General features: G+C 42.7%; 3 protein-coding genes across 4 annotated transcripts; 1 reads left to right on the top strand and 2 right to left on the bottom strand.

The window, feature by feature from the left end:
- Nucleotides 1–42453: 42453 nt before the first annotated feature.
- On the bottom strand, nucleotides 42454–49772 carry MSTN (myostatin). Its single transcript, XM_090045239.1, has 3 exons — nucleotides 49244–49772; nucleotides 46130–46503; nucleotides 42454–43763 (listed from the first exon to the last, which is right to left on the bottom strand). The coding sequence occupies exons 1-3, from the start codon at nucleotides 49614–49616 to the stop codon at nucleotides 43383–43385; spliced, it is 1128 nt and encodes a 375-aa protein (XP_089901365.1). The 5' UTR covers nucleotides 49617–49772; the 3' UTR covers nucleotides 42454–43382.
- On the top strand, nucleotides 49454–119015 carry AKAP19 (A-kinase anchoring protein 19). 2 transcript variants are annotated; one of them, XM_090045241.1, is made up of 3 exons: nucleotides 49454–49583; nucleotides 105140–105205; nucleotides 115008–119015. In XM_090045241.1, the coding sequence occupies exon 3, from the start codon at nucleotides 115167–115169 to the stop codon at nucleotides 115428–115430; it is 264 nt and encodes an 87-aa protein (XP_089901367.1). In that variant the 5' UTR covers nucleotides 49454–49583; nucleotides 105140–105205; nucleotides 115008–115166; the 3' UTR covers nucleotides 115431–119015. The 2 variants fall into 2 exon arrangements, with proteins under 2 accessions (XP_089901367.1, XP_089901366.1); XM_090045240.1 differs by lacking the exon at nucleotides 49454–49583 and adding an exon at nucleotides 94108–94459.
- A 3877-nt stretch (nucleotides 119016–122892) lies between these two features.
- Nucleotides 122893–220756, bottom strand: HIBCH (3-hydroxyisobutyryl-CoA hydrolase). Its single transcript, XM_090045238.1, has 14 exons — nucleotides 220622–220756; nucleotides 217204–217246; nucleotides 214902–215042; nucleotides 212680–212764; nucleotides 211126–211206; nucleotides 208004–208056; nucleotides 183423–183501; nucleotides 173553–173698; nucleotides 162341–162427; nucleotides 159013–159071; nucleotides 157356–157437; nucleotides 136997–137116; nucleotides 135695–135728; nucleotides 122893–123243 (listed from the first exon to the last, which is right to left on the bottom strand). Exons 1-14 carry the CDS (start codon nucleotides 220651–220653, stop codon nucleotides 123128–123130), a joined length of 1158 nt encoding a protein of 385 aa, XP_089901364.1. The 5' UTR covers nucleotides 220654–220756; the 3' UTR covers nucleotides 122893–123127.
- Between the last annotated feature and the right edge of the window lie 44596 nt (nucleotides 220757–265352).

The following is a 265352-nucleotide window of genomic DNA, read 5'->3' as shown; positions in this document are numbered from 1 at the left end:
GTGTAAATTTTAAAATGTTTTAGTTTAGTTTGAGAACAATAACTGGATATAGGCTAAGAAGATGTTCTGATTTAAAAGTGCCTTCAACTTCAGCTGGTATCTACTTGAAAATACCCAGAAAAGGATTCTGCCTTAGAAGTTTCCAGTTCATTAAGTAGAGATCTGTTGAACAGCTGTTTTTCGTGAACTTTCAGGTGCATGTGAAGCAGACCTAGAAAACACCCTCTTTCCATCGCAGAACTAAAAGGATGAGTATTTCTATCCATACTTTAGCACCAGGTCTCTCCTAAGATTTAGAGGTTTAAATTGAAGGTACCAATTTTTACCTATTTCTGATAATGACTATTCATTGCTTTGTGTGATATACGGTAAATTGAATGTAATGCCTATTGTTAAAAAAATTAGTACTTTACATTTATAGCCATTTTAATCTAAGAGTCTTGCAGTGCTTCCTAGCACAAAGATCTTTTTTACATTGCACAGAAATCATACAGTACAGGATTTCGATCACTTTCCTATTGTTCGTGTAGGGAAAATGAAAACTAGAATGATTAAGAGCCTTTCCTAGGGACATACAATGAGTGACACTTAGAGGTGGTGGGTGAGGGGACTAACCTCCCCATTGCCAGGACTTTGCTGTAGCCACTCAGCTCATGTTAAATGTAGTAAATTGCAGCTGCAATGCTGTCTTCCTAGTAGTAATTAACCAAGTGTGTAATTACATATATTACACCACTTTAGATTATTTAAGTTTCTTCACTTTTTAGTTATGCTTTTCTTTTACATTCTGAAAACATTGCCACTTTGTAATTTGTTATATACACATGTAGGTAGAATAAGAAACAAGTGCACTGAAATATTAATTAGTGATACACTGATAATACGCACTAATACATTTCAGGTACTAAGAGGCTTATTTCGTCATTGTTTTTATCAGTTAGAAGTAGAATTTAAAAAGGGATAAAGGACACTAAAATTTAGTTTACTATGTAAGAAAGACTTTAATTTATCAAAATTTGTTGCAGGCTGTGTTATCAGGTGACATGATGATTATCAACCTAAGTCTCTCAATTGTAGTTCAAAAATCCAGAGCAAGTATTTGGCATAGCACAGTTTGTTGTAAGGAAGATTTAATAGCTTGTTATGTCCTATTTATATAAACAAGAGTCATTTAGAGTTCAGGAGATATATTTAGAATGTGCATTTGTGCATGGAGTTGCAGGCTGAATAAAGTAATACTTGAAAAGCTTCTTATAAAATGGAGAACACGAAGTAAAAATTGTCATATAATATTCATGGTATATATCAGAAGCCTCTTGAGAGTGAACTAATCCAGCCAAAGCATTAGAATAGAAGTCATTACCAGTTTATAAGAATGCAACCAGTATTTTTCTGTTATTGAAGTTAAAATGTTACAAAGTACTCATAAGAAGGCACAGAGTGATTGATGAGTACTGGCATGCCTAGTAGGGCTGATTTTGTGCTTTTTGCCCTGCCAGAATACCCTGTAGTTTTCACAGAGAGCTTCTTTCTCTAAAACAGTGTACAATCAGGCCAGATGAAAGAACAGCTTAAAGTTCTAAACTCTTCTATGCTACGTGCTGTGTTGGGTCAGAATATTAATAGGAGTTTACAGTGAGTGATTTGTAATCTGACTTTTGATTTGTTGACTTTAAGGTATGCATAATATCTGAAAAATGTATGCTAAGTCAGTTTAAGATATAAATTTTATAGCGTATGGTAAATTAAAACCATGGTGACCTTTTGGTCTTGTTGATCACATGTATGAAGATGATCATCTGTTAATCTGTACTAATCACTCTGATATGACTCTTGGGTAAAAGATAGGAAAATAGTGCTTATTTCTGCTTACTCTTCTGCAGTTTCCTTAAAAATGTTTACAATTAAAACTTTTAGCAGCAAACTTAGACAGTATATATTTTATGTGCTCTGTTATGGAAGTAGGTGTAGTAGGACTGTTTTCTTATCAAAGCAAGTTTTATTAAATGGTCTAGTTATGTAGAGCCAACCTGATATCAAATCATTTCTCAGAATTTCTGACAAAAGTCTGAAATTCATGTTTGGATTGCACAGGTATCTTTTTATTTGGCTCTTTCAAATAAAAAGAAACAAAAAATGTTGCCTTGTTCTCCCATGAGATAGATGTATGCAAGTATAATGCTTTTCATTTACAGCGTTTAGCACTCTTCATTCAGAGGTCTCAAAACTTGATTAGTCTTTATACCCAGAAATGAAGTTAGCCATATATTACACCCATTTGACAAGCGGTTAAACAGAGAGTCAGAGAAATAAGCAAGGTCTTAAAGCAGGTTAGTGGCAAGGTTGGCAGCAATCCTGAAAAATAGCTTCTCTCTCAAGACACAGCCTTTCAGAAATCTTAAATTGCTATTACTAGTAACAGAAGTTAAAACTGTGAAGGGACAAAGAATGAGTGTGAATGTATTTACAGATCCAGTGCATCACTAATATGTTTGCTAAAAGTTGCTTTTGTCCACTTCCTACTTCCCTCTTCAGAGTGATGCAAGCAGCCTTGGTGCTGTGCAGGTGGTCATTACCCCATATTCTTTTTTAATTTTCCTCTATCATATCAGTAATGTATCAATACACACAAAATTCCCTGTGTTTTCAGATTATGTGCTGTAACCAGCATGCAAGTCATAAAACAACCCGGAAAAACTACTGTATTCATACAGTATTTCCATATACAAATGCCTCTGTTGATGCATTACTTTTCTAAGATTTTGCTGAGTAAAGTTATTTCCATACATAAGCATTTTGGCCATCTGCAACTGTCAGTGAATCTGGTTTGAGAACACTGGTAGTAATTGTAAACTTAGGAATGTGTGACCAGCTAGCAGCCAGCTGTGCATGCCCTGACTTTTTCCAGGTGCTAAGATATATGGGCACTTTTGTTGACTTTTAACAAATATATACTTTGGAAAGTATATATATTATATTAAGCCCATTTTCAGACTGAAGTTTTGTTCATAAATATGGTATAAATGTGGATAAAATAGAAAAAATTGACAAACTTTGTCAATTAGCTTAATTATTAATACATGACACAGAATGTAGACCTCATCTTACATACGGCTTGTGGCAAGAAGAAATTCAGTATCCTCTATGTTCCTGAATGTTTGGAACAGCAAATGTAATCTACCAGTAATACTGTGTGTTTCAGTACCTGCTACATGTTTGGATTGCACAGGTATCTATAGGTCAGAAAGTCTCTTCAACTAGACAGAATCAGCTGCACCTCATTAATTCATTCAGGCACAGCAAGTATCCTTGCTAGCTTTCTTCTTCACAATAGGGGACTAAAACAATCGCAAGAAGATATGACAATATTTGTGGTTCTAATACAGAGATGTCCATAAGGGTTATTTGCCTCAGTAGACACATTTATGATGTATTGTCTGTGAGGCCAGCTGGTTCCAAATTAAATGAACACAAGATCATGAACAGGAAAAAAGTTAATAAGCATGATTACTTGTCTAAGGTAATTTGATTTCAGAGGTGATGAAAATATCTAAAAATCCTTCCCTTCTAGAAATATATTACTCTTACCTTGCTGGTTTCTATTAGAAAAAATAATAATAGCTAATCACTGGGGATCTGGGTTTTCCATTTCCCATGGAAAAATGGAAAAAAACACGGATTTTTCCTTTTACCTAAGAAAAATGTGGATTTTTCATTTTAACAGAGAAACGCATGGATTTTGCTCTTTTGCAAAGAGCTCTCAGCAGGCTGGCAGAGTTACAGCTTGCAAGGGGCTGGGGGGGTGTGGGAGGAAGGTGGTCAGACAGGGGCACAGTGTGCACGTACATGCATGTGGCTGCTAGAAAGCATGGAAAGCAGCTCCTGCAAGTAATATGATATGGGATAGGGGAATGTATGCTCTAGAGCCCAAGCCTGCAGTCTGTATTACCTGGTCCCATTCCCTTTTCCCTAACAAACTTCTCACATTCACAGAAACAATTTTTAGACTCTTCGTTGTGTAGTTAAATTTGGGGGTGCTGGGAAGTGGGACAGGGCTGTGGGCAGCTTGTCCAGGGAGGGGAAGGGGGCAGCTTATCACCACCCAAGGGGGGGTGAAGGGCACATGCCCCCCAGATCTGTGCGCAGGACAGGGGCGGGCTGCCTGCTGCAGGCTTAGGCTCCCTACCTTTCCAGGGCCTCTGTAGCCCAGTGGACAGGACTCAGCATGCCCGGGCACAGTGGGACTGGATGGGGAAGCTCCTTGCCCCATGCTGCCCTGATGACATGCCCCCTGCCTGCCCCAGTGTAGCAAGGGGCACAACCCTGCACCACCAACCACCCAGCGGGTCCAGAGTGGCCACAGGGAGTGTGGCCAGGGCAGTGTGGGGCTTGCAGTGGTGGCAAGGAGCTTTCCCCACTTTGCCCCACCATGCCAGATCTTGCCCATCGGACCTCAGAGGCCACAGGGGAGGGCAGCAGGGTGGGGAGCCCAAGCCTGCAGTGGGCAGCCTGCACCTGTGTCTGCCCCACACACCAATCTGGAAGGCATATACCCCCTACCCCCGCCAGAAGTGCATGTGGCAGCAGGGAGACAGCCCTGCCACCTGAGCCCGCAGCAGGCAGCCTGCACTCCACCCCCCCACCCTCCCCCAATGCGCTCTGCTCTGGCGATGCCACCCATGGAAAGCCAGGATCCTGGCTAATCATGCACAGTGCTGTGCCTGTCACTGGATGATGAGAATTCTTCAAAGAGGTGTTTGGCTTAATTTTTATGAGTCTGAAAAGATCCTTAAATGCATCTCTGATACTAAATTGGTGTCAACACAAGTCAAAATGTTTGCTTCCTTAGCTTCTTGGCAACAAGGAAGCTGCAATATTATAGTAAACTAAACAATTTCATATAGAATGCTCCTTTTAAAAATGGAAACTGACTCTGATCCTTAAGGCTTAACAGGAAAGAAGCAAGTATAAAGGGCTTCATTTATCTGTATGTATATAGATGGAAAATGCTAAAGACTGTTGTAAATTATGTTGGTTACAAATGGTTCCAAGGGCTAGAAATGCAGCCAGAAATCATTGTGTCATTGAGCTATAGAATCTCCAGACTAATAATGCTGGCTTGAGGGTTGGTTTCCAACACTTGGTATAAAGTAGCTACACAACACTGGAGGACCAGGCCTGCTTTTTCCAGAATTCAGAGCGAAATAAAGATAACACTTTGTACATGTTTGAACTATGTAAAAGTGGTTTCTGAATTGTTATCAACTCAGATGAAAATACAATAGGATAAGAATTTGGGTTTAATGTGCAGCTTAAATTGAATTCCAGTGTCCTCTAAAGGCTTTAACATGAGCTCTTAACCTAAGTTGATGCCCCAGTTATTCTCCTGTTACTAATATTTTAACTGGAGTCAGCTAACTTGAGCTAGACAAGCCAAAGTAAGAACATATCTTTTTCCAGTGTAGAAATTCCTTAAATTTGCTGTAATGAAAACAGATACAGGTTAGTAAATCTTGGTTCTCAAAGAAAGTCAGCAAGTTCTATTATTTCCAAAAGGAGAAGTAGTAATTATTTGTTATGATTCCCAAAGTGGGCAGCATGGATGATTTCTGCCGAAGCATGCTATTTTCCCTGCTTGCAAGTATTTTTTTCTAAAAGAAACTATATACTAAAAGATAGAAATGAAATTGAGATTCAACTGTGAGACTGGTTAAAATTGTATATATGAGCACAGTTGATCTTCTCACTGATCCTGTAGATGTTGCAGCAGGTAAGCCCATTCCTAATCCTTTGAAGGCAAGTTTTAATCCTATGTAGTGTGGTAAGGACCTACATGTATTACAAAATAAACTGGCCAGGCCTCTAAGTGAGAGTATAGGCTCATACACTTTACCTGTTATGTGTTGATGGACAACTGAAATAAATAATAGACAGGGACAAGAATCCAAAATTCTAAATTAGGAAAGAAAGGTTGAGTCTTCATGTACTTGGAAGATCTCTCTTGTCCCTAAAAGCGGTAAAGATTAATCACCAATGCAACAACTTGATTTTTTTGAAATATTGTCTACATTTTGTGGCCATATGTACAAAACCCCACAGAACAGAACCCAGTTTCTGTGAAGAATTCAATGGTAACCTAATCTTCAGCCTTCTCTAACGTTCCTTAGGCAAAATAATAGGTCTTGCATCATCCTCTGAACTTCAAGAGAAGGAAATTGTGTCAGACCCACCACCTGTTAAGCCACCTGAAGTGGAGGGATAGTCCTTGAGTTGAGGGATTTCCTGAGAAGGGGCAGCCAAAAGCAGTTTTTTTCAAGAGATTCTATGGGTTTAGAACAAAGAGAGAGAGTGTGAAGTTCTCATACATGTGGATGTGCTTACCCCTGCACATCCGCTCATTATCTCAAAACTGGCTTTAGCTTCTGTAATACACCTTCTTTCTGACTCCAAGGGCATATCTACATATGCATATTAATGTGCAGCAATAAACTCCAGTGCATATCATGCCTGAGTTTATTGCTCCCGGGCGCCATATTTACATATGCACCTGGGATTGCTCAGTGTGCTGTGGATGGGTCTGGCTGGGGCACAAGGGTGTTTCACTGTGGGGCTAGCTGGCAGGCACCCCCACACTGAAGCACTCAGGTGCCCCAGCCAGCTGGGTTAGCATCTACACATGTGCTGCTATGCATGAAAGAACTCTGCAGCATGATAGTACTTGTATTTACAAGTACTAACCTGTTGCAGAGTTTATTAGTTTCCTGCAGCCTAATAGGGCCACACATGTAGACACTGAGAGGTTTACTGAAGAGCTAATTAGGCAACTCAGCAGTAAACATCTCGGTAGATGGATTCTCAGAGTGTAAAAAAGAAAAAGCTGTGAGCATTTATTGAAAATTGATGCTTGCCCTTAGTCCTTGTAGCCAGTGTAAGGGCTATTAAAGATTCCTTTCAGACTAGAAGAGAAATTTTCAAAAATGAGTTAGACCAACTTAACCAACTGGGTACCTATCATTATTAAAATACTTCCAAAATTCTCACTCTTAGGGCATTTGAATCTCAGTCTTACTATAAATAGTTCCCAGAGGGCTTAGATAATGTTTGAAAAAAGGGGGCTTAGTAAACTTTAGGATATTAGGAACATTTTCACCAAGGACTTCAGTAGGAACCAATATGACACCCTATGATCCATCCAACAACATTAATATTGTCCAACATTCAGATACTACAGGGATTAACCATAAAGTGGACTCTGAAGGTGTGGTTACATGAGCTCTTAGGCCCCATCCAAACAAGTATGGACATTTGGTTCCCTGGGGACGGTGACCTCTGGCATACAGCAGGTTACCCTGGGTGGGGTAGGGGAGGCTGGGGCCAGCAACTGTGCTGGCCCAAGCATCCTGTCCTGGGGTCCAGAGAAGCTGCAGTTGCAGTGCTCCTGCAACTTGGAGCTTGCCTCCGGCCGGCCAGGCTCTTGTTTTAGGTGGTGTGCACTGCAGCTATGCGCGCCGCCCCATATTTTTTCCATGTGGAAATGCCTGAATGTGTGCTGTGTGGTGCCACAGACAGGTCTGTGGCTCCACATACCATGCACCCATGCTCATCTGGATTCAGCCTTAAGAGCCTGTTCAAAAGGGGATTGTTTCAAAGGGAGCAGCTGCTGCTTCTAACTGTTATGTATGAACAAACAGAACAATTCAAATGCAGCAAACCAGGGTTAAAATTGGAGAAGCTTTGCTGAGTTTGATTTGTTCTTAGCTCCTTCACACACACAACAATTAGAAGGTACCAGCTGCTGCCCTTTTGAAACATTCCCTTTTTGAAAGGGGTCTGTTCATCTGTTCACACCCTGAATGTGTTTGTTTAGGGGTGTGGCTCCAGTAAAAGTACTAGTATGTGGTATACATATGGAAAATAGAATTCCTCTCAGGTTGGATCCAGATGTGCAGGCATGTGCAGTTTGTGGCACTGCAAACCTCTTTGCAGCCTCGCAAACTGCATGAGTTGCACATTAATCAGTGCGCCATGCTGCTAATTTGCAGCGCTGGGGCAAAACTTGCTCCTGTGATTTCCTGGTACCAAAAAAAAAAACCAAACCTGGGAAAAAAGCAACAGTGGGAGAGCAGCCTGCCTGCTTTCCCATGAGCCCCCCGTGTTGAAGCACCCTGCACCCCAGCCAGCCACTCCCCAGGGCCCTGGACTGGCTGCACCCTGTGCCCCAGCTAGCTGGGAAATGGCTGGCTTGGGGGACAGGTTGCCTCAGCATGGGGGCTCTGGAGTTCATAGAGATGGGAGCAAGCTACCTGCTCCCCCTCTCAAGTGCTGCTCCCCAGATGGCCGAGGCACAGGATGTCTCAGCGCAGTGGCTGCCTGTCAGTTAAGGCTGTGCTGAGGGACACTGTGCCCCAGCAAGCCCCCCACCTTCCTCACCCCTTCATCTCATAGAGCAGCAGAGCCCCTGGGCTGTGGCACGTGGCAACAGTGGAGCAGGCAGCCCTGGTCTAGCTACTCCCCTGTTTTGAGGCACACTGTGCCCCAACCAACCAGAGAGTGGCTGGCTGGGTTGCAGGGTGCCTCAGTGCAGGGGCACTGCAGTGTGCAGGGATGGGCTGCCTGCTCCCCCATGTCCATGTGCTTCTTCTAGGTTGACTAGGGCACAGGGTGCCTCAAAGTACCTCCTCCCATCTCCCAGGTTGATCAGGGCACAGGGTACCTCAGCACGGGGGATGGCTAGTGGCCACTGAGGCATCCTGTGCCCCAGGCAGCCCCCTACCTCCCAGCTCCACACCATAGCACATGGAGCAGCAGAACAATGTGTCCCAGGGCAAAGCACATGGGCAGGGATGTACATTGGGCACAAAGCAGCGGTACAAATTTGTGCTGCTGCAAAGGCATGCTGCTGCTTGTGTGGACCTGCCTTCAATGTGCATTGTAAGATACTGAAGACAAAAGCAGACTTGAGATGCAGCCTTTTAAAGGTACAAGACATAGCTAGTAGTTCAGTGACTTATTCAGCAGTAGTTTGCTGACTTATTCTTAGTCAGCAAAGGCCTTGTTTAATCATTCTCATATTGAAAGATTCCCATAGCCATTGCAGTTGGTTTGTTATTTCCTAGTCAATCAACATTTAATCTTTAGTACATAGTCTGTGCTTTTGTATTTTACGTACATTGAAACAGCCTTGCTCCTTATAAGAGGCAAGGAAACTCTCTGAGCTAATAGTGTTTTCAATAGGCTACCAAACACTTTTAATATAAGGAAGTTCTGAGATTATTGGAGTACTAACACAAAATGTTCCACTTCTTATGGAAGGTAGTTCCACCTACCTTATAGGTTGGAACCAAACACGCAATAGCAGGATGGATGTAATCCTTCAGAAATATACTGTATCTTGCTGGCCATCTACAGTGTAAATGGAATAAATTGCTTAAAAACATGGCTGTAAAAGTTGTGTATTGCTGATTCTCAGAATCTCAGAAGCAATAAGTTAAAAGTATCTGCCAGGTGTCAAAGCACTCTGTGCTATATGTATATATGCATCCTGAAGAACAATTAATCTGATAAAAGAATCCTCTATACATAACTTTGAGGCAGATCTGGAGCCCCCACTCCCTTCCTGGAGCCTGCCTGCCTGAGCTGTGTGGGGGTCCAGTGCTTTCATTTGCAGCTGTGGTGCCCCCTGGGACCGCCCAGGCCGGGTGCCTGCAGGTGGGTGCTGCCTGGGGGGGGGGTACCACTGCTGTGGAGGGAAGCACCAGCCCCCCCTGTAACCTGGGGACTGCTCCGCCCACCTGCAGCTCGCCCTCCTCTCCCCACCAGAAAGGCAGGTAAGGTGTGTGCACAACACAGGGGTTTAATCAGCCCTAAATTGAAGCAATGTTTTTTAAAACCCATTGGACCCTAAAACAGGAATTATGTTTTGTTTCCTTTTCGTTCACCTTGGCAAAAAGAGTCTAAGCATACTAAAGGCCCCTCCTAACATAAAAGGTACATCAGCCAATAAATATAATGTCTAAGTACCTTCATTGTAACAGTAAAGGATATTTAGTATACGGAGTAATGGGACTTTGGTGCTAACGTTTTGGTCTCCTGACTTGTCTCTGAGATTCTTGTTCTTGGAAAAGGAAATAGTCTTTGATTGTTAAATAGTAAAATGAATTTATTTTACAAAAGTAAGGTTGCTTGAGTTTGAGTTTGTTACCTCGGGGGTCACGTACCTGCTGAGTCCATTACATCAGTCTTACATAGCTACTAAGTACCAGGCTCCAGAATATTTTCATTTATAATACTTAGTAGCTATGTAAGACTGATGTAGCGGACTCAGTCTTTTGTATGCTTTTGTCTTTTTCATTCTGTACTTGCCTCTGAAGGACCACTTGTGATTGGTCTGTTAGACTCCAGCGTATCACCACACTGAGTTTCAGTGAGCTGTCCCAAGCTAAGAAATGTTGGTATGGGTCACTACATGAATGCAGAATCTCTAAGGAACAACTAAATGTTATAAGCGATAGTGATGCTGATTCAACAGATGGCACCCTTCCCCTGAACTCCATTCTGAACTAGTGGCCTATCACTGTATAGAGCACTGTGCTTCTGGGGGCTGAGATGTAAAACTAAGGTTCTGAGCACGTGTGGTTATTAACATTCCCTTGGGACTCGTTATAAGTATAATATGTTAACCCTAATGGCCTGGCCAAATTCCAAACTGGATAATTACATTCTTCCCACCTAAATTCCCTTGCAATTTCAATTAGATATGGTATTCTTCTTCATTTCCTGTCCTGTGCTGTATGCCATGAAACAGTTGTCGCATTTCATCCCAGAGGTAGCTTCATTTCAGTGACTGATGAAGTGATCCCTGTGTATAGTTTTAAAGCACTTCAAGATGCTGTTGGATGAAATGTAACATAAAACTGTAAGAATATTATAATACAGTGCTCCGTTCTTTACTTATTTACTGACAGTTAAAAGCTTTGGAAGCCAAACTCATTCTTAGATGCATGCAACCACCATACAGTAGACAGAAGTGTTGATAGTAGATAGAAGTGTTGTTGCCCATTAATATATTTTGAAATGAGATAGTGTTTATCTTTCTTTGATTTTCAAGGGTTTTCACATTTTTAATTTTTCCCCATAAAGAAAGTGATTTTAGAAATGTATATTATATACATATTCCAAAAAGAAATTGGTTACAAAACCAGGACCAGATACAAAAAATAATAAAGGCCAGGTAGAGACATTACACTTTTACCAGTATAAGTGATCAGAAACCAGTCTATACCTGCAACAGAAAAGAAGTTTGGCATGCACAACTGGTCTGTACCCATAATGGAACAGAAATTTGGCACACAGACATGTTTAAAAATGGCAAAGCCCGATCTAAAATTTACCTCCACCCTCTACCCCCGCACACTCCCACCAATGGGTGAATGTGTGTTCTGTTCCCTTCTGATCTAAACTATGTTGCTTACAGAAAACTGCATAACACGAACTATGATCTAGCCTTTTAAAATATTTATTTACTTTTAATATTAGCAGGAAATTGGCTGAGGAAGTGCATATTAGCACTGAAAATTTACATACATTTCTAGGATGACAGTTGAGTATATAGCCCATCAAAATGTAGACACACATGTATCATAACTCTTATTTGAATACATTCCATCTTAGGAATTGTATTGCATTCCTCTTGGTGGCATCTAAGCACCAGGATTCTGGTTTACGTATTATATTTCCTCCCCTCTCTTGGTTACTGTCTTGTACATTAGACAGAACTTCAAACAAAAGTATTAAAACTTTAATTAAAATGTTATTGTTCCATACGCTTCAGATCCAGAAGTTTGTAACTGAATTTAAGTACATCATGCAGTGTTCTGTATAAACCAATGTTGTTCCATTAATCTGCATCTAGATTATATGATCTGTGCTGTTGAGGAAGATGAAAAGCCCCAAGGATCCCTGACAGTCTGACCTGGAAGTAAATTCCATTCTTAGCTCTGCCTGTCATTATGGTCCTGAACATGTAAACAAGATGTACCAGCCAAGCACCTGAAGAGATTTTCTGTACTACCTCTGAATGCTGTTACAAACCTCTCAATATTCAGCAGAAGTCAATCTCTGTTTCAGGAGAAGGCAACAACAACAAAAAACCTCAAAACCAGATTATGCATTGTTTGGGGAAATTCCTTCCCGATTAGTAAGTTTCCAGCTACAGCCCTGAAGCATGAAATTTGATTATTATCATTGACTTAATGCAGAGCAATAAGTGTTAGGGGCATACTTGGGGCAAAGCAAGAATCCTATTCTTTCAAGGGGCCATGAAGGAAAAGGACAACCAGAAGGACTAAGATCCAATGACCTGACAAATACTCGATACCAAATTTAGCTCAACATGTTCTAGCTGCTTATTTCTTAGAAAGCAACATATACCTACACTACAAGGGCCAAATTGTCCCCTTAAGCCTGTTGTCTCCTGTGTCCTATTTAGTAGGGTTTTGTAGGACAACTAAGGGCAGAATTGAATCCATGATCAATTAAGACACCAACATTTTTCAAATAAACTTGGTATTTTAGTACTGGAGTAAGTAAGTTTAGTGGAAATATGTATTAATTGGTAACTGTAAACAATGCTACAGTTCTTTGTAATGTTTGCCACTCTTGTAAACATTTTTAACTTGTATTTATTTGTATGCTTATAATTAAATTTTATATAAAAATTAATATATCTTTACCCTTTACTCCCCCATGCATTAGAGTTCTTCTTTTTCTATTAAACTTTCTATTAAATTATTAACACAATTGTGATATCTTTATGATTTGACTCTACTTCTATTTTCAGTAAAAAATTAGAGCCATGTGACGTTTCAGTTGCTGGTTCAATTTTGAAGGAGATTCGGCCCAATTTGGCTTAATATCTGAATCTGAATCAAATCGGGAGACCAGTAAAATGGTCCAAATCAATCCGAAGCCTCCGAATTGATTTGGAGCACCTTCCCCCCCACCGACTGAGAGCCAGGTTACTGGGGCGAAGCGGGGCAGCCATTAATAGGCTTGGGAGAGTGGGCAGGGGTTGGGGCCTGTTTGATTCAGAGATTCGGTCAATTCAGCAGTGACCAAATCTCCGAATCAGGTTCAGCCAAATGGATTCAAGACAGTGATTTGAATCACTGAATTGAAAAGCTGTCCCCGAATCAGCCAAATCCAAATCCGAAGCAAATACTAGCCACTTCTCACAGGCCTAGTAAAAATGCAATCTCTAAATTACATATACTTGTACTTCCTCAAGTTAAGTGTGAAAACGAAATTTGGCCCTGTTAAGAACTTTCTTATCTTTTGGGAAGAAGCAGTACTGGGAATAAACATTTTAAATTGAAAGAAGTGTTATTCAGTTTAGAAAGAGTTAATAATATCTTAGGAAGGGATGAGGGGTAGATAAATGATGAACAACTGGAGAGCTGGCTCTGAAGCACATGCTGTTGCCTTCAAATACTGACTAATCTGCTTTGGCTGGTGCTGGCACTGCTAATAACTGCATAATGCAAAACCTTTCTGCTTCTGCGTACTGTGTCTTTTTAACTTTTCACTGAGGATAGATGGCAATTGTAAGCGTCAGCTCTGATGCAAGAATGGACTATCTGTCCTTGCTAGCACAGTTTATCCTTTCTCAGCCTTAGAATCTGTAGCTTGCTTCTCTTCCTCCTCTAGAGCTCTCTAGCCATATTTGCTGACTGCCATAAATGGTGGCACAGCGTGGGAAATTTTCCCTTCATTGCAGGTCCAGAGCCAATCTCTGACATCAAATGAAACATATGACTGATTAAGGGGTGCCAAGTACAACCATATGGGTCCCATATCCCCAGTACCAGCACTAGCTACCTGTAGTTCTTTTACATCAAAGTGCAAAACATGAAAGATAATGCAGAATTAGTGAAGCCATTTAGGGAATTCACTAGGAATTCCCTAAATGGAAAGAGAGAATTACTAGGAAAAGAAAATTATAATTTAATTGTTCTTTTAAAGCCATTATTAATATTTAACAGGGAAAGGATAATGCCAGTTTTCTATTAACCTCTTTCTCTAAACAAAAGAAGCACCAACATTTTTTAACTTAGGAAGGTATAAAGAGAAGATGATAGAGATACCTTTTCCTAATGTATATGTCAGTATAAGAGATCTTCATTTAAATAAAATACATTTTGTGGGGTTCCTTTGAAACTAATCCCTCTCCTCACTAGAGCAGAATCTAAGTAAAAAGAATTCTTGCTCTTAGGGATTTAATACAGGCTGAATGTCAGGAATAGAAAATTCACTGTGATATGACTGATCACTGGACAAGATGAAAGAATATATTGCCTTCTTTATAATTTCCATCTTGATTTTTCATATTCACTTTTTAGCAGCCTGAAAGGTAGAGTAAGCTCTCACAAAAAGGGATTTTAAGTCTCGGTGCTGATGGACTTGCTCCTTGCTCTAATTGCAATTGACTTAATCTTTTCTACAGAGTTAGAAATGTGCATAATGTACCTTCTGTTTTGGAAAGTGAGGAGAAAATGTACTCACAAACATCTACAATAACCTGCTTCTCTGATAGTGTTTATAAGAAGCTGGCAGTGTTACTTCAGATAAACAATGAGCTGTTCTGTGTCCCTCATTTTTCAGAAGAGATTTAAAGAAGTTGGGAGTAAGATTTAAACTAGGCAGCCCCTTGCTCCTGTTAGCCCAGACAAGCCAGCAGCAGGTCATTTTCGCACCAGTGGGTGATGGCTTGGCATCTAACTCTTACTTGTCATCCTGTCCTAGACTCCACTCCTCCACAGCTTTGGTAAATTCAGTGAGATGGGAAAAGGAGTATCATTCTTGTGCAGAATCAAATGCAGATCAGCAAAAGGTGTCTGTGTTCCAAGGCTGTATCTTTGCCTCCTATACCTTTAGAACTGCACTGAAAACCAAATGGGCACATAGAGTTACTTAAGATATTAAAGACTCTGCTGGCACTGTAGAGCAGTGCATGAGCAGCAACTGCTTTGCCCTAAGCAGCAAAGGTGTCTTTTATTTGTGCTTGTGGACATTTTGGCACCAGTCATATCAGCCTTAGACAGTCTAGCACCAAAGCCTCTCACAGCAACAGCTGTGAGGGTAGTATTTGTCATGCTGCTGTCCGATCGCAGCGCAAGGGACCGGAACGGCGGGATTAGAAGGGCCGATTATCTCTCTATGGGACGGTTAACGTGAGTCCAACTCACGTTGCCCGAAGAGACGAGGTGAGGTGATAGTCACGAAGACAGAGAGTAGTTGAAGGTAGAGGTTTATTTACTGACAGTGAGCGTTGAGGAGAGAAAAGAGATACAGAGAAGTAGACTGCTAATCATATCGGGCCAGCAATGAAGTGATGTTCGGCGGTTGCTAATCGCGAACGGGAGGCGGAAGCTAGGTGATCAGGCTAGCGTCCCTTGCGATAATCGAAGCAGGTGATGAATGACCTTGCCTGGGTGTAGCTGTGCGCTCCCTTATATCACTCAGGTGACGCGTTCAATGGTGAGCTGGCTGTTTTCACCTATCACCTCTCAGGGTTCTGTGTCCTGGTCTTATTTGGCGTTGCAGACTAGCTGACCTCACCTATGTTGGTGATGCGCTGATAACAAAAGTAATGGTATGACAGCGTTTGTTTTACCCTTTTGTGATGGTTGCAGGGAAGAAGGGCAGGGCTTGCCATCTTGGTGCCTCGCGCATCGATGCCACCATTATGGTGTGCGTGTGACGGTATTGTGGTCCTTTATGCTGGAGAATCTAAATAAGGTAATGTGTAATCTGCTGCCACCTCAGCTTCCATCTGATATGGTACCAGTTTCACCTCATTAGATCAACTACCACGGCTAGAACTGTAGAAGGTCTACTTGTATCAGAGTATAACATAGGTTCTTCACTGTCCCATCTTCACTTACCATCATGGGTAGTTCACCATGACTGTTAGGGGGTCCAGAGATGATTGCTTAGAGAAACAGACAAGATAGTGATTCATAAGGAACTTGCTATGTGATAATACTGTCAGGAATTTCCCCAGGGAAGCACATGTTCAGGACTCTCAGCTTGTTTCTAGTCTCAGGGCATTTGTAGATGACATGGAGATTTAAATCAAAGTGATGTTTTTTTAAAAACACCACTTCAATTTAGGGTGAAGTAAACCCCCGTGTCATGTACACCCGTGTCCTTACCCACTTCTCCGATATGGGGGGAGTGTGGGGAGAGCAAGCTGCCAGCGGGCTGAGCAGCCCTTGGACTGAGGGGAGGGCAGGGGGGGCAAGGGTCTACTGGTTCCCTCCGTGGCAGTGGCAGCCCCCCACCCAAGCAGCACCTGCCCACAGGCACCCAGCTCAGGTGGTCCCAGGGAGCACTGCAGCTGTGGAGTAAAGCACTGGGCCCCACGCAGCTCAGGCAGGCAGGAAAGTTGCAGGAAAGAAAAAGAAAGAAAGATCAGGCTCATGGCTTTTTTTTTTTTTTCTTTTTTCCCTTCAGTGCAGCCTGCCTTCCTGGGCTGCTGCCAAGCTGCCTGCTGGGGCTGTCTGCACAGCTCCTGAGCCTCACAGAGCCCGGTGATTCTGTCTGTGGCTGTAAGGTAGCAAATTAGAACTCCTCAGAGATGTTTTAGTTTGCTGTGCCCCAAAGTCATTTGCCACACCCCAAAGTCATTTAAGCTGCATTACGCCACTGAATTTGTTACAGCAGCTGAAATTAACATGCAATACACAGTTGACTTTGCAAACTCATGCAAACAGCAACACCATAAAAGCAGTATGAAAGGGCATTTAACCCGCTTTAATGTGTTGTCTACAAATGCCCACTGAGTACTTCTTGAAGGCAGGCCAGTCATGGCTTCTAGGGTGGCGTGAACTTCTGGCTCCTTTCACTTCCAAGGTCTGGCTATTCCCTAGGGAGCTAACTTCCAATTCCCCTCCTGAGACAGGGACTTTGGGGTTCAAAGGAGTGCACCCCAAAGTCCCACCCACCAAAACAGACATCTCCTCTTCAACAAGGACATGTATTGGGCAAATGCAGCACAGCAAATAAGCCTTGCTTTCCTCCAAAGGGTTAAGTAGTCTATCTGTTACCAGTCAAGCTTGTACAGCTTCTGAACCCCCATAAAGTTAGAACCACACAGCTACTCTTCTACCTTTTTTTTTTTTGCTAGGCCTCTCCTAGTATGAACTGTAGGTATAGCAGGGTAAAACTAGCTTGATCCAGAAGTTCTCTTTAACCCTTTTTCCTGGGGAAGCCATTCTGCCTCATCACGGGACCTTTCTTGCCAAAAGCCATCTTATGGTAAAAACTTCCCTGTAGGCATTTGATGCGTTAGATGCTGATATAAGGACTTCACTTATAGTTGTTATGAAGAAGTGATAGTCATGGGTATTTGCATCTAGGATTCCTTGGGAGATCCAGAAGACCAGAAATAGTCTGACCTTCTGAAAAGCAGTACTGATTAGCACTCCAGAGACTTAAGGTCTTATGGTCCCACCTCTCAGAGGAAACTGCTACAGTGCCAGCAGTCCTACTATATGCAAAAGCTGTGAGCTCACTACTACTCAAAACAACAATGCTCTGAGCCTCTAAGGAGGTTCCACAAACATCTACTTTCTGCTGCCTCCTACCCACTGTATAATATACATCATGTGCCAAAATCTAGTTTGAGAGAGTTTTAAGAGCTTTTATTAGATTACCTGTGGATCATTTTTGTTTTACTCAATGGATCCTGTGATCCAATTTGTGGTTCTCAGCCTTCAAGATATACTTTAACATCTGCAACAACCCTGCCAACAGAGAACACTTAAGATGTTTTTATAGGAGCATCTCAATACAGAATTCTGGCTTTTTTCTGTAGTCAACTCCATGAGTCTCCAAAGTTCTGGCCATAATGACAACCTTCAAGTGTTCAAAGGAGTTCCTTTCTCACTGTGTTTCTCTTCTCAAGATCTTAGTAACAAATATCTCTGGTCAAGGATAGAGAGCTCATTTTGACCACAGAGGTTATGTGTGTGATGATGCATAAACGTTCTGGAGCTCAGAGAGATCTTGTTGATGTTAAATGTCTTTCTGTCTCTGCATTAGGAGAAGGAACCACCTTTCTGCTTCTCCTTTCTCCTCTCACTCCTCTTTCAGACTCAAGGCAACTTACTCTCTTTCTCACCTGTCAATGAATATTACCTTTCTGGTGACAGTTATTCCAGCTAGAAGAGATGATGAAATATAAGTGTTCATAGATGACACTACTGCAGTGCACTATGATAATGGACAAGGAAGCAATAATGTACCTTTGGGATTGATGTACTTCTCATCAGATTATACCAGGAGTTATATGCCTGCCTGTCTTCCAGAACAGCATAGCGGATCATCTCAAAAGGTACTTTTTAGAAAACAACAAAGGTCTATCCTCTACCAAGTCTTCCTGAGATATAGGTTTTCCTCATAGTCATCCAATCCACAGCATATCACAGTAGCAAATATTACACATTCCTCTCTACAGGTAGTGCAGGTCCAAGCTCACTGGTAGGTACTTATGTCCTCTAGTGCGTGCTTTGTCTGATCCCCTTAATTCCCAGAATTTTGAGTTGCAAGCTGTATCATTCTGTTCATCCCAGTGGAGCCAGGAGAGATTCTCTGCACTGGTAAATCTTCAGTCTGTCTACTTTAACATTTCTCCCCAACATAAATGGATCATTTCATCTGAACCAAATACTGGCGTTAAAAGAACTTCAACTGACAGTCTGAATGTTTTCTAGATTATACCTTTGGAAAGTAATTTAATGTCTGAAGTACAACATTTACAAACAAAAGTATTTCTATTGGACTGAAGTATAAAGTGAAATAGAAATGGTCCCCTCCCCAACCTTCTCTTCCCCCTGGGACAGGCTGGCAGCAGTTTTTGCTTTTGACTGGCTTGATTCTGGCCATTCTGAACTATGCATTCAGCCTGCAAGATCCTGACTTCATTACAGCTCAATTAAAAGACTTTTGGCAATGTTTTCTTCAGGTTGCTCTCCAGTCTAGTAATTACATGTCTGAACACCAATTAGTACTAATATTTCTGAATACACTCATGTCTTGCCACCAGTTAAGAGACTTTTTGCTTCCTGGGACTTCAGTTTAGTTCTGAATGGTCCTAATAGGTCTCCTCTTTCAGACTCAAGGCAACTTACTCTCTTTATCACCTGTCAATGAATATTACCTTTCTGGTGACAGTTATTCCAGCTAGAAGAGATGATGAAATATAAGCTGTAATGGCAGATCTGCTCTATAGCATATTCCATAAGGACGGACATCCTTGGGCCTCATCCCAAGTTTCTGTCTCAGCAGGTTCATAAATAATACATAGAAGTAAGGCCCACAATCATAGTTGCTCTTCATATAACCCATTGCATTTTTTGTAAGAGCAGAGGAGTAGATCCCAGTATTCTGGTTACATTTTCAACTAAGTAGTTAGATTTAATTTATTTAACTCTTTCAATAATTCCTTTTGTTTTATTACAGATCCCAGGCAACTAAATTTTGTAGTCATATGTGTGATTTCTTGAATCTCTAATTTCTATAGTTTCTCCAGCATTACAGCAGCCTGATCCAGACTCCTAAAATGAATGCAAGCTGAGGGTAGGAGCTTGGATTACTGACCATCTGAATCATTTTTCCCACTTTGTTAAAACTTGTGCTTCTCCTTCACGTTTACTTTTGGAACCGCACTTTTGTAATTAGCTGGATTTAAACAATCTGAACAATAGCGAGAGGTGCAGCTATGTCATGCTACTCAGAAGAAACATCAGAAACAAGGTTGGAATTACGAAGTGGGTGAGCAGGCAATAGCTTGATGAGGTTTTATAGCAAACGGAGTCATCATACATGGAAATTTGTTGACAGGGTTTAGCAGTAGGTACATAACCAATGAAGGTCACCAAAGAGCAAATTGGTACTGAGGAGCATGATGGGGCAACAGCACAGAATTCCCTGACATTTAGAAGAATGGTTTTAGGAAGATCTTGAAAGGGCATTGGCATGATCATGATGGGAAGTGATTCTGGCATAGATATGCATTTCATCAAAAGTAGGGTGAAGGTGAGGATGAATAATAGCTAAATACTTTTGTAAACAGGTGCAACACATTTTGTCTCTGCTGGAGAATTGCCACTGTTATGTGATAGCTGTAGCTGAAGCTGAAATGTTAAGCTACAGCTGGGAAGGTAGAGTTATTGAATGGATTCTCATTACCCTTCCTGTGCCACTCTAGCAGACATGCCCATGTAAAATGGAATAGAATAAAACCAGTGCTGAATGACTTGAAGAGTAATAGTATTCAGATGCTAATTGTAGGAATCTTGTGCTGTAGCTTATGTTCCTGAGAACTTTTTTAAAGCAGTGTTTCTTTTAGGGTGTACATACAAACTGATTGGAAGTCTGACATTCCAAATCATGGTTCCGTAAGATGCCTGAACTTGTCCTCTGATCTGCTCTGTGTTGGTGCAAGCAGGTGTTTTTTGCTATGAACTTTTTACCTTCATTTTCAATCAGGTTTAAAATGACTGTAGCAGTACTAATACTTGTTATTGCGCCTACAGACGCATCCAAGCAAGTGCACACGTGTGGTTTGTGGTGCTGCAGACCCATCTGCAGTGCCACAAACCACATATGCCACACATGTAGGCATTCACCACACTGCTAATTTGCAGTGCAGGTTTTTTTGACACCAGGAGCCCAGATGATGGGCCAGTGGCCCAATGAGCCAGGTATTGCATGAACATAAGATAAAAAGCTGATATCCAAGTTATATTTGGTATAAATATATAATGAGAGTTTATATTAACTCCTAGATTACTTTTAATTGAAAAATAACCAACCAACTTTTTGTTGTTGCAAATTTTTATTCCTCTGAATACCTTGAAAAATATTAGTATTACCAAAATCAGGAAAATCTTTGTGTTAATGCAAGTTTTTGATCTTCTGGGACCTGTTATAAGGAGTGCGGAAACATGTAATTTTTCCAGTAACATGGAGTAAGGCTTTGGTAGTCAGTTCATGCAACTTTTAAGGATTTAAGATCTTGTATTAAGACCAACACCATTAGATAGAGTTTAAAGAAACTATCCACATCTTGTTGCATCAAGTGGTCTCATTAGAGCAAGCTGGCTGAGTAGTGCAGGGTCAGTCTGAGGGCTGGATCCAATCCAGGGGCCTGATCTGGCATGTATGTTTGAGGCCAGATCCACAGTGTGCAGGGCTGGTCCAGCTGGGGCCCTGGCATCATGCTCCAGATTGGGCCCTGTTCCTAAGTCCTGCACACAGGACCATGTCATTTGGCCCACAGGGCTTGAAAATTTGGTGCCAAGGGAGTGGTGGCAGTGTTAATTGCCGCTGCTTTTCCACTGCTGAATTTCTAGATCCATAGGATCCCCGTGGACTGGATGACCTGGCTCTATGGGCCAGAGGTAGAGCACCACTGGATTAGACCGCTGAAATTCCTGGATTGGTATTTTTCAAGAAAGGCTATGTTTGAATGTTTCAGGACACTTCAGAAAAGGTGAGACATTTAAACAAACAGCCATGTGCTTACACTGTACCTTGTCTTCCTTCAAGGGTAGCCTGAATATGTGTAAGCCTCATTTCTATCACATTTTGGTCAGTTAATAAAAGGCTTCTATATCCTTTTATGAAGATTTTTGTAGTGCATGTCTTCTGATCCCTGAAGGTTTGATTGAGTCCTCTGCCACATGATACAGAGAAAGTGAAAGGATATATTTGGATATTTTTGTAAATGAGAATTATGAAAGAGATTTTGAAATGGTAAACAACTAATTTTGGTAAATATTTTATTAGCATTTTCGTAGAACTCATGTTTATTAAGTTCAGTTGTCTCAGGTAATTAGTTTAAAATACAATAAAAAAGAACTACTCTAGTTCTAATTAACTTATTTACCTAATAAACAGTAACATATAGATTTTTATTTTTTACTTAAAGCATGTTTTTTAATAAAGTAGAAAAATGGTTAATAATGAATATTCCTTCTATAGTTATGTTATGAACTTGGAAAAAGTGTAAGTTTCTTGAATATAGTGCATTTTTTAACCTAAAATATATAGTCTCTTTTCAGGTATGTTTTTAGTTTCCCTTTTTACATTTTTTAATTCCAAAAATGATACTGTGAACATGACAAAATTGTAGTCTCTTTATACCGCATCATTTGCAAGTATTATGCTGCATTGTGTTTTCAAGTGGTATTTCATTTTGAATAACATAAAAAAAACCTCTTGGCCAGTTTTCCAGACAAGAGAGAGATTTGTAGATACTTTTTAAAAAGAGTGATCTGTCCACAGTTTTATGCCAATAATAGATGTGTTTTATTACCTTGAAAATCTATTTTGTCTTTTATTGAATTATTACTGGACATAGGGGGAAAAAACTAGCTAAATACATCAGATTTATGTTTAAAGCTGCTGAAAATCTAGTCTCAGAGCCCTGGGCTGGGTCAGTGAACAGGGAGGGCCTGATACCCCAGTGCCTCAAAGACTGTACCACTAGACATCAGAAAAGCATATACCACAGTCAGCTGGGAAGGTAAATGGACAAAAAGAATGGATTTGAGTCCAGATTTGTACCAACCCCTAGAAACTTAATATATGAACTGTATTTATTTGTAATGTATTTATTGTGTGACAGCTGTCAACCTTAAGAGAGAATTGTATCAGATTTAGAGAGAGGGAAGAACTTCTTACACCTCTTACACTCTCTAATAAGACTATGATTTTTGTGCCAAATTTTTAGGTTTATACACAGGGATTTCTCTTACACTCCTTAATAAGACTCCAGTATTGTCCTAAAACTCATCTCTGTCCACTTCAAACCTAAGATGCATCCTGTGAGGTAGGAAAAAATTATATACAAAAGATTTGGAGGGCCAAAATGAATCCAAAGAATTTAGAAAGTGAATGTTGCTATTACAAATATTATACAAAATATATCCTTTTAAAATTGTTTATATTTTTTTTAGATTTTTAGTTTGAGCCCAAACTCCTTTCCCTGATACATTCATGGTTTCAAGATAAATTTTTTAATATACAAGAAATGAGCAAAGTAAGTATTCCAGAATCAAATGCCATTTATTCACAGCAGAGCTTCTAGGTAGGGAGCTATTCTGGATTAAGTAATTCTTCAGTATCTTAATCCAGAATAACTAAATTAAGCTGTTAACTGGAATCTTTTTCCCAGTGTAGACAGAGTTAAGTTTCTGATAGTGGGGATAGTTTCCTCAAATCCACTATTATTTTGGTCACAAAGACTGGATAATTTCAATTCAAGGTAAGACAGTAAACTGAGTCATTTAGTGACATATGGACTCAAAAACCTTTAAGCGTAAATTGAGTTATGGCAGGAAATTTAATTATATGATCATGCATTAGATTCTATCATGCCTTATTGCTGGTGCAGGGGGAACCACATCCCAGGTTCCCTCTACGCCAGCAAAAAGCAAGGTCCTGCAGCTGAGAGTCCCTTCAGATGACGGCTTTCCAGCCATGGGAGTGCCCTATGTAGCCCTGCAACTGGATGATACAGCTGCTGCGATCTCCCAACCATGGAGCGCCCCATTGCTGGGAAATCACAGCAGCTGCCATCTCCCAGCCCTGGGGATGTATGTAGCAGGATACTGAGTCACTGGCATCATGGGACACTATTAGTACTCAGAGGGGCACTTCTGGGACAGCCGCTTGAACAGCTGCCTAGGGCTGCCAGGGCTGAGAGTCCCTTCAGTGGCAGGACTCCCAGCTCTGGCTGGGCATGATGCATCCCTGCTGCTGGGAACCCAGTCATCTGACAAGGCTCCCACCCACAGGGGAGATCCTGCTACATACGTAGATGAAAGCTAGATAGCAACAAGCTATAAAGTTAGTACACCTTTTCAAGGTCTGACTTTATAGCTGGGCATATGTAGCTGGCTTCAGTTAATTGTGCAATGCCTGTAACGTCTAGAGGGGGCCTCACCATCATAAACATTATTTTCTTAACACAATTTGGAGTCTCAAAGAAATCATTGTGTCAAAATTGCTGTCTAAACCACAGAAAGTGTTTCAGACACTGTCTTTGCTGGAATTACTTGCACAGGTGTTCCCAGTGTGGATCCACTGTATAATTATAAAACACCAGTGTGACTTCTCCCAGTTTGAAATTGGGCTAAACTACTGTCAGTATATGAAAGCCCCATTTTACACTGTTGTATTACATCTGTTAGATATGTGACTGGTGTAATCATCACATTCATACAAAAAAATGTATATAGTGTCAAAGATTGCCACTATTCTGGGAACCAGTTCATCTTTTGCAATGGTGTGTTCAAAACTGTATTTCTATTATTGAGCACTGTCAGGAGGAGGAGTTGTGCTGCCTTCTGCATTGTGGGGTGTGGTCCTCTTCATAGGATTCTCTGAGCATTTATTAAACAATTATTTCTCTGCCACTGCAGTAGTCTTGTTTCAGGGGAACATCCTCTAGACATCATATTTTTTCATATCTTTAAATATTTCTTTTTTAAAAGTAGATTTTTGTTGTGGTTATATTTTAGCATTAAAGTGGGGTTGAAATGAAAAGTATCCTAGACCAAAGGAAGAGGGCCTTAACACTGTTGATTTGTAAAGAATACCTACCATAGTAAGAGGTAAGTTTCCAGATCTCAGCGTTCTAGGCATGGCAAGAAGGAATGGAAAATCCTGAGTAAGGGTATTTAAAAAACTATGCCACAGAGGTGAGATATAAAGACCTCATTATGAAGTATCCAGTTAGAGACAGAAAATCTAGATGCTCTTATACTTGAGCTGTTTTAATTCATTTCATTATTTATGCAGTTTAGAGGAACATTTAAATATGTTAATGTATAAAGTGCCTCCTTATTTTTAGATAAATTATTAGTAATATTTCAGTCTTATTAAAAGTCTGAAAATATTATTAAAAACCTAAAATGATACATCAAGTTACTATACTTCATTTTATATATTTTAGCAAGATTAAAACTTGTTGAGAACGATTTATAATGCTTCATTATAGTTTGACAAACCAATATACAACATTGTACTTTTGATTTCTGAGCCCTGTTGTTTGTTTCTTCATGTGTATAGGGGTATATAGTTATTTACAAGTATTTCTATAGTCCCTAGAGTCGTTAATCATGGATCTTGACTACACTGTAAAATGACTAATTTGCTCTGATTTTGCTCAGTTCTTCCAGATCCTTATATAAACTCATCTATAAATGAAAAAGTAAGTGGAATAGCTATTGGCCATTACTTTCTTTGTTGTACTCAACTGGGAAATGCTTTCTGAGAGCTTAGGTTTCTTCTGTTAACATTCACAGAGCTTTTGATAAAATATATTTTAGCTGATATTTTATTAAATGTCACCTTGCCAGTAACAAACTAAATGCTGAATAAGTTTCTGCATATATAATTCCATTTTAAGTTTTTAATATACAGTTACTCTGCAAATTAATATTTGTTCTCCATGCAGAATAAGTTTAGAGAGAATAATATTCTAGTTATATTACCTATATTGCTATTAATTTTAAAATGAATCATCTAGAAAGCTTCCCATACTTTTACCAAATATAAATTAAGCTGTGCATTTTAACTGTTCTCTAGATTATTTTAAATGACAAACTTATTTATATATTCAGGGCTTGATATAGCTCTGCCACCATTAGCACAAAATATGCAGTGTGATCCTTTTGGCAGCTGGTGATACTCTAGTGTTTTTGCATAGTGACATAAAAGGTAAAGGGGCATATCTCATTTCAGTGTGCATGTGTAACTCCATGTAGTGTTACTAGGAGTTGCACTCTCATATTGAAAGGAAATATATCCCTGAAATATGTAACTATTTATATTTATGATAAGGGAGTAAATATACCCTACTACAACGTATAGTGCTTTTAGTATAGACGTCAGTCATCAGTGACAAGTATGCATTTTCATCATTTTCTTACACCATTTATTTAATTTAATATGATATGCTCGGCTCAGTATTTGCATATTACTGATTAGATCGATACAAACACTTGGCTTGATCTTTCTGTCACTTTTTTGCATTGGTAAAACTGTCTGGTTCTGAAGTACATTTTCTGCAAGAACTTCCAAATGTCTAAAGAAAACGGGGCCATCAGACTGATTATTACAGAATAGGGTCATATACATAGTCCATGGAAAAAAAAAACAGTATTATGACTGATACATTAATATATTTTAAATGGAGCTTGAATATATGCTCCAAGCAGTTCCTGAAGAAGCTGTGGAAGTATGTAATTCATTTACACCTGTTTCTATTCACATACCATGATACTCTTTCTCCTTCAATCTTGTCATTAAAAAGAATGAGGGATAAAAGAATAAAGTGTCATGCCCTGGGAATGTTCTAGCTTCTTAAAGCCCAGCATCTGCCTGTCCAGCAAAATATACATTGATGGGAATATATCACTTGTTCACCACTCTTTTCAAGGTTCTCTACTGAACCCCAAGATCACTTTAACTGAACACTGGTATGTTCCTGATAAGCAAAATGGTGTACAGAATTGAACATGGCAACCCAAGTGATGCCTTCTCTCCTTTTTTGAGCACTCATAACCTTTCATAACAGGTATATTCCCCTAGAACACTGAAACTGTTGACTAATAGGGGAGGCTTATGACTTCAGGAGAAAAAATTTTCTCACAATTGGGTCCAAGATTATGGAATGCTAATCTGAGACTGCTAACATAGCTCAATTCAGAGGTAATGCAATACCCACTCCTCAATCAAAGTGCTTCTGCAACAGCAAATCACTTTCTTCCTCATATGTGTAGATGGGAAAAAACTTCGTCAGAATTCCAGGCCTAAAAACATTCTTTCATTTTGCTGAAAAAGAAGTGAAAGAATTGTCGTCATTATTATTCATGTATAGTACAGATTCCTTTAATGATGAAGACTTGGTAAGAGCATAGATGCCAAGATCCAAAACTAGAAATCCAGAGCTGTGGCTTCCACTTCCCTAACAAAAATATCAAATTTTATTTCCAACTACAAATCTATATCAAGTCAAACAATTCATTTTAATTGAATCATCCTTGTAGTGAAATTAGTTTTTCTAGTTGCCCTAAATTCTGGAGATAGGATGTGTTTACCTGGAATAGACTCTGTGCCATTATAAAGCAAACCATGAGAATGGGAAAATTTGTTATATTTGAAACATAAAAGAAAGAAAAATTACTTAAGCATTTTCACCATTAATGATCTCTGGAACCGAGACGAATTTACTTGTGAGATGATGTGTTCAAGTTCTCAGACTAGGCAGCCATTTAAATCGTAAATCCAAGTATTTCAGTTTGCTTTAAATATGTCTCTGCCTAGTTTTGATTTTTTTGAGAACAGTTGAGAGAGAATTATTCATTTTATAGAAACAATTATTTTAAATAATTTCAAACCAGTTCTTCTAAATAATTCCATTTATGGAATATACTGCCAGGTATGTCTAAAGCATTGAACTTGATTTAAATTTTAAATGCTCTCTCATTTGGGGGGATTTGGAACTTTATTAATGATTTCTTATGTATATCTTACTGTGACATATCGATATAGAACATGCACTTAAAACAAACATTACATGATCTTTTCCTCTTGAACTTCAACCACTGTAAAAAAATTATCTTCCCCATCAGATGTTGGACTATAGGGATGTTCCTTGTACTGTGCTATTGAAAGCCAGCATACTGCAAAAACATAAGTAAAAAGTTTGGTAGAGTGCCATAAAGCTTTTTGAATAGTTGTTGCAACAGTAATCTTACTCTATACAAAAGAAACTTTAGGTTTAGTCATTTGGTGTATGTGCTTGGCCTATGGGACCAAGCTACAATTTTAGGTATTATGTCCACATATTTCTAAATTATAATCCCCCCTTAAACGTCCCAAAATAACAATGCTATATTATACGCCTTCAGACAGACAACCATATTTTTTATGTTAGTAGGAAAAGGGAGCATATTCTACTACGTAATGCTGGAAACCCATCTAGAGTTGAAATCTAGCAATGTATAACAGGAGCTCCTAAATGTCTTGACCTTAAAATCCCATTGGAGTCAGTAGGAATTGATGTCTTAATCACCTTGCATGATTACTTCTTACAGCAATGTAATTAGTAGGGAACAGGAGGTACTACCAAATATATGTGAAATCATAACTGGCTGTTAGGAAGTTATTTCCTTCAGCCTTTGGGGAAAAGTGAATCAGATAAAAATGAATATTTCAGATTAATATACGTGCCGAAGAGACTCCTACTCCACTCTAGATAATCCAACAATATTAGGGTTATCAGTTATAATGCTAATAGTTATAATGCTCATTTCATAGTCTTAGTCCTGAAAAATAGTCTTCTGCTGTCATGAGTGTCCTATCCTATATCCATGGAATGATGTAAAGCCTTAATGGTGCCTCAGATTCGGGGCCTTCATCCATTGTTCAAATGATGGCTGAAGCTTCTTCAAAGAGGTGCATGGTCATGGTCATTGATATATCTATCATACAATTTAGCAAGCCAACACAAATTCTTCTTTTCATCTCATGTGGAAGTTCCAGTCCAAAGAACCCCAAGCTGAAATTCAGGGGAAAGTGATACTGTAGAAAAGTGGAATGGAATATGGCATAATATATTTATCACTATTAAAAGTGAAGGCTAAATCTTAGCATTTATTTTTCTCCAATTAATAAAACAGCCTACCAAGTACTGCAGTATGGTATTATATTCAAATTCACTGCCTATTCACCTAAAAAATTGTGCCTGAAATTTTTGCAGTCTGAAATATTAGAATATTTTAAATGTTTCAGACAATTTTACTATTTCCACGGAACAACCGCTGCTCTATATAGGTATCTAATGACCTACCAAATAGTTAATATAGATGCACTATAGATATAATGAAGCAAAAATAGAATAGGAATTAGCAATACATACTTCAGCCTCACTGAATGAGAACTTAAAGAAGTGACTTTTGATCATGGAAAATCATCTTTAGGCTGTATTAGGTGCCCACTATAAACTTGAACTGTTCGCTACTGGAATGACAGTTCTGCCATGTTATTCATATTTATTATTTTGGATTTGCATCTTTATTTCTCTTCGTATGAATCTGTAAACACTTTGTTTTTATTATATTCAATATACAATATATTTGAGCATTGAATATTCCATTTAGTATTGGAATGTTTTTATCTGTGTATCCTGAAGGCATAAGTCTTTTTATGCTACTTGAGAGGAGTGTATTGCCAAATCTCTGACTGAGTTTCATAGGAACAGTGCCAAGAAACAATTGGCTTCTAAATCACAATTGGGGTCCGTGGGAGCGGATCTGGAGAACTCTTGTGAAGGCTGCATGGCCAAAACTACATAATCAAATTTTGTTCTGACTAAACCCTTCATAATCAGCGTCAAAAGAAATTTGTGGAACCAATCTTTGGTTGTTTTTCAGTTAAAGCTCTGAAGGGTAGTTACTATTAATCCATGCAATAAAAATTAAATTGGGTTTATATTGAAGCTTCTAGAGCATGGAACATTTTTGGTCATATCTCATAGAAATGTGTCTCTTTTGCATATGACTTCTAAGTTATAACATCTTAGCATAGATTTAGTCATATCAATATTTATGTGAGTATAGTAATTAATTAAAATGGATAGACAATGACTATGGTCTTCCAAAGCACTTCACAAAATCTATTAACAGTAGCCAAGCCTAGATAAAAGGAGCAATATTAACAAGACAATCCAGAAGTGTCACTATAAGGAAAAGGAATGCTGATAAAAGAAATGAAAGGTACAGTTAAATTTAGAACTAACAGTTTGTGGACAGAAACACAAACTGAAACAGGTAACAATAAGAAATAATTCATCATTGCATGTCATGTCCAATCAAAAAAAGATTGCCCATTGTTAACTGTCTTACATATCAGTAAGGGAGCATGCATTAGGTCCTGTGCATTAGGTCTTACATTGTCTCTTGAAACGGCTAAAAATGGAACCAAGTTCCATTTTGGAACATGATGGTGAAGAGAAGGGCATAAAAGCAAGTAGCATGTACTTAGCTTTATTACCCTGAGTAGTCTTATTGAAATCAGTGGGGCATTCATGGTAGTAAGTTAAGCTCATATATGAGTGTGTGAGAATAGTTACTAAAGGGCAGAAGGCAGGTCAGTGTTTCAATGCCTGAATGAGTAAAACCAAAAGACCTATTTCATTATAAAGTGCCAACTATTTTAGAGGTAATGGTAGACAGATGTCAGTGGCATTTAAAATCACCAACAGACAACAAAAGTTAAAAATATTTAAACCAAAGAGAAGAGAAGGAGGTACTAGGCAAGCTGTCACCAGATAAAATATAGGTTAAAATTAATGGAAAGAGAGGAACATGGAAGCAAGGAGGACTAGGGAACATAGGAAGAGCAGAAGAATAATATGTAGACACATCTTAATATTTTTATGTTTTTCAGCTGCAGAATACTGTGCCACTGTGTGGGCTCATTCTTCACACAGCTACTAGTAGGCCTGTGTGAATAGGGAAGTATTCCATTCAGATTCGGCCGATTCGAAGGACAGTGATTCGATTCGGCCAAATCATATTCGGAAGATTTGGCACTGAATTGGTGATTCAGATCAGCTGGGGAGAGGCAGGCACAGCTGGGAGGCTGCAGGTTCTCCTGCAGCTCCTCTGGCTGTGCCTGCCTCTCCCCAGATGGAGGCTGCCACAGGAGAAGCCTTCATGGCTGCCCTGCCCGGCCCCATCCCCCACCTGGCCCCAGCCTTCCAGCACTTTAAAAAAAAAATAGCCCTGCACTCACCAGGTGTAGCAGTAGCTATGGGGCCTCTGGGGGCTCATAGCAGATCCCCGTTGCGCAGCTCCCACTCCCCGATCGCCATGCACTGTCTGGGAACTGGAGCAGCTCCACCTGTCAGCCAGAGCCCAGCACAACTCAGCCCCAGTTTCCAGGCAGCATGCAGTGCCCTGCCGAACCATGCTGCACCCACACAATGGGCCAGTTGCCATGTGGGTGCCAAGCCCCACACTGCTCCAGGCTGCACTGGGGGGGCTCTGCCATGAGCCCTCAGAGTTCCTGATCCCTGTTGCTACATCTGGTGAGTGCAGGGCTTTTTTTTTTTTAATTGCCAGGATGCTGGGACTGGGTGGGGCAGCCATCGGGGTCTGGGTGGGGCAAGAGATTGGGGAGTTGGGGCTGTGCAGAGGGCCTCTGCCAGGAGGCCACAGAGCTCCCACAGCCGCTGCTACACCCAGTGAGTGCTGGGCTTCTTTTGGATTCCTGGACTGCCAGGGCTGGGCAGGGGGGCCATTAGGGGTGAGGCCAGATTGCGGGGGTGATCGGAGAGTGGGAGCTGCACAATGGGGATCTGCTGTGAGCCCTCAGAGCCCCCACTGATGCTGCTACACCCAGTGAGTGCAGAGCATTATTTATTTATTTATTTTTAAGTGCCAGGAGGATGGGGCTGGGCAGGGCAGCCGTGGGAGCTTCTCCTGTGGCTGCCCTTGCCTGGGGAGAGGGAGGCACAGCTGGAGGAGCCATGGGAGAACCCACAGCTGCTTGGCTGTGCCTGCCTCTCCCCAACAGATCCGACTCTTTTCCAAATTGATTCAGAGGCTTAAGATTTGATTTGGACCTTTTAATGGGTCTCCTAATTCAATTAGAATTCAGAACTTCAACCACCAAATCAGGCCAAATCTCCACTAAATTGAATTGGCAACTGAAGCTTCGCACAGCCCTACAAACTAGTGGACACCCAATTGCATTCTACAATGTGTCTTATGTCGGGCACATTGCACCCCACTCTACTCCCATGGTTACCAGTCCTTAGTAACATTGCTCCCCCTCATCTCCACCCCAATGCTGAAGTAAACTTACTGGCCAGACTCTGTGATAATCCTATGCTAGCAGTGCATTGGGACATTCCCCACTTCACTAGCTCAATTCCCCTCAAGATGTCCCATATGGTCCACCCTTTCAAAACTCTTTGACTTTTCCTTACTTATTCAGTGGCATGAAGAATGGTCAGCACAAGTACCTATCAATCACTGCATTATCGCTGACCCTACAGTCAGTTAACCAGGATTTAACTGGCCATGCTGTTATTGGGCACTTCTCAACCATTTTCAAACTGGACAGGGTCACTTTGCCTCAAACCTGTATCAATGGGGCCTTTGTAATGACAACAAATGCCCTTGTGAACAAGTTCAAACCATGTTCCACATTGTTGACTTGTGTCCATTTACTATGCTACCTGGTGGCCTTCAAGCTCTTCACACTGGTGATGACATTGTCTTAAGATGGCTGAAACAACATGTTGAAACCACATACGCTAAATAATAAAATACATATTTTAGTAAGCATTCTACTCTGGACAAAATACAACACATTTAATAAATATTCTACCCTTGACTGGATAAGGCAATATCAGCAGGCATGTGTAGCTGAACCAGTGATTAGAAGACTAGCACTAAACGAGAGCCATTAGAAAGTAAACTAAGGTGAGGCATCTGATTCAACTGCTCATAAGTCCAGAAAAAGAAAAGCAGGACAACTAATTTCTCCATTCTTGAAGAAAAGAAAGGTTTATTCTGTGCAAGGTCTGAAATGCGGAAAGGTCTTGCTCCTTTCTGAACCTGCTGAAAGAGCAGTTTCACATGTTTAAATTATCATGAAATAATAAATAATTTTGAATGATAGATATATTGGCGCATGATACTTATGACACTCTTGAATCAAATCTGCAAATCTTCAGCATTTGGCTTTTTTTATACAACATGTTACAACTTGTCCTGGGGTCAGTATTGTTTTAATATCTCTATTGATGATTTGGATGATGGGGTTGAGTGCATGTTTAGCAAATTTGCAGACGACACCAAGTTGGATGGAGTTGCAGATGTTCTGGAGGATAGGGCTAGGCTCCAGAATGACCTGGATAGACGGGAGAACTGGTTGGGAATTAATCAGATAAGATTCAACCAAGGACAAGTGCAAAGTCCTGTACTTGGGCAGAATAATTTCATGCACAAATACAGACTGGGAAATGACGTACTAGGCTGTAGTACTGCAGAGAAGGACCTGGGGTTACAGTGGACCATAAGCTGAATATGAACCAACAGTGCGCTCTTGTTGGAAAAAAGCCAAAATATACTGGGTTCTATTAACAGGTGTCACTTGCAAATCAAGGGAAGTGATTCTGCTGCTATATTCAACACTGGTGAAGCCTCATTAGGAGGACTGTGTCCAGTTTCGGGCCCCTCCCTTTAAGAAAGATGTGGACAGTTTGGAAACAGTCCAGGATAGAACAACAAAAATTATCAGGGGCCTGGCAGACGAGACCTATGAGGAAAGGCTGAAAGAACTAGGGCTATTCAGTCTGGAGAAGATAACATAACATTCTTCAAATACCTGAAGGGTGTTTATAGAGGGGATGGAGATAGACTTTTTTTCTCTCATAGGGGACAGGACTAGGAGCAACAGTCTCAAGCTCCAGTAGGAGAAATTTAGGTTGGAGATTAGAAGGAATTGCCTGACTATGAGGGTGGTCCAGCATTGGAATGGGCTATCTAGAGAAGTTGTGGAATTTCTACCCTTGGAAGTTTTCCAACAGCAGGTTAGAGAGAGACTTGGCTGGGATGGTATCATCACGGAAGATCCTGCCATGAGCAGGGGGCTGGACTTAGATAACCTTATGGAGTCCCTTCCAGCCCTACTTTCCAATGATCCTCTTAAATGCCATGTCTCCAGATTAACACAGATGTATACTTGTACTGGAAAAACCACAGAACTAGACTACATTAGTAAAATAATCCAGATGGTGGGGAAGGGAAGAGGGAGGAAGCAGGGAGGGGATTTTGACAGTACACAAAATTTATATTTACTTTAGCTGGACTAATTTGCCTTCTTGGTACCTGCAGTTATGTAGTAACTGGTCCTGTAATACTATGGATGTCTTTTAAAATCTGTCTGAAAAACTGAAATGCCCACATATAATAATCTAATCCACATGAATACTGCAGAGAAATTACAGTCCCAGAAAGAGTTAGGGTCAATGAACTAATAAATGTTGTCTGTTCCATGACAAGGGCTGTGCAAAGCTTTGGTCACTGATTTGATTTGGTGGAGATTCGGCCCAGTTTGACAGCCAAATCTCCAAATCCAAATTGAAGCAGGAGACCCTTTAATCTCTCCCAATAGAATCAGAACCCTCCAAATTGATTCGGAGAGATTCAGTGATTCACCACTGAGGACACAGGTGGCCCCCCAGGCTCCTTATGGGATGCTCCATCCACCCCACCATCTCAGCATTCATAAGCCATACCTGGTACCTTGAGGTATATAGAAAAAACATTTAAAGCTGTGTGTATGGCCAAATTGCTGATTCTCTGAATCAGCATTGAATCTTCAGATTTGGATTTGGCTGAATTGAATTGGGACAGTGATCCGAATCAACAAATCGGATCACTGTCCCTGATTTGAGCCGAATCTGAATTGAATACAACCCATTTTGCAGACTCCTACTGCTCAGCTGCCACTCCTCACGTTGCCCTGTCTGCAACAGCAGAGGAGTCTCGAGGCTCCCCCTCCTTCCTCTAGCTTTTGTTGCAGTGAAGCACAGCAAAGCTGGGAGAACTGAGGGCAATTCTGGGGCCACACAGGTGCATGGTGCAGTGGTGGCAGGGGCTTGCACAGTGCAGCAGGAGTGGGGCATGGGTGCCTAGTACAGCAGTGGAGGGATGGGGGGGGCTTCTGTACAGCATGCAGCCCAGGGTACCCGTGGTTTGTCCCAGTGTGGCCTGCAGGCTTGTGGCCCCCGCTGTTGCAGCCCATAGGGCATTCAGCCCTAAACTGCTTAGAAGCTGGGCAACCCTGCTTTATTAAATAATCATTTACACCTTTGGATATTGGATGTAAAACTCAGCTATGTTCATTTGGAGGCAACATATCTTCACTTTGCACAGGAGTAAATAATTATCTAAGGTGCAATGTAATGTAGAGTCTGATTCATTAATTTTATTCATGACAGTCATGAAGTTTCTGTCATATTTTTCATGGTCTGAAAAATGAAATACTGCCCTATTTCCCAGACCCACAAGACAAAATGTCAGAAATGAAAAAGAACTAAGAAAGCCAAGAAATAGAAAAAGAGAGAATGAGTTGAAAACATTCTTAAACCTTCATATTTCCAGTATTCAAAATAGGCACAGTCATTGTATATATTGTTTTATATCACCAAACACAACCAAATGGTCATCACTATCCAGGGAGGAGTGTGTGGCATTTTGTGGCAACGAAGTTAGGGGTATTTTGTCTATGAACTAGCACCTAGGCTATGCATGACCACATGACAGAAATGTCATGGCACAACAGCATACCATAGTAGGCAGCTTACCACAGGCTGAAAGCATGTATTTGATGTGCCTGCCACTTCAGTTATTGAAACCACCTGGCACGTAGCACTATGCTGAAATCACAGCTGAATAAGGTTACAATGCATGACCGCCAAGTGCTTTTTTTGTTGGTTTATATAATTTAGCATTACAAAATATCTGACATTGAAAACTCTGAAAGGGCGTCAGACTGCTGTTCTATCAAAGTCAGCACAGGCCACTCCTTCAGTGGGATAAACAGTAGATTCCAGTATTGCTTTGCTATAGAAAGCCTTTCCATTTCATACTGTTGTGTTATTTTTGCTAGTTAACAAACTGGAGAATATAAACTAGAATATATCATGGAAAAATCGTTAATAACCCATAATAGAACTCCTAATGTGGAGCTGATAATATTCTTGGTTAGGAAGGTAATCACTGCTGTCTTAGGTAAGAAAATAATTAGAGAGTCCATCATAATTTTAGAAGCAAGAATAAATCTTGTGAAACAAGCTCTTAAATTCAGCCCCATCTATTGAATGAATATTGATCTCATAATTTTTAAATCAATTTTAATTGTTAGATAACAAAATCCTTATCAGATCTGTAGTTTTGCAGGAACAAACACTGTAGGTATGAACATGGCTAACTACCTCTCTAGCTGATTGCTTGTGGTGCTGATAAAGTACAGATAAGTTTCATTTTCAGATTTTTTCTCTAAGGAAAAGAAGATAACAATTGCTTGTCGAGTATCAACGTAGTCTTGAGAGAGGTAAATAATTTGTAATGGTTTTGCTAGCAAGCTTTTCATTTATTGTAAAATAGATAGAAACAAGTCAGACAGGAATTCATTCATTGAACTTTAGGCATGGTTTTTATATAGTGTTGTCTAAAATACGTAGAGACAGAATATTTTTGGCACCAGAACCATCTACCAGGGAAAAAAGAAACTTTACATGTTTCCAACTTACTGGGTCATCCAAATGTTGGAGTTGCCTAGCCAAGAAAATTGTCAGGGGATTTGTTTCCTACACTTTTGGCTTTTCCAAGATTTTCAAGAGCTATCTGTAAATCAGATGCCTCTGCATAATTTACCTTGATACTCAGCACCTATGGCAGTAGAGATCTTGGAGGGATCTTATAATCCTTAAGGCAAGTGGTATAGTCTAGACTGCTGTGGATAGTGTTCACTAGCTCACTCATGAAGAATTTGTTCCTTCCGTTGAACCCATGGAGAGGTTTCCATGACTCAGGTGAAGGGGAAGATTATAGAACTGAACTTTTGGTTCTTCACCTTGCTCTTTCTACAGTATGAATTCATAATTAGGTCCTTCAGAAGAGGATGGGATAACTTAAGGCCAGATCCAGATCGATAGACAGGATTTATGTGGAATTTTGGTGCCTATGTCACAAAAAAGCAATCTAAAATAACTCCATTCCAGTAGCCATAAGACCCTTTAGGTACCTAATTAATTTGGATGATTAATCTGGCCCTACATTTTAGACCGCATTGCTTCCTAGGCACCTGAACTTAGATTTTCAAACATGTGCAGGAGCTTCTCCATCTGAGCAGATTGGTATCTAACTCTCACCTAAGCTTCATTGTAATCTAGAATGGATCAGTGTGTAAACACTATCTAAGTTCCTGGTGGAGTCTGATCCATGAGAGTGCTCTGAGTATATCTACCTCATATCAACAGCATTAAGTGCAACACAAAGCACAACTCTACATTAGACCGTGAAATGTTGAGGCACTGTTGCTGCCACCCACCTATTCAATAACACCCAGGTGACTGGAGTACTCACTCAGGAAGTAGAGGACCTGCTTCATAGACCTTTCTCAGTTTGAGGGAATTTAATTTAAAATTCATAAATAGTCCTGGGAGTAGGAACTGGATCCCATGCTTTTCTCCTGCTAGGAGAGTGCCCTTATGCTTTGCCTCCATCAATGGTTCTCAACCTTTTTACACTTGAGGCATCCCCTCGATAGACTCAGGAACCCCTGGGACACTACCAACTTGTAGTTTTCATTCATTTTTGACTACAGAGAAATAATAGAGCAATTATGTTGCAGTGAACCCAGGAAAACCACAACAGGTCAGAATGCTTTTAACGCTGCAGATTCCTGCATGAAATCTCAGGCTTGTCATATAATTCATATTTGTACAGCTAACAACACTAACATTGTCTGGCACCCCATGGCACCCTTGAAAGGATCTCAAGCATCCCAGGGTTCTATAGCACCTTGATTGAGAATCACTGTCCTACACAGTCACTTGTCATTATCCCTGCAACATTACCAGTGTTAGGTGTCTATCTTCAGAAGAGGATTCGGCAGTTTGGACCTTGAGTCTGGACAGATGTGCCTAATGTGCTATCCTGAGTCAAGCACCAATTTCCAAAGAGGGAAGAGAGTTCAGATACATGCTGTGCACAGCATCTGCTATTGGTAAACTTTAAACAGGTCCCTATTTGAATTGTCCCTCGGAATTGTGTAGCTCTTCCCAGTGACTGTGTAAGAAGCTTAGTTCCATAATCTTATTTCTTTGAATCAGCCTTCTGCATTGTGATGCTTAAACTGGAGGTGCATGAAGGTTTTGGATTTTGCCTTTGAATTTTAAAGACTTATTTACCACAGTAGATTTCTAAAACAGATGCTTCACCAACCACTTGCTTTACAATTATTCAGCAATTACTGAGAATAAACAGAACTATGATTCATCTTTACTCCCATTCAGAAATTGGCATGCAGCTGTACCACTTTGCACTATGTTCTCATCAGATCTCTTGCATAATAAACAGGACAAAGAGGACATCAAGACTGGCTAAAATGTGCTTGTGGCACCAGTTCAGAATTTTATTGGTATTTTCCATGGGTCTTATTGCAGGATTCTGACGTTAGTAAGTACTTGGAAAAAAAACCCTCCACTAAAAAGCAGTTCCTGCAGAAAGTGTCTTTGGTGATCCAGTAAATAACTCCTTCCCTTTGACTTACTATTAAATCAATGGACAGGCATGGTGCTATGAGATACAGGACTGCAACAACTGCCATACTGTCTAAGCTCTCTGTTTGTTTGTTTTTAGAATAAGTTTAATTCATCAAGTTGCTAAAAAGTGCCATCTATAAAATATTGTTTGCTAAAAGTTTTGTTAACAATAGGCAGGGCTGGGGTTACCACCAATTATTAAAGTTGTCTGACAATTCTTGTTCCAAAACCCTGTTTTCTGTGGCTAATAACTTTGGCAAATATTAATGATTCATATGTTGTCTGTTGTTTCCATTTTAGTTATTTGCAGCAGTTTGAGTTCCTTTCTGGCAATTTTTAGTCAGAACATCTTAGCCACTTCCAAGAACAAGTCTACTGAAAAATAAATTGTATTGCTCATGTTAAGAAATTCCTAGGATCTCTTCTTTCCCATGAAATTGACCTGAAACCTGAAATTTGACATGGGGCTGACCTTCTACGGTCATTTTTGGGACACACTACCCACATTTAGCTAAGTTGTAGGCTTTTGAAAAGTAGCAGTTGATGCAGTAGAGAATTCTTCTATATTGGCTCCTGAAGTCTCTAAAGTTTCTGTCCAGCAGGATCCACCCACACGCTGAGCAGGATCCTCCCTTTAGTTGCAATGTTGAGCTGGTATAGAATGCCAGTTTGGTATGGAACAGAGACTCTGCTTATTCTCTTGCATCAAAGACTCACCAGCTAGGCCTAGGCAATATAGGGAAGACATCTGCCTGCTGAGTATTCAGAAATGACAAGAGTCACATCTGTAGGACTAGGTACATAACTTGTGACAGGGAGCATGGGGGTAGGGAGACTGTGAGTGGAGGTTGATAGGGAAGAAATGAAACTGGGAAAGGGAGTTGGGGGATATAATGGAAGTGGGAGTCAGATAATACTGTGAGCAGGCTGGGGAAATAAACTGCGAATTGGGGGAAAATGAGGTATAGATGAGGAATCAGTAGGTGGAGATTGGCAGGATGATTGGGACAGAGAATTATTGGATATGAAGAAGGAAGGGGAGGCAGAGTTCAGCTGTGTAGCTGGGGAGTTCCAGGCAGCAAGGGGCAGCTGTGCCAGCGGTAGTGGCATAATCATTTGCCGCTAGTGGCAGCTGTTTTTGCCCCTCCCCTTCTACGCCCAAGAAAGGTAGCACCTAGGGCTGCTGCCCCAGCCCCTCTCCTCAGTTATGCTGCTGGCAAAATTTGTGAGAAACTGACTTAAGGGAGAACAAGTACTGCTTAGGTAAAGAGACAGGAGCCTGCTGAAAGGTAAGCAGTGAGATTGGACAAGGATCCTAGGAAAGAACTGGGAGCCAATATGGAGGGTAGAGATCAGAGGAGGAGCTGGAAAAATCAGTTGGCTGGACAAGATGACTTAGTACAAGAGCTGGGGGCTTGGATGTGGGAAGCAGGAATGGCAGGCCAAGGCAATGAGACAGTTCCAGAAGTGTGAGGAGCTGCAGAAAGGATAGTTTTCAGTTTAAGACAGTTGAAGTTACCTGGGAGAACTGGATTCCCTCTCTGTCTTGGCTACAGAGTTTCTATGTGATGCTAGTCAAATCACTTAAACCAGTTTTTTCAGAGTTAGTCACCAATTGTGATTTGGTCACTTTCTAGGCATCTGACTTGAGATTCTGGTATCTACCATAATTTATTACATATAACCAACATTTTTTCCCCAGAAAATCAGCTGCTAGAAATTGCAATGCACTTTTTAGGTAAGAAATAGAGTATGAGGAGTTTCTATAATTCTCACGTAGTCTCACTTTATCTGGCTACTGGGCACAAGTGAGACTAAAATCTGCATGCAACTCTCAGGGCACAGAACAATAAGCAGGCTTGGCTCCTTAGCTGCTGCTACTCAGCTACTTACTATGAAGAAAGATATTTTTCTTCATTCTGGTTTCAAAAACAAGATGTGTGTTTTAGTCGAGAGTATGTTTTTTGCAAGAAAATACTGTAATTTTCAGAAGACCTGAGCAGTTACAAGTGGAGCTGAAGTCAATGAGAATTGTTTTGAAAATACGCAGCGCCCTGTAATGCTAAAGAATTGTAAATGTCAGGTTCTGGGCATCTCAAATTGTGGTTACTTTTAATCTCTCAGTTCTTCATCTCTATAATGGGGATAACAATACCCCACTTATTCTATGGCATGTTGTGGAATAAATATGTATGGAGCACTAGGGTAGTAAACTCAATACAACATAAACACTATGCACTTTCCATATGTTGCAACTTATGTGTCAGTACATAAACTGTTATAGGTCAGTATATAAACAATACCTTACCTTACTTGAATGTCAAGGCATTGAACCAGCTAGAGCAGATCAGTGTAGGATTTTTAACAAATTCATAAAATTAGTTCTTTTCTCTTACTTCAAATTTTTTATTTGAAATGTCCAATACTGCTATTATTGTTATGAGTAGCAAAATTCCCATTGACTTACACAGGATTTGTTTACACAGCAAATGTATAATTGTAACACAGGTAGTCATACCCACACTAGTTTTAACCTAACTACCATCAGTAAAAATAGCGATAAAGCTTTAACATTAGACTTCAGCACAAGCTACATACATACCTGTGTGGGTTGCTAGCCAGTGCTGAAATCAGTGTCACTATAACTTGATTACTATTGTTATGTGAGTTCACCATTAAAGCTAGTGTAATTATGCCTACTCAATATGTAGTCATACTTTTATTTGCTGTGTAAACATACCCAAAAAGGTTTAATATTTTTCATATCATTTAAGTCCCTGAGTGTGAAAACATAAATTATAAATAGTCTAATAATGCTCAGTGGGATCATTTCTTGTATAACCTTATTTATTTATGTATGTATTTACAAAATTGAGGCCAGTGGGTGAAATCCTGGCCACCCTTAAATTATCAGCACTTGTGCCATTGATTTTAAGAGACCTAGGATGTCTCTCTTAATTTATAAGTTTGTGTTTGCTTGGGGTTTTTTGGGGGAGGGGGGTGTCTACTTTTTGTAGAGTTTCAGAAGTCCTCTGGCTTTTAAAACTGTTTTACAAGATCTGTTTTGCTCACTGCAAATTTTGTTTTGGAAAACCGATTTGAAGCTACCCATAAAGCCATAGGAATCTATGCTGGTGATTAAGTTTGAGAAAAACTGTCTGAGATGCCTAAGATTTCCGGCACAATTTTAGTAGCATACATAACAGTTCAATAATAAATATCATCCAGTAACACTAGACTATAAGTATGTCAAGTCCTAAATATTAGTAAAAAAACCCATTGTTCTCTTAAATAGAAAATACTGATAAAATTACGTAGGTGTTTACTATTAAGAACTATTACGGGCAGGGGAAAAGAAAACAAACAGATTGATATTTTACTATAATTTCATGCACAGGAAACTGATAAATTGAACTCAGAATAGAACAAAAATATACCATACAAAAAGGAATTTGTTTAGCCGAAATTATCATTTTAACAATGCCTCTGTTATTAATAATTTTCCATATCTGAAACTGAATTCCTTTTAGGAAATAAATAGATTTCTCATTTCAAGTTTTGATTTATTAGTGACTATGCCAAGGAAAATATACAGCAATGTGTAGAAATCAAAGTTAACTATATAGTTATAAAGATAATATTTGTTGCGCTTTCAAGTGTAAGAAAAATGCATTTAATGAAATAGTTTTTTAATATAATTGTAAATGTATTTAACATTAATAGTATATTTTATCAGTCCATTTGTTGATCAAGCGAACAATTAGGCATTTTATGAAACTGGTTAGGCATAAAAAAATTATGAACATGTCAACACCCATCATTTATCTACAAGTGGATTTTACCAATGTAAAAACCATATAAAACAAATACAGTATAAACTTAACTCTCTGTATTACTTTCTTGCTACGTCCATTTTTGTGTACAAGTAATTTGCATTGAAATACAAGAATTTGATTTTATTTCTAGCAGATTTTTTACTAAAGTACAGGTTAACTTGAAAGTTTTCTTACATAAACATAAACCAACAATTATTAAAAAAAGAAACATTTATTTACAAAATAATGATGCACACATATTACACAAATTCTATCATATCAAAGTCTATATATTTTTTACAATATTTGTAGCAACCAATTATTTGCATTGGTTTATCATAGTGCAAACTGTAATGTTGTAAAGGCAGGTTATAATTTGGACTACAGCATTAATGGTTTTAAATGTTTTTGTCTTCTGCATTTTGTTTAACTAGTGTTTCGAAATCTATTCAGTTTTTATTTTAATAGTTCTTTAAACTAGATAACCATCTTTATTTTTACTCATCCTGCTGTGATAGCACCATTGGCATAAATTACTAATATACTAATCAAAAAAGGAATGGAAACACTGTATGTAGTGTTTGTTTTTGGATTTGTTTGTTTTTGTGGAATTTGAACATATCAGTTTTGTGATTCTGCACTAAAAATTCAAGTGTTTAAGGACAATTCCAATAATAGTATTCTGATAAATCTACATGTAACCAGTATATATTTTTCTGTAAATACAATATTAAATTAAGCTGCTAAGAAATATGTTTTATAGCCTTCTTTCATTCTCTGGAAACAAGGAGTTTGCTTTTGTTCTACTTGCATATGTTGAAACCTGGTTATGAATTTAGTGTCTGAATAACTGAAAACTGATTCCCTTACAATATAAAAAAAAAATTGCCATCCAGTGATTTTTGATTGTAGCTTTTCTTTTCCGCCAGTTAAAAACCAGCCATTGCATTTATTGTCTTTTAGTTCACATTCTGTAGCTTGTCTTGTAATGAATCTGTTTTGTACAATAGCTTGTTGTACAGTATATTGAATGTAGGCTATAGTCTATTGTACATCGTTTCACAGTTTCAAAAATTGCTGAGGGGACGGGACTTTTTTTGGTAGCTTTCACAATGTATAAAGTAGTGGATCTAATGAAGACCTCATGAGCACCCACAATGATCTACCACCATGGCTGGTATCTTTCCATATATTATTTGTTCTTTTCCATTGAAATAGAGCATATTTATTGGGGACATCTTGGTAGGAGTGCAGCATGGGCCTGCTGAACCTCTTGGATTTGCTTGGTGTACAAGGTGGGTGTGTGGATATTTTTGTAAAAATACAAATTCACATTCTCCAGAGCAGTAGTTGGCTTTGTATCTTTTTGGTGCAATAATCCAGTCCCATCCAAACGCTTCAAAATCCACAGTCAGCGGGTAGCGACAACATCGGGATTCGGTGGAATGCTCGTCACAGTCAAGGCCAAAATCTCTGCGGGATCTTTTTGGTGTGTCCGAAACTCTGACCTCTAAAAATGGATTCTGTGTGGAGAAGAAAAGGAATTAAAACATTACTGCTGATTGAAGTGATGTATGTGGATCTATTGAGACATTTGGTAAAATAGGCAACAGATCGGACATGGAAAGGTTGTTATTTTCAAATATAATTTGCATGGATCTCTAGACTGTTCTAATTCCTTGCAAAGGCTTTGTGGCAGGAGATAGGGGAGGGGAGTTCTTTTGGTCCACCATGATCTACTCCTCTTTTAGGTCTTCCTGACTACATTTCATCCACTTTCAGGAATCATCCCTCTTCTTCATACTGACAAATAGTATTTGCCTATTATTTCCTGCATAGTTGCTATCATTCCTGTGCCTCTGTCTTTCTGAAATCATTTTTGCATCATCCTGGGAGCTGGTAGGAGGGTCACTGCTCAAGGTTCAGGATACTGGACCAGAATTTCTCGTAATCTCCAAAAGAGCTAATGAGCAAACAAAATAAAAGCTCTCAAAATTGCAGCAGGTGGGGTCAGGATTGTTTAAACATCCTGGTCCCCGTCTTCAGGAAGAACCCTCTGGCTGAATTGTATCCAACTGAAGCTACTTAGGTTTGAGAGAGACCTGATAACTAGCCAGAAGGCAACAGAAATCAAAGCAGTTGGTTTAAATGCCAGGCTGACGTACATAACTGGGGACAACAGTTGTTGGTATGGTGATGGAAACCAATGCTGTTGCTTTATTTCTACTTCACACCCTTTATCCTTTTGCTAGCAGGACTGAGCCTATGCATAAGTTTGGTAAGGGAAAAAGATATTATAGCTCCTGAGAGAACCATGTAGCCAGGGACATTCAGAGAGCAGCTAGAGGAGACCATCCTGGATCGTAACACTAGGATCCCTATAGATCCTTGAGTTCCACTGTCGAATGTTGAGAGAGGCAATAGTGATAAGGGTACCAAATGATGGTAATTATATTATGGCAGTATAAGTGGATTTAGTTCAATAAGCAGAAGCTTGCTGGAAAATGCAGATGTAAGTTATATTTTGACAGTTGATATGTGCTCCTGAGCAGCAATTCCCCTTCCTTTTCAAAAGCAGTTGAAAGGCCATAAACAGTATCAAGCCACACTTCTTGTACCTAGCATACAGCTCCAAATACCTCCATTGAGCAGGGAAGGCATTTGCAATCCTGCACCAGGAACTGAAACAATTTGAGCTTGTTTCTCTCCCACATGAATTTCTGCAGGAGGGAATGATTTGGCACGCTGGTGATGGAGCCAAATTACTTTATTTTTGGTTGTATGATTATGTTTCATGCGCAAGAGGAGGCAATGGCAAAAGTGTTTGCTGCAACAAAGTACTAGCCAACTCCAACTAAGCGAGAATATGAGAATTATTTTTCTAGCATATTTTGAATTAAGTTTCTATAATATATTTCTTTTCTGTAAACTAATGGGATTACGTTACATTGCAAAGAAAATCAACAATCATAAAGTAATGGTATTAAAAACAGATTTTTTAAAACAAAACTGCAGACTAGTGAAAGACCAAAATAATATTTTTAGTGTTTTGTTTTACAGTCTAAATGTAGTTACAAGCAGTGCTTTATTAATGCAGATTGCTGGAGCAGGTGCTCGTTTACTGCTTTTCAAATAGAAAAAAATTATTTCCTAGCATTTTTAAGTGCTACACATTCAAATTCATCTTGTTCATTTAAATTTCTGACAAAAATAAATTTATTTTGTGTATGTTAAGTTCGTAAAGATTATTTAGTACTTAACTCTCATTGACATCAGTAAGAGTTGAGCACTTAAACATTTTGAGGATCTGGGCCTTTGTGTCTTGGGCAAGATTTTCAGAATTGAATGGCATAAAAAATACTACGTTTTCAGGACTAGATCTTTTAATAATGAAAAAAGATTGTTATACTGTTTTATGATTTTTATATCTTTATAAAAATGTTTTTATAATGAAATCCAGTAGTTTCAACTCCTCTTGCACTAAGAGCATATAAATGTATAAGTAGCTATAAATGTAGAACAATATTGTGTTACTGGTTTTTAAGCAGAACTTCTCTGTTAACTCACAATGTATGGCATGATACTTTCCATCATTTTATAAAGATGTAGGTAGTTCAGTACTGATTATGAAGAAGGCTGGTTTTACACAAAGAGAAAGTGAGGCATGGAGAAACTGTATGATTTTGTCAAGATCAGAGAGTAAGTCTATAGAACTGGGAATAGGATTTGTATTTCTACCTCCTATTCTTCCTCTGTTTAAATGCCCAGAAATTGCTTCCCATTCCTGCTTGAAATATAACTTGAAATTTAACCTTTCCAACTTTTCTAAGCAATTTAGTAAAACAATAATAAAAACGACCCTAGGGGAGTCTTTTCCAATAGAACTTACCAATCCATCTTCACCTGGTCCTGGAAAAGTTACAGCAAGATCACGTCCATTCTCATCAAAAGCTTTGATTTCAATGCCTAAATTGGATTCAGGTTGTTTGAGCCAATTTTGCAACACAGTCTTCACATCAATACTCTGCCAAATACCAGTGCCTGGGTTCATGTCAAGTTTCAAAGATCGAATTCCAGTATACTTTGTACCATCTTTCATGGGTTTGATGAGTCTCAGGATCTGTACAAACACTGTTGTAGGTTTCTGGACTGGCCTCAGGTATATCCACAACTGGGCCTTTACTACTTTATTGTATTGTATTTTAGAGCTAAATTTAAAGAAGCAACATTTTGGTTTTCCTTCCATTTGCATAAGTAAATCAGCTATAAATGAATAGAGAAAATAAATTACTGAACTAGAAACAGAAAGGAACTTGCATAAACAAATCAGAAAAAAAATGTACAGCTCACATAGTATCTTAGTAAGTATATTTTAGTAAGGTATATTATCAATGGAATATCTATTATAAAAGTGTATATAATGTATTTCATTATAAAATAAACTCTAAATTTTCTGAATTTTCTGGGTTTTACACTGGATAGCCTCATTTCACTGCAGGCATCAGAAACATTGTTCTCCCATCTAAAAACATTGTAATATCACAAGAATCCAATTATTCTTTTGTAAATAACCTCATTTTGAGCTAGATTTTGTCATTGTAGGATATATGTAGTTTCGTCTTTTACACTGTGTAAGCTGTTCACTTGAATTACTTCTGAACATGGGCTAAAATTAAAAAATGATGAGGAATGAGAGAGAAAGAGACTGTGCAGAAACATACTCTTAGAATTGTCTGGGAATACGAGTAGTTACACTAACTGCGCAGCTGCACCGGTCAGTCTGGGGAAGAAACCCTTCCCCCACCCAAAAATTACCTGGGGACTGGACACAGTGTACAGCCTACTCAGCCTTAGAAAGACGGTAACTACTAACACCTTTCTGCATTCAACTCTTGGAGTATTTTTACAAAAACATACAGAACAGCAATTATATATTTGTTGACTAGGCACTTCTGTGATCTTCTGGATGGTTCTAATATAGCAAACACCATTAGTGCTTGCATATCATATAAACAGAGGCAACTGTGGACTAGCTACCATTACACCTAAATTTCTCTCCCTTTTTCTGTGATAAAGCTCTTTGTTACTAAATTATTTTGAATCAAATGAACTTTATTTCTTTTGTTTGACCTGTTACAGGGAAGTGATTTGCAATATAATAATCTTTAGCCTACAGTACAGGTACATAATCTACTAGACACAAACTTAGTTGTCCATGATGAGAATAAAAACAGTATCAGATAATACACTCAGATAGCATAGAGCTCTAACATTCATAACCTTTTCTCTCAAGATACCTGCTTCTCTAATGCACCTAAAGTGCTCATCCAGATGAGCGCTGACATTTGTTTCCTCGGGGACAAATACCAGCGGTGCACTTTGTCCCCAGGGAACATGCTGCTGCTTGTTCCCAGGGAACTTGCTCTGGTGCATGGCAGATTACCCCAGGTGTAGGGGAGGTTGAGGCCAGCAACTGTGTTGGCCCCAGCACCCTTACCTGGGCCCTGGGGGCCTTCTGGGGCTGCAGCTGCAGCAGGAAGCCTGGCTGGAAGTTGAAGCGTGGCTCTGGTCATCTGGGCTCCAGTTTTGGGCAGTACAGGCTGCTGCCACATGCGCCATCCTGTTTTTTTCAGCATGGGTTTTTTTTGACCCCAGGATCTCCTAGCTCAGAAGACCCTCTGCACTACAGCGTGGGGAATGCCTGCATGTGCAGTGTGTTGTGCTGCAGGTGGGTCTGCGGCACCACATACCACACATCTGTGATCGTCTCTATATGGCCAAAGTAATATTTTTTTTATTTTGCCTATTAAACTTACAGAGTGAATAGTGCAATGACAAATAAACAGATCTTAATTTTTCTTCGCTAGGCAAAGATGAATTTAGTCATGGATTGGTGAAAAAAAGGTATAAGTCCCTTGGAAATTGTAGGCTGAAATATAAGTGGCGGTTAACCCTTACCTGAAGCATCGAGATCAAGCTACCATTACACATTCAGCTTGGTTATACAGTATCCATAAATTTAGCTAAAGCTTTTCTTATTCAGTGTTAATTTTATAAATGTATATGTGTATTAGTTACAGCAGCTAACATTATCCTGTGAGGTGTGTGCACCATATATCTGTTACTAGTAACAAATCTATGCCTTATATGCCCTGTCTTCTTTTTACCTTTTGTCATCATATTCATAAGTGTTATTTTGAAAAGCAGCTGCCATAGCCAGATACTTTAGCTGATGAAGAACATAAGATACTATAGTATTAGCTGTGCAAAAGATACTTGATAGGAGTCATGGCAGATGTTTAGCACTCAGAAGATAACTAAGAATCTGCTCATTCAGTAAATGCCTTCATTCTTTCCTGAACCAACTACTGGAGTTAATAATACATGGACATACTGAATGTAACCTATAATACATATGCTTAATTTAAATATATCATTTTTAATTACTATTAACTGTATTGTGTTAGCTTAAAATATCAGTGAAGGAAACAAGTCTTTAACCCTGTACTTGCACTTGCTATCTTTGTATAATAGTTAAGTGGTTCTAACATTTTAGCTGACATGTTTGTCAGATTTTTCACTCTTTTTAAAGAGTGGTTGCCTGTGAAACCTTGCTAAGAGAAATATAGCTGCCTCCTTATTTCACTTATTTCCTTGTATTTCTCTATATTTACTGTAGGAAATGCCTGGAATACTGCAAATACTGAGGTCAGTGAACTGCAAATCTCATTTAGCTATCTAAGGCAATTGGCAAGACTTTATGGGCTATTGCTGTACATGCTACGAGGAACAGAAAAATAATACTGTAAAACAAAAGATCACAATATGGTCCTTGGATCCTGACTCAAATTCTTAAAAAAAAAAAAAAAAAGTTCTTCTCCCTCCCTCTTACATAGTTCAGTCAGCAGCCTGTTAGGAGAGACTGAGGAGTTCTGTTGCTCTTAAGCACTAGGACAACTGCTTGTCAGTAGAAGTGTGATATTAAAGTAGCAGGACTACTTACACTCTGTAGGCATTGTAATAATAGTTTCAGTTGTAGCATGATAATCATCATCTTCCAGAGAACCTTCACTGCTGTCATCTCTCTGGACGTCATACTGATCAATCAGTTCCTGAAGTGGAGGAGCTTTGGGTAAAAGTTGTCTTATAACATCCCTGCTAATGTTAGGAGCTTGTTCAAGACGCAGTTTGCTGAGGATCTGAATTTTTATGGCTTCTATTCTGGAAGATTTTGTATTTTGCCTCCATGTACATGCATTGCATAGTCCATCTTTTTCTTCATTCTCTTTTGGCTGACTACTATCATTAAGATCCACTGGATCAAGTATAATCAGCATGAACAGGTAAATATAGCCACAGACTGGTAGCTTTTGCATGATCTTACATTCAGTGCAGTCTTTTTCTTTCCTATCTTTCTTTTTTCTTCTTTTGGTATTAAATAGATGCCTATAGGCAAGTACAAGCTGAGACAACTCGCCACACTGGTGAATCTTACATATTTCAAGGGGGCTTTTATACTCCAACTTTGATTAGATCTGTGTCGTCAAAACCAATGATTGGTTGTTTTACCAACAATGAATCTAGCTGTCAGAGGTTAAAGCCCTGTCTGTCACACGTCACTAGACAGCATCTTGTTACAGCTAAGGGTGAACTGATTTATCTGGACACTCCATAGAGCATATCTCTTCATGTACTGAGAAGATATATTTCCAAAAATATGGACAGCAGTAGTGAAAGTACTATCATGCTTAAATATGTGTTAGTTCTATCTTGTATTAATTATTAATCAATTCATATAACTCTATAATTGCTAAAACTCATCAATATTTTTCCATTTAAAAAAAGCATATTTTTTAAAACAGAAAGATTGTCGCTACATATATGGGAAAATACTTCCTAAATACATTAGGCATATATTTACAGCACCAGCTTATATGCATAAATAATTAAATAAATAAAAGTTTCTTATATATTTTTGTGTCTTGGGAACCAGTGGAGAGAGAGTTAAATTAAGAATTTTAAGTGATATTTGTAATTAACAAATGCTTCTGATATACATGCTTTCCAGATATATGCATGGCTTCCTGTTCAGTTATTCTTTCTGTATATAAAATTAATGCAACAGGTCCTGTTTTGCATTGTATATACTATGCCTTAATTAAGCAAAATGTTAATAATTTTTATTTCTTAATACTATCGTGGTTCAGCAGAATCCTCTAAAATAAATTAAATCTTGGGAGTTATTTAATATAAAATATTAGATTGTGATTAGATATTGCTCTGGACATAACATTCACTCTGACTAATAGTATATCAAATTATTTTGGCGTGTTTTATACAATACCGGTGCTTGCTACTAACAGTACTTACTACAGTATTTAAATGTCTGTGATGCATACTATGGATATCATGGATAAATTCTTGTTCCATCTTTACATCTGTACATAGGGTTTACTAACATTATCCTTTCTGTTCAAAAGTTTTCTTAGTTATGATTTCTCAGGTGGTAGCTCTGTGTTTCTGCATTGTATTTGCAGATGGTTACAATGCTATAGTCCATATTTCAAAGACATAATCTTAGATTTTATAAAAATGGTTTTTTGTGTGCCCCTATTTGCTGGCCTTGTTTCTATTTAACAAAAAGTTTAAGTGGAAGTAAGATGCATAGTTGTGTGAAAATGCACCTCTAAGTACACCACATTCATTTAAGTACGCTGCACTGCTTGTGAAAGGTTGTTGACATGTAACAAACATTTTAATGCATGCTAGCAAAGAGTATGAAATTCATATTTACTTTTCACATTCTGTTTTTAACTTACACTAATGCCTACATGTTGTAGCATACACAAACTGCACAATACACCAATGTGTATGCAATACCTGGATTATCAGATCTGAGTTAAGAATGGATCACCTTTGAGATTCCTTGCTTTATTTTTACTGTGTAAAAATGTAAGTATAATGCAATTTTCTTTTGTTTGTGTTCAGTTAGGGACAAAAATAGTACACAGTATGACGTGATATTGAACATGAGATCCAACAGGTTCTTTAACAGTCTGCTTATCCATGTTATATCTTTTTCAAGATATAGTTCATTGCCTGACTGAACTGAGTGTGATACTGATCTCACTTCCCCTGTATTACTCCCAATTTACATCAGTGTAAATTCTTGGGATTACATTGATAGAAAACTGATATAATAAAGCATTATTAATTAGTCTCTCTGTATCTAAACTTGTAGATTGGAGGCCAGATTCTGCTGCCCTGGTTTAGGCAAAACCTGTGTTGAAGTAAACTACATGTTCTGTTTTGCTTCCACTCTCTGGGCTTGATTTGGATCTCATATATGACACTTTTACACCAAGAGAATCTCACTGATATCAGCACAGATATTTCTATTTGTGTTAATATACATGACTTATTTGTGATATTATACTTCATTGGAGTTGTAAGTCAGGACAGAATGTGAATTTTCTAATATACATTAGTTTAAATATGCATTTACAAGGATTTACTGTGATGGCTGCAACAAGTAGGTATTTTAAATATAGGTCCTGAGACTACTATGCAATCTCAAAAAGCTAGTATGTTGCAAGCATTAGTACATCTTTCTGGTAAAATATACTTTAGAAAAACACTAGACCCATTTCAGACTCCAGTGACCCTCCTCCCTCTTTTATAACTAGGAAAATGCTAAAATTATTTTTTCTGAATTCCTATAACTTTTAGCTGCTCAGCATTTTAAACAAAAATTGGTGTAAATCAGAATTTGCTCCTGGCCTTTGAGCTGGTACATAAAAAGTGGAAGAATTCTTTCCATTCTGTTGTCCTACCTCTAGGGTATTGCAAAGAACCAACCATCCTCTGCCCCTTAATGAAACACTTCCTTGCAAATGGTGGACCAAAGTCCTCTCTTATTTATATCATGCAATCCTGGAGAATTCTGAAGGAAGGGTCAACCAACAAAGATCTTCTAGTTGCTGTCAGCTGACTCATCTAGTAATAGAAAAGACTGTATTTCTGTGAACTATTCATCCCTACTTGTCATTTAGAAGTGAGATATATCAATGACAGCTCAAAGGGTAAAATGGGTTAACTGCCAAAGAAAACAATAAAAACATCTAGTATTCATAGATTCATAGATTGTAAGGCTGGAAGGGACCTCAGAAAATCATTGGGTCCAGCCCCCTGCACTCGGCAGGAAAGAGAACTGGGATCCCAGTAAGGTGACCATCCAGTCTCCTCTTGAAGATTTCCAGGGCAGGCAATTGCACCACCTCAGGAAGGAGCTGATTCCACAGCTCGAGCATCCTAACTGTGAAGAAGTTTTTCCTAATGTTGAGCCTGAAACGGTTTTCCAAGAGTCTGTGACCATTACTCCTGGTTTTCCCCAAGGTGCCCTGGTGAACAGTTAGTTGTTTACCAAGCCCTTGGCGTATTCCCCTGATGTAGCGGTAAGCTGCTACAAGGTCCCCTCTCAGCCTTCTCTTTTCCAGGCTGAAGACTCCCAGGTCCCTCAGCCTTTCCTCGTATGGCTTGCCAACACATTTCCAAAAGCAACATTGTCTTTTGACCACACAGATTTGAAGGAACTCATTTCCTTAAAACCAAGAAAATATGAATCTTTGTCTCTGTGCTTAGGTTTTTTTATTAGAAATTACATGAAAAGTAGTTCCTACAAAGATGGAAATTGCTATGTGGCCAACACATGATTTGTTTTCAGTACACTACACACACTGATCCAAGGAAGATCTCTGCAGAAGACTAAAGGTATTGAAAAATATATTTTAAAAAACCCAAACAAATCTTGTTGAATTGAATTTGCATGAGGGCCCTTTTTGCCCCTTTGGCTGTCAACATGGAATCTTATTCCTTAATGAGAAGCAAGAAAGTATGACTATGCCTGGGACAATTTACTCTGCTTTCTTTCCACAAAACTATTAATGGATACTGAAAGATCTTATATTCCTAACCCTAATCATTCAAAAATCAGTAGTCAGGCCCTCAGAATCACAAGTTTGTCTTAAAGTCATTAGATTTTAAAAATAAAAAATAACTTCTTTGTGTTTATTTTATTCTTTGGGCTTACTGTTTTCAGTCTTTCCTCTGAAACCCTGAGGAACTTTTTCTAAAAAATGAAACAGGCATTTTCACACATACTTCATTTATGGGCTGGAGTATTAAGAAAACTCTCCAAATGTTGAAGGATTCAGAATAATATTGCAAACATTGACCATACTGGGCACATCTACATGTGCAGCATTACTGCACAGTAACAACATTACTGCATAGTACGGGCACACACAAGTTACTGCACAGTAAATGCACATGTAGACATGGCCACTGTGTTGAATCTTGTTTCAGAAACCTCCCTAAATGTTCTGGCTTCACCATCATGAAAACAAATATACTGAAGTAGCCTCTGAACTGACAGAGCCCTCTCACTCCAAAAACAAGAGACGTGACATTGGAGTAATCATTGGTGGGGGGAGATGTTTGTGTGTGAAATAATATAATTAAAAAGCCCATTACTAATGCTACAATTACTGTATTTACTCCAATCAAAGACAAGGTTTCCCCCACTAGTCAACATGGGGAGAAAAGGCCTTGTCTTAGTTTTGAGTACCAGCCCAGGGCAAGCGCGTGCTGCAGACCCAGCTCCAGGTCTGGGGCTAAAGCCAGAGCTAAGCTGCTGCCTGTCCCAAGGTGAGCGGTTTGGGTGGTGCAGGGAGTATGGGGGACATCATGTGGTGGCATTGGGAGGTGCATGGGTCAGACCTGTGGTGTGCAACTTGGAGGGGATGGTGGGGTGGGGTGGAGACTGTTGAGCCTGCCCCACCTGCCCCCAGGTCCCTTGCCCAGCTCTCCCACCACTTACCTTTGTTTCTAGCCCAGGTATGGCCCCAAATTGCTGCCATTGTTTCTGCCTGGCCAGAGAAGGCAGACACCAGGGGACAAGTGGCAGAGGGGCAGACAGCAGGGGAGCAGGCACAGGTTCCAGAGGATTGAGGAGCAAGGGGGCCAAATGGGGGGGGGGTAAGGGAGGGTAAGGGGTAGGGTATGGCCACCTGCCCCTCTCTGCCAGTGCTTTCCCTGTTGCTGCTTTCCCTGTCGCAATGGTGGGAGGGACACATTTAAGAAAACCCTCTAATAGATTCTAGACATGAAAAATAGCAACTACTTTATAAATTTTCTATTAATATAATCTAACTATGAGGGTCATCTTAAATTCAAAATCATTTTGGATTTGGGTAATACGGTATATAAAAGAAAAAAAACCAAGGGTAAGGGTCTGATTTTAAACTACACCTGAATAAATTAGGTGCTTACAGTAGAGTTTGTTCTTGATTTACAGGTTGCGTCTACATGGACAGCAGACTGCACAGTTGTTACTGCACAGTGTGTTAGTACTTGCATAACCAAGTACTAAATGATTGCACACTAACCAGCATTACTGCTCAGTAGCATCCCCAGTTTTTTCTGATGCTGCTGCACAGTAGCTCATTACTACTGCATAGTAGTGTCGTGCCACAATTAGTGCCTCCCCCCCAACGCTACTGCGCAATAGCATCTTGTATAGATACTGCCACAATATAAGAGATAAGCATTCTATCCCTAAGTCTTCTTTAAAGAATTGTTTCCACAATAAGTCATGAAAACATAGCTTCATTTACAAACCATAAATTAAAATGCAAATATTGCAAGATGATTGTGACCCACATATTGAAAGATACTACTAAGGAACCAAACCATGACTTAACAAATCATTACCTAGTGTCTCAAATTTCAGCTGTATGGCAAGAAGCAAAGAAAACTGAATTGATCTGTATGTCCTCAGTTGTACCTTTTCCAGCAAAAAGTAAGTGACACAACTGCATTCAGAAATGTCTCCTAAATATCATGCTACCTCATCAGCTATAGGAAGCTGTTGTCATTTTGGGTTTGGGAAGGAGGCTGATAACTGCGTTTGCTTATTTCGAAAGGAATACATTAAGCTTGTGTTTAGCAGTTTTAAGTTTCAGATACTGGAAAATACATTTCCTTTTCATATAACAATAGGAACATACAAATGAAAGGAGATTGAGATTAAAGATCTGTGAATTAAATCTATTAATCTGCCTGTTCCAGTATAGCCATTTTAAAGTAAATCATAGTATATCTTATTGTGGTTCAAATGGGCTTGCACTAACTTGTTGGCCCTTGCATGATGAATGGAGTTTGTAGGACAGTAAGACCCTACCCCCAATTCACCTTTTTACATGGGTCACCTAAAGGTTGTGTAACTGGTTAGGGAAGGATTCCCCTGGCCCGAAGAAGACTGCCATAACACTGCCTCTCTTCTTACAAACCCTGGTGCAGTGGGGGACAAATTTTGTGCGATTTGCTGCTCTGCCTTCTGCCCTGTGTTCTCTGCCTGACCTGCTTCTCTGCTTTCTGCCCTATGCTCCTTGATTGACCTACTGCTCTGCTTTCTGTACCTTGCCCTGTGCTCCCTGGCTTGATCTGCTGCTCTGTTTTCTGCTTCCTGTCTGCTGCTGTGCTGCCTGTCTCCTCCCCAGTCTGCTACATGCTGCACACGGAGACTGCCCATGCCACTTGTGACACTTATGCTACAGGTTGGCTAGCTCTGCCCTCATGTATGGGGCATGTCATAAGTTGAGCAGAAGTGGGAAAGTTGTGACTATTCCAAGACTTCCTGCATCTCAGAGAGAGGTTACTGTACCTTAAGCCACCAGAGCTGAATTGTCCTGGGGCTTCTCACCTTAAAATCACACCATATTTTTCTATCTGGGCTGCAAGTATGGTGCTGAATTTTTTAGGAGTCCATGAGCCCATCTCATTTCTCCTCCACGTTCCATTATTTGCATCATTGATGTCGGCATCTATTTTGTCCAAAGTGGCTTTATCTTTACATAATAGTACTACAAAAATTTTAGAAGTTTATTTCTGCTATAGAATGCCATAGGATTTTTAAAATTATATATATATCTATATATATAGATATATAGATAAGAGAAAGGAGACAATTCTATTAATTTTGGAGAATTTTGGAGTTCTATTCAGGTTCTTATCCTGAGCTTGTCTCGGTGATAGCTAATAGAACACTGTTATATGTCTGTTGGACCATATTTAGAGTCTTTTTCTTCTGTTTTACATTTTATTAGATCTCTTCATTAGAGTAATATCTGCCTGGTTTCCTGTATTTACATGCGGAATCCTGAGATCCTATTTCAATATAAATTGCAATAGTTGAAAAAATATCTCAAAACTGTTGCTAGAAGGAGAGGCATGGATATTGTAAGTAGATGTCACACAGCAATCTCCTTGCCAAGTCCCAGAGCTAAGTACACACCCAAAATCTGTTTGTCTAGGGCAGTGGTTCTCAACCATTTTAGACTCAAGGCATTCCTGGGGAATTGCCAGCTCTTAGTTTTCATGTTTTGACTATAGAAAAAATAATAGAGCATTTCTTCTGTTGCAAAGAACTCAAAGACCACAACAGATCAGAATGTTTGCTTTTAACAATATGGATTCCTACTTCAAATCTTTGGATTTATCTTAGCTCTGCTAATATTGTATGACACCCCACAACACCCTTGAAAGGATCTCAGGGCACCCCAGGGTCCGGTGGCCCCTTGATTGAGGACCATTGCCCTAGGCTTTGTCACCTACCGTTTCTTAAACAAGCAGCTAACTAGGTGATTGAATGGTGGGCAAATCTTTTAAAACAGAAACCATCCTGCATGCACCAAAGATCCAGTGCCTCCTGGCTCCATTGCAGTCATGTGTAAAATTCAGTGAAAATTCAGATTTTGCAACTGGGTTATAATTCATCTTAGAATTCTGTGAAACTGTAGTTCTAAAAACCACAAAATTACTATGCTGATATCCGGTTCATCTAATTATGTTACTGTTAATGGCTTATTCTTCAGCCTCTTATTATTTATGTAACTTTTATATGATTGGTGAGCAACCTTAAATTCTACAAAGTTATCATTTTACCTGATTGGAGTTGTATTGCAAAAGTATTATTCCTTGCGGAATTAAAACTGTTTGAATTTTTAGAAATAAGTGTGTGTAAAATTACTTTTTCAAGCTAACAATGTGTATATCCGTCTGACAAAGTATTTCCGCAATGGAATTTTGAGTTGTGATTTAATATGTAGATTCTGGCCCCTGCTGGATTGTTTTGGAACTACACTGCTTTATAAATTAGAAAATGTGTATAATCTATGCCTATGAACATTCATGATTTTTAATGATTTGTGTACACTGCACACAACATCATTAAATTTAACAGCTGTTCAAAAATCAGGCAAAAATTAGCACAAATTTTTTTTTTGCAGAATGCTAGTATCTCTGGCTCTATAAAGCTCCCTGCTAGCATTTTAGGTCAAATCAATTAACTTTTTCAGCCTAGTAGATCTGGCCCTTTACCTCTTCATTCTCTTTCAGACCTCCTGCAGTCTGTGCATGCCTCATATTTTATGTCTGTCTGACTGTATCTAGGGTCTTCTTCTGCCTATGTATAGGGTCTTATAGACAGTATGGTCACTGCACTTACAAAAATCTGAAACACAGGGAAAGGAAAATGCCTTTTTAGCACCTCAGACATACAAAAAACTAGAGGTCTTTGTTCCAAAATGATACCTTTTATTAGATCAACTGGAAAATGGCAAGCTTTTGGGATCAAAGTTCCTTCATCAGGCTCTGGGAAAAGTGTAAATGGTACAGGATGGTAAAAAGTCCCTATAGGTAGGAAATCAACTTCATTTTTGCACAGAGGGAGCTGAAGATGGAAGTCTGTCCCTCTGGGTCCCTGAGAGTGTCTTTAGCACCTCTGTACTATAAGCTTTCTGCAACATGTAATATCATGGTGCTAGGGGAATAGGACAAGAATTTTCTTTAACTTTTTTTCTAGTTCTGCAACCTTTTTTCTAGTTCTGGGCCAGCCACCTTCTGATTCATGCTGTGTATTGTTCTCTTCATGTATTATCAAGGTATTAATTAAGCCTTTAGCCTTATGTACATATACTCTGTGTGTCAGTGTGCCTTTAAATGCCATAAACATTAATATTTCAAAAGTATTATCATCCCAAAGTTATTGGTTATGGATTCCTGTTTTAAATAATCCACACTGGAGGACAGATATAATTTCTAGTTGTACTTAATAGTACTGGTATTTCTGGGACTTTAGTTTAAACTTAAAACAAAAATAAAGACTGTTTTAGTGACTGAGAACAAAAGAGCTCTGAAAAAAGTTGGATGGAAACCCACAGCATGTTTTTGACAAGGAAACCTTTTTGGAAAATATTCTGTAAGGAAAATATTATAAAACAGTATTAATACCTTCCTCCTTACAAAGATCTGGATTGTGCCTAGCCCTAGTATGACCATTCAGGACAGATTACAGAAATAAAGATTTCTTTCCCCCACCCACCTATTTTATGGGTACTAAGCTACCAACTCTCGTCTTCCAGATGTGTTCAGTTGTTGAACAGCTGATGTTTCCCCTACAAGCAAGTGAATAGGAAGATATATGCAGTATGGGAAACCATAGTTCCACCTTTCTCAGTCCATATGGTAGAAAACGCTGCCTCCTACAAGGGGCTGTCATGAATTTCCTGGGCTGGCTGGATTGTTAGGAGAATGGATATTCTGCTTTGTAAGAAGAAATTAAAAGACTCTGGTTTGTTTAGCTTAGCTAAGGGTTGTCCAACTTGCATGTAGCCCATGAGAGATTAAATTGCAGCCCCTGGGCTCCTGCCCAGCTGCCACTTCCCCTATCACCCCAGGCTTCCCCACTCTCCCCCAGCTTTTGCTGTCTGTCCCTGCCCCAGAGGATGGGCAGTGCAGCTCAGCAAGGCTGTGGGATATAAGGATGAGCCTGGGGCCTTGCAAATGCATGCTGCAGTGGGGAGGGGGGAAGGTCCACGCAAACTTGTGGCACAGTGGTGGTGGGGCAGGGCAACAGTGCAGTGGGGGGCACAGGTGCATGGTACAGTAGTGGTGCAGGGCATCTGTGCAGCATGTGGCCTAGAGGCCCGTGCCTTACACTGGTGTGGCCCCTGCTGATGTGGCTTGCAGAGAATTCAGCCCCCAGCTGCTTAGAAGTTGGACAGCCCTGGCTTAGTTAACAAAGGCAGAGATGATTACTTTTATGAACGCGTTCAGGAGGTGAATACCAGGGAAGAAGATAAAAGATAATGTTGTACAAGATCAAATGAATACATACTCATAAATTAATAAATTTAGAATGGAAGTTAGAAGAAGGTTTCTAACCATCAAAATGGTGAACTTCTGAAATGACCTTCTGGACAAGGTAGTGGGGGCAAGAAACCCAAGCAGCTTCAATATGAAGCTTGTTAAGCATGTAGAAAAGAGTACGATAGGCTTGAGATATTCTCAGAAGAGTAATTAAAATGTGATATGAGGCTCCAAGTGGTCTCCTTAAAAGGAAAAAGGAGACTTAATCACTGTTGGCGCATCTGTGTGTGAAATAATGCCAGATCAGTTTACTCTAAAGTAAACTATTCTAGAGTAAACTGTTCTGGGCATGTGTCCACATGTACAGGGATGCGGCCCTGCACTGGGCCCCTGCAGCAGCCAAGGGTGCTAGCTTAGGAGCTGACAAGGAGCACAGGTTCAGAAGACAGCTGTCTCCTGGCAGGGGCTGGAACATCAGGGCCCAGGTTGGGAGATTTAATAAATTTCACAGATTTCATAGATGTTAGGGCTGGAAGGGACTTGAAGATCATCAAGTCCAGCCTCCTGCCCCAGGGGCAGGAAGTCAGCTAGGGTCAAAGGATCCAGCAAGATAAACATCCAAACGTTTCTTGAATGAGTCCAGAGTAGGGGCCTGCACCACTTCTGGAGGGAGTCTATTCCAGGCCTTGGGGGTTCAGACAGTAAAGAAATTTTTCCTTATGTCCAGCATAAAACGGTCTTGGAAGATTTTATGACTGTTGGTCCTTGTTATCCCTGGGGCACTCAGGTGAACAGATGTTCCCCCAGATCCTGATGCACACACCTTATGTACTTACCGGCAGCCCCTGGTCCCCCCTGAGCCTGCACTTTTCCAGGCTGAGGAGTCCCATGGCTCGCAGCCTCTCTTAATAAAGCCTATTCTCTTGCCCTCTGATCATGTGTGTGGCTCTCCTCTGGACTCTCTCAAGCTTCTCGACATCCTTCTTGAATTGTGGAGCCCAGAATTAGATGCAGTACTCCAGCTGCGACCTCACCAAGGCTGAGTACAGTGGGAGGATGACATTCTCAGATTTACTTGAGAAGCATCTATGGATGCAATAAATTGTTTGATTTATCCCCCACACGATAAGTATCTCCCAGCCCCCACTCCCTGATCACGATTTGGAAGGTGGGGGTGGGAGCTCCCTACTGCTAGGGCAGGGGGACAGTGTCCTCATTTAGGCTCAAATGGTGGATCCTGCCCTAGCAGCAAGCAGCTTCCAGGAGCAATCTCTCACCCCCTGCTGCCCAGCTGACTGGGAGCACATTTGCTCCCAGTCAACCATCTACGTGTGCCATACTGCATAGTAAGTAATCAAGAGTAATTTGCTACTTGTATTTACAGGTAGCAAATTTTCTCACGAGTAGAGCAAATTACTGTGGAGTAAGCATCTGCACGTGTAGACAGTGATGCTTACTGCACAATAGCTCTAATCTCAAGTAGAGCATCTTGTGTAGACATGCCCTGTGTGCGTTGCTTCCAGGGCCCAGGGGGTGCAGTTTCTTGACTTTGTTGACAAGGAAGACAGAAGTGAAAGAAAGTTTTAGCATGATACGTGGCTTTCTTGTGCTCAAACACTGGAATATGTTTTGCCACAAGGTACTTTGCTAATATAATATTTGAGCATTTTTTACCAATAAAGAGTTTCTACTGTAGCCTGTGTTGTAACACTAACACCCCTGACCCTTCTGCAGGAAAAAATAGCAATCTTTTTGTCAAAAGATCCTGCTTGTCCTTCCCACCTTTCAGCCAACAGCCTAGAGTTAAGGTACTTGTCTAGGGCAGTGGTCAGCAACATTTTCAAGCAGTAGGCCAGAATGAATGAGCTTGCATCCAAGGGCTGGGGCCTGGCTGTTTTACTTCTCCCCACTGCCCAGCCATGACACGGCACAGACAAGGCCCCACCTGCTGAATTCTTCCAAAGCCTCCACTGCCAGAGCTGGCCTGTGGGCAACTGGTTTCCAACCCCTCATCTAGGAAATATGAAACCCGGGTTCTAGACTGCCCTTTACCAAAAGTGGTATGCACTTCTATCTCCCACTCCCCAACAAGGTGCTGTAACCATCAGACATGGGCTGGGTATTGCCCATAAATCTCTCTAGATCTCTTTTCTGAAGCTGATCCACAGGGCAGCCAAGGGTGGAGCACAAACTAGAGAGGAGAGTGACTTAGTGATATGGATACTGCTTAGAAAGTGAAGGTGCCCTTGGTTCTTGTCCTGGCATGCAGTGGCTTCTCTGTACCTTGTAGAAGGGAGGGGCAGTGTGGGGGAGAGGGGGCAGTTCTGGGAGAGGCAAACTTGCAAGCAGCAAACCCTTAGGAACAAAGGAGTCACAATAGCTAATCCAGGTAATGGGATAAGAAACAATAGTCCCCATTTAAATCACACTTAATATAATCCAGTCTGTGGATGATTTCTTGTTCTGCAGTTAGAAACTGCGTGGACAGAGATACATATCACATTACAAAAAATAATATTGATATCTCTGTCTTTCATAGGCTAGGGACAGAAGTTGCACATAAACCAGGATAAGTGATCAGAAATTGGTTCAGATCTGTAACATAACAGAAGTTCAGTGCACATAAACCGCTTTCAAAATAGCTAAAACTGGTTTAAGGTAAACCTAGATGGATGTAGTATCAGACTTAACTCATTAATGTTAAATCAGTTTATTGAACTTCTGTCCAAGATCCCTTCTAGATTCAAGTTAATTCACAGTCCCCCAGCATCCCAGGATGCTTTGCACTTCCCCACAAGCCACCCCCCCACTCTTAGGGGGGGTGGGCTAGCCTTGGCCCAAGTTGTTTGCTCCAGCCCAGCAGGGAGGCATGCTCTAGTGCCCCCCAGCTTCTGGCCTGGGCCTGTGGCTGCATTTCCAGAATCAAAAAGGAATGTTCACTTGCTTCTCAGTTCAATCTACACAATTTAGACTAACCTGCAAAGATTGAATTAATTCAGCCTCAGGCTTTTTGGCTGTCTGTACGTAGCCACAATGTGTAGGTCAATCATTTGTAAGGGGAACACCACACACAAAGCATAGTCCAAAAAATGGAAATGTGGTATTATAGTGACTCTTGATCAAGTTTTGATTTAAATACTGGTTTGTTTTTAAGGCATGCTGACAAACTGTGGAACAAACATAGTTATGCTTCCACCCATAAGCAGCTGTTAAAGCAGTTATTTGACATGGTAAATGCTGAAGAATTAACAATAATAAAAAAAAATACTGATAGGGTTTCCAGGTTATAAGATATAAAGTTACTTGAATGTGACTGACTTTGTGCAAGATTACACAAAGCTTGCTTTATGTCAAGTGAACTTTGCACCAGGATAATCTGAGATCATAAATCTGAGGAACTTCATGTGAGTAGTTCATGAAGGTCCGGTTATGCAGATTTTACAGGTAAGAAAAGTTTCTGTTTGTTAAAAGTAAAATCCACATATTTAATCAATTATATAAAATATACTGTTATCCAACCATTTAACCCTTCCTAACTGATTTCAGTGAAGCTATACAAATTATTTAAAATGTATTATGACACAGCAGTATAAGGTATTAATATTTGTACTTGACTGTGCTTCCTACAAATCAACAAAGTAATTAAGAAAAGTTACGAATATTTTACTAAAATCATCTGTACCTCTAAAACACAAGAAAGATGCCTTGAAAACTTAGTACTGTGCAGTTTCTTTACTTCATTATTTCCAACCCATTTTAATCAGTGAAGTCAGTTGGGAGAGAGCAAGAACTCAGAGAAAGCAACCTGCTAAAGTAAAATAACTGAGCAATAACTTACTAGATGGTACAGCTCAAATGGGCTCCAAAGTCTTATTTATAAAAAAATACTTATATTTGTGTTTAAATAATAAAAGCAGTCTATTTTAATAGTCTTTCTTTCAAATAGGTATGAACCCAGAATGCTAGACTGGCACCGATGAATACTATATATTTTTCAAAATTAGAATGCACAGCAATATGCATTTTTCAGATGGGTAATAATGCTGAAATAAGTATAAAGGACTAGTATTTCAAAGATGTGTGCAAAGCATGATCAACACAAAATGAACATGCACATTTTGTGTGAGATGAACACTATTTTTATAAATGCAAATTATTAACTGGTACAAGTAGTATCTCTTCGCATTTTGATTGGCTAAATAGGCAAAGGGTCCTTGTTGTCAGTTGTTAATGTTATCAAGAAAAAGCAGATTGACTTATCAATTATCACTTAACTGATTTGGGTACAAAATGCCTGAGCATGACTTTGTAGGGTTAGATTTGTCTTATAAAACATTCAGCAGTTTTTAGAATTCTGTTTTAAGAGACAGGAATTAAAGGAAAATGCAGAGGCCAGGTTTGCAATCTCTAAGTTTTTTCTGAATACTTATGAACACAGAAGTCATCACACTAAATTCATCAGTACATTATTATGTATCTAGTACTCCATTGGAGAACTGTAGCAAAAAAGTAATGTGCTTCATTTTTTGACGAGCTGTTTGAATTGTTGCAAGTTGGTGCAATAAAGGATGAAACAAGACAACACACATGATGGTAGGTAATTGTTAGAATTAGAGTAACTATTATATTCCTTGGCCCAGAACTCTAGGATTATCTGTTTTAGCAACCAGCAGGCAGATATTTTTGATTAGCATAGTGGTATCAACCAGTGTTGCTAGAAAACGAGCAATTCACTACTTCAGAAATCTTTCTCTATAACTAGCTTGGAAGTGTTTTTTCATAGTAGTGTTACATATTGAACAGTCCCAAAACATTTGGGGCCAGATTCCATTCCACCTACTGAGTACGTAAGTGAGCTCAGGTGCCAAACTGTGATTTTGTTCCACCCTGTCCAAGTCCCTGAAAATCCACGTTGCATTGGTTTTTGGAATACATCAACATGTGTCCCTCAAAATAGAGTTACAAAGAAGCAGCAGGAAGGTGGACCACCCACTCAACTTTTGTATTAACAGTCAGGTACTCTAGCAAGGTAGAACAGAATTGCCTGTAAGCACCTACATTCACTTATGCACCTAACAGGTGGAAAAAAATCTGGCTATTGAAGTCTATGCATTGAACATGCACAAGTACTCTACCTTGAAGAAAAGTGTTTATCTGAATATTGAAATACCCCACTTAGCATGTTGAACTTGCATCATGAAGACCTTAGGGCACAATTTAAGCCAGAAAATAATTTGGGTTCCTTTTTGGTTAAGCAGACCATTCCTCCAAATGGGATTCAGTAGGTGTGTCTACACATGCGCATTTACTGCACAGTAACCAAAATTACTGCACAGTACATGTGCAAGTCTACACGTGCACACCTGTACTGCACAGTAAATATGGTGACTTATGCTGACTTGAACATAAATTTGATACCTGCATCATGCTGACAGCTGACTCTGGCTTCAGTTTGGGACTGAAGTGTGCTGGCAGCTGGCTCTAGCATGAATTTGGGACTAAAGTTAGTCTCAAGGGCTGGCAGCCATGTGGTCAGAGGCTGGAGCTCCCCTCAGTGGTCACAGGGGCATATGGCAGGCTACTTAGACCTGGGAGTAACTTTAGTCCAGTGGTAGGCAAAGATTTTTGGCTGGAGTGCTAAAAACCCCCACAATGCCTACCTTGGAAGGTGCCTGAGTGCCAGCATGCCAGAAAAACAAAATGAGGGCAGGGGGTACATGGCAGGGTGCCCTGCTTGTGCCCCTTGCCCCTTACCCAAAGCCCCTGCCCCCCCAGCCCTGCTGCCCCAGTTACAGTTACACTACAGTAATACCAGTTACACTATAACTATATCCTGGCTCCATCTGACTGATTTGTCCTCAGGTAGGAAGCACGTGTATAGGTGCCCTCAGGTCCCACCCTGTCCTACCTTCAGGCCACTGAAAAGAAACCTCTCTCAACCAAACATGGTATTTGACAGTTGCCATAAGTGCAACCTTCCCTCTTGCTGACTTTCCCAAAATTCAGAAAAAACAAAATCAACAGCAAAGCAAGTTAGAAATCTAGCAACAGCAAGCTTGGCTGTAGCATTCCAATACTTCCTTGTTTAGGCAGGCTTAGGAATGCCGCTAGAATTTCCTCTGACTTGGAGTTTATCCTGCTCTGAAGAGTTGCTCAAAACAAGCAGTTTCATTTATTTTGGTAATTCCTTATTTTGGCTGTCACAAAAGGCTTCAGGTCTGGGTTTTTCTAGGACTAGCTAAAGGTTGCGGTTTTTTTTATTTTATCTGAGCTAGTTCACTCAGGCCCTTCAGCAAATATATTTAAACAGTAAACTAATCTGTAAGTCAAAAACATTCACATATCTAAAATGCCACCCTGCCTTACCTTCTGCCTAGCCAATAAGCCAAAGCCTTTGCAGACATTGATACCATCAGCCATTTAGGTCATTCTAAATCTGTGGACAATTTTTAGATTACTTGTTTTGACAAAAAATATTTATTTTGTACAAATGAATTCAGGCAGATCATTTGTTTTAGTAGTGAACCAAAGTAATGAATGCATAAATCTCATTAACAAGTAATAAGCAAGAAGCAAGAATAACATTTAGCTCCCTATCACAGTCATGACTGTAAGAGGGGTTTCATGCCCAATTATGTCTCTGTACCTATGGCAAATAAATCATGCAGGCATAGTTTAATCAACCAATGACAAGAAAAATGAGTCCACAAACATCACAGAATTAAATCACAATCAAAGTCATACTGCAGAGGAATTGGTTAGAAGCAAAGGGACAGATTCTAATCTCAGACCAGTCTTTTGTTTTTTTAATTTAGTTGTTTTTGCATTAGTACAAGGGAGATCTGTGAGACCCGGTTTAGTGAGTTTGTTTTCATTGTAGTTGGCGGTCAACCCCAGAATGATTATGATCAGCGCTTTCCATCTTATCTTCCTTTGTAGTGTAATGCTGATGCCTACTGAATAGCTTGTGTTTCACAGGTTCATTTCTGATATCAGAAGTAACCAAGGTAGGCATTGTAGCAAACAGTGGATTTCATTTAATCCATTTTTCAATACACGTAGTTGCTATTTCTAAAATGGATGTGGATGTAGATCTTGCAGATTTTCCTCTTGTGAATGTTTCTATTGAAGTCCAGGAAAATGTACAAGATTAGATCACCCAGAGTTTGGCCCATGATCTACTTCCCTCTGTCCCTCTTCTCTCTCCTCTCCCTTCCACTTTGCCTAGTCTTGTTTACTCCTAAGAACACCCTGTTGTGTTATGCTTTGGATATTTGCCATTAAATTAGTACCTATTTCTTACCTTTCTTCCATAATCTTATGATTACATCATTGTGTGTTAAGTCTATGAAATAAAGGCGACTGACTCATCCAGTGATATCAAAGTTCTTAATACTTAATTCATTTGGTTATGTTTGTTCAAATACCTTAAATCTCTTCTTTAAAAAAGCTAAAAGCAAGCATAAGAATTTCTATAGGGACTCAGTCCCAAGATTTACTGAGTACAGAATCCTGTCTCTGCCAAAGGCCAGAATGGGTGCTTTGAGGAAGGAATATGAAACCCATTATACGGGATAATGAAACACCCTACAATAGGGATTGGCTTAAATCATGAAGTTACATGTTTTGTGATTCAATTTGGTGACAGGTTTTTGTGATTATTTGACTGTTTTTGATATCCACATAAATTTTCAGCCCTTTATAAATATTGCTAAATATTTGGCAGCAACAATTTCCTATGTCAACAAGTTTCACACTCTTTTTATACGTAGTATGAAAAAAATGTTCCTTGTAATGGTAATGAATTTCATACTTTCTTCATATGTTATGAGACAAAGAAAACAGTAGTTCCTGATCTACCTTCTTTGTGCATTCAGTATTTTACATACTTTATCATATACCCACTTTTCTAAAGTAAAAGAATCTTTTCAGTCTCTAAATATGAGAGTTTTCAGTCCATTGATCATTTTCATTGCCCTCTTCTGAATTCCCTGTAGCTCTGCAATATCCTTTTTCAGATGACCAGTGACTGCACACAGTATTCTAGATGAGGCTGCAACATTGATTATATAAATACAATAAACTATTCTTTGTATTAATCACTTCATTCCTTATGCATCCTAATATTGCGCAAGTTTTTTGATCCCAGATGTATTTTGAGCAGATAATGTAAATTTAGCTGTCTACAGCGACACCATTTCTTGAGATATTGCAACGTATTTAGAACCCTGTAAGGGAAACAATTGCATGCCAACATGAGGTAAATTCATTAGGTCCACCTTCACCAAGGCAGTTATGTCTATATCATGTCTTAATTTGGCTGATCACTTTTATCCTAAATAAGTTCTATCCAGACTTTTGATAGCATTCAAACATTGCCTTCAATAAAGCCTTGCCTATAGTAAGCTATATCAGGCAAGTTAGGGAGGTGTAGAAAATTGTGATTGAAAAAGACCTCCAAGGTTTGGTATAGGTTTTTACTTAGTTATTTTAATATATTTGGTATGGAAGTTATAATGTTACCTAATTCCATGCTAATCAGAAATACAATAGGTAAGTCAGTGGAAATTTTGCTGTTGACTTCAGCAGATGCACTGTATGAGAAAATCCTGTCTGTATTAATGAGTACAGATTTTCCAAGCTATGTAAAGATTATAGATGTCCAATTCAGAGGCATAATGTGGTTCCTGTTAGGAAAGGCTCTTGTTTCATACCTGACAAGCTTCTTGTCCAACTAAACACATGAGATATTTTAGGCAGGTTCATTTAGTCTGAATGAGTGAAGTTATTGCTTAAACTGCAAAACTAGTCAGAGCTCTGGGGCAGTGTCACTAGCTTGGCTGCCAGCGGCATGACAGCAAGTGCCTGGCAGCGCAGCTGCTTCTAATTTTTCATTCTGTCACCCCCCCCCACTTTGTTATTCACATTCAGATAAAAGGGCATTGAAATCCACTAGAAATCTTTAAAAGTCTTGGCTCATGGTGTCTAACGTAAAATAGGTGTTTATATTGCTGCCATTTCTTCTAGGTAACCTAGGCAAATCATTTTTCTTTTCTGTACCCCCATCTGTAAATTGGGGATAATTGTATCTATTTACCTTATCATAGGGATGCTGGGATGGTTAAAGTCCTTTGCTTACTTGTATAGCCTTTGAAATTCATTTTGTCAAAGGGGTCATAAAAATGGAAAGTATTACGGTATTATTATATTCATTCTCATCCATAAAAGCAGACATGCTGCATGATCCTTGTAAGTCATTTAGGCCTTTGGTAAATGTTAATTTAAGTGTGCAATGGGATCTGAGGAATTGTATCCCAGATCAAACTGCATGTCCTGCCATGCCAGATCTTGAATATCCATCATGGTAAAACACATGATTGTTGGGATCTAGAATAAAATTCCTCAGAAACTATTGGACATCTGCTGGGGCTTGCAGCTGGCAGCTGGGATCTGGGGAGTTTCTTGATCCCTACCTGTCCGTGCCATGGACCTTTAAATGATGTGCCTGCCTGCACATGGCTGCATGGGAGTTGAGCATAGGGAGCTGGGAGTGGGGATCTCCATGCCACATATTCAAAATAAAGCAAGGTGTATACCAGGCACAGAAAGATTCCACATGATAAATTGGTTAAAGGTGTGGCATGATGTAATTTATCATTACATGAATGTGTTAATTGCATGATAATGGCACCTAGTGGCCTTAATTTATGCTGTGTCTCAGTTCCCCATTTTTAAAGTGGATTTTATACTTTTCCACTATACATAATTATTGTGAAAATAAAATCCGTGAAGGGCTCAGATACTATAGTAATGAGAGGTGTGTTTATATAAGACAGATAGAAAATGGTTCAATTTAGTTCCAATTTGTTGTATTTCTTCAAGTGGGTACTTAAATATTAATAGCATGTGATAAATTCCTCAGATAAGACAGATAAAAAGGCCAAATATTCTGATTTGCCTGAACCTAGGTATCCCCATCCTTAATAAGTAAAACCAAATTTATCAAAACAAAAAAGAACAAAATAAACCTCCCTCAACTTAACAGCACTGAAGCTGAAAATAAATGCTGTATTGTATGCTTGCTTGATAGCTGACAACAACCCCCACTAAAATCAATGCTGTGCTGTGAGACTGAAATGCTGTGAACCATAGATTACTGGAGATTGAGGATGCTTTGATTTAGTTGGTGAGAGTATGCGACAGACAAGGGCTTGTGTGTATGCCTATCGTTGCCCTTTACTGAAAAGAATAAGTCAGACCTCATATGTTCTGGGCTGGAGGAGTTGCTTCTTTAATTCAATGAGTAGAGACTTGTGTTTTTGGATCTGAGTGACACAAGCTTTATTGTGGAAGCTGAGTCCAAGTGCTTGTCTTATGACTCTTATGTCAATATTCGACTAATTTTTTCCATTTAGTAAGATATGATACAATATACAAGCTAGATTTTAGGCCTTTGATCAGTGCGAAGGAAACAATGCCTAATTCATTATTTCAAAAACAGACTCCTGATGGGGAAAAGCACAAGGGACAAGGAAGCCAGAAATGGGAAAAAAAAATATTCAGATTGTAACACTTAATTTGGACAGCCAGTTCTGGTAACTGCAAGCCTGGTGTAGAACAAGTTTGCTGTTGATCTTATGCCATCCACATGACATTAGATTTAATCATTTCACAACATATTGCAGAATAATAAAAGTGTAAACGCATCACATTTCAGGGGAACTAAATAACAATGGTACGAGTAACGCACGGCAGCCTTAATTTTTAAGGCATCACTGCCTTTCAGTATCCTTTCAACATACCAAATGATACAGTTGTATTATAATACAGTGGTGTCAAAAAACAGCCTGCAGGCTGGGTCTGGCCCGTAGAGCCACATCATCTAGCCCTGCTTGCTAGATTCAGCACCCATGGTACCTGCTTTGATTAGTCTGGCATTGCACCTGATGTGGTCAGTCAGGGAAGGGAGCCGCATGCAGCACCTGCTTCAGCCAGTTCATGGTGTATCACACTTAGCACTGGTCCTGGAGAGGCACTGCATGCAGTGTACTCCCAGACCAGTCAGGGCACCGAATGAGACATGCTTGGAGGGGAAGGGGGCTCTGTGGTTCCCATGCCTGCCAGATCTGGCGGGGCCAGATAAGTTTGATGCTGCTGTTATAGTACATAATCCTTTGTGTGGTTACATCTAAAATATGGGACTGCATCCTGAACTGACATGGCACAGAATATTTGGCATTTGGTACCAAGGAAGGATGCTCCTAAGTAACTCACATCCTTGCTTCAGCTCTGGCTCACTGAGATCATTTTTGAGGAACAAGAGAGTTGTTTATTCCCTGTTCTCCTGGCTTTTTGTTATAACAGCCAGCAAGGTCATTGACTAATACCAACATGCTAACAGATACAAATATTTGTTTACTAGAAAGGACTCAGATGGCTAAACATATTTCTTATAGACCAGTCACCAGATTGTAACAAATTCTGGTCATCAAACAATCTGGGTTGGATACTATCAGTACCTTAGAGATGAAAGCCTCTCTGCCAGACCTAAGCTATGCTGCCATTGCCATAACTGAGTGTGGCAGGGCACTGTGGGTGCCTGCTACTTTAAGGGCCTGAAGACAGCAGCTGGCAGGTGCCTGATGAGGGCAGCCATTTTGGATTCGGGGCTGCCCATATAAACAGGGCATTTTGCTGCTGGAAGACAGCATTGCCTGGCTGCAGAACTGCTGGTATCATCTGGAGGTAAGGGAGGAACTGTAGGGGATGGTCAGGAGGCCCCTGGTCCTGGGTATGACCTAAAACTGTACCCTGCCTGGAGTGGGTGGCCTGGTGGGGCTCTCAGTGGCACGGGAGCCCCCAGGAAATGCCAGGCCAGTTACCACCCTGGTGAAAGGTGGGTTGGGGCGCCTTAACCCCCGCTCCCACCTTCGGGTGGGTCAGGACATCAGAGGTAGAGGGGGCCAGGCATGGCTACAGCCACCTGAGCCCACCTGAGGAGGGAAGCCTGAGACCCCAAGTAGCGGGGGAGTGCATTGTGGAGCCCCATGTAGAGAGAGCATTGTGGGAGCCCTGCATAGAGGGGGTGTTGTGGACGATCTCAGGGTAGCACCATGACCTGCTGCTCCAGGGGGACAGTGAGAGTCCCCTGTGAGACCCTGGAGCACCAGTCGTGGTGTGAGCCACCCCATATCTCCACATCCAGAAAGGGGGACCAGGAAAGATGGGGGGCTAATGAGGCCAGAGGTAGAGTGCCCCCTCAGCTGGTCCATGTTGGGGCCAGGACCAAGAAAGTCAAAAGGGCCAGGTGCCCACCACGAGGGGCACCCAGAGTTGTGGGCCTGGGACCCCACCTGGCCTTGGAGGTGAGGCCAGGGCCTGTGTGTGGCCAAAGGTTGCAAGTGGGTACCACGCCCAAGAGGGGAGCCAACTACAAGGAGCTCGGAAGCCTGAATGAAGACGGCGTAGGCTGTCTGAGCGGAGAGATCAAAGGATGGTCCTGCCAGGAGGATTCTGGAGCCTAGTGTGGGGCTGGTGTGACTAATAACATCTGGATGCCATCTGCAAGGCTTGGGCTGCGGCGTAGGGGAGGAATGGCGCTGCAGATAGTGCCCCCTGGCATTGGGGCAAGAAATGGGCAGCCTCCCACTTAATTAACATCAATTCATTAATTAACAACAAGGCTGGCGGGCAAGAAGGCAGGCGGTTAGCCCAGGAACAGTTGGGTGGGCCAGAGGAAATCGGCCCCGAGAAGGCCCCCTATTACACTGAGTAACTCCACAGACTTAAACAGAACTACTCTGGATGTACACAAAATTTAATCATCTACATGCCCTAGTCCCTTGAGCCATTCAGTTCACCCTGGCATCCTTGAGTTAAAATCATACAGCATGTTTCACTGATGATTTCAGACAGGAGTATGCCATTAGAAAAAAAAAGATTCTCTGTTATTTATTTATAATTAGTTTGCCAGGCTAATAAAAACTGAATGGACTCAGGTAAAATGGAGTTATGACACCTGCAAAATCCAGATAATCTATTGGATGACTAGAGAAGCTAAAGGCACATAGTTGAAGAGTGTAGGAGCTAGTACTTTCAGTCACTTAAATAACTCATCTCTTGCTAGCATTTTGAAGAGAATTGAATAGCCAGGTATACAGTCTAGTGCAGTGAAGTCTTGTGAGACTTATACTGACTTGCATTTCAAAACATTGTCATTGGTGATTATGAGAGGTGCAATGACACAATTCTGGAAGATGAAAGTGTTATATCTGATGGATTAAGAAAAAGTGTTTATCCAGTAAATTATAGATATTGCAAATAACAATTTGAGATGCAGCATAATAAGCAATAAAAAAAGTCAAGTCATAAGAGGATACTAATGTTTAAAATACAGTTGACAATAACATAATGTAAGTGTAAATCAGCTATGTATCTTGGGATAAGTAAAGTGAGATGAATATGTTCATTGTTGGCAGTAGGCTATAGACTCATTGTACCTGCTAAACATAAAACAAAATATGGTTAAAAGCAAGTTCAGAAAGAGATTTGCCTAAAGCTGTTTTTGTTGAAAAAGGTCCAGATATCATGCCTCATTTAATAAGAGAAATTTCAGTTCCCAATGTTTGATTCAAGTACTGTATGTTTTCATGTCCTTATTGGCTGTTTGTGAACATTCAGTACCTAGTTTTTGTTTTGTTTAATGTTTGGGAACTCGTTCTTGTTTGCATGACTACTCAACTTTATTTGTTATCAGTAATTAAACCAGAGTAGAAAGAATAACATGTGACTTAGGTAACAAATCATTTAGCACAAGTGATCACCATGAACAGTTCCCTTTCATAAACATTTTGTGCAAGCCTATCCCAGCTGCAGTGTAGTATAACACCTTTGTTTAATGTTCTGATTTTTCACTGAAATCACACTTGTGCATTGTGACATAATAGACACACAGAGTAGATGCACATGTGCATTCTACTAGGTATACCTGACATAGTAAATAATAGTAAATCACTTAATGGAGCTGTGATGCCAGGCTTGTTTTTGAAGCACTTAAGTTAATGTAGCAATTACAGATTTTAGGTACTCACTGTCTAGGCTTTATCAGTTCTTTTACTGTACAAATGGATGTTTCTAGAATAGGACTGGGAAAAGTGTATTAGTCTGGGGGAAGGGAGGAACACCTAATATTTTACATAACTCTGAAAATCCCTGAGGGTACCAAAATCAGAGTCCTGTACGTAAGATGAGCAGAAAAGTTTAGCTAGTATTTTTCAGATGACAATTTACGGCAGGAACTGAATATGATATTATAGGGTATGTGTCAAAGTACTACTTTGACTTCCAGCTATATTTTTTCCAAGCAGTCCGTAAGTCTATAATAACTATATTAACTAGTGGTACATTCACTAGTCTTGGCCTGCATTATAGCATTTTGAAAGGCAAGTGCAAGAAGAAGTATGTAGGACCCTGAGGACAGGTGTCCAGCCACTATATTTTTATTTAACTTTTAGCTATGTCATTCTAGAGCAGAGGTGCCCAACCTTTCTGTCCCTGCAGACTAAAGGCTGCACAAGGTGAAGCCCTAGCCCCATGCAACAGATTAGGTCCACTGCCCTGGCCCTGACCTCATGCATGCTTAAACCAGCCCACCACTGTGGCCCTGTGCACCAACCCAATCCAGCACGTAAATCCATGTCACCTGGCCCATGGGATTTGGAAAATTGGCACTGGGGGAGCAATGGCAGCATAATTTGCCATTGTTCCCCTAGCACCAAATTTCTGGACTGGTGGAGAGTCCTGCAGGCATTACTTCACAGTCAGGGCAGCTAGGATCTGAAACCAACTTCCAAGGAAAGTGGTGCTCACTTCTACCCTGGGGGTCTTCACAAGGAGGCTAGAAAGACACGTTGCTGGGGTTGTTTGACCCCAGCATTCTTTCCTGCCCACGGCAGGGGATTGAACTTGATGATCTGCTCGGGTCCCTTCTGACCTACCAACTATGAAACTATAGGGCAGATGACACAGCTCTGTGGGCCATATCTGGCCTATGGGCAATAGGTTGAACACACCTGGTCCAGAAAGGAAGCAATAGATATAGTTTTGTACTTGCTATAAACAAAACAAAAGTAGCATGTCTTTCAGCAAGGGACCTTAGGAATGTTTGATGAGGAAGGCCAGATTTTGGGCAAGCAATATAGAGATGCCCTAAATCATAATGGTTTCTTGAAAAGAAAGAAGTGCCAATACTGTGGAACTCTTGGCTGGCACCTTTGGGTTTTTTTAGTGAATTGTGTCAGAATTTAAGGGCAAATTATATCTTACAGAATACACAAAATCATCTGAGTAGTTGCTCTTCAGTGGCTTAATTTTGCAGAGAAAAAAACTTCTAGGTGACCTGGGCAGAGACAGAAACGTGATACTAATTTCACCAGTCTCATAATAGACATAGAAGTGTAACTTTGTTACTCTAACTTTTGGGCTAAGTACAGACAGTCAAAAAGCCTGACACTGAATTGATTCAGTCTTTGCAGGTTAGTCTAAAATGCAGATACTAAACTGAGAAATAACTGGACAGACATTCACTTTTGATTCAGGAAATGCAGCCACATACCTGCAGTAGCTCAGGCCAGAAGCCGGGGGAGGGAGGCGGTGGGGGGAGTGGAGGCACTAGAGCATGGCTCTGGCATTGGCCAGCATGAGCTGTGTATTTGCCTCCTCTTCCTGTTACCCCCAAGGTCTCTGGGATTTGCAGTCCAGAAGCAGCAGGACTCTGCAGGGTTGCTCATTACTTCCTCTTCCTGCTTCCAGGTGCTTCTGGGATGTGTAGTTCACAGTCGCAGCCAGCAGTAAGTTTTTAACAGGGCAGAGCATCTCTGTACTGAGGGGGAAGGAAGTTTAAACCCCCTCCCTAGCCCCAGCCCCTAGCTGGGGTTTTCCTGGGGAGGGGGCAGTCCCTGCCTCTCCCTACCCCCCAGCCCTTCTCTGCTGGAGCAAACACCACAGCCTGGTCCAGGGCTGGAAAGCATGCTGGGATGCTGGGGGACTGTGATTTAACTTGAACTAGAAAAGGGTCTGGGACAGAAGTTTCATAAACCAGTTTGACCCAGATCAGTTAAGTCTGATACTACATTCAATCAGATTTATCTTAAACCAGTTTCAGCCATTTTGAAACTGGTTTCTGTACACTGAACTTCTGTTCTGTTACAAGTTTAAACCTGTTTCTGATGACTTAAACCAATGTATGTGTAACTTCTGCCCTAGCCTTGAGTGCCACATTCAAGCATTCACTTTCTCCTGGGTGAGTTGCTGCTCTCCCAATAGAAACCATGAGTTTACAGATGTTCAAGGTTTTTTTCTCCCAAAGCAAAAATGGTTGCTCAAGATGAAAAATAACCTGGGAACAATGAGAGTTAAATTGCTCCCAGAAGAGTTTCTTCTAGGAGAGTGAATCTGTACACATCTCCTTCTGAGTTAAGCCACAGCACCATCCTCGAGCATCCTAGGGTTCTTTCCTCCTACCACCCCAGGAGCTAGTGTGTCACTTGGGCTGGACTCTTGTGGTTCAGCCAAGAAGGGAACAGAACACACCCCCTTCACAATAATAATATTCTGACCCTCACTAACATTCATTTAGTATTTAACATATTCCTCTGGATATGTAATGTTAACAGTATATTAAGGAGCCCTGATATTTCTAGTAATATTTCAGTCTCATTTTATTCATATGGAAAGGTGGAGTCATATCAAATGTATACAAAGGTTAGTGTCAATTCCAAGATTTGTTTTCTTGACCATCACTGACATTTCAATGGTAGTCAAGCAGGAAAGCTCATTTATTAAGACAAATTTAAAAACTTACCAAACAACCCAAGATATACCTAACTGTTCAGTGTAACACTGAGTAGACATGGGAGGAGGCTCTGAAGGAGCTGAATGTAGGAAGTATAAACTGCTGAAAATTTTTTAATGGGCAAGTTTAAAAAAGTCATGTGTCTTATCATACAGCTCTGGATATTAGAGATATTTTAGGGCAGGATTAGTTATTTCAGACAGTTTCTAAGGCAGTTTTTAACTGAACCCTTTTCTAAAGGTGGTCCCTTACTAAGAGCATACAAATTTTGATTGTTAACCTTTTTTTCTCCCCCTCTGTATAGAGTCAGGATTCTTTCATATAGATGTGCACACAGGCCACGTAGCTTAAACTGTGTTCACGTACAAAAGAGTTTTTGAAAAGTAGAAATAGGCCTGATTTTGTGAGCAGTAGTAGTTTCATAGTTGTTAGGAGCTAGAAGATACCTGACACTAAGCTTAAAGACACTTACCAACTTATTGGGGAAAAAAATCTGAGTTAAATTATTTGCTCCTTAAAAATAAAATAACATCTTTGTTAACGACCTTGACATTCTAAGGTTTTTTTTTTTGAAAATATTTTAAATCTAAAAATTCAAAAATATTTTTCTATAATCAATCCTCTACTGCCATGGCAAAGCTGTCTTGTTTTTCTTCTTTATGAATCACTGTAATAAAAGTGTTAAATATAGTTATTTACACCTTTGAGAAAATAAATAATAAAAAGATTACCATTGATATGCAAATTAGCTCCCCCTTGTCCTCTCACCGAAACAGGCAAGGCAAAAACTTACTTAGTAGGTTTATGATGTCTGTTTTAGAGAAGTCTATGGATAATTAGGTCTCAGAACCACCAAGATAGATAAAATAAGATGTCTTAAATATTAAAATAAGATGTCTTAAATATTTATTCAATAGTGAGAAATGGAAAGGTAATTGTTAATCTCTTTTGATGTAATGCATTGGCTTTGCTGTTCTTAGAGCAATAGAAGATAGCAGTGAGTATTTAGTAAACACTAAATTCTCTTGTTTATCGTCACTGCCAGCCCTTGTAGAGACATAAGTTTTGTGTGTAGACGGATCTACCTGGAATATAAATTGCTGAAACCCCTAGAGTTCCCTATACAGCATCATTTTTTAATATCTTAGTAATGGGCTCTCAGAAGGAGAGAATGCAGTAAGGTTTTTGAAAAGGCTTGTTTTCTATCTTTTATACACCCTATTAAAATACAAACTGATATGGGGAGATGACATTTATAGGGAAAATATCTCCATCAGGAAGTGTTCTCTTGTTCATGCTGGTGAGCAGGTAAACCCACGTGGCTTATAGTGTGATGCTGATGTTAATATATAGGAATCAGCAAGTTGCTTGACACTTCCTTGGACTCTGATTTGGCTTTGCTCCACGAAAACTGGCTGAATAATACCAGGTACTCAATCTTAACTGAACTGTTCCCAATCAGGTACTGTATGTCTCTGATGAAGTCTCTGATTCTGACTGATTAAGTGGGAGCTCGGTTATATTTTAGTTACATCTGTCTTTAGATATTCTCTTGAATCCTTTGAACATCTCTTCTTTTACCGTGTCACAACAAGGGAGATTGTTGCATTAAATTTCTGTTGGCCTATGCATTTTATTTTTGGCAAGTTAATTACATTTGATTTAGACTTATGCCGCTGTCTGTCTCTGTTGGAGCCTTCAAAGTTGTTAGGTCTGGGGATGTCAATGGCTATGTCCAATGCAACTTCAGGTTTTTTTACTCAAGATAATTTCCACATACCATTTTCTTTTACATTCTACCCAGGAAGGGAGAAAGCCTTAGTTTTAGCTCCGTTCTATTGTAAAATCTGGTGTAACATTTTGCAGTACAGCTTTCAAAACTTGGGTTTATTCTTAAATGTTACTAGGGCTGCTATGATTCTAGGAAACTGAGGGCAATCAAACCAACCACTTTAAGGAAAGCTATGAACCTGGGTGTCCATAACTATCAATGTCCCTCTCCCTTAAAGCTTATACGTACACACACATACACACATAATACAATATTTTAAAAGGATGATCCATCCCATCCACCACATGCTTGTATCTCTCTGTTCTTCATACATGTGCTTCCATTAATAATACCAAGAATCAAATGCATGAGCTGCAAGGAGAACATAGCTCTCATATTTGAACATGGTTTGGAGGTTTCTGACATTGACAAATTTCCTTAACTTTTGATTTGTTATTTACTTGCTCTTTGTCGGTTTGACTTCTCAACTGATTATAATTCTGGTCTGTGGTTTTTCAGTTACAAATCTCTTTGATCCTCTTTGCAGTATTTTAATGCCTTGTGTTTGCTTAATCCTGTAGCTATGCTGCAGGCCTGTGCCACACATCCAGGGCTGCAGCATCTCATATACTGTTCAGAATGCTTCCTGCTTTTTTTCTTTTTATTTATGTGAGGATTGAGGATACAGAAAGGAAAGGAGCATTTAAGTGTAAGTTTTTTAAGTGTACTGCTTTGTCCGCCGCACTGCCTCTAGCAAATATTGAAATAAAAACACCATGCACAGTAAATGCTAATATTTATGGTATTGGAGCCCTGTGCCTACCTTTAATTAATCCCCACAACATTTGTAAAATAGTTATGATGAATGTTTTCCTCATTTAATTAGTAAGTAAACTAAGATACAGAAAGCCTAAAGGCCTGGTTTTCAGAGCTCACAATTCCATCTGAAGAATAAAGTTTGAGTTGATGATCATTTTCTTATCTTCTAGGCTCCATTTTTTTTAATGTTGGGCTGCTGCCAAACACACTCTTCAGTTCCCTTTATTGACACCCCCACCAAACCTTCCTCTGCCCTTCAGCCTATCTTTGTTGCCATTGTTCAACTTTTCCTCTCAGGAATGAGGCTGCTGGTTACAGCATTGTTCAAATGATCCAGTATCTGCTTACATATGGGCCACAAACAGAAATGAAAATGAACAACAAAAATGTTACTTGCTTCTCTACAAAGTGAGCTGTGCCTTTGACTCCTCACTCAGTCTCTCTGTTGGTGCCATTTACAAATAATAAGATGCCTGCGTTTCTCTGCCTGTCCAGGTAGAGTCCAGCCGGCCCACAAGTCACCCCGCTCCAAGTCACCAGGTCAAAGCAGCCCTGCTCACTAGTGTGTCCTCAGTAGAACTGGTCAAAAGATAATTTCTTAAAAAATGTAATAGAGACACTGAAGCCTGTTTTTTAAAAAATGTGAAAATTAAAGGCCTCTTCTTCAGGAGACACAAGAGGCATCACTTCACCCCTTTGATTAATCTCTGGATTGAGAGTCTTTAGTAGCATGCAGTGATATAAATGACCCTAACAGCTCTTAGGTTAATTGACCAGTTCCCCATGATGTATAGGAACGTCTCATTCATTTCCATAGCAACCTTCCTCTTTTGTTGGGAGAGAAATTCATGAATGAATGCATACTGGAATTTAGTTACACGGGCTTCTTCACTGTATTTCAGCACAGAGCACCATGTAATAAAGTAGTCCAGTGTTCATATACATCATGTGTATCTAAGCATGATTTCAAATATCTAGGCAAAATGTAAAAAAATACTGATGTTTCATTATAGAAATCTTGACAGATATGTTGTCTTGAATAATCCTAAACATGCTGTCACAAATTCAACTTAATCCCTTCACTAAAACCATGACATTTGTGCATCTTGGCCTCTGTGCAGCAAAACACTTAAGCACATGGTTGGATTCAAATACATGAGTTAGTGCCAGAAAATTGTGTCTTGTTGCTTTGGGCTCTTTGTCCAGATTTTCTAAATGAAAGGATACTAGGTCATTCCTCTGATATGACATGAGGTTGATGGTAATATGCTTTTCTTAAAAATATGCTGTGGACTAATAGAAAGGAAAGGAAGGTCCCTTGACAAAGGGCACTAAATCTGCCCAAATGTTTGTATAACACCTCTCCCATCTGCAGCTGGTCCAATATAAGCTATCATAAAAAGTCCTTGTTTTTCACCCTCCTACCACAAATGTTCGTGTCTGATATATTTACCTTTCTATGGGTTCTGAAAAGTGCAAATTTCTCATATTCCTTGTCACTTTCTTCTCCGCTGTGTAAACTTACTTGGCCCATCATTTTCAGTATTAAACTGCTGATTCAGGGAAATGTTTCTTAATCTAAAAACCTAACTGGATTATTTGCTGTGTTCTGAATATATGGTTTTAAGTGTATATTTAAGTCCTCCTGGTCTTTCTGTGAATAGTTTTTATAAAAATGTGTTTAAAATAGTTTGAAAGTTCAGAACAGATTTGTAAATTAAATTTTCCAGCTCTGGCAGCAAAACTAAATTTGCAATTGCAAAACACTGTAAGTAGTATTACAACTGATCTGCCATCTAAAAGCATTTCTTTTTTCAGCATGAACAAATAATCACATTTTAAATTTCTTTTACTACAAAGCCTACTTTGGCTGTTTTGGCTAATTAACTTGTTGCTTGTCTTTTATGCAAAAATAGCTCCCTTTGAACTATATGACTGCAGAAATATTTTGAAAGATTTATTTCCCTTTTAAATCAGGTCAAACTGTGTCCAACAGCAGCATTCGTTACTGCTTCTAATTTTGTAAGGCTTTAAAGAAGTTCCTACATACCTCACTCAGTCTTGGAAGGAAAATTAAACCCCTCTCTTGTTTTTCCGCAAGTGAACTGCCTTTGAATGGTCCAACTGTAACTGGAAAAAAAGGTAATCCAAACTCAGTCCTCTCTTTCTGTGAGATCTCTGGCCAGGATGTTAACACAGATTTGGTTAACAGTCATGCCCAGGGTATAATGTGCATGTAATATCAGCTAGACCCATATTCTTTCCTTCTAACTACCTGCTAATCTTTGTTGCTTTTCTCAGATCCTAAGTTTTCTTCTGCCTTCCATTTAGTTGATAACTAAGGCAAAGTAAAATTGCACCCATCTTCTCACAGACCTTGCTGCCCCATGAAGACACACACGCCCCTCCCTTCCACGAAACAATTGACTCGTGCCAGGAACCATAGCGATGCAAACAGAAGTGGGTGTGAAGTGGACATGGGCATATCAGATGGCATGTGTTCTTAAATTTTTAGGTTGTGCCATGTAGTCTGACCTCCAAACTCCTCCTCAAATGCATTTCTCCAATTCTGTGCAAAAGACTTCCCAAGAGCAAATGAGACTGGATTTGAGAGAGCCTGTAATGTCCCCTACAGTTCCTTACCAGACTGTGGCTCTTTGGGGATGTGTATAGCCTAGCTCATACATTTTTGGAGTGTGTAAATCTTTCTCTTTTTTTTTTTTTTTTTTCTTTCTTGTCCTTAATTGTTCTGCCTTGTATGATGATGTCCTGAGTAACACAAAAACAATGTGTAACCATCACTTAATTTCAATCTGTTTATTGACCTCTGAATCCAACAATTGTGCTTACTTATAAAAGTTATATCTTAATGGCAAATGGCAGACTCATTTATGGGAGCAGGAGGGTGGAAAGTTCCAAAAATAATTGATCTAGAAATCAGTGTTGTGCCCTGAGGTTTGGAGCTAGCATGCAATGGCGATGGTAATGCAGCTCTTATTAGAACTGACTTGAAAAGTAGGGCAGCATTACTTCTGTGTCCAAAGCTCTGAGAGATTCTACTCTGAGCTATCCTTGTTTTTAATTGATACAATTACAAAAATCAAAAAATATATTACTGATTTTAAGAAAAGGAAGTAAACTTCAATTGCATGCATAACATAGATGGATCAATACATAATTTAAAGAGAAATGAAAAGTATGGTACAAAAGAGAAAAAAATCTACAAGAGATAAAGAACATTCTCACGTATCATAAAGACAACTAAATGGTTTTTGAAAAGCTGCCTAGCTAAATAGATTATTTATGTAACATGTAAATTTAAAGAAAGCAGTCCAAAGGCACAAGTTTATGGAGAACTTAAAGGGGTGTAGGTCGTAGCCATGTTGGTCTAAGGACATAGGCAGACAAGGTTCTTTGGGTGAATCTGATATCTTTTATTAGACCAACTGAAATAGTCAGGGGGAAAAAAAATTCAGCAAGTGTTCAGGTTTAAAAACCCTTTGTTAGGCTGAAGAAGGCTCTGCAGTTGGTATGTGCTCTTCCTGGAGAGAATAAATAGCAAAAAAGCCAGAGCCTCCATTGGTATCATACCAGGACTATCATACCAGCCCAGCCTCTGTCGTCTTTACTATTCAGTCCATCCAGGAGGAGCACACACCAACTGCAGAGGTTTCCTCAGCCTGATGAAGGGTTTTTAAAACCAAAAGCTTGCTAATTTTTTCCAACTATTTCAGTTGGTCTAATAAAAGATATCAGATTCACCCAAAGAACCTTGTCTGGAGAACTTAAAGTTATTTGTTACTTTACAACATACCTACTTGGGAGTTACGGCTTTTGCTTGGAAGCCCTGTAAGATATCTGTGGTGAAATGCCGGGCTAGCGGCTCCGGCACCGCTTAGGGGAGCCGCGGGCTTTGCGGAGTTGTGCGAGCGCGCGGCTTGTGGGGCGGGATTGAGGTAGCTCTTAGCCGCCCTCAAGGTTCACCAAGTTGGCACAAGTAGATGACTTAGAGTAAGTAGTTAGTGTCTCTTAATCTATAGGGTGTCCGTTGGTTCACGAGGTTCCAGAGCCAGCCCTTGCGTTCCAACAGTGGAGCTAGTCCAAAGCTAGGTGCGGCTGCCGGCTCCTCAAGTCCCAGAACTGGTCAACGGCTCATTGAGATGGAATGTTAGTAATAAAAGTTATTACGGAGTAGATATAGAGTAAAATAAAAAGATTTTATTCACTCACCTGGCCTCACCCTCTTACAAGTAAGAGGGGAGGCCGGTTGGAACGAAGTTGCAGTAAATACAAGTATAGCGAGCGTAGGTATGCTGTCTAAGCTACGATGAGAGGCAGTCGAGAAGTGGAGTCTCCGATGTTTCTTCAGTTACAGTGTGCTGGATACTAAAGGGGTCTGTTGGTTCACGGGGTTCCAGAGCCAGCAGCTGCCGGCTCCGTAGTCCCAGAACTGGTCCACAGCTCATGAATGGGATATTCTATAGGGTGTCCGTTGGTTCACGAGGTTCCAGAGCCAGCCCTTGCGTTCCAACAGTGGAGCTAGTCCAAAGCTAGGTGCGGCTGCCGGCTCCTTAAGTCCCAGAACTGGTCAACGGCTCATGAATGGGAAATACAAAGCAATACTGTAACACGGTGAATCGTTGTCAGTTGTCGGATTTCTGAGGTCTTTGCTTTCGCTGGGATACGCCCAGGCGGGGAGGCTGAGAACCGGTCTGCGGGGTGATCAGGCCCACAGAGTTTTCCAGTTGTCGTCTCTGCTGCTTTCTGCTTTTTTGCCTCTTTTATAGATGTTTGTTGGACTGCCTCTATGACACTAACTATCATATATAGAGATAGGATCATTTTCTTTTACATAATTATTGCTAGGCAGACTTTCTACATAAGTTTCATTTCTGCAGAAATGACACTTCTAGATAAGAAATGAAATTTACAGAATGCACATGTGTAGCTTAATGCCAGTGGAGAAAAGTACAAAGCGTTCATTTTGATTAACAGTCGACTTCAAGGTTACATAAATGTGAGAGTGCCGCACGGCAGTTATACAGAAAAGGGAAAATAATATAAAGTCTTTGCTAAAAACTATAAGATAGTTACAATCTTTTTTGGAAATTGATTTAGCTCAGTGGTTTTCAAGTCCCGTGTTCCTGTGTTAAGAGGTCCTAAAGATCCTGAACTAGGGGATTTAACTGATAAAGGCTAAATGTTTTTCTTTTTCCTCTTCAGTATCAGTATTGACTCTCTTTGGGCTTCATTATATTTTCCAGCCCCTCTTAAGCAATGCATTCCAGCATATACAGTAGATTTTATTAAGTTATTATGTGACTGAAGAGATTGTGTATTTTTGGCTGAAGAGAGATGACTTCAACTTTTTATCTTTAATGTACAGTTATGACCTGGACAAGCTTGCTATTTGAAGCACTCCAAATGCCTTTGAAGTATTCCAAACAAGTGCATGGATATGCATGGCTGAAGCACTTCAAAATAGCTAAATTGCTTCAAAAATGATCCTCAGATAATCTTTGAAGTGCTTTCTTTTGAAGTATTTCCTGAAACATCTCCACACTCCAACATTTCTCCAGTGTCCTTCCTCTCTCCCTTTGGGGGTGGGAAAGAATGGGGTGGACAGCCGAAAAGCACTCTCCTGTGAGCTCAGCTGTCCTCAGGAACCTCCAGAGGCCAAGTGGTGTCCACAGATTCATGATTCAGACTCTCCAGCCAGTGCAACAATTTCAAAGTGCTCTGATGAAGGGTCGTGGGATATGACTGGGGGAGAGTGGGGTTGTCATCAGTATAGGACTGAAGCACTCCAAATTTGAAGATGTTATGCAAAAGATGCATAGCAACTGCTCTTTTCAAGAGAGAATTTGGAATATCGAGCTCATTATGGCCAGAGTCGGTTAGACTTTAGGAGCTATGCACCCTAGCACATCCAGGGTTAAGGTGGCCTTCAGGCACCTCCCAGCACTAATCAGGATCATAATGTCACCCTAGTGTGGGTTATGCTCTAGATGCTTGATCAAGATCACTTCTGAGCACGCACAAAATAAGTCTTGGTATCTAAGAATATTTCCAAGCCAAAGAAGAAATGGCTACTGATTCTGGACATCTAAGTGATTTTACAGCCACTACAATGGATGCAATCTGGTTTACCTTTTCTGGCTTAGGTGCCTAATAAGAATGGTTTGGATCTTGCCCAAAGTCATGTTCTTCATGATTTCCTTGGTGTCATGAATCCAGTTCTGAAGTGTTTCATTTTCCCTGTGTATTGCATAGGGAATTTATTACCTATTTGGGGCTGTGAATTACACTGCAAGACGTAGGCAACTCAGCATCAGTTCAGCATCACATGCTCTGGGATGTGCTGCTAGGAGCTTTAATTAGCAAGTAATGTTAATTAAAGGCATCCATGTGTCGCATGCATCAGCATTCCCGTGCATCCCTGGGCTGAAAAATGGTGGTGGGGTGCTTTAAACTAAAGCTCATTGAATGTGCTTTATTTCAAAGTGGCCCACCACCATTTTTTCATCCTGGAGACACCTGGGGGTGCTGATACATGTGACATGGAAGGGTGCCAGAGTGTGTCAATTTCCAGCACACTGGAACTTGGGACCGACATTACACACAAACCAGTTTAAGTGATCAGAAGCTGGTTTAAACCTGTAAGAGAGCAGATGTTCAATGCATATAAACCAGTTTGAAAATGGCTGAAACTGGTTTGAGATAAACCTGGTTGAATGTAGTATCAGAATTAACTGATTTGGCTCAAACTGGCTTATGCAATGTCTGTCCCAGACCCCTTGCTGGTTTAAGATGAACCAGACTCCCCCAGCATCCTGGCATGCTCTCTGGGCTGGACAGGGCTCTCTGCTCCACAGCAGAGCTGGCCCCGCTCCTCTGTTCCCTGGCTAGAGCTCCAGCAGAGACTTGCAGGCACAGCAGGGTCTGCCTGGCTTCCCCCTCCACTACCCGCTTCCCCCTCGCTGCTCAAGCAGGAAATCCCTCCCCTCCCTTCCTCCCATCTCCCACAGCACAGACCCCAGCCCCATGGAACCTAGGTATGTGGTATGCTAGCTAATGCCAAGAAGTGTGTATGTGTCTCCAATTTCACTGGGACAGGCTGACAGAAAAGTGACCACTTACGGCTGTTTGGAACTAATCAACAGGTCAGCTGGTAAGCTGTTTAAGAAGAGTTTGAAGTAATGGAGAGCAGCTGTTGTTTTGCTGGTGGGGTGATAAACACTGTTATTGGCCCATTGCTGGCTTGCTTGCCTGTCAGTTTGTCAAGAAGTGGGTTGGGGGATTGAAAAGCTCCATATCATCAACAGATGCATACACTGCACTCCATCGCCCCCACCCTGCCCCCACCTCAGAGTGCTAGCAGGGGGCTGGGGACTAGCAACACTCCTACTCCTTGAGCAGCAAGCAGGGAGAAGCCTGGGATGGTGCAGGCAGACCTCCCTAATTGGAACATCCTGCTGGGGCCAGGCTGTGACCCCCCACCCCCCTCCCCTCAGCTCAGCATTGTGCAAGGGAAGGGAGGGCTGCTCTAGCACCCCTGGCTTCTAGCCTGAGCCACTGCAGGCATGTGCCTGACTTTCCTCAGTCAAGAGAGAATGTCTGTCCGGTTACAAAGTGGTTCAGCCTAGCCAGGTTAAACTAACCTGCAAAGATGAAAGGGACTTGGGGGTCACAACTGACTACAACATGAACATGAGCCTCCAGTGTGATGCTGTGGCTAGTAAAGCAAGCAAAATGCTGGCTTGTATCCATAGATGCTTCTCAAGCAAATCCTGGGATGTCATTCTCCCATTGTACTCGGCCTTGGTGAGGCCGCAACTGGAGTACTGCATCCAGTTTTGGGCTCCACAATTCAAAAAGGATGTGGAGAAGCTTGAGAGGGTGCAGAGCAGAGCCAGGTGCATGATCAGAGGTCATGAAAACAGAACTTACGATGAGAGGCTGAGAGCCATGGGGCTCTTCAGCCTGGAAGAGTAAAGGCTCAGGGGTGATCTGGTGGCCACCTATAAATTTATCAGGGGTGCTCATCAGGATCTGGGGGAACATCTGTTCACCAGAGCGCCCCATAGGATGACAAGATCGAACAGTCACAAACTCCACCACGACTGATTCAGGCTGGACATAAGAAAGAACTTCTTCACTGTCCGAGCCCCCAAGGTTTGGAACAGACTGCCGCCAGAGGCGGTTCAAGCACCCACCTTGAATGCCTTCAAGACGCATTTGGATGCTTATCTTGCCAGGATCCTATGATCCCTGCTGACTTGCTGCCCCTGGGGCAGGGGGCTGGACTCAATTATCCTCCGGGGTCCCTTCCAGCCCAAATGTCTATGAAATCTAAGATTGAATCAATTCAGGCTCAGGCTTTCCCTACCCTGGATTTCTGTGTCCCTAACCTGGATTTCCAGTGCATTGGAGTGGGCTCCGTGCGCACCTGTAGGAGCCCATAATGCCTAACTCTGTTCTTGGACTTAGGCCTTTTTTTGACTTAGGCCTTAGACCTTTGCCTTTAATTATGAAATACTGAAAGGGATAAATATAATATGATAGCTGTTCCTCATACTAATAATTTCTAATAATTAATTTTTCTGAATTAAAAAAAGCAGATGAAATACACAAGCCAAACACAATAAGCTATCTCCTGTATCCCACTTTTAATTAAATATTAAGTATGTTCTGGTATCCAGGGAAAAATAATAGCTTGATGGAACTGATATCGGAAATAATTTGTTTCCATAACACCCTCTGCCCTTCTGTTTCTGACACTGGCTGGTTGAACAGAGAAGTTCATTTTAGGATGGGGACATGAGGTAAGCAGAGGTGTTATACAGGGTGATATAAATGAGTTAAAGAGTTTAGATTAGTACTAGACAATTGAACCCAAAATTGACCTAGCAGTTGATTTTCATGCTTCTTCCAGCTGAAGTTTATGGGAGAACAACTTGTGAAATGCTTATGGGATAAGAGTGCAAGATATTATTTTTTATCTGTGCATCACACTCATTACTCTAAAACCAGAGAACAAAAGTGGAACATGCTTTTAGAAAAGACAGACAGAGAAGAAGACATTAATTGTAACATTCAGAAATAGGTTTTCTTAATTTCAGTTCAGAGTATTAACTGCTTGCATGTAATTAAAATGTGTATTTTAATTTAGATATTTTTTAAATGGAAAGTTGGGAAATTATCTAGTGAAACAACATCACTGCTTTAGAACAAGACAACATTTCTTCATAGTGCTCTGTCTTCTAAATATTTAATTCCCTGTATTGTGGCAGTTGGCAAGTGCCTGACCTGCTTCTCATGCTTATAAGCACATTAAAACAAGAAAAAGAACTGACTTAAAAACACAAAAGTCGCTAAGGGCCAGATCCAAAACCTATTGAATGTTTAGCTTTAGTAGGCTTTGGATCAGGTTCAGAGGCCCTGATCCTGAAAATACCTATGTGCTTAAATTTAAATTGGATTATTTGTGATAGTCGAGTTAAGCATGGGCAATGGTGTTAGCAGGTCTGGTGCCCACATTTCTGTTTGAGGGATTCAGTATGAATTGCTGGCTCCTCTGAAGTCAGTTATAACACTCCTGGCAGGGCCAGAATTTCACCTCTTGTCTTTATCTTGTGCCACAATGCATAGCTCAGCCAATGTGCCATTAATTGTTAACTCAGCCTGTAGCTACTGTACGGCTCGCATTAACGCTTATTGGAAATTACCTTGTAAATGCAGCATATTTTACACGCCAATCCACTTGTGTATAAAGCATCTGTCAACTAAATGCCTCCTCTAGACCCCGAAGGAAGTAATTAATAAAATGTGTATTTCTTTATTTGTATTTGTGATAGATTGGCTGTACAGTCCCATATGGTTGTCAGATCCTTGCAGTAACTTGAAGTAACAATTCTCTTAAATGTGGCTTGAACAGCATTAACTATAAATGTCCTGGTCCTTGTTGGTTTCAGAGAAGTAACCGCGTTTTACCAGGGTTAGTTTGTTAATTTCCTGTTCTGTTTGCTTGTTTTTGTCATGGTTAACTAGGATTCTCAATCTGTTATCAGCTTCTGAATGGACAAGGAAGAACTAGATAGATGTATGGTAGGCCTGTGTGAAGCAGCTAGTATTCATTTCAGATTTGGATTCAGCCAACTCGGGGCACAGTGATCTATTTGTTGATTTGAATCACTGTCCCAAATTGATTTGGCCGAATCTGATTTGGAGATTTGGGCACTGCTGAATCAGCCGACTCTCCGAATCGAACAGGCACCATCCCCTGCCTGCTCTCCCAGCCTTGTCAGTGGCTGCCCCACCTGGCCCCAGTGTCCCAGCACTTTTTTTTTCTTCTAAAGCCCCACACTCACCGGCTTCTGCCAGGCAGGGGGGTGATCCCTGATGCCCCCCACTGTCCCATGCTGCATGGGGGGGGGGCTCTACCACGAGCCCTTAGAAGCTCTGATGGCCTCTATGACATCTGGTGAGTGCAGGGCTTTTTTTTTTTTGCTTTTTTTTTTTTTTTAAAGAGCCAGGATGCTGCAGCCTGGCAGGGCAGCTATCAATGGGGCTGGGAGAGCAGGCAGGGGTTGGGGGGCACTCAAGGATGCTGGGGGAGCAGGCAGGGGATGGCGCCTGGCAGGGGTCCCCTTCCCCCCTCCTTCACTTCCCCAACCCCTACTTACCTACCGCTACAGAAACTAGGTCCAGGTCCCTGCAGCAGTAAGTGGGGACTGCCCAAATCTCTGAATCTCTCCAAATCAATTCGGACCTTTTTTTGGTCTCCCAATTCAATTCAGATTTGGAGATTTGGCCGCCAAATCACGCCGAATCTCCTCCAAATTGAATCAGCACCCAAAACTTCACACAGCCCTAATATACAGTGTATTTTTCCCTGAGTATGCAGTCCTCAGACTGTACTGCACCTAGTTATCTCACACTTCCCTCCGAATGGGAAGCTGAACTCTACTATCTCTCTTTCTTGACTATCATTAAAGTGTAATATATCCTTTGGACTCAATGCAATTTAAATAAATTAGGAGCTTCCTTTTAGTGCTTAATGATTTCAATCTAACTGGAAGTGTGTTAGACACTCTTCTTGTGTCATCAATTCACAGTTTCTACCCTGTAGATTATTACAATATATTGGAGTGGCTAAATACAATGAGGAAAATATAAGTCACAGAACACAGGCATACAGGCTGAGGACTAAGTTGATAATAGGACTCGGACATTACAACACTGAACATTTCAGCACCTACATGTTAGGCATCTTGCAAGCGTAGTAGAAACCCCAGCCCTGAATTCACCTGGGTTTCCTGTACTATGTATGGGGAAAGCTAGGTGCAGTTCCAAAGAATGCATGGGCATTTTGTATTGTGTTAATTAGATAATATGCTTAAATTTTAATTCCAGTCAGTGACATAACTAGGGGTGGGGTAACTAGGGCAGCTGCCCTGGGTGCTGATTTGGGGCAGGGATAGAAAAAAGCAGTTGCTGCCGCAGCCACACAATTGTGTTAGCAGCAGCAGCAACTGGAAGTCTCAGCTGCCCCAGTGCATGGCGGCTGCCAGGGGCCTCTCAGCACCCGGCCACATCATTACACCTCTGTTTAATGGCCATTGGCACAGAGACTAGAACACACATCTTCTACCTTCCACGTAACTGCCCTAACCGTTAGGATAAAATGTATTATTTTTTCTCTTCTCTTTTGCCTAATGATCTTCAGTTGCTCTACACCATTTTGGCAGAGTTTAAACAGGAAATACTGTTCTCCTGGTTAGGACTCTTTTTTTTGGGAGGTGGGAACTGTAGGTTTTAATCCCATCAGGCAAGGAAGGAAATTACACCCAGGTGTCCTGCATGTTGAATGAATGCAGCAGCCACTGAACTGTTGGATAAATAGGCAATGAGAGGCAGTTTTTCAGCAGAGTTCAATCCCTTAGTCTAGCTTTAAGAGCATCTACCAGATCAAGTGAGATAGATGGAGGAACACCTTGTTTATGGAACCTGTCGGGGTAGGTGCTGAGCTGCTCAGTATACTCAGGAATGAGGTGCTTCTGGGTGCATCCAGAAGCCATTCTTTGGGTGCCTGGGGAAATGTACTGGCAACAAAAATTGAGGTGCCTAGGCAGGGCTGGATTAATGAATAGCCCCACAGCCCCATGAAACAGAGGGCCCCACCAATTTAGGAACTACCACTTCTGCTTATTTTTTGCAGGAACAGCTCCATCAAAGCAAGCAGCATCTGCATCACTCTGTAGGTTGCTGGAAGGCTGGGCTATCATTGTCATGGAGAGAGGGATACAATGCCAACCCAGTCCTACAACAGGTGCTCACAGGGGGGCACTAATATAGGCAGTTTTCTGTTTGGGTGGCTGGTATTCAGGCCAGTTATCTTCGGGCCTTGGGACTCAAGAATTCTTAGTCGTCCCTGTGCCTAGGGGTTTTAGGCGTTTCCACAATTAAGTAGCAACTGCTCAGGGGCTTTAAGAATCACAGTTTTGAACATAAGCAGCCAAAGTAGGAGTTAGGCAGGAAGTTGGTGCCTACATCCTTTGGTGGATTTATCCCTAAAAGTACTAGAATTGACCTGTATTACTCAACTAATTTATTTTCTTTTTAAGAAATACATGTATACGTGTAGGTATAATTCTTTTTCGTGGACTCGGTCTTGATTCCACTGTGATCAGTGGCAAAATCCTGTTATCTCCACTGAAGTAAGGATTTGATCACCAGTGGAAAGTGGTTTTCAAAATTATATTCAGTCACAATGTATAACTTGTAGTGCACCGGCTTTCAAAAGCATCCACAGTGATTCAGTTCCTGAGCTGTACAAATACACCAGGAGATACTTCTACCCCAAACAGTTATTTAAAGGCTTGATCTTGCAAACTGACATGAACCCTCAGCATCTGCACTGAAATCAATAGGGCTTCACACAGACACAAGATCAGCTGTTCAACTTGTAGATTCAAGTGCTTAATTCAGACAAGAAGTGAAAAAGGAAATATAGCAGATAAAAGGACAAGGGTGGGGACGACTAAGGAAACAGTAGTAAGATTTTGCAAGCTTAGTAACATAGGCTAGCTATTTGTCCAACTTCAAAGTTCTAGGACTTTTAAAACATTTTAAATAAGTAAACTGAATGAATTATCTCTCCCCTCAACTGCACACTGCACAGCACAACCATCATTAGTTAGCCAATTCATGTAGCTATCATGAGAGCTGTGGATTGTGAGTAAGAATTTGGAGGAGGAGAGTTTTAACAGCTCAGGAAGAGCATTTCATACATAATAGATAGAACAAAAGAAGGTGTGTGGATCTATGGGAATTAAATGAACATTCAAAGCTGATTCTATTATCAGAAGGGGACAAAACAAATGTAAAAGCTGTGCTGTCACCTTTGAGGCAGATTTTTTGGGTTCACAACGATAGTGTTGAAAAGCAAATATTTTGCATTTGAAATGCATCGAAGTAGCACATTATTAAAAAAAAAAAATTCTCAGACGTTGCAAGTCTGCACAGACGCTCCAAACCTGCCTTCAGGTTTTTAATTCAGCAATACTGTCAGCAGATTGGATTATCTCTTCATGCAGTGAATCCTGGAGGAGGGCATGCTCCAAAGGAAAAGCCTAGGAAGCTTGCTGGGCTATGGAAAGGGCTTTGTGACTCGCCTCAAAACCACTCAATCCCATGGGATCCATTGGAAAGCCCTTTGACTCTGTGCAGCATCTGTTTTCAGTGATCTCTTTCAGCTCCCTGACACATCTCTCTATTACTGGATTTACCATGGGCTAATAGGGAGGGTTTCTTGTTAAAGGACTGGTAGCACATCACTGAGCACACACAACCAGTACAGTGTTTGGAAAGCTGCTTTCCAGCCTGAATGCATGTGACTCCCTAATGTGGTATTATTTCACTGTAATTTGTCTGATTAGATGTGAAGCTGAACTACAGAACAGACAGGGGTATCCAGTACAAAATTTGGTCCTGGCTCTGACTTAGAATCTCTGAAATATTTGGAAGATCCAGCTTTGACATTTGAAATCCTAATTCCTAATTGTTGCCCTATTACACTTAGTCAGCATGTCTATAGGAGATGCTTAATGACTATTGGACTAATACTACTGCACATTAGTGCTGCTGGCAGAAATAGTGCTAATGTGCAGTAGATTAGTCCAGTGGGCATGAAGTGTCACTCACGGAGGGTTTGTATGGGCTAATGTGTAGTAGCGCTGATTACGGTGCATTACTGTTAGCACAGTTAGTACAATGTAATATAATGAGTGTGTAGATGCAGCCAGTGGCAGTTTTATTTTAAACCAGGACAGCTATTTCAGCTTTTATTCAGGGAGCTTGTTAGGTCACCTTTTGTGAAGGAGTGTTTCTCATCTTTTAAGAAAACATAGAGCAAGCTATGTCTGTCTGGCATTGAGTGACTGACTGCACGCTATTTGATGGTCTCTCTTTGGCTCCACTCCAGGCCTTAGTATTATCTTTCCCCCATACAGCTTTCCCCCCTTGTTTTAATATTCAACCACATTTAATGATTCAACATTGTGGTATTTTAACAGTGTATTAAAAGATTACATTTAGTCCAACATATAACTTTTATTAAGCTTTTATAGTACCTAAGGCGCTTAAAAATGTTTCTGTTAATTTAGAACAACACTAAGCTAAGAGAAACTGCATGTGTAAAAATGCACCCTTTCCACCATAAGGTTGCAGCCTTGGGTGTATAGTTATTGGGTAAAACTGAGTAGAAACAGGAAGATAGGTGGACAGGCAGACCTATCAGTCCATCAATGGAGTCACTTTCTAGTGGCATGAGAGAAATTCAAGAAAGCAGAGAAACAGCAAATAGCCACCCGGGGTGGGGGGGAATAAATTTCCGTGGTTTTCCTTTTGGGCACGAAGATGCTGGTTGTAACAGGTCAAGGCGGGACGGCTGTGGTGCACGCGCGCACGCGGCCGTGCGGGGGAAGCGGGCCGCGGGGCGAGGCGAGGCGAGGCGGCGGGGAGCCCGCAGCTGGCCGCGCCGGCGGTGGCCAGGCCCTGGCAGCACGTGGCCACAGGCTCGGGTAACCAGGACATGGGAGCCAGGCACAACGCCGCCGCCGCCCACGGAGTCCCTTGTGCCCGGGTCCTGGCGCTGGCGCCATGAACTGCTCCAGCGCGTGGCCCACTGGCAGCAGCAGAGGTGAGGGCAGGTTCATCCCGCGCCGACTGTAACGTGGGCGGCACCGGCTCCTCCCTCCCGGGCCGGAGCCGCATCCGCGGAGCCTCCGCCCGCCGCCCCGTGCCGGGCGCAGGTGCAGCGCGGCGAAGCGGGAGCGGGTCCCGGTCCCGGTCCCGGTCCCGGTCCCGCCGGGGGAGATGACTTGGGCCCGGCCGCTGTTCCCAGACGATGCTTGGCCCCGGCGTAGGAGCAGCGGCGCGGGCGGGGGGACGCGTCCCCTGGCTCCTCCCTGAGACGCGGCCCCGGCGGTGCCCGGGAGGCGGCCGCGGGCGATGGCAGCGCGGAGCCGGGCCGGGAGCGGCGCCCGGGAGCAGCCCCTCGGGGCGGCGTAAGTGTGTGCGGTGCGGTGCGGTGCGGGGCCGGGCTGGGGCGGGCGGCGGTGCACTGGGGCCGGGCGGCCCTCGCCCTCCCGCGGCGGCGGACTGCGCCGCTCAGCCCGGCTCGGGGCGGGGGCGGCTCCTGCCCGTCCGGCTGCTCTTGCAGGGCCCGAGGCCCGGGGGCTTGGTCCGCCCCGCCGTGGCCGGCAGTGACGGGCAGCGGGACGCGCCGGCTGTGGCGGGAGCGCCTGGGGTGAAGCTCGCCCAAAAATGGCAGCGCCGGGACTTGGGGGCAGCGGCCCGTTGCCGGGCAGCGCGGACAATGCGCCCCTGCGGTTCCAGAACGGGCGCGGGCCGCCGGGAGGAGGCGCTGGTGCGGCGCAGGGAAGCAGCAGCGTCTCTGCAGCCCTGGGCGGGAAGCGGCTCCTCCCCGGCCGCTGCGCGGGATTGCCAGGTGCCCTGGTCACAGCCTGCGAGGGCAGCGCGCTCACCTGGGCGGGCGGGGGTCGCCAGGGACCGGGGACGCGAGAAGCATATTAGCTTTGCTGACACCTTTGAATCCGTGAGTTGAGGTAGTCCCAGGTCTCTATCTCTAGCTTTACACTAGCTTGTCAAACACACACGCACATGCCTGGTCCCTAACTGACAGATGTGCCAAGTAACTCTGAAGAAGAGGGGAGAAGTTCTTTCTTTCACACTCCTCCTAGGAAAGCAAACACCATGGCTTCCTTAGCGGGCTTTAAATTGACCCGATGCCTTTATAAGCGTACTTTGAAAAAGCACCGCTTACTAAGAAAATTTAACAACGACCAACATTTTAGGGTGGCCTTTTAAATAGTGCTTTGGGTTTGTGTAGTCCAGTGGTTCTCAACCTTTTTAGATTCAACACTGTCCTCCGTAACTTGGGACTTGAGTGGCAGGGGCAACCCATTTAAAAAACCTACTGCAGTGCTTGCCTCCTTGCAGAGAGGCTCTTAATGGAGGTCGGGGATCAGCCAGGCAGGGACCAAGCCTAAGCTTGCACTTATCTGCTTATTTCCTCACACCTCGAGGCCCCCTTCAAAGGATCTGGAGGCAGCCGAGCACCTTGGTTGAGAATCACTCATGGGTGTAGTCCCACCTCAACGCAAAGGTAGTCAAGATCTGTTTTCTTGTGCTGAGCTCAGAGGAGGCTCAAGGGGCTTTACCTGCTCCATATAGATGAATATGGTGGTGGTATGTGTTTAGTCTACTGCCATCTGTCTGCCTTAAGCAACACACAAAGGACAAGAATGAGGAATGACCAAGTCAATGTAAAGTTACCTTGTCTGTTTGACTTCTGTTAGGCTTATTACAAACTTGTAAAGCAAAGGTTTGTCCTCTTGCTCTAGCACACTCTTACATGCATGTCCATTGTTTTTACTACCAGATACGCTGATTAGTGTATCGAGAGGCATATATATTAGCAGCTTTGAAAAAGGCAGGGGAACTGTTGCTGGGAAGTACCCATCAGCTCTCACAATATAACTGTTACATCCCTATGATCCTGTTGCAGTAGAAGTTAGCTACCTCCCCTGACTCTGACACTGAGTGAAGCAAGGTCAAAGAGCCACTTCTCTGTATTGGTATCATTACAAGTTCATGCAGACATAACAGTTGCATTGTATCCCTTTATTTTGGTATAATAGTTACATTTGTCTACTCTTAAAAGTAATTGTCATGTTAATACTTAAAGCTGAAATAATATTAAAGCAATTTTAAATGTTTCATGGTGTTTTAGAAGATAAAAGTGTAAATCAGATATCTCCAAATCAAATACTGTAAACTCTTAAAGATTCTCTACCTTCAAAAGGGAAGCCAGATTTATCTGTTTGAACATAATATCAGTTTAAACATTATTTTAACTGTCACATAAAAAGATCATAGGAAAGTAGGACTGCAAGGGGCCTCAATGAGGTCATCTAGTCCAGCCCTCTGCTCAAGGCAGGATCATCCCTGACTAAATCAATTCCAAATGAGGTTTTTACAGACCAATCCTTGATGGTTAGTTTTCTTCTTTTTGAAGAGTAAGGAGGGCTAATCTGGAGCTTTGACTTTCAATCTACAGGTCTGTAAAATGACTAATGGCCTATTTAAATCAATGGGAGATCTCTTCCTGACTTCAATAGGGTTTGAATGTCACCATTTTTCAAGTGCAGGTGCACTGGGAAAAATCCTGGCATCTGTTGAAGTTGGTGGGGTTTGCCACCAGTTTTACTGGGCCCAGGATTTTACAGGCATAATGCAGAGAAGTAAAATAAATTAACTTTAATTTGTTCATTGGTATGAAGAAGTAAAACATTTTTGTGCTTCAGGTGAGGAGGGTTGTATATCTGTAGGTATGTGTGGTATATATTACGTATGTAATACAGAGTGCGTGTGCATATGGATGTATTATAAATGGGTATAACTGAAAAATCTAATAGAGTATTTTTTGTTCTAAAGTATTAAGCTATTGATGTTAATAAGACGTAATTACGATGGGCTGCGACCCAAGTAGACAGTGGTTACGGAAGATGGAAAACCCAGACCATCAGCCCACAGTCTTCAGTCGGTTGAAATGCAAGTGTTAGTTATACAGTTTCAGTCCGGTTATTAAGAGCCTTCCTTAGAAAATTTTCAGAGTTCATAGAAGCTAGAACTGGCAAAGACCTGCTAGGTTGTCTAGTCCATACACTGAAATCCATGCGCTGCAAATGCAGTGGTACGGCCCTGCAATGAAGTCCAGAAGCCTTTTGTTCTGCTTTGTTTGCCACCATGCTCAGTTCAGAACAGGGAACCAACATTTCCTCACCTTCTTGCATGGAGAACTTTAGTTCCTTCCTTCATCTTCATGTATATACTGGTCTTTGTTCTTCAGGGTGCAAGGTCTGGGATGGGGGTGGGGTGTCTTTTAACCCCTATTAATGTACATGGAAACTGCCCTGCTTTGAAATCAGGTAAATTTACTATAAGCCAAGAGAATAAATACAACCAGAGTTTAAAGTTTGGAATTCAGAATTGCAATCCTGCACAGATAACTAGACAGTAGGACTGTCAAGCTCATTGGGCTCCATGAGCCAAGGGTAGGGTGTGGGAATGGTTTACAGGCTGGATGAATGGTGGTGTAGGGCTGGATCAGGCCCATGGACTCCCTTCCCTGCTTCCCCACCCCCTATGCTGGATCCAATCTCTAAGGTGCCTGCTTCGGCTGATTTACACGATGCAGTCCTAATCTGACCCAGACAGGCCCTGCATGTGGCACAGACCCTGGGCCCTGCATACTGGGCTGGGCTGGTGTGTGCCATGTGGGGGTCAGCTCGAGACTCAAGGGCAACACCAGGGGCTGGGTGATGGGGCTCCATGGCCTGGATCTGTCCCATGTCTTTTACACCCCTGATATACACCACACTCGAATTCATGTCAGCATTCTTTGCTGTGAGATACTTTGTCATCTCCACAACATGACTGTGATGCTGTGTATTCTTACTTATGCCTCTGCAAGCCACAGAAGGATGGAGCTTTTGCATTGAACTCACATGCTCAAGTCTCATTTTACGACAGACCTTTTGTGAAAAATAAGGGACCTAATGGGTTTGTTTTGGGCTGCTTGCCCCCTTTTCTGGATGACCACAGTGAACATTCTGGGAAATTTCATCTTTTTGTTTCCATTTTGCTTGAGAGAGTCCCATGGGCTCATCAGTACAGCATTAGAAATTACAAATGCGTGTACTTGTAAATTTGTATTTTCATGACTGGTTCTCCTGGCAACCATTTAAAGTGAAACATTACAGCCCACGAGCCTCAAGTACCTATTTTATTTTCTACTAGTTCTTGGCCATTTTTTGGGCAGAGTTCTTGGGTTATGAAGAAGCAGGTAGCATCTTTGATAGGGGAGCTTCTTACTGGGAAAGAAAACATCAGTATGGCTTAGCCTGTCTTTGGCACCTGCATCTATGTGAAACATGGCAATACCATTTTGTAACTAATGGCAGAGTCATTCTAATGTATTGACATAACACAGAGGCAGCCAAAATGTCATGTGCACTTATCAATATGGCTATTACTAGGACAGAATTCCATGTGCAAGGTTTTTTTTTTCTCTCAAAGTGGTTTAGATAGAACTTCTTCACTTCGGCTAAGAAAACATCAGTTTCTACCTCAGTTCAAAGTGGTTAGATTTTGGAAGTGGCCCTGCCTTGGTCAAATGCATCTGCTAGCTCCTCCATCTCTAGTGTTTGAATGCTCTGGATTTATGGGTGAGGTGTAGCCCATTTGGTGTGCTTCTCTTAGCACATCGTCTGTAGGCTACCCTTGTTCAGTAGTGGGACCCTGCAGCCTGGTCCTGAACATCTGTGCTACTCCCCAAGACATTTCAGAAATTTAAACACACCTTTGGAGTTCCATCCCAGGTGTACTTTGGAAGTATAGATCGCCTCTTCAGTGATACCTGGTGGCTGAGACAAACTGACACAGACTTTACAGAAGGCTCTATAAAATAAATCTCTATATTTTAGAAGACATGAAACACTTGCCATTCTGGATGGATCTCTGTGCAATTCCCTGCCTCTGCTTCCTTACTGTTTTTGACACAGGAGGATGTTGCCTGTGAATGCTCAAGGCTCTCCAGATAATCCCCAAGGTACAACCCTGCCCTACATCCTGCCTGACTTCTGACTAACAAATAATTCTCTGTCTCGCTGTCCTAGCCCATACTGCTCCAGCTTGCGGTTCTCTATGCTAAATCCCATTTCACCTTCATGTTCCCAAGTGGTAGTTTCCTAGCTGTATAACTGCAGTTCTTGGCATTCATGCACAGTCTGGGGTTTCTTTCCAGGTCTGGTGAAATAGGATTGTGCTAGTGAAGAGAAGCAGCCATCAGTCTGTTAGCCTAGCCGGAAGGCTATTTGTCCACAAAGCAGAACTAGGTTTTAGGCCCTCATGCCCAGGAGGGGGTTTGAACTTGCATCTCCTACTTCCAAAGTGGGGGGTGGGGAGAGTGCTTTAACCACCAGGTAATAGGCTAGACATAGGCTTAAGCTCTTTTTAGCCTCCTCTTAAGCTGTCCAACTGCACCTTGCATTTAATTTTTTCTCAGATAAAATGGATAGAAATTGGGCTTGCTATTTATGTCAGCAAGACTAAATAGATGATCACATCCAGAAATAAATCTCAAAATAGGAGAAAGATAAAGATAGGGCATGACAATCTGGAAAAGGTAGAGACATGTAAATATTTAGGAACAATAATCACTGAGGACAATCAAACAACTGAAGAAATTAAGGCAAGAATTTACCATGCTAATGTGCCTGTTATGCCTAGATAAAATAGTGGCATCAAGGAAAATCTCAAAAAAACTTAACACCCAGCTTTATAACAAAATTGTTCAACCTGTCCTTTTATAGAGATTTGAATCCTGGATGGTGGCAAAGGCAAATGGAAAAATACTGAAAGTGTTTGGAAACAAAGGGCTAAGGAAAAATTTGGTGCAGTACAACAAAATGGAGTATAGAGGAGAAGACATAAGAGCTGGTGGACCTTTACTAAAGACTTTATGTCATTAGCAAGAGAAGAGTGTAGAGAATGAAATGGGCAGGGCACATTGTGAGAACTGATGACAGAAGCCACGTGAGGCAGATTTGGAACCTGGTGTGGAGGGCATCAGACCTTGAGTAGACCAAGGAAACAATGGAAAGGTAACATAAAAATTGATTGGGAAGGAACATGCAAAGAGAAGATAAGGTGGAAGGAGACTGCACAAGACAGGAGATGGAAGAAGGTTGTAGTTAAGGAAGTTGTAGGCCCCTGAGGCCTGTGAGAACAGGATGGCTGATGTCTATGAAAACCAGTTAGTCCGGGGTGCTCTCATGTTAAAAACTGGCTATCTGAGCTGAATGCATTTTTTGTTGAATAGATGAGGAGCAGGAATGTTCATAAAACCTGTTGCAAGAATAGGCTAATTGGATACATCTTACTTTATGCACCTGTTATCTTTATAATTTTACTTACATTCTTCCCTATTACCAGGCTTTTATTTTCTCTACATGACAACTGGTTCATATGGAAACTACTATTAAATTTATACAAAATTATTAATAATGAATCATTTAACACAAAAATAATTGCAGGTTATTGCCTTTGCTTACTAAATATATGCAGGCAGTGAGATCTTCTCCAAGTTCTCCTTTTTTAAGATTAATAAAGTACTCACTTTGGCCTAGAAACATATACCTTATGATGTACAAAACTATAAACAATGAGAAGCCATTACTAGACTGCAGTTCACTTGAATGAGATGTGTAGTTATGGGCAGCAGGAGCCACATCCTAAGTACAGACAGGGTATGTTCTTATAGAAAAAATGAGATAAGGCTATTTAAATCAGTTTGTCGTCTTGTTCATTCTTTGAAGAAATAAGAGGAAAATGGATCTCTTAATTGATGGAAAACTTTAAATACTGGGCTAATGATGAATAAACATTTGCTTCTCTCTTACAGCTTGTCTTATACCCCTTGGATATATCTGCCTTACTTACACAAAGAATAAGAGCCAACATCAAAATAAAATTTGCCTTTTTTCTTCTTTTATAATATTCTTTTATTCTGTTATATTCTTTCATTTTATCTATTTTTGTATTATCAAATATTATGCTGTGTTCAATTTGTTTAAATTTGGTAGAATGTGTAATCTTATTGTACACTTTTACCAACAACTGCATATTGTATACATTTATTATTATACTGTGTATCATTGTACATTTTACTGTATTGTTTTAGCAAAAGCTATAAATAAGCTACCCTGGCACTCTTCAAAAAGCCTCTTGATGCCCACCCTGCTGGGGTCATCTGACCCCAGAAGTCTTTCCTGCCCTTGTGTTGGGAGGCTGGACCTGATGATCTGTAAGGTCAGGAAAACAGATCTTACGATGACAGGCTGAGAGCCATGGGACTCTTTAGCCTGGAAAAGCGTAGGCTCAGGGGTGATCTGATGGCCACCTATAAGTTTATCAGGAGTGACCACCAGGATCTGGGGGAACATTTGTTCACCAGAGCTCCCCAAGGGATGACGAGGTCGAACGGTCACAAACTCCTGCAAGACCATTTCAGGCTGGACATAAGGAAGAATTTCTTTACTGTCTGAGCCCCCAAGGTCTGGAACAGTCTGCCAGCGGAGGTGGTTCAAGCACCTACATTGAACACCTTCAAGAGTAAATTGGATGCTTATCTTGCTGGGATCCTATGACCCCAGCTGACTTCCTGCCCTTTGGGCAGGGGGCTGGACTCGATCTCCCGAGGTCCCTTCCAGCCCTAATGTCTATGAAATCTAGCTCCTAACAACTATGAAACTACTACTGCTCACAAAATCAGGCCTATTTCTACTTTTCAAAAACTCTCTTGTACGTGAACACAGTTTAAGCTACGTGGCCTGTGTGCACATCTATATGAAAGAATCCTGACTCTATACAGAGGGGGAGAAAAAAAGGTTAACAATCAAAATTTGTATGCTCTTAGTAAGGGACCACCTTTAGAAAAGGGTTCAGTTAAAAACTGCCTTAGAAACTGTCTGAAATAACTAATCCTGCCCTAAAATATCTCTAATATCCAGAGCTGTATGATAAGACACATGACTTTTTTAAACTTGCCCATTAAAAAATTTTCAGCAGTTGATACTTCCTACATTCAACTCCTTCAGAGCCTCCTCCCATGTCTACTCAGTGTTACACTGAACAGCTAGGTATATCTTGGGTTGTTTGGTAAGTTTTTAAATTTGTCTTAATAAATGAGCTTTACTGCTCGACTACCATTGAAATGTCAGTGATGGTCAAGAAAACAAATCTTGGAATTGACACTAACCTTTGTATACATTTGATATGACTCCACCTTTCCATATGAATAAAATGAGACTGAAATATTACTAGAAATATCAGGGCTCCTTAATATACTGTTAACATTACATATCCAGAGGAATATGTTAAATACTTAATGAATGTTAGTGAGGGTCAGAATATTATTAAAGTTTAATAGTTTTGAAAAAATAGTGTAGCTAGCTGCTGTACTTCATAAATAGTGTTAAATCCTATAGTGATGGAAGGAATACTGTACTTCAAGGGGAAAAAACTGCTTCCTTTAGGATTTGTATGACTTACCTGTTCAAAAATGAATGTACACAAGATTTATGCGGATAAAGCGTTTGTTTGAATGAAGTGTTAATCTAACTGTCACCACAGCTAGGCTTAACCTATGTCAAGATCTATCAGTCTGTAGAAGATCAGTAGCCAATATTTAAATTTATTTTATCTCATCAGAATTTTCTTGTTATATGATTGTCTTGTGTGTTCACTGCAGAAACTGACAAACCCTTACAATCCCTCTGGGGGAGGCTGGGGGAGACAAATACACACACACTTAATGTGTACATGCTCTCTTTCTCCTGGAAACATATTACCATAATTGACCTTTCTGACAAATGTCTTGATACCTTCTGACTGTAACTTCCTATCTTACAATTGGTATAGAAGGCTACCTGTTAAATCATTTCACCATGTATATTTATTACATAGTTCAGAAGCTTTTGACTATCAGAACCTTTTAGCCTCTTGTTGAATTTGCAACAAACAGTGATTTAAATAGCCTTATCTCATTTTTTTGTGGGCAGAAGGTATGTACAAATATTTTGTTTCTCTATTCTGTATCATCGTCTGTAACAAGTTGTGGAAGGCTTGTAGCCATGATGGTCCTGAGACGAGAGGAGCAGGAGTTAGTGATGAGGTGATATCTTCTATGGGAACTAACCTGTGTAGTTGGAAGAGCGCAAGAGGCAGAAGACAAACTTCCTGGCTTCAGGCATTCCTCAGCAGGCTTGGGGAGGAAACAGTTGTAGTGCAGACTCAAGGACAAACAAGAACAACTGCCTTAATTTCACTAACTTACTTTAATGATTTTTGGCCACCTGAAAGGCAAATGAGCAGTTACCACCTGTGAAACAAATAGCAGGTGCGAAAGATGGAGCCATTGTCTCTGTTGGGTCTGACTTTAGATGTCCAGCAATTATGACTTTCTGTTTCCTGCCCCGTCTGCTGCAAGCACTTTGTAGATTTCCTTGGAGGACAAGGATTGTGAAGTTTTTCTCCTTGTGCTTTAGTAGGTTAAGTGTGTGGATCATTCAAAAAGTCTTTATTTTGCCCTGCTGAGTCCAGGCAGATTGGTGAGGTACGTGGGGAACTGGAAGTAAATAGGGTGGTAGCTTACAGCCTGGCTATAGTTTACAGCTTTCTTGGTGTGTTTAAGGTGGAGTGGCTTTTTGAAGGTAAGCCTGATGGTCAAGGACTTTTTGTAAAGGTTTGTTTGTAGGGTGCCATCCTTGATGTTGATCTAAAAAGATGATGGTGTAAGAGAACTTGAGAGAAGGGTAGGGGTGCTGAAACTGTGGTAGAAATCGATGAGTAAATTGAGGTGTTCATTCCAGATGATGTCTTTGATCATATGTATAATGTTAGTTGGATGGTGCTTTATTTTTTAAAAATTTTTGTACAATGTGAATCATAAAGAGCAGGAAGCTATCTTTGTAGCCATAGCTGTGACCACGGTTTGGAGGAAATGTCAGTTGTTGGTAGTGTTGTGGGTGGGTTTAGTAGTATGCTGCTGTGCAAAGTAAACTGCTGTCTGTTGTCCTGCAAGCATTTTAAGTAGGTGGTTATGCCTTCATAGTGGGGGATGCTGGTAGGTAGGCCATCGAGTTGCAAGAATGGGATTCTCGAGGAGGTAATTCATATAGTGGGTTTTGTTAGAAAGTCTGTCAACTAAAAAACTTGTTCTTTTGAATGAAAAGAGTTTTGAGAATGTTTTCTTCAGTGAGGGAACTTTAGTTGTATATGATGGGGCTGCTAGGGCTTACTTGCTCATGAATCAGAAATTCATAATTTTACTGGACACCAAAAACCACAGATTTAATCAGAGTCATTTCTTTTTATTGCTCATAATTTACCTCTCCTTTTTCTGTGCATTAACTTCTCCACTGATGATGACTGCCCACTTCCCTTTCACATAGTCAAATTCACTAACATAACTTGATTAAGATATATAAATTGTTCTCACTCATCCTTAGTTTGGACCTGGCTGCTTTTTTCCCAGCCCTGATGAATGGCACTTAATACCACAAAGTTTGTCTCATATCTCACTCAATTTATACAAAGTTGTTCAGTTAAAAGTTATTACCTCATTTCACAAATCTTGCTTCTCTATTAACAAATTTTAAGCAAAGTACTTTTCTCTTCCATTAGCCTTAATAGGAAACCATATTGTTTGCTATTATGAAGTAGTGCAAGCAATGAGAATATTATATATATGCATCAAATGTGTTTGGGAGCAAATTGTCAGAAAATGTTAAAAAGGCTATCATTTAAGTACAGATATTTGAGATAATACCTGGCTATTAACTTCAAATACTTCCATCCTACAACATTTTAATATTTTTATTAACTTTTTGTACAAAATCTACTTTCTCATCCATTTCCGAGATGATAATGAACATACTAATGATTCTCCTGCCATCACGCCAAAAGTACCATGGGTAAATAGACAAGTGGAATCCTGCAAAACTAGCAATGCATAGTCACTTAATTATATGATGTTATAGGATCATTCCACGTTCTGCATCTTTGTTAGAACCAACTCTCCTTTATTAACTCTCCCATAGAACCCAAATCTTGGAGTTAGTGTTGTGGACCAGCAGAGGAATTTCTTCAAAGCAGATCAGTTATTGGTAAGTAAGAGTATTGGGCATCTTCCCTGGGGAAATGTTTGAAACGTCCATTTGTTTCATTGTAGTTGGTTGGAAGAGGATCATACATGCCTCAGGATTTGTGCTGAAGTGCTTCAAAAGAGGAATACGCTTCCGTCTTGTTAAAGTTCTTAACAACAAAAATATTTGTGTCCTAGGAACTCACTTGGGGTATGGATACACTTAATGTGAAAACTTTTATTTGGGTAATGGCTGGAGGAGAGATTAAATGAAGCTGTTGTTTATGTAACTGTTGACCAGTGGTTCTCAAGCTTTTTAAATTTGAGGCACCCCTCAGAAAATGCCAGCTCCTAGTTTTCACTTTTTTTGATTACAGAAAAATAATAGAGCAATTCTTCTGTTGCTAAGAACTCAGATAGTTCACACAGGTCAGACATGTTTTTAATGCTATGGATTCATATTTGAAATCTCTGGGTTCATCATGTTAATCATATTTGTACATGTAATAGTGGCACCCTATAGCACCCTTGAAAGGGTCTCTGGGCATCTCAGGGTGCCCTGGCATCCTGGTTGAGAATCACTACTGTAGCCCACTTCTAATAGGCTTCTCAAAGGTTTTACTGTGAATAGAAATGGTAGAATAATCCATTCATATAATATAGCTGCTGAAGTGATGATTTACACAACCAGAAAATTTTGTTCACTTAATCTCGTCTCTTGACAGTAATAACCAAAATAGTAATTTCACTCATGAAATATTCCTGACATCACTGTAAAAACCTGATATGTGTATTTTTAGAACTATAAACCAGCCTATATTTTATCCTTGAAGTTGTTTATTCTATTTAGATAGTTCTACAATAGGTCATGTGTATTCTGATACAACTTCTGTTAAAGGCAATACTGCCTATGCAGCTACTTAAACAAAGCTTTAATACCACGGTAATATTGTATAAGGCGGTAATAAACTTCAGTCACATCTAAACAAAACAAAATCTGTTGGACCTCTTGCAGTTCATAACAGAATCTACTTCATTTTTAAGGATGAAAGAATACATTGTTCTGGCAGCCAGCATTCAGTGAGGCCAGCAGCTATTTGGCCCTCATGCACAAAAGGTGCTCAGGAGACATGTCTGCATTAGTATTTCTTTGTGCCCCTGTGTTACCAAAGTACTTGTATTCCTTTACCTGAATCCGGAGGTGAACATCTCCAAGACCACTAAACTTCACAGCCACTGCAATGGGATGACTGTTTGAAGGACAACATTCAAAACTATGTAAGGTATTCTCGGTGTTCAAAAAACGAAAAGCACCTAAAATAGTGAAGGGTATGAATGTTTTTGCTGGCAGTCATCCCAACCATGTACAAAGAGTTTTTAAGATAACATGGCAACCACCATTGTCAGGTTATTATTTTTTTTAAATCTCCATCTACAAATGGGTACAGGGGAAACACTGATAGAACAGACAGAAAATTAGTTTTTATCAAGATAAATATGAAAGTTTGATGTAGAGAACTACATAAGGAAGTTCTGGCTCGGGTCTGGAACAGCTGTCATATGGGTTCATATTCACTCAGTACTAATCAGAACAGGGGTGTTAAACTCATTTAGCCCTGTGCGCCAGATTCATACAATGGGGGCTCCTCATGGGCTGGGTCCAGCCTGTAGGGCTTCTGGCAGTGGCCACTAGAGCACGGTGTTGGCACCAGCAGCCGACGTGTTAATGCTACTGCCTCAACTGCCTTCTCTACTAGAGCTACTGTGCAGCAATGGAGGTTAAGTGGAAGCAGCATTAACTCCTTCGCTTCCAGCAGCTCAGGCAAGAAGTCCCATGGGCCAAATGGCCCACCTCTATGGGCCAGATTTGGATCACACATCATATGTTTGATGTCCCTGAGTGAGAGCTCAGAGATGGAACGAAATAAAAATCTGTTACACTTCTTAATTCTCAGTGACTATTCCTGGTACCATATATTGTTCATTAAAGCAAGCTAGGAGAATACCCCAAGTGGAAAAATGGACATAAGGCAAAAGGAACATTCCTAGGATAGAGGCTACACAAGGAACCGGATAGTATCCTTGCTGACTTGGGTGCCTTCCACAAGACTGTTCCCTCAAAATGCCATTTGTGTTTGGGTTTGGCACCAGAGGTGTTTCACAAGGAAATACAGCAGATTTTTGATGGTAGAGAGCAGTGGGCTGCATGCTACTTTTAAGCCTGTTATACTGCTTTGTACTCATCAATTCTGTTCTAAAAATAACATTAAAAGTAACTATCACTATGCCACACTCTAACCTGTCCAGAAACCTGAATTAGATTGTGAATATTTCAACCATTTACTTTTCTCTTCCTTTTCCTGTATTTATATTTCCCTTTTGGTTCCCCATTCTTTCATTTTGCATATGCTTTAGAAGTCTAACACATTCTCTCCTCTGTAACATGTATATTCCTGTGTGAGGGGAGGACAGCCTGTTTTATATCAAAGATGATGCTTTGATCTGGCAAAAAAACAGAAGAACATGACCAGAAGCACAGAGCTGCTTTAGAATGGTCCAGGAATGCTGGGATAAAGCAAAACACACAGAATAGTAAATTTCATATAACGCATATTTTTCCCCTAACATTCATTAACATGAGATGGCTAGCTAGGGCCCAGTAAGATTGAGGCAGTCACCTACATGCCTGCCCCAATAGACAAAGTGGTAAAAAGGTACTTTGTAATAGCGAATTATGTAGGAAAATGTGTGCGTAATCCAAACCAGTTACATCCATTGGGCATCTCTGGAACAAAGATGCAAATCTTAAAAAGTATGAGAAGCTGAAAGAGTTAAAAAGCCCCATTCTGAAGGCACTGAGACCATAAGTGCATTACCCAATTGTTCACTGAGGACATTGGTACAGAATAGCCAGAATTGGAGACCAGTGGCTTATGTATTACAGGTGCTCATGTCTCTCAGATAAAGCACAGCCTTTAGTCTGTGGGTACTTTGCTTGCTGTACATGCCAAAAATACTACAGATAAACGGATTATTTTGCATATCAAGTCTACTTTTGCTAACGAGGGCATTGCAGTGCCAACGTATCATCTAACAGTTGATCATTGCACAGTAGACATGAGCATAAGTGTTTTTAAAAAAAAAAGTCCCTGCTGGTCCTCATGATTCCCAAGTCAAAGGACTGCTTGAAACTGTAAAAAAAGGACATGTATTTTGCACTGTTAAATTACAAAAATGCACCAATGAAGCACAAGCAGTTTCCTACTGGCATTTTATTCAAAATCTTACTGAAAATTAGAGTGCTTGTACTGTTGGAAACTGATACCAGAATCCTTGGGACCCTGTTGATGGGGTGGGGGATACATGAAGCAAAACACAAAAATTACATATAATTTGGGCTTTGGGGAGCTGCCATCACTTCAGGAAAATGTTGGTGTGCATTCCCACCATGGTAGTTTATACCAGTAGTGTCACAAAGGAGTAGCCCTGCACTTCCAGGAGACTGAATTCTGTGTCCATCCAGAATGATGGAGGAACAGGTAACAGCTTCAAATGCAAGAAGGGAGGAATGCTGATTGTCTATCATTGCTCAAGGTCTCATACCAGTAACAACCACAGCATACTGAGATGATTGAACCCCAGAGCATAGCATAGTCAAAACTGATAAACTTACTACTGCCTGACATCAGTGGCCCTGATATCTCAAGGGAGACCTGTAGGGCAAACATAACAGTAGAGTGCCCTACAGAGATGAATTAAATAATTGAGGTAACCATATTTACTGAAATCCAAGATGAGGTTTTTGCCCTCCCCACCCCACAATTAGCATGTAAAGAAAAAAAAAATGCAAGCCCCCATCTTGGATTCAGGCTTGATGCCGAAGCTGGAGTGTAGCCACTTCCTGTCTTCCACCAGGATGACTTGTTTGGTGGGGAAAGAGGTTTGCAGCCAGGGGAGCACAGGGGCGGGGAAGAAAATTTAAGATGACCTTCCACTAATTACATTTTATACATGGAAAATTATGGTGCATTTTTAATTTTCCATGTGCAGAATCTAATTATTGGGGGTCATCTTAACTTTAAAGTTATGTTGGATTCAGGTAAATATGGTCATTGTTAAATTGGTTGGGAAAGGAAGAAGTAGGGAACTACATGTTTTGAGATTCCAGAAAGGTGAGGTGCCCTGAGATCCTTTTAAGGGTGTTGCCGGGTGTCACACACATTTAGCAGTTAGGTGTTCTAACACCTGATTTCACATGATTCACAAGATAAACCCACAGATTTCACATAGAAACCCCTAGTGTCAAAAACATTCTGATGTGTTGTGTTCTTTCTGAGATCTCTGCTACAGAATAATTGCTCTACTTTTTTTCTGTAATCAAAAAAACAAGTGAAAGTTAAGAGGAGGCATTTGCTTCAAGATACCTTAAGTCTAAAAAGGCTGAGAATCACTCTTCTAGAATGATGGAAAGGGTTGTTGGATTGTGTAGAAGTTTCTATTAATCTGTACTGATTGGTTGGAATTCAGAAGTGAATGAAGGCCTCTGTCAGAGTCCTTGGCTCGTAATGATTTCTGGAATATAGATGGGATTAAAAGGCTCAATTAGTAGAAAAATGAGACTGAATGTCAAATCAGTGACAGCTGATTTCCAGGAAGCTGCAGTTACTCAAATTGCTGCTTTTAAGAAGTCCAAAAGGTTCTTCAACTGCTGAAGACAAAGATCTTTTTATTAACTCCTTCCAAAAGGTTCCTTAGCTGCTCTAGCAAGTCTGTCCTTAGCATGCAGTAGTATCACCTTGAGAGAACTGTCACAAAACAAGGCAAATACATATTTTCAGTTGTACCTGAATGAACACAAAGGCTGGATCCAGACATGCAGGCAAGTGTGATTTGTTGCATCGCAAACCACATGCCCAGCACGCACATGCCCAGCATGTTAAAATATGCCCCACACGGCAAATTGTAGTGCAGAGGCAAAATTTGCTACTGGGAAATCCAGTAAAAAAAAGGCAAACGTAAAAAAAAAGGCATCACAGTGCATGCCCTGGCAGACACAGAGGCTCAGTCCTCCCAGGAGACGCTCTCACTGCTGGCCAGAGCATCTCCCCAGCACACAGAGCCAGAAGGAGCAGGGAAATGGCGTTTCTCCAAAGCAGAGCACTTTGCCCCACACCAAAGTACATGTGCAGGGGTGAGTGCAGCAGCAAAAAGTAGCAGTACAATTTTGTGCCTCTACTTTTATGTGCTGCTGCAAACACATATGGGGACATGCCCAAATGTTCTAGTCTTTGCTTTCTCACACACATTCACCCTAGTATAGGAATGTGTGTGTGTTGGGGGGGGGGGGGGACCTGATAATCCCATGCTTCAGGACTGTTGCCAGCTGGAGCTAGGAGGGAATATATTTTTCCTTTCCATGAATGCCTGCTGACTTCTGAGGTTTTTTGGGCTTTTTTTTGCCCTCCTCTTAAGACATAAGAACATTGGCTACAGTTAAGGGTGTATAGGTTTTTGACTGGGGTGTATCGATGTCCTTTGCCAGTCTTTAAAAATAGGATAGAGGGCCTTCCACTTCTGTTCCAGGTGATACTAGCTGCCAAATTTGGGGCTAGGAAAGATTTTTTTTTCCCCAGGATATTCTGAGATGCTCCTACTGTTGTAGCAGCAGGACACTTGCAGTGCCCTAGTCTTTCCTGCTCTTACCTATAACACATTAGAGTGTGTTCTTGGTGCTTCCAGTATTGTGCCTTGTGGTTCTGTAGGTCCGGAGTTCGCTCAGTGCCATCTTCACGCAGCCCACTACCTCTACGTCCATTTGTCTGTACAGGAGCAGGTTCCTGGCCTTCCACAAGGCGCTCCTGACATAGGACGCAAACTGGTCGAACCGGAGCAATGGGCTCCCCTTGTGGTTCTGTAGGTGTGTTTGAAGTGGCATCTTGTGGGGATTCTTTGGGTTAACAACTGCCTCCAAATGCAGGAAACTGGAATTCAGTAGCTTGGGATGTTCCTTCCAGACTTCTGTCCTTACAGCTTCCCTGTGTAAATAAACCCAAAGACTCTTCTAATCCTTGTGCCTAGTTCAACCAGAGTCCTTTTAAAATTAGCCACATAGACTTTGGATAAAGTTTTTTTTAAAATCACCTAAGTAACCTTTAAAATAAAACATGAACTCCTAATTTGGTACATGCTTTAAAAAGTTATACCCATTGCTGCTGAGGCTAGTTAGGACTAATGCTACAGATCTAGGCACATTTATTGACCCAAAGTTGCTCAGTGTTCATGCTCAATACTGAATCAAAGATGCAACCTTTGATTTGGGATGTGGACTGCAGAGTTATGAGCGGGAGACTAGGCATTGGTTTTTTTTCTGTCCCTTGATCTTTGTTAAGGGATGAAAGTATTGGAAATCCCTGGCTGTGAAGCTGCAAAAGTTTCACTTGTTAAATCTCTAGTGCCTCCATAAATCAATTGAAAATGTTTCCTTACAGAATAACTGCACTGCAAAAGTGTGAGTGCAGCTTTTGTAGTGATAACAGAATAGCTTTAAACCGGCAGATTCTAGTACTGAGAACAATGTATAGAGCTCGCCTTTGGCTAACTGCCAAAGTATTTACCCAGCTTCTTAGATGGGTTTTGCAGCTGGAGACATGTTCTACGCTCCTGCAGCCAAGCTGCTAGTGGTACTGGTGCTAACAAAATAAAGTCACACCTCAACTGCAGTGTAAGCATATACACTGCATATATACTCTGACTCTCCAAGGGCACTGCTCTGCTTACAGGTCCATGGGTAACTGTCTTGGAAGAAAGCACAATTCTCTTGCCTCAGTGAGTACGAAGTGTCAAAAGATCCTACTTGAAAATCTGAGGTACCAAGATGTTCCCATACTTGGATGCTTAGAGATGGGAATAGAGGAGCTGCTGGCTAACGTACCACTCCACCTCATTTACCTGGAAGGCAGAAAAGGGCAATGTTCATTTCTTTCTCTCTGGAAGAGTATATAATGGCTGTAGTACGCCACAAAAAAAGTTTCTTAGCTCCCAACAAGACAAATACTGTATAGGAGAAATGGCTGGATGTTAAGGGAGCGACAAGTGCAGAGGAGGGAAGAAAAATCTAAATCGGGCAAAAGTACCCATGCAGCTATTGCTCTTGTCACTTGAAACCCTCTCCACAATTACAAGGCACAATACTCGAAGCACCAAGAACACCCAGAAAAGTCTTGGCTCTTAACATCTACGAATAATAGTATGTGCATGGATAGGGAGCCCCAGTTACATCTAAGAGCCTGGTGCTTCTAAAACTAAAAGCAATACTCAGTTTTGGTTTGTATCAACAGAAGTTGTGTCTAAGAACAAGAGACCAAAGGCCTGGAGTGTATTAGTTCTTTAACATCCCTTGCCTGCATGGGCAATTTTAAATAAGTGCCAGATCGGGCCAAAAAAAAATACTGCAGGTCTTTTCATTCTAGTGATCAGACTATTCCTGTGAGAATCCCACTGAATCTCCCACCTACCACCCACTCATGTTTTTCCTTTAAAATCACTGCTCTGAGCAAATCTCAATATGTGTGTCATATTAAACCATAAATTACTACTAAAAGGAAAATGATGGATGAGGCTGTATCTGTGGAGAAGCTGTTCAGTATGATGGTCCATATATAGAGCTTAATTTAGATATTGATTGCTATCTGTTGAGATTTAGACACCTACTACTAGTTTTTTGGAGCATTGCTATTCGATTGTTACATACTGCCGGAGTGGGTTGTCTCTCTTCCAGCATTATGTTGCAGAAGTTGTTACTTATAATGATAGGTCAAAATTATGTACTGGGGTTTTTTTGTTAATGGCTGATGGCTATAAATGATTCTTTACAAAACAATTTGCTATTTTCTCTGTGTCTGAATGGCTTTTGGAAACCAACAGCCAACACATTATACAGTATATGATACCTAACCACCAGCCAACCAAGTGTAAGTGCAAAATATTTTGCCCACATCAAGCATGATTGTATGGTGTTCATTAGTATCCATTTATTAGTTACCAGAAAAAGTTTTGGATGCAAGCAGGCCTCAAAGAGTCCAAATGCAGGCATACACGCCACAGACTACGCATTTTAAGCTCTAAACTAAATGACTAAGTGGGTGAACTCAAGCCAAAATATATAACAACCAACACATTATATTACATGTGAATCCTCTTTGGATATTATATGCAGACTTATAAGCGTTTATTCAGTGCCTGTAGAGGAGGAAACATCTATAAATCTCAGCTGTATAGACCTCCTTGGATCTGTATGTTTTCTGATGCAATTAAGAGATTGTCTTACTCTTAATACCAAGCTCTGATAAAGAGAGAAACATCTCTCTTGTAAATCACAGGCTTTTCTGCTGGGTAGAATTACAGATGTCTGTAGCTTACATCATGCTATCAACATGGTGACTAGTGCCTTGTCATTTTTAAAGTATGCTGCCAATAGCATGCGTTTATGGAGAAACAAAAAACCTCTCAAATGTTAATAAAATGTCTTATGAAACAGGCTGTTTATTTAAAAAAACAAAACAAAAATGAAGGGAAGAGGTGACCTGGTCTGGTGACACTTAAGAAGGTTGGTGATTCCTTTCTTGTTATTTCCTTCAAAAAGCATCCTACTACGATCCTCGTGAGTGAATGTCTGCTCATGCAAAGCTCTGACAAATGGGATTCTGGCTGTAATGCTCTGCCAGAATCCCAATGTTTAAGTTGCTGAATCAGGAGCCATATTTTCTTTGGTGTATAGAATGCAACCAAGCTTTATAAGCCCCTGCCACGACTGCTTGCATTTATAGAGAGTGGTTACAGAAAAATGTTTAACTTTGGCTGAACCTAACGTGAGGTCATTGGGTAAAGCTGCAGGGAACAGCTGGTTTTTATGCTGGACACTCTATCTTGGCTGGCAACTATTAGTTCTGACAAGTGAGTAAGATTATGCCAACAGAAATTAGGCACGTACATGAGACTCAACTCTGCCTACAGAGAGTGGCTGAAAAGCAGCTTCACAACCCAGTAATTCAAGTGCTGTACACACTAGCGTTCATGGTACCTATTGTCTGATACTTTATGCTTTCAACACCTGAGGTGGTCACCTCAGAAACAATGCCCTACCAAGACATACAACTTTCTTTAGCTGTTGGAAAAGATGCTGAGATTTCTTAGTACAGTCTCCATGAGCCATGCTTGGGGAGACTATGCATCAGCTTTAGCCTGTTACTGCTTTTTGCTGTGGAACATGATCAGTCCTCCCTGTCTCTCAGGAAATGCTGGTATAAAGTGGCATCAAATAAACTTGGAACCCATCTCCCTGTTCTATACTGTAAGTGCAAAGAGCTACTGACAAAACTCTTGTCAGTTTTTGCTCAAGAGGCTACGAATTGCAGCAGTGAAACTAGGTTATTACCTCTTCTTATTAACAGTCAAATCACTGTAGTTAACTTGTATTTTTTTGCAGAATTGGGAAGACACACCTTGATCAGCTCATGACTGGAAAGCTGCATCTATAACCAACAGGGCTATGTATTTAACGTCTTTAAAATATTTGGTTTGCAGAAGTCTAATACTTTATACTGCATGCTTGCCTTTGGACTCTAAGGCCTGCTTACTTACATCAGAAACTTTTTCTAGTAACTAATAAATGGATACTAATGAACACCATAAAAGTCATGCTTGGCGTGAGCAAAATTGCACTTGCAGGCTGCTATAGGGAATTAAACTTCCAGTTAGGGTCTATTAGTCAATGTTAGGAATGACAACTTCTTGAACTGAAATGATATAAAACATTATTTTGACAGATTTCTCCAGCTGCGAAGAAGTACTACAGGGACAGTTTTTTCTTTTGAAGTTGCTAGACCTGCTTACAAACAGCAGCACTGCATCAACACGAGAAACCATTTCCATTTTTCAGAATGTGCTACTAAACTAACTTTTACAGCTGCACTTTTAGATGTACCATGGGATGCATCAAATCCAAGGATGCCTTTCCAGGCCCAAACCCTTTTGTGGATGAGAAGAGCAGGGAAGGTGATGAAGGAGTCACTGGGGAGAAATCATCACTGATTACAGTAAAACTTGATGAGAGAGGCTCATCAAGTGCTGCAGTGCTAGACTATGCACACAGGTTATCTCATGAGATTCTTGATCAGGCAGTGAGACAATGGGCAGTGACTGAAAGCAAATACAGTGACATCCCATTCATTGAAAGTGATGTGCCCTGAATTGCAAGGCTTCCCATTTCCTTGATGTCCTGCGAAACAATTCACAAATAAATTTCCGGTAAAAGCAGATATAATTTAAGAAAAACTACAACTGTATGAATGTTTCTGGAAGGGCAGGGTGCATAGAATGCCCCTTATATTGTTAAGAGATCAAGAACAACTGGACCGCAGTAGAATATGTTAAATCAAATGTCAGTTGCAATTGGCCATCTGGTGACTGTTCTGGCTGCTTGGTATGTGCAGAGCCTGATTCTAATTTAATGTCAGGAAAGGGGATACACAAAAAACCCAGCTGCCCAGCACCTGCATTATCATGTCCTTGCTGCAGCACCAAAGCTCTTTATGGATAAGGTACAAATTGGTCTTGTGCTGCATAAAAACTACTTTTATAATTAGGTAGTCCTTGCATCTGCTGGGTCTTAAGTGAGGACAAAATTGCTTTATAAAAGTAAATCTAATTAAGCTCTGGGGTTTTAGAACTATTATGTAGGTAAATTATGAATGACCTTGATCCTTATGGCCTGACTAAACGTGTGAAAAATAACAACTGAACCAAGGCAAGGTGTTACATAACAATGCAAAATAGCAAGAAAACTGTGTGTATTATACTGCCATGAAGTCTGCCCTTCTCAGCACGTCAACAAGAAACATATTAAAGATGCTGATAACCTAATTATCATTTACCATTTGAAATGCCTTGACTTCTGCAAAGTGAGTGAAGGCCGTTCACTAAGTTTATGAATTCAACTGCCTTATTCATGATCATGGCAATTGCTTACAAATGATCACTATCTGTGGACCAAAGTGTGGGTGGACTATAAACAATACATGTTCTGGACCTTTCATCTCATAATACTATGCTGTATTACAGTGAAATGTCATTCTAGCATGACATTAGTAAAAGACTGTTCCAAATGGTGTGCACTAAAGCCTTTCTCCTGCTAGCAAGAGGTGCTGTCATTGTCAGAAAAACTGTGTATGGCCACTTCATACTGTGATGCAGTGACAGAGTTAATATGCAAAAAAAGCATGACTGAGCTAAAGGCTGAAGGGTAAAGTTAAGAGATTTTCCCCCCTCATCTAGTTCAGCACTAAACTATATTTTAAAGAAGTAATTATTTTAAAAAATGTATAACAACTGCACTGCATGGTCACTGCTCATCAGATATACAGGGGCCTGCATTTTGAAGGGCAGAAGCAACATTTTAAAAACCTACTTTACCACAACCTGGAATTACCAGCAGTACGGTTTAAGGAACACGGCAGCTGACTGAATGGGCACTTTCAGATTACAATTCAAATACATTTTGGGAACAACAACATCAAGTTTGTGAGTGTAAATTACAGACTTTAAATTAAGTTAATCCCCACTTTTCACAGCAAAATAGATAGGTGTTAATGTCAGTTTAGACTACAGATGATGTGTATACACAACCTGGTTCCAAGCTGTGTTAAACGCACATTCTTTCCATTTCCTGCTTGAATGGCTGCCCAACTTGTTACAAAAACACTCCAGGTGGTAATATTGCCTTCATTTATAGATCAGTATATACCGAACATTTCATGTCTGCTTCTAGTAATCCCTACAGCAATGAGCAGAGTGGGAGAAGGGGATTCTTTTCATGTTTCTTCTTAGAAGTCATTCTCTAACCTACAAAGGGAGCTTCAGGCATTTGACTGCTCAGCTGTTTTACAGGGCTTCTTGGTCAATGAGCTGATCTATGAAAACAGACACGTCAGGTTTACTCCAAGGCCAAATACTGTAAAGAGCAAGGTGATGGAAAGGACTGCACAGTGATTACAGCATAAAATCCTCGGGTCTTCTTGTGACTGAACAGCCCCCACTGAGAAAAATGTATTGCTTTGATTTTGCCACCCTCCCAAATAGAGGGAGAAGCAAATGCTCTCCTGCATCTTGGGGGAATGCTCTAAACCTACAGGCTCCATTTTGTGAGAGAGACCTTAGATCCTTACCTCCCGAAGAGTTCAGAGCTGCAAAGCCTGAATGGAAAAAGGCACTTCTCTGTAAGTGCCAAAGACCATGCTGCACAGGCAGCTTACTGTGCCTGGCAGCTGCATCCTCAGCCTGCTGTTCTGCTCCAAGCTGTTCTACAAGGGAAGCAGTGAAGCTCTTTTGGACAGGCTCATTAGCACTGCTGAGTAACAGGACTACTTGACCTGTCACAGCACCACATGGATATAGCTACGCTGTTTCAGGCTTAGGGAGTAGCCCACACAAAATAGTGCATTTGAGAGTCCCACATTCAGACATTAAGTTTACCATGTAGACAAGGCCTAAGTCCCTGAAAGGGCTGGAGTTTGGGCCCCCTATCATATTCTGTGGAGTCAGTGGATCTCATTCTTAGATGCATACATTTGTGTGTGCACTGTACAGGGAACCACAGTGATTAACTGGGGATGCAGATTCCATTACCTAGCTAGGCACCTAAAAGACCAGGTGCTGCGATGTTCAGTGTTTTGATGTCTAACTCCTGTAGTGGATCTAGGCCATGGTGCCCAGCACTTACTTGAGCTAAGGTGGCAGATACTTGTCTGAAAGCACACTCTCCATCTCCCTCTTTCTAGTAAGGATGCATTTTAGCAGCAGACGTGTTATACATTAGGCAGATGAAACTAACTTGTGGCTGAGTCACAGCACCCACACTACTCACCAAGAACAACATTAAATATGCAAGAAACAAAAAGAGAAAGTTACATAGCTGCAAGTAAACGGTACATGACAATGAGCTATGGCATAGAGCAGTGAGCCTCATGGATGCCACCTACAGTGTAGACCCTACTAAAATCATCTTGTATTACAAAGTCCTTTCCAGACTGAAATCTCTTAGCTCAGGTGTTCAAACCTTGTCTGCTCCCACTACTGGCTGCCAGTTTACAGCAGCTTTAATACACTGTAGACTGCTAGGCCAGCTGTCTGACAGAAGTGACACTTCCTCGGATGTTAACACTTTAGGCAAGCACACAGCAGATGGGGAAACACACAGTTTCAGGAGCAACAAAGACAGCAGTAAGGAGTATAAGAGCCAGACAACAGGACAATTCTTCCCAAATAATGCCTCTACCCTTAAAACAGACAATACTACACGATTCTGAATTCTGAAGTATTTCTGGGAAGGATGAAGACAAAAGTCTACCAAAATAAAATTACATCTCAACTGAAATAGTTGTCTATTGACTGTAATAAAAACAATACTACACTTTAAAAATACAGCTGCTTCATTGGTTCAAGAATTGAACTTGTTTTGCTTTTCATCTGACATTAGTAAAAGGATTCAGCACATTCTTTCTAAAAATGCATTTCCAGCTTTATACTTTCTCCATTACCTCTCCCATAAAACAGTAGGTGACACCTCACTAAATATAGTTTAAAAGGATGTTATCTGCCTTGCCTGATCCCTAATGATGGTTCAAGAATGTTAACTACAGCACAGCTTTGTAAAAGTGACACTTCAGCAGCCATACAGGACTTAGTCCCCAACTGTAGCACATTACAGTATATTTTTACAATATTTTTGTGGAAAAAAAAACTTTCTTTTTAACTGAATAAAATTAAGTTGCAATTAATTGCTGTAAGGCTTTTATTCAATTAAAATACACAGTACATATACTTAATTTCCATATAAACCCTTGCAATTACATTAGCATGCTAGGCACTTGACAAACAGAGAAGCCACGATCCCTGACCCAAGGAACTCATGTTCTTGACTTGGGTTACTAAGCACCCAGGAGTACAGGGAGCAAAACTTTTGCTGGAAAAAAAAAGAAAACAAGTTCCATGGATGCTTCCCAGGTTATGCTATTTTAAATAGTGCTAAATTTAAAGGAGTAAATTTTTCAAACAGACATTTGTTTTAGAAGCTTAAGTCCTTTTGTCACAAATGACTCATTAGTGTGTCAATACTGCTGAGGCTACTTGTTATTAGTATCTAAAATATATGTGGTCACATTAAACAGCAGCCGGATTAAAATTTTACCAAAGATTCCAGGTCTCTGAAAAGAGGAGCTGAGTTTCCATTGTTTCTCAGGCTTGCTCTCCGGTACTTTATTTAAATAAAGATATTGTGGTTCAACCAGTGTCTACTTTATTACCAGTACCTATAAATCCTAGGGCAGAAGGAACACTCCGAATGATATACTGCATTCTAGTCACTGCGGCACCCCACCTTCAAGAGCGTTACAAACACTTCCGTCTTTCCATGCTGTCTTTCTATTCTTTTTTTTTTCCTTTTGGCAGTGCCAATTACTGAACATGTTTCTATTTGAGCAAAACCTTTCACCCTTTCAGCTCATATCCTACTCTTCACTAGTCTGCAGAGAACTCAAAATCCTACACATGTGACCTCATTGTCTGTTGCCATAGAAACAACTGGAAAGAGCCACTGAAATTTAGCTTTTCAAACTAACTGTAAAAAGCATTCAGTCTTCATGTTGAACATGCAGTACATAGACTAGTGACCATGTGTGACATATGGAATAGCAGAGATGATAATTTTACATAATAAAGTTGGGATGGTATCAAGGGGATCTCGTTGCACGGTGGAACTCCAGGGCATTATTACCCTCCCCAGCCTCAGGTGCAGCAGCAGCTTTTCAGACATGTTTGAAGACATGGTTCAGCAGCTGGTTTAAAATGCAGGTTCTGTTCTCTCTTCCTGCTCCCCTGTCCATGTTATCAGGGGGGAAAAGGCAAGGATTTTTGTGGGTGATATTATTTTACTGGACCAACTGCATGATTTGGATAGTCTTAAGCAAGCTTTTGAATGCAATCATTTCTTCTTCAGATCTGAGCTCCAGGTGGCAAAAGGTAACTCAGCACCAACTTTTCACAATATTGACTGCAGTTTTCTAGTCAGTCTTAAATCTAGGGTTCAGAAAAGTGCCCCAGTTTAGCTTCTGTAAATAAATGTACTTGTTCACTGCAAGACCAGCTGGACAGCAGCAATATTTTAACATTTTCCTTGGGAGTTTTCAATCACCAAGCTTAGCTTCTTTCCAGTTATATATTTAACTTAAAAGTTACACTACTGACTGCAAGTCCACTGGCCACGGGGGCCAGCTAACAAGCTCATGTAAATAATTGGTTCTTCCTACCATTACTAGTGTTGTACTTGCAGTATAGCCCCAAATCATCTCCTCTGCACCCAGCCCAAGGAACAGGGCCAAGTAGTAGAGGGACCAAGAGTTCAAGCAGGGAATTCAGCAGAGTTTGGATGTAGAATATGAACAGACCTATTTTGCAGCTGGAACTTCTTTCGTAAGTGCTGGAAGAGATTTCTGGGCTTCAAATACCATATACTGCTCCCTTACCCCCGCCCCAGAAATTTCAGGTATCTGAATTCTTCAGTCCCTCTGCTTGCCCTGTTCCAAACTCACAGTACACGCAGTATGTTTCCTTTTAGTTTCCACAAATCCTGCCCTCAGCCAGTTGTAGCAGAATGCCATGGTTACACTGTATGGGGGCTGTCCATACCTATAAAAATGAAACCTGAATTCATCCATGTGATATCTGTCCACTGTGGTCACCTAAACTCCAACCATCGGCTATAATCTTGGGGCCAACCTCATCCCTACATCATTGAAGCCAACAAAGCTTCACCCTCTGACATCAGCAGTGAATTTACACCTCCGTTCTCATCAGAAAGACACTATTCCACTGGCACCAAAAAATGGGGAGTTCACTAAATCAGGAAGTAAAGACAATACTTTCAAATACAGGTTTACAGAATTACGTAAATAACCTACAGTTTGCTAAAAATAACAACTAAAAACTGGCACAGCCACATAAAATACTTGATGGGGTCTGGCAATTTAATTTGTAAAACTCATTGCCACTCCAGACTACAAGAAAAATCAAATACAGGTTTCCCTCGTGTTAGGTTGTACATTAAGGCTGTGCAAAGCTTTGGTCACTGATTCAATTCGGCAGAGATTCGGCCGGATTCAGCGGCTGAATCTCCGAATCCAAATCGAATCAGGAGACCCTTTAATCTCTCTGAATAGAATCAGAACACTTTGAATCAATTCGGAGAGATTCAACGATTCAGAGATAGATACAGCTTTAAATGTTTTTTCTACATACCTCAAGGTACCAGGCAGCTCGTGAAGGCTGAAATGCTGGGGTGGGTGGAGCATCCCACAGGAGTGCTGTGGGGTCCCCAGCATGCTCAGTAGCAGACCCAGAAGTGGACCAGAAGCACTTCTGGTCCACTTCCAGGTCTGCTGTGGAGCACACAGGGAGACACCACATACCCTTCCAGCTCGGCAATTGGTGCCTCCTGGGTCTGGGGGGGCACCTGGGGTCCCCCCATGGCCAACTGCTGAGCCAGGGATGTGCCGGGGGGGGGAGAGTCCCCCAGCGCACTCAATGGCAGACCCAGAAGTGGACCAGAAGTACTTCCAGTCCACTTCCAGGTTCACCACTGAGCATGCAGGAGGCCCCCCCCCCCCCGCACTCCTATGGGACACTCCATCTGCCCTAGCGTTGCAGCATTCACAAGCTGCGCCTGGTGCCTTGAGGTATGTACAAAAAACATTTCAAGCTGTGTCTGTGGCTGAATCACTGATTCCCCGAATCAGCACTGAATTTTCAGACTCAGATTCGGCCAAATCAAATTGGGGACAGTGATCCAAATCAACAAATCGAATCACTGTCCCCAATTTGGGACGAATCCAAATTGAATACAGCCCATTTCACACACCCCTACTGTACCACATGTTCCTGGAAAATGGTGCATAACTTAAATTTGCATAAAGGGAACCCATTTTACAAATGTAACAAATAGGGATGTGGTCCAAGACCTCAACTGTACTGACCTCCAGGCCCATTTCTTTTACAAGACAATTCTGGTACTCAGCAACGACAGTACGCACAACCACAACAGAGTGGTGGTGAATGTTACCATAATGGGGATGGCAACTACAGAACTACATATGGCAGACAACATTCAAATGATGAGCACAGATCCACACAGAAGACTATATTTTGGTGTGCATCATTCCCACAATGCACTGCACAAAGCATCTAACTGGGCTTCCACCACACAGATCGCATAAGAGTGAATTTACCTTGCATATAATGAATTTTTGGTATAAAAAGGTTTGCTGCATAAGAGCAAATTCACATATACACAACATGCATATCCCAACCTGTAGTGACATAATCAGTAGCATAACACCACCTTCCTCTCAACTCAGTAACGTATTAAAACCATTTTTTCTTTGATATTACCAAAAAATCCCAAACACCAGGCACTGAATGTGTGTAGAACACTTGCATTTGGAGCTCTTAGAGGACTTTACAAAAGTTAACCATCTTCATTTTATAGGGAAAATCTAAGGCACAGAACCAGTCACTCAGGCTCCTGGCAGCTCCCCAAAAGACTAAGACCTGCATCCAAAAAAATGAAAGGTTCTTTCTTATTTAGCAGCAGTAGGCAAAAGACTTTCTTGAAGTACTTTAATTCTTTGTACAAAGCAGTCATGATTCAGTTTTCACTATGGTAGTGTAGACAGAAATGAAAGCTACAGAGTGCAAAAATTTAAATATGCATCTAAAAGCAGATTGAAGACAAGGATGATACCTTACCTCCTCCTCCAAAATCTTTGCACCACTATTCCTTTTTATATCCTAATATTAAATCAGATGAATAAAACTTCCAGAGGTCTGTCCAGCTCCATTATAACTTCAGATCGTTGCTTCCCAGTGACTTAAAGCAACTGTCCAAAAATTCATCTGTTACTTCTTCTAAGGTAGCTGGCTTCCACTTTGGGGCTTGGTCTTTGTCAATCAGCACTATGAAGATGAAATATAACATGAAGCTATCAGTGAACTTTATCAAAATTACTTCAGATGGCATTAACATTCTACTGTTGCAATATTCAGTGCATATCAATCCACTCTCTAGCATATTTATTTTCGGCAAGATTTAACTCCCCCTTCCCCACAATGCTCCCCACCACTCCCCTGAGTGTGACTGTCCTCTGAAATGTACCGTTAACTAATTCACACTTCAGAATTACAAAAGACCGGAGATACACAAACACTCAAGAAATCCCAAGTGTGCTTGCAAACTATGAAGCAGGGTGTGTAATGATCCAGACAAACTTTAAGCCAGTAGTTTCTGTTAGATCTACTGCTCTAGCTCAATGCACACAATCATTTGGCAATGGGATAGAGGTATAGAAATCTATACAGGATATCCATTGTAAAAAAGGATCCCTGTAAAATCTGGCGAATGACTAAATAGTTACTCAGATACTTAAGGAATTTAAATTTTTCACCGAGTCACAGATACGCAGAGCTGGAAGGGACCTCCAGAGGTCATCTCATCCAATCCCCTGCTCAAGACAGAAACATCCCTGTCTAACCTCAATTTAAACATTTCCAATGACAGAGCTTCTACACCTTCTCTTGGTAATCTGTTCCAGTGCTTAGTTATCCTCAATCATTAGACAATTCTAATATCCAAATCTTAATTTGCAAATTTCAGACAGTTCCTGGGGTACTGTGGCCCAGCCAGTCATTTCCCAGTTTGCATTTCTGCATTTGATTATTCTGTTGCAAGCAGAGTACTTTGCACGTGTCCTTACTGAATTTCATCCAATTAATTTCACATCATTATTTCAATTGACAAAGTTCACTTTCAGTCTTGATACTATCCTTCAGGACATTTGCTACCCCACCCAGCTTGATGTCATCTGCAAATCTACTAAACAAGCACGCAAAGCCAACCTCCGAGTCAGTTATGAAAACATTAAAAGGTACTAGATGGAGAGAAGTGGCACAAACACAGCTTCCAGCTCCCTGGCCCCTGAGCAGCTCCTCTGCTCAGCCCCAGCACAGGCACAGGCAAAGCCCTGCACCTCCACAGGCCATGGGCTGTACGTTGCTGACCCCTTGCTCTAGGTGCCAGGAAGCAGATTCCTGGCTCAGTATCTTTCTAGACATCGAGGGTGGACTGACTAGTCTGTAATTTCTTGTACTTTCCATGTTCTGTCTTAAAGGTAGGCACAACATTTGCCTTTTTCCTGTCACTTTGGGTTTTACTTGACCTCCAGGAGTTCTCAAAGATAATAGCCACTGGCCCTGCCATTGGTGCAGTCAATTCCTTGGGTCCTTTAAGAAGAATTTCATCCAGCTTTGCTGATTCAAAACTATGCAATTTATTTAATATCTGACCCGCTCTTTCCCTGACTAGTCTAATTACCTCCTCCCCTACCCTTGCTACTAATGGGCCTGTCATCCAATAGTTGACCTTTTTGGGAAGGCTGAAGTAGAAAAAGGCATTCTGCTGTTCAAATCGAAAATGTTCCATTTCCAGCTCTCAAAATATGCCACCAGTCTCTGTAATGTTCTATTAAGCATCAAAACTCTCTGCTGTGCATGTAGCACAGTAAATGTTCTGCCCTTTACAACTTCTCTTCAGCAATTTATTCTTATTTAGATTTATAGCCAATGTTAAACTGGCAGTCAGTCTAATCTGGCCTCAGCATCTCTTTCTCCATCTCTCATCTTGCAGAGACCATAGCTATCCTGCTACGGCAATTGTTCATCTTCTTGTTTTCAAGAGACAGGATGAGCATCATTACGTGAAACTAGAGAGGAATGTCACAGGCTAAGTACCAACACTGGGCAAGACTGAAATTTCAACAGGATGTTATCAATGCCTCCTACTATATTAGAATTCACCAGGGTTTTTTAGGGTTTCAGAATTCCAGTTTCCTTTGCCATTGGACTAAGGCAGCCATGGCTGTATCTACACTGACAGGAGCAACCTTAAGATTGCTCTTATGCCCATACCCAACAACCATCTACAGTGAAAACCCATAAAGTCTGACATCAAGCAGCAGTTCAGCCCTATTTGGCAAGTTCTGCTTAACTCTAGTGTCTGTGGTCAAGCCAGTCTCCTACATCCACTCTGCCATGTGTCTGGAAATCACCTGGGTCCTGCAGGCTACAAGCACAGAGTCTACCAGAAGCAATCCTACAACTTACAGTTCCTGACTTCAAGCCCTTCTGCATCCCACATCCAAGCACAGAAAGTGAAACTTACTAACCTGCAGACAGATCCTGCAAGGGCTCTCTCACGGGATAAGCAGCACAATGTGGATAGTTTTGGTGTGAGCAGCACGTTAAGATATAGGTAGGGAGAGGTTCAGGCTGGTGGAGGACAACTTTCTGGGTCAACCTTAAATATCAGTGCAGACCCGTGATTCTCAGCCAGACTGCCAGGGCACCCTGGGGTGCTGGGAGATGTTTTGAATGGTGCCATGAGGTATGTGGAGATAAGAAAGTGTGAGGAGGTCAAGCTCAGGCTCAGGCAGGATTCCAGGGATGCCAGGCAGCTGTCCCACCCCCATTATCTGGCTTCTCTACAATGCCATAAGCACCATAGTTTGAAATGGGGTGCTGTTAAATTAACAAAAGTTATGGAGGGGTGCCTTGAATCTAAAAAAGGTTGAAAAACATTTATGTAGACACACGCTAAATGCAGCAACAGATGTTTCATCTATCAGTGTTTTTCCAACTCTTAAGTCTAGCAATTTTTCTTTTAAGTTGTGCTTCAAACCCTGAGGACTTTGACACAATAGAACTGACCTCGTTCAACCCAAATTTAAGTTTTTCTTCCTTTGTTCATTGTTGCAGTTGATTGCTGATTAGCAGCATGCTATTATGTTTCATACACCAGATTTCTGAAAGACTTCTGGCCTCAGAAGTTTGATTTTTCTTAATTTTTATTTAAGGCTGCTTTCTGCAATGACTCCACACTGTGCATAACCACAGAAACTGGGTTGCTAAAATGTTAAATCACTGCTTAGTTAAAATATTTAGTCTGAACAATACCAATTAATTGTTCAACAAAGACAACATTTTCATTGTGCCTCTGCATTTGTTGATATGAGGAAGAATGAAATACATGCCTTGGAGTCTTTGAGCCACCTTAAGGCTAACTTACTACTCGTTATTAACTTAATGTCTATTTAACATGAACATCTTTTTATTTTTTTGTAACATATCAATTCATAGGAACAAATTCTTGAAACTCATGTATCCAACTGTCCAGCAACACTTCTTTCATCACAACTTATGAACTAACAGTGAGACATGCTGAGTGTATGTATACATGTTATTAATATGCTGTAAGCTTACTGCACAGTAAACTTTCCCGAGGAGTGTGTCTATATGTGAGCCCGTTGGGAGCAAATTTATCCTGATGGGAACAATTCAGTGCAAAACTACTCCTGCTCTCCTCTGCCTCCAGCAGAGCAGCCAGGGGAGCTCTAAGCTCCCCCAGGTGCCAATCCCAGGCTGGCAGGGGGCACCAGGGTCAGGCTTTAACTCCAAGGGGCGGGGGAGAACTGACTGGCAGATCAGGGCACAGGGCTGGGAGGCAGCTGCCTGGGAAGGGGACAGTTTCTCTCTCCCCTGCTGCCTGGGCTGACTGGGAGCGATTTGCTCCCCATCAGCTATCTACACATACTACTGTACAGTAGGTAATGTGCAGTTAATGTACTAGTATTTACAGGTAGCGGAAAACTATGTATTAGCCTAATTTACTGCACAGTAACTGCTGTGCACAGTTACATGATGACTAATCTACTGCACAGTAAAGTATCCCATGTAGATATGTCTGCTGAGTATCCAAAATTCAAGGTAGCTTTAATGAGATATGCAAGTCTCCTCTTCCTGCATACGAGGTACCAGCATGTGCTCAGCACAAGAGTTTAGTTGACAGACTTAGCCATTCTTCCAGGTAGGAGCACCACCACCACCATTTACACTTACATCCCACACAAAGTTTAAAATAAACTGCCCAGCAAGGACAGCCACGTTTCTATTTAGGTGGAGCTGAAGGAGTAACCTGTTATCTCCTCTTGGTGATGTTTCTCTGCTCACCTCCAATAATGGTGTGCCACTATCTAAGAACCTGCACTGGGTGGCTTTCTTCCTTAGGAATTTGAACACACAACAAATCAAGAGACAGGGAGGGGAGGGGCAGGGCTAAAAAGCAGGTTGAGCTGTGTGGTGATGCCACAGATCAGGGGTAGGTGGGAGTTGCAAAGTTAGAGGGGAAGAGGTAAATTACTGCAGCAACCCTTCCCTGGGGCTGAAGCAAGTCCTCATCTAAAAAACTCTAATATGAAAAGATTTCATAGATTTCATAGACATTAGGGCTGGAAGGGACCTCGGGAGATCATCGAGTCCAGCCCCCTGCCCAAAGGGCAGGAAGTCAGCTGGGGTCATAGGATCCCAGCAAGATAACCATCCAATTTACTCTTGAAGGTGTTCAATGTAGGTGCTTGAACCACCTCCAATGGCAGACTGTTCCAGACCTTGGGGGCTCGGACAGTAAAGAAATTCTTATGAAACGGTCTTGCAGGAGTTTGTGACCGTTCGACCTCGTCATCCCTTGGGGCGCTCTGGTGAACAGATGTTCCCCCAGATCCTGGTGGTCACCCCTGATAAACTTATAGGTGGCCATCAGATCACCCCTGAGCCTGCGCTTTTCCAGGCTAAAGAGTCCCGTGGCTGTCAGCCTGTCATCGTAAGATCTGTTTTCCTGACCTCTGATCATGCGCATGGCTCTCCTCTGGACTCTCTCAAGCTTCTCCACATCCTTTTTGAATTGTGGAGCCCCAAACTGGACGCAGTACTCCAGCTGCGGCCTCACCAAGGCCGAGTACAAGGGGAGAATGACGTCCCGGGATTTGCTCGAGAAGCATCTATGGATGCACGCCAGCATTTTGGTCGCTTTACTAGCCGCAGCATCGCATTGGAGGCTCATGTTCATCTTGTGGTCAATGATGACCCCCAAGTCTTTTTCTTCTGTAGTGCTAACCAACGTAGCACTGCCAAGCCTATAAGCATGCTGCAGGTTTTTCCTCCCGAGGTGGAGAACCTTGCATTTTTCGGTGTTAAACACCATCAGGTTCTCGTCTGCCCATTTGCTGAGCTTGTCCAGGTCAGCCTGGATCACCCGCCTATCGTCTGGCATGGATGCTTTGCCCCAAAGTTTGGTGTCATCGGCGAACTTGGCCAGTCCACTCCTAACTCCAATGTCCACATCATTAATGAAGATGTTGAACAGTATGGGTCCCAGGACAGAGCCTTGAGGGACCCCACTGGTTACAGGGCACCATGATGATTGACTGCCATCAATCACAACCCTCTGGGTCCGACCACAAAGCCAATTTCCCAGTCAGCGGATCGTGGTGGAGCCAAGGCCACAACTGGCCAGTTTGGCCAAGAGGTGATCATGGGATACCAGATCAAAAGCTTTTTTGAAGTCAAGATATATGACATCAATCTCTGATAGGTCACCTGGTCATAGAATGAAATGAGATTGGTCAAACAAGACCTACCCGCAACAAACCCGTGCTGGCTGTCCCTTAGCATGTTAGCCTGGGCCAGTCCCTCAAGGATGGCCTCCTTAATAAACTTTTCTAAGATCTTCCCCAGGATAGAAGTCAGGCTAATGGGCCTGTAGTTAGCCGGATCCACTCTCCTCCCTTTCTTGAAGATCGGCACCACATTGGCCTTCTTCCAGTCTTCAGGCACTACACCAAGGCGCCAGGAGTTTTCAAAGACCCGTGCCAGGGGCTGGGCTATGACGCTCGCCAGCTCCTTGAGTACCCTGGGGTGCAGGTTGTCAGGGCCAGCTGACTTGAAGGTATCCAGCTTCTCAAGGTGTTCCTTCACGAGGTCAGCATTGATGGAGGGTAGGGGATCCCCCTCACCCAGATTTCCCTGTCCCATAGCAGGCATGGGCATCCCGTGTGACTGATGAAAGACTGACGCAAAGTACCTATTTAATAGGTTGGCTTTTTCCTGGGCGTCAGTTGTCAGTTGCCCCATCTGGTTTAGCAGGGGTCCAACATTGCCCTTGCTTTTCCTCTGGCTCCCCACACACCTGAAAAAGGACTTTTTGTTGTCCTTGATGCTTGAAGCTAGTTGGAGTTCAGTTGCAGCCTTGGCTTTCCTGGTTTGCTCCCTGCAGGACCGGACAAGCGCAGAGTAATCCTCCTTGGAGGTGAATCCCGTCCTTCATCCTTTGTAGGCTTTCCTTTTTAGCCACAGTAGGTCCGCTAGGTCTCTGGAGAGCCAGGGGGGCTGCTGTGCCTTCTTGCTGCCTTTCCTCCGTGTTGGAATAGATTTAGCTTGTGCATTGAGGATCGCTTCCTTGAGAAGCAACCACTCTTCTTGAACTCCCATCTCCCTGGGGTCATGGTCCCTGAGGGCCTGACCGACTAGCCTCTTGAGCTTGTCAAAGTCGGCTTTTCTGAAGTCAAGGACTTCTGTGTTGCTGACTGACTTTCCAGCTTTACGGCGGATGGTGAAGGTGATCAGCTCGTGGTCGCTGTCACCCAGCTTCCCATCGATCACTAGGTCGCCGATTAGGTCATCCCCCGTAGCCAGTACCAGGTCAAGCAGCGCTTTGCCTCTCGTTGGCCCATAGACCTCTTGGGTCAGGTAGAGGTCATCCACGCATGAGAGAAAGCTTTGCGCCCGCTCAGATTTAGCTGAGTGATCTTCCCATGAGATGTCCGGGTAATTGAAGTCACCCATGACAACCAAGGTCCTGGAGCAAGCGGCCTCAGTCAGTTCCCGGGCGAACTCCTGGTCAAGCTCGGGACTTTGAGTGGGAGGTCTGTAGTAGACTCCCACCGTTGTGTCCCCTGTGCCGAATTCCCCACGAATTTTTGCCCAGAGGGTCTCTAGCTGTCCATGCCGGTCGCCAACATCAGCTTGCAGGGACATGTAGCTTTCCTTCACATAGAGAGCTACACCCCCGCCCCTTTTGTCAACACGATCCCTCCTGTACAGGGTATAGCCCTCTATACCCGTGGTCCAGTCATGGGTGGAGTCCCACCAGGTCTCCGTTATCCCAATGACATCATATTTCTTTTCACTGAGCAGGAGGACGAGCTCGTCCTGCTTGTTGCCCAGGCTCTTGGCATTAGTGTACAGGCAGGCAAGTGTGCCCTTGGGGGCTCTTGCCTTGCCCACAGATTGTGCCAGGGCTGGGGCAGGGGTGAGCTCCCTTAAGTGCCCCCTTAAGTGCCTTGGTCCGCTGGCTTTGCAAGGGCCGTTCAGCGGGCCAGCAGGGGCAGTAGTCCCCCCATCCCCCAGCGGGCTTAGTTTAAAGCACGGTGGAGCAGGTCAGCCAGCCTGGCTGAGAAGAGCCTCTTCCCCAGGGGAGAGAGGTGGAGGCCTGTAGTATGGTCTGCAAGACAGAGTTCCTGCTGCTCTTTTCCTTTGTATTATCTAGACTGAATCTGTGATCCTGTTTTAAACAAAGCTAATAGATAGGCCATTAACTCATGCACTTTAAAAACACTCCAAAAAAAGTTTGTTTCACCATGTGGCAGAATGCCATCTCTGTCTCTCCCCAAACTCTGCTATCAGGTGGATGACAACTCTGACAATTTGGTTACCAGGGCAGACACCCCTGTCCCCATTGACTTCAGGTAACCCTGAGTTGTAACTTGAGCTGGATACATTCCTGAGGGAGGAGAAAACCTGCTCCCTCTGCCTATGTGACTGGCCTCACACACCTGGGCAGGGGCTTAAACTCCCTATTGTTCTAGGCAAAGTAATCATGACTGGGAGGGGCCTAGAGACCCTGCCAGTCCACCTGATAACCAGTGATGCATTTCAAATTGGTTGGCTGGTAGCCAACAGCTGCTGGCCTTCATTGGATCAGGTAAATGAGGTCATAAGGGCTATCTAAGTTAAGGACTGCCCAGGAGGCAGGGCAGCAGCCATGATGAGAACTCTCAGAAAAGCTGGACCATCTGAAACTTGCTCTCTCTCTCTTGAAACACATGTTCAGTGAATTGCTTGCCACTAGAGGGAATCTCCACCTGCCTCTGCATGATACTTGTGAGTAAGCTACTTGAGATCTAACTAGATATATAGCTTGCAGTAACTCAGATGCGTGATCAAAGGCTACCATGCCACTGTTTGCTCTAAGGTAGTTCTTTGATATTGCTTCACCCTGTACCCTAGTCCAAACCAATAAAGTCCTCCTCGAACACACAACATGGGAGACTTATTGGAGGAGGGTCTGGATTATGCCTTGGGGTTCCCTTGGTTCGGCTGACTAAGGGAGACCACCATTTGTGCTTCAGACTGAGGGAAGCACCCCAAGTTCATGCAGTGGGTTGAGTACCCTTCAAGGACTGCTAGACCTGTGTTTCCCAGGGGGCACAGGGCCAAAATCAGTCCAGATCCTGGGTGGTGGCATCGTTACATCCAGGATTGCGGTTGTGCTCCAGGAAGGAGGTTAGCCAGATGCAAAGCACCCCCAGGGAGGGACTCTGAGCCTGGACGATGGTTGGACGCAGTGAGGTGGATGGCTCAGTGCAGGAAAACCCCATACCGGCCCCACCACACACCATAGCTTTGGCTTTGGAAGAAATCACTCTAGAGTGCCTGGAGAAATATCTGTCATTCTGCTAATTAGCTTGAGTTACCTGGCCATCAGTTAATTTGAGTTAAAACAGGACTATAAATGCTAATCTATACAAATCCCTTGGTGCTAAACAATTGAATGTTATACCGAACGAGACAGGCAGATTCTTGCACCCAGTTAAAAAAAAAAAGTATAGAAGGTTTAGGGTAACAGAATAAAGCTTCATGAAAAATGTGTGTTTGCTAAATTCCAAGTGTCCTAAATACTTTGCACAACCTTCTATGCCTAGTAGGCAGCTGAAGGCAGGCCTAAGGGCACAATCTGTAAACAAAATAGTTTTCTTAGCAGTTTTTCATGCAATGCTTAACACTATTGATTAAGGAGCAGAGTCCATTACTCTAACTCATACTGGAGACTGCACACAGTTCCACATGAGTAAGAGTGGCACAATCTAATGCTGAATTCATACATAACATATGCTGCAATATTTTCCTCTTGTTCCTAAATGAAATCCTTAGGGAATATGGGCTGTACTACCTCATAAATCAATTACTCTTGATTTCCTTTTCAGAGAAGATTATCACCTCAGTAGAATCATAGAATCAATGAGTCGGAAGGGACCTAAACAGATCCTCTAGCCCGACCCCCTGCCATGGGCAGGAAGGAGCACTGGGGGTCATAAGACCCCAGCCAGGTGCCTATCCAGTCTCCTCTTGAAATAATAATATAACTTGAATCATTCAACTGTGAAGAGTGACAGCATTTAAGGCCTACCATAATTTCTTGCTTACAGCATGCCCTGGCATAAGATACACACCTTGTTTCTGAAAGGCAAAATGAAGAAAAGAAAGATCTTTCCTCATTGTAAGTAACAGAGTAGCAGCAGCTAGAGGGCTAAGCCTCCTCACAGTTCTATTCCTGTAGAGCACACGCAGTTACTTGGGAAGGATCACCTTCCTATCCATTACTTATTTCAGGAAATGGGGAGGCAAATTTTAAAAGAGAATTTTACATGGATTTCTTACAAATTTGCTGATAGACACTGTTGTGTTAAAAACCAAATGGTAAGTGTTATCTTGGAAGAATCTCGTATCCTGGATAAATATGATCTGTGGCCTTTCCCACTGTGGAGTCTGAGGCCTTGCAATAGCTTGAACCATACATTTCTTAAGGTGGGAAGAAAAGTGGCAAGTAAGTATTTTATACCTGCCTGCTTTCCTAGTTAAAGAAAAATGGAACGCTGACCTCAGACCTTGAATTTTTATCATGTCATTTTTAACACTTCATTTTTAACTTACATCAAAGTTGATGTTTGTGCAGTGGTTCAAATTCATTAATTGCTTTACAAGTCCTATGGCAGTTGCTATTATAAGTCAAATAAAACCTCATAGCTATTTCCTAAGTTTACTAAACAGCAAAACTTTCGTATCTATGATACCCTCTTATGGTGACCATTGGCAAGAACTGAATTCATGTTAAATCTTTACATCCACATGTTATTCAGTTAGGGTAGCTTCTTCACCTTCTACTGATGTTATCAGGTACTTTAAATGCCCAACCTTTTACAGAATTAAGGCGCTGGTAATTTGGGGATTACTTTTTTCAAAGAGTTTCTCTCTAAATGCCAGCTTCTACACCATCCATCGTTACATTAAATGAGCCCATCAATGGGCAAACACTCTTCTGGTTTTGGGAAAGACCATTCATAGACTAAGGAACTACTCACGGTAAGTAAAAAGCAGACTAGAGCCAAAAGTTATTCAAGAACAAATTATACAAAGTACAGTAAGGCGATAGCACAATTATGTTCCATCACCATTACATGTTCTTTGCATCTGCATGTAATCACGGTATAATACACGAAAGGGACCAAGCAGCAAATTAAAGCTGCCTAGCTGCTGTCTCCTGATGCTTGTTTTTCATTCAGCTGCTTGTGTGGTTATCCTGACAAGCAATTTGTTTCTATCCTCTGCCTTGTTCCCAGATAGCTTTAATGACCTTGTACGTTACAAATGAGAACCACATTTGATGCTCAACACTTTCCTCAGGCTTTGAACAAGACTGTCATTTTCTACACAGCAATGTCTCTGCACCTAGGCAAATTTTTACATGGATTCAGAACTCATCCAAAGAATAGTATCTTTTTAAGGCATAAATGCTTCCATATTATTTTCTAGCCCAGGGCTGTACAACTTCCGCGTGGTGGGGGCTGCATGCCCCACATGTTGCAGATCCACAGACTGCACACAGCATGGGCCATGCATCATGGGTATAGTTTTCCCAGATTCCCCCCTCTTGTTCAAGCAGCCTGCCCCAGCCTAGTCGTGTGTGGAGGGTGGATAGCCTCCTCTTCCCCCAGTCATGCATGCAGCCTGGCTCCCCTCCCCTCAGCCCAGTGCTGGCAACTCAGACCTCTATCCAGCTGCCTCCCACAGCACTGCCCTGCCCCCAGAAGCTGCAAGAGAAAAAGTGTTAGGGGAAGCAGATTTCCTGGCTGCAGTAGCAGCAGGAGCAGTTTCAGGAGTAGTGGCCAAGTGGGAGCCCACAGACCTTATGTTATCCCCTTATGAGCTGCCAGGTAGACAGCACAACAAAGTCATATACAGGTCCTGATATCCTGTACTGAGAGGCCTTTGCCTATGACTAATACTTAGTGCTCATAAAACATTTTTCATCGTCAGGATTTCTATATATTTATAAATCATTTAAATTGTATTGAACATTTTATCCTGCTCCACTGGTCAGTCTTAACTACCTGATATCATGTACTGTATACTCCTTATGAAAAGGACTGGCTCTATTTGTGTCTCATGCTGTGCTATATAAACTGACACTTTAATAACCAGGACTCCCATTTCTGAATGGGAAAACCAAGACACAAGAAGACTGAGTAGTGTGGACAAGGTCACACAGCACATCTATAGCAGAAGTGAGGACAGCCTGACTTCTACAGCAGATCGCAGTAGAAGAATTGCCCTTCTACTTTCTGCTGTATCCTTTCCTAACTACCCCAATAGTGATAAATGCTAAATTTATTATAAGGGGTGTAGGTTGTAGCCATGTTGGCCTAAGGCAGACAAAGTTATTTGGGGAAATCTGGTATCGTTTATGAGACAAACTAAAATAGCTGGAAAAATTCTTCTTAGAAAGCTTTCGGGCACAAACACCCTTCATCAGGCTGAGGAATCATCTGCAGAATTTATTATAAGTCAGTTTATGTATCCAGACGATCTTCTCTGGCAGATTTATACACTTTACCAAAACTAGTTCCAGTGTTAATTTTTCATTGAGAAATAATTAATGTATCTGTTACTAGCTTCACCTGTTGATTCTGTAAATCATTTTGAAGTTTCCCATTTTCACTGCTCAATACTGCCCACATTGGATATAGCTTGCTCTTTCAGCTGAATGAGCACAAACAGCTTTCACTGTGCTGTGCTCAAAGTCAACATATGTATGTAGAACAAGAGTGGGCAACCTGCAGCATGGCTGCCACAAGTGACATGCGAAGCCTGTGTGTGGCATGGCAGATCAGAAAGAGGGCAGGCAGCAAAGTGGTAGACAGGGTAGGGAGCAGAAAGCAGAGCAGGCGATTAAGTTGGGAACACAGGGCAGGAAGCAGAAAGCATGAGCAGGTGATCACACAGAGAAAGGGGAATTGGAGTAGCACTCAGGAACAGTGTGGGGCTAATTTGTGGCAAGCCTGGCAAAAAGGATGCACCCCACTAGTATAGAACATCAAAATACATTAGAGAGACATAAGAGTCATTGCATTTGGGATTTAGAATGGTTATAGTAATAGAATAAGCTTGATGAATTCTTTCTTACCTGCTCGAACACCTTCATAGAAGTCATGGCCTCTCTGAAAGGCAAAGAAATTGGAGACAATATAATGCATTCTATTTCTCCCTCTTTACTGGGCTCAATACTTTTATATGAAGTTTCAATACTCTATGCAACTCTACTTCCTCTTTTTTTGTCTTGCCTTCCTCTCCTTCATTTACAATTAACTCTCTATACTTAGCAACTGTGCCTGTTACTTCCTTCCCCAAGTCCGGGTTGTGCACCTTCTTTCATACTATATATCTGAAGCAACCTTCCTGGTCCACCAACAAAATGCTCTCCTCCCACCCAAATATCTTTCTAAGCTTCCTTAGCATATCTCAACATCTCTTGCCATTTGAACTGGTGTCCTGTGCATTTAGTTGACTGAATTACAGTTATGTCCAGCAAGTTCTCCCTCCATGGCATATATCCATATATTTCCTTTGTACAGGAATTTTGCAGAATCCTGGTATACAGGATTGGTCCCTAGCTTGTAAATTCCTTAGAGCAGACCCTTTGCTTCAACTGATTTGCAAAATACTGTATGTTTAACACATATTACAGTTAAATAATTCTGTTTCACCAGCCTCTGAAGTCCGTTTGAAAGAAGGGCCATTTATTATAAAATATTCCAATTCCTAAGGACACAATTAAGAGAGTGATAACACACATTTCAGGAAAGGAGTGATAGTGATATTTGCAGGTCTGAATGGGATATGCCATTAATTTCTACTGTCTACTCTATAAGATAGCATTGATTCTAAATAAGATTTTCTGTAGGTGTAATGAAAAGTGACCATAGTAAGAGGCTTACTGTCAGGGTTCATTCAGACAGTTAGTCAATGACTGCTATACTGCTGAACCAGAATTATTTCCTCTACACTTTACCTCAGTATACCATAATTTTAAGGTACTCACATAGTCCCATCTATCAGTTTAACATCCTTTCACATATTTATTGTGACAACATTCTTGGGAGGTTGTCCTCATTTTACAGACAGGACCCAAGGCAGAGAGAAACTGACCTGTCACAGAAAGCAGTGAATTGAACCAGGCCAGACCTAGGTGAATGCCCTCACCACAGGGCCACCTTCCATCTTATTTTAGTGACCATGTTTCCATCCAGTTGCATAAACTGGCATAAAAAGGTAAAGAAAAATGCCAACCTGAACAGACACACCAGTAAGAAGATGCTTAACATTTAATTGTCAGCCATATTCATTGCTGTTATTAACATGAAATACCAAAGTCTGAGATCAGTTTATCATATCTGGAAGGAGTAAAGATGATTAACTTCCTGCTTACCATGCATGCCTGGCTCAGTCTGTATTCCATCGTTAGAACATCTTGCAGGTTCATGGAAGCCCCTTCTTGAAGCTGTCTGAAAGTCATCTTTAAGGATGTTGGTGACATTTTACTAATGGTCTGTGGACGACAATGCACTTCACTTTTTACTCTATTGGATGTTTAGTCAAGTGATTTTCAAAAATGAAGAAAAAATTATTTAGTGACTTTAAACTGTAAGAAACAACATTCAGCAATATTCTAGAACAGGCGTTGGCAACATCCGGCACCCCGGGCTTGATATGGCCTGTGGAGCCACTGGATCCTGTCCCTGGAGCTGGAGGGCTTTGCCGGTGCCTGCACCCGTTCCCATGCTGGGGCTGGACAGCGAGGAGCTGTGCCAGAGCCAGGCAGCTTTTAGCTGTCCCTGCACCACTGCTGCTTCTCTCCACCCTCCTGGTTCTGGCCTGATGTGGGCCAGGTGGTTTCGCCAGCAAGTCAGAGGAGGCGTGTGGGATTTCCCTGACACTGTGCCAGGAGCTGCACCTGTGCTACCGCTGCTTCTCCCAACCCCCATTCCTTGGCTGCCTCAGGGGGTACATCTTTCATGCCATGGGGAACTGGGTTGAGGCACCTCTGCCTGCTGCTGACACAATGCCAAGGCTACCCAAATTACACTGGACCAGATCTGGGTTGTTCCAGCCACCTTTGGGGCAGCTCCTTCACTTCTGAGGTTTGGTGCATATAGAACAGGGGGATGGGGGGGGGTCCTTGGCACTTAGAAGCTCTGAGGAAGTGCTGTAAATATACCATTAGATCTATAGATAAAAGGCAACAGTAAGTGTAAAATGTTGTTGTTTTAACCCAGGGCTGTCCACCTTCTAAGCCTCTGGGGGCTACAGGCCACACCAGGGAAGCAACGGGCTGCATAGATGCTCCCTTCCCTCTCCCTATCCCCCAACACCACACCTTACTCCACCCCCACATTGGTCCACGTGGGCATCCCCTCACCACTTCACTGGGCACCCCGCACTGCCTCATGGTACACCCCCTGCCTCCCACTGCTGCACCGCACCCACCACCACTGCTCTGCAGGGCAAGAGGACAAAGTGGCAGCTGGAGGCAGGAGGGGGAGTCTGGCAACTCAGGGCTGCTGTTGCAGACAGAGCAATGGAGTGAGAGCCCAGTGGCTCAATTTAACCTTTCACAGGCTCCACGTGGTCCATGGGCCGCCAGTTGGACAGCTCTTTTTTAAGCATAAAGGAGCAGGACTCATGAGACAGCATTTCATTTTGCTCCTTGATATAGACAAACACTATTCAGTTTTCCAACTACAACTGTGAAGTGTGGCATTATATAAAAGATTACAATGCCTATAGGTTGCAGTATGTTAGATATTTGTTCCTTATTTATAGAGCTTTCTCAGTGTTTACAGAATCCATAGCAAGACGCAATTCTTAATTACAATGTGTTTTAAAAGGAAAGACTTAATGAAGTGTCAGAAAATAACACAGTGACTTTAGACATCTAAATTTAAATCTACAGCTGTAACGAGAAAAACATAATTGGAATCCTGGCTTTACCAGTCTTCTCTCAGGGCTAGGATGTCTATAATGTCATCCAAAAATAAATATTCATATATGCAGTTAAATCTGATGACAAGCAGTTTGTTGGAAACCTTTTTGACAAATTATCCATTAGAAAAAAACTTATCCTGCAGTTACAGAATACTGTAGCCATAAATTGGTCCTCTTTTAAAACCATCTTGCAAATTTTTAATAAAAAGTGATTGATATGTGGCTGTTCGGTATGGCAATGGTATAACATTGAATATATATATTTTCCACCACAATAGCAGCCAGAATAAAGTATCAGTTAACATAAGCATGAATAGTCTACTTTGTTTTTCAAGAGTATATCATAGGATCATAGGAAAGTAGGATGGGATGGGACCTCATGAGGTCATCTAGTCCAGCCCCCTGCTCAAGGCAGGATCATCCCTGACTAAACCAATTCCAAATGGGGTTTTTACAGACCAATCCTTGACGGTTAGAGTTCTTCTTTTTGAAGAGTAAGGAAGGCTAATCTGGAGCTTTGACTTTCAACCTACAAGTCTGTAAAATGACTAATGGCCTATTTCAATCAATGGGAAAACTCTTCTTGACTTCAACAGGGCTTGAATTCACCATTTTTCAAGTGCAGGTGCACTGGGAAAAATCCTGGCATCTGCTGAAGTTGGTGGGGTTTGCCATCAGTTTTACTGGGGCCATGATTTTGCAGGCATAATGCAGAGAACGAAAATAAATAAACTTTGATTTGTTCATTGGTATTTAGGAATAAACCATTTTTGTGCTTCAGGTGCAGAGGGGTGTATATCTATAGGTATGTGTAGTATACAGTACATGTATTACATATGTAATGTAGAGTGCGTGTGCATATGCATGTATTATAAATGAGCACAACTGAAAAATCTAATGGAGTATTTTTTGTTTGAAAGTATTAAGCTAAAGTATTATTGATGTTAATAAGATGGAATTAATAGTATGGGCTGTGACCCAAGTAGGCAGTGGTTATGTGAGCTGCCTTCTACCACTGGTGTTAAGAGAGGTCTCGTAAGGTCCCAATTATTTCAGAAGAATAACCACAGCATTTTACTTTGCTCTCTTGTTCTTTTTCCATAAAAACCCTACTAGTTTCTTTCAGAGGCAGATATTAGTTGCTAAGAAGGTTTCTCATATGCAGCATACCGTACAACTGCAGCATGTAGGGGGGTTCCAAGGGGAGGGTTTGGGGGATTTCTTCTTCTAAGAGCTTCAGAAGTAAAGGAGAGATCTTTCCATCTTTCTAATCCTGATGCTCCTAATTATTCTTTCAGATGAATATGCTTGTTAAGATGAATTGGTGCCTCCTGTCTGTTCTAAGGACATACGCAACTTTGGGCCTATAGTTCAGGCTTATTAACTTACCATATATTGTTTTCCTGTTACAGCTATCTTGGGTTTATTGCTTTACTTATTTGGGGGGATGAATAGCTTAAAAATATGAACAGCTTACAAAAGACCACATATTATTCATTCATACAGGGAAGTGAAGACTGTCTTCCTTGAACTCAGTTGAACCTAACATGAATTAAAAAAGGGAATAGTTTGGTTAAAGAAATAATTTCTTTTCAGTTGCTCTTAATCTGATAGGCCCTTTTCATTTCTGGTACTCCTCTATGAAACATAATTAGGAGCATCAGGATTAGAAAGATGGAAAGATCTCTCCTTTGCTTCTGAAGCTCTTAGAAGAAGAAATCCCCCAAACCCTCCCCTTGGAACCCCCCTACATGCTGCAGTTGTATGGTATGCTGCATATGAGAAACCTTCTTAGCAACTAATATCTGCCTCTGAGATAGAAAAGGAATGAGTTGCATTAGGAGGGGGGAAAACTGTTCTTTGTTTGTTTCCCCCAAACTGATCCCCTCCTCCTCCTTGCACAATCAGTTTATTTATAGATAGGCTGGTGAGTCATTTTCTGCATTGCACCCATCCTGGATGCTGTTTTTTCTTTTCCTGTTCTTTTTTCCTTTCACTTGATTTATAGCAGTGCCCCCTCCACCTCCAGCTTTTCTGATTTTTCCTCAGGCAGCTGCTGCGTGTACTAGATTAGTAAACTGCTGTTCTCTGATCATTCCTGCTCCAGTGCTCTCTATCCACAATGCACTGGGTACACTGGGTTTGCATACAGCATTTGGCCTGGGCCCATCTGAGACTTTAAGACCAGACAATGTGTCACCCAACAAATGGGCAGAGGGAACTGTGGAAGGTAGAGCAGATACAGCACAACAAGGTAGCTAGCAGCAGGAGGTATTTGCTGGAACTCAAAGCATACAGTTTAAGCCAGTATTTATTCTTTCCAAAGGAGTTTCTCCATCAAACCAGCTGCCAGACGCATGCAAAACAGCATGGTAAAACTTGAAGCACTAGTTATGATTACAGGATCTACTGTTTGCACAGCAGCTGCAAGTTGTTAGTAGACATAAGTAAACAAGCAAAAATGGGTCAACTGCTGTCTGGAGTGAGAGGGATAGAAATCCATGTGATTGCAAGCCAGAAAAATTGTTGATGACTGGAAATCTGCCATTTCAGCTTTCAGGTTAAGAGTTTGATGTCCTTGTTGGAAATAATGTGAATAGGTAAATCTTACCATCTGCCACTTCTGGCTGAAGTGGTAGCGAATTGCCTACAAATTGGAGCATAGTGGGGATGAGGAAGCTTTTAGTCATTCTTGTAGAAAAAAATGTCAGTTTTAAGTTGAAAAAGAAAACATTTTTTTTCAGATTAATGATGTTCATGCTTCTGCTCTCCTCTTTCTCAAAATAAATTTCAGAGTTCAGTTCTATTTTCTTGACTACAGTTTTCATCTCTGGCATGCTGTCTTGCAATCACAGACTTGTTGGAAGTGTTAGGCTCTTGGAATTTGTTCTCTTATTTACAGTGACAGGATGCTCTCTTTCATTTTGGTTTGTAATGTCAAAAAACTTCATAAAAATCTGATCTTTGTAAATATGGAGCCACCTAACAGAACTGCCATTCTTAATCTCAAGTACTTCTCGTGGTTAGACTGCCTGGCTGCACAAGGCTGTAGCGCACTGGGGTCACCTAGCTGGAGCAGTTCACTGACTCCAGGGGAAGGGATTCTCTTCCCACTTTAAGGAGAAAAAAAAAGAATAGCTGCTGCACTAGGAGGCAGCAGGCAGGGGGAAAAAAATAAAGACTAAGGAGCAGTGGAACAATTTTAAGGACACTTGGAAGCTTTTTGGAGACTGCGTGTACAAAACAGATGCTAGGACTTAGAAATGTTGTATTGTGTATATGCTGTTGTCATGACTGAACTAGGCTTGTGTAATGATACATACACAACAGAGTGGTGGTCTTCTATTTGACCTCATTTTAAATTTATTTTTAAATCTGATTATCTTTTGATGGGAGGCAGAGCCGACCCCAGTGGGGTAATGGTACCTTAACACTGCACGGGGCCATAGTACCCCCACAAAGGGCGGGGGGGGGTGTCTCCGTGCTTCCTTCGTGGTGTGGGACTGAAACGTCCCAGGTCGGCTCCAGGTGGGCCCTGTAGGAGTGGCTGTGGCCACTCCACCAGGCCCCCACAAAGCTCAGGGCCCAGGGCAGCCACCCCAATACCCTAGGGATGGCTCTGATGGGGGTGAGATTTCTTTTCTCAGGAATTTGTTCATGAGATCCCATCAAGATCCTCAGCTGGTGATGACCAGTTTGTTTATGATAGTGACCTCAGGATACAGGGAACCGCTCAATGGGTAGTCCATGCTCCAAAAAAGTTGAAGAGATCACAGGGGAAGAGGTAAGATGAACACTGAACTTTATTCAAACAATAAAGTTGAAAAGTGAAGCCACTGGCCCAAAGTCACACAGTGAATCAGTGGCCAAACTGAAGAAAAAAGAACCCAGAACTCCCAAGTTTTAGCTCCAATTTATTCAACTAAATGAGAGCTGCAACTTTAAGGCATCACTAACCGGTCATCATTATGAAATATAATGTGGTATGTATAGCATGAAAGGAACTATCATAACTGTTCCTTCCTCTCATCCACACTACGGGATCCAACAGGCTTTTTGCCATCTACCCATTTTTACAGTGAAGGAGAAAAAGGTTTTTTATTTCATTTTTAAAAAGTAGATGAGCAAGATCTGGGTGCTGCCAATTGATAATGACTAGAAAGTTGTTTTGGAAAAGCCAAGGGTAGATAATGGACTGAGAACTATTAAGTGCCTGGAGATTTGTGCTCTCCCAAAGTCTGAATACATTGTTGCATTTTCCCTACAGTTTTATCATCACTACTCTTGCCCTAAAAGCAAATTATGACAAGCATTAGCACAATGACAAAATGAAATGATCTTTTATTTATAGCAATAGGGAATAGAGTCTTAATGAGTGCCTTTAGCAAATACCATGAACATTAGATACAAAATTTCTGTTCAAATCATTTGACAACCATTCTTTTCTTCTCAAATAGATATATTATTCAAGACCACTGGAAATCTGTTAGAAATAAGTTAAACTGTGTTGAACATGGTCTGCACATGTTCTGCAAAAGATTTTGGAATATCTGAGGGTTAATCAAGCAAACTCGCTCAGAAAGGATAGCAACACACTAAGTGTTCTTAGACTATTTAATCTTTCCAATGTAATTTTATACAAGTGTGTTTAACCCATTCTCTTCTATTTAAAACAGAATATCTTCAACCTTTATTCCATATAATCTTGTATTCCTTCTTTGACATCCTCCCTAATGAGTTTCCAATACCTATATATTCTTTCCCTTTCCCCTGGACAGTTTGGAACTCCCTTAAGCGAGCCATCTCCTCTTTTCCTTCTTTCCTAAACTCCCATGCAAGGTAAATTTCTTACAGCAGCCTGCACAGAACCCGTGAAGCCAAGGCTAGCCTTGCTCCCAGTACTCAAGCTCAATCATCTTTCTACAATGTTCTGCAGCTTGCAGTACAGACATACCCATCTGTCTGAGTTCTTACATGGACACTCATAACTCCTGTTCTGAACCTCTTCACCAAAGTATTTGGGAAACAGGTAACTATGCTCCTCTATTTTTAAAGTAACCAAACAGGTGAGCATTTTCATTTCTGCAAGGATGAAAACTCATTTCTTAAAAGGATAGAATAGGCACAGGCTCTGCTGCTCGTTCTCTTCTTCTAAATAGGTTCTTGCACCGTGCTTACTGGCACAGAACCTGTGCACTACTCTCCTCCTTGCCAAGATCTACCTTGACTGCCTATCAATGCTCCTCTTTCCCAAAATGGACCCATCACAGGCTGCAAGGGGGAAAGCAGTTCTCCTGCTAATGACGATGAATGATGCACCTTCTTCCACTCCGTGGAAGGCCACTGAAGCAGAGCCTCAACTCCATTGTCGCACTCTACTGCCAGCAGTTGAAAAGGAGAAACAACTGAGAGCAACTGCAGAGAAAGGATATCAGGACCAAGAGATCCAAAAGGATGGTAAGTGTGTACCTATAATAGTAATGGACAGGGGAATGGGTGGAGGAGAGAAAGAGGAGGGTAACAGGATACTGTAAGCAGGCATGAGAAGGACAGACCATGCATATATACATAAACCAAATTTTTATTAAGGCCTAAAGTAGATAAATTTACTAATATTTCCATCCCCAATACCCAAAAGGAGGCACAAACCCCCTTTGGGTGCACAGCTGTATGTAGGGAGAAACAGATGAGAGTCAGCTGCATAACTGTAGGAGGCAGGCTGCCTGTGATGGGTATGTGGAGAAGTTGTGGGCACAAGTGGCTGAGGCAGATATAAAGAGAATGAGGAGGAGGAGGAAGGAAACAGAAAAGAAAAGAAAACAAAACAGTCAGAAGGGGATATGATTCTACTCCTAAGGCATGGATGGGAAAAGTGCAGGCTGGGAATAGATTGGCCCCTGGGCACTCAATAAAACTGGCAGAGAGGAAGCAAACCATTTCATACCTGTTTCAGAAGCCTGTTCACCCACCCATAGAGCTTTGGTTTCTTTTTAGCCTTGAACAATTAGATATTTGGGGCCTAATCTAACACTCACCAGAAACAATGAAAGGTTTCACAGGAGGAAGGAAGCTGGGCGACTAAAGGTACACAAACATGAGCAGGGTTAATCTGAAGGCCAGATCCTAATGTGGAGGTAAGCGCATGGGACTGGGTTCAAGTGCAATCCAGTGCACTGGCATGACAACTGGCCTTGGAGCAACCCCATGCAGTATGGTGATCCTATGCTATCTGGTGCAGGGGGACATGTCATCCAGACCACCCTCATGGGTCCAAAAAATTTGGCAGTGAAGGAGCAGCAGCATTAATTGCTACAGCTTCCAGAGGTACAACAGTTTCTGGGCCTGTGGGGAACTCCACAGGCTGGGTGACACAGCTCTGTGGGCCAGAGATGAGTACCACTGACCCATAACGTTTAAGAAAACATTTTCTTTTAACAAGCAGCATACACAAAATAGCAGATCTAATAGGGTGGAGTGAGCTCCATTGACACTCTTTAAGGGCAGCATTCCTTCGGAACACTGATTTACTTTATTAGAAGTAATAAAGCCCCGTATATACATGCATACACACACACACTCCCCCTTCCTCCTAATAGAAACATCTAGTTGGTTTTTGGTTTGCATGTTATAAACCACTAAGTCAACAATTATGACTCAATCTGGACAAGTCATGGTTAAAAGCCAAATGATGTAATAAACACAAATGACTAACTATCCGACTGTGCTTTTCTGGTCTTATGTCTGTGGTCTCCACCTGTGATTTTGACTAATGATATTCATTACACAATTCTGATGCAAATGTAGATACTGCTATATTTAATACAGGTATTTTCCCAAAAAAATAAGCCTGGCTTGCAAGAGTCTCTCTCCCACCCCTTTTGACTTCACTTACTCTTCTAACCTTCCTTCACTGGTGACCAGGCAACTCTAAACAGAGTGCTGTGAATATAGGCTGAACTGACTACTGTCTTACACAAAACAGGAGTGGTTTTTCCACTATGCCATTTTCTAGACGTGGAGTTTTTGGGGGGTTGGTACAAGAAAAGCAATAATTATTAACATTCTGGAGTTTGCAAAGAACTAACAGACAACAAAGGCTACTGGAGTCGGACAACGGGGGAAGATACATCCTGACCCTCTTGGTATCAATGCCAACAAGTTTTCTAACTTCAGTGGGATCAGGTTTTCACACTAAATTGCAACATTTTAAATCTAGGCTTTCAGCACCCTACTCTTGTACATAAATAATGTGTGACAAGTAAAACACTCTCCCTCCATTGTGGTTTTTGGCAGTAAAAGTTTCACCCAAAAAGTTCTCATCCAACCTCTCTGCAAACTTGAAAGTTTCCATTTTTCAATAGCAAGGAGAGAAGCAGCATAACATCATCTCTACCTCACTGCTCCAGCACTCTACCTTGGAGAGATCACCAAGGCAAAAAGAAGAGCTATCACACACTTTCTAGACTCCTGTTGTTACTGGTAAACCTGTCAGCTAATGCTGACAGAGATGGTGTTTTCCAAGTTGTATACTTAGAAATGCACAAAGCTCTAGGGTCAAGGGCAGTATCTTCTATTACACCAACTAAATAGTAGCAAAAAACCTCCTTTCCTTTGTAAGCTTTCAGGCACATACACCCTTCATCAGGCTGAGGAGAATTCAAAGATTATAAAAATCCCCATAGGTAGAATATAAACTCCATTTTGTACAGGGGAGGAAGAGGCTGGGAGTTTATTCCATGGAAGATGCTGTATTTTAGCCATTTGGAAAAGTAAACTTCATTGCTAACAAGAAAGGTGGATTTTTTTCACCTCCCTGGCTGCCTCTCACATCAGACACCTCCAAGGAAGGTGGCAATCTAATCTGCACATCACAGAGCAGCATTCTCACAAAAAGACTCTCAGATGATACCCTAAAATGGCTGCCCTCATTAGACACCTGGAGGCTGCCAGCTCCAGGGCCTTAAAGTGGCAGGCACACAGTGCCCTGCCACACTGTGGATGACACCAACCTGAGGGTAGTAGATGATACAGTGGTGTGTAGGGCTAGGATTCAGAGAGACTTTGACAAATCGGAGGACTGGACCAAAGAAATCTCATTAAGTTCAGTAAGGAGAAGTCTTCTAGCTGGGATTGGTCCATGGAACAGTCCCATGGACCGCTACAGTCTAGGGAGCAACTGACAAGCAGCAGCCCTGCAGAAAAGGACCTGTGGGATACAGTGGACAATCAGCTGAATATAACAGTGTACCCTTGCTGCAAAGAAAGCTAATGGCATACTGGGCTGCCTTGGTAGGAGCACTGCCAGTAGATTGAGGGAAGTGATTATTCCTCTCTGTTCAGCACAGGTGAGGCAACATCTGGAGTACTGTTTTCAGTTTTGGGCCTCCCACTGTAGAAAGGATGTAAGCAAATTGGAGAGTCTAGCAGAGGACAAGAAAAGTGGTTAGGGGGCTGGGACACATGACCTATTTAGTTTGGAGAAGAGAAAACTATAGGGGGATCTAACAGAAGCCTCCAACTACCCGAAAGGTGGTTACAAAGAGGATGGAGCTAGACTGGTCTTAGCAGTGGCAGATGACAGAACAAGGAGCAATCATCTCAAGTTGCAGCAAGGGAAGTTTAGGTTAGATAGTAGGAAAAACTCACTCACCAGGAGGGTAGTAAAGCACTGGAACAGGCTACCTAGAGGTTGTGAAATCTCCAACCTTATAAGTTTTTAAGACCCAGCTAGACAAAGCCTTGGCTGGGATGATCTAGTTGGGGATGGTCCTGCTTTGAGTAGAGGGCTGGACTAGGTGACCTCCTGAGGTCCCTTCCAACACTAGTTTTCTATGACAGAGGGAATGTTATGATTATCTATTTTAAACTCCTATATAAACACAGGCCCTAGGCTCTTTCCCAGTAATCATTACATCAAGCCAAGAGTTCAAGGATCTGTCACCAACCACACAAAGGAATAAATAAATTAGCTGACACAATGTACTATCAAATGCACAAACTAGAGAAGGTATTTCCCACTAATTACTTTAAAAGTCACTATCAGCCAGGTTACAGGTTACTCACACACAGGAGGGATCTGCAGATGCAAGCAGATGTCCTACATAATTTCACATTAGTTTAACACTTCAGTTTACCTCCATACCCAGGAGGACCAGAAACTTAATAGTTGTTTTTACACTGAAGAGCAGATTCTGCAGCACAAGTTTTGGTGCACAGCAGGATACATTCTTCAATCAACCTGGCAGTTAGGAATCATAACACAGATAATGCCTCATGACCACATTTCAGTATGGTCCAGTGTTCAAATGAAGATGAAAAGACATTAGCCCAAGAGCAGGACTTCTTCCATTAATTGCAACTTTAAGCTGGTGTTAGAAATATTATTAAAAATGCATTATCAATAGCAGATTTAGGGAAAAAAAAAAAAAACACAGCTGCTACCCCTCCTTGTCTCCTTAATGGGAGAGGTAAGGGGTGGGTTGGAAATTGATGGGAAAAACCACCAAAAGCCCATTGTACTAAGGTATCACTCCCTCTCTGTCCTGCAATTTACTATCTCTTTGTTACACTAAATCACACTTTCTTTCATGACCCCACATTCCTAAGGCTAAGATAAGAGCAAATGCCATTTTTGCCTTCAGGTTGAACCTTGAGTAACCTTGGGTTCCATCCACGCACGCGTGATAGCCTAATGCATATTAAGCCTACCCGCCCCGCATACTTAAGTAGTTAATTATAATGCACATGGGACGTATGAAGCGACATGTTTACATATATGTTTGTATGAACTGGAAATGAGTTGTAAAAATTCCTCCTTCTACACACGTGGTCAGGAGAGGGGGGATAAAAGCCTGCTAATAATTGTGCTCGGGGGCAGAGGGATTTGATCTTTTGTCTTCTCCCTCTGACCCTATTTGCAAATATATATCTTTTGTGTTGCTAATAGAGTGTGTCTGTGAAGGTTTTTTTCCTCCTCCCGAGAAACGAACCACGATTTTTATATCAAAATTGGCGCCCAACGTGGGGCTTCTCGAGGACTACCCCGGAATTCAGTGACGGAGCACCTCCGGTACCAGGGATTTGTGCACACCGAGCCGACTTTGGACTCACCCTGGTATTTGAGGTTTAAGTCCAAATATCCGGGAAGTTAAAGGAAGTATCCTATGTAAATTCTGAGTTTCTGGAGAGGCAGACACACTTTGGAATTTGGATCGAGATCTCTGGGGTATCTGAGTGAGTATACGAATTCCCTTTGCCCAATCTGGTGTACGGATCTAAAACAAAGGATGTGTAAGTTTGCTGAGAAATTCTAGGCTTAGCTCTCATTGTAAATCATCTGTTGTTGAGATCTTTTTGGTATTTGGTGTGCATTGGGCGCATTTTTGTGGGCAAATGGGTACGAGTAGCTCTCGTGTAGAAAACAATATTGATACCCCTCTAAAAGTCTTATTACGTCATTTTAATAAATTTGCAAGGCCGGCCGATTATGGAATAAAAATGAAAAAAGGTGATTTAACTAAGTTTTGTCAACTCGAGTGGCCAACATTTGGGGTCCACTGAACCCCGAAAGGATCCTTTGTGCTAAAAGAAGTGATAGCTATCCATGAAATTGTTATGCAAAATGGGTATTGGAATCAGTTTCCTTATATTGATTGTTGGTTGTGGGTGGTTCAAAATCAGCCACCTTGGATTAAGAGTTACTTAGCGAAGTCTCATGTGATGCTTGTTAAGAAAAAGGCTCGGGGGGGCCGCCTGTACTTCCTGAGTCTAATGAGGGGGGGAATTCTGAATTGGCTGAGTACCGGACCCGTGCTCCGGTTGCCCTGTCGGGTAGCGAAGATGAGTCAGACGCCTCCTCGGCATCCAGTCCTTCTGCACCACCGCCCCCTCCCTTAGAGAGACCACCACCGACGTACCAATGCATACCTAATGAGGTAGAGCATGAGCCTCAGCCAAGTGCCTCATCTGAATCAGGAAATAAGGGTTATTATTTGCGCACGCCTGTAGAGTCACAGCCGGTGTTGAACTGTCCGATGCGAGAGGTTATTGGGGAAGGAGGCACTGCAACTTTTGTCTACACCCCATTTAGCACTTCAGATTTATTTAACTGGAAAAATCAGAGCCCCTCTTTTCGTGAAGACCCTGAAAAGATGAGGGATTTGTTTCGATCTATTGGGCAGACTCATCGACCCACTTGGGCTGATGTCCAGATGATGCTCCAGACCCTCCTAACCCCGGAGGAGAGGAGATTAGTGTTAGGTACAGCAGAGCGTATTGCGGCAGCCAGAGTTGAGTCAGAGGGTGCTGCTGGTCGTACTCTGCGTGATACCTACCCGGTAGAAGAGCCGGGATGGGACAATCATACTGCAGAGGGCAGAGAGCTGAGTGCATGGTATTTGGGAATTATAGTGGAAGCAATGGGAAAGGCAGTGCCTCGGATTACCAATCTGTCTAAATTGTATGAGATGAGACAGGGAAGAGAGGAGGATCCCTCAGCTTTCCTTGGGAGGCTGTATGAGGCGTTTCGCAGGTTTTCGGATCTGGATCCAGAAGCCCCAGATAACCAGCGCATGGTAAATCTTATGTTTATTGGTCAATCTGCTGCTGATATCCGTAAGAAGTTACAGAAAACTGAGGGAGGTGCTGGGAAACCGATTTCAGAGCTGGTGGAAACTGCATATAAGGTGTATGGGAATCGTGAGCAAGTGCAGGAGCGCAAGGAGGATAAAAAGGCTCAGCGACAGATGGCAGCACTAGCAGCTGCTATAACTGGAGGGAACCCTGGAAAGGCTGGGATACAGAAGAGGAAGGGAGAAAGAGTGGGAGCAGATGTTTGTGCTTATTGCAAGGAGAAAGGACACTGGAAGAGAGAATGCCCGAAGTTGAAGGAGAAGAGAGAGGGGGAACCGAGAGGTCACCTCATGCGGGCAGAAGACAAGGGTGAGGATTCAGAATGAAGGGGACAGGGATCTAAGACCACTACCCTTCGGGTTGGAGCCCGAGAAGATCCCATGGTAACTATTAGGGTTGGTGGCAAAAACTTTGAAGCCTTGGTGGATACTGGGGCTACATTTTCAATGATTCCAGAAAAAACCCCCTGTGCAGGAACTAGTGAACAGCATGTACTTGTAGAAGGGATTGAGGGAATGCAAACTCGACTCCCTGTTTGTAAACCACTCCTCACCAAGGTGGGAGACCATTTGCTCGAGCACTCCTTTGTGTATTCTCCAAGTTGCCCGGTTGCACTCCTTGGGCGGGACTTACTCACAAAATTGCAAGCTGAAATCTTTTTCAGAGACGATCAGATGGTGGTCCAGCTACCTGTCAAGCAGAGCTTGAACTATCAGATGGCTCTCCTGGAGGACCGACGCCCTGCAGTAAGTCCAGAAGATCACATGACTGGAGTAGACCCCTCAGTATGGGCTGATGGAACCCCTGCGCGAGCTAAGTTCGTCTCCCCGGTAAGGATCGTACTCAAGGATGGGGAGGGGCCCGTTCGGGTAAAGCAGTACCCACTCAGCCGAGCGGCCAGAGCTGGACTCAAGCCGTTAATAGAGAAATACAAGAGGTACAGATGGCTAGTGGAAGGGTCTTCACCCTATAACACCCCCATTCTTGGAGTGCCAAAGGCAGATGGGGTCTCATACAGACTGGTCCAAGACTTACGGGCAGTAAATAAGAAGGTCCTTTCAGACCATCCTGTAGTCCCGAACCCTCACACGATTTTGACACAAGTACCGGGGGAAGCTGAAATATTTTCAGTGCTAGATTTGAAAGATGCTTTCTTCTCTATTCCTCTTCACCGAGAGAGTCAAAAATTGTTTGCTTTTGAATGGGAGGATCCAGATACTTTCCATAAAGCCCAACTCATGTGGACAGTTCTTCCACAAGGATTTATAGCAGCCCCCCATATTTTCGGACTTGCCCTTCAGAAGGACTTGGGGGAATGGAAGGGATCACACCCCGCAGTGACTCTCCTCCAGTATGTGGATGACCTGCTAGTTGCAAGCCCAAACTTGCAGCTCTGCGAGGAAGCCACCAGGTCACTCCTAAACACTCTGGGAAAAAAAGGATATAAAGTCTCTAGAGAAAAAGCCCAAATATGTCAGCCTGAAGTCACATTTTTGGGATATAAGCTCTCAAAAGGAGTCAGAGCCCTGAGTGCAGATCGCATACAGGCGATTCAAGGTCTAACCCCACCTAAGGAGCTGCGAGCATTCCTAGGGCTAACTGGGTTCTGTCGACTATGGATACCAGATTACGGTGGGAAGGCTAGACCACTGTATGAATCCCTGACTAAGGAGAGTCTCACTAAATGGAAATGGAATAAAGAAATGCAGCATGCTTTTGATCTGCTGAAGGCAGCATTAACCCAGCCCCCAGCCTTAGCCATCCCAAACAGTAAAAAGCCATATCGACTGTATGTTCATGAGAATCGAGGGGTTGCATCAGGGGTGCTGACACAGCCATCGGGCCCGACCTGGAGACCCGTGGGATATTATTCAAAGGTTCTAGATCCAGTTGCACTCGGGTGGCCAGCCTGTCTTCGGGCTGTGGCAGCCACAGCAGTGGTTGTTGAAGAAGCCCAGAAGATAGTCATGGGTGCGGATATGGAAATACTCACTCCTCATGAAGTTCCCCAGATCCTAGGGACTGAGGGAGGGAAATTTCTTAACCCCTCCAGACAATCACGGTATGAGATATTTTTGCTCTCTAATCCAGGACTTACTTTCAAACATACTACAGCCTTAAACCCTGCAACCTTGCTGCCAGAGCCAGGGCAACCGACGCATGACTGCCTTGAGGTCCTGAATCAGACCACGCAGGTGCGACCTGATCTTGCTGAGGACCCAATTGAAGACCCAGATGTTGAATACTTTGTGGACGGCTCCAGCTCTGTCATCGATGGAAAAAGATGAACAGGATGTGCAGTGGTAACCTTGGATAAGGTAGTATGGAGGGAGTCATTGCCGAGCTCATGGTCGGCACAGGCCGCAGAACTCACTGCGCTCACCCGAGCATTACAGCTGGGGACAGACCAGCGAGTTAATATATACACTGACTCTCGCTATGCTTTTTCTACAGTCCATGCGCACGGACTATTGTGGAAAGAAAGGGGTTTCATTACTGCCTCTGGGAATAAGATTGCTAATGGCCCCCAGATTATCAAACTACTAGAGGCACTCCACCAGCCTAAAGAGGTAGCAGTCATTCATGTGCGGGCCCATGGGAAGGCTGCTGAGAAAAAGCATAAGCTTGGAAATGCAAAGGCTGATGCAGCAGCAAAGGAAGCTGCATTTATTGGGGGAGAAGCGGAAGAGGTATCCAAGCAGGCTATGTCCCATGCCATATGGCCATACGTTCAGGATTTAGTCCCACAGTATTCCCCTGAAGAAGATAAATTTGCACAGAAAGCTTGTGCAGAAAAGAACTCCCAGGGGTGGTGGATAGTACCAGGAGGGAAAGTCATGATACCCAGGCCATTGCTTCGGGAGGTGCTGCAACAGCTCCATGCAAGAACCCATATGGGAGGTTTGGCCATGGGTGATCTAATGATCCGCCAAGCAGTAGCCCCAGGGCTATATGTAGAAGCTCAGCGCATTGCTACCAGGTGCATTACATGCCAGAAAGTAAACCCTCGAAGGAAACCCCCTGTGCCAATGGGAGGTAGACCCTGGGCAGCGTACCCTGGACGGGCATGGCAGATTGATTTTGCCGAGCTCCCACGATCCGGACATCACGGGTTTTTACTTGTCATGGTAGACCAGCTCTCTGGTTGGGTCGAGGCTTGGCCCACCAGGACTGCCACTGCAGCTGCAGTAGTGAAGTATTTGTTACAGGAGATCATTCCCCGGTATTCCCTGCCTGAGTCCATCGAGTCGGATCAAGGACAACACTTTGTGGGAAGAGTGGTTCAAGAAGTCGCACAAGCTCTCAAGGTTACTTGGAAACTACACACACCATGGAGACCACAGAGTTCAGGACAAGTGGAACGCATGAATAGAACTTTAAAGACTTTGCTCACCAAAATCTGTATTGAAACACGCCTTAAGTGGCCTCAAGCATTGCCGCTAGCTCTTACTTGTATTCGAAACACTCCCCGACGGGGCCTCAAATTGACCCCATATGAAATTATGTTTGGCAAGCCGCCTCGAGTCTTACCTCCTGGGATGCGAGAGAATGTAACTTTTGAATTAGGTAATAGTGAACTTCATACATATGTTATTGCCTTGCAGTCTGTCTTGTTTTCTCTTCACAGGTATGCAGCCTCCTTTCAGCGTCTGCCTTTAGATGTACCGGTACATGACTTCTCCCCGGGAGACTGGGTCTTGGTGCAGCGGTGGAAAAAGGAGCCTTTGACTGAGAGGTGGAGTGGCCCTTTCCAGGTACTTCTAACAACCCACACCGCTGTAAAGATTACTCGCCATGATCGTTGGATGCACCATACCCGTGTGAAACGACATCCACAAGCGTCAGAGGACAACAACTCCCAAGACGAACTCACTCCGGAAGCTGAGTCGTCTTCGGAACAAGAAGCCAGCAAGTGGAGCTGTGAACCTACTGGTGATCTCCAAGTGCGCCTGAGACGGCTTAATCAAAGCTCAGAAAATTAGACAAGAAAGTAAAAGGGAAAATATGATGACAACGGGAAAGCAGTCTTAGAGATTGACAAAGAGATTAGAAAAATAGCCCATGTACCAATACAAACGTGGGAAACCACATGGAATAAGGACTGGTGGTTTCAATTATTTGGAGGACCCTGGTGGAAAAAGGTAGGGTTTGTGCTTTTGTGTGCTCTAACTGGTTTGATTTTTATCCCTTGCCTTATTCCTTGTCTCACTAGATTGATAACCACCACAGTGGAAGGAATGCAGGTTGCAGCAGTCCCTCTAAAAGCACAGACTGCTGCAAAGGTCATGGTCCTCAGAAAAATTCCTCGTAATTATCTTGATATGCCCGAATGAAGTAAAGATCAGAAAGCATCTCGAGGGGGGATATTGTTAGAAATATTATTAAAAATGCATTATCAATAGCAGATTTAGGGAAAAAAAAAAAAAAAAACACAGCTGCTACCCCTCCTTGTCTCCTTAATGGGAGAGGTAAGGGGGGGGGTTGGAAATTGATGGGAAAAACCACCAAAAGCCCATTGTACTAAGGTATCACTCCCTCTCTGTCCTGCAATTTACTATCTCTTTGTTACACTAAATCACACTTTCTTTCATGACCCCACATTCCTAAGGCTAAGATAAGAGCAAATGCCATTTTTGCCTTCAGGTTGAACCTTGAGTAACCTTGGTTCCATCCACGCACACGTGATAGCCTAATGCATATTAAGCCTACCCGCCCCGCATACTTAAGTAGTTAATTATAATGCACATGGGACGTATGAAGCGACATGTTTACATATATGTTTGTATGAACCGGAAATGAGTTGTAAAAATTCCTCCTTCTACACACGTGGTCAGGAGAGGGGGGATAAAAGCCTGCTAATAATTGTGCTCGGGGGCAGAGGGATTTGATCTTTTGTCTTCTCCCTCTGACCTTATTTGCAAATATATATCTTTTGTGTTGCTAATAGAGTGTCTGTGAAGGTTTTTTTCCTCCTCCCGAGAAACGAACCACGATTTTTATATCACTGGCATCAGAATTTTGCTAGAGAAAAGCCTGTGCTCTAACAAACTGTGGAAAATGTTTGAAACAACCTTTTACAAGTCAGCAGTGTACTTATACTTTGAGGGAAAAATGAAAGAAAATACATTAAGAAACACTGCTTCTTTCTGACTAATGGAGTCAGAAGCATACAGCTGAATTAATGTAATAAGAATGTGCTTTCATAAGTAGTAGTTACTTCCAAAATTCAGCACTGTGGTTAAAAATAAGCACCTCCTAATGGTGAATATTACCACAGGAAAACAGTTTGCTGTTTCCCCAAGTGAGCATTTGAAAAAAAAAAAGGCTGGCTTGGCACTTTTAGCAACTAGAGCAACAAAGTAAGAAATTACCAAAGAAACTTCCATCACAAGCAAACCTTAGAACAGGAGGGTCCAACCTTTTTGAATGTGGGGCTGGATTATGAACTTTTTATCACCCAGTGGGCTGGTGAGCAATATTCAAAGACCTCACAGGAAGCGGTATCACATCAGGAAGTGATGTCACGTGACCTTTGACACCAATGAAGCTGCAGGAAGTGACAATGAAATGGGTCTGGAAATGTGGTTTAAAATCCAAAATAAAAACAATACAAAAGCAACAATGAAATAATACCAAACACTTGACTAAAATAAACACTTTTGCTTCTACTCACTTCTCAATGAATGAAAGAACAGGAATCAAAGGCGGGTACAAATGCACCCCCCCCACACACACACACTCCCCAATCCAACCCTACTAACATCCAGCAGTCAATTTGGATTTTGAAGAACAAGACCTGGGGTCCTTGTAGCCACTTTTGTGTTATTCTGTGGAAAGAGCAGCAGCTGGCTGGAGAGAAGCCAGCGAGAGCTTACATGTGAAACGGCCTTCAAAAAACCCCAAAAAGCCACTGAAACAAAAAACAAAACATCAACAACCTACATCTCTTCAGCCCAGCTAGGAAGCCAGCTCACAAATGAAGCTGATGGCTAATCCTTTCCTCTCTGGCGTGGACCCAACCTGGTGCTGACCCCTGGCTCTGCTGGGAAGGGCTGTCTGGGGAGCGAGCCTGGCTAATACCTCCTGCCAGGGTGCTGCTAGCTGAAATGCTGGGGTGGGGGTGCAACAAATTCAACACTTTGAGGAGAAGCTGGAGCGCACATATTTTTTACAGGGGTATAGGTTGTAGCCTTGTTGGTTTAAGCACATCAGCGGATCAGGTTCTTTGGGATCCAGGAAGAGTATAGACCAACTGTAGATGCTTCCTCAGCCTGAAAAAGGATGTTTGTACCCAAAAGCATGCAAAGAAGAATTTTTCAAACTATCTGAGTTGGTCTACTAAAAAAATATTTTTTTTACATTCTCTTGGTGTAAATATTTTCCACCTAGTACAAAAAAAGCCCAGGGCCCAGCAAAGCCCTGAGCCACAGCAGGGCAAGAAGCCTCCCTGCCCCCCCTAAACTGGACATTGCCACTGCCACTGTCTCCTGTTCTTCCCCCACAACCAAGGACGGGTGTCAGGCACCAGGCAGGAAGGGCCCCAAGGCCAGCTGCTGCTCTGTTCCACTCCTCTACCTGCATCGTGTCCTGACAGTTACCTTGAGCGGCACGGCCTGAGTGCATCCGTACAGAGAGGAGGCCGCCATGTTTTCATCCGACAACAAAACCAGCCCCCTCTCCCCCCGACAGGAAAACAACACCCTGGCTGCAAGGGTTCTGCCTGCCCCTAGTGGCCTCGGCGCATGCGCAGAAGGGCTCCTCCCCTGCCTAAAGTGTTTACTTTTGTTTCCCGTTGCAGCACCTTGGGCCTCAGAAAATGGCTTGGCGGCCTACAGGCCGTATGTTGGACAAGTCAGCCTTAGAATAAAATAAAGGAATAGTATGTGGTCAGTAGTAGATGCGTTTGGGGAATGTAGAGAATGATACAATAGTACAACAGTTATGAAAAAGGAGGTTCATCCTGAAAGTTACACATGTGCCTAACTTTCTCGTTCGTGACTAAAACCTACTGCCTGAATCCTACAAGGTTACGCACCCAAGTTTAGTACATCTGCTCTACAAGTAATTCTACTAACTTTAGTCAAATTGCTGCAGAAATATACCAGTACAAGAAAGAGGAATTGGGTCAAACACCTTTAATCACGAAGGTAAAACATATAACTAAACATTACCTCTAGCTGCTTAAGAGCAAAAGGACCACCATCCTTCTTCAAATTCTGCATGATTTCTTCCATGCTGCTTGCTGAGAACATACTGGAAATAAAAGTCTCATATCAGCACATGCAGGGTCTAATTTACCTTCCTTTCCCATACAAAATACCAGGCACTTGGAAAATTAGAAAGAAAATTTTCACTAGACCATTAAATTTATTCCCTACAATATTATTTGTCTACTTTGTCCAGTCTGGTCTCAAACACCTCAATCAATAAGGTTTCCACCACTCCATTCTGGTCAAGCCTATTAACATTCTAATAAACCTCAGTTATGAATACTGGTATTCCTTCTAAGAATAATTTACTTAACATCTACAAGAATGCATCAAACACCACATTATCATCTCCATCATTAACAATTCCCTTTGATGCTTGAGGTTTACACCCTTAAAATATTTATAGAATTCTACCTCCTCAGTTGTTTAACCAGCCTATTTTTTATATTCAGCTGTTCTTGTGTTTCCTTGGGAGTAAATCCTTCCACACTTTAAATCAGTGACATGATCATGACTGGTTCAGGAACCCCATGAACAATCAGTGTTAGCCAAAGAGCTACAAAAGCAGCACTACTGAACTGTAGCAAATAAATCTGGGGTATTTGCTATAGTTACACCCTATTTGATACACAGTGCATGTGTTGCATTGATCATAATTGCAGGAAATATACTGCCAAAGCATGCAAGTAAAACAAGCACTCCCTGCCCCCCACTCCCCCAAATAATATTTTCTGCAAAGAGCTACAGGTGATAAGTTGAAGAGCTACTCTCCAAGTATCATTGCTTAAATCATTTTTGTTGTTGCCCCCCACCCCTCCAATTCAAATCCATCTCTCAACCTCTTTCTGGTCCATAAGTATCCAAAAAAATGGTCACATGTATAACCTCCTCCAAATAGCCACTGGAGTTACATATGAGAGGCAAAGATTTTTGTGGATGGTATGTTTTATTGCAACAACTGCACAGCCGGATGGGACACTGACATGTTTTCCAGTACCATAGTACCCAACCAGAGGAAAGGTACCACAGTGCCCAAAAGCCTCTGTCCCTCTCAACTATGCAGTTGGTCCAATAAAAGAAAAATGGGTGGACTGTTGGGCTCAACATCTAGTTGGCAGCTGGTATTAGACTAAAGCTAGGCCACTGATTTACCAGATGAAGAATGCAGCAAGATGAGATCCTATACTAAATGGTGCTCAAACTTCCATCCCTGTGGACCAGATCAGTGGCATGGGAATCAGGCACATGGCATTGATGTGTGGGTGCAATCTGATATGCCAGCCATGCCCTATGCACTGGATTCAGCCGCAGAGTGGCACCATAAACCAGAAATTTGGCAGCAGGGAAGCAGAGGCAGAATTAATTAATTAATTGACACTGTTCTGGGAACAATTAATGCTAGCTCCTCTCCATTGCCAAATTTCTGGACCTGTGGAGAGCACCATGAGCCAGACAGCACGGCTATGCAGGCCGGAATTAGCCAGTAGGCGGAAGGTTGAGTACCACTGCTATACCCTTTTCTTTCAAGTAGTCTATTAAACATCAGTGTTAGCTGTTACTAGATTTAACTTCACATCTCCCACACAAAAAAGGTAAAGTGATAATGCCTGCTGAATACCTGTTAATCTTCTCCATGTGTTCATCAAGTATGAATTGCTTTTCTTGGTCAATTTTGCACTATTTGAAAAGGCAAAAAAATCAATATTTAATTTAGCACATTCTGCAACTGAAATATTATGATGCACTAAAGAAAAATCTATATTAAAAGCTCAGTTAATGTTTACAGCATGTTATCATATTTAATTACCTTTGTCATTTTATGCTGAGATTTTTTAAAGTCCCATCCCGTGACACAGTGATAGTTAGAGTTACTGTATATGTTAAAGAAGTTCTATACATATATTTTGCCAGTTACAAATACAGAGGGCACTAATTCAAATATATTTTCAGAGCTGTCTGAAAAGCTGTAAGAAAGGAAAATAAAGATGAAGTGTATCAGATGTTTGGTTTTCTTAGGATATTTATTCAAGAGTTATGAAACTGCCATTAAAAATTCTTATATCTAGAGCAGAAGACATGATGATTTTCTATTAATATCTTGTCTTTGGAGAAGAATAAAAGCAGCTGGAAGGAAGGAAAGAAAAAAAAAAAAGCCGTTTCTATGCAATCTTTGGGATTTTTCTTGTTTATTTTGTGTTTATCCATTCTTCTGGATATATTTCTTCATTTGAGTTTTCCTGCTTGTTTTGATTTATAATATTAATTACAGGGCTTCTTCTAAACTTTAAGATCAATAAATACACAATTTTCTAAAATTGGGATTAACACTGAAATTATGCTAAAATTTATGAACTGACTATGATTCATACAGCAGTAGCCATTACTGTACTCTCTTTCTACATACTTCTAGTTCTTTTCACATTAATAAAACATTTAGAAGTTTGCACTGCTTGCTACTCATTCAGCTGCTGAATAAGGGGACTGCAAGATGTGATACATTTGAACTACAGTTTATGACAAACATTTTAGACCTGCTGTCATTACAGGGTTTAAGATAAACAGATGTTTCAATGCCGACAGCAGCAGCTGAATCTTGGAAGCAAGTTCCTTGTTATTTCTGTTTCAGTGACTGCCAGCGAGCAGCTTCCATTTCATCACATTTCAGCCTTGCACGTTACTCAGAATGGCAGGAAGTTTTGAGTGGAGTCCCACAGGGGTCTATACTGGGCCCAGTGTTATTCAACATGTTTATTAAATATTTGGATGTGGGAATTAGGGAACTTACTGAAAAAAATCCATAGATAACATGAAATGGAAAAATTACAACATGGATGACTCTTGTGAATTCCAGTTTGTGAGGGGTTGCCTGAGGCCCCCCACCCCCCTCACATTCCCCACCCTGCCCCACATATTGAAGGGGTGGGCTGGCCAATGTTTATAAATGGGTCCTGGTACAAAAAAGGTTAAGAACCACTGATCTAGAGTATTCTGTATAGTTTTAGGCTTCAAATTCCAAAAGTGACATTGAGAAGTTAGAGAGAGTCCAGATGATAAAGCTGGTTTGGAAGGCAAACTATACAAGGAGAAAATGAAAGAAATAAGCATGTTCGGCACTTAAGAGAGGACATGACAGCAGTCTTCAAATATCTGAAGGTCTATCATAAAGGTAAGCAAGAATGCCCTTTCCTTCTAGCTGAAGACAGCAGGAAGTAGACCAATGACTTGAAGTGGCAGCAAATTGGTTTAGACAAGATATCAGGAAAAACATCTTTCTGGGTAGGAACAGTGAGGCAGGGGCACAAACTGCCCAAGGAAGTTGTGAAATCTCCATCATTTGAGGTGTTGAAGGAGAAGTTGGAAAAGCATTGGTCAGGGTTGATCTGAGCATAGCTGTGTCTATGCTATATTATGGGTATTTCCCATGCTTCTGGTTGTCACATGCAGCTGAGAAGAAATATTTTCCCCTCTTGCTGTTAAATGTCAGAGGGGGCTTCACATTCCTTAAAAAAAGTGTTGGGTGTTAGCTGCAGCCAAAACTGGGGAGTTTGACCAGGGCATGCCAATGCTCCTGCTGGGACTAAAACCCAGAGGTTCCTGGCTAGACTGTTTGCCATATTTGGGGCCAGGAAACAATTTTATTCAATGAGGTCAGATAAGTACAGATTGGGTGGGGGGTTGCCTTCCTTTGTGGTAGAGGAATGACCATCTTTCTTGCATCTCCCGAGCATATTTTAACAACAGGACATCAACCAGCATTGTCCCTCTGCTTTACCTATGGCAGGTTAGAGTGCTATGCTTTCGGGGGGTGGGGGGAGAAGGATTACCTATCAACAAGGATTTGGGGATGGTTTGGATAGAGATGTTCCTGCCTCAAGAAAGGGGTCTGACTAGATGACCTCTAGAGGTCCCTTCCAGCTCTGCTTTTCTGTACTCTATACTGCAACGTGTAATCTTTTTTGGCTTGTAATTTTCTATTGTTCAGAAACCATTCAGTAACATTAGGCAAGTTAATTTCTTCCACTTATTTTTCCACTGAACATTCTCACAAATGCTTAGAGTAAAACAGATACCAAACCACCTGGGAATTTCCTATTCATTTGAAAGAATACTGCAAATCTTACTAGAAAGTTTGTAGAATACTGAACAAATTGAACTCAAATTATTGTATGCATTTAAAAATGGTTCAAAGTGCTACAAGACTATTTGACAGATACCTGCTGTGTGATATGAATGGAGTAACATTCACCTTCTAAAGTCATTATGAAAAAATTATGAGTTTGAATTTTGGGGAAGTAACAGGGTATCTTTGGAAAAAATAAAACATGCAGAATTTAGTCATAACAAGCACAAACTGTTTTAATGCTGCTTGATAATATTTGCCAGACTGGGCCTTAAGACAGCAGACAATTGATTGCTGTGCCTCTTGGTCAATTAAATACTTGAAGATTAAATCACATTGCTAGAATCCTGAAATTCCAGATCCCGTGGAGACTTCCCAGTCTGCACATGGTGTTACACTGTCACTCCCTTTTGCTAATGGCTGTGTCCCTTTCCTTTGCACAAGCAATGCTGGGGAAAAAAAAAATCACATTCTGTTTGGGGTTTTTATAGCAAACAAGCTAGAATTGAAGAGAGTTTCAGTGTTCAACTGATGATGCTAGTAGATGAGAAAAAAGAATCCAAACAACTGGTTTAATTCCATTATCCAAAGTGAAGAAAGGGCAAAAAAATAACACACAGAAAAACAGATTTTAAAATTATAAAATTAAAAATCTTTTACTTTTAACATTAACACTTTGCAATAATGCACAGAGGCTAGCTGAGGCGCATTGTAAGCATATAGCAAAGGTATTTATAACACAGATAGGAACATCTTCATTTACATACACTGAAAGGGAAAATCCCAAACCTTCTTAATTAAACCTTGTAGATAACCAGTCAATTACCTTCAGATGATAAGAGTTCAATAGTTCTGCAACATTTTCTTTTGAAGGTGATTTCAGTGACGTCAAATCTCTCTCCAGAGCAGGCAGCTAGCAAAAAAAAGTCACTTAACAGTCAAATAAAACACCGTGCTTGGACTGCTACTACTTTTAGTACTAAACAATTATGAACTAAAGTCTCTTGGCCTGATGTAAGGAGGTGCTGCGGAGACAATGGGATCAGCAGCTGTTTAGCACCTGTGAAAAAATGAGCCATGTGGATTGAATTATGCCTGCAATGAGCAGCACAACACCTCAGAGAAAGGCTGAAGTAAGAAACTACTGTCTCCCATGGTTGGGGAGCCTGGCTACTATGCTAACCTAACTCAGCATGCAAGAACCTCAGCATCTTGACAGCTCCAACAATAGTCACGGTCTCATTCTCTCCTCACCTACTTTGGAAAGGGTATCATCTGTCAGGTAGGTTATAATGTGTCATAAATCCAATGTCTACATTTAGTTCATGATTTTTAGTATCCAGGAGGTTGATGAAGTGGAGTTCATAGGCTCCTCTATGAACTCCATTACCTGACATCATAACCTACCTGACATCCGACTCCACAGGCCCCCTTTACTCCCCCCACCCAGCCTGTCTCATCCAATCTACATCTTCACTGACTACCTATCTTATATGCATACCAGCCCAGCCTCTGGCTTCTGTACTTTTCATTCCATCCAGGAAGAGCACACACCAACTGCTGTAACTTCCTCACCTAACAAAGGGGTTTTGAACCCAAAAGCTTGCTTAACATTTTTTTTTCCAACTACTGAAGTTATTTTAATAAAAGATATCAGATTCACCTAAAGAACCTTGTCTGCCTTTGTCTTTAGACCAACACAGCTACGACCTACATCACTTATGCAAGGCATACATCCATGTACGTTAGAATAAAGATCAAAAAAGTATTTACTATTTTTAATTTTAATAACCTCCTAAGCACAGCTCTCCAAATGGGATTTGGAGTCAGCAACTGCTTCAGCTAGTATCACCTATTCTTGGCTCTCACAAGAATTCATGCATGGTCTTAAAACATGTTTTTTTGTAGGGGTAAAAGCTAAGTAGACTCTAATAGGCCATTTTTGTAAATTGAATTCTTAAAGACAGTTAGCATTATCCAGAGTACTAATGCAATAACTCAATTAATCTGGGTAGCAAATTATTTTTGTGAGTTGCTTACAGGAACGGAGGCCTGCAAGACAGCACGCACCCACACAGCACATGTTTCACTGGGAAATATATGCAACACAGTGAAACACTATATATACACTGTCAGGCAGTACACTCTATATGGTGAAAAATAGGCTGTTGGAGTTTTTCAGAGTGTTTCTGGTCTAGGAGGACTGTGGAGTTAGAGAAGTTTCATGGATAGCGCTGAAGCTTGTTTGTAGAAAGTTATACTTGTGATAATTTGCTGAAAAACTGAAGATGAAGCTAGATCTTTAAGATACTCCTGTACTTATTTTCTGTGATGCTATGGCTCCTCATGAATTGTAACGCACTAGAGTCTTTCAAAGGGCCAAAAAACTACATTCAGGAAGTTTGCATATATTAATAAAGTCACTTCATTTAAGTGTTCAGCTGTGAACACACTTTTCATTCACTAAGATAAACAGACACTTTTTACTTTAAGGATAGGCTTCAACAATAAGTAGTATATTAAAAAAAAGTAGATTGGATACTCTGGCAAAGAAGAACTGCATATTGTATTTACTCAAATACAAGACAGCCTCAATTATGAGACAACCCCCCAATAATTAGATTCTATACATGGAAAATTTATACTTTTAACATTTTCCAGGTGTAGAATCTGATTATTGGTATTTGCCATGATTTTGTCCCTCTCCAACTGCTACAGCAGGGAAAATAAGTCTATGGCAGGGGTCAGCAACATTTGTGGGCAGAGTGCCAAAAACGCCCATGACCTTGACTTGTAAGATGTTGGCGTACCTGGGGCAGATGGTGGGGAAGCCACAAGGTACCCAATTCTTCTTGAGGCAGTGCAGCCCCGGCCCCTTCCCTGCCATCTGTCCTGAGGCATATGTGCCAAGCAAAATGCCTTTGAGTGCCACATTCTGGCATCCATGCCAGGGGTTGCCTACAGCCTGGTCTAGGGGGTTGTGTAGTCCCCTTACCCTGCCCCATCCCCCAACACTAATATGTAACAAGTTGAAGGGGCAACAGAAGCATTCTAGATGAACTGTTTGAGGCCCCATTTGGTGATGTTTGCCAGACATTTATGGATGGTGAAGAAACAGGAGTCATTGGAAATGAGAAAGCAAGGTGCATCTAAGCAACAGGAATGAAGACTAACTCAAAATGGAAGCTACATAGTGACTCACCATGACTTAAAATGAGTCGGCACTGAGGGGGACTGCATGCGACAGGCACTATTAAATATTTTATTCAGATGGGTTGTACTAATCCAGCATTTCTCAACCTTTTAAGTAGCAAGAACCCCCTAACTTCTGAAAATTTTAACAAGTACCCCAACTCTCAATCTTCCAAGGGATTTTATATTTACAAACTAATGTGCGCCGTACAAGAAGGGCTGTGTATATAAAGTTGTGATATGACAGATGTCTGATCTGGTGTGGGTATGGTTGCCACCTTTTACACCATCCACAGGAGGCCTCAAATGCCTCTACACAAACGCTTGTAGTATGAGAAAAGCAGGAGGAACTCACCCTCCTGCTAGCTGATACCAACCTGGACATCTTCAAAAAGGGGAAGGAGGAGGACCCGGGAAACTACAGGCCAGTTAGTCTTACCACAATCCTGGGCAAGCTTTTTGAGAAAATTATTCTGGTGCATATCCATGAGGGGCCAGCAGGGGAGATCATGCTTAGGGGCAACCAACACAGGCTCATTAGTGGCACGTCCTGTCAGACCAACCTGGTACCCTTCTATGATCAGGTCACCAAATCATTAGATGCAGGGGTAGCAGTGGACATAGTCTTCCTGGACTTTCAGAAGGCCTTCAACACTGTCTGTCACCCTGTTCTCATTAAGAAACTGGGGGACTGCGGTGTCGACACCCACAGTCAATTGGGTCGCCAACTGGCTGGAGGGCTGCACCCAGAGAGTGGTGGTGGACGGGTCATTTTCGACCTGGGGGGATGTGGACAGTGGGGTTCTGCAGGGATCAGTCCTCAGGCCCGCACTGTTCAACATCTTCATCAGTGACTTGGACGAGGGGGTAAAAAGCACCCTGTTCAAATTTACTGATGACACTAACATGTGGGAGAATGTGGGCATGCTAGAAGGGAGGAATAGGCTGCAATCAGACCTAGACAAGTTACAAGGGTGGGCAGATGAGAATAGGATGGGATTCAACACAAGTGCAAAGTGATGCACCTGGGGAAGAACAACTGGCACTATACCTACAGGTTGGGGAACTCCATTCTTACCAGTACAGAGGCGGAAGAGGATTTTGGAGTCATCATTGACTCCAAGATGAACACGGGCCGGCAGTGTGGGGATGCAGTCAGGAAGGCCAACCGCACCTTCTCATGCATCCACAGATGCATCTCAAGCAGGTGCAAGGAGGTGATACTCCCCCTTCTATGCGGCACTAGTCAGGCCGCAGCTGGCATACTGTGTCCAGTTCTGGGCGCCGCGCTTCAGGAGGGATGTGGACAACATGGAGAGGGTCCAGAGGAGGGCCACTCGCAAGATCAGGGGGCAGCAGGGCAGGCCTTATGAGGAGAGGCTATGGGACCTGAACCTGTTCAGCCTCCAAAAGAGAAGGCTGAGGGGGGATCTAGTGGCCTGTTACAAACTAGTCAGGGGGGATCAGCAGGCATTGGGGGAGTCCCTTTTCCCCTGAGCACTACCAGGAGGACCAGGAATAATGGTCACAAGCTGGCAGAGGGTAGATTTAGGCTGGATATCAGGAGGCGCTACTTCATGGTCAGGGCAGCTAGGATCTGGAACCAACTTCCAAGCGAAGTGGTGCTGGCTGCTACCCTGGGGGTCTTTAAGAGGAGGTTAGATGAACACCTTGCTGGGGTCGTTTGACCCCAGTACTCTTTCCTGCCATGGCAGGGGGTCGGACTAGATGATTTCCTCAGGTCCCTTCCAACCCTAGAAACTATGAAACTGAAACCAGGGGTGCACAACTCAAGTATGTACCTGGGCTAGAGGTGATGTTGGCCAAAGCTAGGAGGGCTGAACACCAAATTCTTACTGAGGAATTTAAAGTGTTGCACAATGTGCAGCACATCAAATTTTTTGCCACAGTTTTGAGAGAAAAAGAGAAGAGAGAGAGTGTTGGGGTACCCATGTACCCCCTGCCTGTGTCTCACATACTCCCAGGGGTATGCATACTACAGGTTGAGAAACTATCCACTAATCTATCCTTATAGGTATCAGTATATTTATCTCATATGGCTCATATGTAAGGACCTACTGAAATAGAGGCAGCAGATGAGTGACTTTGCAGACTGATCTCAGCCACCATTTTTGTGGGCTTATTATGGCAAGACCCTGCCCAATGATTTCATAGATTTCATAGACATCAGGGCTGGAAGGGACCTCGGGAGATCATTGAGTCCAGCCCCGCACCCAAAGGGCAGGAAGTCAGCTGGGGTCATAAGATCCTAGCAAGATAAGCATCCAATTTACTCTTGAAGGTGTTCAATGTAGGTGCTTGAACCACCTCCAATGGCAGACTGTTCCAGACCTTGGGGGCTCGGACAGTAAAGAAATTCTTCCTTATGTCCAGCCTGAAACGGTCTTGCAGCAGTTTGTGACCGTTCGACCTAGTCATCCCTTGGGGCGCTCTGGTGAACAAACGTTCCCCCAGATCCTGGTGGTCACCCCTGATAAACTTATAGGTGGCCATCAGATCACCCCTGAGCCTACGCTCTTCCAGGCTAAACAGTCCCATGTCTCTCAGCCTATCATCGTAAGATCTGTTTTCCTGACCTCTGATCATGCGCGTGGCTCTCCTCTGGACTCTCTCAAGCTTCTCCACATCCTTTTTGAATTGTGGAGCCCAAAACTGGACACAGTACTCCAGCTGCGGCCTCACCAAGGCCGAGTACAAGGGGAGAATGACGTCCCGGGATTTGCTCAAGAAGCATCCATGAATGCAAGCCAGCGTTTTGGTCGCTTTATTAGCCACAGCATCGCATTGCAGGCTCATGTTCATCTTGTGGTCAATGATGACCCCCAAGTCTCTTTCTTCTGTAGTGCTATCCAATGTAGCACTGCAGAGCCTATAAGGATGCTGCAGGTTTTTCCTCCCAAGGTGGAGAACCCTGCATTTTTCGGTGTTAAACACCATCAGGTTCTCATCTGCCCATTTGCTGAGCTTGTCACCGGCTTATCTTCTGGCGTGGATGCTTTGCCCCAAAGTTTGGTGTCATCGGCGAACTTGGCCAGTCCACTCCTGACTCCAATGTCCACATCATTAATGAAGATGTTGAACAGGATGGGTCCCAGGACAGAGCCTTGAGGGACCCCACTAGTCACGGGGCACCACAATGAGTGACTGCCATCAATTACAACCCTCTGGGTCCGACCACGGAGCCAATTTCCTAGCCAGCGGATCGTGGTGGAGCCAAGGCCACAACTGGCCAGTTTGGCCAAGAGGTGATCATGGGATACCAGATCAAAAGCTTTTTTGAAGTCAAGATATATGACATCAACCTCTTCTCCCTTGTCCAGGTGATAGGTCACCTGGTCATAGAAGGAAATGAGATTGGTCAAATAAGACCTACCTGCAACAAACCCGTGCTGGCTATCCCTTAGGATGTTAGCCTGGGCCAGTCCATTAAGGATGCCTCCTTAATAAACTTTTCTAAGATCTTCCCCAGGATAGAAGTCAGGCTAATGGGCCTGTAGTTAGCCGGATCCACTCTCCTCCCTTTCTTGAAGATCGGCACCACATTGGCCTTCTTCCAGTCTTCGGGCACTACACCAGAGCGCCAGGAGTTTTCAAGGATCCGTGCCAGGGGCTGGGCTATGACACTTGCCAGCTCTTTGAGTACCCTGGGGTGCAGATTGTCAGGGCCGGCTGACTTGAAGGTATCCAGCTTCTCGAGATGCTCCTTCACGAGGTCAGCATTTATGGAGGGTAGGGGATCCCCATCACCCGGATCTCCCTGTCCCATAGCAGGCATGGGCGTCCCATGGGACTGATGAAAGACTGACGCAAAGTACCTATTTAATAGGTTGGCTTTTTCCTGGGTGTCAGTTGCCAGTTGACCCATCTGGTTTAGCAGGGGTCCAACGTTGCCCTTGCTTTTCCTCCAGCTCCCCACATATCTGAAAAAGGACTTTTTGTTGTCCTTGATGCTTGAAGCTAGTTGGAGTTCAGCTGCAGCCTTGGCTTTCCTGGTTTGCTCCCTGCAGGACCGGACCAGTGCAGAATAATCCTCCTTGGAATGACTGGCCAATATGGATGCCTTTTGTGTTGCCCACCCCTCACTGCTGATTGACAGATGGGCAGGGTCACACGAAAGTGGAGGGAGAAGAGGGTGGCAGCCATCTTTGATGTCCCCCTTCATGATGGCAGCTTCCTTTCCTGCCTCCCCCTTATCCCCGCCCCAGTAGACTGCAAGGCTGGGCACCGGGGAGCCAGCATTTTATTTTTTAGAATTTTTTTTCCCCGCCACTCCATGCCCAATTTCAGAAACTGCAATTTTTTTGCAATGTTCATGGGAACCACTGTTTTTCATGGTTTCCCTGAAAAATCATGAAAACATGATTTGTGTAGGTCCTTAGCCATGTGCTTTATAGTCATTCTCTGTATTGGCTGCATTTAAATCAACTTCATAGCTGGTCTCTATTACTGAGCACATGATGCCTTTAGCAGCAATTTAATAATAGACAATGTATTTAATGAATTTTCGTTCTTTGGTGATTAGGGGGGAAAAAACCTTGCCTTGTATTTGAGTAAATATGGTAATTAAAAATAATCAAATTATTCTGTAATATTTGCACAGAAAGGAAATACAGCCTCAAGCAAATAGGACTGTGACAACGTGTCTTGCTATTATATTATATATCTGTAGAAGAACATACATTTTTATTAAGGCAGATCCTTTCAAACAGCCTGTTCCACAACCCACTAAGCCAATGAGAACCCTTTCACTGGTTTTAGTCAGGCTGCAGGTGCAGTAAAAGGATAGAAGGGAAAAAAAACAATTGATAAGACGGAACTTGTTCTAAAGACACAGTCTGAAGATTTTGACTTAAATATTCCTTTCAGTGAAAGAGCTTCTCTAGTGCGGAAGACTATACAAAGTAAGTTAAAGGCGTCAATTTAAACTGCTCCGATTATACTGGTAAAATGCTGCGTGGGCACATTTACTTTAGTTTGAATGACTTTTCCCAGATTGGCTTTTTTTGCTTTAAAAGTGGTTTAAGTTAAACTGGAAGAAAAAAGCTAGCCCTATCCTAGAATACAAGGGCCGAAACAAGGAATTCTACTGATACAGCTGTACTACTTTACTTTACCTATACAGCTTTAACAGGTTAATCATAGCCATGTAGATAAACCTTTAGACATTTCATGGAGGTGAAAGAAAAAAAGCTATCTTTCTTGCAGCAGACAAGTGTCTGATTCAGACTCCGGTATTACTTCCATATGGGCATGTGACAGGAGTATCAATATTGGAGCCTTTCTGGGAGTGGCTCCACCCTCCTGTAATGGGCCAACCACCTGCTTACTTGCCTGCCATGCCTTGATCTTATTCAATTAGAAGATGGTTGTAATCAGCGGGAGGCTGCCCATTTTTCCGCGCCCTGGTGACAGAGGGCACTACCTGCGGCTCCTTTTCCTCCCCTACACTGCAGCCCAAGCCTCGCAGATGGAGTTGACATGGTTTGACCTGGGCCTTGTTGTTTTCTGGCCCTCCTCTTTACTCCCGGGGCTCCTCGCTGCCCCCTTCTCTCACTCGTTCCAGGGCTCCTCACTGCCCCCTTCTCTCACTCGCTCCGGGGCTCCTCACTGCCCCCTTCTCTCACTCGCTCCGGGGCTCCTCACTGCCCCCTAGCTCTGGGGCTTCTCGCTGCCCCCTCTCGCTCTGGAGCTCCCGGGCTGGGGCCAATGCGCCCCCTAACAATGCTGCACCCTCTCCGGCGCCAGGAAACCCCACACTACTGTAGCATCTCTACAAGGCCTCCTCCACCCCTGACAGCCTCACCCGATCCTCCGGTAAAACAGTAAACATAAAACTTAAAGCCCCTGGGCTACAACATAAAAACTAGACCATCCGATCAAACAAAAATCTACTCCCTACTAGAGAGCAAGGGAGCCAGGGAAGAAGGGCTCCACCAACCCCAGCAGTGACCAGGGGATGCTCTCATAGCCAGAGTCCTCCCCTCTGTCTGTCTGAGCTAAGTCCCTACTCCCACGGCTGCTGGAGAGGGACTGCCCTCCTGGCCTCCTACCTGGGCTTAAGAAGGGATAAGCCCTGCCCCTTCCTGGTCAGCTGGTTTTACCAGTTGCCCTGGCAACCAGCACTTGTGCAGCCCTGGTGACTGGCAGCTGAGCCTCCCCCTTTCTGCCACTAGGGGTCTCCCCAGAGCAGTCTCCGCTCTCAGGCACAGGGCACCTGAGTGCACTGCGACAGGGCAAATCAGGAAAAATGCTATTGAAGTCAAGGGAATTACAAGTGTAAAATTGCAAGTGTAAAATCAAAATCTACTCCTTCAATTCTTTATATTATGTGATTTTTACAAGATGTATTACTAGTACATATATGGAATATATACGGAACTTCATCTTTATCATGCTATTTATTAAGGGTGTGCGAAGCGGGCCCTATTCTATTTGGATTCGGCCCAAATCAGGGACAGTGATTCGATCTGTTGATTCGGATCACTATCCCTGATTTGATTCAGCCAAATTCAAATCTGACTATTCAATGCTGATTCAGAGAATCAGCAATTTGGACATAGACAGCTTTAAAAATCCTTTCTATATACCTTGAGGTAGCAGGTGCGGCTCATGATCACCGCGATGCTGGGGCGCATGCAGCGTCCCACAGGAGTGCAAGGAGGCCCTCCATGTGCTTGGTGGTAAACCTCGAAGTGGACTGGAAATACTTCTGGGTCTGCCAGGGACTATGCTGGGGGGGCCCCCTGTGCCTCCCCAGCTCAGCAACTGGCCTCAGGAGGACACCAGGTGCCCCCCCCAGACACAGGGGCCACCAGTCACCAAGCCAGGGAGGTGCAAGGGGGCCCCCAAGTGCGCTCCCTGGCAGACATGGAAGTGGACCGGAAGTGCTTCTGGTCCACTTCTGGGTAGGCTGCTGAACGCACTGGGGAGCCCCCTGCACTCCTGTGGGATGCTCCATGTGCCCCAGCATCACAGCATTCACAAGCCACCTGCTGCCTTGACGCACACAGAAAAAACATTTAAAGCTGTGTCTATGTCTGAATCGCCGAAACTTTCCGAATCTCTCCGAATCAATTCGGAGGGTTCCAATTTAATTTGCAGAAATTAAAGAGTCCTCTGATGCGATTCAGATTTGGAGATTCAGCCACCAAATCGTACTGAATCTCCACCAAATGGAATCAGGGACTGAAACTTCACAGATTTCACACTTTTAATAGATTTTAGGGTCGGAAGGGACCTATTAGATCATTGAGTCCGACCCTCCGCCCTGGGCAGGAAAGAGTGCTGGTGTCCGATGACCCCAGCCAGGTGTCTTTCCAATCTCCTCTTAAATACCCCCAAGGAAGGGGACAGCACTGCCTCCCTTGGAAGCTTATTCCATATTTTGGTAACCCTCACTGTAAAGAATTTTTTTGCTGATATCTAGTATAAATTTGTTCTTCAGTTTGTGGCCATTGTTTCTAGATATCCAGGTGGATGCCCTGGTAAACACTGTATCCCCTATTTCCTGCTGTCCCTCCTTGATGAGTTTGTAGACTGTCATAAGATCACCTCTCAGCCTTCTCTTGCAGAGGCTGAAGAGGTTCAGGTACCTCAATTGGTCCTTGTAAGGTTTTTTCTGTAGGCCTTTAAACAGACAGGTGGCCCTCCTCTGAACCCTGTGCAGTGCCCAAAATTAGACTCAGTACTCCAGCTGCAGCCTAACCAATGATGCACAGAGGGGTAGTATCACCTCCCTAAACCTGTGATGCACCTACTTCTGCAATAAAGAGTGCAGTTAACTTTACTTATTACTTCATCACATTGGTGACTCATGTTCATTTTGGAATCGACTATGACTCTGAGATCCCTTTCTGCAGTTGAGCTACTTAGAATGGTACCTCCCAGGCTATAGGAGTGTTGATGATTCTTCCTCCCTAGGTGCAACACATGACACTTAACTTTGTTAAACTGCATCCTATTCTGTTCTGGCCACTTCCCCAGCCTGTCCAAATCCGCCTGGATTCACTCCCTGACCTCTAGTTTGTATACCACCCCCATAGTTTGGTGTCGTCTGCCAACTCGGACAGGGTGCTTTCTACTCCCTCCTCCAAGTCACTAATGAAGATATTGCACAGTACTGGTCCCAGGACAGAGCCTTGGGGGACTCTGCTGCCCATATTTCTCCAGGTAGAAAGCAACCCATCCACCACCACTCTCTGGGTGCGTCCCATAAGACAATTTTTCCACCCACCAAACTGTGTAATAATCTACATTGCAATTGTTCAGTTTATTTATAAGAATTGGGTGCGGCACTGTGTCAAAGGCCTTTTTAAAATCTAAGTAAATAAGATTTTCACATAGCCCTACTATTTATATTATGGCTATGTGGACAGAACTACATTTTTCAAATGTTATAACCTAAGCCTCCTTACAAAATGTTCACTGCCAATGGCAGAGAATTAATAAGGATGGATAGATAGGTTTGCCCAATGCTGTCTTTTATCAACAGCACAAGTGTCAAGATAGACCAAGGCAAGGACGCCACCAGCTGGCAGGTGCCATAATGACATTCTGGAAGCACCTGCAGTCCAGTATGAACTAGACTCACCAGTGTCTTTTTGCTTCTACTTAAAGAAGTAAATGGGTAAATCCTAGGACTGCACAAGAAGAAAACTGTCCATTTGTTAAAAATAACTGAATATCACTATGAAACGATGAATGAATTTGTTCAATAGAACCATCAAGAAATGCACATACCAAAACTTAATCAAGACCATCCGGTTGTTTTCATTGTAGGTTAAGCACTCTGACCAGTTATCAACGGTAATGAGTGACATATTTACCTTTTCTGATTCTACAAAGTGTGTAGCAATTCCTGCTTTTTGCACATCTCTTCCTTTTAATCTAAATCCTGTAAGAGCAAGGTAATAGCCAATCTTCCCTGAAAGTCTTGGCAAGAAATACCCTCCACCTACATCAGGGAAAAGGCCTGTAATTGAAAGAAAGAAAGAAAACAGTAAGGGAAAATGGTCTGAAAGAATGTTCTCCATTCAGTCTCATAATTCAGGGTTCCCTGCTACCTGGCTATTTTCCGTGAAACTTCTCCTTGCCCTGGTTTCTCTCCAATCTCAAATCCAAGTTCCTCCTAAAAGTACACTTTTTCCTCAGTACCTGAATGTTAGTCCACCCCTCTGGCTAGCATTCACAAACAACAAAATATATACCAGACATCAGCCTTCACTCACTTGGCCTACAAACCTTTCATGAGAGAAAGTTTCTGTATTTGGCTGTAAAACACCTCCTAACACAAAATTAGCAAACAATCAGAACTGGCTCAACTAAAAAAAGGAATAATGAAATCATTAGTTTCAATTTGGATATGCACAACCTTTTTATCTGAAACTTCACATTGTATTTAATAAACTATTATTAACTGTACTTTCAAATACCTCCCACATTGCAAGTTTTTGTGTAATACTCAATCTTGAGATTTTTAATAGAGCAACAATATTTTGAAGCCCTTCTATAAGTGGAGATGAGAATGGCATTCCTTGGCAGCTTTAAAACTAACCTGTGACTAGTAGAGAAAAAAACATAATTGAACTTTCAACTTCAGTAACTGGCTCATATTTCTAAATTATTTTTAAAGAAATTGATAGAATAAATCAAGAAAATACTTTAGCTTATACTTATTTTAAAATACTGGGAAAGTGACAATCCCTGTGACAGCTTAGACATCCAACTACAGCTTATTATAGATGTTCATACTTATTTTTCTGCTCTTTAAATCAACATCACTGAACAAACTCCATAGTACTGCAATGTCTCTTACTAATGACCCACCATTAGAGACATAAGCTATTGATCTCTTCATTAGGCAAAAAAGCCATAAAAATGCTTCCATTTTGGAGCATAATTCTACAGCTGCAGTACGTCTCTGAGCAGATCCTCCTTTTCATGACTTCAAACATTAGGTGAATTCAATAAGAACTCTATGCTATAGAGGTTCTTAAAACCTCTGAAAAAGCAAATTTTCAGGCTGTTATAAAATCAAACAGTTTGAATATGAATTGTGCACCTGATACTTTTACAAAGCCCTATCAAAGGCATGTTAGATATTAGAACAACCACATAAAAAGCTGTTAACACAAAGTTAAGCTTTCCTTGTAAAAATATCTCATGTCTTTCCAGAATGAGACTTTCAGCAAAACTCAAACTTCTGATAACTAGGAAATGAAAAGTTAAGGTATTTTGAACTCAAACTACTGAAAACCAGGAAAGAGTCATGGTAAGTACCCATACAACTGTAACTCCCTGCAGAGGTGGAACTAGCCCAGGGGTGGGCAAAATGTGGCCAGTGGGACCCCTAAAAAATTTAGATAATTAATATTCATCTGCTCCTGGCTGCCTGTCATGCGGCCCTCGATGGCTTGCCAAAACTCAGTAAGTGGCCCTGAACTAGCCACTGTAAAACACCCGAAAGCACTGCACTTTCATTTACAGTACCAAGTGCAGCAAAACTGAACGATGGAAGAATCTGGTTGAAGCACCATGGTAGAGCTGTGATTAAGTTACAAAACATATTGTGTATGTAGCCATCTCTGCCTGATCCTCCATGTGTGATCAAACAAAAGGAAGCATGACAGAAAAAGCTGGAAGAACTAGGACTACTTAGCCTGGAGAAAAGAAGCCTGAAGGGGGATATGATTTTTTTTTTTTTTTGCACAGGTCCTGGAAGCACTGCAATACCAGGTCAATGCATGGAGTGGACGGAGCACGCTCCGGTTCCACCAACCAATACCAAAAAGAATCTGCTCAACATGAGCGGAAGGCGGGGAGAGGCTGCAGGGCCTGCGTGGTCATGCTGCTTCCCCTGCCAGGTAAGTAACCACCTGATTGATCATGGTACACAGAGTGTGCGTGTGATGAAGGCTTGTGACAGAGCCCCCTGTCCCCAGGTGAGGGGCAGCAGGGATCACCCCTGCCTGGAAGGAGCTGGTGAGTAGGGGCTTTTTAAAAAAAAAAAAAGAGCCAGGAGTTGGGGCCGGGCAGGGCAGCCAGGGGGGGCTGTGAGTGGGCAGGGGTCAGGGGGTGCTCGGGGGGCTGGAGGAGCAGGCAGGGGATGGGGCCTGGTGGGGATCCCCCCCATGGCCCCAGCCCCTTTCCTCCAGCCCCCTCTCCCCTGCCCCCTACTTACTAGCTCCGCATCCGGGTCCAGCTCCCTGCAGCAGAGAGTGGGGACTGCCCAAAATCTCTCCGAAACTCTCCAAATCTTTTCCCAATCAATTCAGACCTTTTTATTGGTCTCCTGATTTGATTTAGATTAGGCCGCCGAATCTTCTCCAAATCGAATCAGCATCCAAAGCTTCACACAGCCCTAGCAGTCAAGTGCCCATAATGCCAGGCTTCTTCCTGCATAGCTGCTGGGCTTCCAGCACCACTGCTTTTGCCTAGGTGCTCGGCAATGATTTGAGTGCTGAAAAGAAACCTGGCATTGTGAGAACTTTGATGGATCCCCATCAAAGCCATATAATCCAGCTCTGCAGGCCCTTCAAAAAGTATACTAATATCAGTGTAAGAAGTAGACAAAAGAGGATGAAGCGAAGTGACAGATTACTGCCATGGGATAACCCCCTATGGAGGAAGAAGTTAAATCTTTTGGAGAAGTTGAATTTTCATCTCAGAAAGAGATGATTAAAGTGTGCTGAATGGTGGGGAAAGGCCAAGGGATGAAAAGAAGAGTACAGACAACTTAGAAAAAGTTATAAAAACACATGGAGCAACAACATTAAGAATTTAAATACAGAAATTAAATTTATGTCCTGTCAGAAAGCTATGCATTTCACTCAAATGTTGAATTCCAGGGCACAAATCAATCTTCATAACCAAAAAAACCATTCAATTCAAGACATTACAGTTAATTTATAAGAGACCTAAAGTATATCATAGAATATATAAAAGTATATCATAGGATTAGTGTTGTAAGAACATCTATTCTCCTCTATCCCAAGAAAAATCTCTCCATTTCCACCCAGCCTCTCTCCACCTTGGCTTCTTCTGTAGTGTCTCCAGGGTTCTTGTGCTTACCTCCTTCAGCTTCTATCAGCATCTTCATGGCTCTTAATCTACATATCATGTTCTTAATTCTAAAGTGATTAAAAATATGTTGAATAAGCTTTTTCTAACAGCATCACTGTGGTATTACTCTTCTCTTGTTCTACTGGATACATCTGTTCCCTCAGCAACTAATCATCAATACATCCTGAAGACTTCCAAAATTCTATGCTCTGCTAGCTCTCCCCATACGATGCTGAGTGTCTAAATCGCTTTTGGAGGGTTCCCAGGCTCTCCTAAATCCCCAACTCTATTGTCTCTACTCTTCTGTATCTATACTCATGTCCTAGGCAACCAAGTCTGCCCCCTCACCCCTCCTCTCCACCCAGATGAGCCATCACACCTAGGCTAATTATGTCAAATCCATCTCTGTCCTTCATTAGTCTCATTCCTCCAATTTGGCAGAAGGCAGTCTCTATGGTGCCACATTTACCTAACTGGTTCAGAGGAATGAGCTTTTGTATGCAGCAGCCTACTTCATCAGATGCCATGAATGAACTTGAGGAAAAAGGGGTTTAAAATAGAGAGGAATTTAAATATAAATGAGTGGGCGAGGGATATTGCTGAGAGAGGCAAAAGGTCAACTGTGATAAACAAGGCAATTAACACAATGAAGGATGTTGGAATAAACTGTTAGAGGTAATAACTATTCCAGGTAATGAAATCTCTGTTAAGACCATGTTTAACACAACCCAGTCTTGTAGATGATCTCTTCTTCCACAAGTTGTAATTCAAGTTGTTTTTCAGTTTTATTTTGTTTTTTGTTTAAACACTGCTATTCTGAGGTCAGTGATGGCATGTCCACGGAGGTTAGAGGGCTCTGTCACACATTTTTGTATGTTTCTGGAATAGATGTCAACTCAACTACCATTAATTCTTTTACGTAGGGATTTCCCATTCTGGCTACCATGCAGGAAAGCATTGTAAGCAAGTGATGGCATATTTTATAGTGGTAGAGGAATAAGTGAGTAAGTGCCAGATGTTCTATTTTGTGTGTTTGGTGCACTGATGATAGAAGCCCAGACTGTGTGTTGATAAGCTGTTGGCATCTGGATTTGTGACCTGGTGCTTGGTGAAAATTGTTCCTAGAGAGCCATCATTTGCGGCTGGAGGCTGCTGGTGAACCAGGACAGACTTGTTCCCTATGGTCATCGTTTTCCAGGAGGTGCTGGAGGTCATTAATGATTTATTTAGTTATCAGTTCTCTCTGATGTGCTACCAGTATTTCAAATGTACTTCCCCGCCCCCATATTTGGGCTTCTTTCCTGCTAAGCTCTCCACATCAAAACTGACAATTACACTATGTCCTGTTCATCAGGACTGCAGCTTTGTCAAATCTTTTGCCCTTAGTGTAACTCCATTCTCTGCCCTCACTAGAATATTGCTCTGAAATACTACTTTTTCCTACATACTGTCCAAAGTCCCTCCTGTAAGTGCCTAACAAGTCTAAGTGCCTATGACAGTTCAACCACATTTACTTTGGCAGTGAAACTTTACCTTTGAATCAAGGTAACTAAATTCTGAATGAGAGTATCTATAGAGGGGTTTAACAAGGTGCAAGTAACCACTTTAAATTAACTCCTCTATTTAAGTCAGATTAACTTTCTTGAGTGTGTCTGTGCAGCCAATCACATAACAGTTAACTGCTTGTCCTCATCTTTTAATTCCTTTTCTTCCATGCTCCTCCTTATGATCCTCTTAATTCTTTTAAATAATGTCTCCTACTTCATTTTATGCTGTCCCAACCACTTGAACATTTCTCTTCAGTTTGGCTCCGTATCTTCTCTCATCTTCAAATCCTTAAAAGAGAGAGAACCTGAGGTCTGTTGGACTGCACATGGCTAGAGTTGGGAGTCAGAACACCAAATCATAAAATTCAGTGACCAGTGCAAAATGTAGCCTTAGGCAAATCATTACAACTATACAGGTAAAATATTGGTTCCAATAAAGTTGTCCCAATTTTGCCATTTGTGAAATAAAAGCATTACTAATTTCCTTGGGTACCTGTAAGATGTCTGACTGATTTTATAAAAGCTAGTGATTTTACAAAAATTTGGAAAGGCATGAGAAGAAAGTGTTAATTCTTAGTATATTACTACACTTGAAAACCCACATTCAGTTTTTCAGTCTTTATTTTGGTCGTCTCATTACTGATCTTTACGCATTCTCCTCTACATAAACTACTGTCCTGTTTTTATCCTGTACATGTCAGTTAAACTCTTCCAGACAGGAGCTGCATCTTAGTTTCTGATTTCTAAAGTACAAGGAATATTTATGGCACAACAATCACGCAAAAATTGAATGGCTGAAAGCACATTTTCATTACAGGATAGAAAGGGAAGTCTGTTCACCTGAGAAGTTAATACAAGACAAGATTTAAACAACGCTGACTTTAGACAACCGGACATTTTAAGCTACATTAAAGGGATAAAGGTATAGTTGTGGCATTAATCCATGTAAGATTTCAGAGGTTTACTCTAGTTTGCCTTGACCTTAAAATTATTTCACAACTTAATTCCTTGAGAGAGTTTCTGGTCCCAGGCCATCCCTCTCTCGGTCTTAGGGTTTGTTTGTTAAATAGCTCTCTTTAAAACAAAGGAAAGAAAGTGCATTAACTGTATCACCATTGTGACAAAAGTATTATCTAACTCTTTCCTATTGAAAATAAAATAACTAATGGCTTGTTCATTCCATTTTATAATTGTTTTACAAACAAACCAACTTCTTTGTCATGTTTTCAAAGTGCTTTGAAAAAACAGCAACTAAATGCAAGTTATATATAACAGAAGTATAACAATTCAGGTAGCATTATTTTCAAATTATGTTTTACTAATAGGTATTTTGGAAAATAGGTCCTTTTGAAAAACTAAAACCCCTAAATTGAGGAAAAAACCCACCACTGCTTCTAAGAGGTTCTCTTTTCAGATTTACTGAAACCTTTGGCAGATGTACAATTTTGTCTAAAGTAATTTTTCACTCACCTTCATGTAAGACTCTACAGGTGATATCCCTGAATCTCCTGAAGTAATCTTCCAGGAGGAGCTACTCTAAATTTTTCAGAAGCCAGAATCCCAGTAGATTTCTTTTGTCAGGCCCCCACAATTGTTTTAGGAAATTCAGAATGTTCTTTGTAAAATACTTCACATATATCAGAAATCTATGCCTACCACCACACTTAGATTCCACATGTTGAAATGACTGACCCATTTTTTCTTGTTAAAACTTATATCATATTACATCCTTTTAAAATAAGTAAGAATTCCTACAAAAATCTAAATGCTTGTAAACATCAGAATTTTCAAATACCATCAGAGTATTATTGTACTACAATTTACCTAAAAAGTACCTACATCAAAACTGAATTGTTACAACTTTCATTTTTCCTCCCATACTTATTCTCAGAGAAAGTCTGGATGGGACCTCAAGAGATCACCTAATCCAACAGAGATCAAACCCATGACTGTGGAGTTATTAGCACCATGCTCTAACCGAGCTAAATGGCTGCTCACTAATAGTAAGCTCATGTTTTCCATAGTCTCTTGCTGTTGATAAGATGGTTGTTTAGAACAGGTCTGTCCAGTTAGTGGCCTGTGGGCCATGTGATGCCTGCAGAGGGTTAACATGCAGCCCTCAGGCTCTCTGCTCGCTGCCACTGCCCTTTACTTCAGTTACAGCTACTAGGATCCTCAGGCTCCCTCTCCCTGCCCAGCTTCCTCTGCCTGACAGCCCCAGTGGGCAGAGCAGTGCGGCACAACAGCCCATGGTGCCAGGAAGCCAGCAGCCTGGAGTGCCTGTGGCACAGTGCCATAATGGAGCCCGCAGGGAGCAGCAGGTGTGACAGGATGCTGGGCTGCATAGGGGCAGCAAGTGGGGGTTGGTGCCTGCTTGCCAGCATGCAATGCAGCAGGTTAGGGAGCACCTGCCTACACACATGCATAGTGTACAGCCTTGGGGTAGAGGAAGAGGGGAGAAAGAAGTGAGATCAAAGTGAGATCAAGTTTTTTTCTAATAGTATGCCTATACTATTCAGAACCATACTGTGTCTCCTCATGCTCCCAAATGAAGACACGAGAGGGACCTGACTGACAGAAGGAATACTCTTTAATGAGAAGCATATCTCCTCTTTATAAGGCAGTATTATTTTTCACAACAGTCATCTCCTTTTACCAATAATGTCCCCAAAGGCAATAATGGATGCATCCTTTGACCAAAATTGGTCCAGTTCTCTCTCTGTTGTACTGTTTAGTTTCTTTGCCTTTAAAGGAGGGAGGTCTGATGGCCTCCTTTCAGGACTTTTATTGAAGTCTTGGAACTGCACTAACATTAGTCCTGAAATTCCCTGCACTTTGATACAAGACGATTTAGGTACCAGCTTTTACACCCAAAGCAATATAGATGTATGTGGTAAGAGGGAATTGGGAGAGGGTTATGCCTGCCTGCCATTTCTGCTCCTGTACAGAAGCCTAAGCAGACTCGAAGCACCCGAGACTATTCAGTAAATCTCCCATGGAAAAGGGGTGTGCACACTGAAGCAAGTTTAGAAGGGCTGCAACCAATCATCATTTGCCTTAGGCATTTCATATTACTCATAATATCTTGCCATCCTACTTTGACTGTTAAAAATTATACCTCATAAAAAACAATCAGAAAGCCAAAAAACAAAAAATGTGCTGCTTTGCAAAGTATTTATGTAAGTGACTAATACTTACATAAAAATAATACTAACAGAGTTTCACATTATTGTCTGTATAGTTAACTATCTCCAAAAAACTGAAAACTTCAAGGTATATATGATCCATACCAATTAGAAATTCTTAACTCTAAAAACTGTAATATTGATTGGACATTTTTTACCAAAAGCAAAAAGCTAAGATCTGCCAGGAACACCTGCTGGACCTGGGAAAAAGTCAGAGACTACCCCCACCTCACCCCAAAATCTAAAGGGAAACATCCATAACAGATGCATTAATGCATTATCTTTGATCCAAACATCAAGAGATTTAAACTTATATGAAATCACAACTAAAAACTAAGTAAAGTTATTTTCATACAGTCACACAGTAAGTCAATGGTAAAACTGAAACAAGTCTGGATTCTCAAGTTCTTTTCTCCAAGCATGAGCTAATTATCATCATCATCAGGTAAAAAATTGGATGGCTAGGATTATAGCTCTTAGAAAGGGCTATGCTATTTTCATGGATAATTTATGAATGGGAATTTTACAATAAATTACTTCATAAAACACTCCAGAATGAAATGAGGAACACAAGAGATTGGATGGGGACGAAATTTCATATTTTTCATTTTCAGATGTCTCCAACCTTCTTAACGTTCACAGAAAAATAAAATACATGCATCAATTTAGTTTTAAAAAAAATAATTACCAATTACCAATTTTCATAAGGAAAATTTAGTTTCATTTTGGAAAATGTAAAAAACATTTACTGAGATGTTTAAGATTTTAAAAATATTAATCTCACATAACTTGCACTGACCTGTAACAAATTTATTTTGGTCAAACCTTAATATTAAAGATTTAATTAATAAATTGTTAATAGATATTATATAGGCATGTTAGTGATACAGCAGAGCAGGAGTATTCCACTCTTATGGTCGTAACCAGAGCCATAGAAAATAAGAGCCAATATTGTAAGCAGTCTGCTGATCTGATAGACTAGAAGAACTGATCAATCATTTTAAAAGCATCTGCTAATCTATTACCAACTCCTTCTACACTTCATAAAAAATGTGTCCATTATTTCATTAAACTCTTTAGGAGTTATCCTGGAAAAATGCAACCTATCATGCAACAATCAGTGCCAGTAATGAATACAGATATTATTTTGCATCTGTTTTTATCTCACCATCCAAGCTGCTAAGCACCTACTATTAGCTTTGGAATCAACAGGAACTGAAGGCATACAGCACTTTGCCAAAACAGGCTACAATTGGGCAGACTAACAAAGAATTACAATTCAATGGTTTATAGCAGCTGTTTTTAATCAAAGGTTTGTATTACTCAGATTTCCTGGTGCAGGAGTATGCATAAGCCCTCAAATTCCATCCATTCACTTGTGATGCTGACTTGACCAAACTGGCAGCATGCCTTCTAGGTGCCAATAAGGTGCGTAAGTCAATGATATCAGTGACTTTTACACAGATTCAGTACCAAAGGAAATATAACAGACCATCTTGACTGAACATAAGCTTGGCAAAATGAACTGATTAGGGCAAATTAAAACCTGACATAAATAGCACTACTGTACTGATATTAATGAACCTAAATCTTTTTACACTAGGTCCAAATCAGTCAAAATGGCACAAAATTCCATAATTAGTGCTACCCATTCCTTACTTCAACACAAAAACATTTTATTCTGATAAGCTCTACAGAGATGAAGAATGCATATGTGCTGGTACAAGTATCATTAGGATTAGCCCTCCTGTCCACAGAATAAAATCTATCCAAAATATACACACACACACACACACTTTAGTGTCTTGTTAACCTTCTTTTAATGAAATACATCCTGTTACAAATCACATAAACAAATGTAATATAATCTGAAACAGTAAAAGATAGGACGTAAAATATTTACCTATTGCGGTCTCTGGCATTGCAAAAAGTGTCTTCTCAGTAGCCACTCTAAAATGTCCATGGACTGATAGACCAACACCCTAAGAAAAGAAATACAAAATAAAGATATTAGTTTATTATAGTATTTAAAAGACAACATCCAGACTGCTTTACCTAGACAATCTCCTGGGATGCCACACTTTCTGGACACTCTCTTTGCAGGAGAGCTTACTCTGTTATACAATCAACCATAACTCCGGAAAAATCTTTTCCCCCCTACATACCATCTTCCAAAGACAAAGCATCTGTCTTATTTGGGGGCGGGGGGTGATGTGTGCACCTTGCTCTTTGGAAAGCAGCATACGGGGGGGAGGGGGGGAGTGTGATACCAGGGTGTGCGACAGTGTGATAGCATCCAAAAACTGTGGCATCCCAAAAGACAGTCTGGGTGAGGCAGCAGGGTCTTCTTAGTATGGCAAGACAGCAAAGCCCTAGAACTTTGCAAGAGCAGGTGCAAAACTTATTTCTTTACTGTAAATAGTTCTGTATAGAAGTTCCTGTAAATCAAGTGCTCTTTCTATACCACAAGCCATATCAAAATACCAGACTGCATGCAGCAGCTCATTTGCACTGAGCCAGCTCAATCACTACTTCAGACACAAGTCACAGTGATCAGCCAATAGCTACTGCAAATTGCTTAGCAGCTATGAGAGGGTTAATACTAGACTCTGCCCCTGCTCCTTGCTGGGCAGGACAGTAAAAGCTTCCAAAGTGGCCACAGCGATTTTTTTTTTTTTTTAAACAGTGTTAATATATTTATTTTTATTTAATTTTGCCAACCAAATGCTAAGTCAGTTTTCCTTCAGATTTTTGTAAAGACTTCAGCAGAAGTTTGAAACCCAAGAGGGCTCAAATCTGAGCTGTTTGTGAAGTGGAGAAAGCTGGAATGCCAAATCCTTAAACAGAGTTTTTTCTCAAGTTTCCTTGCTCTCCCACCAGAGGTGGGAAAAACAAGGAGATATGATACAGTCTAAATGCAGGTTTCGTCTTTCAATTAATCAGTGTTTACTCCTAATACATAGCTCTTAAATTTGACTTATTTCTAGATATGCCAGTCTTCCAGAAAAAGCTTAACTTCTCATTGAGTAAGGCTAAGATATCTTTTTATAACTCCAGCATAGGAGAAAGTAAATTAAATCCATATTCAGAGCAGAAGGTTGACGTATGATGCACAGATTGTCCCCATATCAAAACAGAATTCTTACTCTGCCCCTAAGATTCCCCAAAAATGGTTACATTAACTATAGCCACTTCTATTGCACTACCTCAAAGAAGGCAAAAACACTTCAAAGAATTTTTTGTACTCCAATACTAGAAGTCCAAACAACTTGATCTGAAGGCTGTGGTTAATGTTTAACAAACACAGCTGTGATGTCAAGCAACTGGACGCAGTTCTGATTTTGCTTAGTAGAAGACAGTGGTATCACAGGCTCAGATGCTATACAGCCTCAAGTATGAAATTCAAATGCCAGGAGGCAACACATCTTTCTCAGAAATTTGAGGAGAAAATTTTGGTTTGGAATGTCTAGCTGTTAGCAGAAAGTAACAGTTCATACTTTCTTCTGGATACTTATTATTTTGAATGAAGTTCACAAAAAGTAGGGGCACACTGATAAAGAATTTTTGGGCTGATACCAATAGCCAATTATTGACCCGTCATATTGGCTGATAACAATACAATTGCCGATATGAACCCTGGCAACATGGAAAGCAGTGTCCGGCAGATAAGTCTGTTGGGGGCAAAGGGCATGAGAGAGGGAAGAGACATAGGGATGCAGATCAAGGCCCCCGCAATAAGGGCGGGAGTGGGGTTGGAGCTGAGGCTGGGGCAGGCGCTGCATAGCTGAGGCAGGGCAGGGCGTGGGACAGAGCTGCAGGCAGTTCATCGGGGCAGGGAGGGGGTGGATCCCACTGCTGCATGCACCCCTGGGGGAAGCACGTGCCCCCCAGATCTGTGCACATTATTGTAAATTTCTTCATCTCATTGGTCTGGATGTGAAGGAGATGCTTCTACAAGTTAAGAGCTCATAGGCTTGATGTTCTTCTCTCATTTAGTGGTACACCACTAACTTTACTTCACTGCAGACCCCTAATTTACCTATTCCTTTAAGATGGGGGGGAAAAAAAAAAAAGGACATTTTTAAAGAAAGACTTTTTTCTACACTAACAAAGGATACACATGCATACATACTTTCTTCAATTGATGCCCTGGATTCTACAGAAGCTAAAAATATTCCATTCAAGAAAACTTTCTCTTTGCTTTGGAGAAGTCTCCTTCCCCCTTCTCTTGCCCTCTCAAATTTTTCCTGTTGAGTACAGAAAATAAAAGAGGGCAAGGGAGTTAGATGACATAAGAGAACAGGATATGAAACCCAAATGCTAATCCTGAGATAATTATATAGACAATATAGTATGTAGAACAGGCACATTGGGATCTATTAAACTGAAGTCAAAGATGTATCCTGACATCCCAAAAACCAATAATGGTTGATGCCAGGGAAGGACTGACAGGGGGATCACTAGTCTAGACAAATCCCATTCATATACTTTCCCTCTAAAGCAAGGCTGTGCAACTGCTAAGCAGCTGGGGACTGAACATCCTGCAAGCCACACTACTAGAAAACACCAGGGCAAGCCACAGGCCCTATGGGCCACATGCTGCACAAATGCCACCCCCCCACACCACAGCATACACACTGCACTGCACGCCCACATGGGCCCTTCCCTTCCCACTGCTGCACTGCACATGCCCCCCTGCCTCACTGTCCAGGCTCCCCCTGTGCTCCCCCAGCCATGCTGCACTGCCCTCCCCTCTGAGGCAGGGGCAGGCATCAAAAGCTGAAGGATGGGGAGAGAGCCTAGGGACTCCAGATGCTGTTGCAGATGGAGCAATAGGGGGGAGCAGCAGCCAGACCACTCAGGCAGGAGCCTAGGGGCCGCAATTCAACATGCAGCCTATCAGCAGCCAGCTAGATATTGCTGCTCTAAAACATTTACTTTTTGCCACTGGGCTAGATGGATCATTGGTCTGACCCCAGTATACACCTTCTTATGTTCTTATCTAACATAATTTATTATAGCTGAGTCTCTCTGCAGATCAGAGGTCAGAGAACATACAACTGTATCACAAACTACTCTTTGCAGTGACAGTCAATTATATCGATTCTATAAAAAGCAAATTCTGGCACTACAACTGTCTTTCCCATCTTTTACATTAATGGATTTAAATTTTCCACTACAGTTTTACTTTAGAAGGCAAGTGTAGTAGCCGAACTTTACAATTTGAGTACATTATTTCATAAGAAACAAGATTTTGCACAAGTCACATTTTGAACTTGTGCAATGAGGGCATAATCTGCACCCTTTATCTTACTGGAGCTACAAGCTTTATTTCAATGGTTCCTCTCCAAAAAAAGTACTGTATATGTAGGCTATTTATAGAGATCTCTAGTGTAGCCAGAGATCAAGGGCTAAGCTGTAGCTGGCAGTAACTGATTTTAGAAACTGAAAAAAATTAGCATTTTAAGGAAGGTGTTAAAGCTGAGTTCCAGCTTAACAATGCAGCATTAAGGACAGGTAGTGCTTTATCAAAACAATGATGATGCGTATTCAATGTGTACTGAATGTGTGTATTGAATACGTGTATTCAAACAACTTATGAAAAACATTCCATTCACATGTAAAAAAAATGACATGAAATATCAGCACTGTGGATGGGATTCCTTAACTGAGTATCTTAGTTTAAGAAAAAATAAGATGTATTTTGACAAAAACTGAGAAATATACCTGCTGTCTATTTACTAAACAAGCAAAATTAAGATCATAAGGGACATAACAAGGCTTGTCAGAAGAGAATACATGCTAAAGCAGAAAAAAGGAAGACCCTTCAGGAATGGAGAGCAGAAAAAATGATTGTAGCAGTGTGGTACAGCATGAAGAGATCACATTTTAATAGGAATGTAATTCATTCTTTAGAATTAAAAAAAATAAAACCACACACTAATATCAATTTGAGTTTTGAAACAATCTCACCTATGTCAGTATTCTTTCCAGCAAGTACTCTGTTCTAGTAGTTTTCCTTCAATCAAAAAACTGATTATAAACATCATTCCTACCTTGGAAAGCTTGGCTCAAATCCTCAAAGCAATGTGGTGATAAAAATACAGCAGACTGTATGTAATGCAACAAAAATCAAAAAATGAAAACACAGATGTGTTAAAAGCCAATACACAGCATTGTTTTCCTGTTGACTGTTTTAAAAAGGTGTGAGCAGTCAAAGAGAGTGTGTAGAATTAAATGATAAAGCTTCAAAATAAGATTTACCATTACATTAGAACAGGGGTAGGAAACGTTTTTTGGCCGGAGAGCCAAAAAAACCATAATGTCTATCTTGGAAGGTGCCAGAGTGCCGACATGCCGGAGCCTGGAGCAGCTGCCTGAAGTCAGCCCACAGAGCCCAGTCTGCTTGCAGCAGGGCTTGCAGCCTCTCAGCTGCTTGCTGAAAGCAGCCTGGGCTCCGTGGCTGGCAGCAGCTGCTTGGAGCCTGGGATGGCGGTGGGGTGCCAAGCAAAATGGCCTTGAATGCCTTGCTTAGCACACATGCCAGGAGTTGCTGACCCCTGCATTAGAACAATAAACTCTGTTACTGGCAAAGAGAGTATTATAGTTTCTAGGGTCAGAAGGGACGTGAACAGATCATCATGTCCGACCCCCTGCCCTGGGCAGGAATGAATGCTGGGATCATAATACCACAGCCAGATATCTATCCAACATCCTCTTGAAGACTCCCAAGGTAGGGGAGAGTACCACCTCCCTTGGGAGCCCATTCCAGAGCCTGGCAACCTTAACCATAAAGTAATGTCTCCTGATATAAAGTCTGAACCTGCTCTCAATCAATTTGTTGCCATTATTCTTTGTTATCCCAGGTGGTCCCCAGGGGAACAGAGCCTCACCTATTTTCCACTGGTCCCCCCAGTGAGTTTATAGATGGCCACCAGATCCCCTCTGAGTCTTCTCTTGTGGAGGCTAAACAGATTCAGGCCCTTTAGTCTATCTTTGTAGGGCCTGGCCTGCTGCCCCCTGACCATGAGAGTGGCCCTCCTCTGGACCCTCTCAAGGTTAGCCACAACCCTCTTGAAGTACAGCGCCCAGAATTGGATGCAGTACTCCAACTGTGGCCTGACCAGAGCCGCATAGAGGAGAAGAATCACTGCCCTGAATCTGCTTGTGATTCATTATCGCTGTTTCCAGATAACAGCTGTAAGCCTTTAAGATGAAACAAAATTAATCTTATCCTAATTGCTGCATAAAAGGCAAGATAATCATTAAAAACTTTGTGGAACAATCCACAGAGCATAATCCAGTTTTATCTGCAGATACAAAAATATAAGTGCTATATTGCATGATAAATTCAACTGTTTTAAATGACAAAATGCAATATAAACTAAGACAATTGTACAAGAATTCTAAGCTGTAAAGTAACCAATACCCAATGGTTTCACAAGTCTCCTAAACATTTTTAAATCAGTTGAATGCCATTTATTTTTTACCTAAAAAAGCAAGAGACAGAAAAAGACTTGGAAGACTGTCCTCAGAATTCAGACTATATTGCTTCTGATAGAATTCAGTTTCTGAAGGAGAGAAACCATCGATTACTATGGTAACTAGTGTGCACTAGATCTATTTTATAGATTATTAATAATTATATATTTTATTCAGAGTCTGTTTCTAATTTCATAAAAGACCAGGACGTCTGTGCCATGGATGATGCTTGGCGTTTCTTCAAGTCTCCTTATTGCCAAAAAGCAGTCAAGTCTGGTGGTCAAGCTATGATCATATGTTATGATGCATCATGCAGTATTTGCAAACTGTTTAGGTCCTGGCCTCAGTTTGGAGACAAAACAAGCCCTATCAACCTAAGTGCCAGGCTCTGAGTCTTTCTGTTTGATAAACTAACAGCTTGGCAGACTTTATCTATCAACTCCAATCCAATTTACTCCCAATGTATTGAAATAGATTTGGCCCACACTTGTAAGAAACATTTAGATCCAGCTGTGATTGAATGTTTTAATTACATCATAAAAAATGTATTGCATTATTCTGGTGTAACATACAATGAATGTACATTTAAACTTCAATTTGATGCATATCAGCAATTTACCATGGACAAAGCTTCAAAGATAAACTGAAGAGAAATTAAATAATATAGTTGGAGAATATAATATTGTCTTGTTCATCTAAATATGACTATGCAGAATAACATTTGATTATTGTAGTCAGTTGGAATTATTCTGCAATACTGTATTTACTCAAATCAAAGATGAGGTTTACCTTCCCCAATCCCCACACTATTTCTCCACTGGTTACTTTCTGCTCTAGCTCCAGCCACTGCTGCTTCTCTTCGGTCAGGCTGAAGTGGGGCCAGGGTCACTGCTGCTGACTGCCCCTGAGCCAAAGCACAGGCCTCCAGAAGGTAAGTGGCAGGAGTGGGGTAAAGGTAGCAGGGGGAGCAGGTGGAGTGGGGTGGGACAGGCATGGCAAGAGGCTGGGGTCTGGTCCCTTGCTGCCACTTCCCCTACTGCAGCAGTGGAAGGCACAAATTGAGATGAACCCCTTCCCCACCCCCATAATTAGATTCTACATATGGAAAATTATAAACAATTTTTTAAAATTTCCGTATCTGGAATCTAAGTTATGGAGGGGTCATCTTAAAATTCAAAGTCAGCTTAGATTTGGGTAAATGTAGTAACTTATTTTCAGTAAAAAAGCTCAATTATTTTTCCTTGATGCTTCTTCAAATGTTGTATGTCACTTTCTAGCTCTTATCTGAAATAAACCACAAGCCTTGTGGCATCAGCAGTCAGACATTTCTTTTTAAAAAGATTCTTTTATGTCAGAGGAGGAAAAAAATGTCTTCGTGCTAACATTTCTGACGGCATGCAAAAAAGAGAAAATATGCTGCGAAAGGACTTAGATCTTCTTTGAATACTGTAAGAAAAACAATTTTTTTTTTTGATTATTCACTAGCTAGGAATGTTGCTCCAAATGCTAAATATATCTATTTTTCCCTATGTAATATGCCACGTGTATTAAGAAAGGTATTTGATGGAACTTTATTTCAGCACAAAATTTGGACTAGCAGAAGAAGGTTGTCAGTATAAAGGATCAATTGAAGAATTAATTGACTTTTCTTCATACCTACACAGGACTAATTCTTAAAATAATCTTACAGGGATCTGTCATGTATTAACTGAAATATTTGCTGACTTAAAAATGTTTTTGCTTATAACAATGGTAAGGAAATACTATATGGAAGGTGTCCTGTTACCTTCTGTTTTTAAACCATTTGAAGTTGTTTGGTTTTACATTTCTTACAGCATTTGGTGTTGTCTAGAGTTCAGTAATTCTCACTAGAGAAATCTCAAGCTTTAAATGTCCTTCAAACGGGTCTGGAGTGGGAGAGACGTAGGCAAAGGATTTTAGAAATCTAGGGGGCTGCCATGTATGCAGCCATGTGGATACAGAGAATCATTAGGAAAAGTGGAACACACCTCCAGGAGACCCACACTATCACCTTGCATGTTGGTTCCTATAGGCATCAGCATCTGCACACCCTGTAATACTAATGCTCCAAAGAAAGTGCAAGCAAGGAGTCATTCAAGGCCAAATTCAGCAAGGTACATCAATTTATATTTGTGCATAGCCCTATTAAGGTTAAAAGGACCACTCATTTCCCAGAAGCTAATAGATGTCAATACCTTGCAGAAGCGGTTACTTGCTCTCTAAGGAATTTATTTTTTTAAATAAAAGAATGCTTTGCAAATAGATCTATCTATCAAGAAAAAAAATAGGGGAAAAGTAATAATCCTGGGAACAAAAGAAAAATCAAGATACAGGAATGGACAAGATAACGAGATATGAGAGGGAGGGAACAGGCAGGATATACACCCTTCACATGGTATCATTTTTCTGCCTTAAAATCCAACACAGATCCTGAGCTAAAAGGGAAGTTTTTACAAAAAAGTTTGATGTGGGAACGGGGGGAGGGGGCAGGAGAGCAGGGGGGTGAGGGGAATAAAAAAATTAGTGAACAGCCATTTGGAATGTGGGCAATAATTCAATTAGAGAAGAAAAGCAGAGCTGTTGAGCAAGGAAGATGAAGTTCAGAAAAGAAGGGAAAAAAATCTGCAGTTAAGGAGTCTGAATGATCTCCAGCCTGGTCTCCACCATCACTTAAAAACATAACAGAAGAAGCAGCAGCTTCATATGAAACAAAAGAAAAAAAACATCTTTTCTATCTTATGTCCTAAATTTTAAATCTCAAAAATAGACGATGACTTACTGTATAACTGGGCTTTTTTGTTCCAATAAAATCCTGAATGGAAGTGTTTTCTAATTTAAACTGATTTTCTGTATTAAATTATAAAGGTATTTGTATGATAAATGTTGAAGAAGGCTATCTTTCTTGTCCAGGCAGAAAATTATTTTTCATACTATGTACTAGCATAGTGGGCTTGGATTTGTTTGTTTTTTAAAGAGAGAAAACACACACATTCCACCCACCTGTATATTTACTGTATTTTTAAATATAGGTCCTCAAGGCTTAGGGGAAAGCATACCTCACAAGGAACTTTCTTTTACTGAAAAAGCATTACATATTTTAGCATAAATCCTAGAACACTCCATAGTGGTGGGTTTTTTTAAAATGCATTTGAAGCACTGCTGATATTGTAAATCAGATTAACTCCAAAAATGAACTGTACCATTTGTCTCTAGAATCACATGCAAGAGCTTAGTAGACAGGCCAATATGCCAGATGGTAAATACACTGCAACATCAGCAAAGAGCATATCTTGTTGTTTTTCATCTTGCTTTACCATAGCTTTCAATATCCTACATTACTAGAACCAAGTGAAATACAAACCTACCAAATACAGATTTGTGTCTCAGTATATAAGGTAAGTACACAGTAAACCATCGTATGTATTTTACCACAAACTAATCTTCTGTTTCAAAAGGTTGGAGTATAACAAAATAAGTCAGAAGCTTCTATTTGGAATTCAGGACCCATATTTGAAGAGGGAAAGAGAAAAAGGGTCGCAAAGCAGCTTATCTAGCATTAGCATGGCAGCAACTTTTGCCTGATGGCTGATTTTCTCAACAGAGATTAAAAAAGCAGTACTTTTAAACTGCAGAGGGCAGTGACTGACAAAAAGCAGGAAGCGTTTATTATTTCAGTTGCTCACCCACTTTAAATGCTAGACACAGAGCAAGTAAATAAAGCGTGAAATTAGTTTTGCACAACAGCAGCAAAGAACCACTTTGCACAGCTAAATGTGTGTATACAGTGCTAACCATACATAAAATATACAAACTTTGACACTAAATAGGGCAGAAATTAGTCATAGATGAGGCATCCTCTTAGAACTTGTAAAAAGCTCAAGTTTCAGCAAGAATATTCAGATATTTCTCAGGATATTAAAGAAAAAAGGTGTTATTTTGCCCTCATGATGACGATAAGGAGGTGGATAACAAAATTCACTGAGAAGTTCCAATTGCATCTGTGCTTTGGAGTACAGACTAAACTTGTCAGCATGGCAGCCTGACGTCAAGGATATCTTTTGCCATCCTTGTGAAAGTCTGCCCACGCTAGGCCAACTTATAAAGCTTTGAAAATCTGCTTAGTAGAGACCTGTTAGATTTTGGGGCTTTCAAGAGACTCTTTCCATCAAGCATATTTCACCCCACAGTTGCTGAGGCTAAGGAGAATTCTCCGAGATCATCTGAACATGTGTATACAGCCTAAGGTACTACCCTATCCTGCCTTCTGCCTGTTAGCCCAAGTGAGATATCTGTGGATCCCCATGTTTTGACCCTGATGAATTATGTAGGAGTCCATATGATTCTACCTGAAGGGACGTTTGATTTTTTTACTTACCTTTTTAAAAATCTAGGAAGTTACATAAAAAAAGAACTAAAGAACAAAAGTGTTAAGTCTGAAAAGTGAAGCACTCGATTAGGAAGATCACCTTGAGGAACTGGACATTGCCTTCATCTCTAAATACTATAGCTATGGAAATGCTTTTCTCCTGGCACAAAAAGAGAGCATACTGCCACTCAAGGGTTTTCTTTCACAGGACAGAACAGACTTTTCTAAGAAAAGTACTGCCCATCAGGAAGACTCCTCTTTGCCTGGGCCAAGTTGAACAGCTAAGCATTTATCCCATGCCTTCTGAAGATTAGTGACCCCAGTCTGTGGCTGGCACAGGGGACATTTCCCTGTGGTTTGACTCTTCCTGGTGACCAGAAGCAGACAGACTGCTGCACACCTTCCTGTGCCTTCCACAAACCAGAATAACCTTGGTTTGGGGAAGGTGCAGTGGAGCATCTCCCTGAGGCCAGAGTTCATCCCTATTTTCCCAGAAGTTTGCAGAACTAGAAAGGAAAGCCTTTCCCTGCACCTGTCACTGCCACAGTTCTTATGCAACTCATAGCTGGGCAACTCAATGAAACCAAAATTTACATAGGTGTTTCTCATTTTCTGGGTGCCCACTGAACTCTGATTTGAAGAGTTCAGCCCTTACAATACTGGATATAAAGTTAATGAAAGCTGTGCTTTGAACAAATAAAGCTATACCAGGTCTTGGGATGGGAAAATCAGGCCATGAATACACACACACAAAAAACCAAACAAACCCCTGAACCTGGCATTAATGCATCTGAGCATCCATTTCCCAATCCTTCCAGGAACAACACCACTCTCCCTAGAATATATGTATTTGTGGTGGGGGAAACAACTCATTAATTTCTATAAAGTAAACACTCAGTTGCTACAGTTTTAAGTGCCCTAGTAAAAGTACATGAGCAAAATTAATAGTTGGATATACAACGCAGTGAACAATGTGTGGCAAATAAAGCCTGAGATCACAAAGTGACTGATGAGGAGAAAACAGAAATATTAAAACAGATGGTCATCCCATAAGTTACATCTGCCTTCCACCCTCCATGAGGCTGGAGGCCCTGTCGATAACACTATTTTTGTAATTAAGGAGCAGGTAATCGTTCACATGGAGTCAAGACTGGCCAGACAGGATTAAGTCCAACATATCCCAACTTTAAAGTACGTGAGATAGCTGTACTGCCCTACATGTTTAGTTTGCACATATAATACTAGCACAGATTAAGGCACTCACTCTAAACAGAAACAAACTTTTGCTGCAAGCGCAACAGTTGTTAGTCAGACTATCACAATAGAGGCTTGTGTAGGTGCCACTTTCACAAGGCTCTTTTACTTGTATTTTACAGAAATGAGGAATAGGACAAGAGGTCTTATAGAAAAATTAACACTACCTACCAACTATGACCAGTACTTGTCTGCCTTCTCTGTTTCGTCAATTCCCTACAAACCACTGGGGTTGCTTACAGACATGGTAGGGGGGACCCCCACTGCTTAACTTTTGGTTCAGCATGAACCTGCACCGAGCACAGCCACACGCCCAGAAAAGGCATCGCGTCAGTTTGACTTGAATCAGCTCACCCAACATATGTATACATAAGGCAACTCAAAGGGGCTTTTTTAATGCTTTTATCTAATCACTGATTCAATCAGCTATAAGATAAAAGTCCCGAAAAGCCCCACTGAAGCATCTGATCTATGCCAATGTTGCAGTCGAGTCGAATTAGTGCACTCCTTCTTCCAATAAAGTGTGTTGGGGTTTTTTTCCACATCTGTCAAAGCCCTTGTTTCCCAGGTAAGGTGACAGAAGTAAAGCAGCCACTCATCTTTAATCTTCTCCTCCTGCACTTTAGCAAAATTTCTATACAATTTTAGTAGTAGGTGACAGTTATTTATATATTATCTGCTGCATCTACAACCACAGGTAATCAGAAGTTACTACAAGATTATTTTCTCATAACAGAAGAGCTCTCCAGCATGGAAGAAACTATTAGGTTAACATTCCCCACAAATATCATGGAAACAGTTCTTTCAACAGAAAATCTTGAAAGTTATCAGGTTGTCGCAGGGCACTAAGGTGCCTGCTCCTTTAAGGGCAGAAACTGCCTAGGGAGAGGGCCCTAGTAGTCAGGCAGGAACCACACAGGTGCAGGTTACTGTGGCAGAGGCTAAGGAGTGAATTAGCCTGCACCTGCAGCCAGTCAGCTAACTGGAAGAGGCAGGACCCTGGGCACATACGCACCAGGGCTGGGACTAGGTCAGTCCTCTGTCAGGAGCTCTTAGAGAGAAAGCTTGACTGCCTGTTCTGCTTCTGGTAGGACTAAGGGGCTCCAGGAGCTCACCAGGTACCCTGGCCTACAAGGCACTTAGTGCTGGGGGGAAGTGTGACTCTTTTAAAGGGACAGAGCACTTACTGAACTGCTTATATTATGTTATAGCCCAGGGGCTCATATTTTGGTTACTGTTGATACACTGGTGGATCGGGCTGAAGCTATTGGGGAAAAAGGAGGCCTCACTGGGGGGGCACTATAGTGTGGGGACCCCAGTGCCAGGAATATGGTGACGAAGGGGGTAAGCAGACCCCAGAACTAGTGCGGGAGCCAAGACAGAGCTGTGGAGAACCCAGTGATGACAGGAGGCCGAGCAATAGCAGGACCCCAGAGAGACAACATGTTACTACCATCTGTGAGGCTTGGGGTATAGTAAAGGGGTCGTTTTGGAGCCACACATCTAGCCCATAAGGCTAAGTGTGCCCCATGAGGCAACTATTTTGAGTGGGACCCAAAAAGGGGTCCAAAGAACCCACAGGGTTCAGCAGGGTCCATCAGGACCGTGTCCAGAAACAAACTCGAGGGCAGCCTCCCTACATTATAACTGCCAGCAAGACATGGCAGGAGAAGGGTGCCCCATTGGGCAAGATTAGCATGGAGCTATAGGGACGTCACTGCCATCCCTGAGGACCCCATCCTGTGACACAAGTCCTTTGCCTGCTTAGGCTTCAGAACTGCAGCTTTTATGTAATTGAGAACAATTTATTATTGAGTGGTGGAAATTCAAGTAGAGGACTCTTAAGTTTTGAGTAGTCATCCCTCTTTCTCCCAAACACCCTGATGGGGAGGCCAATTCCTGGACATGGCATACAGGTCAGATTTCACCACAAACAGTAATGGAAGTGTATGAGTAGAAGGAGACAAAGAGATAAACATAGCTCCCTAAACAAAGCAAATGTGTTTCTACAGAGATAATGAAAGGGTAATTGAAACTAAACTGCTTGCTGATGCTTATTTTTGTGAACATCTGTTGCAGCAAACACAATATTTTAGATTTATACCTTGATTCCAAGACAAATTCATACTTATTGATAGCAATTATGAAAGGGTCCTTTGAGTAACATCCATACAATTTTGAACAAGTAGGATTTGAACATCAAGATAAATATAGCCCTTGCTCAATTACAGTTCCTTTGTGTACTGATATTATAAAATTTTAATCGTCAGAACATTTCATACTTTAAAATGACAATACTTTGAGACTGTAAGTAATACACCATTCTTAAGACATTGTGATCCTTACTCAATGGGAAAAATCAATGCATCCATCAAATACAGTCGCACTGAAACCGCTGGAAATTTCTTCCAAAACTGAAAGTTTATAGCAGCAGTAAAATTTCCTCGTAATCTAAAGTCAAAGTCAGTTTCAACCACTGCTGATAAAGCATTGATTCATTTGTTGCCAATAATTTTCTATTAATTATACAATTTTACTGTGTCACTAAAGTTACTACAAAGAACAAGGAATCTACCTTCCACCACATGTTCTTGAACTTGCATTGTGTATATACAGATATTTTTTTTCATTTGAAGTAGATAATTGTTACATGCAGTGAAGAATCCAGCACTATATTTTTTTCCTGCATTTTGTATCTGCTTGAAAATAAGCTATAAGAGACACTGCTGAAGGACATAAGGTAAACAGTGACTAAGTCAAATTGAGGTGCACAGAATATAAATAAAAAAAGGAATCTAAAGACATCATGATGTCCATTCTTCTATTACAGAACCCTTCTATTGAACTAGATAATGCTGTTCATTCAGTATATTATTAATCTGCACATATTCATTACATCATTTTTTTACCTTAAGAATCGCTCAATGCTGAATTCCAGCGGCATTGAGTAATATTGCTATTGTCGAGGTTCTGTCCACCCTAAACACCAATTTTTCAAAACTGTTTATAAATCTTGACCATGAAATCATTCTTCTGTAGCTGAAAGATAGGTAGATTACTCTAAAGTATATTATCCCAAAGACAAAGAAATATATGATTATTGAATATTATACAAACACCTACACTAAAAATACCCTAAGGTTACAAAGTTAAGCACTGAAATTAAAGGAAAGCAATTCACAAAATGAGCTTTAATCTCATTTAATTTCACTATAAATTTCTGGTATGAATTGCACACATAATTTAGGGATGTTTGACCTATATTTGAACCATGATTACCTAACAAGTGTATTATTCTTCTCTTTCATTTTGGGCCATCTCCCAGCTATTGGTAATTTTTGCTGTCACATGCCAATATACACCTTATTGGCAAAAAAGGTCCCGTAAAGTGTCCAACCATCTGCATAAACACAGTAACGTTGTTTTCATTTTCAGGTTTCCTTCTGTATATTCTTGTTCTGTCCTATGGTATGCAAAAGTATTCAGCCACTTAAATTAAAAATGTACCGATAGGTAAAAGTTATTAAAAAGGATGATGATCAAGTGTTCTTCATGTCCTGAGAACAAAAAAAATTGGCTTAATTCCAGCCAAAAAGACTGAAGTTAGATATGAGTTGAAAGTTTTTCCCATAATAAGGAAAAGTAACTACTGGAACAAGTTGGCCTACGGAGGATACAGGATCCAATTCACTGAACGGTAAGATGAAAACCTTTTGAGGTCCTCTAGCCCTATATTCCTATTTCTTTGAATAGGAAAAAGAGATTATTCTGCACCAGGGTTGCCCAAGCATACATCCCACAAAGGGCTAATTGTAACTGTGGCAGAAGACCCCAAAACTCTGCTCTGTGACAATTTGGTTAGAATGGGACCACCAGAGGATACACACTTTACCCTATCTCTTTAGGTAACCTAAGCTGGATACATTCCTGAGGGAGGAGGGAAACCTACTCCCTCTGCCTACATGACTGGCATCACATACCTGGGTGAGGGGCTTGCTCCCTGGGGAGCTAGGAACTGCCAGTCTGCTCAGCAACTAGTGATGTATTTCAAATTGGTTGGCTGATAGCCAACAGGTGCTGGCCTCCACTGGACCAGGTAAATGAGGTCACAAGGGCTATATAAGTTAAGGACTGCCCAGGAGGACGGGGCAGCAGAAATGAGGAAGACTCAGAGAGAGAGAGAAGAGCTGGACCATCTGAAACTTGCTCTCTCTCTCAAAACTCAAGACCAAGGAACTGCCTGCCTTCAGAGGGAATCTCCACCTGCCTCTGGATGATACTTGTGAGTAAGCTACCTGAGATCTAACTAGATATATAGCTTGCAGTAACTCAGATGCGTGATCAAAGGCTACCCAGCTTTTGGAGTTTGCTCTATGGGATTTCTCCGATATTGCTCTAGCATGTACCCTATTCCAACCCTACCCCTTGTAATTAATAAAGTTCTCTTTTGTACCTAGTGTGGGAGACTTATTGTGAGTGGGTCTAAATTCTTCCATGTGCCCAGTGCAGTAGGCAAGCAGGAAGTGCCCGTGTGCTCAGTGCAGTGGGGAGCACACAGAGGCCCAATGGCCCAAACTAGTGCAGTCCCCACAGCAGATGGCCCTAACTGATACAGCCCAAGGCATGCAGCCCCCAGCCACTAGGGAGCTGGACAGCCCTATTCTACACTGAAAATAGGCACAGCTATATATTTTACATTGTTTATTTCAGTAGCGAAATATAAACTGAAAATACTCAGAATAAAATACAAGTAGCATGCAGATGGTTACATATTTACCCGAATACCGTACAGGATGTCTGAAGTTGACGGCTGACTAAACTAATGGCTTATTTAGAAGAGAAAAAGAGAAGAGACCAAAAAAAAAAAAAAAACCAAAACAGGCAGAATCTCCAAAGCTTCCTTTGTCTTAAGGGTACATACAGAATTCTCACCTTCTATACCCTGGGGGGTGGGAAATAATCTGGGTCTGTGTAGCATTTTCTGAGAGCAGAAAGCAAGGGAATCTTGAATCTAGCCATCAAATATTATGGTGACAGGCAGATGTTGTCCTCCAGACAATGCCAAACACTGACACTTGCTTGGGAAAAAAGCTATAAACATTCTTCTTCACACATACAATCTAAATAGTCTGAGGCTTCTAAAAAATATTTTGCAGTACTGTCAAGCTGACACTCAAGAGGACAAAAATTAAACATTTACTATTGAATGACTCAGACTGTAAAGTGCTCAAATTTAACGATATTTCCATTTAGAAGTATATTCTACACTCCATTCTGTACCCGAGATTAGCATACACATGGACCTTCAGTTTAAACAATGCTTCAACTTAAATATTCAGACACGGGTACTGTCAGATGTGTTGCAGACTCTGACATTAACCCAAGGAGTCAACTAAGCTACGCCCAATTATAATGGGGACATATTCAAATGGGAAGTGTTTCAATGGTATCTCAAGGTCTTCGTTTATCTAGACAAGCGATTCTCAATCAGGGTACGATAGCACCCTTGGGTGCCTCGAGATCCTTTCAAAGGTGCCATGCTATGCTAATACTGTTAGATGGGAAAACATGAATCAAAGTAAGCCCAGAGACTGCAAAAAGGAATCCACAGTGTTCAACACTTTGACCTATTGTGACCTTTGCAAGTTCTTTGCAACTGACTTGCTCTAGTACATTTTTGGAGTCAAAAATGAGTAAAAGCTAAGAGCTGGCACCTTCCAACCTCTAAAGGAAGTACATTGGAACTGTTTGTCTATCTACACCTTGAGTGCTCTGTAGGAATGTAGGAAATGGCTCCAATAGAACAGACAGATACAAACAGCACTGAAGTCACAATGTCTTTTCTGAACGTACACATCAGTGAAATGGGTTTGTTCCTGGACCAGTAAATTAACTATTAAAGATACATCTCAGAACAGATGCTCTATTAACAAAGAAAGCCCACTTCCCTATTGTTCCAATCCCACATGTCTCCATTCCCTCCGTGCTCCCCTTCCCTCCAACCCAGAGTTGGTTCCAAATCGAGCTGCGGCCTATTCCTCATTCTACTGACCTTCTCCATTACAACAAATGCCCCAATCAGGGGCATCTACCCAAGTTTGCCAGGGACTAGACTATTGCTTTTTCTTTCTAAAACTACGCTTTCAGCTACTTCACGTTACTAGCTAGATAAACCTTGTGAAATATCTAGTACCGTGTTATCGTTGTGACTTGGATAACGGAACGTGTGTACATGACACCAACTTGGGTGGAGTAGCAGATAACTTTAAAACAGGGGTCAGCCACCTTTTTAGGCTTCAGCCTGGATTGACGCAGTTCAGGTCAGAGGAGGGCTGGTGAGTGGCTGACAGGTACAGGTACCCAGCCACTGCTCTTCTTAGTGGCTGCACAGGGAAAGTGCCCGCCACTGCTGCTTTTCCCCACAGCAGGCCAGGGGGAGTGTCTGCTTGTCCCCACAGTTGCTGGGGGAAATGACTGCTGCTGAAGCCCCCTGCCACTGCAGTTAAGAAAACAACAGCTGCAGATGCTGTGCCCATGTTGCTGCAGCAGCAGGCGCTTTCCTTGCATAGATACTGGGCAAAGCAGTGCCTGAGTCCTAGCACCCACAAACTGCTCACCAGCTCTCTGATCAGAACTGGGACAGTCTGGCTGCTGAAGGCTCACATCTGTAGGTTGAATCAAATGGCTCTGTGGGCCACATTCAGCCCACAGGGCATAGGTTGCCAACCTCTGCTTTAAAAAGGACAGGATTAAGATGAAATGTGGTCTGAAAAATGTAATAAAATTAAGCGTAGGATTTTGTACTTGCCCTTACTGAAAAAGGACAATCAAATTCACAAGTACAACCAGCAATACTGCAGAAAAGGACTTCAAGAATTCAGAGTATCCGAGTGTAATATTGTTATAAAAATCTAAGAGAACAATGGAATTTATTAAGAGGATGCAAGTCATGATATTCAGTTCTTTCAGCAGTAGCAAGACCTCATCTGGAGTAGCATATCCAGTTTTTTGTACTATACTTCAAGAAAGATCTGAATAACCTGGATAGCTACAAAATTAGAGGGTCTTGGAAACGTAACAAATGAAGAAAGATGGGAAGAACTGTAAAAACAGGTGAACAGAAAACTGGGGGCAGGGGGAGTTAATAACAGCTTTGAGCACAAAGAATATTTTTATAAAGAGGATAACAATCAACTGTTCTCCAAGTCCACAGAGTGGACAAGAAGTAACAGCCTTGAACTGCAACAAAGGAAATATAACTTCAATAGTAGGACAAAACTAACTATGAGGGCTATTAAGCATTGAAATAGTTTACCTACAACACCTAAGTAAATCTCAGCCAGTGGAGCAGCTACTCCCTCAATGAAAGTGGCACATATTAAAAGGTTCTGAATGAAGAACTAACTTACCACAGGTTATTGTGATTCACAGCAGGCCAAGAGAATATTCATACAGAAAGCTACTACAGAGCAGCCAACGCATCTACAGATCCCTGCCACTGTTTACCTTGCAGCAATGTTTGCCTGCACCTTTAGAAGACACAGGCAGGCAAGGTTGGGTAGATGTGACATCTCTTATTAGAGCAACTGAGTAGTTGGAAAAAAGTTCTTAGCAAACTTCTGGCCGCAACTGCCTTTCTTTTTCGGGCACAGGGAGTCCCTACTTGAGACTCCAAGGAATGAGAGAAGTTAAAAGTGTGGCAGGATGTCGGTCAGAATCTTAATAGGGAGAAATCAGAAAGACAAAAGGTAAAGCAGGGAAGGGAAAGGGAAGAAAGCAGGAGAAAAAAAAAAAAAGGCCAAACAGAGAGACTACGGTGATAATAATATCCTTTAGAAGACAGCACTTTATGTTCTAGAAAATTTCTAGTTTAAACCACTTGACTTTAGTAAAGAAGTCTTTGTCAGCATTATACACAGGTTATCTCAGGTATACTGTACACAGAATGCTTGCTTGTTCATCAGGTCAAAAAATGCCTTAATCACAGGTGAACGTTAGCCGGGCAGAACTCAAATGAAAATATTTGACTCTCTTTCATATTACCAAAAACTAAAGCAATTTAACAATTGTCAACATGCCCCATACATGCATTGTAGCACTGAATTAGGTACCCATAACTTGGTACACAAAGTCAATCAGAAGCTTCTTGTGACACTTATCCAGATTTAGTCACCAGAAGCATGGCTTTCACTGAAGAGATGAAAAGGCACTTCAATTATTCTGAATCCATAATGCATATAAACAGCTTTATATAGCACCTCAACAGAATTGTAATTCTGTCAGTATACACAGAGTGAGCTTTGGAAAATAAGCTTTGCAGCCCCCCCACCTGTTGACATATGAAGTCCTTAAACAGAATGCCATTCATAATCATCAGCTATTAAAAATCTAGACAGAATAATCAAGATTTACAGACAGCCATTCATTAGCATACAGTTCTGAGCTCAATCACTGTGAAAAGATATGTATGCATTAATATTAACCTTTCCCCCAAGAGATTCACTGTCATATGCACTTACCATTGGAAAACAGGTACGTTATCTTGCTAAAATGTCTAATATCACCAAGACACATATGGGTAGGAGACAGTACTTGCCTCCTTATACAGAGGCCAGGTGCCACAACACCCTTAAAGGAACGTTATGGCATTCTAGGACAGGGGTAGGCAACCCACAGCATGTGCACCAGAGCATGACCTGTGAAGGCATTTTGCTTGGCATGTACTCCTTGGGGCAGATGGCAAGGGAGCTGTGAGGGGCCTGATCCTTACTGTGGCAGTGGAGCTCTGCCACCTTCCCCACCTGGAGGGGCGCATACACCTGCTGGCAGCAACAAGCCAGGCCAGGGCTCCACAGATCCTGGTTCAGCTGCTTGCAGTCTACTTGCTGGCTGCTGTGAGCAGCGTGGGCTCCATGGTAGGTAGCAGGGGCCTTCCCAGAGACCAGGCTAGCCCAGACTGACTATGGCAGGCAGCCAAGAAGCTGCAAGCACCTGCACTAGGATCTGCAGAGCCCTGGCCAGGCTCATTGTTGACAGTAGATGCACAAGCACCTTGGTTCAGATGATGGGGAAGGGGTTGGGGCTGTGCTGCCACAACAAGGATCGGGCCCCTTGCAGCTCCCCCACCATCTGCCTCTGGCGCACTAACATCTTACAAGTTGAAGTTACAGGTGCTTTTGGCACTCTACCTAAAAAACATTCCTGACCCCTACTCTAGGGTGCCGAGGTGTTTTTCAACCCCAGTTGAAAAAATTATGCTCTAAAGCATCCATTCCTGGTGCTGTTGAGATAGGATACTGGGCTACATGGACCATTGGTAAGACCCAGGGCAGATTTTTGCTCAAAGTTTAGTTGGTTTTTTTTATTTTAAATGAAAAACAGCACCAACAAAGTCAAAGGAGGACTCCTTGCTATCCAAGTCTGACTCGCACCATTTGCAAGCTTGAAATTTAAAATGATATATTGCTGGCAAAGACACTATGTAAAAAATCACGCTCTACTTTATTTCTTAGATAGTCCAACTATTTAAAAGAATTCTAAGACTATTTTAAGTGCAAATGTTTGCTCAGTATCTTTTCAAAAGGACACATTATACCTACATCAAAAACTTCTCATGCAACAGTGTGCATAATGTTCTGTCTACCACATCATGTAACACACAAAAATAGAGTTTATTAACCACACTAGTGATCATTTAAACTCTGGTTTCATTCTGCTTTACTTAAGAAGAAATATTATTTACTTGGTCTGCACTCATTCTCTTTTCTACCTAACAATATTTTATCTTGACAGATGTCTTTATCTTTTCTGACCTGTTTTGGTCTAGAAAATCTTTTCAACAGCAGTTCTACAACCAAACGGTTTTAAAAAACCTCAACACACATCTGTAGGACTGATTTGATAATCAGGAAAAAATTATTCAGTAATCTGATGTTCCATGGACTTTAGAAACTTGAAACACTGAAATGCTAACTTCTCAGAATTGGAAACAAATATGACAAATGCATTTTGGTCAAAATCCAGTAAGTACTGTATTTACCCAAATCCAAGACTAAACTTTTTCCTCTATTTAAGGTGGGGAAAAAGCCATTCATCTTGGATCTGAGTACGGGGTAGGGAAGAGGCAGCAGCTGCTGTGGCTCCAACTCTGACCCCAACCTGGGCTCAGGGTTACAGCTGGAATCACAGCAGCAACTTCTACTCACCTCCATGTCTGCCCCACCCTGCCTGCTCCCTCCCCACCCCCACCCTTGTGCCTTCTCCCCACAACCTCTGCTCCTGACACCCCCAACTGTTTACCATCAGGCACAGCTCTGGCCCCATTCTGGCCCAGAGCACATGGTAACTCAAGCCCACTCATGTAACAGCAATGGCAGTGCCCAGGACCAAAGCTACCATGCGCTCCGTGATGATCCCATGTGAGGTTCCCTGCACTGACCTAAGTCTATTAATGCTGGATGATATGTCTAATCAAAGAACAGCACCAATATCAGTTAAATAAGAGTACTTTTATTTTAAAATGTTCCTGTTATTTATATAATACAATATGATTAAGAAACAAGATGGAGCTAAAACTAGCTGCCAACCCAAACCAATTATATTTTTTTCCAGTCGTGAGCATTTGGAAATGAACTGCAGCCTAGGAAAACTTGCTGCTTTCCTATACTATCCACCACTTCAGAACTACTTAACAAATGTTCTAGTATTTTAATTTTCTAAATTAAATACTCAGTGTCAGACAAGATTTTGTGATTAAAGGAATCAAAATAATCAGACTGTTCTGAACAACTTCATATCTTCCACAAATTCAAATAAGACTTAGTCATAGCTCTTTTTAGTTTCAGCAAATTGGTCTCAATGATTTCCCAATCACTGTTTCTTCCGCAACTAAGGAAAATACTAATTTCCTCTCTTGTAAAACAGGCCAAAGAAGTCCAAAACTGACCAAAGCTATGACAGTTTTGTGCAGATTATGTATAGGTTTAGATTAAATGCACTAACAGCTTCATAGGTCCTGGCGCCAAAATTCTAAGGCTTTATCGAGGAGGTGACACTCCACTGTCTGCCGAAAGCTACTGCCCAGTCCTCAGATAAAAGAGCAAAGTTATTTTTAGCAGCAGCAGTTTGCTCCACATGGCAGACATTCACCTTTGGTATGTCTAATGAGTGGTAATTTTAAGACATGACAGTAAATTCATCCTCGAAGAGCTTCTTTTAACAAACATTCATTGCTTATAATGAAATATTTACCAATAGCCTGTTCAGTTTACCCAGTTTGGGGTATATTCCTTGCCAAATCCATGCAAAGAGGTAGTTCACTAGCAGTATGTACATCTAATTCTCAGAAAATGCACGATCCAATCCTAACCATATTAACTTCCAACACATAATTGCATTTCATTTCGCAGATCATCAATAGCATCTCAAAAAGAAAAAGTTCAAGATGTAGTAGATCAAGAACTGAATTCCTACAACACATGCAAACATTTCATATTATTCACTCTACATAGCGAGCATAAGCGATTCTCTCTTAATTCACATGAACAAAGTAACATAGTCAAAGAAGTGTCACCTCTGTAGTATATAAATGTGGTACACTGAAGAAACAAATGACATTTAAAAAACAAGTAAACTACAACCAAGTTCTAAATATGGACCAAGTCCCAAAAACTTGTTATGTATGGCAAGCAGTGTTATGCATTAAAGCAGGGGTGGGCAATTATTTCAGCTTCAGGGTAAGCTTTGAAGGGCCCACCCCCTTCTTGCCATCTTGGGACTGGAAATCCTGCCCTAACCCCTGACCTTTGCCATCATAAGTCCCTCCCCTTGCACCCCCACTACCCAGAAATACTCCTTTGGGAGAGGGGGGTTAGAACCAGAAGAAAAAAATAAATAAATAAATAAAAAAATCACACACTAAAAGTCAAACACCTGCTATAACATATTTTAATTTTATTACAAAAAATATTTTGTCATTAATTGTTTGCATATTGTATATAGATGTGACTGCATAATAACTCAAAAATAAAGCCAGAGTCTTGTATACTGGGGGGGCATGTATGGTGGGGTGTGTGGCGGATGTGTCTGTGTGTGTATGGTGGGGTTTGTGAGGGGGTGTGGCTGTGTGTGGGGTGGCAATAGGAGTGTGTGTGTAGGGAGAGGTTGTGGGGGGAGGGAGTGTGGCATTTGGGGTATGAGAGAAGGTGGAGGGATGTGGGGATCCCCCCACACTCCCCCCCTTGGCATGCATCTTTTGCAGGCAGCAGGGGTGCGTGGGGAAGTCGTGCCCAGCACAGACGCTGGTGCCCGGTGCGGCACCGCTCCAGCCACTGCTGCAAATGGGGGCAAGGAGCACAGCCTGGCTGGGCTGCCTCTATTGCGAGAGCTCCCTGCTGCACACATGCAATTCCTGCACTTGTGTGCCACCAGAGGGAAGCTCCACATGCCAGAGCCGGCTGCCTTCACCGTTCCCTGCCACGCAGATCCTAGGACTCCATGGGGAAGCAGGGGCCAAGGCTCCCCTCCATTTCTGGTGGAATCCCAGGACCAGTGTGGGAGGGAACAGCAAAGGCAACCAGCTTCAGCATGTGGAGTTTCCCTCCAGTGGTGTGTGAGTGTGGGAGTTGCACAGGTATGGTGGGGAGCCCCTGCAATGGAGGTGGCCTGGCTGGGCTGCACTCCTTACTCTTATGTGCAGCAGTAGCTGGAACTACAACCCACCAGGAACCAGCAGCTGTGCAAGGCATGAGTGCCCCTGCCTGCTGCTGCTGCCTTCTACAGGAGATGCACACAATGGAGGGGAGTGGGGGGGGGGTTCCCCATGCACTCCTCCCCACCCACCCTCACACCCTGTCCTGCCCACCTGAACTCCATGCTGCCACCACCACCCTAGGCATGAGATCCACACTGCCACCAGTCTCAGCCCCACACTCCCACCCAGCTGCAGCTCCCCAACTGCCTCCGCCTCCTCCCCATCTGCTGCCCGGAGCAAGCGGGATGCTGGGGAAGCCAAGCAGGTCTACCAGCAGCTGCAGCCCCCCACAGAAGCTGCATGCTGGCTGAGCCAGGGCCTTCCTCCCACGAGTATGGGAGCAAGATGCAATACGGTATGTTGGCAGGGACTGTGTATAGTGAGCGCCTTGCTCCCACCCCTATGGGCAAAAGGGCTGGGTGGGGTACAATTAATAGGTAAGCACTACAGGCTGGATTAAAATGTCTGGCAGACCAGACCCAGCTCATGGGCCATATTTTGCCCGCCCTGCATTAAAGACCAACTCCATGAAGCTGTCACTTCTGCTTCACTCACAATTTTGTTACGTTATACTAAAGACAAACAAGGTTAACTAAGGTATGTTACTTACCCCTCCCATTGTAATACCGTCAATAAGGGCCACGTATGGTTTCTGACAAGTACCTATTAAAAAAGTAATAGTTACATATATATAATACACTACTACATTTTTGTAGAAAAAGCACTATTACATTTTGTAGAAAAAGAAGGAAAATTCCAGAAACTTATGAAATAAGATTATCACAAATATTTTCCTTCCCTGGCTGTAATTTCAACAGCTTAGTTATTTAGAACACAATGTGATATAATTATTTCATTCTGTAAACCAATATTTAGTTCTCACCACCCACAAATACAGGTACTTCAAGTAATTATTTCGTTATTTTTTAAAAATGGGAAGAATGTTCGATACTGACTTGCAGCAGTAAATCCCTAATAATTTCTAGAGGCACTCCTAGCATTAAGGGTGTGTCAAAAAACCAAAAAAACCAAAAAAAACCCCAACAACCCTTCATTAAAGAAGTCAATGTTTTTGTTTACAGTTTAAAACTCTAAAGTCCTACTTAAGTTACAAGAACTATAATGGTCTCCCTGGGTACTTGTACACATGACAGGGGCTTAATTCCCAAGGTTGCACTGTATGCCTCCTAAATGGAAACAATGGGTTTTTAATTCAAACCCACTGTTTCAATTTTTCTGTCACGTTATGACGAGGTTCGTTAGAGCCTACCTGAGGAGCTCCTGAGCTGCAGGGGGCCTCAGTCCTTCCTTCCAAGGTGGCACCCCCACCCCCAAGCCCGCCTGGGTGGGCAGCCAGTGGGCCAGGTGCTGCTGCAGCCAGCTTGAGATTGGGGAAGAGTCAGTATGGGCCAGGTGCTACCTCCAAGCTAGGACAGCACCCAGCCCGTGAGCCGCCCACCCAGGTGGCCTAAGGGAGTCTCACCGCCACAGAGGGAAGGACTGGAGCCCCCCACACCTCAAGGGCTGCTCAGCCCACCAGCAGCTCGCCTCCCCCCTTGTCTCCTCCAGCTGTGGGAGAGATGGGTAGGCTCCACTGGAGGGGAAAAAAAAAAGAGGATGGGACATGTGTACATGTTAATGGCCGCACTTTCTGGAGCAAGGGTAAGCCCCTTGCGGGGTTTGTGAACACAGGCGGAGAGCCCAACGAGCGAAGGGACTAACTTAGCGGGCCGGGCACGACTGGCACCCGACAGGCGCATACACCGTAAAACCCTTAATAAAGGGGCACTCAGATGGTGAATTCACTGCGGCAGCAGTAAGGCACCGAGCGGTCTCGCAGAGCCCTAAGGAGGAAACAGGGGAAAGAGCGGTGGACTCCGCTGAGGACTGGAGTGAGAGTCCAAGCTCAAGAGCTCCGGTTCGGTGCTGTGTTTGTGTTGTCTTTCTGTATTTTGTTGTGAATTAATCCGAGGGAGGAAGATCAGACTACGTGACAGACTCATAAACGACGGTCACGTTCCCGGTGGTACGGGCGAGGGTATAGGGGTGGCGGAGCCCGCATCAACGCGGGACCCTGAGAGGCAAGGAGTCTCATTCTTGGACTGACACGCGTCGGACAATACAACTGAACCAGATTACCATCAAAGTCGTGGCAGGCAAGTTGGACGCGTGAAACCCACAGGTGAGCGACCCCTAACCCCGGGAAGCAGTCCCCATTGTAAGGAGACCGTGCTTACCCCGGAGCCACGACCGCACAGTCACGTGTATAAGCACCCCCTTTGGTTAAAATATGCTCTTCCACATCAACTAATATGAAATAGCATTTAGATAACAAAAGAAATGGAATTGCACTTTAAATCTTATTGTGCTAAATGAACTCAAACATTAGGACACATGTTCCTATCACTGATAAATTTGTATCACTCATTGACAATGTTACATATATGTAACAAGAAGTGTTTTCACTACCCCATAATTTAAAAATATAAACACACACAAACCAACTCACTGAAGATTTGTTTTAAAGGAATGCTACCAGATTAGATTTAGCCCCCAAAAAATTGTAGGTTCTACAAGCACATGCTTTAAGAGTCACAATCAATAAAAACATGTGTATGTACTTTAAAGGCAAAACGAAGGGTTGGGGTTTTATAAAACCTTATAAATACTGTAATAAATATTACAGCATTTAGCAATTTTGTGTGAACTGGAAACTAGAAGCTAGTCTGTTCTCAAGACCCAAGGTGATAAAGGAGCAAGGCAGATGTTAAAGATACTGAATATAGATTGGAAAAAAAAAAAAAAAAAGAAACTTTTAGAAATACATATTTTAATAACAACCACTCTTTGGCAACGGTTCATTTATAACCTCTGCTGAAGCAGATCAATATCAAGATCATCCTTCTTTTAAGATAATAGAAACATTTTCATTGAGCACTACAGATAAACAGAAGGAAAATCCCGTTGTGCTGTAGAGCTAAAATAACCAGCATATTTATCATTGTTCCAATAGCAGTTGCTTTCACATACTTCAGAAGCACACATAAAACCCAATTAGTGTTTTATCATGCAATATGGCATCTCAGGGAGAAATTTATTCTGGACCCCAAGCAGTTAATTATTACTGACATTCCGAAGAGTGAGGTTTACTATGATTTAGATAGTTTATTATTGATAGCCAGATCCAATACTTTGTTAGTCTTGCTCAGCATTTTCCACAGCAATTTGGGGCAGCAGGGTCCACAGACTGATTATACAACTGAGGGGTATTTTCTTTAAATAATTTTAAATACGCTTTTTAATTTCAATGGAGCCCCCTTATTCTTATGTTATACAAGGTAAGTATATCAGTAACCATTATCTGATATACCTTTTTCTTGTTCTCCCTTCATTCGTTATATTTAATGAAGTATTTGCATAATCTCATTTATCTAGCACAAGTCATCTACAGACTAAGGATTCACTTCACGTACTACTGAAATGTCAAAGATAACCCCAGCATGAAATGAGGCAGTTGGTTAATAGTTTAAAACAGGAAGGTAAACTATAAAAATTACCAAAATTAGAATATGGCCAGAAGAATTACAATATTTAGATTCCTTATTTTCTTCCCCCCTCCCCTTAAGTTCTCTGCAGTATGTGCTAAGAGCCAGATATTTAAGGAACCGTTGTGAAAAATCATAACCCACAAATATGCTAGATTCATACTTTATGATCTACTAGCACACATACCGATGGCATTGTTCAGGATGTATTCCTCTCTGAAGAAATCTTGTACCAGCCTACCCCCAGCTTTTCCAGCATCTGAGATAGCTAATAAGATAAAAAAGCATTCAAATGTCTAGCAGAACAGCCCTCCAATACCACACAGTAATAGCAAGTAAGCCAGCATGTACTCTACAAGCTGGATTTTGATGTTCCTGGCAAGTGACCTGGTTTTTGCTGCACTCTAGTAGAGGAAATTGAGTCTCATGGCAATTACTGGTAAAACTTAAAAACTGATTTTACTGACTTATATATGAAAAAGAATAATATCATTATGCTACAGATTCTCTCTCTCTCTCCATCCCCATGTATTTCTTGTACAAGTGTGTTCCCTTGTCTTTGTCCAGCTCAGAGGAAAAAACTTTCCTGTGTTCAAAAGTCTCCCCCTACTGGCTGACAGTACCAGCAATTCAGTAAAATCTAACTGTCATTGTACAGCTTAAGTAGTTAAAACCATTTCTGCTAAAGATTTTCATTATGGGAAATGGGGAACCAGTGAGAGAGCAGAACACAGGGCACGTGTTAGAGGTGTGCTATGTGGCCAAGCAGACAAGTTGCTGCCTTTAACATCATCTAGCTCCTTCACAGGCCACATGACTTTGCTATTATGTTTAGAAACAGATCAGAGATCACAAAAAATGTGGGTATCTGTGGTCATGTCCATGAAAAAAAATAAAAATAAAAAGATTACACGCCTTATGATGAGTCATCACCATAAGGAAGTCAATTTTTCCCTCTCATTGCCTTCACTATTACGGTACTCAAATGGTACTGGAGGAGTCCTCAAAGTTAGATGCAATAAATGAGAGAACAGAGGCAATGAGATCTTACAAGGCACTGAAAAACGTGAAAAAAAACTAAACACAAAAAACCAAAAACCAGTGCTTTCCAGAAGAGAAAGCACATTAGTTTGACCAGACTCCCCAGAGCCTGTATAGATTGGGTCCTTCAGCAGGGCTTTTTGGTGCTTTTATCTAAAGCTGATTCAATCAGCTATTGGATAAAAATCACCAAAAAAACCCACCACTGAAGTGCCTGATCTATACAGATGTTGGAGAAGCCAGGTCAAACTAATGCAATGCCTCTCTGGGCATATGTTGCACTCAGCATGGGGGCACACCAAGCTAAAAGTAAAGCACTGTGTTCTTGGGTTTTTCTTCCACATCTGTAAGAAGCCATAAACAGTTTCCCTTCTTCAATCAGGCCTGTTTTCAGTCTTTAGTCAGCTACTTATATGCAAGTTAGCTTTTATTTCTGCATACACACCAAACTTTCAAGATAATTCAGCAAACTGCTAAATAAAGACATCAAATTACATTAAATCATTTAAAAAAAAACCCTGTAAAATAGCTCATGTCAAATATCCATGAATTAGGATCATTATTATACAACAGTAATTATTTAACCAAGTTTAATTAAAGGAAGCACATATTTAGAAGAAAAAATACAAATAATGAAGTAATTATCTACTAGTAGGAAAAAAAGCACACAAACAGGTTTTGAAGTGACCAACTTTCTTACCTCTGATATCACCACCAGCACAGAAAGCCTTTCCTCCAGTTCCCTTAATAAGGATTAGAAAGGTTTCAGGGTCTGCTTCCCATGTCTAAGGAAAAAGAAATATTCCCTAATATGTAAAAACAAAAACAACCTCCCTCCCGCCCCACAAAAAAAAAAAAAAAATTCTAGCACAATGAAAACCACTCTCAAACACTGTCCATCTATAATGGGGTTTTTGTTTTCTTTATCATCTTCTGGCAGAACAAACCAAATTTCAACCAAGCTCTACAAACATGCAATATCAACCCCTGAAAAATACACTCAGGGCAACCAAATCTCTCCACTGGGCATCATCTACTTCTGCAGGATCTGCGCATTCAGTTTTAAAAAATAGGTTTCTATCACTTCAAGTGAACTTCACAAAGTAAGCAAAACTGAAATTGAAATCCCTGCAGACAGATCTCTGAATTGCATCCCTACCATCAGAGGAACAGGGGAAGAGAGAAAGAGCATGCATAACAGCACATGGTCCCTTCCAAGTGGCTGGGAGAAAGGAAGGGCTGCCACTGTCCCCATTTTTGGATGGGGCACCCTCAAACAAGTGCCTTTGAAGGATCTCTTTGCCATGATACCTCATCACCACACCAGAACGTTGTATACATTTTAAGTGGTATTCCTGTGGCGGGCCTCTGGGAGACCAGGATCTTAAGGAAACAAGCAACAGGTATCAATCTGGCAGGAAGAATGTGTCTTAAGCAAGCCACAGATTTCAGCTGAGTAAGTATACTAAAGCAGACTTTTCTACAGGCTTGGGGTTGTTTTCCACTGATGTAATTTATATCAGCACAAATCCCTCCCCAGTACTGATGCAATTACATTAACATACAGGTGCCTCACTTCAGTACGATTTATTGCCCTTCTTGCAGGGGAATAAATTATAACAATTAAGAGGTGCACCAATACATCGGTCCATACCATATTGGCACCAATAAAAGGAAAATTGACATTACTGGCAATCAGCTTTTTTTTTGCTGATGTGACTGATAATGTTGCCACTAAATGCTGAGAACATGTGGGCAGCTGCAGCATGCACACAGCCAAGAATGCAGCCAAGCAGCTTGGAAAGCAGCAGCCAGCCTGTAAGTCTGTGGGGTGGGAAGTAGTGTGGGGGGGTGCAGACTGAGGCCTCTGTGGTGAAGGAGGGGAGTGGGGCTAAGGCTGGGGCAGGCTGGAGTCAAGGGCTTGTCTGGGGAGTGCAAGGCAAGGGTGGGCTGCCACTGCTCGCTCACTCAGGGGCTGCACCAGGCTGTGCTCAGGGTACAGGGAGGGACAGACAGCAGTAGCACGGGGAGGAAACCTACAGGGAGAGCAGAGCCAGGACCATAGCCCTCCCCACCCCCACTTGTCACCCTCCCAGCTCTGCTACCACTCACCCCATCCAGCCCTCTCTGCCTGGCCTGAGCGCAGCTACCAGGAAGAGCCCGGTGCAGCCCCCAAGCACGTGCACAGCAACAACCTGCCCTTGCCCTAAAAACAAAACTGGGGGGGCACATGCCCCCCATACCTCCCCCAGGAGTGCATGCAGCAGTAAGAACCACCCCATTCCTGCTGCCCCCAGACAAGCCGCCAGCTCAGTCCCATGCCCCCACCTCAGCTGGGCAATGCCTGCCTCTGCCCTATTCCTTTCCTCACAGCGGGGGGCCTCAATCTGCACCCCCCCACACACTCCTTCACCTCCGACAGACTAACCATCCAGACACTGCTCTACAAACTGCTGGGCTGCATATCAGCAATTGGATCAGTATTGGCTGATAAAGTTCGCCAATAATTGGTCATCAGTATCAGCCCCAAAAATCTTTATTGGCACACCCTGAATAGTAATAAGCAAATTTATATTAGAATATAACAATATTTATATAATTCAAGAAGCACAACTTACATGCTTAAGTGAAGCCCTAATGCTTTAGCTAGATATTAAAACAGGGGGATCACATTATTGCCATGTATGCAGCACTGTAGAGCATTTCACTGAAATACAGATAGTTGGGGGGAAGTGGAAGGGGAAAATCATCATGTAAGTAAATTTGTTTATATATAGGCTGCAGACCAGCATAGCACCTGACTTTAAGCATGAGTAGTCTCATTGAATTCAGTGTGGTTACTTATGTTCAAAGCCTGGTATGTGTACTTAATAACTGAATGTGTACTGAATAAAGAGGGGTAGTTAAAGTAAAGCCACTGACCTTTAACTGTGGATAAATCTGTTGAATCATGGGAAAACTTAATGCATTTAGAGTCTTTGGCCTATTCATAGTTATTACTCCAGCACATCCTTTCTTTTCCAGCAATACTTCATGCACAGAATCTGTGTGTTTGGACATACACTGTACATATGAAAAATGGAGACTGAATTATTACCATTTATGATTCATACTGAAATACCATACTGTGCAGAATATAATTACAGGAACATTCTCAAAATATACATTAATATCAGTTAATGCAGAATTCTAAGGTGTATAACAATCTCCCCACTTTAGCTTTCCCCTTCCAGCCCCCACTCAGGTTTTTTATAAACTAATTTATTTAAATTGTTTTAATATAATTCTTGAAACCATACTAAGTTTACATTTATATCAAGCCTACTACTCTGCAGAAATAATGGAACCAGCTTGTGGGCCATAATCTGAAAGGCATTTTCCACAGTACCTTTGGGGAATATACAATTTCATCTCAAGGTTTCATTGAAAATGCCATACTGAAAACATCTGCTTCAGCTATATTTGCTGCATAACACTATTCCCGGTTTTCCTTCTTGCAATTTGAAACAAACTGCCTTGTCTGTGAGCAACTTTGATGATGTTGTGCAAGAAATAATGATGTTTGTCCTTTGAATTCAAAGATGACTGTAACATCACTGGTTGGTTTGGTTTCTGTGAACATGGGAATGGCTGATCAGGCCAATTTGTACTTTGAACTGCCTATGGCACAGTGAGCAAAAGATGCCACTTTGGGTTGCTTGATCAACAGAAGATGTGTTGCTGTTGCGAGACTTATGCTATTTGCACTTCTGCTCTGCCTCAGGAGTTATTCTCCACTCACAGACAGTAGCTCTAATATGGATGAAGCTTCACCAGGTAGAACAATTATGAGCAAGATCTTCCCAAGGCTTCAGGTCAATGTTAAAATGTTTCAAGGATGCTTGCTAACTAGCTGCGTTTTGATGGCAAACCCAACACCAGCTTCATGTTGCTCTTCTTTACTATGGCCACTCCAGGTGTAGCTGGCTCCTTTTACAGTTAGTTGTCCTACTTCAGCTGTGTGAATTTCACTCAGGGCCACTATCTGAATCTGGCCAGTTCTCTACCAACTAAAGCTGTTCTCTTTGGTCTATCTGCTATTGTATAGACCACTAGCATGCGTGCATTCCAAGCACCAATGGTGAGTGGTTTTACCTTTGTCTTTTGGTGTGGTTGTCAACTGCTATAGTAGGATCCCAATTCGGATGCTGATCAGAGTTAAGGTGAAGCAGATAATGTTTAGGGCACTTTTTCTAGACCCTTCCTCATGCTAGAGGTGAGTAGTGATCCAAGGGGCTGCCAAATTCCACTGCTGCTTTGGTCCAGTGAAAAGCAACCCTATGCCCTGAGCCGTCTGTGTGCAGGTCTGCAGCTACAACTCCCAGGGTATCCACACCTACTGCTTTGCTGCTTGTCCATTGCCACAGGACTTAAGTGTGTCTATGTAGTCAATATAGTGATGTCATGACTTGCATGTGAGTTGGATTTGAGGGAAAACTGCACAGAGTCACCCTCACTCTTGTTCAGGCCTTTCTGAATCGGGGTCAGGTCTTCTAGTCTTTTCCTGCAAATCAGTGGGGGCTGGGGATTTAGGGCACCCCAGATTTGCCTTTCCCCGGGGTTTGGCCCTGGTGGCACTTTCTAGGGCAGGAGCAGGCAAAGTCTGGCCCATGGGCCAGATCGGACCTGCGGCAGACTCTATTTCCCATCAGCCCTTGTCCATATCATTGTAGCAGCGTTCATGGAGATCCGAGGAGCCATGGTTTCCATGAAGACCAGCCCCAGCAGCACTGGCTGGATGGGGAGCTGCTCCAGGGATAGGGCTGAGATCTTGTGCCAGTGACAGCCTGGTCCAGAGCCAAGGTAGAGCTGCAATCTACTGCCCACATACCCTGGGCAGCAGATCAGGGAAGTCACCTAGATACCAGACAAGTAAGCAGGCAAGAACTGACTGGCAGAGAGCAGCAGTCCACACCATAGTTATCAGGGCCCGCTACAGAAGCATTAACTAGAAACCATGTGATGCAAATGTAGTGAACAGTGAGAATCTATTACGCTATTAATCTATGAAATACTGCAAGAAGAGTTTGTAGTAAACATCAGACTATACTGAACTGGAAACACTGCACCTAAACATTAAAAGTCTTCATAATCTAGCACCATCAAGGCTGGACAGTTCATTGAAAGACTATTTTTTCTCACCCCAGGAAGCCATTGTTGCAAATCAGCTCCTAGCTGTACTTACCAAGTGCTGTAGTATTATTTGTAACCTGTGGAATGATTTCAGCCTGAAACAAAAATAACCAGGTTCAATGTTTCAAATGTAGATTACACCAAGCTTTATTAAAAATATGTCTAGATACATATACTTAATCAGGCCAATGTACCCTTTGCTCAATTTTTGTGCTGTTCAGTAACTGTATTGCTAAAATTGCACTTTCTATAGGAAATAACATCAATAGTGTACAGAGGTCCTCTTTAAAATCAGGAAAAGCCATCCTAAAAAAATCAGGAAAATGGACTGTAACAGGCTTTCTTCAGCATATTGAAATATAGCAGTATCTTCTTTTTATGTTTGAAACAATAGTAATAAATCATAGAATCATAAAAAATTAGGGTTGGAAGGGACCTCAGGAGGTCATCTTGTCCAAGCCCCTTCTCAAAGCAGGACCACCCCCAACTGCTATATTTACTCAAATATTTACTGTAATACTGTATTTACTGCAGAGAAGCAGTAGAATGGGGGGGAGGGTGGGGAGGAGGCTGCCATGGATCTGATTCTGGCACCCACCCAGGTTCAGGGTCAAAGTCAGAGCCACAACAGCTACCTGCTCCCACCCTCCACTTTGTATGCAAATATAAAATGTAGACTTTCCTCCCCCACCATGACTGGGGGGAGCCTCGTCTACATTCCAGTAAATTTGGTATACCATCCCAGCCAAGGCTTTGTCTACCCAGGTCTTAAAAACCTCTAAGAATGGAGATTCCACAGTCTCTCAGGGTAACTTGTTCCAGTGTTTTACTAATTTCCTAGCAAGAAAGATTTTCTCGATATCTAATCCAAGCTTTCCTTGCTAGAACTCAAGACCACTCCTTGTTCTATTATCTGCCACAACCTAGAACAGTCTAGCTCCAGCTTCTTCATAACCACCTGTGGCAGGGCACCATCAGTGCCTGACACTTTAAGGGCCTGAATAGGCAGCAGAGCAACCTGCAGGTGACTGGATTCCCAATCAGGAGAGTCACATGGCCAGCAGGAGGCCACCTGATGGGAAGGAAGGCCTAGCTGCTAGGGGATAAGAGCAGGCTCTGAGCAATTGAGCCAGGAGTTGTTATAAGCAGCCAGAGGGAGAACATCACTCAGCTGGAACTGCTGCTCTCAGAACACCTGGAGGTAAAAGGCAAGAACTATGGGGATGGAGAAGGTTCCTGGAGAATGACTTAAAACTACACCCTGCTGGGGTTGGATGGTGTGGTGGGGCTGCTTGTGGCAGGGCACCTTCCAGGAAATGCCCTTCTCTAGGGAGGCACAGGTGTGGCAAGTATGGGATGCCAAAAAGCCTCAGCCCTTGCTACTCCTGTGGGTATCCAGGGGAGGGGAAAGGCTAGGGGAACACACCCTGACAGAAAAGCACAAGGGCCTAGGCTCACTGAGTGGGACCCAGGCTTGTCTATACACCTGAGGACTGATTAGGCTGTAGGCCAAGAATGGGGGTCCAGGCACATCTGCAAACACCTGAGGCCTGTGGGGGATAAGGCCCTATGGCCACAGTGAGGGGGCGGAGTAGTGGCTGGAGGCTGTGTAGAATACAGCCTTATGGGGCCTGAAGGACTGCACATGAGTCAACCAGAATAGCCACAGTTAAGGGTCTAGTGATGGGGTGTGAGTTGAGAACCAGTTAAGGGCTCAGGGTGGTAACAGTGGAATTAGATGTCATCTGTGAGGCATGGGATGCAGTATAAGAGGAAGCTTAGAGCTGGGTATAATGCCCTAGGCACTGGGGCATTTAAATAGGCAGCCTCTCACACTGTTACATCGGTAATTATTATATCAAGGCATGGCAGGGGGAGTAGGGCAGACTGTTCTAGACATATGGGCACGGCAGCACTCTGACCAGCCTCAAGATATCCTGCCATGCTTCAAATAGCTGAAGGCTGTTATTAAATCCTCCCTCGATGTTCTCTTCTCCAAGCTAAATAAGCCCAGTTCCTCCAACCTCTCCTAGTGAACTGGTTTCAAGGAATGGGAGGGGAGGGGAGGGGGGCACAACACACACAAAGGAAACCCAACTAACACAAATGCAAATGAGCCACTGCCAATTCTGAAATGGCTAAAACAAATTTAGAAGAAAGTTAAGACAAAGGAAGAAGGGCTGCCTATAATCAGCTAGCTTAGGACTCTTCTTATCTAATATTTAGGGGTGTTCCTAACATGAGGATATGACTTTAAAGCCTTATGGCATATCTTGTAGACTCTGAAGTTTATTTCAGTTTTTCAACTGCCCTTCTCAAAAACTTCTTCCAGTTGAAGAAACTTACAAGGCATCGCATTTGCTATTGTATCACAGGTACATATGTAGAATAACTCCACTGAAATCCTAAAGACTTATTCAAGATTTACTCCAGCACACCTGAACAAAGACTAAGATCTATCCATATGTAATTGCTTATAACCTCTGCTACAAACCCCATGTCACTTGTGCCGGCAGACAAGGAACTGACTTTGCTGGGTTCTGACTTTAAGGTACTGGAACTTTGCTTCTTTTTAAACTGCCAAATGATGAGTGACACTTAGCCAGATGCATGCTTAAGTAGATTTCACAATTACAAGTATATCAGTCAAGTATGATGCTAGTTTATGCTGCCTCCCAAGCTTTAGCCTCAACACTAGTCTAACCTTTCCATAGGTAAGGTTTCTTAGTAGAAAGAACACACAACCACAGGTGACTCAGGCTAAAGGCATCTTGTGCAAGGAGGGGGTGGGAGCAGTACAAGAGGTAAGGGGCATTTAGAGTTCTCTAAACAAGCTGCTTTCATATGCAACCCTCTAGCACAGTGTTTCTCAACCTGTGGGTCACAAGAAAAATGAAAGGGTTGTGAACCAGCTTTAAAAATAGATCAGCAAGCTTTAAATGTGGGGAAACTGGTCTCTCTTGCTGGCGTGCAGGGGGCTGCCTGGGGCCTCACAGTAGGAGCACTGGGTCTGAAGTGAGGGGCACTGGGGCAGGACTAGCCACTGATGCATACAAATAGGACCTGGTACAAAACTAGTTGAGAACCAGTGCTTTAGAGTACTGCACAATCAGGTCTGGTGGGGGGCCTTGAGCTCCTGCTGGGGAACAGGAGAGGGGCACCAGGTCGCATCTGGTCACGACAGGAAACCCGGAGATGTCCAAGGTGGTTCCGAGCCCACCGCAGTGCGAGGCCTGCTTCAGTTTCTGACTGAGACCGACGGGGAGAGGCGGGTGCATCTCGCTCCTACAACGGGCGACAGCCGCTGCTCTGCTGGGCAACGGCGTCACCACTCTGGCCGTGGGCCCGACCCGCGCCGCCCTTCGCTGCACCCGCAGCCAGCGGGGGGACGAAGCCCCAAGGGAAGCCCCCTCTCGGCTCGCGCCCAAGCGCTGGTCCGCTCCCCGCCCCAGCCCGGCCACACAAGGCACCTGGGGAGCTGCCGAGCCACCTGAGGCACCATCCCGCCCAGCGCAACCAGATCGCGTCACCGTCGCGCGACTCCAGGAGACAGGAACGACTAACGCGCGGAGCGGAAGTACACGTCGCCTTTGGCCGCGCGCAGGCATGCGCCTCAGGATGTGTCGGCCCCCCCTCCTCCCATTGGCTGTGGGACCGGAGCGCCCGCCCGCGGGGCGGAGAGGGGAGGGGTCGGAACAGTCACTGCCCCGTGCGGTGACGTCAGCGCAACGAGGTCTTGCACCAGGCGGGGGCGCTCGGGGGTTTCCGGTGAGCTGAGCTCCCCGGTGTAAAGCGCGCGCCTGCGCTGCGGCGCGTGGGGCTTGGTTTGTGTGAGCCTTTGTCTCACAGCTCGGGGCTGGCTTCTCTGGGCAGCCCGGGCTCCCAGCGCCCCGAGCGATTCCCGTGCGTGACCGCTGCGTGCACACTGTGGAGGCGGGAGTGGGGTACAGATTGGCCATGATGTTTACAAATGGGTCCTAGTGCAGAAAAGAACCACTGATCTAGCCTAGTCCAACCCCATGCCTGAGGCAGGATCATCCCTGTCCAGACCATCCCATACAAACCAGAATCCAAACCCTGCATGTAGGGACCCACCAAATAAATGGTGGAAGTGGGGTCAGCTGTGATTCTTTTAATCTTGCATGTTCTCCTCCCTGCTGACTGGTGGAGAGACCCTGCTTGTCGCTTGCTCCTGATCAGAGAGGCAAAAATTGTGGCTTTAAATACGGACCGTTTTTGCCTCCGGCCACTGATTGGCCAAGGGGCCCGGGCAGCCCTGCTGTTTGCTGCTGGCTAGCATAGAGGCAAAAACGGTGCCATGTTTAAAACAGCAGTTCTAGCTTCCCTGCTGATCAGGAGGGACCAGCAAGGTCATCCGCTAATCAGCAACAAGGAGGGGAGGAGTGATGTGCACACGGGAACATGCAAGATTAAAGGAGCTGCTGCACACTCAACACCCTAACCTGCCACAAGTAAAGAAGGGGAACCCTGGCACCCAGCATCCTGCTTCCATGAAATGTTGGCAGTATATGCTCAGATCCCATTCCTGAATGTCACTGCCTGGCAATGGGTGTGCTTGCAACCATGCTTCAGGAAGCCTGGGGGGTGAGTGAACTGTGGCTCTTCTGGTTTCTCTTGTTTCCTAAGCATAAGTGCCGTAACCTTCAATAGCCAGCAAGTGACCAAAGTCTGCAGTGTGCTTGCCTGACTTGTGGAGAGGAAGGATGTGCTTGGACCCCTGCTTTTTTGTTCCTGGAGGGGGGGAGGAGGGCATAACAAGGGGCCACAGTTGAGTAGGGAGTGGGGACACAGCTGGTTGTTAGATTTCACTGAATGAAAAAGGTAGCTTATTGATTAAAAAGTGTCAACAGAAGAGTTCTTGTTACATACCAAAGCAGCTAATTGTGGCACTGGGGTGGGAGGGTGAAAAGCAGTACACTGTGGGATGCCAGGAGGATTGATGAGACCCATGTCACAGAATGCTTGGTGTTGACACACAACACTAAACCAGTACACAGCAGGCCAGCTAAAAATATAACTTTATTTTTCCAATAGACTTTTGAACAATTCCATGCATAAGCCTTTAAATCAGTTTAGCAACCTTGTATGTCCGTCTGCTTCAGGTTAACCATGTTTAACAGTGTTTTGTGCGCCCATGTCCTGAGAAGCACAGCCTGCATACTCTTACTCTTGCTTTGCATATGGCAAATCCTAGAAATGAGGCAATGAAGCCACGTTAGAGCAGCCCTGAGCACATGCCAGTAAGTACCTCTGAGATAGACAGCCTGGGAGTGACTTTTGGCACACACACACACCACCTCTCTGAAGGAGCTCTGTTGCCTTGTGCCTGAGATTTGGTGCATGTGAAATGATGCAACTGAAGGAGGCTTATACCAGGCTGTGTAGACAAGTTCATAAAGAGCTTGAATATTGCCCTAACAAAAGGCAGGCAGACAACTTAGTAAACCAACTGTACAAGTTGGATCCTGTGATAACAGCTAATAAAAAATTGCCCTTTAACACACACAATAAATAATGTAGGCCTTTTTATTTTCCCCAATGCAGGAATTCTGTGCTCTTCTGATCCATGATGTTATGATGCCCTGTAGCTGTTCAGTACAACAAAAGGCATGAATTTCTTAGTGTCCACACACATTTTACAATATTAAAGCATTTCTTATTTTAATAATCACTTTCAACCTTTGTGCAGTTCTGGAGCATGTAGAGTAAGAGATGAACACCAGCATTATGATAACACTTAGCATTATAAGGAGATAGAGAAACATTTGAAAGGGGTAAGAGAGACTGTGGAGGAAGTGAAAACAGAATACAGTAATGGGATTTCTTCTGCATCTCAGTGTAAGCTGCTTGTTCCTGAGCATACTGCCTTGATCCAAATACATATATAAACCTTACTGTAAAATTTGTCTTCTAATACAAAATGCCATCTTTTACCACATAAGTTCCACCTATTTTCCCAAGACCAGCTGGTGAAAATCGGGGTCTGCATTATATGCAAGAAAAAAATGGATCCCCCAGGTCCAGAAAGTTGGTAGCAGGGGAGTGTTGGCAGTATTGATTGCCATGGATCTAGAAGCTCCTACACTGCCAAACTTCTAAACCTGTGGAAATCCCCTACCCGGGTTGAATTACATGGCTCCCACCTGCTGGCCTGGCCCAGAGCCAGAACATGTGGTCAGAGTCAGCACATGGCCCCAGACCCAGCGTGCCAGGTTGGTCCATGGGCCCCATCCGGCATGCAGGGCTGGCAACAAACTTGAAGGCAGGCTCCCTAGGTGCTGCTACTCAGTTACAAGGAAGGGCCATCTTTTTTTAAAATTTAATCTACCATTCCAAAAGAAGGTGCTGTATGCAGGGATGTGCTGTAAAAATACTGTACCAACTTTCAGAAACACTAATGGAGAAGTCCCCAGATGTCAGCTTTGTTTCATCTCTGGAAATGAGTCATCTTCTACCTGTAAGGGTACCATCTGTACTGGCATTTCCACTGCAGCAATTTGCTTTGAACATTTTAAATTCCAATTTAAAAATGTTCTATGCTTAATTAACATAATAAGAGAAGAGGAAGTATATTTTTGTATTACAGAATGTAAAAAAAATTCAGGCTCCAATCGGGCAACTTGTTATACAAAGGTAGTCTGCAAAACTCATATGGAATCAGCTGCAGGATCAGAATCTAATTTAACCCATAATTAATGAGTAATAAAAATAAAGAATAATAATCTTATCTTGGATGCATAAGAAAATGGTATACTGCCTCTCTTTACAACACAGTCAAAAATAGGCCCAAACTGACCCCAAAGGACAGATCTGAACGCCTTCAGACTGTAGAGGTACTCAAAATCCCAGATCCATATTTTAAAAATGATTAATTTCTGTAATGAGCTGAACCTAAATCTTAGATTCGAAAATATCTACATGACTAGTGAGTTTTGTATCTAGCTACTATTTTCCATTTACATGACATCTTTCATCTCAGAGTTTCTATGTACTAAATAAGCCAGCATGAATGTGGACAAATTAGAGAGAGTCCAGTGGAGGGTGATAAAAATGGTGAGGGGGTGGGGGACATAACTTATGAGAGAAGATTGGGGGAACTGGGCTTATTTACAGAAGAGAAGACTGAGAGAGAACTTAATAGCAGTCTTCAATGACCTAAAGAGGAGCTAGGCTATTTTCAGTGGTGGCAGATGACAGAACAAGGAGCAATGGTCTCAAGTTGCAACAAGGGAAATTTAGTTGGATATTAGAAAGAATTTTCTCATTAGTGTTAGAAATGGAGTATTGTTAGAAATGCACAGCTTGCATCTCGCACCTGATAAGAAAGAAACACTGCCAAGGACTTTTTTCCTTGGCCAGCCTTGCCACAGTTTTTCTTAAATTGCAGACTCTCCCCCAGCTTCTCCCTAGCCTTTCTCATGCAGATTACAGAAGCTGGAATTCAACTGACTGTGTCCTTGAAAGGGGGGGGGGGTTTAAACTCTTGGTGACCTATAGTATTCTCTGAGCATGCTTAATTAGCTGATGCATATTTACCTCTCCACCCTGCATACTTAAGTAGTTAATTATAATATACATGCGATATATGTAGTGTTGTAACCACATGTATGCTTGTATGAAACGGAAATGAGCTGTAAGAGTTCCTGTTTCTGCACACGTGCCCAGGAGGAAAAAGATAAATACAGCCTGCAAAATTCCTTAGTGGGTTCAGAGTAATCTGAGTTTTTGACTCTGCTCTGACCCTATTTGCAAATACACCTTTTGTGCCACCTAATGTATGTGTGTCTGTGATACTTTGCGAGCCTCCAAGAAACGGACCGCAATTTTTTGCGTCAAATTTGGCGAGCCAGCCAGGAGTTTCTTGGACTACCCCGGAATTCAGTGACAAGATCGTCTCTGCCACCACGGGGAGTGCGCACCGAGCCGCCTTTTTGGGCTCGCCCAGGGGGCTTGAGACGTGAGTCAGGATATCCGGGAAGTTAAAGGCTCCTGTACAAAATTTTTGGTTTCTAAGGACGCCAGACACACATTCCGGCATTCTGATCGAGATCTCTGGGGTATCTGAGTGAGTATATGAATTCCCTTGCCCAATTTGGTCTGGATCCGGGAACAAAGGCGCGTTCGATTTGGTTAAATACTGGGAAATCTTCGGCCTGGTTTTTTGTTGCGAACCATCTGTAACTAGGATCTTTTGGTATTTGGTGTGCGTTGGGTGCACTTTTGTGGGCAATGGGTGCGGGTCGCTCCCGTGTAGAAAACTCGGATACGCCTTTAAGTTATATATTACAAAACTTCAGTAAATTTGGAAAGCAGGCAGATTATGGAGTGAAGATGAAAAAGGGTGATTTAATTAAGTTTTGTCAACTCGAGTGGCCAACATTTGGGGTCCACTGGACCCCAAAAGGATCCTTTGTAGTAAAAAAAGTGATAGCTATCCATGAAATAGTTATGCAGAATGGATATTAGAATCAATTTCCTTATATCGATTGTTGGTTGTGGGTGGTTCAAAATCAGCCACCTTGGATTAAGAAATGCTTAGTAAAGTCTCATGTGATGGTTGTTAAAGGAAAGACTCGAGGAGGACCACCTGTACTCCCTGAGTCTAATGAGGGGGGGAATTCTGAATTGGCTGAGTATCGGACCCGCTCTCCGGTCACCCTGTCAGGTAGCGAGGATGAATCAGACACCTCCTCAGGATCCAGTCCCTCTGCACCACCGCTCCCTCCCTCAGGGAAACCACCACCAGCGTATCAAAGCATACCTAATGATTCAGAGCGTGAGCCTCAGCCAAGTGCCCCATCTGAATCAGGGAATAAGGGCTATTATTTGCGCAAGACTGTAGAATCACAGCCGGTGCTGAATTGCCCAATGCGAGAGGTTATCGGAGAGGGGGGCAATGCAACTTTTGTCTACACCCCATTTAGTACTTCAGATTTATTTAACTGGAAGAATCAGAACCCCTCTTTTTGTGAAGACCCTGAAAAGATGAGGGACCTGTTTCGATCTATTGGGCAAACCCATCGACCCACTTGGGCTGATGTCCAGATGATGCTTTAAACCCTCCTGACCCTGGAGGAGAGGAGATTAGTGTTGGGGACGGCAGAGCGCATTGCAGCAGCCAGGGTAGAAGCGGAGGGAGCTGCTGGTCGTACCTTGCGTGATACCTGCCCTGTTGAGGAACCGAGGTGGGATCATCATACTGCAGAAGGAAGAGAGCTGAGTGCACAGTATCTGGGGATTATAGTGGAAGCAATGGGGAAGGCAGTGCCTCGGGTTACTAATCTGTCTAAATTGTATGAAGTGAGACAGGGAAGAGAAGAGGATCCCTCAGCTTTCCTCGGGAGGCTGTATGAGGCGTTCCGCAGGTTTTCGGACCTAGATCCAGAAGCCCAGATAATCAACGCATGGTAAATCTTATGTTTATTGGTCAGTCCGCTGCTGATATTCGTAAGAAGTTGCAGAAAGCTGAGGGAGGTGCTGGGAAACCGATTTCAGAGCTGGTGGAAATTGCATATAAGGTATATGGGAATCGTGAGCATATGCAGGAGCACAAGGAGGATAAAAAGGCTCAGCGACAGATGGCAGCACTGGCAGCTGCTATAACTGGAGGTAACCCTGGAAAGGCTGGGATGCAGAAAGGGAAAGGAGAAAGAGTGGGAGCAGACGTTTGTGCTTACTGCAGGGAGAAAGGACACTGGAAGAGGGAATGCCCAAAGTTAAAGGAGAAGAGAGAGGGTGAACCAAGAGGTCACCTCATGCGGGCAGAGGAAAAGGGTGAGGACACAGAATGAAGGGGACGGGGATCTAAGACCACTACCCTTCGGGTTGGAGCCTGAGAAGATCCCATGGTAACCATTAGGGTTGGTGGCAAAAACTTTGAAGCCTTGGTGGATACTGGGGCTACATTTTCAATGATTCCAGAAACCCCCCCCGTGCAGGAACTAGTGAACAGCTTGTACTTGTGGAAGGGATTGAGGGAACGCAATCCCGACTCCCTGTTTGTAAGCCACTTCTCACCAAAGTGGGGGACCATTTGCTTGAGCACTCCTTTGTATATTCTCCAAGTTGCCCGGTTGCCCTACTTGGGCGGGACCTACTCACAAAATTGCAAGCTGAGATATTTTTCAGAGACAACCAGATGGTGGTCCAGCTACCTGTCAAGCAGAGCTCGAACTATCAGATGGCTCTCCTGGAGGATCGACGCCCTGTAGTAAGTTCTGAAGATCACATGACTGAAGTAGAACCCCTGCGCGAGCTAAGTCGGTCTCCCTGGTAAGGATCATACTCAAGGATGGGGAGGGGCCCGTTCGGGTAAAGCAGTATCCACTCAGCCGAGCGGCCAGAGCTGGACTCAAGCCGTTAATAGAGAAATACAAGAGGTGCGGATGGCTAGTGCAAGGGTCCTCACTATATAATACCCCCATTCTTGGAGTGCCGAAGGCAGATGGGGTCTCATATAGACTGGTCCAAGATCTGCGAGCAGTAAATAAGAAGGTCCTTTCAGACCATCCTGTAGTCCCGAACCCACACACGATTTTGACACAAGTACCGGGGGAAGCTGAAATATTTTCAGTGCTAGATTTGAAAGATGCTTTCTTCTCCATTCCCCTTCACCGAGAGAGTCAAAAATTGTTTGCTTTTGAATGGGAGGATCCAGATACTTTCCATAAAGCCCAACTCATGTGGACAGTTCTTCCACAAGGATTCATAGGAGCCCCCCATATTTTCGGACTTGCCCTTCAGAAGGACTTGGAGGAGTGGAAGGGATCACACCCCGCAGTGACTCTCCTCCAGTATGTGGATGACCAAGCCCAAATTTGCAACTCTGTGAGGAAGCCACCAGGTCACTGCTAAACACTCTAGGGGAAAAAGGATATAAAGTCTCTAGAGAGAAAGCCCAAATATGTCAGCCTCAAGTTACATTTTTGGGATATAAGCTCTCAAAAGGAGTCAGAGCCCTGAGTGCAGATCGCATACAGGCAATCCAAGGTCTAACCTCACCTAAGTCACCCAAGGAGCTGCGGGCATTCCTAGGGCTAACTGGGTTCTGTCAACTATGGATACCAGATTATGGTGGAAAGGCTAGACCACTGTATGACTCACTGACTAAGGAGAGTCTCACTAAATGGAAATGGAATAAAGAAATGCAGCATGCCTTTGATCTGCTTAAGGCAGCATTAACCCAGCCCCCTGCCCTGGCCATCCCAAATAGCAAAAAGCCATATCGACTGTATGTTCACGAGAATCGAGGGGTCGCATCAGGGGTGCTGACACAGCCATCAGGCCCAACCTGGAGACCCGTGGGATATTACTCAAAGGTTCTAGATCTGGTTGCACTCGGGTGGCCAGCCTGTCTTCGGGCTGTGGCAGCCACAGCAGTGGTTGTTGAAGAAGCCCAGAAGATAGTCATGGGTGCGGATATGGAAATACACACCACACATGGAGTTCCCCAGATTCTAGGGATTGAGGGAGGAAAGTTTCTCAACCCCTCCAGACAATCACGGTATGAAATATTTTTGCTCTCTAATCCAGGACTTACTTTCAAACATACTACAGCCTTGAACCCTGCAACCTTGCTGCCGGAGCCAGGGAAACCGACGCATGACTGCCTTGAGGTCCTGAATCAAACCACACAGGTGCAGCCTGATCTTGCTGAGGACCCAATTGAAGACCCAGATGCCGAATACTTCGTAGACAGCTCCAGCTCTGTCATCGATGGAAAAAGACGAACAGGATGTGCAGTGGTAACCTTGGATAAGGTAGTATGGAGGGAGTCATTGCCGAGCTCATGGTCGGCACAGGCCGCGGAACTCACTGCGCTCACCCGAGCATTACAGCTGGGGACAGGCCAGTGGGTTAATGTATACACTGATTCTCGCTATGCTTTTTCTACGGTCCATGCGCATGGACTATTGTGGAAAGAAAGGGGTTTCATTACGGCTTCTGGGAATAAAATTGTTAACGGCCCTCAGATTATCAAGCTACTAGAGGCACTCCACCAGCCTAAAGAGGTAGCAGTCATTCATGTGCGGGCCTATGGGAAGGCTGCTGAGGAAAAGCATAAGTTTGGAAACGCAAAGGCTGATGCAGCAGCAAAGGAAGCTGTATTTATTGGTGGAGAAGCGGAGGAAGTATCCAGGCAGGCCTTGTCCCATCCCATATGGCCATACGTCCGGGATTTAGTCCCGCAGTATTCCCCTGAAGAAGATAAATTTGCACAGAAAGCTTGCGCAAAAAAGAACTCCCGGGGTGGTGGATAGTACCGGGAGGTAAGGTCATGATACCCAGGCCATTGCTTCGGGAGGTGCTGCAACAGCTCCATGCAAGAACCCATATGGGAGGCTTGGCTATGGGTGATCTAGTGATCCGCCAAGCAGTAGCCCCAGGGCTATATGTAGACGCTCAGCGTATTGCTACCAGGTGCATCACATGCCAGAAAGTAAACCCTTGAAGAAAACCCCCTGTGCCAATGGGAGGTAGACCCTAGGCAGCGTACCCTGGACAAGCATGGCAGATTGATTTTGCCGAGCTCCCACGGTCCGGACATCATGGGTTTTTACTTGTCATGGTAGACCAGCTCTCTGGTTGGGTCGAGGCATGGCCCACCAGGACTGCCACTGCGGCTATAGTAGTGAAGTATTTGTTGCAGGAGATCATTCCCCGGTATTCTCTGCCTGAATCCATCGAGTCGGATCAAGGACAACACTTTGTGGGAAAGGTAGTTCAAGAAGTCGCACAAGCTCTCAAGATCACTTGGAAACTACACACATCATGGAGACCACAGAGTTCAGGACAAGTGGAACGCATGAATAGGACCTTAAAGACTCTACTCACCAAAATCTGTATTGAAGCACGCCTTAAGTGGCCTCAAGCATTGCCGCTAGCTCTTACTTGCATTCGAAACACTCCCCGACGGGGCCTTAAATTAACCCCATATGAAATTATGTTTGGCAAACCCCCTCGAGACTTACCCCCTGGGATGTGAGAAAATGTAACTTTTGAATTAGGTAATAGCGAGCTTCATATGTATGTTATTGCTTTGCAGTCTGTCTTGTCTTCTCTTCACAGGTATGCAGCCTCCTTTCAGCGTCTGCCTTTAGACGTACCGGTACATGACTTCTGCCTGGGAGACTGGGTCTTGGTGCAGCGAGAGAAAAAGGAACCTTTGACTGAGAGGTGGAGTGGCCCTTTCCAGGTACTTCTAACAACCCACACCGCTGTAAAGATTGCTGGCCATGACCGTTGGATACACCATACCCGTGTGAAACGACATCCACGAGCATCAGAGGACACCAACTCCCAGGACAGACTCACTCCGGAAGCTGAGTTGTCCTCGGAACAAGAAGCCAGCAAGTGGAGCTGTGAACCTACTGGTGATCTCCGAGTGCGCCTTAATCGGCTTAAGATGGCTTAATAAAAGTTCAGAAAATTAGACAAGAAAGTAACAAGAAAAAGTTTAGGCTGTATTTGGTCTCAAGAAAGGGAGAATATGGTGGGAATCTTAATATGCCTTGTTGTTATCTATGTAGTCAGAGAAGCAGGATTGAGCAGCCCTAGCCACCAGCCTATATCCCTGCTTCCCCCAATTGCTCCCCCAGGGACAAATTTGTATGTTGACATGATGGAAAGAATTGCAGGTACCTTCAATCTTACCAACTGCTGGGCCTGTGGGGGACTCTGAGAGGCCGGAGAACAGTGGCCTTGGAGGGCTTTTCCTTTGGCCCCAAAATGGTTGGTAAGTGATAAGGCGGATGTTAAGAGTACTGGTCAAGAATGGGATGAGAACCGCAGCTGGGATCTTTCCCAAGTGGCATTAGGAGAGTACTGTATTAGCAATAATGGTACAGGGAGGAGTTTGGGACATAGCCAGTGTACATGGACATTGAAATGGGTCCGAACATGCACTACCTGTTATGCCCTTAATTGCAGCAAGTATGCAGGTCAATGGACTTCTAATGCTGTTAAGCTCCCAAACTCCATGTGGATGAAATGTAACCCATCCACTCCACAATCATCCCCATATGATGAAGACACCTGCTTCAAAAAGGTCAGAAGGGCAAGAGTATCACGTTTCGATCCTAACATTACAAAATGTCAGGCATATAATGAGACCCGAAGTGAACGATTCATACCTTACTTCTATAATTGGCGATGGGCGCACCCAAATGGCACGATGGCGTGGTTTAATAGATATTGGAGTGCCTCAAATGACACAAGTGAAATAACCGAGTGCGAGTATAGGGATAAAGATGGCGTATGGAGATGTCAGCTTAAACCGAGTGACCATTACACCGGCCCTTTAGGGCATAGGGACAACAAATACTATCCCCCTCTTTTCTGGTGGAACCATGACCCCCTGGCCTTGGGAGGGGAGAACAGGGCCTTAAAAGGACATTATTGGATTTGCGGAAGGCGAGCCTATACGGTACTGCCACAAAGGTGGACAGGAACCTGCTATATTGGGGTAATTGTACCAGCTTTCTTTTTGCTACCATCTGAGGTTGGAAATAAGTTGGGAGTCTCTTTGTATGATGATTGGAAAAGGACCAAGAGAAGTATTGATGTAAGTTTGACACGGGGTGGCTCCCAAAAGTGGAAGGAGGATGAGTGGCCCCCTCAAAGGATTATTGAGTATTATGGACCAGCTACATGGGCTAATGATGGGAGTTGGGGATACCGGACACCAATATACATGCTAAATAGAATCATCAGGTTGCAGGCAGTCTTGGAAATAATTACTAACCAAACTGCCACTGCTCTCGAGTTTCTGGCCCGACAGAGTTCTCAGATGAGAGAAGCCATATACCAAAATTGAATGGCCTTAGACTATTTACTCACAGAGGATGGCGGAGTCTGTGGAAAGTTCAACCTTTCTAATTGTTGTCTCCAAGATGATAACGGAAAAGCAATCTTAGAGATTGCCAAAGAGATTAGGAAAATAGCCCATGTACCAATACAAACGTGGGAAAACACATGGGATAAAGACTGTTGGTCTAATCTACTTGGAGGACCCTGGTGGAAGAAAGTAGGGTTTGTATTTTTGTGTGCTCTGACTGGTTTGATTTTTATTCCTTGCCTTACTCCCTGTCTCACTAGATTGATAACCACCACAGTTGAAGGGATGCAAGTTGCAGCAGTCCCCCTCAAAGCGCAGACTGTAGCAAAAGTCATGGTACTCAGAAAAATTCCTCGTAATTATCTTGATCTGCCTAAATGAGAATGGGGAGCAGAAAGCATCTTGAGGGGGGAATATTGTTAGAAATGGAGTATTGTTAGAAATGCACAGCTTACATCTTGCACCTGATAAGAAAGAAACACTGCCAAGGACTTTTTTCCTTGGCCAGCCTTGCCAGTTTTTCTTAAATCGCAGACTCTCCCCCAGCTTCTCCCTAGCCTTTCTCATGCAGATTACAGAAGCTGGACTTCAACTGACTGTGTCCTTGAAAGGGGGGGGGTTTAAACTCTTGGTGACCTATAGTATTCTCTGAGCATGCTTAATTAGCTGATGCATATTTACCTCTCCGCCCTGCATACTTAAGTAGTTAATTATAATATACATGCGATATATGTAGTCATGTAACCACATGTATGCTTGTATGAAACGGAAATGAGCTGTAAGAGTTCCTGTTCCTGCACACGTGCCCAGGAGGAAAAAGATAAATACAGCCTGCAAAATTCCTTGGTGGGTTCAGAGTAATCTGAGTTTTTGACTCTGCTCTGGCCCTATTTGCAAATACACCTTTTGTGCCACCTAATGTATGTATGTCTGTGATACTTTGCGAGCCTCCAAGAAACGGACCGCAATTTTTTGCATCATTAGGAGGGTAGTAAAACACTGGAACAGGTTACCCAGAGGGGTGATGAAAGCTCCATCCTTCGGAGGTTTCAAAACCCAGCTAGACAAAGCTTTGGCTGGGATGATATAGTTGGGCCTGGTCCTGCTTTGAGCAGGGGGTTGGACTAGATGACCTCCTGATGTTGCTTCTAACCCTAACTGTCTATGATTCTATGAATGTCTTTATCCTGAGATAGGTAAATGCTACTGCTGTTCTCTTTTCAGAGATGAAGAAACTGAGACTCTCAGAGATTAGCTCAAGGTAACAGCAGCATGTTAGAGAAGACTTGTGGGATTTCCTGGAAGCTTTTTATTTTTATTTTGCCCCTTCATACGGAGGGTTGTGATCAGCCCAAGAGCCTTGTATATACTTATTTGCCTTTGCTGGCCGCAGACAGCATCCTCCACTGCCAAGCTGCCAGAGTATATGCATGCACTTCTGGTGACTTCACACAAACTCTGCTGCAGTATCTGTACCCTTAAAGTTCAAAGTACTTTCTGGGGAAAAAAACAATATCTGAAGGGACCACAACAGGTAGATGAAGGCATGGGAATTTCTACCTGTACCTTCTTCCAGGTATTTGAGTTTTGATGATACATTTGCAGTTTTGCTGATAGAATGAAATGGAAGTCTGTGTTGAAGCCAGGAATAGAAAACAGGGATCAGGTTCTTCTATTCTTACATAGGTATTAACCTGAGTACAATCAATGTAAGTGGTAGCCCCATCCCTCCTTTCTCCCAATCTTGTGCTCCCAACTCTACATCTAACTTTTGAGGCTGCAGCCAAACGGGTCTAGAGAAGTGTAAACAGTGAGGTTATACCAGGCAGTATCTTGCCTGCAAAATGCTGGGGATGAGGTCAGACAACAGAGTGTTTTTCTCGAACACTCAAAAACTAGAACTCTTGGTTCCAAAATGATACCTTTTATTAGACCAACTGGAAAATGGCAAGAAAATTGTCCTTTTCTGTAAGCTTTCGGGCCCTGAAAGCAGCAAGACAGTCAAGATAAGGTATGTGCGTGCTCAGTTAAAATGTTCTGAAGAGGGGAACAGAAGTAACTAGCCCAGAGCAGAAGCAGGGAGGGGGTATCTGCCTGTTGCTGCCGCTCCTGTCATCCTCTGCAGTAGAGCCCAGCTCCCTGTGCAGTCTGGCTGAAGCAGGGCAGAAAGGGCTCTGAAGCTTATCCCACAGGCTCAGCTGAGCTAGGGGCAGAATTTGCACATAAACTGGTTTAAACCTGTAATAGAACAGAAGCTCAGCACACATAAACCAGTTTCACAGGCTAAAGACAGGCATTCAAAAAGCCTGAGCCCGAATTGATTCAATCTTTGCAGTTTAGTCTAACTTGCCTAAGTTGAACCAGTTTGCAAGTGCACAGACATTCCCTCTGAACTGAAGAAATGCGGGCACATGCCTACAGTTGCTTAAGCTAGAAGCTGAGGGGTGCTAGAGCAGTCCTCTCTTCCCTTCTACAATGCCGAGCTGGGGGAGGGTGGCCAGGCCCCAGTACGATGCTCTGATTAGGGAGGGATTTAAACACCCACACTGCCTGCAGTCCCAGGTTTCCCCTGCTTGCTGCTCATGGGACAGGAGTGTTGCCAGCCCCCAGCCCTGGGCTAGCACTCTTAGGCAAAGGGGACGTGTGCAGTGCATGCATCTGTTGATGACACTGAGCTTTTCAATCTCTCTCTCCCTGCTTCTTCATATATCTGGAAACCTGACAGGCAAGGAAGCCAGCAGGGGGCTGATGACACAGCATTTATCAGCCCATCAACAAAACAAAAGCTTCTCTCATTAGTTAAAGCTCTTCTTAAGCAGCTTTTTCCAAGAAAGGAATGGAGGGACATTACCAGCTGGCCTGTTGATTAACTCGAAAAAGCCCTAAGCGGACACTGTTCTGTCTCAGTGAAATTGGACACACACACACACATCTCTCAGCATTAGCTAGCAGAGGCTGGGGTCTGTGCTGTGGGAGATGGGAGTGAGGGAGCGGGAAATCCCTGCTTGAGCAGTAAGCAGTGAGGGGTGGAGGGCAGGGGGAGACCCTGCTGTGCCTGCAGTCTCTGCTGGAGCTCTGGCTAAGGAACAGGGGGGTGGAGTCAGCCCTGTTCTCTGGAACAAACAGCATAGCCCAGAGCTTCAAAGCATCTGGGATGCTGAGGGACTCTGATTTAACTTAAACCAGGAAGGGGTCTGGGCAGACATTGCATAAATTGGTTGACTCAAACTGGTTAAGTCTGATACTATATTTAACCAGGTTTATCTTAAACCAGTTTTATCATGAGACTTTGCAGACAAAGTTGCGGGGGAGGACCAGTTGAGGATGCAGCACAGTTTGGAAGGTGCAGGGGAGGACTGTTCCCCATCAGGCAAACCCCAGCTGAGGTCCAGAGCCAGGGAATGGGGCTAACATCCCTTCCCCTGCTCAGACTTACTGCTGGCTGCAACTGTGGACTACACATAGCAGAGGAACCTGGAAGCAGGGAGAGGAAGTGATGAGCAACCCTGCAGAGTCCTGGTACTGTCATTCTGGACTGCAAATCCCACAGACCTTAGGGGCAGCAGGAAGAGGAAGTGAACGCACAGCTGGAGAGCTGTGCTCTAGTGCCCCCAGCTTCTGGCCTGAGCCACTGCAGGCATGTGGCTACATTTCCTGAATCAAAGATAAATGTCTGTTCACTTGTTTCAATTTAATTTCTGCATCTTAAACTAACCTACAAGGACTGAATAGATTCAGCTTTGGGCTTCTGACTGTTTGTATTTAGACTTGGAAATGGTAACTGCAGTAAGTGGGAATGAGAGAGGAGGGGACAGGCCATTGAGCATGGGGGAGAATGGAGAGGCTGCTGAGAGGTGGGGCATGGGATTCTTACCTGATTTGGCAACTTAGAAAAAGTCACCGCTGCTGCTCCCACAGTATGTTCTGCCTGCTCTGGTAGTGAGGGCTGGGCGGCTGGGAGCAGGATGTGACTGCCTCTGCAGTGCCAGTTCCTGCTCTTACAAAACTTTTGCAACATTCTGGATCTGCCCATGTACTCAAGCAAGTGCTGATTCATTTTCTAGCAGCCTTCCCTGCAAAATCCCTGTGCAGAATCAGGGATTTCAGATAGAAGATGCCTTACAGAGCAGAGCAGTGAATTGACTCCTTTGAACAGAAACAGGAAAGCAGTGGAAAGGATGAAGTTGCATATAAAGAATAAGATGAACTGTATCCTTTTAACTACTGAATTTATGGATTGGGTTATTCTCTCAACAGAAAGGCCAGGGGAAAGCCAGGGCAGCTGTGGGGAAAACCATGCCTAGTAACCAGATCAGAGTTACAGAGTAGGTGAATGTTCAGTGAGGGAGAAGGAGAGTCCGGAAGAGGGTCAGGCCATAAATCCTCCCTGTGGGAGTAGGGCTCCAGCAGTCTGGTCAGGGTTCTCACAGGGTGTGGGAAGAGATGGCTCATTGCAGATCGTGGGAGGACTCTAGATATAAGTGAATGTTTTTCTGTAGGGGAAAAATATAATGCCAGCAGCTGGGTCTAGGGATTAGTGGGAGGGCTGCAGCTGCAGTTTTACCATACTGTTCATATTATAAGGTGACCCTGCATATAAGTTAGCCCCACATTTTCAGGTTCTGTTTTAGGAAAAGCAGCTCTTTCTCCCAAATATAACTTGATAACTACAGATCAAGTTCTTGAACTGCTGTTTCAAAATTCCACAGAAAAATCAAATAGCCTAGGAAAGGACCCATATAGTTAAATACAGTATAATACTAAAATAAATAAGCATTCTTTCTACCAAGAATCATTTTGCCCAAGGTTCATCACATTGCCTTCGACTTAAAACACCATGTCAGTACGTATCAGGAGATGTTTAGCTAACAGTTTGCAGTTTTAAATAAAGACAGACCCCTAGTAGAAGGCCAGATTTGAATTAAAGTTCTGGTTTTAAACTTCTTATGACATGCAGAACCAAAAGTCAGGATCCAAGCAGCCCTCTAGGTGTTCAAAATCCAAATTTTCCTAATGTTTTGAAGGATGCAGGAAGAAGGAAGTAGGTGGCTGTATTTACACCATTGTTGTATGCAGGTGTCCATGCAGATTTGACTTCTAAAAGTGTGATAAAAGTACTTTCAGCTAACTTGTGTTTTAGAAGACTGAAACATGTTGTCTTTTAAATATTTTAAATGCAACCTAGTTTGGTGCTAGACATTTTCTGTGGAATTAGTCTTTTCCAGATAATAAATGCAGAGTCCACAGCAAAAAAAAAAAATTGAAATACTTTTAATTTTATTAATTATTCACACTTCTGATATATCTATATCTAACTCTGCGTAGGTCCCTGACAGTATACCTTGTGGGTTATTTCTTTGCTCTGTGTTTATAGTGGTGACCTGCCTCAGAGCTGGAGACCTAAGGCTTCCCAGGTTCCTGCAGTGCATCTAGGACTCCGCATCTTACCACAGGGCTGTTAGGACTTCTGAGCTTGTGGAGTAGACCAGGGAGATGCCTGAGAACTGCGTGGTAGTGGCAGTTGGAGTCACCCAGCCATTGTACACTTCTCTGTACAAGCTGAGCCTGCCACCGCTATATGGGGCAGTTGACCCTGCAAAAAGTTGAAAACTTCTTGTTAACTTCAACAGAAAGGTTTTGACTTCAGTTGAAGTGTCCAGAGTTTTTAGTCTGGTACTTTCCAAAGCCTTTGCATTTAAGGTCAGAGGTTCTTTATTCTATTCTGGGATATGTCAGACAGCATGATTAATGCTTTGTTTTCCAAGTTTATTTTGTGTATTATCAGTGAGGAAAGGACAGAAGCAAAGGTGTAGGAAAAATCACTTCAGCAAAGCAGTTTCTATTGTCTGTTGGCCCTTGAGGAAGCATGAGGAAATGTGGGGGTGGGTTTGCTCCACAGCGGAAGCTGCTGCCTTTTGTTATGAATTTGGAGGGATGGACATGCTGCTGCAAGGATCTCAGTCAGTAGCCTCCACCACTACACCTTCTTCCCCCAACCCTGCCAGAGTGACTTCTATCCCTCCTGTCCTAGGAATTCTTATCCAGTTCCCTCCTCCTATCCCTTTCCTCAGTCAGTCTAGCTACTACGGATACGCAGCCATTTGCACTTGCTCACTCAGACTTAATATCTGGCAGTCTGTAAGTCCCCGCTCCTAATATGAATAACTCGGAGGTCAAAGATATTATACCTATGGTCTTCAGATGATAAATCTATAGCCCATGTTCCATTTTCAGTAGCAAAGGAACTGATGTCTCCCAAGAGACCTGGCCAGAAGCTTAGCCTTTCAGGTGCTGAGCAGCTCCTGAAACTAGCTTCACTGGGTATTGAGAATGTTCAGTAGGAATCCTGAGCGCTAACTTCATGTGTTCATATACGTACACATGGGGCCTTTTTTTACTTTGCTCATACTTCATAGATTTCATAGACATCAGGGCTGGAAGAGACCTCGGAAGATCATTGAGTCCAGCCCCCCACCCAAAGGGCAGGAAGTCAGCTGGGGTCATAGGATCCCAGCAAGATAAGCATCCAATTTGCTCTTGAAGGTGTTCAATGTAGGTGCTTGAACCACCTCCGCTGGCAGGCTGTTCCAGACCTTGGGGGCTCAGACAGTAAAGAAATTCTTCCTTATGTCCGGCCTGAAACGGTCTCGCAGGAGTTTATGACTATTCAACCTCGTCATCCCATGGGGCACTCTGGTGAACAAATGTCCTCCCAGATACTGGTGGTCACCCCGATAAACTTATAGGTGGCCATCAGATCACCCCTGAGCCTGCACTTTTCCAGGCTAAATACTTCAATGTCAGAAGGGCTACCCTCCCAGCCTTTTCTCTCAGCCACCTACTCAGTTTAGCAATGAGAAATACTGCAGCAAATTGACCATCTACCAAGCACCAGCTGGAGGAGGAGGAGTGCAAGAAACTGCAGCATTCTCACCCCCTCTGCTCTTTAAACACAGCTACAAAGAGCTGCACCGTGGGTGGAAATAGCTGTGAGAAGTAGGGGGAGGAAGGTTGGAGGGAGCGAACTTTGTCACTAGGGAGGCTAAGTTTCAGTAGCTCTGAAGGAAAAGTACTGTCCTCTTTGGTTGCGTCCTCATGTAAGCTAGTAATGTTAGTGTTGAATCTGCAGGTATGGATGGTATGGTTATATTGCTTTTTTGCTGGCAGTTCATATGAAAACATACTCAGCAGTTTTTACTTAAGTAAGCTTGGGGAACCTAAGCAGAAAATAGCTATGTTTGCATGCCTTGATGTCGTCTTAACTTTTTTGTTCTACTCTGTGTAGCTGAACCATCTTGTTAGGGTGAGAATGACCAGCAAGTGTGAAGAAAGCAGGGTGTTTAGTTATGACATGTTATGGATTAATTATTTGCATTTCAAAACATCAGTCTTTACATTCTTCTCTCACCCCCAGTACTGAAGCATTTTAGTACTGGTATGTATCCAACTGGAAATTAAAGCAATCTGAAGACTGCTGTAGCTTATGTTGACTGCCAACAGACCCAAAGGAGCCATTATGGCAGCTAGAATTCAGCAGGGAATTTTGCAGAGCAATAGCCATGCCTCACATATCAAGGGTAAAGAGGAGATGGCACAAGACTGGGTAGAATGGCTGTATGCCCACCAGAGATTTCTCTGCTGGAGGAATTTCCCTTACTCCCTATGCTGGCTTGCAGGCAGCTTTGTGATGAACAAGTGGCACAAAGTTGCCAGAGAAGTGGGCTCTAAATATTTAAAACAATTCTATTTTCAGCAATAAAAATGTTGAGCAAGCAAATTCACATAAACCAACAGCTGTGTAAGCAAATGCTCTTAATTAAAACAAAATATGTTAATTGTTAATATGAGGGCTTTTAATCCTCCCAAGCCTTTGCAGAGAAATAGCAGACTTGTCCTAATCTTTTCACTGGGTGTTGACCTTCAGCCTGGCCCCACCCAGTGCTAAAATTTGAATTAGACTCGAGACTAAGGTAGATTTTGGGTGTGTGTACACGGTGCTGTACGGCAATGTTGCTGCAGCGCCATGCTTTAGTACTTCGTTTTGGATGTACTAAAGCACAGTGCAGTATGGGTGGTTACTGCGCTGTGTGCACTGAGCATGGATTTTGCTGCTACATCACCATAGCAGTGCGCTGTACTCGGGGAGCGTGCTGCTATGGCAGTGTAGCTGGCAATCACATGTAGACACATGTGATCAGTATGTTGCTGTAGTGTATCATATGGCAATGTGGGGTGATGTGTAGACGCACCCTTCATAACAACAGGACTATATTAAACAAATATTCGTGACAATTAACAGACTATGATCCTTATATTAACTTTTAACAGGCAAGTACAGACAATAAAAGCAAGGAGAAGATAGAAATTAATCACTGCTGTCTGACACAACAAAGTGTATTAAACTGACAGGTTTCAAGCTGCTGCACTCTGAGAGAGAGAGAGAGAGAGAGAGAGAGAGAGAGAGAGGCAAGCTGGGAGCTCCTTTAGGCTCCCCCTGTCCCCTGAGGCTTTTCCCCGTTTAGGTACTCTTCCATACAGACCCCAGGGTAGGTGATACTATACCGGTCTGGTCAGGGTGGGTTCAGGTGTGCTTTTGTCTCCAGGTTCTGGTCAGACTCCAAAGTTTGCTTCTCAGGACTCTCCCACTCGGGCAAACCTCACTCTTGTGCTTCCTCGCACATAATGCGCTCTTGCCTCCTTACACTTATGCACGTGATTCTGTTGACGCTAATTCCGATGGTAACAAATACCGTGCACAACGAGCCACTTCTAATTAGAGCAAACACTGCTCCTATAGGGACACAGACACAATGTGTCATTACCAGCCCACGCTCTCTCACAGTAACTTACTCATGTGTCAAACAAGCTCACATGCCCATACACTCTCACGACGACTGCCGCCTGCACACACGCTCAGACACGCACCGCCCTTACTTACCCACGCGTCAAGGACAGGGTGCAAGCTTCTTTTATGCACCACAATCAGGCCACCCTGTCAATCATGTACTTGCCCAATCAATTATCCAAATAAGCTATCAATCAACTATCAATTATTAAGGAGACTAATCCTAGGGCTGGTTATCTCAGGTAAGTATCCTGGTCTTTTATCAATTTAGGCATGAAAAGTGTTACATATGAACTCATTAGCTGCGTGTGCTCGTCTCATTTAAGGAGGTGAAAATGGCTGATAGGTGACAAGTTCACCTTGACTAGAACCTCCTGAGCCAAGGTCCTGCTGAGCCCGTGTATTACAGTACAAGACCTGCTATCCAGCACGAATGGGGGGTGCCAGGTATCTAAAAATTCTGGTTACCCGAGGCTGGCTGTTTTCGGCTGGACACAGAGTGGGAGGAGGAAGGGAGGGCGGCAACAGCACAGGGTGGACGTTTCAAACAGATGCAGAGCAGCGGCAGCGCAGGGTGGTGGGTGGCAGTGGCAGCCACCGTGTGCAAACTTCCCTGCCCCTCTGGTGGCCAGCCAGCTGGCTGGAAATTCTGGTTAATAGAGTATTCCAGTTAGTAAAATGCCAGATGACAGGGCTTTTACTGCACTATGTTCCTTGCTTAACTAACACTAAACAGGCCCCTTAGTGACATTGAAAGACACTAACTTAAGAACATACAAGGCAAGGCCAGGGGATGCAGAACTCTACAGTCTATGGCTGTATTTAGGAAAGCTGACTGTATTCAGATGATATTAAAACCAGAAGCAACATCAAACCAATATGAGCGCTTTTACATGTGCTCTGACACATCCTGATTAGAATGCGTTGGAGCAGACTCGATTAATCCAACATTCTGCAGCTTCTTATCTTCAGTGTCTCATGTTTCAAAATGACAGCAGGGGTGCTTTAACTAAAGCTCGTTGAATGTTGTAGGGGCTGGGGCCAAGACCTGCTATACCCCCATGGAGCTGGCTGTATCAGTGGGAAATTTACCCAAACAGGTCTGGACTTGCAGTGCGTCCCTGGTGCACTGGAGGAAAAGGCCCAGGGAAACAGGCAGACAGCTGGGGCTGAAGAACACCTGCCTCAGGGACCAGGCTCTGATTGGCCTGGACAGAAGACTGAGCAGTTTAAAAGGAGATGCCAAAAAAAGCACAGCAAGTGGCATCTCCAGGAGCAGGGACGGGGCAGCTGGATGAGGGAAGAAGATCAGTGGAGCTGAAATGCCCTCCCCCGCCCCCCCGGCAGAACCCTCGGGAAGCATCATGACCCAGGTGAGCCCCAAGGAAGGAGCACCTCTGCACGCCCAGAGAGCTAAGTGGCAGCAGATAGCAGGATAATGGGGTCATCCCAGCAAATCCCTAGAGCCAGGGCCAAGCAAGGAAGACCCTGTGGGACATCAGTAGAAGCTGACTGGGAGGAGGGAAAGAACAGACCCACTGAGTGAAGTGGGACTTTGAGAGAAACTGAAACAACCAGAGAAAAGAAGAGACTTGCATGGCATGCTGGGGAGAAGAAAAGCAGGGCTTAAATCAAGTGGTAATAGCCTAATGGAGCCTTCAAACTGAAAAGGAAGCAAGAGCATTCAAACCTTTTCTTTTTTTCTTTTTTTTTTGGTGGGTATATATACTGGAATTAGAAACCATTAGAAAATTCACTGTAAGGGTGGCCAGAGCCTGGAATAGGCTCCCCAGAGAGGTGGTGCTCTCACCTTCCCTGGAAATCTTCAAGAGGAGACTGGATAGGCACCTGGCTGGGGTCTTATGACCCCTCCCACCCCCCAGTGCTCCTTCCTGCCCATGGCAGGGGGTCGGACTAGATGATCTGTCTAGGTCCCTTCTGACTCATTGATTCTATGATCCTACAATGGAAACTGGGGATAAAAAAAATCTCCCTTTTGATTTATTGTCCCTGGGTAAATGAGGGTCAGCTGGAAAGAAGAATCCCCTTTGTGTTTGATCTATGGTTAACAGGATCCTATTTTCTACACCTGCGTCATTAGAAGAGATTTAGTCTGCAAGGCCTGAAGTAAGGCTGGGAGAGGCCAGAAAGCTTGAAACAAGGTAATTCAGGAATATTTACAGAAACGTAGAATTCCCAGAAGGAAGGGGTAGAGATGATGACAGGAGATTAAAAAAAAAAAAAAAAGGACGGCTGGAGCATAACCCGATTAATTCACCCAGAGGAAACTCACACTGAAAAACTGCCAAGTAAATAATCCATCTGAGTTTGAGCAGAGACTCTACTAGGTTTCTTGCACTCCAGACCAATGGAAAATAGTGACCAACTACCTGAAAGAAAAGGTGCAGGTTATAGGGGATGTGGAGCCCTGTAGAAGACCATGGTCCTTGCCATACTGACTGCCACTCAGAGAATCATCCATCCTCCCAAATATTATTTATAATCAAGGTGTGGCAGGTGCGTGGGAAGGACGAGCCACAGGTCAAGGTACCTCTAACTCAGTAGTGTGGGCAGGAGGACACACTTGCTCACACACCTCCACTGCCATTTTGAAACATGCAACGCTGAATACACAAGACACTTGGGGTGTCTTAATTAGAGCTGCTCCCAAGACCTGCTCTAGTTAAAATGCTTCCCCCCTCTGTCAACCCCTGAGCAAATGCATAGGCATGCTATACGTACATAAATTAAAATAGTTGCATATGAAGGGCGGAGATGCAGATTTTAACTTCTATGCTGAAGGAACTTCTATTTCTTTCTTTTTAGTAGGCAGAAAACCAGATAGGGTCCTATATGCAGTTCTGTACCACTTTACTGCTGTTATTTATCTGTTCTTTATCTCCCCCCTACCCATCTATCTCTTTCTCCACACGTTGTTTAGTTTCTTAGAAGGTGGGTGCAAGGCCTCTGATAAGCAGTGTGTTCTCAGGTGCAACTGGCCCGCCACTCTTTCTCTTGTTAGGTTCAGGGAAACACTTGTGCTTGTTTTGCAACTTAAGATTCTTGCCTGTGTCTTAGTGATGCAACGGAGCCCTCTTGTTCCCGTACAATCATCTTGTCTCTCACAGTTTTGCAGTTTGGGTCCCTCAAAACCTCTTTCACCGCTACAGCACATAAAAAAATTGGGGGGTGGGGGTCAGAGCCCCTTTCCCTCTGCAACCTCTTCCCTTCTTCCTTATCATCAGGCTTTCCACTCCTTGAGCATGTGAAAGCAAGGGGCAAATTTGAAAACACTAACTTTGAAATAAACATACTTGTAGCAATTTGCATATAGTACCCATAAACTTAGCTCCTTCAGAATTGACGTATTTTATCTTTTTAAAAACTGCTGCAAGTTTTAGCAGTTATTCCATAAATGCACTTTTAAGCAGCACTTTTGTAACTTTTTTTTTTGTAAAAGTATGTCTTTATAAAGTGTTTTTACGCACACACACACACACACACACACACCTTCTAGTCAATGATAATTGCCTTCTTAGCCCACCATAGGAACCCACGCACCTGTTAGAATACTCGCACCTGCAAAAAGGCGCTCCCACAAGGCATCATCTCCCTTAAAACCCCTTGTCTCTTAGTCCTGTCCCTGAATACAGGGTTTAAAACTCAGTTCATCCACTGTCACTTTTGCTGGAGGACCCACTGCTGCTGCATCCCTTGCTGTCTTTCAATCCAGTTGTCTCAATATCTTCGTCACTGTCTCTGTCCATTTCCCCGCTGGGGGGGGTCTTGAAAGATCCTATGCCAAGTGTCCCTCTGCCATATTGATTTGACTGTAACCTCACTGTCCTCTGCTACCAATTTCTGGTAGTAGGGCTTGAGTTTGCTCAAAACCATTTTAACACAATCTACCACCTCGAGGTTCATGTGTACGTCGGGAGGTTCCTGGACTTCCACAGGGCCCTCCTGATGCAGGACACAAAATGATCAAAGCGGGCCAGTGGGCTCCCCTTGTATTTAGTCAGGTGTCCGTACAACGTAGCCTCTCTTGACAGCTGTCCGACCCCTGTCACTGCTTCACAGAGCTGCTTTACCTTCTTCCACACCTCCTTGGCATACGAGCAGAACCACAGGAGGTGGTTGATAGTCTCTATGGCACTTTGACAGTTTGCCCTTGGGCAGCTTGGTCTCCCTGGTTACCCCTCTCTGTCTCCGGGCCCTCACTGGGAGAGTTCAGTGGGCTATCAGCAAGTTCAGGTCTCTGTGGTCTTTACACAGGTCCTTGTGGAAGATGCATGCGGTGGGCTAGTAGGTGTGCTTCTGCACTGAGCCACCCACCTCACAGCACCCGTTTACCTGCCAGGCTCCGAGTTCTCCCTGGGGGGTGCCTCATGTCTGGCTGACCCCCTTTCTAGAGCACACCTGCAAGACTGGGGGTACCACCACCACCACCCAGGGGTCTGAACTGTTTCTGGGCCCTGTGCCCCCTGGGATACACAGGCCTTGTAGTCCTTGAGAGTGCTTGACCCACTGCAAAAGCTTGGGGTGCTTCCTGTAGCTTGAAGCACAAAAAGTAGCCTCTCTTAGCAGGACCAAGGGGGCACAAAGGCAAGCCCCTCCCAACAAGTCCACCATGCTTGGTACAGTGAAGAACTGTACTGGCTACAGTGGGAAGGCTTGCGGAAGGGTGCAGGACAAAGAAGTATTACAGAATAACCGTAGAACAAACAGGGTGGCTAGCAGCCTTTGATCATGCATCTACTTTACAGCAAGCTATATATCTTGGTAAATTTCAGCAGTTAACTCACTTCAATATTGTGAGAGAGAGAGCTTAAGATGTTTTAGCTCCTGTGTGCATCTTCATCATGGTTGCTCTGCCCCATCTCCTGGGCAGTTTTAGCTTATATAAACCTTTTGACATCACCTTTTGGGGGCCCAATGAAGGCCACCAGTTGCTGGCTGCTAGCCAACCAATTTGAAATGCATCATCACTACATAGTGGAGTGGTAGAGGCTACTGGCTCTGCCCCCTAGGCCATGAGGTCACTGCTTAGAACAAGAGAGTTTAAGCCCCCACTCTCATACCTGTCCTCAGGCACATAGAATCGTCATAGAATCATAAAAGTAGGGTTGGAAGGGACCTCGTAGATCTTCAAGTCCGACCCCCTACCTGGGCAAGAGAAAAACTGGGCTCAAATGACTCCAGCCAGGTAGGCATCAAGCCTCTTCTTAAAGACCCCCAGGGTAGGAGCCAGCACCACTTCCCTTGGAAGTTGGTTCCAGATCTTAACCACCCTAACTGTGAAGTAGTTCTTACAGATGTCTAATCTAAACCTACTCTCCAACAATTTATGGCTGTTATTCCTTGTTATGCCAGGGGACGCTAGGAGAAACAAGGTCTCTCCCAAACCCTTCTGGTCCCGCCTAGTGAGTTTAGAGACGGTCACCAGGTCCCCCCTCAGCCTTCTCTTGTGAAGGCTGAACAGGTTCAGGTCCTGCAGTCTCTCATTGTAGGGTCTGCTCTGTTGTCCCCAGATCATGCATGTGGCCCTCTTCTGGACCCTCTCAATGTTGTCCACATCCCTCCTGAAGTGGGGTGCACATAACTGGACACAGTACTCCAGCTGTGGCCTGACCAGTGTCGCATAGAGGGGGAGGATCACCTCCTTGGCCCTACTTGAGATGCACCTGTGGATGCACGACAAGGTCCGGTGAGCCCTGCCAACTGTGACTTCGCATTGTCGGCCCATGTTCATCTTGGAGTCAGTAATGACTCCAAGATCCCTTTCTGCCTCCATGCGCTCAAGAAGGGAGTTTCCCATCTTGTAAGTGTGCTTCTGGTTAGTACTGCCCAAGTGTAGCACCCTGCACTTGTCAGTATTGAAACATAGGCAGAGTTGATAGACAGGTAAGGGGACAATGCCAAGGAGAGGGGGAAAAAACGGGAAAGGGAGACGGAGGAGGCTGGGATGGAAATCCTCCACAATGTGTTCCCACACAGTTTGGCAAGCATTACCGTCGAGCAGGTCCACAGGTGATATGATGTCTCTGCTTCTTACCACCTCCAGTATCTTCCTGTGGTTGGCCATGGTTTTTGGGCTTGTGCTCTGTAGACCGTACATGCTGCACAACTTGTTCAGGGTCTCATAGAAACACAGTGGGCCCCTGAGCCTTGGTCTTCCATTGGTCAGCATGAACACCGTCACTGTCTCAGGAGGTGTCCTGCAAAATATTTCATGAGAGAGGCTGTTTTGGACTCTGTGCCCATCACCAATTTACAGATCTGACTTCTGTACTTTGCCCACAGGAACAGGAGGATGTCTGACATGCCCCTTCCCCCAGCCCATTTTCTCTTATACAGGGTCTTACTAGCTACCTTCTCCCACCTGGATCCCCAAAAGAGAATGCACATTCCTCCCTGGAATCTGTGAGCGACCTGCTTGGCAGGGGGGAAGACCAGCATGATATTAGTCCAAAGCCAAAAAGCTCAGGGTTTATAAATAATTCATTGGTCTGGGCCCCAGCAGAGTCGGCAGCATTTTAAGCCATGGTGACCCCACATTTCAGCACTGTTCAGTACGTATGTACTCCAGATACCCATCACAAAGGATCCATGTGGTATTTAGCCTGCACTCTTGACTGGAATCGGGTGTTCTTGTCACAAGTCCTGGGATCCTTCAAGCATTTATATGCATATGAGGTGTAGGGCAGCCTGTTCTGGCTCCACCTCATGGAGGGTGAGGCCACACTAATCATGTGCAAGAGGCTGAAAGAGTGGATAACAGAAGGATTATGGGTGAACTCTTTGGGGCCCTACTTGGTGATATCTGACAGACATTAAAGGCTAGTAAGGAAACAGGAATAATTGGAACTGGGGAAGAAAGGTGTAATGCAGTTTTGGGAGAAGTCAGAATGCATTCAGTGTAGTGGCTCACCATGACTTGGAAAACAGTTGGTACTGAGAGGGGCTGAGCTTAATGAGCACAACCATATATCTTATTTAGGTGGATCAGTGCCATAAGGGAAGAAATAGGCAGAGGAAATATCATGACCACGAAGGTGGTTTTCCTGCTGGCTGGGGAAAACCGTGAATGTGGCAGGGGTAGTATCCTGATTCAGGTAATGCATAACTAGCCTCCCACTTTCACTATCAGTGGGAAGATCTTGGCTATGTGCCAAATTTATGGAAATGGGAGACTCTTCCCTAGCTTGCTGCTGCAGCCATACAGCTGGGGTCAAGTGAAACTTGGGGGCATTTGAACCCCAAGTCTCCAGGCTTGGGCCTGCACAGAGGATGCTTGCCAAAGGATTTAGAAGCAACTGAAGCCCCAGGCAGAGGTGAAGGATGCTTACCACTAGCAGGGCCACATATTGTTCTTGAATGACTCACAGATTTGGAATTGATTTGTCTGATTTAACTTGGAACATGATTTTTTTTTTAACAAAAAAAAGATAGGGATCTATCTGATGGTGAAGAGTGGAGGAGGGAAACCCAAAGCTCAAAACAATGGCTGTGTTAGCAAGAGGTGGAAAGTGAAATGAAGAGTGGAAAAGAAAGTCTAAGACAGATGGAGCATGGACAAAGTTGCAGAAGCAAAGAAGAAAGATGACTTCCGCTAATGACAATAGAGGCAACAGCAAAGAAGGTGATGGGGAGAGGAACAAGGCTAGAGGGAAGACTAGAGTAGAGGAGAACAGGAGATAAAGCAGGAACAGCAAGAGAAGGTATATTGGATGAGAGGCAGAAAGCAGCAGAGCATGACAGAATGCCAGTCCACCAGAAGCAGCACGGCAGGAAAACATGGAAGATGCACTGAGAGATGTCAGGATTGGAGACTGGATAAAAGCAATATCAACTGGTGACATAGATACAGATGGGATCGACAATGAACAGATTTGAGTTAATAGAAAATACTATTCGAGATATTGGAGGTGCAGGCAAACATCTCACCAGCCTGATTGCTTTCCAAAACAAAAAGACTCTGGGAATTTACTTACTGAAATAGTGAAGCATATGACAATTTTTGAAGAAACATGCAGAGGAATGTGGGGAGGAGGAAGTAAGAGGGTTAAAGTTTATAGCAGGGGAAAAGACAAGGGAACGAGTGACTAGTACGAATGTATATGGATTTATTAGAAAGGTGGATAGAACTGCATGTGAAAAGACTAATGTGAGTAAAGAAGATATGGGACGAGTGGTATTTGGATGGGGTCATGGAGGGTACAAGTTGTGTTGAAAGCAAACACATGGAGCCAAGGTAGGGTGCAGCACCTCCTATCTGTGATCCAGCTGGTGTCCCTCCAGGGGATTTATAGTGTACCATGGGCAACCAAAGTAATGCAGCAAATGTAGCAAGGAGGGGCACCTGTCTGCATGCTGTCCACTCACGGTGTGTTACAGATGTGAAAGGAAGGGGCACCTAGCTAAAGAGTGCCAGGAGTCCCTAAAATGGAGCTGTTGGGAGGGAGGAACACCTATTCTGCAGGTGCCCCAAAGACTCTGCAAGCAAGGTCAGACCCCCTGAGGGACCGCATGTATCAGAAAGAGATGGCGGGGAAGAAGGGGAGGGTGCAGGTGAAGTAGAAACAGTGGACAAGATCCCTCAGGAGGGAAGAAAAGAGAAAGAGGGGAGTGTAATATGCCCTCAACTGAGGTGGCTCGAGAAGAAGGGGAGGGAGGAGTGGGAGAGAGCTCAAACATGGAAGTCAGTGAGCTGTGCTAGGCTCTTCCTGGTGGGAAGCTGAGCTGGGCTGTGCTCAGGGCAGGCAGCAGCAGAGCTAGGAGGGCGGCTATCGGGGGCCTGCAGCCACCCCAAAATTCAGCATAGCCCCCGCAACCCTCCCTCCCAGCACCCACACCCCGCCCTGCCCCAAGCACAGCCTGGCCCAGCCCTCCACCAGGACAAGCCCAGTGCACCCCTGGCCCCAGCCTGCAGCAGCAGCCTACCCCACCCTGCACAGCTCCAGGGGGCACATGCTCCCTCCATGCCCTCGCAGAGTGGTACAGTCATGGGAGCTGCCCCCCACCTCCCTGCACCCTGCAGACGAGCCGTGACTCTGTCCTATACCCTGCCCTGCCCCAACTGGGTAGAACCTGCCCCAGCCCCACTCCCTCCCTCACTGTGGGGACCTCGATTTGTCCTCCCTGCCCCCCACCCCTTCCACCACAACAGACTTGCTAGTTGGACACAGCTCTCCAAGCTGCCAGGCTGTGAGCATGCATGGGGCATTTGTTGGCCACATTATTGGCCACATCAGGCCAAAAAGCCCATTTCCAATACAGTCAATTTTCTTTATATTGGTGTCAATCCAATATCAGACTGATGTATCTGTGCACCTCTAGAAAAAATAACTTAAGAGTACCAGAGAATGATGGTTGATGGTGAAGAAGAGGACAGGAGAATTCTTCAGGAAGGAAAGTCAAGGAACTACAGGGAAAAGAATGAAAGAGTTGAGAGAGCTGCAAAGGAAAAAAAGGAGCTGCTAAAGGAAGCTGAAGAAGGATGATGGGTACAAAAATAACTAGAAGAAACAAGGTAAGAGATAGAAAGCTGGTTTAAAACAAAGAAAAGAGAAAAGGTTTTTAGCACAAGCACCCCGGGTGGGAGAAAATAAAGAGTGGCCCCAATACTTTTTGGCTAGAGTGAAGATGGCGAAAGGAGAGCTAAAAGCAGTGTGAGAAGAAGGTGGTTCCCAAGGAAATAGTGGAAACAGGAGAGGCAGGGAAAGATTTTACAAGAGGCATTGTGCTCTAGAAAGGGGATAAGGAATGCCTGAAAAACTAGAGACCGATTACACTCCTTAATATGGACTATAATTTAATGGCCAAGAAACTGGCTTTGAGAATGAGGAGCAACCTCCAGGAGATAATACATGAAGATCAAGTATATGCAGTATCAGGTAGAAGGATCTCTGAAGGAATCAGAAGGATCACATCCAAGAAAGGAAAACAAACTAAGTTATAGCCAGAGATCCAGGTTTTCCATTTCCCATGGAAAAACAGAGAAAACCATGGATTTTCCCCTTTACTGGAGGGAAACATGGATTTCTCATTTTACCAGAGAACCCTGCAGATCTTGCAGTTTTGCAAAGAGCTGTCTGTGAACATGGACCTGGAGGGAGAACAGGCTCCCCAGCCTGTTCCCTCCACAGTTCCATGCTCACAGAGCTGGGCAGGGAACAAGCTTCCCAGCCCCCACTCCGTGATCACAATAGCAATTGTGGAGCAGGGGCTGGGAACTCCCTGCATGGGGACAGTTCCCTGCCCAACCTGGAGCTGGCCTGGTCCTGTCCCTGACTGGGACAATTCCCAGCCAGCCCCCAGCTATGTGGGAAAGCACAGGAAGCCCGGAGGTGGGTGGGAATTGTCCTGTTTCAGGCAGTCCCAAGCCAGCTCTAGGCTGGAAACGTAGACTTCCCTGTGTAGCGTGGGGCTGGCCAGAAACTGTCATGGCCAGAAGCAGGCCCCAGCCATATGCTGCAATTGGGTAATAGTTCTGTTGTTTCCACTCCGTTGGTCATTCTCCCTGCTCCAGCAGCAGGCAGCAAGCACTCTTCCCCCAGGGCTAGGACATAGCCTGTAGGCTAGGTGTTCCCTGCCAGCCTCTGGGCTAGCACTCAGGGGGAGCCTGGCGCTCCCCCCAGTGGCCACAGGAGCACATTGCAGGGCTTCAGGGAACTGGGAGCAAATCTTCCTAATCTCTGCATGTGAAGACACCTACCCAAAAATGCTTACTATGCCGTAGCTTATTGCACAGGGAATCTAGGCTGGAGTAAATGCATATGTAGACATGCTCACAGATCAGAAACAACAGAACTAGAACTATTGTATTCACCTTAATCTTTTACAACTCTTCCTACTGACTTCACTTACAAAGCTTTTAAATATATCCCTCTTATTATCATCCATTGATTCTTGTATAACTCATAATTAGAATCTACTGGAATTACATGCCCACACTCCTAAGTACATGCAACCTGACTGATTTGATTTAAAGCATTGCAATAATCTCCCTTTTTGATAGCTTTTTGTGCAGCACTGCAGCTCTTGCTTGTAATTCCATCCTCCATTTACCATTGGATTAGTTAATTATAGAGATACTGCTAGAGGCAGTTTTTACATCTAGACAGTAAATTCTCATTGTAGGCTTCCCTTGTCAACTACTGTCACACTGAACTTTTCCCTATATATTACAGAATCAGGGTAGGACTGGATGACACAAAGAATAGATGCCAAAATATTGAATCAGTTATAACTACTACGGGGGCCAGACCCGGCAAGTAGAATTCTCCTTTACCTCATATTCATGTTACTTCTTCAGCCAGATTCCTATGCAGTAGGCATCAGATTAGCTGCTGACAGTCCAGAGGCAAAAGTTATTTGCATGTGACAGTTATTTATTAGTGAAATCTATGCACTGTCCCCTTCTAGCTCCTTGTGAACTAAACTTAAAAGCACCAGTGCTAGTTAGTACTAAGGCTAAGGATTTAATGAACATAGAGATAAAACAATTTTCTTGGCTTATGAGCTTGGTCTGTCTGGACCAGGGTTGGGTTGGGTTGGCAGGATGTTTAGTTGACTGTTAGTAAAAGTATTGAATGTACACAGAATTTCTCTTTACAGGTCTCTCAATTTGACACCAAACCTGGGGATTTAAAGCTTAAAAAATTCTAAGGGGGTTAAAGAGGAATCAGTGTTCCAAAATGATTCAGTCTTTTCCAAATTTTTCTTATTTCTTTAGAGTAAACTGGAACTGTTCATAACACGTTTCCTTTGAAAAATGTTGCTGAAGGGAAAATATCTCATTTAATGCTGCAGATGACGCAAAGGACAGAACAGATTGAAGAACTGAAAAATGAGGAAGAAAATAGGTCAGCAGAATAAATAGCATATTAGAATCTATTAAAAATGAGAACTTATCCATTACTGCAGATATCTCTCATTCTAAAGAGCTTCATGAAGCCTAGATGCTAGCAGATTCAAATGCACCCTTAGGGCATAGAGATGCTTTATGGCCTAGATCAGTGGTCTCCAAACTTTTTTTGATCGCGCACCCCTTTCAGTAAAAAAATTTTGAGCACGCACCCCCAATATATGTATATTTATATAAATATAAATAGAAGTTCTAATATTTTCTTCCTGCACCCCAGTGGATCGTTTTGCGCACCCTACTTTAGAGACCACTGGTCTAGATCAGGGATGTCAGAGATCCGGCCCATGGGCTGAATCTGGTCTGCAGAGCCCTATCATTTGGCCTGCAGTGTTGTCTGTGGGTCTCCACCCAGTGCAACCCATGCGGCACATGCTGGCTCTGGCCCCAAGCAGTGCATGCCATGCTTGGAGCCCATCTGGCATCAGCTGCACACAGTGAGGGGCCTGTCTGTGGTGTATGCTGCATGTAGCACCCTCACCAAGCCAGTCCTGCATGCTGGATCCAAGGCTGGTCTGGATTGGGTCCACAGGCTAGCTGCCTGTGCCAGATCCAGCATACATAGCCAGTCTGGCATCAGCATCGCACGGAGCGCACATTCTAAACTAGCTCCATGTACCACATGTCCCATGGGGCTAGAGCCAACATGCACTACATGCAGCATGTGGGGCTGGTCTGGGGCATATACCACGTGAGGCTCGCATACCTGACTGGTCCTGTGTGCTGGATTAAGGGCTGGTCTAGATTGGGCCCATACAGTAGGCCCACATGTTGGATCCAGCGTGCAGTGCCAATCTGGTATGGGCGCCACACACACCATGTATCCTTTACTAGCCTCATGTATAGCGCAAGCCCCTGACTGACCCCAAACATAGGGCTGCCACATGCCACACATGGTGCATGAGGCTGAAACTAGTTGCAAGCAGTACATGCACCCAGTCCAGGGTGCATGCTGCATGCAATGCCGGCAATGAATGGACCAGCCTCATGGGTCCAGTTTGTAGGCCTGATCTAGCCCGCAGACCAGTCCCATGGGTCAGATAAGTGTGACACCTTGATCCAGAGAAATAAAGATATGATTGGGAGCTGGGAACAGCTGATTCTAATACCAGCTCTGCACATGATTCACTGGCTGCACTTGGAAGGCATTTCACTAGTTTTCACATCTATGAAATGAACTAAACAGAACTGTTATCAGAATAAACTTTGCAATACAGAAGGGATATATTTTGGCCAATGTATTGTTTTAAAAAACCCCAAAACTAGCATATCAATGCCTACAAAATACTATTAGAAACTTATAAGTAATTTCATAACTCATTTAGTCCTAAATCTTCTAGAGATCAGCAATAATATTGTTTTTCATGTGCAGAAGTGTGATCATTTCTTCTCAGAATTAAATTTTCAGTATTGGCATAAAGTATTACCAGCAAACTTTCTTATTCAATCAACTTCTGCAAGAAATAAAATATATATTTTCCAAGCATTTGGATGTCCATAGAGAGCTATTGGCAACATATTGAAATAAATTATGCTCAAACTGGCCTGTAGTTTATTCACTTAAGTTGGAAAACTGACTGAAGTTCTATGGAAAACTTTAAAAGTAATTCCGCTTAGAGCCTTTTTTGATGCATGTCTTTGTATTATAATTTTTCTATGATGCTGAAAGTATTTTCTCTATATAAGGCTATCACTGTAATCCAAGCTTACGTCTTCTATCACTTTTTTGTAAGACTAACAATAATACTAACTCCAGATCCTGACCAAATTCCTATTCGGATGGAATTTTATGTTACGGTAATTGCTTCAATTGAAAATGAATATGGTATTCTTCATTTCCCATCTTAAACTGCCATATTATATTGCTGTGCGCTGTTGGAATACTTGTTTTCTGTCTGAGAAGTGAGTGCATCTTATTAATGGATAAACAAATCCAGCACGACTTGATTATATAATAATCAGAATTATATGTTCACACTTTACCTCACAGGAGTGTTGTGAGCTTTTTTTTTAAGGTGATGAATCTGATTGGACTTAAAATGAAACAAATAAGGGCTTTGCCATTCTCTTCATTAGAAGAAAATAATATTCAGAGTTTACAGATTGCATTAATCCACAAATAAAAAGCACTGTAAAAAAGGCAAAGTAGTATCAACAGACTCTTAGGCCAGGTACAGACATTACACATAAGCCAGTCTAAGTGACTGGAAATCAATCTAAACCCTTAACTATACAGAAGTTCAGTGCACAGAGATTGGTCTAAAAATGGCAGAACCCTGTCTAATACAGACTTTGTTTGAGGAGCACTCAAATCTAATCAATTTAGAATAGACCGGTGAATCAAACTTCTGTACCATGTTCTGAAGCACATAGCCCAGCAGATCCAGGTGTGGGGCCATAAAAGAGACTGGAAACAGTGCTACACCAAGACCAAGTGTATGAAAATCCATATAACCCTATGCATGATTCCAACAAAAAGTCCGGGCTCTGGATGCAGAGCATGCCCTTCTACAAGGAGCTGTCCTGCTTCTTCACCAAGGACAAGGCTGTTGAAACCCCACACACTTACAGCACCAGGGGTGGGAGGAGTTGGTGTCAGGGACCCTCCCAGAGGAGGAGACACAGAGAGGCCCAGGACAATGGGACAACTGGGTACACGGGAGCTGGTCCCCAAGGGCCACAGGGCAAGAAGACAGCTGCTGGAGCTGGTCTATAAGTCTGCCCCATTGGTGCTGTCCCCACATCATCACAGGATAAGGAAGCTGAGGTGCACCTGAAGCTGGACTTGAGCACCCTTGACATCTTGGCAGTGGCTGAGAGCAGGGAGCATAGCATGCAGGAGTTGGGGGGAAAGCTCCAATGCCACAGAGATTGGGCCTAGAGTCCAAACCTCCACCTTGTGGGTGGCCCCATTACACCAGTCCTTGACCCAGTGGACCATGCGTGAGCACTTGGGTCCTGGGATACCATTCCCCACACTGCTGCCATGGGTGTTCTGGACCCACTCCTCTGACACCCTGCTGCCTCCCTCCCAGATGTGCAGAGTGCCCCCCAGCCCCCTCACTCCAAGCACAACACAAGTGCAAGAAGTTTCTGGCTTTTGGCAGTGGGCAGACCAGTCATCCCTCCCCTCCCATCCTGGAGCACAGCTGAGGCACTAGGTCCCCCACCCCTGGATGTGGGCTATTACCAGCCCATCCGCCATTCTATAGGAACATGAATCTGCCTCATTCACTCCTTGCACTGTCTCTCAGGGTCATGCTTAGTAGGGCTGTGCAAAATTTCACTGCCGCCAGTTTTGTTTCAACACTGTTTCAACTTGTTTCGAGGTTGAAACAGTGAAATCGAAATGAAACAGATATTGTCAACAGCCTTGAAGCAAAACGAGGCAAGTCAAAATGTTTTGCCATTTCCATGCTGTTTTGATGTTTCACCCATAGGCTATAATGGGGAAGGTTGAAACACCCTATAACTTTGTCATTTCTGGCCTGAGTTGGATGAAACTTGCAGGAATGGTAGAGTGCATGTGACCTGCCAAGTTTCAAGGGGATAGGTATAGAGGGCTTGGGGAAACTGCACCCCAAAGTCTTGAAAGCAAGTTTTGACTTCACTGTGGCTTAACACATACACATGACACAAGTTTTGCTTTCAAGACTTTGGGGTGCAGTTTCCCCAAACCCCCTAAACCTATTTTCTTGAAGCTTTGCAGGTCTCGTGCCCTCAGAAGGGGCTACTATTCCTGCAAGTTTCATCCAAATCAGGCCAGAAATGACAAAGTTATAGGCTGTTTTGACCTTCCTCATTATATCCTATGGCCAAAATGTCAAAACAGGGTTGAAACAGCAAAACTGTTTTGATGGAACGGAACAGCTGTTTCAAATCGAAGCAAAATTCGAAATGGAACGCTGTTCTGTCAAAACGTCAACACGCTGATTGAAATGCAATGCTGCCGTTTCACACAGCCCTAGCTCCTCAGAGACGTGGAGCCCCATTCTAGCTGGCCAGAGCAGTGGCGCTGAACCAGCTCCACCCCATACACACACAGAAAGGCACTAAAAGAGTGTATTGAGCTCTGCAGACAAAGTATAAAAAACAGGTACAAATGCAGGTGTGTGACTCCCTGCCCTGGTTGGCATTGCCATGGGACCAGGTAGCAGAGAGGACCCCAAGGTCAGGGACAGAAGATAACATGTAGCTATGAGTAAGAACCACTAGTATTTCAGGACTGCGGGAACAAGAAAAATTCCCCCTTATTAAACAATACCACTCCCTCCCCCCAGTCCAAGAAAGGCACTGATGTAATAGCAGGAGTCCTGCATGGGAACAGTTATCTGTTCTGCTTTGGTCCTGAGGCCAGAGAGACTCCCAAGTTGTATACCTAGAGAGGTTTTCAAAGTACCACTCCAGCATTTTCCCCCTTCCTCTCTGATCCCTGGGGAAAGTTAATGGGTGCTAGATGACTAAGTCTCCCGGCACAGGCAGCCACTGTATCAACCTCTCAGGGCTACCCCCACCCTCCTTCTGCAATCGCAGCCCCATACCAGTCCCAGACTGTCCCCCCCACCATGCTACCCCAACCCCTGAATGGAAAGCAGTCCCTGACCACCCTCTGAAATCATGGTCCCATCCTGGTCCCGGACCCCTCCCCGCCAACTACAACCCTGGAAAGCAAAGCAACACTTCCCCTGCAGCTCCCTTTGCATATTTGTAATAGAAGAACAGTGTTGGAAAGACAAGGGCAGCACATGGCAGGACTCTTCTTGGGCAGCAGGGTCTGGGGATCCTCTCTCTGGGTCAAGTCATGGGCTCAGCAACACGTCAGTAGTGGTTGCAATCATGAACTTGTTTGGGGGGGTCAGCACCTCATAACAGAGCCACAGATAGTTCCTGAGGTGGATTCTCACATTGAGTGGCAACCCGCCTACCATCAAAGCAGACAGCCCCCCTCCTGGTGTCAAACACCTCCAAGGGAACCATCTCCTGCAGCAGGAGTAGGGCATATTGTCTGGCATTCCCCACAGAGTAGTGGTAAAGCTCATCTCTCTGGGCCTATCCAACTCTCTCCAGGGAACTGTTGGGATGGAAGTACTACTCCTGAATGGACACAGCGCTGAAGTGGCTCTTCTGTAAGGAAAAGATAGGGGAAGGGTGGTGTAAGCGTTTTGCCATCCTGACCAAGTCTCACCAGGGTAATGTCAGGACCTAGATTCCACTCCCACAGGAACAGTGGTACAGCTCCCAGCCCCAGACAGGGGAAGGATCCAGACAGAGGAATCATCATAGTTCCCTTGGTGTTTCCGTATGATTGCCCAGGCAGGTGCTGGGAGGGTCTGAGATGCTTCACTTTATACTTCACTTTTATCAGCGTAAGTTGCAACTTCACACAATTGCTGAGTCTCCTCTGACTGTAGAGACACCACCTGTGTGAAGGAAGATGGCGCATGGTGGACGTGATGGCAGCTCAAGGCAAGAAGTCCACACAGCTGCAGAATGCATGAGGGATGTTTGTAGGAGGCATCAAAGAAGCAAGAAGGAGATGCTGCAGAGCCTTTGTCACCACCTCCATTTGCATACAGCTGACTCCTGGCACCAGAAGGCACAGAACTGGCATGAAAAGAGACTCCAGATGTGGAGGGGGCACATGCTGGACAACCCCATATAGGCTGGGGGATGCTGACACCCAGGCTACCAAGGTGCAGGAATGGGTGTCAAGATGGCCACCTGCTATTTGGAAGAGGCACAGTGGAGCCGGATGAGACTTAGTGCCTGGAGACAGAATTTATGGACAGGGTCCTGAACCACTTGGCATCCACATACAACACCACTGACTGGTGCCAGCACTGCCTCCTGCAGAGAGCCCATAGCCTTCCTGGCCAGTTTACTGGTTTGTGTTAACTGGGAAGAGGGACTAAGCTTAGACGCAGGCAATTTTGAACAGATTTTCTTTATTAAGCACATGAAATGTTTGGCAGCTGCAACATTTTCTTAAACTGAGGCATGTCTCTTCCTTGCACCGCATTCCCCTATACCCTGGTGTGTGCCCCTGGGGGGGAGGTAAGAAGGGGGAGAAAGCTTTGGCTGTGGGCAGCACTGCCAAGGATGCAGGGCCGCAGGAGACCCAATGCCTAATGTCAGTGCATGGGCCCCACAGTGCACTTCAGCCCCATTCATATGGGGAGGGCTTCCAGTTCTCAAGGGTGAAGAGGTAGTCAGTCTGGGCTTTGTGGATCCAGACTGCCAGCTGCTGTGTTGGTCCAACACCCCCAGCATCAGCAAGAGGGTTCTCCGTCTCCCTCATCCCTCACTGAAAATGTCCAAACTGCCATGACCAGTCTGCATGCTGTACCTCCTCAGCTCAGACTTCATAGAAGACCTTCCGCCTCATCTCAGAAATGTTGTGGAGGATATATGCGGCAATACTGAGTTGTGTCAGGTTCTCTTCATCCACCTTAAGGTGCATGCTGACAGCCCACCAGCACAACTTGAGGCAGCTGAAGGCACATTCCACCATTGTGCAGCATTTGCTGAGGCAATAGTTGTAGTACTCCTTCCAGTGGTCTAGCTACCTCCCATAGGGCTTCATGAGCCAGGGTATGAGGGGATAGACTGGGTCACTAATGATGAGGTTGGGATGATGTTGCCGAGGATGAAATTGGAGACCCTGGGAGCATAGCACCTGCTCTCCATCAGCCTGGAGACCAAGGAGTTGCAGAAGACATAGGCATCATGGGCACTGCCCGCCCAGCCAGGGAAATGTTGGTGAAGCAACCCTGGTGTTTGACAATGCCCTGTAGGACAATGGAGAAGTAGACCTTGCAGTTGATGAACACCTGCATGGCCCAGGCCAGGCAGAGGATGGGAAACCAATGTGGCAGAAGCTGGGAACCACTGCCTGTGGGTTAACGATGTGGATGAAGCAGTTGGCCAGGATGTGGTGGATGACCAGGCACATCTCCCAGAAAGCCTGTCCAACTGTGGTCTTGCCCACACTGAATTAGTTGGAGATGTAGCAATAACTGCTGGGGGCGGCCAGCTTCATGATGACAATGGCCACTTGCTTCTCTGGAGCATGGTCTCATGCTGACATCCTAGCACTCAGTGTTGTGAGCCAGGTGGACAGTAGTATCCATGAAGGTGGTCAAGTGCATGTAGAAGGTCTAAACCCACTGTTCATCATCGCAGGTGCCCAGAACAACTTGCTCCCACCAGTCGCGGTTGGTGACATGGACCCCAAACTCAATGGTCTGGAGGTGGTGCCAGAGCACCATGGCATCCTGGGTGGCCTGGTCCTCACTGGTCACATGAAAGTCTGTGACCAAGTCCAGGATACTTGACAGGCACAGGGTATGGTAGATGGTCCCACACAAGATGTCTGGCTGCTGGCATGGAGGCATGAAAGTGCATGCTTGTGATGGCCAGAACCAGAGGGATTAATAAGCACATGGCATTTGGTATTTTTGCCTAATATAAAGCTTGTAAGCTCGTAACCCGCAAATGGAACTTGTCTGTCATAAGTTTAACCAAAATAATAAAACTAACTGTTTGTATTACTCATGGAACTGACTGAGCCCCCAAGGCAAAGCTGTAGCTGCAAGATTAGCTGATCTAACAGTTTTTGCTCAGGGTTCAGTCTTGACAATAAAAACTGGATCCAACCATCTGGCACACCCAACACATTCCAGGAAAGCATGTCCCAAGAAAGCATATTCAGAAAAACCTAAAAGGGATGGGTTTAGTAATGTTAATTTCAAACCTAAAAATGCTGTGTTGAATTTACTTATTGGATAAACCCGAGTCTGGGTAGTAACCTTTTATGATAATTTTTAACATTTTTCAATCCCATAGGGTAACAGCTATAGGGCAAGATTGTGAGTGGCTCTAAAGCCAACAAATTAGCATAAGATTAGGTATAAAAAGCACATGAGTCAGGTGACCAGCAGGAAGGAGGGAACAGAATGGTCATTGCTGTTCCAGCCTGGACTCCAGACTCCCAGTGTAAGTGAGGATTGGATCCTGATCAAGGGACCTTCTCCGGCAGTCCCTCCAACAGTGTTGATCGGGGATGCCTGACTTGGCTGGAATCACTTGGCACGCACCTGGCATCAAGGGACTATTGATAAGTTGCCAACCCATGTCTGTCTGTCTGTTGTTTTGAACAGCCCAGTGGCTAGGGAGCATCCCCAACCTACTGGCCTTGGACAATGGAGGTAGCCTGCATGTCCCCACCACCAAAGGGCAAATGTGTGTTCTGTTTGCTACACATCTGACCTAGGCTGCTTACAGAAAACTGTGTAACTTTGATTCGGCCTCAAGCTTTTTTAATGTCTGTACCTAGCCTTAGTTTCACAAGGCTCTTGCCACTTATTCCCTATATGAAGTCATAATACTTAGCGATAAGACATGACAACAAATGACTGAAGCAGACCTGCTAGTATACAGAGATGGAGTAAGTGAAATAACTTCTAAATAAGATATTTTCCATCACATTTACAGGAAAAGCCAGCAACTCTGAGTAGTCAAAGTAGCTAATAAAGAGAAGTGAGGAATTAACATCTAGTACAACATGGGACAGACAAGCTCATTCTTAGTTGTGTCACAGACTACTTGCCTGGGCTTAGGTAGGTGATGTCACCTTTCTGGATACATAGTATACCATTGCATTTTATGTAGGAATCACCATCAAGACTAATGGGGCAGTTTTATTATATAACCTTCTGGGCCTAAGTCTGTCATTTGTTTTAAAAATACTATCTACCTAACAGAAATAAGTAGTCAGCTATATTTTAAAAGTATTTTGAAATCCTCCAAAGGAAGATTATACATATACATAGCTGTAAAGTATTGTTATGGTACACTTTATTAAAATTTGAATGTTTTCAAAGGGCTGAATGATTCAGAAATGTCAACCCCCTAATGATTTCCTGCTTATGTGCTCCCTTTTTGTTAAGTTAGTTATCTTTGTTCAACCATTCAATAAGACTATTGTTGCAAAGGAAAGGTCACCCCTAGATAAGAGACAAAGGATTTATTGATTCTATGTTTAGATAATGCAGCCAAATTCTGGTTTTACATTTAAACACTTTCAGAAGTACCTTAATAGTAAAGATACTTTATTTAATCAAATAATATATGTTGAAAGTACTTTTTTGTTTATTTAGAGAAGTTAATGTAAGTTGCTGGCAAGTTAAAGTTTTGGCCATGGGTAAGAGAGAAAAGATAGAAAGTTATTTCTGATGAACAAGTAAGGTTCTTTTACATTTTTTTTAAATTTAGGCATACAGGCTAATTAATGGGTGTGGCTTTCTTATTTAAGAGCCATAAGCAATATTTATGCCCATAAGAGTACACTTGATCAGGAGGAAACTGTATAACCAACCTTTGTATTTTGGAATTTTCAAGGTCATTTTCAGAGATGCCATTTCTGAGAGCACTAGTAACAGGAATGCTAAAACAGCACATGGCATCATCTGCAGTCTATACAAATATAAGAAGGGGCTGATTCATCATGGCCTTACACCTTATCTACTTGTTTACAGAGATGCCAAGTGAGTGTTGTAAGAAAGAAACCCCTACAATTATCACTTTGCACTGATGCAAATAACTGTTTATGGTGCACTGCAGGCTCATTAATGAATTGAGAACAAGGTGAGGACTAAGGTGATATGCTTGCACTTGGTAGGGTTACTTCAGCTAATTGGTAAAAAGTGTTTATGCTGGATTCCTTCCTTAAAAGATTTTTCTTCTCTCTCCCCTAATGATGTATGAATAGCAGTTGGAAAAGGGGTGGTGTTAGAAACCTGAAAACAGGGCTATCTCTAACAATAACTCTGTATGGAAGGTTACAACCTCCCCATCTCAGTTTTCTAACTGAAAAATGAGGATAACAAGATCCAGTTACCTGGTTTACCTCTCCTGTATGTGTTAATTAGATAGTATTTGTAAAGCACTTGATAGAGGAAGAATAAAAATACTTCTGGAAAGTACTGTTTGCTGTGTTTATCTTTCATTGGCCTTCCTCTAATAACTTGTGTTAAGTAAGATTTTTGGTACCCTATGAATTATCTTTTTGTTCTGTTTGTGGTCCTGATCTGTGCAATGCCTAGTTGCTACAGCAGTAACATTGTCATAGGAAAATGGGAGGTACCATATCAGAACAGATCATTGATCTCTTTAGCCAAAAAGCCTTTTGTCATTAGTGTCCTGTGCCAGCTACTTCAGAGGAATGCATAAAATATCCCCAACTGGAAAATATGAAATAATGCCCTGTAGGGAGTTTTTTCCTAACCTGGGTGTAGAAGTGGCTTGTGTACCAAAGCAAAAGGGGTAATATCCTATTCAGATTGTTATCCCTGCTAGCTTTTAATCACTTTCTAGAAGATGTCAGCCATTTCTTAAGTTACGTAGAACCCAAAGCATATTACACAAGGGAGATAAAACCTTGTATCTGCTTATTGGAGAACTAAAAATTACTGAAATATAGGAATAGATATCCTGAATAAGGGGGTCTTTACATATTGTTATTTGCCTTAGAGAAGTCTCAAGTCAGCTGGTTTTAGTAATGACATACTGAAAATTCAGTCTTTTGCCCACTTATCAACATATTCTACCCATCTTCTTTTTGAAGCATCTTAGAGGATGTGCAGGTTTTAAAACCAAGAGGTTCCTAGCAAAGAATGTCATAGGTGAGCAAGGAAAATGGGCATGAAGCAGGTTCTATTCCTATTTCTGCAACATGTTCCCTCCCTAGAAAGGTGGGCATTAGTTTTTTAGTCCTACTAAGAAATCTGTCTCATTTTGGGGCGCAGTGAAGATTGGTAAGTGAATTGTGTCCACCCACAACTAGCTGCTAAGTTTTCCTGTGTGACCTGTTTTGGAGTGATGGAGACCAAATGTCACCTCCCTGTTATAGGTCAGGTGCTTAGCCAGGTTTTCTCCTTAAACTTAGAATCCTGCCTCTGACTTCACAGTCTGAAATGGAGACTTAGCTTCTGAGCTTGTTGCCAGCCAGCTTGCCACCCCAAACAGCAGTGAGACTTCTAGCAGCACACCTGAGACATAAGCATGTTTATATTTGCATTAATTACTGGATGCCATAATATATAGTCATTATCTGTTTTTACTGCCAGCAGTGGGTTTTCCTGGTGCTAGTGTATTTTAAACTCTTACCAACATTGTTTCTTAATCTGGTGGTGGGTTTCCAAAGCTGCAGCCCTCTGTCAACAGGATACCATTAACACCTGCACAAACTGATGCACATTTCTGATTTCAGAATCAAGATGCAGAAAAAGAAAAGGCTAGGGGAGCACGCCCTGAAAAAAAAACACAGGGACCCAAGCCCACTGCGTGGGGCTTGAGGCAGAACCTAGGTCCATGAACTGGGGCCTGAGGCAGGGTCCAGGTATGTCTACAGAGACACCTGAGACCTGTGGGGCATAAAGCCCAAAAGCCCCAGTAAGGGGGTAGAGTAGTGGCCCCAGTGAAGTGGCGTAGTGTGTGCAGCAGACCACACAGAATAGGGGTGCAGAGGCAGTCTGAAGGGCTGTGCATGATGGCATAGAGTAGGGCCTGCATGGGCAGGCCTGAAGGGCTGTGCAGGGGCACGTAGAGTAGGGTCTGTGTGGCCTGAAGGACTGCGCATAGGCCAACCCCAATGGTTCAGTAATGTAAGCCCCATTGACAGGGCATGAGCTGAGGCCCCACTGGTACAGCTCAGCAAGGGTGTAGGGAGGAACAGTGGATAGTTTAGTACTTTGGTTGCCATCTGCGGAGCATGGGACATGGTATAAGGGAAGGTTGGAGCCGTGTATTACACCATTGGCATTTGGCAGTAAAAGGGAAGCCTTACATCTTGTTAACAACTTTTAATTGGTTTCATCAAAGGTGTGGCAGACAAGGCAGGTGGGCGGATGGCCCTAGACATGTGGGCGGGCCAACATTGTGGTTGGCCTCGAGATGGCTCCTGTCACAAGGGAGATAAAACTCTGTATCTGTTTATTGTAGCACTAAAATTACTGAAGTATAAGAATAGATATCCTGAATAAGGGGGTCTTTACATATAGTTACTTGCCTTAGAGAAGTCTCAAGTTGGCTGTTTGTAGTAATGACATACTGAAAGTTCAGTCTTTTTCTCACTTACCAACATATCACCTTCACCATCCGCCGTAAAGCTGGCAAGTCAGTCAGCAACACAGAAGTCCTTGACTTCAGAAAAGCCGACTTTAAGAAGCTCAAGAGGCTTGTCGGTCAGGCCCTTAGGGACCATGACCCCAGGGAGATGGGAGTTCAAGAAGAGTGGTTGCTTCTCAAGGAAGCAATCCTCAATCCACAAGCTAAATCTATTCCAACATGGAGAAAAGGCAGCAAGAAGGCACAGCAGCCCTCCTGGTTCTCCAGGGACCTAGCGGACCTCCTACAGCTAAAAAGGAAAGCCTACAAAGGATGGAGGAAGGGGTTCACCTCCAAGGAGGATTATTTTGCACTGGTCCGGTCCTGCAGGGAGCAAACCAGGAAAGCCAAGGCTGCAACTGAACTCCAACTAGCTTCAAGCATCAAGGACAACAAAAAGTCCTTTTT

Source organism: Crocodylus siamensis, chromosome 4 (genome assembly GCF_052110815.1).
Source record: "Crocodylus siamensis isolate JL-2025a chromosome 4, ASM5211081v1, whole genome shotgun sequence".
Lineage (NCBI taxonomy): Eukaryota > Metazoa > Chordata > Crocodylia > Crocodylidae > Crocodylus > Crocodylus siamensis.
This window is presented reverse-complemented; position numbering and strand designations above follow the sequence as displayed.

What these genes read in the sequence shown, in the direction of transcription:
- MSTN (XM_090045239.1), bottom strand. Translation starts at nt 49,616, where the DNA reads ATGCAAAAGCTACCAGTCTGTGGCTATATTTACCTGTTCATGCTGATT. An exon ending in TATTACAATGCCTACAGAGT is followed by an intron (nt 46,504 to 49,243) that starts GTAAGTAGTCCT and finishes ATTCATTTATAG; the next exon opens with CTGATTTACTTATGCAAATG. An exon ending in GACCAGGTGAAGATGGATTG is followed by an intron (nt 43,764 to 46,129) that starts GTAAGTTCTATT and finishes TTCTCCACACAG; the next exon opens with AATCCATTTTTAGAGGTCAG.
- AKAP19 (XM_090045241.1), top strand. Translation starts at nt 115,167, where the DNA reads ATGGGATGCATCAAATCCAAGGATGCCTTTCCAGGCCCAAACCCTTTT.
- HIBCH (XM_090045238.1), bottom strand. Translation starts at nt 220,653, where the DNA reads ATGGTGCCTCAGGTGGCTCGGCAGCTCCCCAG. An exon ending in ACGGTATTACAATGGGAGGG is followed by an intron (nt 183,502 to 208,003) that starts GTAAGTAACATA and finishes TTCTTTTCTTAG; the next exon opens with GGTGTTGGTCTATCAGTCCA. An exon ending in TGAACTCTTATCATCTGAAG is followed by an intron (nt 159,072 to 162,340) that starts GTAATTGACTGG and finishes CTTTTCAAATAG; the next exon opens with TGCAAAATTGACCAAGAAAA.